A 284,496-nucleotide genomic window follows, 5' to 3' on the forward strand; every position below is an offset into this window, starting at 1 on the left:
CATTTTTATTTTTTAATTTAGAGATAGGTTCTCTCTAAGTTGCTTTTGGTGTCACTGAGTTGCTGAGGCTGGCTTTGAATTTTCTATCTTCCTACCCAAGCCTCCTGAGCTCTCTCAGGTGTTTTAAGCATTTCCGGGTGCTGTACTTTGTCAAACACATTTGTATCTCCTGCTTTCAAAATTCTGGACTTCAATAATCTATTTTCTTGCTGGGGCAGTGGCACATGCCTGTATTCCCAGTGGCTTGGGAGGCTGAGGCAGGAGGATCACAAGTTCAAAGCCATCCTCAGCAAAAGTGAGGCCCTAAGCAACTCAGTGAGATCCTGTCTCTAAATAAAATGCAAAATAGGGCTGGGGATGTGGCTCAGTGGTCGAGTGCCCCTGAGTTCAATCACAGGTACCCCAAAATAAAAACAAAAACAATAAACAAGCAAACAAACAACAACAGGAAGAAACCTATTTTCTCAAAGAAAGTTTATTTATAGTGGATGTCTTTCTATAAAATTCTGAAAATATCCACAAAGCCCATAGTGAGTGGACAAGAATCGGTTTCTCATAGTGAGGGAGAAAACACACACACACACACACACACACACACACACACACATCAGTCCAATGAAAATTTCCTCAGGTCATCCTCAAATTTTCTTCACTATGTATCAAATGCCAGGAAGATACATTGTAAAGAGTAGTTCCTGGTTGGTCTCAGGGTAGAAAGACAGAAATCTTTTCTATTTAGAAAACTCTGTAGGAATCAAAGCAGAGACTCTGTAAAGAAATCTAGTTCCTCTGTGTGAGTGCTCACTACACATTAGATTCATTGTCAAAATCAATTTATTTTTACTATGTAAAAATATAAGTGGGGCAGGGAGGCTCGCACCTATAATCCCAGCGACTCTGTAGGCTGAGGCAGGAGGATCCCACATTTGAGACCAGCCTCAGCTACTGAGATTCTCTCTCAAAAATTAGAAAGAACGGGAATGTAGCTTCGTGGTAAAGTGCCCTTGGGTTTAATCCCCAGTACTAACAAACCAATCCAAACCCAAACCATCACCGCCACCACCCAAAAATATCACAGGTGTAAAAAACAATTACTTCAGGGTTTGGCTGAACTAACTAGGCGTCGGGGAGTGAGTATGGCTATTATGCAGCCCTGAAGGAGGCAGGGCGCCGGGAACAGGTTCCCTTGGGTGGATTTTGACGGGATTAGTGATGGAATTGGTGTGGGACCTCGGTCCTAGCGGGACCCGCCTGTTTAAATACCGGGACAGCCAATCCCAGCAAAACCCGCCTTTGGGGAGGATTTTTGGAGGCGCTCCCTGGGTCTCTCCAGCCCCCCGCCCCTTGCGTGGCCAGTTTCAGGGACGACACCGTCTCTCTCTGGGAAAGCAAATGATCGCAGCTGTTTGATCGCAGGGCGCACAGGCACGGGGAGCTGCCCGGTTGGAGTGCTCGGGGGATGCCTGGCTCTGCAGAGTGGGGGTGAGCGATGATGCGGGGTTGGTGGCTGGGGGACAGGAGGCAGGCTGCCCTGAGGGTGAGTGTTCCGAGACGGAGGTGAGGAGGAAGGTGTGGGGTCCAGTGACTGCGCCATGTTGGAAGTTTTCTGTGCCCCCCCCCCCCCACCGCGGTCCCACGTTGGACCCATTTGTCACACTCTAGTGGAGGGGCTCTCCGCAGGACCTAGGACTGTGGGATATGATCGAAGACGTCATCACCTGTTGTCTAAGGAAGAGGAAAGTCCCCTGTCCCCTCTCCTCCTAACTCTGCCGTCTTACCTGACCTGCGCACGAACCTGGGCTGCATTGCTGGCACCACAGTCTTTTCCAAAGCCCTTCGACCCAAGGCAAAGTCCCTCCACTCCAGTGGGGGAGCCCAGGAAAGAGACAACTTCTTCCTGTGGCGACATCTCTTACAGTGGTGCTGTTCTTAAGCCACAAAACTTCCTGTGGATGGAATAAGGACCGGGACAGGGACCGGTGGGTTGTAGGTGGGAGGGGCGCAGCTCTCCTGTTAAGCTGATTACAAGGTGACCTTGGGCCCTGGGGGAGGGTGTGGGCAGGATGAGAGCAGCTTGGATGTCTGGATACTGGGTTCCTGCGGACAAGATCTGAGGGGGTCACTGGCCTATCCCACGGCTGGCCCTGAACCCAATCAAATGTGCCAAAAGGTGGAAAGTGACCAGGGTCCAGGAGAGGTAAGATGGTTTCCCTGGTTCCCCCTGAGAATCTCCTGCTAGGAGACCAGTGTCCGTCCCATCATGAAGCAGCAGGTGTTTTCTTTGGGATGTCTGGAGCTGCATTCTCCATACCTGTGGGCAGGTGTCCTGCAGATGGCTTGTCTGGTCATTTCTTAACACCCAAGGAAAACCTGCATGCTGGAGACTCTCCTCTCCTCACTCAGCTTCCTACAGGGGAGGAGCCGTGGCTGGTGACTCCAGGATGTGATGTGCATCTGTCTCTTGAACCAGGTCCTCGGTCTTGCAGGCTGATGGGTGGACGTGGATTCCCCTTTTCCAGGCACCAAGGAAAATCTGGGACATGAGCCTGCCAGTGGGTAGCAGCATCAGTGAGGTTTCTTGTTGGCTCTGTAGAGCTCCACGGGGCTCCCGGGAAGTTCCTGGTAGCATCCTCCCTCCCCTTGCCCCCTTTGTGAACCTCCCTGGTGAGACAATGACCCCTGGCTTTTCTCCCTGAGGACCAGGAGCTCTCTAGCACCTGGATGATCATTGTGGCCCTGGAACCAGAAATAGAACTCCAGCTGCACCTGGGAGCTTCGGTCTTCCCTCTCAGGAGCCCTACCGCTCACACTCAGCGATGTGGTCCTTGTGGTCACTCCTGAGCATGCCTTGGGGTCATCAGGGGATTTCTGGATCCCTGCTCAGGCCTGGTGGCTCTGACTCACAGGCATGAATACCACCTGGGAGATGGAAGCCAAAGATGAATCTGTTAGTGCTCTGAGAGATGGGAATGTGTGTGCATCACACAGAAGAAGAGGCTGAGGGTCTTCAAGGCCTCCAGTTACCAATGAGACTTCCAGCAATCCATGTGTCTGGGATCTGCCCTTCCTCTCTGAACATTGTCTTCCTCAAACCTGTTACAGAATCACAGCCCCTCTTGGCTCCTCTTAGCTGCTCAAGCCTGGTTCTTTGAGATACCCTCTGCAGCTGAATTCTAGTTGGACCTTCAAGGTGGTCCTTGCCCAGTTCTGCCCTCAGAATTCTGTCTCCCTCCCTGAGCCAGGGGCCCAGAATGTGCAGTAGGGCACATGGCAGGTCAGCCAGCAATGCCCAAAGAAATGTCTTCCAATGGTGGTGAACTCTGAGCCCCCAAGTCCTAGCCAAGAATCATAGATGCTCCATTCAGAATCATGAACACCTGCTAGTTTTGGGGTGTCTTTTTTGAGCGGAACTCACTGTACTTTGGGGATAACTTAGTTGGGCAAATCGTCTTCTAGGCCAATTCCCAGAGCAATCTGCAGCACCAAGTTCCACCTTCAGGCAATGAATGGGATCATGCTGAATGTCACCAGTCGAACAGGCTCAGAAAGACTTCAGCTAATGATGACATGGAGTACAGCTTGGAAAGACCCTCTGTTCTGTAGACCTTCATTCACGTTAAACATCGGTGGGTCAGAAACGTGACCTGGGTCTCCTAGACCCATTTCTCCTGAAGCACTGGCCTGTATTTAGTGACCCTAGAGCTCCTTCCTGTCCATGTGGACACCTCCTTCTGGTGCTCCTGAGTCAGCCATTCCACCTGGGGCCCTTCCCCAGCCTGCATGTGCGTGTGTCAACAACAAGGAAGAAACTACCATGGGGCTTTCTCCCCGCAGGCTTTGTGGGAGTCCTGTGTGTGCTCACCCATGCATCAGAGTCTCAGTCCTTTGTCCTCAGTGGGATTCTTGTTTGGAAGTATTTATCTGGGGACTTGCTGGAGCCAGCTGCCTGCCGTTAGATTTCAGAATCTCCTATCATCACACCTGTTGGTTTTCAGGACCATGTGAGAGAGATGTCCTTTACCTAAAAGCTACCTGTGCAAGTCAACTCTCAGGGTTTGGCAGTCCTGTGACATTGATGTAGTCCCCGTCTACACTGATTAATTTGAATTGCCAACTTGATTGGATTAAGAGATGCTTAAGATTAAGAGGTTTATGGGGGTGTCAATGAAGGTGTGTCTAGGAATGATTGGCATGTGGGGTAGCCAACTGAAATGGAGACCTTCCCTGAGCATGAGCAGCACCATCCAATAGGATGATGGCTTGGGTGGAATAAAAATTGGAAGAACAAGGAAGCAGCCGCAGATGCAAGCTTGATTCTTCTTCATTTTATTAATATTTATTTTTTAGTTGTATTGGACACAATACCTTTATTTCACTTATTTATTTTTATGTGGTGCTGAGGATTGAACCCAGGGCCTCCCACGTGTTAGGCAAGCTCTCTCTACCTCTGAGCCGAAACCCTAGACCCTCAATTCTTCTTGAACATGTTCTTGATTGCTGCTGTGATTGTCGGAGGAGATCAGGCTCCTGGGCTCTCACTTCTTTACTCTTCCAAAGTGGATTCTCCAGAAGCCTTTGGTCTCAGGCTAGGGTAGCACCGTGGATCCCTCTTGTTCTGGGGCACCAGCCTCTCGGCCTGGGCAGCTACTGGTTCTCCCAGCTGTACAGCCTGCAGTCGGCCATTGTGGGCCACCAGCTTCTGATCATGTAAGCCAACCTAATAAATCCCATGTTTTATTTTTTTTTATCGATTTTATTTTTTTAAATACACAAGAGTGGAATGCATTACAATTCTTATTACACATATATAGCACAGTTTTTCATATATTTATATATAAAGTATGTTCATGCCAATGAACATACTTTATATACAAAGATATGAAGAACTGTGCTATATATCTGTAATACATTACATGTCTTTATACATGTATTTTTTTTTCTGCATTACAATTCTTATTACACATATATAGCACAGTTCTTCATATCTTTGTATATAAAATAGGTTGACACCCAATTTGAGTCTTCATACATGTACTTTGGATAATGATGTCCATCACATTCCACTGTCCTTGCTAATCCCCTGCCCTCTCCCTTTCCCTCCCACCCCTCTTCCCTATCTAGAATTCATCTAATCCTCCAATGCTCCCCCTCCCTACCCCACTATGAGTCAGCCTTCTTATCTTGCTATTCTGTTCCTCTAGAGAATCCTGACTAATATACAGTGTTCTAGAAGTCTCTTTTAAACATTAAAAAAAAAAAAACCAGATGAGTGTTCAGGCTAGCCTTGTGGATAAGATCTTGGAACATCCATGGGTATCCACCTAAAGATCAAAGTAGTATATGTTGTGTGCTTTTTAGTTGTGCCATGATGGCAAAAGTTCTTTTCATGTTGGTGTAGCAGTTTTACCAAGCACCAAAGGCTTGTGTTTGTAGTGTACTTCAGGACACATGAAGAGTGGCCAAGTAGAAATGTTAAAAGTCACCATTAATGTTACTCATTGAACTCACTCCACTGTTCTATGAATAAATGACGTGCAGCCTCCTAAACTGTCAAGACGTGCTCTGAGAAGTGTGTCATAGTGATTTTGTCATGTGTGAGCATTACAGAGGTACTTACACAAGCTAAGACGGACGTGATGTCACTAAGTGATGTCACCTTTGGAATCGATGGGGTGTGTGCAGACTTTCATTGACCTAAAGATCATCACTGGTGTATGGCTGTGTTTATCAACTTGTGAAGGCATAAATAAAATGTGGAGTGCTGTTTATCCCTGCATGGAGAATTATTCAGCCATAATAAAAAAAATTTAGCCAAGATGTTGGAGTCAAAATCAATACTCAAAAAACCAGTAGTGGGGCTGGGGATATAGACCAGTGGGTAGAGTGCTTGCCTCACATGCACAAGGCCCTGGGTTTGATCCCCAGCACCACAAAAAACAAAAACAAAAACACTTGTGTGGGGCTGGAGTTGTGGTTCAGTGGTGAAGTGCTTGTCTAGCATGTGTGAGGCATCACTAATAGGTCACCATGACTTAAAGCAATCTACAGACAGCAAATCTCTATCAAAATCCCGTAGCATATTTTGCAGAAATAGAAAAAAATTATTGTAAAATAATGTGAAATGCGAGGAAACCTAAATCAACAAAATAATTTTACTACTCTACTGGTCTGCCTCCTATTTATTTGCAGTTTTAAAAAATTAGTGCTTTATAGATATACGTAAGGGTGAAGTTCACCATGGTATGTGATTTTAGTTCAGACCCAGGAAGTCAAGGATGGAGTGTTTTCTGTCGTATTTGGAAGCTAGATCAAAGTAAGGGAAAAGGGTCTGTGTGGGGATCCATGGACATGGGAGGGAGATCAGTGAAGCAGAGGAAGGGGATTGAGGGGCAGCAGGAGGGGCTGGAGAGGGGAGGGATGGAGGAAGGAATCTGGCCAAACCTTCCTGTGTACTTATGTGAATGTACTAGAGTGACTCTCAGCTAGGTGTGTCCATATGCACTAAATAAAGAAACTAGAAGTAAATAAAAGAAAGATCAGTCGAGCAGAGGAAGGGAAGAGGGAGGGGGAGGGAGGGAAAGGGAACGAACTGGGGACTGAATTAGAGCAAATGGCATCCCACGCTTGTGTAGTTTTGCAAGATGAATCCTAATGTTACATATGTCTAAAATGAACTAATGAAAAATAAAAACCTGTGATTTTGTCCTTTCACCACATTTACACACCCTGAAACATCTCGCTGCAGACCATGAACGTTATGTTTCATAGCTATTCAAAGTGAACAGGTCATTTATGACCCCATGTGTATCTATGAGTACATGACGGGTGTGATTCTACATCATGCACAACCCCAAGAATGAGAAGTTATACCTCATTTGTGTAGGATGTGTCAAAATGCATCCTACTGTCGTGTACAACTAGAACAAATAAAAAATATTACTGAAGTTAAAAAACAAATAAGAAAATTCTGTAAGGAATGTTTCAACAGTGTCAACAGTAGATATGCACTGGGTAAACCACGAGATGATAAGACCCCGGGGCCAGGTTCTCCGTGGGCAGAGCCCAGCACCTCAGGCGCCTGGCGGAGAGGTTTGACCCTGCAGTGGCGGGTCGGGGGACCCACGGAGCTTCCCTGGGACATGGCCTGCTCCTTTGCAAACCACGAAACCCGTTTTCTTCCTGGAGCACACTGTGGACCTGGGAGCGGTGTTGAGTGCAGGATGAAGGTGGCCTCCGCGGGTTGCACGGGTCCTGGATGTCAGCCCTTCCCTTCTTGCTAAGGCATCTTCTTGGCTCCAGCCAGCACATCCTCACTCTGCCAATCCCCTGGCCCCGCGATCACACGAGGACAGAGAAGGCGGTCTCAGGATGCTCTGAGGTCCCCGAAGCCTCGCTGGGCTGTCATGAGACCAGAGGGGCCGGAGGAGAAGGAGAGTCCAAAACATGTTTTTCCAAAGTGTTTTTCAGCAGGATGGAGGGGAACAGGTGCAGAGCCCCGGGGCTGTGGGTCCCCAGAGCCACTGTCGGGGAGCAGTGAAGACTGAGAGTCAGGACTGCAGATCACAGAGACGCCAAGGCTGCAGCCTCAGGCCCGTGACACCCTACGAATGCCCCGACCCCCAAGCCCGTCCACACACTCCTTTTGCAGGTGGAGGACATCGAGCAGTCGTGGGACTCCAGGGGGCCCTGCTCAGGCACCCACCCTCCTTGCAAGGCCTGAGCCTGTGGACCCCACCCCGCCCGTCTCCCCCTCCGCTCGGCCTCTGTGTGAAGCAGACCCTGACATGCCGTTGTCCCTGCTGGTCCTCCTCCTCCTCCTGCAGCCTTCCCACGCTCCGGGGGCCCTGGATTTGTGGAGGTGTTTCCAACACCTGGAGCCCAGTGTCCACAGAGATGGAGACCTGCTGCTGGGTGCCTTCTTCCCCCTTTACTACGTGAATCGGAAGGCGCCCCTGGCCCGGCTCTGTTTTTTGCTCAGGCCACATGGTCATGAAGTGCCTCACAGGTCAGTTCCACATTGTAGGCATGTGTTGCGGGGTTCTGAGTGTGTGTGTTTGGGTGTGTTCAGATCCCCTTGGACAACTGTAAAAAGTGTGTGTGCAAATGAGAGTAACGCAGCTGGTAGATTCTGCGGTTCTCTCCTATGCACCTGCACCCTTCCATTTCCTTTCTCTTTTGCTCTCCACGCCCAGGGAGACAGAGGACAGAAACCTGCACCTGTTGGGTGAATTCCACTGGCCCGATCCCCATGATGGGGTTCTTGGAGTGAGTGATCCTGTTGGGACCTCAATTCCTCCTCATGCCAGGACCCTGGAGTGGGACTCCAGGTGTCCTAGACACCGAGCCCTGGCCTGCGGTCACTCTTACACTCGGGGGCTCACTCTGGGTGCCCACTGCTGCAAAGGGCACTGTTGAGGTGTGCCTCATAGACAGGCCATCCCCCCAAACACCTGAACGTCCTACAAAAGATGCACAACTAACGGAATCCACTCAGAGGGGAGGCATTTGGTCCCTGAGGCCGAAGGCCAAGGGAGGAAAGGAATTCATCTTCCCAAGGGGTTCATGCCCATCCATGGCATCTTGGTCATTTCTTCAGGAAAAATACAGAAACCACTTAACTTCTGGGCTTTTTGTGACAGTGTGGCCTGCGTCTCTAGCAACTGAGCTACTGCACAGATGCTTAATGAGGCTCCCAGCAGACAGCCTGGGCTCTGGGCGGAGTCGAGTCTGCTTCTAAAACCTTCAACCTCTCAACCTGCCACGTCCTGGTCCTCGGATGGTGGTTAGGCAAAACGCAATTTCTTTAGTTGGGGTGTCTCTGTCCTTAGCAGTTCCCCTGTCATTTCATCAGGTGGCCTTGCACTGGAGGGAGGGGAGAGTGCAGCTGCTGATCTCTGGGGTGGGGTCCCAGCCTTGCGGTTCCTCATCTGGATGAAGACCTTTGTCTGTCCCTTCTCGCTGTTTTGAATTTCCTTCCTTCTTTGTCTCCTTCTCCATTATTAAACAAAATTTGAAATGGGGTATTTTCCGGCCATTGCTTCATGCAGATGGACTCTCTGGTTAGGTGGCAGCTACTGGTTGCTTCCATTCCATCAGGGTCGGAGAGGCGGGGAGTGAGGAAGAGGACGGGTCCTAATCTCAGGGGCTCCGAGAGAACCTGCCTTGTCCCTAAGGCCAGTGTGGGGAGAGGGTGGGCGTCCCCAGTCCAGTCACAGCACTGGGGGCCTAACCTAGCCCTCTGCCTTCCATCCTCTGGCCAGAGAAGTTTCTGGTCCCCTAGTTCTGCCCACCAGAGGCCTGGCCTCATGCACATGGTCATTAAGCCCTGAAATCTCCTCTTCCTGGACTTGTGGATGTTCCAATGTGGGCACAGACTCTGGGCCTCACTCATACCTAACCACAGAGCGTGACCACGTTTCCCTGTGGCTAAATGACCTTCCCCTTATTGTTTCCGTGCCTACCAAGTGTCCTTCCACATAGAGGTGCCTACGCTTGTTTATGTAAAAATACTAGGCATTTGGGATGAGGCTCAATTTTTACGACCTTGAGTAACACCTGTTTATCCATCTTTTAAAACAAGCTCTTCTAAATCCTGGGAGAAGATAACTGGGGCAGTTGGTTGTTGCACAAAGAGATGTGCTTCATCATGAGCCTTGGCTGCTTGTCTTTTCACCCCCCCCCCCAGGTGGAAACTCTATGTTCATTTGCAGTTGCTTCCGTTTTCTCTCCTTCTCCTCAACCCTCACCAGCATGAATCTAATTTGTGTCTTTATCCATTTGCTGATTCTGGACATTTTGTATAAATGGATTCATATAATTTGTGATATTTTGTGAGTGGCTTCATTCAAATTGTGCCACTTTTTTTGGTTATTGTTGTTGTTTGGTACCAGGGACTGAAGCTGGGGCTCCTAAACACTGAGCTACATCCCCAGCACCCTCCTCTCCCCTTTTTTTTTTTTTTAGGTTCCAAGGATTGAATTCAGGGGCATTCAACCACTGAGCCACATCCCCAGCCCTATTTTGTATTTTATTTAGAGACAGGGTCTCACTGAGTTGCTTAGTGTCTGGCCATTGCTAAGGCTGGCTTTGAACTTGCGATCCTCCTGTCTCAGCTTCCTGAGCTACTGGGATTTTAGGCATGTACCACTGTGCTTCGCTCCCCAGCTCTTTTTATGTTTTATTTTTGAGACAGGGTTTCACTAGGTTCCTCACAGCCTTGCTCAATTGCTGAGGCTGGCTTCAAACCGGTGATCCTCCTGTCTCAGCCTCCTGAGCTCCAGGGTTACAGGCATGTTCCACCACGCCTGGCCTTGTGCCAGGTTTTTAAGATTTATTCAAGGCGTAGCATGGATCAGTTTGTAATGTGCTTTCTTTTAAAACCTGAATATCTTGGTCTCTTTGGGGTTCAAGGTGCTTCTGGTTGCAGAGAATAAGAAGGAAGGGCCGTATGTTCTTGAATTTGCTCGACATAATCTGTAGGATTGTTATTATCTCTAACTTATGTACCAGCATAGATTGTTGTGGAGACTCTGGATTCTGGAATAAGTCTTCCCTCATCCTAACATTTCCTCCTTTTTGATGCTGTGTTGGGTAGAATGGTGGCAGCTAGATTTGTGTGTAGAATGAGAAAAAAAAATCTTTTCTTTTTATTTTTTGTTGAGATTATTTGAGGCTCATTAAAACCTGCTAGAGAGTTCTCCATTGTGTTCTGTGCTTCAGATTTTATTACTGAAGAGTAGCAAAGGATGCTGATAAAGCAATCCATATTTAGGGCTTTGAGTGGCATGTGGACAGTGAGCGTACAAATCTGACGTGGACACTTATGATCTCTTCAGGCTTCTGTTGGTTGGTGCAGCATTGGGAACCCAGCCTCTTGCAGGTCTGAAGTTGGGAAAAAGAGAATTTAAATAGCCAACTTTAAACCCATGTCCAGTGTTAATAGTACCAAACGTGACCGAACTATTCCCTTCACCAAGGAAAATCACAGGACATCAGACAAAGTATTTAAAAGTAAAGAATTTTTTTTATTCACTGTTCTTAACTTATAATAATCCAAAAAATAATATGAAGCCTCAGGCAGGTCTCAGTGGCAGGAGGGTTAGGTCTATTGGACACGCAACCACACGGTTCTCTCCATGAGCCCTAAACTTCTTTCAAGGATTCATGGCAAAGAAACAAAATCAGATCATTTGTTGGGACAACAGAAGGAAATGTCAAGTTCCACAGGCAAAGCCGCTGAGCGCAGGACGACCGCACACACGGGGAAACACGGCCTCCACGCTGGACTCTTCATTGGAAAAACCTCCTCCTTGTTGACCGTGTGAAACTTGCTCTCGCAGGAACCTCCCACCTATAGGACTGCATTGGAAACAGAAAATGAAACACCCCAAGATAGCGTGGCCTGGGAGAGGGGGTGAAAAGAAAGGCGTTCACTGATGGCTTTCATCTCTTTCAAGGTAGACCTTTTCAGACACTGGCCACTGGTGGGGAGAAGGGGCTTCTCCAAGCCTCGAGGGATGGTCTCTGGGAAGCACCAATGTCCTCCAAGACAAATCCTCTCCAGGTGCTGGCCACCGACCCCCGACCCCAAACCCAAATTCCTGAGCACCCAAACTGACGCACTCACAAAATCACCCATAACCTAGACAAGCCCAGTCCCCTCCTTTGTTCGGTGGCTCACTTTCCACCCAGAGAGTGGGTCCACCAGAACCATGACTCCATTCCTCAATAAAGGCTTTTGGCTGATCTGTGAAGTGGGCTCTGGCCCGGTGTCTTGTGCTGACGGACTGTACAAAACCAAGTCTGTCCAGTTGACAGCAGGGTCATCTGCTGATGTCACCTCACCCCACTCTGTTCCCTGCAAAATTCCCGGAGTCCTGGGAACCTTGCTCACACTAGCTCTGTGTGCCAGGGCAGGACCTCTCACAGGAAGCCTGGGTGAGACCTCCTTCTGCTGGACCAGGCAGGGGAATGGCCTGAATGACACGCCTTGACCTTTCTCTCCAATGCCGCTCCCTCTTAGGTGGTTCTGGAAGAACTACCAGTATGTGCTGGCTTTCTACTTTGCCATCGAGGAGATCAACAGGGACTTGCACCTGCTCCCCAACCTGACCTTGGGGTTCCACGTCTACAATGCCTTTCACAGTGACCACAGGACCCTGGAGACGGCTCTGCTCTGGCTCTCTGGAGGCACCGAGTTTCTCCCAAACTACAAATGCCAGACTCAGAGCAAGTCCATTGCCGTCATTGCAGGGACAGCGGCGGCGTTCTCAGCCCAGATTGGAACACTTCTGGAGCTCTACAAGACGCCCCAGGTAAGCGCGCTGTAAATTCTGGAAAGAGACATTTCGGTCTCCTGGGCGTCTCCCGCTCACCTCTGATCAGAGGAAAATGTGGAGGTCAAGCACGTATTATGCCCCAAGGGGGTTCAGGTGGGAAAGTCCCAGGGGAGTCCCTGTGTTCTGAGATTGTCACAGTGGAAGGAGAAGGAGCTGGAGATACCTAGATTCTTGGGGATACCTTAGTCTCAACCAAGGTTACTTTCTAGGTCTACTGTTTCCATCCCCCAGCCACTGGGGACACTGGCTGCTGGCAGCTCACAGTCAGGTGACTGCTAGGAAATATTCTCAGTCCGGAACCTGCCCATCCTGGGACACAGCTGTCTCAGGCGCAGCCAGAGTCTAATGACGGTCATGGGGGATGGTAACGTCTGGGCATCTGGGTTCTATTTGGAGCAGCACCGAGGGCCACCACAGTTCCAGGGATCCCAAGGGCTGGCTGCGGCTGTTATACCCATGTGGTCACCCGCTCCCTCTGCCCAGCCTGCCTTGCTCACCTCCACCCATGCAGATCTCTTGTGAGCACTCCCAGGGAACCGTGCACTTACCAGTCTCCACACCTCAGGCCTGGCCCGGGGACCCATCCAACACAAGTAGCCACGAGGAGGCATTACCGCCAGTCACAGGCACTAGCTTTGGAGAATCCTGTTCTGGGAGAATTAAATTTTATAAAATCAAAGAGGATAGGGAAGCCATCTTTAAGATGATGTCAGTTGTCGTGTTCATAAATTAAGTCCAAAGTACCAGGAGACCCATGTAGTGAAGGTTTCTTTCTTTCCCTGAGTTTACATGCAGTATTGTCTGCTGGGGTCAAGGATGAGGCACACACACCACCTGGGTCATGCTTCATCCAGAGTTCTTTATTTCCTGCTGCAGGAGATGAAAGCACAGGTGGATTTCACATGTTCTTCCCTCAAGGTGACAGCACTGGAAACACGGTGCTCTGTGCCCCCAGAATGAGAGAAGTGGGTAATCTCTACAGCAGTCTCTCCCTCTGCCTCTCGTATACAGACCTTTCTTGCCCCCTCACCTGGAGAGACACCCCCAAGTCCCCATAAACTCAGAATCATATCTTTTTTTTGCTTATTCAGGTCATGTACGGACCTTTTGATCCCATGCTGAGTGATAAAGACCAGTTTCCATCGCTCTATCAGATGGCACCCAAGGACAGCTCTCTGGCCCATGCGATGGTCTCCTTATTGCTGCACTTTGGCTGGACGTGGGTGGCGCTCTTCATATCTGATGATTTGAAGGGAGAGCAGTTCCTGAGGGATCTGAGAGCAGAGATGGTAAAGAATGGTATCTGTGTGGCCTTAACAGAAAAGCTCCCTGTCACTAAGATAATGTATGGGACAGGGGATATCACCTTCCTGAGTAGGATCAGAGTCTCCTCTGCAAACGTGCACATACTCCACGGTGAAGCAGGGAGCCTCGTCACCGTGGACATGGCAGCAGACTTCTTTTTAACCACAGGGAAGGTGTGGATCATGGCAGCCAAGCAGGAGATCGTCCTGCACGAGATGAACCACATGCTGCACTCTTTCCATGGGGGCTTCTCCTTCTCACCTCACAAGGGGGAAATCCCTGGCTTCAGACACTTCCTCCAGACAGTGAATCCTTCCCACTACCCGGAGGACTTTTACTTCAGCAAACTGTGGGCTTATTCTTTTGATTGCTCACCTGCTGGGTGGATCTGTGAAAAGTTTGGAGAGTGCAGACCAAACACTTCCTTAGAGTTCATGCCAGGAAATATGGACATCATGACCTTGTCTGACTCCAGCTACTTTGTTTATAATGCTGTGTATGCGCTGGCCCACGTCCTCCATAAAATTCTTTTGGAGAAAATTGAAATAGGATCTTCAGAAGATGCAGATCAGCCTCAGCTGCATCCCTGGCAGGTAAAATCCCCCCTCAGAAGCCGGGTGAGCCCTGAGCCCTGGTGCCACCTGCAGGTGCTTTACTAAGGTGTATCACAACCACGTTTTCATCTCAAGTTCAGCAGGATCAGGCCAAATGGAGTGTGCTCTCTTCACACTGGTTGTAGGTACATCTGTGTTATCTATATGGGGATAATTCTGCTACTAGGAGTTTGTATTTCAAGCTATTAGAAAATGGAATCAGAAAAACATTTTTCTATTTTAGGATGAAGTGCTGTCAAATATCCAAATGCAGCTGATGACAAAACGTAGGTAAAAAACCATTGAGATCTACACTTTTCCGTGTAGATCAAATGTCGGAAAATCTGGACTGACCATATGACCATATCTGATTCTAGGTATCCCTTCCATCATCTTGTACATGTATTGCCCAAGCCCTCCATGAAATACTGTTTTTGAAAATAAAAGATAAGTTCTACCCATTTCAAATGTAATATCTAAGATGACTCTCGGAAATAAATTGTTTTTAGACGTTCTGCTAAAACCTGCAATAATCATGGGAACAGGGACCCATGTTAAAATATGAGGTCACTGATGATGGACATAAGCTCAGGCCTCCTCCCCAGGATTTGATGTGGATTTGTCTGGATTTTAGCTGGGGCTCATCTGAACCCATGACCCATGGATGGAATACATTTATAAACTTCTATTCTCATGCACGATAGGCAAACTCATTAATCATATTTGTAGAAAAATGTCAAATAAATTTAGTATGTAGGCAAAGGCAGATATGTGTATATAAAAATCAACATCAGAAAATTCAGTTCACCATCGAATTTCTATCTTTTTACTAACAATGATAATATTTGATATGCCATTTTGGGCTTATTTTGAGTTGATGTTTAGAAGAGTAGGTGGCTTTGTCAAGATGGGCTCCAAAGATGTGATTATGAATTCTTTACAATGCTTCAACTTTAAGTAACTGGAGAATTCAACAATAGTTTTTTAAGCCATGAGAGATTAATTATTTCCCGCAGCACAGTGCCACGGGGCCTAGAGATTCCATGGTTAGCTCTCTATCAACAACTTCATTAGAATCCGGGGTTTTGATTTTTTAATTTTGGAGCATATAGGGCTTCCTGCAATGTCACAAGACAATTTCATTCTCACCTAAAAAAGTCAGAAAGCATGGACAGAAAACAACTGGTGTTGTGCCCTTTAAAGCCTGAAGTGTAACTGATATGCCAAGTCGCACCTGTCTGATCTTTGCAATTTGAGGAGTGGTGACATATACATGCCCCAGGGCCATAAGCACAGCCAGGGTGCTAAGTGATTCGGTCCCTGCTGTGCCCTTTTCAAAGTACAAGGATTGGCTTTGAAGAGGCCCCAGACAGACTCCCCTGGTCAGGGTTCTACAGAGCCCACCCAGGCCACTGAGGGCAGCATCCAGGGACAGTTCTGATGGGATTCCGGCACTCCCAACCCCTTTCCAGGAAGCAGAAGACTTTCCACTTCACCCTGGGGATGGTGGCCACCCAAGCAGCCCTGAGCCTCTGGAGGGGGAATCCCCAAGAGCAGGGGGTGGAAAAGCAGGACGGTGTGGCCCATGGGCACCGTTCACCTCTAACCCGAACACTCCTCATGTCCAACTCTGCCTCCTGCAGCTGCATCCGTTCCTGAAGAACATCCGGTTTACCAACAGCGCTGGGGACCACATCTCCCTGGATGAGAAGAGCAGCCAGATGGCCCAGTATGACATCCACAACGCTGTGAATTTCCCTGCTGGTCTTGGGCTGCTGGTTAAAGTAGGAGAGTTTGTCCCCAGGAGTCCACTGGGTCAAGGCTTGGTCATCAGTGAGGAGATGATAGAATGGCCTATTGGATTCACAGAGGTACGATCCCAGTTCAGTGTTGGGTACATGGGAGGGATCTGGATGGGGCCCTGAGATGAGCCTGACCGTGACCTTTAACCTGGCACTAAACTCACCCTTCCCCACTCACCTTGTACTCTGTGATCTGTGATCTTGCTTTGGCAGATTCTGAACTAGCACCTACAGGAAGAAAAGTTTGTAGAAGCAGTTAAAGTTTGGGTATATCTATCCATGCAGCGGTGATAAAATTGAACCAAGTTGATGAGCAGAGATAAAGATAAAAATACAGATACACAAATACCAAAAATATTCCTCCACCTATCCTGAAACTCCTAGTCATGGGTGGTCAGAAACCTTATTATGTTTTGATGCACTATAAACACGATTGTGGATTACTACACCATTCACCTCTTGGGAGGGATCATTTCCATTTTCTTTAGAATTTTGGGTGCTATTCAGTCTTTATACTCAGCATCTGTTCCAGCACTGATAAGACTTCATGTCAGCTTTTCACAATTGGACACACTTAGGCAATTTTGTAAATGATTTATATAATAATCGTGTTTTGCACTTTTTTTTTTTGGTTGTGGTATTAGGAATTGAACTCAGGGGTGTTCCACCATTGAGCTACATCCCCAGCCCTTTTTTATTTTTATTTTTTCATTTTGAAACAGGGTCTCACTAAGTTGCTCAGGCTGGCCTTGAACTTGTGATCCGCCCCCGCTCCCCCCGCCCCCAGCCTCATGGAGTTGCTGGAGTAGCTGGGATACAGGAAACCGCCCACTAGGCTCTGCCTCTTAATGGTTCCAGTACCTCCCAACAGCGCCACCCGGGGACAAGTCCCTTAACTTAGGGACCTTTTGGGGATGCCGTTCATATTCAAATCAAAGCACCAACTGAGAGTGTGAGGGCGTAGGAGAATATTTTCAGGCACACAAGTCCATAGGACCACACAGAAAACTGCACTGAAAGATCTTGGATGCTGAGGTTCAACAGGAAGAGAGGAAACCCAGGAAGTGTGGCTGGTGATGTGCACACCAAAGCTGGTCCTGTGGTGAGAAGCAAGGGTGTCAGCCAGCCATGATAACTAGATGTCTGGGCGTCAGGACGGTGGTGCTCAGAGGTGTAGTGACGGTCCTCTATCCAAGGTCAAAGTCCTTTCTTAGGAGGAGAGATCGTGACGTTCTCTTAAAGCTGCTGATAATGTGCAGAGTCGTGATGGGTGCTGTCTTTTCCCTCAGACTCCTCTATCTGTGTGCAGCCAGAGCTGTCCCCCGGGATTCAGGAAGATCCCCCAGGAAGGAAGGCCCGTCTGCTGCTTTGCTTGTGTGTTTTGCCCAGAGGGACACATTTCCAATCAGACAGGTAGAAGATGTGGGGCTGCCCTAGGATAGCTCACGTCTCTATTTCTCAGTAAAAAAAAAAACCCCAAAGGATTGGCGTCCTCTTGGGGTCATAGTGCACCACTCAAGCTTTCAATATATCCATTTATTTATTCTCAATCATCAGTGGGATTCATCATCCCTATCTGCACACGCACACGATCAGTATGTCCATTTGATGCCTAGGCTCTTGACAGGTGGTGCTCACTGTGAAACTGACTCAGTGGTCACCTTTGTTGACTGTCTAGCGTTGCAGTCTCAATCTGAGACCTCCAGGTATGCCCGCTAACGTCTACCTGTGACATGTAAGATGTCAAATCCTCAGGGTGTGGGTGATTGAAGGGGTGAAACCACACATCGAGGGGAAGACTCTGGCGTGTTCCATATCCAGATGATGAATACACAGCAGGTCAGCGTGAGTTGTCATGGAAACACCTGATTACATTTTGGACCGTGGTCCTCAACACCATATGAGGTATTAAGTACACGTACTTAATACAAGACCCTAACCTTTGGAATATTATAATATGATAAGGTAAAGGAACATGTTAACTTGTTATGAGGACAGAATATTTTAATAAAAGGCATAATCCAGTGTCCCTCAAAGTCGTCTTTACCCAAGATATAAATTTAAGGATTTATATATCAAAACAAAATGCGTTGTTGTCGAGCACAAGTTAAAGGGATAGTTAAAACGGCCTCCATTTTTCAAAATATAAAGAGTAAATGTAAGGATTGAGATTTCTGACAGCCCCGGGTGATTCCCATCATATCAGCAGCAGTAGTCATTTGGCTTGAGTCATTGGGCAGTTATCTTCAGGTGTGTTTAAGTTAACAAAAGAACAATCTCCCTGTTTGAGAAAGATTTGAAACACCAAACAGTGCGTAGAACAAAAAGAAAAATAAGAGAATGCAGGGCTGGGGCTGTAGCTCAGGGGTAGAGCGCTCGCCTAGCACATGTGAGGCACGGGGTTCGATCCTCAGCACCACATAAAAATAAATGAACAAAATAACGGAAAAAAAAAGAGAGCACAAAACACAGGGTCCATAATACAATATACCCACACTTCTGTGTGCCAAGCACGTCTCTGAGACAGAAACCAGGAGCCCCTGTTCACTCTGTGAAGAGGAATGAGATCTTTTCTTTTGGTACCAGGGGTTGAACCCAGGGGTGCTTAACCATTGAGCCACATCCTCAGCCCTTTCTGTATTTTATTTTGAGACAGGGTCTCACTGAGTTGCTTAGGGCCTCACTAAGTTGCTGAGGCTGGTTTTGAACTCACCATTCTCTTGTCTCAGCTTCTCAGCACCCAGCTAGGAATAAGGATCTTAAGAGAAAGATGTGCAGGGCTGGGGATCTAGCTCAGTTGGGAGAGCTCTTTCCTTGCATGCACGAGGCCCCAGGCTCAATCCCCAGCACCACTCTAAATGACTTCAGAATCTTGTCTGTTGCATGAGTACAGGCGAGGCAAACCACTGCCTGCACAAACAAAATTTAATTGAAACATAGACGTGCCCATTAAGGTTCCCTGGTCCACAACTGCCTCTGCTACAGAAGCAGAGCTGAGCGGTTGCATTGGGGACACGAGGGTATGTGCAGCTCTCAGTATTTGTGACCCGCCACTTTAAAGAAAGGCTAACTAACCAGACTTCCAGATGTAGATAAATGGAGACTCCCCAAAATACAATCTATTCTTAAAAACTGATCGAAATACCTATAACTTAGAGGTTAATTATTTAAATCCCATTCAAATGTTTTCAATTTGAATCTGTTTTTAATATTTATATGGAAATATTAACAAGAATAGTCACCGAAAAATGAAAACGTGGGATGAGGAAAGACTTGTTCTGCCAGATAGCGGGTGGGGGGAAGTCACAGCCTTGCGGACCTCACTGTGCCGCATGAGAAACCCAGAGACACCGGCCACCTGCTGAAGGTCCTGTGGGAGTGGGTTTGGTCTCCGCTGCAGCTGGAAGCGTTCTCCCTGCTCAGGAATGTAGCGGCCACTCTGGTGTGCCTCTGCGTGACAGTGCAGGCAGTCTGTACTCACAGTGATGGTGCCCAGGTGACATTTTCTTCAACATGGCAACAATGAAGACGTTGTGGAAAAGAAACACTGAACCTTTCTTTGCTTTTTCCCCAGATGCAGAGCAGTGTGTCCAGTGTCCCGCACACGAGCACCCTAACAGTGAGGGGAACCGCTGCCTCCCCAAGGTGGTGACATTCCTGGCCTATGAAGCCCCCTTGGGCATGACTCTGGCCTGCACGGCTCTCTGCTTCTCTGCACTCACAGCTGCTGTCCTTGGGGTCTTTGTGAAGCACAGAGACACCCCCATAGTCAAGACCAACAACAGGGCTCTCAGCTACATCCTGCTCATCTCCCTCACCTTCTGTTTTCTCTGCTCTCTGCTCTTCATTGGCCGTCCCAGCACAGCCACCTGCATCCTGCAGGAGACCACATTTGGACTGGTGTTCACTGTGGCAGTTTCCACGGTCCTGGCCAAAACTGTCACTGTGATTCTGGCCTTCAAGGTCACTGTCCCAGGGAGAAGGATGAGGCGGTGGCTGGTGTCAGGGGCACCTAACTTCATCATTCCCAGCTGCTCCCTCATCCAGCTGACTCTCTGTGGAGTCTGGCTGGGGACCTCTCCTCCCTTTGTGGACACAGACACACACTCTGAACATGGCCACATCATCATCACGTGCAACAAGGGCTCAGTCACTGCCTTCTACTGTGCCCTGGGATACCTGGGCTCCCTGGCCCTGGGGACCTTCACGGTGGCCTTCCTGGCCAGGAACCTGCCTGACACCTTCAATGAAGCCAAGTTCCTGACCTTCAGCATGCTGGGGTTCTGCAGTGTCTGGCTCACCTTCCTCCCTGTGTACCACAGCACCAAGGGCAAGGCCATGGTGGCCGTGGAGGCCTTCTCCATCCTGGCCTCCAGTGCAGGGCTCCTGGGCTGCATCTTTGCCCCCAAGTGCTACATAATTCTCAAGAGACCTGATGAGAACTCTCTGAAAGGTTTGAAAGATAAAAGAGGTGCTAAGGGAAATCGGCATTCTAAGGTTTTATCTCATGAGTCTCTAGCATATTTTTAGGATTTTGAACCACAAACTGCCCTGAGTTTACATCCTAGTGTCATAGATAAGTGAAACTGACTGTTTAAAAAGTCATTGTGTAAAACTAACCTTAGCTACTTTGCAAACGTGAATACTCTATCAAATTATGATTGTTAGGTGCAGGACAGGCTGAACTATGTTGTCTGCAGGGCAGGCTGAATAAATGTTAGCTGCAGGATAACCCACGCACTCAAACACCCCTCTGTCTGGTCCTTTATCACCTGTTTGCGTCAAGTCTGAGCACTGAACCCCCCCCACTCAAGTCTGAACACTCAACCCCCCTTGTGCCAACAAGGCAGCTTGCAGACCCAGGGGCCCCATTAGATTTGGGCTATAAAGATCCCTCCTGCTGGGCCCCTCTCTCTTGCTCTCTCTCTCTTTCTCCTCTTTTGCACTGCTGCAATAAAGATCTCTTGGTCACTCCGAGTGTTGTGGTCACTTTCCTTTCAATGATGGTCTCTGAAAATGTGCATATTATGTTAACTTATATTTTATTTATTAATCGATGGTCACTAGATATTTGTATTTTCGTAAGGCATCTGAATTACACCCACTTTATGGTCTGTTTGCCTGTGACTCACTTAGAGTTTGTTGCTGTTAGCATCACTACGTACTTGGAAATTTTTCCTGAATACAGAGCTAACAGTCAAGTTCAATGTTGTTACCTGAGTAGACTCTGTTTCCCTGGAGCCCTTGTTAAATAATCATTGTCCAAATGTTTTGAAACTCTGCCTTTATCACATGCATGTGTCATGTTAATCTATACATAAAACTGATTCTAAAATCATGTGTTGTAGCAATTTACTGCATTTTGGTTTTGCCTTTGCCAAGGTTTTCTCTTTCCAGATTCTCCCTCGAAGACAATGATTTTTTGAGGTGAAATTCTTATAGTGAGTGTGAACCCATTTGAATGTGACCAATGACTGGCACCGATGACACCTACATTCATTGAACATGCGCCTTCATAAGGGTGTGCTAGGGTCGGCTCTGGGTAGCTTCAAAATGTTTCCACTGCCTTATCATCAGACTCCTCACCCATTAAGTCATTGCTTGCAAATCCCCTGATCTGGGTCTGTAACCACAATCCCCTTGCAGGGTCAGGTATGGATTTACCTGCTCCGGACGGTTCCGGTCAGTGGGCCGCTCTCTGTGTCTGCCATCTTTCACTTAACATTAGGTCTTAGGTTCACGCACAAGGGCGCATCATCTCGTGGCCGAGCCCAGCTGTGCCCGTCCAGTGGTAGGTTGATGAAAGGCTGAAGAGAGAGCCGCAGACAGCACAGGAAACACGGGAGGCTTGCAGGAGATCAGAGACTGCAATGGGGAGAAGAGAGCACCTCCATTCCCCGTGGTGCTTTGCCAAGCCGAGCCACCTGACCCTCAAGGAGATTTTCCCAGCAGCAGCGACTGCGCGAGTGGTGCGTGTCCTTTCCCTCGCTCTGCCCCAGTCGCTTCTCCCTTGGGCGTGGACGCAGGGGCGTGGTGAGCATCATGCACTCAGTCTGCTTGGATGAGCCGCGTCCCAGGGAGCAGCGGCCCTAAGCACCTTTCTGCAGATGACATTCCCTTGTCCTGGTCCCAGTGTGCTTGAGAGACAGCCAGGGCCCTCAAGAAGACACCTACTGCACTTCCTGCCCAGCCTGCTCCTCTGTTCCCTGGGCTTGGCTAGGTTCTGGGGAACAGAAAGGGGCATGGTGCTTTACTGTTCCCCTTTCTTTAAAGATGACCCGGTACCTTTGATTCCTTTTTTATGACTAGATAACATTCCATTCTGTGGGTATATCACAGGCTGTTTTCCCCATTCATCTACAGATGGGAGTTTGGGTTCTTTCTACCTTCTGGTTTTTATGATTAGAAGCTCTGAACATTTGTGCACAAGGATTGGTTTGGGCGTGTGTTTTCAGTTCTTTTGGGCTTGCACTAAGGGGTGGGATGGCTGGGTCATATGTCAATTCTAGCTTTTGAAGAAACACCCAGTGTTTCCCCCACTGGATGCATGAGTAGATTACCACACCAGCAGTGTATGAGGATGTCCCTTTCCCACATCCTGAGGCTACAGCTGGAGTTACCCTAAATGGCGTGGCACCCCAAACCATCCTGAGATGAGAATGTTTGAAATTCATAAAGGTGATTCCAGGGTGACCAGTGCGATTTACAAGGGAGTTGATGTGTGTATATAGATGTGTCACAGCCAGCCCCACGGTTATGTATAGTTACAATGCACTGATAAAAACATCGTAAGATTCTACCATGTTATTCTTATGTGCGTCAAAGCTTGAGGAACCCTAGAATGATAGAAAATTTCTCCTTCCTGATTTACGTTAGAAAAACCTGGAGTTCTGGAATACCAGTGACTCAAGAGGCTGAGGCAGGCGCTCACAAGTTCAAGGCCAGCCTCAGCAACCTAGGGAGTGCTCATGGCAAAATAAAAACAGTGAAAAAGGCCCGGGGATGGGGCTCAGTGGTAGAATGCCCCTGGGTTCTATCCCCCCAAAAGACAGCATCCTGCTCTCTTAGCCCCTCCCTCAGTCATTCTGAAGCACTTTGGGATACGTCCAGGTTTGCCATCTGCCCAGGTCTTTCATGTCAGTCAAGGTCCAAGCCTACAGCTACCAGCTAGAGGAGGGATCTGTAGTCAGCTCTGCCTGTAGATGTGTCAATCATTTGAGAAACGTTTTGTCCAAACTTATAACACGGGCTGACTTCACTAGCCTTGCCTAGTCTTGCTCTCCTCTCTGGTCCTTGCTAAGGACAAATACCCGCTGTGCTGACTGAAAATGCAGGCCAGGGAAGGAGTTTGGGTGGTGCAGAGTTTCTGGAAGTTCTCTGCCTATTCCCAGAAGAGACATGAATGCTCTTCCCCTTTATTGGCTGATCACCCCTCATTGACAGCACCTCCATCTCCTGTGGTGCTTCGCCCCTCATTGAGGGGCGATCAGCAAATAAAGTTGATTGAGATGACGGGTTTCCACTTCTCCTTCTTTTTTGGTATACCGGGGCACTCCACCGCTGAGCCACACCCCCTGCCCTATTCTGTGTTTTATTTGGAGACAGGGTCTCACTGAGTTGCTTAGTGCCTCTCTGTTGCAGAGGCTGGCTTTAAAGCAATCCTCCTGCCTCAGCCTCCTGAGCCGCTGGGATTACAGGCATGTGCCCTCTTCCTGGCTCCACTTCTCCATTCTTTGACCACTGAGTGAAACTTTTCCTTCTCCCCAACATTTGTCTCTTGGATGTTGGATTTTCCATGGGATGAACTTCTAGACTGGGGTTTGGTAACACAAAATGTAACCTGGCGCCAGTGGGATCAGGATTTGTGGGGGTGGACACGCTCATAGGTAGTTCTAAAACTCCTGGTGATTCTAATCAGGCAGAGAGCCGTTAAAGTCACCTTGTAGAGAACAATTAGATTTTTGGGCCTTAATCCCAATTAAAGTTAAACAATGTCAGGTGAGACCTCTGGATTCCTGGGTTCCACCTGAATCCGCTCCTAGTATGAAAGGATTCACACTCAGGCACTGGGGGTTCCTGGAGGGAAGAGGAGCTGAGACCAGGCTTGGAGCTCAGGCACCTGGACCTGTGAACGGCAAAGGTCGTACCCAGTAACCCTCCTGGGTAAGTGGGCTTCTGGTGACGTTGCCACCAGCCCTTGCTGGTTCCTGGACCTTGCCGGCACACTGCAAGTCCCCAGGTCATCAGGAGCAGGTCAGGAGTTTCTCCACCCTTCCTGTGCCAGCATCCTGTGGGGAGTCCCTGCAGGGCGGGCTCCCGAGTGCCCACCAGTCGCAGGAAAGAAGTCCTCTCTTGCCCTCTTCTCCCTGGCGCAGGCACAGCCTCCCACCCTCCACCCCGGGGTTACCTCATGACACTTCTGACGCTCTGCTGAGCACTGTGTAAAGACTAACCAGGCTCATGCAGGTAAGGAAAAAAAGTTTCATTTTTCCCCTTGAATATTAAGCCTTAGTTGGAAGATGTGAAGTTGAGAAGGGAATGATCCCAGTTTAAGTGTTTTTTTTTTTTTTTTTGAACCAGGGAATTGAACTTGGGGCACTCGACCACTGAACCACATCCCCAGCCCTGTTTTGCATTTAATTTAGAGACAGGGTCTCACTGAGTTGTTTAGCAGCCTCTCTAAATTGCCGAGGCTGGCTTTGAACTTGTGATCCTCCTACCTCAGGCTCCTGAGCTGCTGGGGTCACAGGTGTGCACCACTGTGCCCGGCCTTAGCTTTAGAGTTTTTATTGATTATCTTCAACCAAAAATATTTGCCTCGTGGAGGATGGGAGGATGGGCTGGAGATGGAGAGGCTGCTAGGCATGTATTGGAGAAGGGTGTTCGAGCAGGGTGGGTGGATCACCCCAGGGATGGCTCAGTCAGCTCAGGTGGGGCCACTGTCCATGCAGCAGTCTCAGGCTATTAAGCTCACAGTTACCTGCACAGGTAAAGGGTCAGTGTCTGGGAAGTACAGTCGTATGTTGCTATCCACCAGAAATTGGCCCCAAGACCCCATGAATACCCAAATCCACCCATGCTCAAGCCCCTTATTTAAGATGCTGAGGTATTTTCACATAACTCACACACATTTCCCACATACTTTAAAGTCATTAGAGATGACTTATAATACTTCATACAATGTAAATGCTGTGTACAACTGTTGTCCTTATTTCCTAAATGATACAGTGTATCAAAAAAATTCTATATAGCATGTTCAATACAGATGCAACTTTTTCCCTGAAGATTTTCCATAGACAGTTGATTGACTCGGTGGAGCAATATGCACAGACAGGAAGGGCTCGGTGCATTTTATAACCTTCTTTATGTATTTTTAAATCTCACTTCATTTACATCAAACTACTAAAATGGGTACTAATTTAAAATATCGCTCAGGAAGTATAAAGCCACCTGTGGAAGTGAAAAGTTTCAACACAGACATTCTTTTTTTTTTTTTTTTGAAAATTTTTCTTAGTTGTAGATGGACACATATCTCTCTCTTTTTTTTTTTTATGTGGTGCTGAGGATCGAACCTGGTACATCAGGCATGTGAGGCGAGCACTCCACCACTGAGCTACAGCCCCAGCCTCTAAACATAGGCATTCTTAAAAGGAAAATTCATGGTTGGGTGTGGTGGCACTCACCTGTAATCTCAGCTGCTTGGGAGGCTGAGGCAGGAGGATCCCAAGTTGGAGACCAGTCTGGGTCACAGTGACATCCTGCCTCAAAAATTAAAAAAAAAAAAAAAAGGACTGGGGATGTAGCTCAGTGATAGAGCGTTTGCCTATGGACTCAATCCCCAGTTGCCCCCATGAAAATTTCTTAAACTCTACTAGATCTCATTGGTCTATTGAAGCGAAGCAAAACAAGACAGATTAGAGATTAGGCAGCTTCCAGGACCAGGGCAGGTTCTGAGGACTGCAGCCAACTGTGGGGTCCAACAGCGTTTCTGTGAAAGAAGGAAGGCATAGAAAACTGGATGGCTGCAGTGTGGTCAGTCCCTCAGTGGGTGACAGCTTGACTAGTTGTTGACACCTTTCTACGGGCCTTCCGAACCAGCCGAAGCTCAGGTACTAGGATCGAACTCTATGTTCCTTTGGCATGTTGTACCCAGTCTAAATCAAAGGCCTCCTACAAAATACTATTTGGCAGTTTTAAAAATGCTCTGGGCACCGGCTGGGGGTGTAGCTCCATGGGAGTGCACTTGCTCAGCCTGCATGAGGCCCTGGGTTCAACCAAAGTGGGGAACGCTCTCAGCCTTTGCAGAACTGAATGCGGACGTGGGAGTCTTCAGGGCATGGGAATTCCGACACATTTGGTCATCTGATTCATGTAGATGAGCGTTCCATACAAAAGCCCAGAAAGACAAGTTCGTTCAATCAAATGTAAAATTCATCTTCACTGACTCTTCCCACTTCTAAAAGTTAAGTACAATTTCTTCCTTGTGGGTAGAAATCTAAAACTTTTCTACTCTCCTTCCTAATTAAATGCAGGGATGGAATATTTTAACAAATACAGCATCACGGCTCCCAGGTGATTTTGTTCTCGAATAGTGATTGTGGCACAATGTCCATCCGATTATGTATTTCTACCTGTCTTTTCTTCCCCATATTATTACTGAAATATAATTTGTGGAGAAGTAAACAAAACAAAACACCACCACCAAACATGTAGCCCATCATAAATGTTCACACGCTGCCCACTCTCCTGTGCCCTACCCTGAATCCATGAGCAGAATATCGGCTTTACCAGAGGTGTTTTCCTGCCACCCTGTCCCGCCTCCAACATGGACGCCCTGTCCTGTAGTAGCCCATGGATCTGCCTTGCCCTTTTCTATGTGCACGGGATCCCATGGCCACGTGTGCATCGATACCGGGTTGTGAGGTTCCTCCTAGTGATGTGGCAGTGCTGTTGGTGAATTCTTGCTGTGTGGGTTCTTCCTGTTGCAGATACCACCGGACTTGTCCATTCTCTTCCTGATAAGCACGATTTCACTTACAGCCCAGGGCTGTTACACACCGTGGCTGAACTGGAGCAAGCACACGGTGCAGGGAGCCCGGTGGACCTGTGACCCACTTTCATAGATACTGCCAAGCAGTTTTCAAGGTGGTTTTTTACTAATTTAAACTCTCATTAGCTTTATAAGAATGATCTGATCATTCTGGAACCTTCTCAGCATTTGGGATTGCTGTTTTTATTTATTTTTTTTAATTTTCACAAAACTGATATGTGTATAATAGTATCTCGCCGTGAATTTTTAAAAGATTGAACCCAGCCTGAGGCTGGACTACTACATTGGAAGGCAGTGTAACAACAAATATACTACAGTAAACAACACTGGAGAGACTCAGGATGGAGTGACTGCTAACCCGGTGGGATATGACGGAAAGGGAGTAGAGGGAACTTGGGGGAAGAATGGATATCAGAAATGAAAATGTACAAGCAGGCTGCAGCTGGAAACAAGACATCAACACAGTCACCGCCACATCCCAGACGCAAGGGAAACAGAGGAAGCAGTAATGGACTCTATCAAGGTCTAAAAACCAAGGAGAACGAGAAAGATTTTCTTTTTTCTTTTTGTGGTGCTGGGGATTGAACCCATTGCCTTGTGCACGTGAGGCAAGCACTCTACCAACCCAGCTGTATCCCCAGACTGAGAATTAGAAAGATTTTTGATAAGCATTATTGGTAAACATTTAAAATAAAATGGATAACAATCCATGGTGTGTCTAGCTCTGGCAATTGAACCCAGGGATGCTGTACCACTGAGCTACCTCCCAGCCAGGGTCTTGCTAAGTTGCTGAGGTTGTCCTCAAACTTGAGATCCTTCTGACTCAGCCTCCCAAGTTGTGGGATTGTAAGCCCACACCAAGACTGGCTGGAGGGCCATTTTAAAAATGCTAAAAGCAATCTCATCAGAACAGAAGTGTCTACCGAGCAGGAATGTTGCCCCCAAATACAGTTACCTGAAGAAAAGTTAACCCGAATAATTTTGTTGTTAGCGGCCTCGAATTAGAAAAAAGTGGGAGACTAGGGAGTAAGTAGCTCAGTGGTAGAGTGATTTCCCAGAATGCATGAGGCTCTGGGTTCAACTCAAACAAAGAACAAAACCCACCCAAATCTAGAGGGGATTAGGGAGAGGGTGCAGGAGGAGGAAAGGGGAAGAACAGGGGAATGAGATTAACCTAATAGGTTGTGTGTGTAGGAATGAAGCACAATCTAGAGTGAGTTCTTCGGTTCAAAGGAAAATAATTCCAGATAAAGACAGGAAGGAATGAAGAGGATCAGAAAGGATGATATACAGATAATTACAAATGAACACTGTTTTATGGGACAATATCAGAAATGCCTCACAGAAATCAAAAGCTCTGTAGAGTTAAAATGCCTGACAACGGTATACAAAAGCCAAGGGTGAGACAGAGTGGGAAGTGTCTAGGTAAGGGCATTTGGGGGTAGGTGGTGAAAGTGTTTGTATTATGTATGTAAAGCTGGGTGTGGTGACTGTGCCTTTAATCCCAGCAGCTTGGGAGGCTGAGGCAGAAATTTAAATCCTCAGCAGTTTAAGCCTCAGCAAGTAGGTGAGACCTTGACTCAAAATGAAAAATAAAAATGGCTGGGGTGTGGCTCAGTGGTCAAGTGCCCCAGGGTTTAATTCTGGTTTAGCCACCCCTTGGAAAAAAAGAGCATGTGAGGCATTAATGACTTCATCGTTAGCACACATATACACAGGTTGTGTGTGATTGCAACAAGTTTATAGAGAGAACAAGGGAATCAAAATACTTAATTCAAAGTCAAGTAAAGAGCCTAAGGGAATATTAATTAGTTTAACTAATTAATTAGTTAAACCAAAGGATGGAGAAAGAGTCTGTCTGGAATAGTCTCCAATTTACCATCAATTACATGAAATGTGCAAGAAATAGCAATTTTGACAACTGTAAATATATTCTATAGATCTGTTAATGACTATTTTGGATATTTTATGGATAAATATTTAAGTAGCATTTTTCTTATTAACCAGTGTTGTGTGGAAATTTATGTACATAGACATTTTTTTTGGCACTGGGGATTGAGCTCAGGGGCACTCGACCACTGAGCCTCATCCCTAGTCCTATTTTGTATCGTTATAGTTAAAGCTTTGTCCCGGGGTCTCATAAACTGACTTCCAGACCACTCACACCACTCATGTATAATCGAATCAAGCCTTTATTGAAGCACACTGATGGCGGTGGACTGACCAGAACATAAAGCTGTTCCCCTGTTCAGCCCTGAACAATTGCAAAGGCGCTCTTTATAAGCCTGAAAACCGCAAAAGGGATGTTTGGGGGTCTAGCCAATGCAAGCCAGCCAGGTTACAGAAGTGGGAGAGCGCAGTCAAGCAGTGGGAAGTGTTAGGTGCAGGACAGGCTGAATAAGTTGTCTGCAGGGCATGCCAAACAAAGTTAGCTGCAGGATGACCTGGCCACTCAAACCCTCTGTCTGGTTCTTTATCTCCTGTTTGCTTCAAGCCCAAATGCCCAAGCCCCCGCTCAAGGCTGAATACTCAACCCGCCACTCAAGGCCGAACACTTAACCCCCTTGTGTGCCAACAAGGCAGCTTGCAGACCCAGAGACCCCATTAGATTTGGACTATAAAAACTCCCTCCTGCAGGGGCCCCCTCTCTTTTGTGCTCTCTCTCTCTCTTTCTTGCTCTCTCTCTCTCTCTCTCTCTCTCTCTCTCTCTCTTTTCTTCCTCCTCCCCTCCCCTCCCCTCCCCTCTCCTCTTTTCACTGCTACAATAACGATCTCTTGGTTGCTCTGAGTGTTGTGGTCACTTTCCTTTCAGGAAGCTTAACCCAGTCACCCCAGTTACAGAAACAGAGCCCTGTTACCCTAGTTACAGAAACAGTGCCCCACAGGTAGTTCTGTGTTCTTAAAGGTTTCTATAGCAAAAGGAAAAGAACATCTTTCCCCAGTCTTGACCCTTCTACTTGGCATGGTTGTTTTACGGATGAAGTCATAAAACAAAATGGAGTCACATTTGCTTTTACTATCACAGTATTTTATTTAGAGACAGGGTCTCACTGAGTTGCTAAGTGCCTCCCATTGCTGAGGCTGGCTTTGAACTCATGATCCTCCTGCCTCAGCCTCCTGAGCTGCTGGGATTATGGGCATACATCATTGGGCCTGGCCAAAATTTTTATATAAATGTTTATAAAAATGTTTATAAAAATGTTTAAATAGTGGGAGAAAATGAAAGCAAATTTAAAATGCTGATATTAATGATAAATTGATGAGGTGATATGTTAATTAGCTCAAGTGAATCTTAATGTATATGTAAATGAATCTTAATGTATATGTAAATAAAAACATCACACAGTACCTCACAATAAAATGTTTTTCAATTAAAACTGTTACAATTCCAATAAAATAAAATTCTGACATTAACTTCACATTATTCTCTCCCTACATGAATATATTAAAGTTTTTCATCGACCACCATTATCTGATAGTGTCAGTAACTGCACTTTTTTTCTGATAAGATTTTAAGAAGACTTCAAATCCTACAGAACCAGAAAGGATGTCATCTGTGGATTGCCCAATGGCTGGGTCACCACTGATCCTCTTGCCCGCGGATTGGTTACCACTGATTGACTTATCTACTCTTCCTCTATGAAAGGGGACCTTCATGAGGAAGTCGCTTCACTTCCCAGCGAGCCAGGCCCGTGCGTCTCGGGAGCGGGAGCGGAGCCCACAGGGTCGACTCTGCGGCCATGGGGGAGCCTGCGGCAAACTGGTTTCCCAGCCAGACTTTTGTGGTGAGTACAGAATCCCCAGCGAGCGCAAGAGCGTGCCTCTGCTTCCTTCCGTCTGAACCCCCTCAAGTTCACGGGCAGTTGTTCTGAAAACAAGATGAGACCCTATGGAAGGTATTTGGGAGGTGCTCAGCTGGAATTTTGCAGAGTAAAATTCAAGATGCAGGCGTGCATGGCTTACCCCTGGGGCTTTGGGCTAAGGAGAGCCCTGTTACTCGATTTTATCCTTGTGCGGGTACCACGGACACCACTCCACGTGGCCTCTCCATGCAATCAAGAGTCTTGGGATAGCGCGCGGTGGCGCAGGCCGGTAATCCCAACAGCTAGGGTGAATCTGAGGGCCCAGCTGGTGCTGGGGGTCCACACCCTTTCCTGGAACCTGCTGGCCAGCCTCCATGCGACAAGGAGGGGGTTGTTTGTGGAGGTGCTCAGCTCACCTGGGGGCCTGGAGTCTTTGCTTTTGTCACTCAGGGGATCCTCAGTGGTCAGAGCACTGGGCCTCAGCATCAAGTCAGATCCGAGCTGATGCTGGTGGGAGTTTCCTAGCAGAGTCCTGGGGAGTGCCCAGTGGGAGCACGTGGAAGGAGAGCAGATGAGTTGGGATTAACTTCTGAGGAGCATGAAGTGTCTTGGTAGGTGAGAAAGGAGGTGAGTAGGGAGGAGGAGGAGGAGAGCCAGGGGAGAAGTAAAAAATTCTTATGGGATCAAGATGTTTGTTTGTGGAGGTCTTTGTGTAAAATCAGAAATGCGTGATGATGGGGTTAGGTGGTGATGGTGTGGCCTAAAACAAAATGATACTGGAAAATCTGAGGTCTTGGCATACAAAGAAACTTGTGATACCTCTCTATCAATAAGGTCAGGGGAACTAGCCTCTGATGAGTGACAGGGAATAGAAGAGTGACATCCTTTGACAATGGAGGGCAATAGTCGGTAATTGGCATGGGTAGTGACCTTGAGCTTGCTGTCTTTGACCCTCATCAGCTGGACCATGTTCCAGGATCTGGTCCTCAGTCTGTACCAGCAGCAGCTCATAAAGATGCAATTTCTGGGACTCCCCACCCCTGCCCACCCCAGACCTACTTGAAACCTGAGTATTAACAAACTTTTCAGAAGATCACGATGTATCTCTGGTGGCGGTGGTGGTTGGGGAAAGCGGTTGGAAGATCCAAAAGAACAGAGAACATGCTCTATCGCTTGTTCTACTTAAAGCAATATCCGGGGTTTCGTAAGTTGACTTCCAGACCACTCACATAATTAAATCAAGCCTTTATTGAAGCATACCGGGGGCAACTGATGGGGAGCATAAACTCTGTTCCTTGATCAGCCCCGAACAATTGCAAGGCGCTCCTTTTAAGCCTGAAAACCACAAAAGGGATGCTTGGGGGTCCAGCCAATGCAAGCAAGCCAGGTCACAGAAGCGGGAGAGTGCAGTCAAGTGGCGGGAAGCCTAACCAGTAACAGCCCAGTCACCCCAGTTACAGAATCACAGCCCCGTTACCCTAGTTACAGAAACGGAGCCCTGTTAGATAGCTCCGTGTTCTTAAGGTTTTCTATAGCAAAAGGAAAAGAACAACTTGCCCCATTCATGACCTTTCTATTTTACAAAATGGAGTTGCTAAGCAAAATGGAGTCACTTTGGCTTGACTGTCACAGCTTATGGTAGGTCTTTATCCTGCATTTTGCTCAAATTTCACATTTTGTTTTTAAAGGGAAAACTCAAACGAAATATGATGCCCCCGACTGTACAGAGGGACCTGGAAGTCCACGAAACCAAGGCCAAGCGGAGAGCTGGTGTAGGTTCTGCTCTTCCGATGAGATTGACCAGCTGCATCTTCCAGAGCCCGGTGACTCGAATATCTTCCCACCCTAGCAACGTGGTCAAGTGCAGTCAGAGAGAGCAGGGGCTACAGAAACCCCGGCAACTCTGTGAATTCAGGAGGTTGCAGGGGCTCCAGGCCAAGGGCAGCGGAGGAGAACTTTTAAGTTCATTTGATTTTATGCATGCATTAAAAATAATCGAAATGGGAAATCCCGGTGAATCTGAGGGCCCAGCTGGTGCTGGGGGCCCACACCCTTTCCTGGAACCTGCTGGCCAGCCTCCATGTAGGAGAGGAATGATTCCAGGAGGGGGTCTTCGTCACTCACCATCTTTCCACAGTCAACCGGTAGCTAGTGCAGACATCCGGAGACAGATGTGGAAAGTGAAGAAACTGAGGAAGAAGCTGGCTGAGGCCCTAATGGCAGATAGGCTGGCCAGGGAGGCCGAGGAAACCAGGAGCCCAGAGGGCGGGTCTGACCCCTAGAAGCCAAGAGGGCACTGCCGAGGGGAAAGAACTGCAGGGTGTCTTGTCTTTTAAAGCCACTTCTGTGTAATTAAATTCGTTTTGAGATGAGCGTGGAGTAGATGGTTTTGTGACACTAGCTTTCATATGAGAAAGGAGATGTTGACTTACAATTGTTCAATTTCAGTTTATAATAACTTTCATCCACTTCATATTAAAAACTGCAGGGGTAAACTAGCATGAGGGATCACTTAGTGTTTTACATTCAAGGAAGAGCTCACACCCTATTCCAGATTCCTTTAATGGGATCATCATTCAACTCCATGAAGACATTAAGGTTGAGACTGTATCTAATTTTAACATAAATTTTGTCAATTTTACTTTTTTGAAACGTGCTAATTTAGTTCTAGGACATCTTCATATAAAAATTATGTAACCTATGATTCCTAAGATCATATATATATATATATCTCCTGAAAATTACCTCATTGAATTTTTTATTGATTTGACCTTATTTATTGTACTGGGGATTGAACCCAGGGGTGCCTAACCACTAAGCCACATCCCCAGCCCTTTATTATATTTATATAAAATATAAATTCCAATGAGATTGACCAGCTCAGAGCCCGGTGACTCGAATATCTAGCCACCCTAGCAATGTGGTCAGGTGCAGTCATAGAGAGCAGAGGCTACAGAGACCCCAGCGACTCTGGGGTCTTTTGTTATATTTATATTTTAGAGCCCTTTTTATATTTATATTTTTTATATTTAGTGAGGCTGGCTTTGAAATCTCTATCCTCCTGCCTCAGCCTCACAAACTGCTGGGATTACAGGCATGTGCCACCACGCCTGGCCTGAGATTTTTAAATGCTATCAGGGGAATTTTCCCGAGACAACTTTGGCAGCAGGACCATTTTATTCATCCCTGTTGGGAAAAGTATAAACGGCAGCCGTACCCCAGAGAAAAAACCCCAACATGGCGCCTAAGGACTTCTTCCTACCTTCTTCTCTGAAGGGGCGCGAAAAGTTCCCGCCCTTGTGAACTCTCCCGCCGGCGCCAATTTCAAATCTCGCTGGCGGGGAACCTCAGCCCCAATGAGAACTAATTCCTGGGTGCGGGAGCTGGTATCTGGAAGAACTTGCCAATAAATGGGTGGCCTGCCATTTATCTAAGCCCTACCATCTCCCCTTTAGTTCTATATAAGCACACAGCTTTTTGCAATAAAATTGGAATTCTCCCGGCGAAGTGTCTTTGCGTGGGGAATTCTTTCATTCTGGTGCCCCGCGTGAGGATACGGGTGAGCTCTTTCCAACAAGAGCCCCGTCCCCTGCCCTGCCGAAGACTCTCCGCCCAGGTCCGCTGTTTTCAGACGCCGGCTTTTCTGCACTCACCATTGATCCGACCGTAGGTAAGCTTCCCTTCACCCCGGCTCGCCAACTCCCTTCGGGCTAGAGCTGGAGCTGTGACCGTGATCGTCCGGCACACCCCAGACGTCCGTTGGGGGGAGGTAATTCACACCACTAAGACCTTTACTGGTTGCAGTGGACCCTCTGGTTATCCGTTTCCCTTTGGGGCGTGAGGCTTCTGAGTTTACACGAGAGGTTCTATGGTTTTTTTCCTCCGCTGCTGCCGCTGCTGCCGGCTAGAGTTGCTGTTTCCTGCGGGGCTCCTGTGTCTGGCTAAAGCTGCCTTTCTACTCGGGGAAAACTGAACTCCCGGCCTGGAACTGTGTTCCGCCGGAGCCGGAGTTCTGTTTTCATTACTGACTTTTTCCGCTGCGGTCGAAAACTTTCCTGACGTCAGGTTGCCCGTGGCTCCGACTCCATTGGGTCTCACAGATCGCACTTCACTGGTGACGACCGGGTAGTGCCCTCTGTAGTTCCTGGTGACGGCTGGTCATTTTGGGGACGCCCACCTGATCCCCGTTCGCCCTGGGCTTCCTGGAAGCCGTTCCAGCCCGGGTTTTCCCTTTGTCTCTCTCACTTACGCTTATTCTCTCTTTCTCTCTTTCTCTCTTCTATCTCTCCCTGTGACTATGGGCACCTCTTCGTCTATACCTGAAGCCTCACCTCTCAAATGTTTAATAAAAAATCTGGCCACACTCTCCCTCACACCAGACATCAAGCCCAAACTTTTAATCAAATTCTGTACCCAAGATTGGCCTACATATCCACTGGATAATGGCAATCACTGGCCTCCAGAAGGCTCCTTAGATCCAAACCTCCTTCGAGACCTTTTTAACTATTGCCAGTGTCTGAAAAAGTGGAGGGAGATTCCCTGCGTTGAAGGTTTTAGCCTTCTCGCACAGCACCCTGCTCTCTGCTCCTCCTGCTCTCCTCAAGTCCTCCTTGCTTGCAAACCCCTCCCTTCCCCTACTTCTACTCCTGACTTCGCAGATTCTTCCTCATTCGACCCAGCAGATGAACCCCCACCTTATCCCCCACCCCCATCTGCTCCTTCTCTCCCGCTATACCCTCCTCTTCCTCCGCCTGGTTCCACGGATCCTCAGCCTTCCATTTCATCCCCCTCCCCTCCGCCCTCTTCTGCCTGCCCCACCTCCTCCTCTGCAGAGACACACCCTTCCCCTCCCTCTCCTTCCTGTCCGCCACCTGCCTCTTTCAGTCCTCCTGTTACCAGGTCTAAGGGACTCCTTCCCACCCCCAAGACAATCGCACCCCTTCGTGAGGTAGCTGGTCCCGAGGGTGTTATCAGAGTCCACGTGCCCTTCTCCATGTCGGACATTACTCAGCTAGAGAGGAAGCTAGGCTTATTCACCACTGACCCCACCACTTACATTCGGGAGTTTCAATTGGTCCTGCAAGCATATAGCCTCACTCATCATGACATCTACATGCTCTTGGCCAATACACTTCTCCCCGAGGAAAGGCGACGGGTCTGGGAGCTAGCCCAAGCCCATGCTGATGAAAATCATAGGACCAATCCCAACCACCCCACGGGCCCTCATGCTGTCCCAGAGCAGGATCCCCTATGGGATTACAACACCCCTGAAGGCTTGCAGTCTCGTGACCTTTTTACATCCTGCCTCTTGGCGGGCCTGAAAAAGGCCACCCGCAAGGCTGTTAACTTTCAAAAGGTGCAGGAGGTCATTCAAAGAAAGGAAGAAACACCTTCAGAATTCTTGGATAGACTAACCAAGGCCCTTCAACAGTACACAAACCTCGACCCAGAAACCCCTGATGGCCGTCATGTCTTAATGACATATTTTCTGGCCCAAAGCTACCCTGACATTAAAGCCAAGCTTAAAAAGCTTGAACAGGGCCCTGCTACTCCTCAGACGGAAATCCTCACTGTCGCTTTCAAGGTTTTTCATGGTAGAGAGGATGAAAGCGAACGCCGTAGGCAGAGGGCTGAAAATGCCAAGTTCCAAATGTTGGCCCAGGTCATTCAGAGAAGGTCATCACCACGCCGTCCTAATAAGACACCCCCTGGAGCTTGCTTCAAATGTGGTAATGAGGGACATTGGGCCAAGGATTCTCCTTTGCCGAGGACACCCTCCACCCCCTGCCCAAAATGCCACCAAAGGGGACACTGGGGAGTGGACTGCCCAACAACCCGGAAGGGAGGTTGGTCAGCTGCCCGGCAACCCCAGCCTCTCCTGGACTTGGCAGAGGAGGATTGACGGAGCCTTGGGCCTTCCCTCCCGACTATTACCATCAAGAAGCAAGAGCCTAGGGTCACCTTCCTGGTGGACGGACGCTTCATTACCTTCCTCTTAGATACTGGTGCTGCTTTTTCAGTCTTGAGGGAGTATTGGGGTCCTACCACACCCTCAAAAACTCCTATTGTCAGGGTAGGAGGTAAACAGATTTTCCCTCGAAACCCCCCCCCCCCCTATCATGTTATATGCAGGGATCCCTTTTGTCCTTCACACACTCCTTTCTGGTTATGAGCCATTGCCCCACTCCCCTTCTGGGAAGGGACATACTCTCACTATTGAAAGTCACCATTCACATATCACCCCACATCTCTCCTACCTCTCATTTCCTCATGATGTTCCTAGGGGCAGATACACCTCCTTCACACACTCTTCCACAACTATCTAAACCAGTTAACCCTGAGGTTTGGGACACAACTACACCTTCTATGGCTAAATGCAGTCCTATTCATATTGTCTTACGGGACCCTTCAAGATATATTAGTCAACCACAATATCCACTCACAACCACAGCCCTCCTCGGATTAGAACCCATCATCCAAGTTTTATTACGAAAGGGATATCTTAGGCCTACACACTCTCCTTTCAACACCCCCATTCTGGCAGTTAAAAAACCTAACGGGTCCTACAGGCTGGTTCAAGACCTTCGCCTTGTCAACTCCTCTGTGGTCCCCATCCACCCGCTAGTGCCCAACCCTTACACCCTCCTCTCTCAGATCCCTGCCACTACTACCCACTTCTTGGTCCTAGATTTGAAAGATGCATTCTTTTCTATTCCCTTGTCCTCAGAATCTCAGGATATCTTTGCTTTTACGTGGACTGACCCTCACACCCGCCATTCTCGTCTGCTTACCTGGACTGTCCTCCCACAGGGATTCAGGGATAGCCCCCATCTCTTTGGCCAATTTCTTGCCCAGGACCTCACATCCTTTCACCCCACCTGTCCTGACTCTACTCTCCTTCAATATGTCGATGACCTTCTATGTAGTCCCTCTTGGGAACACTCTCAATCCCACACCGCCCAGCTTCTTAATTTCCTAGCAGACAAGGGATATAGGGTGTCTCCCCACAAGGCCCAGGTTTCCCAGTCTTCTGTCACCTATCTTGGTTTTTGCCTTATACCCGGGAAAAAGGAAATAACACTGGATAGGAGGCAACTCCTCTCTAATCTTCCAGTGCCCCATACGAAAGCCGAAATACTATCATTCCTAGGACTAGCAGGTTATTTTAGGGCCTGGATCCCAAATTATTCTCTTCTAGCCAAACCCCTGTATGACCTAGCAAAGGGACCCCCTAGTGAATCTCTTGCCTCCTCCCCCAACTACCACTTCCGCAGGCTTCAGCAACTCCTCTTAAAGGCACCTGCCCTTCACCTTCCTGATCTTTCAAGACCATTTCATCTATATGTCCATGAAAAAAGGGGGCAAGCACTTGGGGTCTTAGGTCAAAACTATGGGCCTACATTTGCACCTGTGGCATATTTGTCCAAGAAACTAGACCCTACCATCCGTGGGTGGGCCCCTTGCTTAAGAGCTCTGGCTGCTGGACAAATTTTACACAAAGAAGCCTCTAAGCTGACTTTTGGGGCCCCTTTAACTATCCACTCCCCACATCACTTGAAGGATCTTTTAGCTTATAAGGGCCTTCAAACCCTTCCTCCATCCAGAGTTCTGTCACTCCTCACTTCCTTTCTGGAAAACCCTAATATTACGTTCCTCCCCTGCTCTGCACTGAACCCTGCCTCACTGCTCCCAACGACTCCCACGTCTGACATGCCAACTCATAATTGCTTGGAAACCTTAGATGATTTCCTCCCCTGTCATCCTTCCATTTCTGAGGGACCACTCACCAAGCCTGACCTTATCTGGTTCACTGACGGCAGTTCCTTTAGACAGAACGGTGCTGAGGGCCATTGCCAAGTAGAAATGACGCATCGAAATTTCCTTGCTAGCGTACCCCATGTTAAATGGATTTCGCTGTTGACATTGCATGTAAGGTGACCTTGCTCAAGGAAGGCAGATCCGGGTTTAGAGCTGATCAGGTTTGAGGAAGTATCCCGCTCCTTGAGTTTAAGGCATTCCTGGGTTAAGACAATAGGGGTTTTAGGGAAGTTGGAGGTTGAGGATTATTGCTGCTGGGATTAGGGTGTTCCTGCTGCCTGAGCTCCTGTTGAGTTCTCTGGAGATTCAGAAAGGATATTGAAAAAAAAGCCTCGTGGAGTAGGTGAATGGGGCGGAGGAGAACGGGATTGCCCCAGAGCGTGTGTGGAGGCCGGTGTGAGTTCAGGAATAAAGATGGCTGTTTGAATCTACAAAGCGGTGTGGTGGCTCGTGATTATGTGCCAAGCCAAGACATTGGCATTTGGTGGCCAGAATTTGGAAAATTAAAATATTTACATGTTACAGTTGATACTTCTTCTGGATTTTTGATGGGCTCCCTTCATGCCGGAGAAAAAACTAAAGATGTTATAGCTCATTGCTTACAAAATTTTGCCACTGTGGGTGTTCCTAAACAGTTAAAAACTGATAACGGTCCTGGTTATACTTCTGCCTCTTTTAAACAATTTTGCTTATCATTTGGTATTACTCATATAACATAAATCCCATACAATCCACAGGGACAAGGCATAGTTGAAAGAGCTCATCAAACTATTAAAACGTACCTATTAAAGCAAAAAGAGGGAATTGGAAAGGGGTATATATCCCCCAAAGATAAACTTAAAATAACCCTTTTTACTCTAAACTTTTTAAATTTGGATTCATCAGGACTTAGTGCTGCGGAAAGACATATGTACCCGAAAAATGTACATAAGCCTAAGGTACTTTGGAAAGATATTCTAACAGGACAATGGAAAGGTCCTGATCCAGTTATTGTCTGGAGTCGGGGTTCCGTTTGTGTTTGTTTCCACAGGGAGAACAGCAGCCGATTTGGATTCCAGAGACACTAACTAAAGCACTTTCTACAGACCAAAAAGAAGATAATTTGACTCAAATCCATAACAGCTGATATCCAGAGCTCCAGCTTGGCTATTCTTACATCTATGACAGTGATTAACCAAGGTGTTTTTTTAATATCTATTTTATTATTGCACTTTTCCCACATCATAAAGTTCTATTTTATTTTTTGAGCTCATACAAACCTAGGTTAATGTTTTTCTGATCAGTTTTATTTTTTGACTGTGGAGTTTTAAACATTGCAATGGAGATTTCACCTAGGTAAAACTACAAGGCCTTTATTGTCTTATGTGTTGTATGTTATGTGTGCACTGTTTTGTGTTGTATGTCTGTATGTGTGTATGTCCATATTTCATATATGAGGAGTGCTCATGAAAAAATGGATCCAAATTTTTTTTTTATTCACGTGATTTAAATGGTTTAATTTAAATTAGGTAAACAGCTGTTAATGATTGTTTTTAAAGGTGGTTAACATATCTGTTTGCTTACTAATTTAAATTAGGTAAACAGCTGTTAAGGATTGTTTTTTTTTTATTGGATGTTCACAACTTTACAAAGCTCATGACAAATCATATTTCATAAATTAGAATCAATTGGGTTATGAACTCCCATTTTTTCCCAAATACAGATTGCAGAATCACATAGGTTACACATCACATTTTTACATACTGCCATATTAGTGACTGTTGTATTCTGCTACTTTTCCTATCCTCTACTATCCCCCCTCCCCTCCCCTCCCATCTTCTCTCTCTACCCCATCTACTGTAATTCATTTCCCTCCATGTTTGTTATCCCATTCCCCTCGTAAACTCTTAAATGTAATTTTGTATAACAATGAGGGTCTCCCTCCATTTCCATGTGATTTCCCTTTTTTTCTCCCTTTCCCTCCCGCCTCATGTCTCTGTTTAATGCTAATCTTTTCTTCCTGCTCATCCTCCCTGTTCTGTTCTTAGTTGCTCTCATTATATCAAAGAAAACACTTGGTATTTGTTTTTGAGGGATTGGCTAGCTTCACTAAGCATAATCTGCTCTAGTGCCATCCATTTCCCTAAAAATTCCGTGATTTTGTCATTTTTTAGTGCTGCGTAATACTCCATGGTGTATAAATGCCACATTTTTTTTATCCATTCATCTATTGAAGGGCATCTGGGTTGATTCCACAGTCTAGCAATTGTGAATTGTGCTGCTATGAACATCGATGTGGCAGTATCCCTGTAGTGTGCTCTTTTAAGGTCTTCAGGAAATAGTCCGAGTAGGGCAATAGCTGGGTCAAATGGTGGTTCCATTCCCAGCTTTCCCAGGAATCTCCATACTGCTTTCCAAATTGGCCGCACCCGTTTGCAGTCCCACCAGCAGTGTACAAGAGTACCCTTTTCCCCACATCCTCGCCAGCACTTGTTGTTGTTTGACTTCATCATGGCTGCCAATCTTACTGGGGTGAGGTGGTATCTTAGGGTGGCTTTGATTTGCATTTCCTTGACTGCTAGAGATGGTGAGCATTTTTTCATGTACTTGTTGATTGATTGTATGTCCTCCTCTGAGAAGTGTCTGTTCAGGTCCTTGGCCCATTTGTTAATTGGGTTATTTGTTTTCTTATTGTCTAATTTTTTGAGTTCTTTGTATACTCTGGATATTAGGGCTCTATCTGAAGTGTGAGGAGTAAAAATTTGTTCCCAGGATGTAGGCTCCCTATTTACATCTCTTATTGTTTCTCTTGCTGAGAAAAAACTTTTCAGTTTAAGAAAGTCCCATTTGTTGATTCTTGTTATTAACTCTTGTGCTATGGGTGTCCTATTAAGGAATTTTGAGCCCGTGCCCACAATCTGTAGATCGGAGCCAACTTTTTCTTCTATCAGATGGAGAGTCTCTGATTTGATATCTAGCTCCTTTATCCACTTTGAGTTGACTTTTGTGCATGGCGAGAGGAGGGGATTCAGTTTCATTTTGTTGCATAAGGATTTCCAGTTTTCCCAACACCATTTGTTGAAGATGCTATCCTTTCTCCATTGCATGTTTTTAGCTCCTTTATCAAATATAAGATAGTTGTAGCTTTGTGGTTTAGTCTCTGTGTCCTCTATTCTGTACCATTGGTCCACCCGCCTGTTCTGGTACCAGTACCATGCTGTTTTTATTACTATTGCTCTGTAATATAGTTTGAAATCTGGTATCGCTATACCGCCTGATTCACACTTCCTGCTTAGAATTGTTTTTGCTATTCTGGGTCTTTTATTTTTCCATATGAATTTCATGATTGCTTTATCTATTTCTACAAGAAATGCCATTGGGATTTTGATTGGCATTGCATTGAACCTATAGAGAACTTTTGGTAATATCGCCATTTTGATGATGTTAGTTCTGCCTATCCATGAACAGGGTATATTTTTCCATCTTCTAAGCTCCTCTTCAATTTCTTTCTTTAGGGATCTGTAGTTTTCATTGTATAGGTCTTTCACCTCTTTTGTTAGGTTGATTCCCAAGTATTTTATTTTTTTTGAGGTTATTGTGAATGGAGTGTTTTTCCTCATTTCCGTTTCAGAAGTTTTGTCACTGATATACAGAAATGCCTTTGATTTATGCGTGTTGATTTTATATCCTGCCACTTTGCTGAATTCATTTATTAGTTCTAGTAGTTTTTTTTGTAGACCGTTTTGGGTCTTCTAGGTATAGAATCATGTCATCCGCAAATAGTGATAATTTAAGTTCTTCTTTTCCTATTTTTATGCCTTTAATTTCTTTCGTCTGTCTAATTGCTCTGGCCAGTGTTTCGAGAACTATATTGAATAGAAGTGGTGATAGGGGGCATCCCTGTCTTGTTCCAGATTTTAGAGGGAATGCCTTCAACTTTTGTCCATTCAGAATGATGCTAGCCTGAGGCTTAGCATAGATAGCTTTTACAATGTCGAGGTAAGTTCCTGTTATCCCTATTTTTTCTAATGTTTTGAACATAAAGGGATGCTGTACTTTGTCAAATGCTTTTTCTGCGTCTATCAAGATGATCATATGGTTCTTATCTTTAAGCCTATTGATGTGGTGGATAACATTTATTGATTTCCGTATATTGAACCATCCTTGCATCCCAGGGATGAATCCTACTTGATCATGGTGCACAATTTTTTTGATATGTCTTTGTATCCGATTTGCCAGAATTTTATTGAGGATTTTTGCATCTAGGTTCATTAGAGATATTGGTGTGTAGTTTTCTTTCTTTGAGGTGTCTTTGTCTGGTTTCGGAATCAGGGTGATGTTGGCCTCATAGAATGAATTTGGAAGAGCTCCCTCTTTTTCTATTTCCTGAAATAACTTGAAAAGTATTGGTATTAATTCTTCTTTAAAGGTTTTGTAGAACTCCGCTGTATACCCATCCGGTCCTGGGCTTTTCTTGGTTGGAAGTTTTTTGATTGCTTCTTCTATTTCATCTATCGATATTGGTCTGTTTAAGTTGTGAGTTTCCTCCTGACTCAGTCTGGGCAAATCATATGACTTAAGGAATTTATTGATGTCTTCACTTTCTTCTATCTTATTGGAATATAGGTTTTCAAAATAATTTCTAATTGTTTTCTGTATTTCTGAAGCGTCTGTTGTAATATTGCCTTTTTCATCCCGTATGTTAGTGATTTGTGTTCTCTCTCTTCTCTTCGTTAGTATGGCTAGGGGTCTGTCGATCTTATTTATTTTTTCAAAGAACCAACTTTTTGTTTTGTTAATTTTTTCAATAGTTTCTTTTGTTTCAATTTCATTGATTTCTGCTCTGATTTTAATTAGTTCTTGCCTTCTGCTACATTTGCTATTGTTTTGCTCTTCCTTTTCTAGGGCTTTGAGATGAAGTGTGAGCTCATTTATTTGTTGGTTTTTCCTTTTTTTGAGGAATGACCTCCAGGCAATGAATTTCCCTCTTAAAACTGCTTTCATTGTGTCCCATAGATTCCGATATGTTGTGTCTGTATTTTCATTTATCTCTAAGAATTTTTTGATTTCCTCCTTTATGTCTTCTGTAACCCATTGATCATTCAGTAACGTATTATTCATTGTCCATGTGATCTAGGATTTTTCCTTCCTTCTTTTATCATTGATTTCCATTTTCATTCCATTATGATCTGATAAAGTGCATGGTATTATCTCAACCCCTTTATATTTACCGAGGGTTGCCCTATGGCATAATATATGATCTATTTTTGAGAAGGTTCCATGTGCTGCTGAGAAAAAAGTATATCCACTTGATGATGGTTGATATATTCTATATATGTCAGTTAAGTCTAGGTTATTGATAGTGATATTGAGGTCAATAGTTTCTTTATTCAACTTTTGTTTGGAGGATCTGTCCAATGGTGAGAGAGGTGTGTTGAAGTCACCCATGATTATTGTGTTGTGGTCTATTTGATTCTTGAACTTGAGGAGAGTTTGTTTTATGAACGTCGCAGCGCCATTATTTGGTGCATAAATATTGATAATTGTTATGTCTTGTTGGTGAATGGTTCCTTTTAACAGTATATAATGTCCTTCCTTATCCCTTTTGATTAGCTTAGTCTTGAAGTCGATTTTATTCGATATGAGAATGGCCACGCCTGCTTGCTTACGAGGACCGTGTGCTTGGTATATTTTTTCCCAACCTTTTACCTTGAGTCTGTGTATGTCTTTTCCAATCAGATGAGTCTCCTGGATGCAACATATTGTTGGATTTGTTTTTTTAATCCATGTTACCAGCCTATGTCGCTTTATTGGAGAGTTTAAGCCATTAACGTTTAGAGTTACTATTGATATATGGTTTGTACTTCCTGCCATGTTTGATTATTTATCTTTTTTTTTCCCCCCTAATTTAGTTTTTTTCTCCATGGTTAGCTTTCCCCCCTTCCTCTGTCTTTACCGAGGCACTTCCCGCTGATGGTTTTGGTTATTGTTTTCCATTTCTTCCTCGTGTAGAGTTTTGCTCAAGACGCTTTGCAATGCTGGTTTTCTGGCTACAAATTCTTTTAGCTTTTGTTTATCATGAAAGATTTTTATTTCGTTGTCGTATCTGAAGCTTAATTTTGCTGGATACAGAATTCTTGGTTGGCATCCATTGTCTTTCAGTGTTTGAAATACGTTGTTCCAGGATCTTCTCGCTTTCAGCGTCTGTGATGAAAAATCCGTTGTCAGCCTTATTGGTTTACCCCTAAATGTAATCTGTCTCTTTTCTCTTGTAGCTTTTAATATTTTCTCCTTGTTCTGTATATTGGATAGCTTCATAACAATGTGTCTTGGAGTTGGTCTACTGTGATTTTGTGTGCTCGGTGTCCTGTATGCATCTACAATTTGTATATCTGTTTCCTTTTTTATTTCTGGAAAGTTTTCTGTAATTATCTCATTCAGCAGGTTATTCATTCCCTTGGCATGAATCTCTGTGCCTTCCTCTATCCCGATGACTCGTAAGTTTGGTTTTTTTAAGTTATCCAAAATCTCTTGGATGTTTTTCTCATGATTTTTTACCAGCCTATCTGAGTTGGCTAGACTCTTTTCAAGTTGATATATTTTGTCTTCATTATCTGACGTTCTGGCTTCTACTTGCTCCACTCTGTTAGTGATACTCTCGATTGAGTTTTTAATTTGGTTTATCGTTTCCTTCATTTCTAGAATTATTGTTTGATTTTTTTAATAATCTCTATCTCCTGACAAAGATGCTTAACTTCTTCTTTTATCTGTTTTTGTAATTCCTTTTCAATGTGATCTTTAAGGTTCCTTTCCATCTGTCTAAGGTGTTCCTTGAGTTCTTTATATGGCCATTTTTCTGATAACTCCAGGTCCTCCTGAATATTTAGGCTGTCCTGCATTGTTTGTACTCCTTTTCTTCCTTGCTTTTTTATGCTCATGATACTTCTTGTTCTGTTTGACTGCTGAGTTACTGTTTACTCTTATAAATTTATTTGATGCTTGGGAGGAGAGGTATTAGAGGGGAAGGGAAGAAGTCACTAAAGAGAGTGAGTGTAGGCAGGTGGGGTTCAAGAGAGGGGGAATAAGAAAGTTGAAAAGAAATGAATAGACAAAAGAAAAAAGTGAGAAGAAAGAGAGAAAAAACGAAAAAATAAAAATTTAAAACAAACAAACAAAAAATTATAATGGTATTAAAAAATGGAAATTAAAGTTTAAAAAAAAATAGTAATAATAATAGAATAAAAAGAATTAAAAAAAATGAAACCATTGATAAGAAAGTTAAAGAACAACAACAACGTCAACTACAAAAAGTGAAAATAAAAAAAAAAACTAATAATAATCATTAAAAAAAAAATAATAATAAATGCAGTCATAGAGCTCGATTAACTTCTCTTCCAGTAGGTGGAGCTATGCCCACTGGGCCAGGCTTCTCCTCTTGATAGGTGGGAACCAATCACTGTGCCTCAGCTCTTCTTCCCATACTGTGCGAGTCTCCAGTCCTGAGTGCCTAGGTCCTTCTCTTGTGGTTCCTCAATCCAGGCCCCACTCGCCTGTGATGCTTACCACATTACTGGCTACACACCGGGTCTGCTGCTCCTGGGAGCCCTGTTTTCAAGGATGCCTGGGCACACCCTTTCTGTTTTCCTCCCTCGGACCCTACGTTTGTAGGGCTTGGGGCTGAGGACCCCCAGCGAATTTGTTTGCCCTCAGGTAGCAACTCCCCTGGTAGCTGGTGCAAGGGACCTCTGTTGTCAGCCCTGGTGGGAGCGATAACCGCGCTCTTGGGCGCCACGCTTGTTCATGACCTTAGCAGCGCCGCCGCGGCCTCCGCTGCTCCTCGGCCTGGTGCCTAGCTCCCAGGGCCCAAGCGGCTGCCGCCACGGCTCTCCAACCCCCTCCTCCAGAGCACGGGTCCCCTCGCAGGGGGGTGCCCAACGACCCCAGAGCAGGCTCTGCCCCAAGGTGCAGCAGGGAACAGGCGACCGAGGCGCTTGAGGCCGTGGTCCAGCCTTCAGAGGACAGGGCTCGGCACGCAGCCCAGTTCCAGTCTCTAGATGTGGCTGCTGGACAGTGTAGACAGGGCCATCAAGGCAGCATGCCGAAAGCAAATGGCGGCTCCCGCGGAGTGGATTTTCGGCCCGAAACCCCAGCCCAGCCAACAATTTCAGTCCACTAACTCTCCCTGTATATACAATATTCAAAAAAAAAAAAAAAAAGGGCGGGGTGTACTGAGCTTTCTTTGCCTCAGGTACTTAAGATCCACTGCTGATTACCCATTCAGCTTCTCTGCAGGGAGCAAAGTGAAAGAGGAAGCATATGGGCGCAAAGCGCCCGCGGCTCTGAACAGGAAAGCGTCTGGGAGCCAAGCGTCTCTTTTTCAATCTTTTTGTTTTTTCTGCTGCTTGGCCGGGTGGTCCACTACAGACTAATGGTGAAAGGAGCTCTAACAAGCTGTGCAAAGTCTCTATTAAAGCCGCTACTCTGAGCACCAGTTTCAGCAGTTCAGCAACCCCCGTACGCAGCCCAGTTCGCTATTTCATAAAGGCTTGGTTAGATTCCCTTCACGTCGCCTCCTGAGCTGGGTGGGCGGGGGGGGGCTGTTTGTCGTGCAGGTGGGGACCCTTATAGCCGCGCCGGGCCCGGCCGCCGGGGGCCGTTTGCAGAACTGGGCAGGCGGCGCTGGCGGCCGTTTGGCGGCGGCTGGCAGGGAGACTGAACCTCTGCACCGCGTGGCCAAGATTCACTCGTCTGGGACAAACTGTCACCTCTCATAAACTTACTGATTCCCAGCAGGTCTCCTTTCCACGGAATTTTGCTAGAGGTTCCTCCGTAGGTAGATTCTAGGTGTATTAATGGGTCTTTCTGATCGCGTTACTGTGGAGATCCTGAAAATACTGCTTCCTCCCCGGCCGCCATGTTGGGTCTCCCAAGGATTGTTTTTAAAGGAGGTTAACAGATCTGTTTTGCCGCGTCCGGCAGAAATGGACCGAGTCCGGCGGGAGACGTCAGGGTTAAAAGATTTCACAGGACACCAAGGTTCTTCATCCAGGGGGAATCTGTCTTTATTATCTCAGCTCATACTTATATATTTCTTTCAGACAGAATGGAAAGTTACTGGTAGGCGGAAGCAAGGACGGAGGGGGGCAGGTGGTCCTTGTCGACTCATACTAAGCCTTCAACCAGGAACCTTATCAGACCCAAGCAGGTCAGGATGTTCCCACATGACTGTTATAGGCTGAATATGAAAACAGACACCACAAATCTTTCAAGGCCTTGGGAGCTGGCCTCTTTGGCGTGCACACAAGAAACCAGGGCCGGTACCAAGCCCCGGGGGCCAGGGGGAATCCGAGCCAGCAGTTCCCCCTCTTTTGTTTGTTGCACGTCAAAGGGAATCAAGTAGCCCCTGTCTTAGGTCGTTCACTGCCCTTACAGTGCTTACCCGTCTCTGGGGAGGCCCCATTCCCCTGTCTTAGGTTGCAGTGCAAGCGTGAAAGTTGCCCGTCTCTGGGTACTACAAGATCAGCTCGTTATTACCAAGGCATTTAGTGGTAGCTATTCAGCCAGTCATTATTGGGTTTTTAATTGGTTCCGGTTCGACAAGGCATAGAGTCAGAGGAGAGGAATAACAAAAATAAAGAAGGAAAAGGGGGTAAAAGGAGGAAGGCATGAAGCAGGGATCATTGTAGAAAAGTCATCTTCGGATTGGTCGGAGACAAACTTTAGCAAAATCATCCTTGGTTTGTAGGCGTTGATAATGGACCTGTATTGGCTTAGAAGTCAGAATGTTAATTTGATCTTTAATAAATTGTGTTATTCTATTGACAAGGCAGGGGCCTATAGCAACTATAAGGAGAAGACCGAAAAGCGGTCCCATATTGTGAGTGGCGGCATCTGCTTTAGCATTGCCTTCCGCCAGAGGCCCAGGAAGCTCTGAATGTCCTCGGATATGTCCAATGAATAAAGGATCTCGTCTAGCCCAAACAAGGAGCTGAACCGTTTGTAATTGTTCCATGATGGTAGATTGTCTGCCAATATAGGGGGCTGTTTCAATAACTAAGGCTAAATTGGCAACATAGAGACTATCAGTATACACATTAAGTGGGGTGGAATTGTAAAGTTTAAGGACCATAATTAGAGCCTCAACTTCTGATCTTTGGGCAGACAGTTTAGGAACAGAGTGTCGAATTACTTGAGATCCATCAAACACAACAGCAAACCCCCCTTTAGCTCCGTCTGTATAAACAGTCTGAGCCCCCGGGATAGGTTCCCCTTTAATAATTTTAGGAAAAATAATAGAACATTTTTTAAGGCCTTCTAGAAGTTTATGTCGGGGGAAGTGATTATCAATTTGACCTTTGAAATTACAGAGAAAAAGACACCAAAGATCATGTTCTTGTTGTAATTATAAAGTCATATCCTGGGTATAAGGCTGAATGAGAATGTCAAAAGTTTTTCCAAATAGTGCATCACCCAAATATTTGGCTTTCCAGATCAGATTTATCACTAGTTCATAAAAGGGAGTTATCACCCAAGAGTTAGAAGCGGGTAGATGGACCCAATAAATGGGACCTGTTTGCCAAAACACTCCAGTAGGAGTTAATTTTGATGGCAGGATTATAAATGATAGGGGTATAGAATAATCTATCTGGGTAACCTGCATCTTTTGTGGGGCTGTTTTTATTAACCTGAGTGCCTTCAAGGCTTTTGGAGTAGGTTTTTACAGGGAGGTGGGTGAGGGGTCTCCTCTCAAAAGGTCATACAGGGATTTAAGTTAGTAGTTCAATATACTTAATGTTTAATCAACAATGTGAATTTATTTACCAAAATTAATCTTTATCTTAAACAGTAAGAATTATTAGGCAATAAGGATCTTTCTTTAAAGAAATAAACTTACATTTTAATAGGTGTTTATCATATCAAAATATGGACAAAATTTTTGCTTACATTAGTATAGTTAAATTAGGAAAATAACCTGAAATACCCTTAAATTAATTATAGTCAGTTTAGTATATATAAATCTCTTTTTTAATTGTTCTAACTTTTTACATCATCTGTTTAGATACCAATATAAAACCCCCCTTCTTTTTTTTTTTTTTTTTTTTTTTTTTTTTTTAGGAAAATGAATATAAAGACCTTGTTTTACCCAAAGATGATTTCTTTCTTCTTTTTAGGATCCATGTGTGCTTTTTCTTTGTTGAAGCACCTTTTTCTTAAAAAAAAAATATACTTTGGAACAATTTCTGAAAACCTTAGAATCTATAAACAAATTATTATACTTTGATAAGAAATATCAATGAAAATATAGTTAAAACCCTTAGATATTTTGTAGAAATAATTATAATAATTTATCATCTTATAAGTTTAAACAGTAACCTTGAGAATTAGAAACTACTTGATTGTATTTTCACTTAAAAGCAAATTTATAGTAAACACATTTATCTCAAATATCTGTAACTGAAAAGGCAGAGTATCTGATAAATGTAGATATAAAACATAAATTATGGGTTTCCTGTTGAAGAAAAACAATTAGGCAAATATATATTAACTAATCAATTAGGCATGTGCTAATTAATTTATAGATTAACAAATATAGGTTATTTAAATATCTAAAAAATATATATTAAGAATAAGAACTTAACTTATAATTGTATTAACTTTATGTAACCACGTGGTCTTAAAATATTTGGATCCATTTTAATTTATTTTTAACTAGGAGTGCACTCTTTTATGTGACGTCACTTGATGTAACTGAAATAAGATCCTTGAGTATACATTTTTATTTTTATAGTTAGCAATGAGAATAAGGATTTTTTGGTCATCACAGGAACTTTGCCGGCTTGTTCCTGTGGCAAGCAAATGCATCCTCATAACTTCCAAAATTAAAGGTAAAATATAAAGAAGCATATTTGATATCTCTCATCAATAGAACATTATTTAGTAACACAACTCTAAAGAAAAAGTCAGGTTATTTAACTTAGAATTAGCTTAAATTTAGGACTGTAACATAGAAACTTGTAGAATTAAATTTTGTCTGAAAAAGATATCTTTCGTTAGCATTTACAGGTAGGCATCTTTTAAAAATACAGGCTCTGAGCAGCTCCGGTAGAAATCTGAAACACAGCAGTACAGGTTAGTGGCTGGAAGGTGGGACTAGAAGTCCTGTCTGAGTGACTGTGGAAGAACCAATCGGTAGCCCCCAAGAGTGTGGAAGGTGGGACCAGGAAGCCGCTCTTCGGGCCAGGCACCCCATGGTTACCATGGTGATGCAAACAACATGGAGTTCGCTGCCCATTTTCAGGGCAAAAGTTCTCCAAGTTTTCTTAGCCGATTGCATTTTGTTTGATTTTGTCTGCATTTTTCCCTGCCTGGCCAAGATCTTACTGCGGTAGCAGCTTGTTTTGTCTCTGTATCGCCCCGTACACTCTGGCTTTCGGGGCCCGGGGTGGGCCCCTGTTCCCGTTTCCCGGCTGCAATGGGCGTCCCTGAGCAACAAACTTGGAAGGACACTCGCTGCTCCAATGATTCCCCTTGATTGTTAGATTTTTGAAAACCAGTCTTAAGGGCCGCGGCCAGAACTTGACCAGTGATATGGGGCCCATCTATATCCTTGCATGCTCTAATCATATCATCAACACTTTTGGCTCGTGAGGACTTTATGGCATTTTGGCAGTAGGTATTAGCATTTTCATAAGCCAATTGCTTAATCAAAGGCATGGCCTGTTCCAGGTTTGGGAATATTTTTCCTGCTGCCTGCATTAGGCAGGCTGTAAAGTCTGAATATGGCTCGGAAGGTCCTTGAGAGATTTTTGAAATTTTAGCCTCTGTTTTGGAGACGGGTAAGGCCTTCCAGGCATGCACGGCAGCTGCGGCAATCTGAGCGTAAACGCCTGGGTCAAAATTTATCTGTTGGTCAATGGTGGCATATTGCCCAGTCCCTGTCAACATTTCTGCATTCTTCTGTGGATGACCTGCATTCTGATTAATTTGGGCCAACTCACGGCATCTCTCATGATATTCACTTTTCCATAACAAAAAATCTCCTCCTGATAAGACAGCCCTACAGAGTTGTTGCCAATCACTAGGAGCCAACTGATTAGCTGAGAAAGACTCAAAGAGGGTTAATGTAAAGGGAGCATGAGGCCCATAATTTATAATTGCCTCCTTAAGTTGTTTGATATCTTTAAAGGCTAAAGGAAATGCACTCTGGCTGGCTGTCCATCGGCATCCAGGTTTTCAATTACTGGAAAAGTTTGGGCCGTCTTAGGCTGCCACTGAACCTCTCCCCCCCCCCCACCTTCTGGGGTTGTCCTCGTCCCAATCGGGGTTATAAGGAGGGAGCACAACAGGGATCGGGGCCGTAGGTGCTTTAAATCTTGACTTCTTCATTCGACCCTCTAGTTCCTCTATCTCCCTTTCCAGTTCCTCCTCCTGCCAGCTGTTACCATGGAGCCCAGTTAGTAACTCCCTTATCTTAGAAATGTACTCAGCACTGTGAAGCCCAGCTCAAGGCCAGAGGCCTTGTTTACATATTTTTGTGAAAAACTAGTAAGGGAGTGTCCAGTGCCCGGAGTGCTGATTTTTTCAGACAGTAGCCAAATAAAACAGGGTAATATGAAAATAGGAAATTTATCCACATTGAACTTTTTTGTAGAGATTCTTTTGTTGAAAATCCTAAAATAAGCCGTGGTGAATATTCTGGAGAAGGTCAGTTAAGACTTTTCTGTGGGCCTATTAGGGAGGGGGAAGATGAGAAGGCAGGGTTGAGAGCAGCTAGGGTGGATCTAAGAATGAAGAAGGAGATGTGAAAGAATAATGGGAAAGGGATAAGGACTCTGCCATTTGCTCTTCCTGGACCTGGTTAAGGACCTGTTCACATTCTGCAAGCTGTTCCTTAATCTTTATTTTATCTATTAACAAAGCATCTTTAACCAGTCTCCATAAAGAGAAAGTGGCGATTGGGATACTTTCCGGACCTTGATCCCTCAACAATCTTTGTAAATCACATCTGACCTGATCCCAATCATTGTTATTAAGAAATCCCCCTGTCAGAAACCAAGGACATGCCTGGGCAATAACTTCAACGAATTCTGTTACAGTTTTTGTTTTTATTCCTGTTCCTTGTGTGTTCAGCAGCTCCCTGAGTTCGTTGGCCAGACGAACTTTTGCTGCTGAGTTACCCATGGTTCCTTATTTAAGTTGCAACTTTTTCCCCCTTCTCTTATGGAAGGTCTCTTTTTCTTATGGAAGGACCCCTTCTTCTAATGGAAGGCTTCCAGTCTCTTTACTTTATGGAAGGACCCCTTCTGCTTATGGAAGGCTTCCAGTCCCCCCTCTCCGTGGAGGGAGCCCCTGTCCGCTTACCTCCTCTTTCCGGTCGGCGGAACCTCCAAACTGCCGCGTCCGGCAGAAATGGACCGAGTCCGGCGGGAGACGTCAGGGTTAAAAGATTTCACAGGACACCAAGGTTCTTCATCCAGGGGGAATCTGTCTTTATTATCTCAGCTCATACTTATATATTTCTTTCAGACAGAATGGAAAGTTACTGGTAGGCGGAAGCAAGGACGGAGGGGGGCAGGTGGTCCTTGTCGACTCATACTAAGCCTTCAACCAGGAACCTTATCAGACCCAAGCAGGTCAGGATGTTCCCACATGACTGTTATAGGCTGAATATGAAAACAGACACCACAAATCTTTCAAGGCCTTGGGAGCTGGCCTCTTTGGCGTGCACACAAGAAACCAGGGCCGGTACCAAGCCCCGGGGGCCAGGGGGAATCCGAGCCAGCACTGTTTGTTTACTTTCACCTTTCCTTTTCATTATATGTAATAATTCTGTTCAGGATAATGTCTCTTTAGCATCATTGCCAGAATTCCCATCTCCATCCCAGTGCTGGTGAAGACTAAGATAAAAACCAAACTACAGCTTCTATGATAGCTATCACTATAAACTGATGCATCAATGAATATAACTCAACAAGTAATGCTCAATCAAGGACTTGATTTACTTTGGGAGGAAATGGACATATTGATAGACTCCTCCGATTTGAACTACCTGCAGAACTTGCCTGGACTATATATCAGTTGCATGCATTGTGAAATATCGTCTGGTGCAGCGAATTGTGGTACTGCTGGCATATCTTTGCTGATGGTGTCACCAGTGATGCAATTTTTCCAAAGGAGCCGTCAATTGGCTTGGTGTCGTGGCATTTCTGTATCCTCCTGCCTTCTACTAGTGATGGTCTAAAATTTGGGGGCCAACAGAGGCGAGGCAAAGAACCTCACCCCCCCCACTGGCACCAAGGCTAAATTTGGGGGCCAACAGAGGTGAGGCAAGAACCTCACCCCCCCCCCCCACTGGTGCATAGGCCTATCCACAAGCATGGCTGACTGCTGGACCGGTAGTCAGTGACGGGTTGATCTGATTGCAGTGGATTCAACCTAAGACAGGAAGCTGACGCCTAAAGGTCAGTTCTCCCATGATGGGTAAGAACCATATGTTGAATTGGACAACCTACCAGGCACGGTCCTTAAGCTTGTTGTTTAATTAATCAGAAGTGGGGAGATGCTGAGGGCCATTGCCAAGTAGAAATGACGCATTGAAATTTCCTTGCTAGTGTACCCCATGTTAAATGGATTTCGCTGTTGACATTGCATGTAAGGTGACCTTGCTCAAGGAAGGCGGATCCGGGTTTAGAGCTGATCAGGTTTGAGGAAGTATCTCGCTCCTTGAGTTTAAGGCATTCCTGGGTTAAGACAATAGGGGTTTTAGGGAAGTTGGAGGTTGAGGATTACTGCTGCTGGGATTAGGGTGTTCCTGCTGCCTGAGCTCCTGTTGAGTTCTCCGGAGATTCAGAAAGGATATTGAAAAAAAAGCCTCGTGGAGTAGGTGAATGGGGCGGAGGAGAACGGGATTGCCCCAGAGCGTGTGTGGAGGCCGGTGTGAGTTCGGGAATAAAGATGGCTGTTTGAATCTACAAAGCGGTGTGGTGGCTCGTGATTATGTGCCAAGCCAAGACATTGGCAGAACGGCACTCATTACTCTGGATATTCTGTAGTTTCAGCCACTGAGATTATAGAGGCCAAAGCTCTGCCTTCAGGAACTACCAACCAGCAGGCTGAACTTATAGCAGCCACTCGTGCCTGCCTTCTAGCTCAAGGCAAATCCCTCACCCTTTATACTGACTCAAAATATGTCTTCCATATTCTATTATCCCATGCTGCAATATGGAAGGAGTGAGGCCTACTTACCACCAAAGGTAATGCGATCACTAATTCGGCTCTTATAACCAATCTGATAGAGGCCTCCCACTTACCCACCCAGTTGGGAGTTGTCCATTGTAGGTCCCATCAGAAGGACGGCTCTCTTATCACTGAGGGCAACGCCAAGGCTGACCAGGCGGCACGAATGGCTGCTACCACTTCCAATTATGGCCCCCCTGGGGGACATATAATGGCCACCTTAGACAGCTCATCTGAAGCCCCTACTTCTTCCAGTAAGAACAAGGATCTTTTCGAGTTCCTTCATACTCTATTCCATTCCAACTCTCAGTCTTTGACCCTCTTTTTACAGAGCTTCTTTTCCCTCACCCCCTCTGACAAAGCCATGCTACAGAATATAGCCTCTAATTGTCAGACCTGTCAGCGGACCAACCCTCATACTCCTTTAAGGCCTAAACCTTTCCCCTCCCACCAAGCTCGGGGACACACTCCTGCTGCTGACTGGCAGGTAGACTTCACCAACATGCCCACAGTACGGCGCACTAAATACCTCCTTGTCTTTGTGGACACCTTCTCTGGTTGGGTTGAGGCATTTCCCACTTCCAATAAAAAGGCTTCCACTGTAGCTTCAATCTTACTGACAGACATCATCCCTAGGTTTGGTATGCCCACTTCCTTACAATCTGACAATGGTCCTGAGTTTATTTCTAAGATCACACAAAAGGTCTCTCAAGCCCTCTCCTTCAAGTGGCATTTCCACTGTCCATATCGCCCCCAGGCTTCAGGGAAAGTGGAAAGGGTAAATCGGACTCTAAAGGAAGTCCTTACCAAATTGACAATGGAATTAAACTTAGACTGGGTCAAACTCCTTCCCTTGGCTTTGCTTCGAATCAGAGCTCTCCCTAAGAAACCATCTTTACTGTCTCCCTTTGAGATAATGTATGGAAGACCTCTTATACCCCCTGGGTTGGTCATTTCACAAGGACCTCTCACCCGAGATTTGTCTTTGCCTCTCTTGTTTCATCTCCGCTCGGAACTCTGGAAATATCAAGACTGGCTTCTTCCGGACCCAGTCTCCTCTCCAAACACTCCTCCCTTAACACCTGGAAGTTTAGTCTACTATAATACCCCAGAGGAGAAAGGGCCTCTTACCCCAAAATGGGAAGGCCCCTATCCTGTCATTCTCTGTACCCCCACCGCCGCCAAAATCTCCTTACCAGACAACCGTCTCACTCCCTGGATTCACATTTCTAGGTTGAAGCCATATCACCAGGAGGCCCCACCTGCTGACGACAGGACCACCCCAGAGGAACTCCAAGAATCACCTCCTGAACCTCCCCTTTACTCCTGCTCTCCACACCCATCTCACCCCTTTAAGTTGCGGCTCACACGGTGTTCCCCGCAGCCCAATTCCTCTTAAAGAAGGCACAATGAGCTTTCCAACACCTCAGTCTTCTCTCTCTGCTTGTTTTTTTGTGCTCTGCTTCTTTTCTGTGCTCTGTCGGGACTGGTCTTTACCCTCCTCTCCTACCATGTATCTATTCACTCTTCGGGAACGATACTCAGAACATGGCATGCTGAAGGTCCGCGAAGTGGATGCAACTACTTGCTTCATCCACAACTGCACCTCTATTTCCCTAAAATTGTCACCTTCCAGGACCTTCGTCCCTGGTAGCTGGAACTGGCTTTTCATTTGCTTCCTTTTTGATCAAACCAAAGGCTATTGCCATTGGTGGCCTGAGATATATAATGGGTGCCCCTATTGGTCATGCAGGTTCCATGATGAACGTGGTAGCTATTCTTACCACTCACTTGGTTACCCTGTAGGATGGACTTCTAGTTACCTAAAATAGCATAAAGACTCTTCATCCGATAACCATGGATGGTATACTTTAGATATACCTGACCCCAAGGCCAAACGTTGGGACTATGTTGAGTTTGCTGTCTATGCTCGGACAACCTCAGCCAGACCCACAGGGTGGATGACTGTTGGCCGCACCCTGATTACGCCACCTAAGGCAACCATTCAGGTACTCGAGCACATCAAGGAGTCAGAATCAAAACTTCAAGATCTTATCCATAGCCCATCCAAAGAGGATTCAGAGCCTTCAACCCCCTCAGGCCTCCCTCCCACATGGCTCAATTTGCTACACCAAACTCTTCGATTATTAAACTCCACCCCTCTTTCTGTGCCTACTTCTCAGTGCTTTCTCTGTGCTTCACTTAGTCGTTCACTTCTAGCAGCGGTCCCATTAGCAGCAGGAAATATTTCAGCAAAAATCTACAATTTCTCTAAGAAAGGACAACCCCTACATGTGACACGTATCCCACTATGGGAAAGTTATTCCACCAATACTTCATTTCCTTTCATCTGTTTCCACCCGTCAACAATGAATCCTTTACCCATTTGTTCCTTGAGCTATAGCACCCCATCGAGCCCTGCGTTTATGCAACCTGGACATTTCCTCTGGTGTAACGGGTCTTTAAGTACCTCAACAATCAATGTCTCTGGCACCTGTTTCTTGGTTACTGTAGTTCCTCAGCTGTCTTTATATACTCCCACCGAATTCCGACAGTTAGCCCTACTTTCCCGCACCCGTAGGGCAGTCTTTCTGCCGGTTCTGGTAGGCCTCACTTTAACAACCTCAGTGGCGAGTCTCGGACTCTCCGGTGGAGCTATAGGTCATGCTCTATGGGTATCCAATGACCTGCAACAAAAACTGCAGGAAGCACTCGATACCACTGCTGAGTCTCTGGGTTCCTTGCAGCGGCAGGTTACTTCATTGGCACAAGTGGCTTTACAGAACCGAAGAGCGATTGATCTTCTCACTGCAGAAAAAGGGGGTACATGCCTGTTCCTCAGAGAGGAATGTTGCTACTATGTTAATGAGTCTGGGCTAATAGAAAAAAATGTTGTTAAATTGCAGGAATTATTGACCCAATTGCTCAAACCCACCTCCTCTAATCCCATAACGGGGTTCTTCCAATCCTCTCTTGCCACGTACTTACTACCTATCTTGGGGCCCCTTATTGGGATGCTCCTTTTTTGTGCTCTCTTGCCCTGCATAATGAAGTTCCTTCAAACCCAATTGCAGAAAATTTCTAATCAAACTTTCAACCAGCTTCTGCTTAGGCACTACCAGCCTCTGATGACCGATGAACCCCCAACATCTCCAAGAGAACAGTTCACTCAGTGCTGAAGCTCCCTACCAGGCACGATGGAATGCAACGGACATCAGACAGCGGGAGACAACGAGCTCGGAGAACCTCTTAATCTGCCATCCTGGATTCATGAGTCTTTATGTCCTTTTAAGCCTCCTCATGGCCCTTGGCCTCTTCTCTGTCAGTCCCCCAACATGGAACTTCTGCCAAAAATTGACCTTTGCTTTAATCTTTATCTTCATTCTGTTTTTATTCGCTCTGATCTTCTTCAGGTGCTGGTGATGCCATGTCCAGGCAACGCTTCCAGTATTTCCTAGAGTCTCTGTTACAGGACCAGTGGCTGATACCAACAATCTCCTCCATCCAGGACTGGTTTGATGCCATCTGCCATCGACGACTTGTGGCTTCAGGGAACTTTCATAGACTTCACCCCTATGGAAGTAGCTGTCTATAGCCACTGGGTTTTATTTCTGGCTGCCATGATATCCCCAGACCTGCCCCCCGAATATTCCTCCACTTCCCTTTCTAGGCCCTACGGCGCCCCCACACAGCAGGAAGCAGCCGGATCTAACGACGCCCCAATTCCTAAGAAAACAAAAGGGAGGAATGTTGGGAAAAGTATAAACAGCAGCCGTACCCCAGAGAAAAAACCCCAACATGGTGCCTAAGGACTTCTTCTTCCTACCTTCTTCTTCTCTGCAGTGGCGCAAAAAGTTCCCGCCCTTGTGAATTCTCCCGCCGGCGCCAATTTCAAATCTTGCTGGCGGGGAACCTCAGCCCCAATGAGAACTAATTCCTGGGCGCGGGAGCTGATATCTGGAAGAACTTGCCAATAAACGGGCGGCCTGCCATTTATCTAAGCCCTACCATCTCCCCTTTAGTTCTATATAAGCACACAGCTTTTTGCAATAAAATTGGAATTCTCCCGGTGAAGTGTCTTTGCGTGGGGAATTCTTTCAATCCCTACATTAACTTCTGAGTTGAGGACCTTGTCCACCTGCCCCATGCACAATTATTCAATAAGCATGTGATGAACTGGTATCTGGCATAAAAACATATTTCAAAAGCCAGAGGGCGGGTTTCACTACACTAGGAAGGAAAAGGCCTCCTGTAGGTTTGGAAGGTTCCAGCATTTTCTGGACTTCCTCAAAGACCTCTGGACAGAGCAGTTGCAGCAGGGGTGGGGAAGGGCACCTGATTGCAGAGGTTCCAAGAAAACTAGGTGGCATAGTCAGAGGTGAGAGCTATGCCTTTGTCTCCTAAAAACAAGTTCTGGGTTTAATTTACGTGTGAGGCTCACTCCCCCCAGGGTTAGGGTGGCTTTTAACTCTCCAGTGTGAGGGAATCTGCATATTCTGCACCTCCTCCATCCCATAACCTGGGCCAGGGCTTCCTCAGGATTTCCTTCCTGCCTGGAGTGGTGTTGTGTGGGTCAGTGTGGGAGTGTCTGCACAGGTTGTGTGGCCACCTGAGATGAAAGCACTGTACAGGTGGGCATGAGGATGGTCGAACAAGGCTCACCTCGGCCCTCTATTTGCATAAAGCTAGTATCTGTCCTGAGGTATCAACTCAATCCAAGTAGGTGAGCTGATACCTCCCTCCATGAAGGTTTTCTTCCCTTTTTTTTCTTGTATTAAAATATTCAACTGAGTTTTCTCTCCCCTGTATTTCAATCATCCCAGCTGATTCTCAGAGAGGCAATGATTTTGGTGAGTTACACTGAAAAATGGAGGCGGCAGGGCTTATAATTGGGGGCCTGGGAAATTTAAACAAAGGGATTAGGTGTGGCTAAGGATCTTCAGGGCATCCATATGATAAATCAGGTGATCATCAGACTTTCAAAGACAATGTTCAAAGTTTTTGTTTGGAGTGAAATCAAGGAAGACTTCTATAATGGATTCATTTATTTTTTCTACAGTAGAGAATCCTGCATTCCTTTCAGTTCTCAGCAGCCTTGGCTCGTAGCAGTTACTCCAAACTTGGCCTCCTCTTCACCCAGCTCCCTCCTCTGGGTCTTTCTCCTTCCTTCCTGTAAGGACACCAGATCACTGAAGGTAGGGGACACCTTTAATTTGGGATGTTTTCAACTTCAGATCTTCATATTCAATAAGATCACATCTTTAAGTTCTGAGTAGACACAAATTTTTGGCAGACACCTGTCAACCCACCATGCCCTCCCACTCAACTTGAGGTTGAGGAAAATCCATCATGGAAGCGATAGCTTTTGTCTAGACCTGAAGGGAATCTATCAGCCTGAGCTGTACAACGCATACACACAGGCTTCCTGTCATGTCTGAGTGCTAACAGTATTGGAGGGGTGTTTTCTTTCAAAGTAGATTCAGTGTAGTAAGGTTAAGGTCATTGCACATCTACAGATATTTGTACTAATTCAGCTCCTAGTGTTATGCTGTGGGAACACCACTTTCCCCACATTACTGGCCAATACAGTCTTGCTAAACTAAAAATTCCAATCGAATCAACCAAAAGAGGGAATGTTGGCATTTTACTTTTTTTTTTGGTAGATGGACACAATACCTCTATCTATCTATCATCTATCTATCTATCTATCTATCTATCTATCTATCTATCTATCTATCTATCTATCGTGCTGAGGCTCTACCACTGAGCCCCAGCCCCAGCCCTAGTATTTTACTTCTTAAGTTTCCTTTTTAGGCTGAGGTCGGCAACCTCTGTTACATCAGGAACCTTTGTATTTTCTGTGAATGGACATACTCGGAATTAACCCATTCCTCTTATGATTCTTGGTCTTTTCCTTTGGGAAGAGTTCTTTAACTGGTGCATGTTAATTGCACAGAATGGTAGGTATCACTGTGGTATATTTGTGCATCAGAAAAGCAGAACTTGATCAATTTTGCTCCCCAGTGTCTCCCCTGCCCTTTTCTCCTCCCGTCCTCTAGCTTGGGAGGAGTTTGTAATGTTAGCCTTAAGCGATAAGCTGCCAACATTTTTATCTATTTGGGTTTTTGCCATGATTTACGAGTTCTGCCTTCTCGATACTGGTCCTTGTACTTTTTTGCTTTCCCTGAATTGTGTCCACAACTGACTTGAGAGTGTAAGGAAAAGTCCTAACAATGACCCAGAAAACCAGATCAGCGCCATCATGGCTCTGACCACATCCTCTCCAATTCTCCCTCAACACCAGCCCGGCACGTTCCTGTCACCATACTGGCCTCATTATGGGCCTCTGTGTACCAAGACTGCTCTTGCCACACAACTTTACATCTCACTGTCTCACCTCATCAAGGTCTCTGCTCAAATGTCCCTTAAATGAGGGGTCTACTTTCCTATTTTACATAAATGTGTTAAGTTTTCAAGTCTCCTCAAATCTTAGAATATTTTAGTTTTCTGCCTATAATCTATCCCTTTCCCATTAGGATGAAGTAGTTCAATAGAATGTACTCAACAAGTAGGTTAGTGGTCAGGAGGATGGGCTGTCTGGGTTCAAATGTGAGCTCTCTACTAGCCTGTGAACTGAGGCAAATATCATAAGTGCACCACACCAGTTTGCTCACGGATAGGTAGGATAATAACCAACATACTTAAGGAACACTCAATAGTTGATATTTGTAAGGCATTCTTAAGGTGCTATGTAAGTGTTTGATCATTTATTATCAATGCAATATAATGCTTTGTTATACGAAAACATGACCCCTACATAAAAGGAATGATTTACAAGAAAATTCCTAATCTGGTATGCACTTAGTAACAGCATATCAAAATAAATAAAAATGACAGAATTACAGGAAGAATGTTAATCCATAGTCATAATGGAAGACTTTACTATGCCTCTATCACTAAGTAGGATTAAAAGAAAAAAATCAGTACATATTATAACACAATAAGATTGTATTAATATGCATATGCCCTATGTCTACATATTAAAGAATATACAGTTTTCAAAGAAACATGAAACATGGATAAAATGTGACAAACTAATAGGTTTATGGTTAGATACTACATTCAGCTGCAAGTTAACATCATCTTGAAAACAAATCACTTTGGCTTCAGCCAGTGAGGGGTTACTTTTAATCATAGGAAGAAAAATCTCAAGAATAAACAGTCTCTGGCTGATACAGCCAGAGGCTCTTGAGGAACCCAAAGCGTTTTCTTTCTTTCTTTCTTTCTTTTTTTTTTTTTTTAAGTTTTGCTGCACTCTAGTTGTCAACACAGTAAAAAAAAAAAAAAAAAAAAAAAAAGAGGCAACAAAACCCCCCAAACAAATAGACCCTTCAATCTGCAGACCTTTCCAAGAGAAAGTAACGGTAACATGAATAGAAAAGAGAGCTTCCCTCAGTCCCCTGCCCCCAGTGAGTCCTGCCCAGTCCTCGTGTCCAGCAGAGTGGAACAAAGGTGGCAGATAATTTTCAATTCTGCTTACAGACAACCTGAACAAACTGTTAAGTAGGGGAGAACGGACATTGGGAAAGAAGCTAACAGCATCTGTCACACAAGTATAGGAGGAGAAAATAGCTTCATAAAGCCCACAAATTCTGACAAAAATACCACTTTGAAAAAAGTGCACCAGAAATGTTGTTTAATGTCCATTAAGATGAGAGCATTCGGGAGCTATTCAGAAATAACTTTTTGATAGTAGAGGATAGGAAAGGCAGCAGAATACAACAGACACTAGTATGGCAATATGCAAATCAATGGAAGTGTAACTGATGTGATTCTGCAATCTGTATACGAGGTAAAAATGGGAGTTCATAACCCACTTGAATCAAAGTGTGAAATATGATATATCAAGAACTATGTAATGTTTTGAACAACCAACAATAAAAAAAAGAAATAACTTTTTGAATATGCAATGTACCAATGTTTTCAAAGAGTAAATTATAATAAATACATTGCAGTAAAATTTTGGAACACAACTTAGGGTTCATTTTAGGAAAATGATAAAGACACAAATGTTTGTATGAAAACATACTGAAGTGCTGGGGCTATAGCTCAGTGGTACAGTGCTTGCCTCGCATGTGTGAGGCATGGGTTCGATTCTCGGCATCACATATAAATAAATAAAGATCCATTGACAACTTAGAAAATATTAAAAACAAAACAAAAAAACAGACTGAAAAATTAATGAGCTAGTGGCCCACCCTGCAGGTGAGATGTTGGCAGGGGACTCTACACTCACTGTATGTTTTGTTTCCAGTACAGATTATTCTGCAGTCATTCATGAAGTGCTGAGATGGAGGCACCTAACAGACTCCACTCCTGGTGTCCCCTGGTGTCCTCCAGTGAGTTCCTGAATCACTGAAAAACTTCCAAACACACTTATAGGTTTTGCATTCAGGGACCATTTAACACAAGAGGCATCCTTGAAGGCTTTCCCTGTCCTTTGTGTTAATAAATTTTCGTCTTTAAAAAAGTGAGAGAATAAGTCAAATGTGGGGGTGCATGTCTTTTAACTCCAGCTACGTGGGAGGCTGGAGCAGGAGGATTGCAAGTTTGAGCCTAGTCTGGGCAACTTAGCAAAATTCTGTCTCAAAAAGGGCTGGGGGTGTAGCTCAGTGGTAGAGCACTCATGCGCAAGGCCCTGTGTTCAAGCTCCAGTACTTAACAAAACGAAAAAAACAGAACATTCTCAAGTCTTTCCCATAGTCACTGTGGACATACCTCACTGTCTGGTGGTCAGTAATGTGGACATTTGGGCCACAGGGTTTTACACATTTCTGAAGTCTTCCTCTGTTGTGTGATCTCACGTGTGTCAGACACACACTCTTTTGACCTTCAGAGGGCTTTCCCCTGAGTGGGAGCTATTACTGAAGGGTTTCCTATCGTCATTACACTCCTCAGGTTTTTCCTAATACACAATCTTTCGGGCACGTCGGAGTGAGTGTGGGCTGAAAGCTTTACCACAGAGATGGTGCTCACAGGTTTCTCTCCAGAATGGATGGACCAGAGAGCTTACTGAGGCTATGTCACAATGATTAAAAGGATGAGGGTCTGCTGAAAGCTTTTCTTCATTAATTTCATGGCAACTTTCTAAGAAGGGTCTCTGATCTGTCTCCTGATACTCATGTTTCTGTAGTCTTCTCCCACACAGTATCACAATCATTCTGTGACCAATTCCATATGAAAGAGGTGAAAACATCCTTCTGCGCCTAGGTGGTAGGACATTATGGCTTCTTCAGTGGCCCTCCCTTGAATCACTTACTTTGGGAGGAACCTGCTGCCACATCGTAAAGCTACGTAGCCTTGTGGAGAGGCCTATGTGGTCAGGAAGTCTCCTGTCAACAACCAGCGCTGACATTCTAGGCATGTGAGGGCCATCTTGGAAATGGACCCTTCATTAGCAAAGACCTGCTGACCACAGCCCTGCCTGACATCTGGGCTGAAACCTCAAGAGATCCTGAGCCAGAACTACAAAGCTAAACTGTTCCTGAATTCCTTTTGGAAACTGTGAAATAATAAATGCTTCTTGTTTTAAGTCAAAGTTTTGGGGAATGATTTGTTAGGCAGAAACAGATAACTTGTATACCTGGTGTGAGTTCTCTCAGGTTGTCTTAGGGTGAGAGGTCAACAAGTGCTTTCTCATAGAGATTTCCAGTTATTTCTCATCACAACTCATATCCACCTGTTATGTATTCTCTTGTGCACGGAGAGATAAGAGTTGCTGGTAAAAGATTTCCCACAATGGTTACATTCATAGGGCTTTTCTCCAGTGTGAGTTCTCAAGTGCTTCTTAACAGCAGAGAGGTTATTAAAGGCCTTCCCACAGTCACTGCACTCGTAGGGTTTCTCTCCAGTATGTATTCTCTTGTGCACAGTCAGAGAAAAGCTGCTGCTGAAGGATTTCCGACACTCGTTACATTCATAGGGTTTCTCTCCTGTGTGAGTTCTCACGTGCTGTGTCAGATAGGAGCTCTTCCTGAAGGCTTTCCCACAATCATGGCACTCATACGGTTTCTCCCCTGTATGAATGCTGTTGTGTCCAGTAAGAGAGGACCTGGTGCTGAAGGCCTTTCCACACTGATTACATTCATGGTGATTCTCCCCTGTATGGATTCTCTTGTGGCTTTTGAGGTTACAACTAGTGCGGAAGACGTGAAAACACTGGTTACATTCATAAGGTTTTTCTCCGGTGTGAATTCTCACGTGCAACCTAAGGGATGAGGGATCACTAAAGGCTTTCCCACAGTGATTGCATTCATAGGGTTTCTCTCCATTATGAATTCTCCTATGAATAGTAAGGTAAGACCTGCTGCTGAAGGATTTTCCGCATTGATTACAGTCATAGGGTTTTTCTCCAGTGTGAATTCTCTTGTGCTGAGTAAGGTTAGATTTGGTGCTGAAGACTTTAAAGCACTGATTACATTCATTGATTTTCACTCCACGATGACTTCTTTCCTGTTGATTGAGAGGTGAATGGTAACTATAACATAATATTTTAAATATTTGATATTTGTGTATCAATTCTCTTTCCTAGGAATTTTGCTACATCATTATAATTGATGTTTTGGCTACTTTCAGCTTATGTATGGCTTCTGACTTAAGTCTTTGAAGTTGAAAAAGAGAGATGCTTTGCCACAGGTATTTATATTCACTAGACATTTTCTGATAAATTTAAGACCAATTTATGTTTCAAATGGACAAAACTTGAGTCACATTTAATGAAATAATTATTTGTGAGAACACTCGGTGAAGAAACAAGTTAGAAGTTAACTTACACTTTTCTCCAAAGTCACAGCAATTTTGCAGTATCTCTCTAGGGACACCATTTTCTCAAGTGTAAATGACACTTTCCACAATGAATGTCTGGGTTATTTCTTTTCTAGGATGGGATTTCTTCCTACTATGGAAAACCAGAAATCATCCATTGTCTTACCATTTTTATACTTTTAGTCTGTTCTTTTCTAAAAACATGCTTCTTAGGAGTCAGCCATTTGGTTTTAAGTACAGTATCCAAATCTGAAACAAATGGAAAAGAAATTTATGTTGATGAGGAAAAGAAACGACCACCACATGACTGCAATTGGTCCTGGAGGGGGTTTGCAATGAAGGGGGCTTCGTTATGGAAATTTTAGGTATTAGTTTTTTAAAAAACAATTCTAATGTGGAAGCTAGAGAGAAAAAAAAATTTAAAAAGGGACCTCACAGAAGGGAGACCAGGAGAATAAAGAAAGGGGATCAGAGGTGGGGAGGAGAAGAAGGGAAGGACATTAAGTTGATCAAATTATATTATGTACATGTTCAAACATATCATAATGAATCTACTATGTATAATTATCATGCACTAATTAAAATAAAGGATTCTAGAAAGATTAATAAAAGACTAACAAGGTATTATCAGAAAAGAAAAGTGGGATTTAAATTTAGAAAACAGCTGCATTTTAGGTTCTCCCTAGAGCAAAAGAAAAGTATGAGATGATGGAGAACTGACGAGAAAAGAAAAAGAGTACACAAGAAACTTCCTTGTCCGTCTTTGTCATTTTACAAATTCTCTGATGATACTCCCAACTCCTGAGTCCCTGGCCACAGCTGCTCCTCACAAGGACTCATATCTACCTGGTGCTCACCTGGACAGGTGCTGGGAAGGATTCCTCTCTCCTCTGTCACCGTCTTGTCTTCTTGCTCCAACTGGGAGATCAAACTGTGTTTATCAACATGACACCCTATTTATGGAGAAAATACACATGGTGTGCAGAGACTGTCTGCAGGACAGTAACTCCATGAAAATTAAAGCCAAGACTTCTGAAGATGGAAAAGTGTGACTTCAGAAACAGTGGAATAATTTCATCTAAATTCTGAGCATTGTAACTTACAAGGAACAAAAATGAAAGTATCCTTAACTCAATATTCAGAATGATAGGGCTTAAATAGTTCCAGAAGCCCATGCCTAAAGTCAGACACATCTTTTAGAGGCCCTCACTTAGTATTGAGAGTTAGGATAAGAGATGTTCTGTGCATAGAGAGGGCATTAGACAGACAGCTATGTGAGGAGGCAGATCTGTCTACCTTGTTCACCACTATCCCCACGCCCTCCCAGTCCCAAGATAGAGAGGTGCTCAACAAAGACTGTCCACAGTGACAGCAATGAAAACAGTCGAGTAGGGAACTCTAAGCGCCCATCCCTCCACAAAAGACTGTACAAATAAACTGCAAAAATGTTCAAGATCATCTTTATTGGAGCTCTGGAAACTTATCAAAAGTTTATAGCAGTCAGTTAAATGTCTAATCAAGGGAAAAATAAATAGCTGGATCTGGGTAAGAGTATTATGACATTTTAACGGAACCAGACCAATCTTCTCTGTTTTGGCCGAGAAGACAGAGCCAGCATTACTACTCATGGAGGGAGCACAGTGGACTTCACTCGGTGATTTCTTCTGACCTGTCTGTGGGCTTCCTGCAGGACTAGGTCAAAGGGCTTGCCTTATTTGTCTAACTCCCAACTCTGAGAACCAAGCTTGTGATCCGGGACCCGTGTCAACTTTGCGGAGAAGGGCAGTAAAACACCATGCCTCTGAGGTGCCCCTCCCCTCTCCCCCAAACCTAGCCAAATTACTGGAACAATGAGGGTGAGTCTAAGCTGGAATGTCCAGATACATAATATTCTGAAGGACCCTGGGAATTAGGGTAAGTAGTGTTACCTGTAGAAAGCTGCTTGCTTACACGCATGCCAAGTTCCTTGGGTGCTGGTCCCACAGGGACAAAGTAAGCTGGCTAGTGATGTCACTACTTCTGTAGTCTAGCTTATAAACCCCTTTCCCTGTGGTAACTGGTGTGGAACTGGGGGCACTGTGGAGAGGACAAGTGCTACTTGTCTAGCCAGTGACCACTGGACAAAGTATTGAGAGGGACGGACATGCTGTTTTCTGGAGTCATTTTGTGAGGGATGGAGGCATTATTCAAGGAAGCACTGTGAAGGACGAAGGTGCTACTGGCCCAGCCTGTTGCCCCTGAACACTCCCTGCAGGCATTTCTCAATTAACCCTTTGACTCATATCCCATCTCCAGGTGTCGTCTTTGGTCTCTCAGTAAACCTAGTGCAAATGGGCTGTGAACCTTCCACATGTGACAGATTTAAAGGCCAATGTACTAGTCAGTCCTGCCAGGGAGTAGATGCAAACAAAACTAGTACGACCAGAAAGCCTGGAAGAAAAAGTGGGGAAAAAGATGTTTGATGTGTATGGCTTTGAACAGTCCCCCATGCTCCTAGGAGTTCAGAACTCTGAAGTACAGCTACCCTATAACAACAAGGCTAAAGGGACACCTTCAGGCTAAAATCAAAGGACAATGGAAAGTAACTCCAATCCACACAAGGGAAGAGCACTGGCAGGGCTGGGGCGGCTCCGAGGGAGAGCACTTGCCCGGCTTTCATCCTCAGCACTGGGACAAACAGAATTAGAGAACACAGGTAAAGGTAAACATAGAGGTGAATAATAGTCAAGGAAGATATAGGGTTGGTTTGCAACTTTTCTATTTTTCTGATATCACTTAAAGATAAAGGCCTAAATTGATTAATTATAAATCTACCTTAATGGGTGCACAATTCATGATGATACAATTTGAGACAAAACAACTATGGGAGAAGGAACACAGCTACATAGGAGTAAAGTCTTTTTTACTATTGAAATTAGGCTGGTATTAAACCAAACTAGACTGTTATAACAAATGAAAACATAAATGGTAATCCTGAGGGCAACCACTAAGAAAATAACTGAAGAACACACAAAAGAATGGGAATCAAAACAGCCCATGAGAAAATAGTTAACAATAATGGAAAAATTGAGAAACAAAAATGAAAAAAAGGATGAGGCTCAATTAAAAGGCAGATTTTGGCAGAATGCATGTAAAAATAATCCAGTGACATGCTATGTATTACAGGAAACTCATTTTACAGTGAAGGCACAAACATGCTGACAATGAGAGGAGAGAAAAGGATGCACAGAGGCACTGCAGACAAAAGCCGAGAAGAGAGGGCAGCCTCTGCTGAGGTCAGGCCGAACGCTGCGCTTGAGAGAAGACTGCTGCAAGATACGAGTAAAGATGTCATACGCATCATCGATATAAACGTACAGGGCCAATTCACAAAGAAAATTCAGTAATTATAAACAATACATACCTGATAGAACTTCAAAATAAAAAAATGACAGAATCGAAAGGAGAAAGAGTTCTATTCCTAGTGGTTTGAGACTTTAATACCTCATTTTCAATAACGAATAAAGTAACTCATATTGGTTAATAAGGAAACAGAGGACTTAAGAAACACTTCAAGCTAATGGGACCTAAAAGGCACAAAGAGCAGCCATCCCACAAGAGAAGACACGCTGATCCCAGATGCTTATGGAACTCTGGCAGGTCATATGTCAGGCTATAAAACAGGGCTCACTAAATTTAAAAACGATGAAGTCACTGGGCACAGGGGTGTGCTCCTGGAGCCCCAGCTACTCGGGGGACTGAGGCAGGAGAACTGCTTCAGCACACAAGTTTGAGACCAGCTTGAGCAACGCAGCAAGAGCCCACCTCATAAATAAAATAATAAAATCATAAAAAGCATCTTCTCTAACAGAATGAAATAAAACAAATGAGCATCAGAAGGATACATACTGGGAAGCTTACTATTGTTAAGATCACAATCCCCCCCAAAGTGGTCCACAGAGATAAAGCGACCATATCAAAATCCTGATCCCCTTCCGTTTTTTTCCCCCTGAAATGGAAGCAAATCTTAGAATTCATGGAATTGCAAAGGAACCTGGATAGGAAAATCAGTCTTAAAAAAGAACAAAGCAGGAAGACTCACATTACCTTATAAAACTTACCAGAAAGCAACAGTTACCGAGAGAGTAAGGAACTAGCAAGGACACACCTGAGGACAACGGGAGAACTGCGAGCACACAGGCTCTGACGACCTGAGGCCAAGTAATACTTGACAAGGCCCCAAGACCATTTGTTGGGGGGAAGACCAGCCTCTTTTACAAAGGTGCACAACTGGGGACACACATGCTAAAGAATGAAGCTGACGCCTTCTCCACACCTTATGTAAGATTAACCCAATGACTCAAACACCTGGATTTAATGCTGACACTAGAAAACTGCTGGAAGAAAACAGGGCTAAGTCTTCACAACTGTCTTCGGCAATGGTTTCTTAGGTAAGAGACCAAAAGTGCAAGAAGCAACGAGGTAAACTGGACTTTATCAAAATTAAAATTTTTATGCATCAAAGGACAGTATCTTGAAAATGAAAAGAGACCCATGGAATGGAGAGAAATTATTTGCAAATTATACTTTGAATAAGGGTTTATTACCCAGAAGACACAACAAACTTTTACAACCCACTAAGAGAAGAACCAACAACCAATTTAAAAATGGGCAAAGGATTTGAATAGACACTTCTTCAAAGAAGAAACACAAACAGCCAGGAAGTGCATGGAAAGAGGCTCAGTGTGGTCAGTCACGGGGAAATGCAGATCAAAGTGAGACTCCACTCCACATCTCTCAGATGGCAACCACCAAGGACACACGTGGGAAGGTGGAGAACGCTGGACTCTCTCTCATTGTAGGGATGTAAATTGGTGCAGTTGCTGTGGAAAGGGCTGGCAGTTCCTTAAAAGCTAAACAAGTATCATGATCTGTCAGCATCCCCAGCCAAGAGAATTGAAAGCAGGTGTGTCAACAAAAATTTACACACAAATATTCACAGCAGTATTATTCATGATAGTCCCAAAGTAGAAACAACCCAAATGTTTATCATCCAATGAGTGGATAAACAAAATTCGATTATGTCCACACAATGGAATACTATTCAGTTCCTATTAAAAGGAACAAAACACTGATATATGGTACAACAGAGCTATAAATACTGTGTCACATGGAAAAAAAAACCCACAAAAGGTTACATATTTTATAATTTCATTTACATGAAATGTTGAGAATTGGCAGATCCACAGATAGAAAGCAGATTAATGGTTACCAGCAGCAACGGATGGAGAAGGTAATGGTACTGACTGCTTAAAGGGAGTAGGATATTTTGCTACAATGAAATACCTGAAGCTCGGTACTTATATTTATAAGCTAAAGAGGTTTATTTTGGCTAATGATTCTGAAATTTGATAAGTTGAAACATCATGGTGCAGGCCTCTAGAGAAGCCTCTGTGGCTCTGTTATAACATGGTAGAGAAGTGGGAAGGGAACCAGCTCCCGAGAGATGGAACAACCTATATTCCAGAGAGCTAACCTGGTGCCACGGACCTGACTCATTCCCTTTCTAAGAGTGCTGCTCCCTGACCCACTCATCTCCACCAGGCCCCACTACCTTGGTACTGCTTCACTGGGGACCAAGTTTCCCGTACATGAACCTTTGGGGGAGACACCATAGTTAAACCAGAGCAGGGGTGACAAAGAGTTCTGACTTTGTAGTGCTGATGATGGCACACAACACTGAGAACATTAAAAGCCACTTGATGGTACATTCTGCAATAATTCAACTGTTGAATTTTACATCAATAAAGATAAAATCAGAATAAAAGGAAAGTCTTGCTACCTGAGCCATTAAATCAATGCAGGGCTGACATTGGGCTTACCGAGGGAGGCCAGGTTCCTGCAGTTCTCCAGCATCACGTCTCGGTACAGAGTTCTTTGAGACGGGTCCAGCAATGCCCACTCCTCCTGGGAGAACTCCACAGCCACGTCCTTGAAGGTCACCAGGTCCTAGACCATCACAAACATTATGGCTTAGCTACAGAGCTGCCAAAACCAACAGGAAGAGGTCCAGGATGACAGATCCAGGGACAGGAAACCCAGAGCAGGATACAGGTGGGCAGGTCTGGGCTTTGTCCTCCGTGCTTGCCTCCTGTCTACTGGGCCCACCCCCAGATCCAGCGCTACAGAGACCTTCTTTTCCTACTGATTGTGAGCCCTTGGAGTCTTCCTTCCCTTAACTCCAGGGTTGAGCAGAAATACCTGGTAAAGGAATGAATGATTCCCCACAGCCATCAAAAGTTGTCTGAGGGGCTGGGGCTGTGGCTCAGTGCAGAGTGCTTGCTAGCATGTGTGAGGCACTGGGTTCAATCTTAAGCACCACATAAAAAATAATAAAGTAAAATAAAGGCACGCTGTCCATCTATAACTATAAAAAGAAGCTGTGAGGACATGGCCATCTCTTCTCAGCTTCCCCTTGAACTCTCAGAAGCACGTGATGCATTTATGGAGCTAAGAGGGAGCTTTGACAATGTAGGAGGTACTGACGTACTTGGACGTCTTCTGTGCAGCCCCTGAACCCTCATAAGGGGTCTGGGAGTCCTGTGATGTCTAAGGACCCATCAGTTGTGAGGCTCCAGGCCACTAAAGGAAGCAATTCCAAAGGAATGACGACAGGGAAAAAGGAAAAGCCGACTCACCTGTAGCCAGCTGGCCAGGAGCTCACCGGCTAGCCCCTCCTTCCCTCTGCATGGTTTCCTGTGAGGGGCTGGGCACAGGGAGGACTGATCTGGGGAAGAAGGAACAAGTCACAAGAATCCAGAATGCTGACACTCTGGAGGCTTCTCCATCCACCTGTGCTTGACCATACACCAAGACACACAGCCCATAAACAAGCCCACCCACACAGATACCCACCTGCACCTTCACAGAAAACCTGGACAAAGCTGTCTCACCCTTGCCAGAAAACAGGACTCAAAGGTCTGACTACACATAAAGAAGAGATTGCTGCCATCTCACAGATGAGGACATTGAGGTTCTCAAGTTTTTCTCAAGTTTATCAAAAGAATTAAGGATTAATTAAAAAACTCCCACATATTCACCATGTAGGTGACAGAGCACTAACATATAAACACCCAAGTCCTAAGTCCCAGGAGCCACCCCACCTGACCCCGGGGCCTCTGGTCCCACACCTACCTCACCTGTATGGCTCTCTCCTCTGTACTGCTCTGGGGGCTATGGACCCTCAAGCCTGAAATGGGCTGCCAAGACCCCTGACTCACCACAAGTGGGGGGCAGAACAGCGGCTGCCATCCTGTGACTCCAACAGCAAAGCTTCTGAACACCAGAAGGTGGTGGGAAACAGGACCCTCCTCTTGCTCCCACGGGGCACTGGGAGAGCACTCTGGAACCTGGAACAAGCAGGAGACAGGAAGTCTGCACAGCCTCTCCCTCTTGGGGCTGCTGAGTACAAGTCTTTCTTAGCCTGTCTACCATGCCCTCCTCAAAATACAAGTTCTGTTTTCCACACTTGGTCTTTATTCTGCTTAGCAGGTTGTAAGTCAGGGAAAAATAATAAAAAAAAAGGCAACTGTTTTCCTTTCACTCTCACACCACATCAGCATGGAATTTTGACACCAGCTATGTGGATTTCTCCCCACAAACAAGTAGGCAAATGATTCTGCAGTGGACACCAGCTGGGCACATTTTCTCCCTTCTCAGGGTGTCACAGCCCACAGGTTGGGGGCTCATCCCCAAGGCCTTCCCGGCACTTTAAATGTGAGTCACAAGTCCCAGGTTGTTCTGTGTGCTCTGACCAATGGCTGTAAATGGGGTTTCCCTCAAGCGCCTCCTCAGTTTGATGTACTTACTCAATGGCTTGGAGAACTCAGGGAATCACCTACAGACACTTACTGGTTCCTTATAAAGGATATCACAAAGGCACAGATGGAGGTACACAGGGGACGCATGGGGAAGGGGTGCCTTCTCTGGCTGTGTCCCCCTCCGGGAACCTCTCGTACAATTACCTAGGATCTCTCAGAACCCTGATCTTTTGGATTTTTATGCAGACTTCACTGCACAGGCATGATGGCCAATAGATGGAGCAGGGAAAGCCACCAGGCCTGTCTGTCCGGATCTCCCTGGCCTCTCCGTAGGGCTTTCCTTACCCAGAGCATGGGACAGAACCCCTCTGGAATGAGCAGTGTCTATGACCCATTATCAGACAAGGTAGGTCAGAGAATTCCTCTATGGCCAGCTTAAGGCAGGAGAAGACTAGATCCTGCCTTGGAGAAGAGAAATTTCACATTACGGCCTGACACAGGGAGGAAGCTCTGAGCTAGGAAAGGTGCATGAAAACCAACACACTGCGTATCATAATGGCAGAGCCACGCGATGGCACAAGCTGGCTTCCTGCCCCCAGGGGTAGGACCAATATGTCACTGCTCCACTCCTCTTCAAAACTGTGGCTTCACTGAGTCTCCTGAATATTCTTCCCATCCCAGTTGTTATCACAAACCTCACAGCTGCGACCCCTCAAATTCCGAGACTTTGCCCCTGACTCTCATTATTCCTTGAGCCTCCAGTCCCATCTCATTTGGTGGATAGCAGTGATGCTCACAACATTAGGGGTGTCCCAACTCCAGGGCCCCTGCCCTGTTCCCTATCAACCCCACCTTGCCATGGTCATCCACTGGCCCTGGTGTACCACCTGGAACAATCAGAAATTTCCATCTCTCCGAATTGAACCTTCTTTCTTTTCTACTGTTCACTCATTTTTTCCTCTCCTCACATCTGAGCATACCCAGCCTCCAGCTACCCTCTCCCATTTCCTTGTTTGTCACGGGCCAGCTCTTCTCTCATTTCACACACACTTAGCTTGACTTCATCATCCCCCTGTCAACACATGTCCTCATCCCCGCCTCGAGCTTATGGTGGCCCAGCAGAACTGCAGCCAGCCAGGATTCCATCACCACCTGCTTGTGGCCACATTTGAGCACATCAGCCTGCACAAGGGCTGTGATATGGTCACCTCTAGACAAACAAGCTCATCAACATGAACAGAGCCACCAACCCTGCAGGACAACCCCACAGGACCATGTAGCCTCACTCACCACACCTGTCGCCTCCCCACGAGTCTTGCAAAAGCTCCCTATTTCCCTCCAAGGCAACCAGCTTCCTAATCGGCCTTGATGACCCTAGCCTCCTGGGGCCACACTCTTGTGTGGTCCCTGACATGCCTGAATGAGGGCTGGCTCTGCGGAGGGGGCGACAGGGAGGACTTCTGAGGACAGGTCCTAGAAGGCATTGCAGCTTCTGCCTCAGGCTCCTGTTTGCTTGTTTGCTCCAGGGCACATCGACTTCCATGCTGGGGATGAGCAAGAGGCCCTGCCTGAGGTTTAGGGGGAGAGGAGCTGAGGCCGGCACTGACCTGCCAGCCACAGGGAGGCCTGGGAATCCTGGAGTGCGTGGATCCTGCAGATGGGACAGCCCCAGGTGGAAGTCCCCTGAAACCTCGGACAGTCCCAAGCCAGACCCTTTCAGCCACACTGCTCCTGCATTCCTGATCCACAACACCCGAGAGATCTGCCCTGCCTCCCTCCCGCTGTTAGACAAGGCATAGCCCCCCGCTCTCTGCAGGCTGCACTCGGCAGCTCTGTCCTGAGGTCCATCTCCTGCTTTGTAGGAGCTCTCTGTCCACTCTTGATAGTCTCTGGACATCCTTTCCTTTCAAGTTCTCCCTCTCTCCATTCAGGTCGGGTCTAGGATCCTCAGCAGTGAAACACACCTATGCTCCGAGCATGGTTTTCTTTCTGTTACTGCCAGTCTCTTTTCCTTAACCCAGCCAGAGTCACTCACTCCCATCCCACTCGCTTCCTCACATAACACCACCTGGTGTCCACCACTACTACTACTTTAAGGGTGATGCCCCTGGCAGTCACCAATGCACACCACAGTGACAGAAGTGCAGACCGCAGCCCCTCACATCAAACCTTCCTGAGGACTTTGTGCAAGGCCAGCTGACCCGGGAACTGTGACAGAACTGTCCTGCCTCCACAGGTACAGGAGGTCCTATCTCCCCAGCAGGGACCTAAGTTGTGCTCAGGTATAGTTTGGTTACTGAACTGAGGAGGGAGAAAGGGTTGGGATCCAGCCAGCTCACTGGGACCCCAAGAGGAAAGCAGGCAGAGGAGGCACTGAGATCCTTTCAGGCCACAAGCTCCTCTTCCTGAACTCTCCCACTGGGGCAGAAGGAGTTCCTGTTCAGTTGGATTTGGTGACTCTTGCCCTGCCCTGGATATGTTGGTGTTGGAAAAGGGTCACAGAGGATGGGCCATTCTACATCAGTGATGTCCAATACAACTTTTGGGGATGACAGAAATGTTCTATAATACTGCTCTGTCCAATATGGTGGCCATTAACTAACCAGATGTGGCTACTGAGTTTTAAAATGTTATCTGTGGGACAGAGAAAATGACCTTTCCATTGTGTTTAGCAGGTACCACAGTACAACAGGGCAGCTGTAGACATACTTGGGCCTGACTCCTCTAAGATGCAGGAAGGATCCTGGGAGTGGCAAAACGAGGGTGGGCATGTGGCCTTGGGTGAGGGGCTGGCTGCAGGTCTGCACAGGTAGAAGTCAGAAGCACACTAGTCCTCGGTGCCATCTGATGAATGCAAATGTGCTTTCAGTGAGAGCAATGAGAGCGAGCACTGGCACTTTCTCTCTGTTCTAAACTCCCCAATTCCATCTTTCTACCTCTTTCTTACTTCATAACCACCACGTAAACTCAGGAATGATCATCTGATTCCCAAACTTCTCCCTAACAACTCCTATCTTGCCTGAGTCAAGCCTTCATTTGGAGTCCTGAAGTCCCACAGCCTGAGAGCAAATGCACATCACACCACCCTCCAGCTCTCATGTCCTTGGTGTCCTCACACTGGCCTCAGAACAGAGAACAGCCAGGCCAGGTCCGCTTCTGCCTTTGGGTTGGGTCTGATGCACACCCATTCTTCTCTGCTGCCTAGGCCTCAGTCATCACTGTCTTCCCCGTTCCCAGAGTGTGCTGGGTCCTCTCCTGCTCAGAGGTTTTCCTTATGCTGTTCCCTCGACATGCAGTGGTCTCTTGAACACACCCTAGGGCCCTCACCCATCTAACCCTGCAACTAGCTAGACTCAAACCCCCCTTTAACTCTCAAGCTAGATACTAGCATTTTCCAAGAGGATTCTCTGTCCCCTCACAGTGAGTCCCATAATATTCATTTAAATTCATCTTCCCAGTTAGAATGGACACTCCAGGGAGGCAGTACAAGGTCTGTTTTCTCCAGGGTTCTCATGCATCTGGACCAGGGCATGGCTCAAGGAGGTGACCAACTGCTGTTTGCCTAGGACTGTCCTGGTTTGAACACTGAGAGTCCTGTGTCCTGGAAAACCCCTTAGTCTCAAATAAGTAGGAACAATCTGTCACCCTAAATTGTGTACCCAAATAATGTATATGGTGTGATAAGCATTCTTCAACAATGTTACAAGAAAGCTAGAATGAAAAATACACATATACATAATAAAGTCCCACAATTAAAATAAAATAATTTGAGATTCTCAGCATTATAAAATGGGCCATATTGCTATTTCAGAAGTTTTAAGAAATAAGTTAATTCCTATTAGGAGGCAAAGTGTTGAGCACCATCTTTCTTCTTTTTTTTTTTTTTTTAGAAATGAGTTTCTTCGACTTTAGTCTATGAGTTGTTGCTTAATCAATTTCCCAAATTTTTAAAATTTAAATTCTTCTTTTCAATTGTAGATGGACACTATACCTTAATTTTACTTTTTAAAAAAAATTTTTTAAAGTGGTGCTATAGATAGAACCCAGTGCCTCACAGGTGCAAGTTAAGCACTCTACCACTGAGCTATAGCCCCAGGCCCTTCCCAAATGTTTTAAATCTCAGTAGGGGGAGGGGGGGAACAAACAACTGTTCAAAATACATCAGGTTGCTGTTCAACACAATTTAAAATTTCTGTTACTAAACAAGGATGCTCAAATCATCTTTTTTGCAAATACCCCTGTGTTTTGAAGCTTTGTGGAGGATTTATAGGTTTAGAATGGGATGGGTCTGAGAAACGCTGCTAAGTATCCTGGTAGCCTTTAGTGGGAAGCCTAATAACACTAAATAAATAGGAATAAATACACATTTATATTTACATAAAATATTTATACTTATATTTACATAAAATCCTGCATTTTTAAATATCAGGACATACAGAAAATAATTACATATGCTTAAAGTTACTTACATGGATGTCTTGTAGGCTTATATGCATTTAACTATATTTACTTATTTACACATACATATTTTAGAATCCTTCCCCTGAATATAAGCCATCAAATAATTTTTCTTAAGATACTTTCACTCTTAGTCCCTCCTTCTGGGTACAACCTAAGTACAGGAAAAGGTGCACTGGCCATCCTATCTAGGAGCTTGTTCAGTTCCACATTGTACTCACCTGGTCACACTGAGTTCCACAGATCAGTGGATCACTGAGGCTGGTTTCATCATAAACCTGAATTTGAACGACGCTTTTCTTTTCTGAATAAAAGAAAAAAGGCCCAAGAATTTATTTTGATGCCTTTTATAATACGGTTGTTAGATAGGGATAAACCACTCCATTCTCCGTTTTCCCTTCTTCTTTTTTGTACTTATGGGCTTAAGGTGTGATGAGGACCCAGCCTGCTGGCCTGCAGGGATTTACCTTATTCCTATGCACATGTGCTCAAGACGGGAGAAGGCGGCTTCGTGTGTACACTTGGACCTGCTCAACCAATCTGGCTGGAAAGATTCTTATGTTGACTCCAGACGTCACCATAAAATCGGAAACGTCTTGTCACTTAGAGGCCCTGTACGTGACTCAGCTGAATTTTAAGCAGCTCATCTGGTTCATTCGGAACTTGAGATGCGAGGCCGCAGGCAGGGCTCCCCGCTCGGCACACAGCTCTTTGTTGTGGGGGACTGCACCGAGCTGTGGACGCGGCGTCCCCGGCCTTCACCGCGAGGGACAGTAACTCTGCCCCTAGCCCCGATCTACAACCCAAACGCCTGTAGACTCGCCCCCGGCGCGGACGGTGTGGGGGCTCCGCGGGGTCCCACCTGGGGAAACGGCAGCTGGGCGCTGACCCCAAGGAGCAGCCTGAGGCCTCACGCAGAGGCGGGGCTCCCGGGATGGGCGGAGGGACGCCGAGCCGGCGGTCGCGGGTGCCCGCGGCCCACGCCCCTCCCTGAACTCGCACCCCAGCCCCTCCCGCCGCTCACCGCCTCCGGCCCCTCCCGAGCGCCCAACGCGCCGACTCGCGAAGACGACCGGCCTTGCTCCCCTGCGAGCGACGCGCGGCTCCTCCCACGGCACCGCCCCGCGCTTCCGGTCGTGGGCGGGACGTCCCGCAGTCCACTTCCGGTCTCGGGCTGTCAGCCACAGACAGCTCCTCTAGTTTGGGGCTGCGTGGGGCGGGCGAGGATGCTGATCGCGCACCCCCTTCTCGGGCTGAGCTGTTTTAGTTTTCTTAGTGACCGTGTGCACGGTTGTGCCCCTGGATGGGTCAACCGCGGGGGCGACATCAGTCCTGGATAGGAGTCACAGGGAGGAGCGGGGTCGCTGGCGGGTGCCAAGCAGTGGAAGGCGTCGGGCCCGGGAGGCGGGGCCTGCCTGTGGGTGGAGACCGGTTCCGGGGGCGGGGCAGGGGCGGGGCCCAGTGCTGGGGGCGGGGTGGGGTGGCCCAGACTTGGAGGGAGAGGCTGACTGTGGTGGGTGGAACCTAGGTTTGGGGGCGGGTCTGTGGGCAGAGACCAATTCCAGGAGTGAAATACAGAAGGGCTGGGTTGTAGGATGGGGTTGCCAAAAGTCCCCTGGGGCTAGGGATATTAGAGACCAGCTCTGGGGATGTTAAGAGGTGAAACTTTTCTTGGACTGTAGAGATAGAAGGACGCTTAGAAACAACTTTTCTTCAGTCTGATCTCCATGATCATATAGCCCAATAGAATCAGGTTTTATATGCACAGATCCCTATAACTTGCTTTCCCAAGGCAGAAGATAAGGATTTAATACTATCTTAGTTTAAAAACTTTGGAGGCACAGGAGGGCATTAAGTTGTAGATACATGTATAGGAAATCTTCAGTGCTACACATTCAGTAAAATATCCTAAATCCCACCATTGTCTCTCAGTCCTCTTGCCCAGAGGACTTCCAGATAGAGTGTATACACGTATGTGTATGTATGTATATGCATGTGTATGTATGCTGTAGTAATTTATAGAACAAATTCTTATACCTAGTAAGTCACTGTTTTAGATACTGGAAATATGTATTGAACAAAGCATACAAGATTTCCTAATCTCAGAGAACTTGAATTTTAATGGTGGGCAGGGGGAATGAACAATGAATATTACAAATAAAACACATGATGTGTTAGATATTGATAAATGCAAAGGAAAAAATGAGGAGTGTAGTCTTGAGTGATCTTACCATTGACCACCTGTTCTCTTTTCTAAGCCCAAAGACTCCAATTGTAGTTTCTCACAGTGAGGCCTCTCCCTTGCCCTGAACAAACTGCAGACTGCATTCTAAACACCTCTTTAGTACAATGTTTACCCTGATTCTGGGGACCCCAGGGTGATTGGAATGTGGTGGCTTTGGGGAGTGGAGCTGGGAAGCCTTAGTAGCTGCAAGGGCGAGAGGCTGCTAACTTTCATAGTGGACAGCTCCTGGTTGTGAGCCAACAGAATCAACAAAAGACCTTATAGCATAAGTTCATATGATGCTTTAGCAAGAAGATAAATGGTCATGGCATATTTTCCTTCTGATTTAAGTTGCATATCATAATGCTTCTCAAGAGAGCACTCACAGGAAGCCACTATTGATTAATGGTGGTTGGCATGAGATGAAACATCTTTGCCATTCCCTCTAAGGTTTCTTGCTGAAGGCTTTCTCTTTGTCCTGCAATTAAAGTATGTTGAATAAAGCATGGGGGCTATAAATCATTCACTGGCCTTAGAAATCACACTTTTGGCCTTTTCAGTTTCTCTGGGCTGTATCTGTGCCTTCTATTCCGGTGGTGGTTGTCTCTAAAGATTTCTGGAAAACAGCATCCCATTTTTTCCTGATCAGACGCATAGTACTTTGTGCTCAACTTACTTCCCCCTTTGACATTCACTTCCTTCTGGCCACCATCTCTGAGATGGCATCACACTTCTTCACGGAGGTTCCATCTCCTTTGGAGATTGTACAGCTTAAATTATTCTTCCTGACACTGATGTGTGTGGCCAAGGGCGTCCTGCTGGCCCTCATGTCATACGACCGGTCCATTGCTGTGTGCCACCCCCTGCAGTACCCTGTGCTCATGAGATGCCAGGTGTGCCTGCTCATGCTTGCACACAGACCTCCATCACCCTGCATTTCCCCTACTGTGGCTCCTGCACCGTGGACCACTTCTTCTGCGAGGTGCCAGCCCTGCTGAAGCTCTCCTGTGTGGACACCTCTGCCTATGAGCGGGCGCTGTCCACCTCGGGAGTGCTGATCCTGGTGCTTCCGCTTTCTCTCATTGCCGCCCCCGTGGCTGTTCTGCTCATGCACTCAGAGGAGGCCCTGAAGCAAGGCCTTGGCCACCTGCTCCTCACACATCACGGTCATGGGACTCTTCTGTGGATCTGAGGTGTTCAGGTACATGGTGCCTGGTGCTCACCACAGCCCTCAGAGGGGCAACATGGAGGTGCGGATGGCTTTGGTCAAAGTGCTCCACACGCTGGGCTCAGGCCAAAGCTGACCACACGTGGCTGCTCGTGTGAGTCCATGCCTGACATCATACTCATCTCAAAAAAGTTGTTTTTGGGTGCAGCCGCCAAGGCCTTATGTTCAGGCTAAATGTTCAGACAAAACACTAGTCGGAATCACATTTATGCCCCCTTCATGAAGCTTCCATCCTCATGACCCAATTACTGCACCCCCTAAAGGCTTCACCTCCTAATGTCAAAACATGGCAGGGGGTCAGGATTTCAGCATATGAATGCTAGAAGGGCATAAACAGTCCACAACAGTTACTATGTAACCACCATTATAACAGATTTATCCACCCCATACACACTCTTATCTTTGTAGCCTAGTATCATTTTTATTAGATGCATATACAACATTTATATTACAACTATTTAATTGTATCCTTATTTTAGGCCTCCTATCACAAAGAACCCTGTGCACATTTTTCTGGTCCTTCAAAATAAGGTAGTGCCTCCCACCCACCCACTGGCCCCACTCATCTGCATTTTCCACCCCAGCATTGTATTTTCTCCAAAGACTACTTACATATGAAACCACCATATCCATTTCCTGCTGCTTCCCTACACAGGAACTGGGGACTCTGCTGTGTGTCTCCAAGTTTGCCTAGAAAACTGTCAGGCATGTGAAAGTGAACAGGTATCTGAAGAAGAAACAAAAGAATAAAAACACATTAATGAAAGAAAGACTAGATGAATATGTCAAGTCTCAGAATCCAATAGGGGGAACAGCACCTCAATGTGAACCTCTGGGAAGACCCCAAAATACCAGTCACTTGTATGTCATTCGGGAACTCCATTTTTTTTTTAAATAAAGGGCTTGGTGTTGAGAGTGCAGGGCACCTGAGTATTATCAAGAGATTATATAGTTTGGAGAAAAAAAGAGTCCTTATGTAGAGATAGAGAACCATCTTGGGGCGGAGAGATCAAATCTATGTTACATACCTGGTATGTTAAGCCACAGGGAATGTACAGAAATTGGGGTGGGAGGGATAGTCCTGAAATAAGGTGGAATAGATGTTATAGGTGTTTCTGATGAGTTTCCAGGTGACCCAGTGCTGGGAGAGAACTCTTACGTGCACCTGACAGCGCGTTTTCCAAGTGTGGCTAGGTTCAGTTGAGTAGGGATGAGACGGTCTGAGGAGTGTGAGCCATGGAGTTATAAGAACATTTTATTTGGGCTCCAGGCAGTCCTTCCCTTTCTCGGAGCATTTGCAGCATCATAGATTTCCCAAAGTGATGGATGACTATGGGACACACCCAAGAAGGAGCAGGTGCCCACAGTTTATGAACAGAGCATGTTTCTTGGTAATAGAGTGTCATGGCTTGAATGTGCTTTGTCCCCTCTGGAACTCCTGTTGGAGTTTTGTCCCCCATTGTGAGCTACAAAGAGGATGGAAACTTAGGTGACTATGGTGTTCACAGATGGGACCATTAGGGGAGGATTGAGATTAGATAAAGTCATCAGGGTACAGACCCCGTGGCTGAATTCTGATGGCTCTATAGGAAGGGGGGAGAGAGCAGGAGGCACAGATAGGTGCACACTCCCTGTCTCTCACCAGTTGATGGCCTGTGCTGCCTCAGAACCCTGACACAAGAAGGCCATCACGAGATCCAGCCCTCGATTTGGTTCCTCCAGAGTCCTGAGCCCAAACAAACCCCTCTTCTTTGAAACATATCCAGTCTGTGGCCTTGAGCTGTTTAGCAACAGAAAAAGGACTAATGCATACAGTGTGCGCACACTAAGAAATTGGTCAATCTAGATACGGAGTGACGGTGCCTGAGGTCAACCATCTCTGAGACATCTTCAGGTCCTGGCAGGAGGCTTGGGATGGTTTCCAGTCTAAGTCTGGAGCCCTGGATTCAGTGAGGGAGGCAGAGGTCCAAGGAAAGAGCTAGTTAAAGGTCCAGATTCAGATCCTGGAGGTCCACACTGATGTCTGACCCCTGCGTGCGCCTCTCTGGGAGAGACATGAGTGGTGAGTGGCAGGCGTAAGTTTGGGACAACAGTTTGGGGATGTTGGATGGGGAAGGTTGTTATGCCAGAGGACTGATACCAGGAAAGGTTTTTTGGGGGTGTCCTATCATGGTCTGGTGAAGTTGGGGAACTGCCACAGAAATCTAGTTTATACTTTCTGCTTATAGCAATTTTGATTTGTCAGCTTAATTTGATCCGATAAACCTGTTCTGTGTTTAGATTTTTATAAGATTCACAATTATAAAACAAGATCCACATAGTCAAGTTGTTCCAATCAAAGGTAGAAGTTTTCCACCTAAAGACTGTGTCAGGTGAATAATGAAAAGTTCCTTTTGGATCTAATGACAAAGGGTCATTGTGACCTTATCAAGGGGAGCAGCCATGGAATGATGCAGGTGGGTAGAAGTTGGGAGCGGCCGAGGAGGGAGGTAGGAGGTTGGAGAAAGGGGATAAGTAGCTGATCTTTTCTCAGTGGGTCATGCCAAGGGCAAGGGGCAGAAAGTGGTTGAAGACATGCCGGGAGGGCTGGCCATGGGGTCTCTGTGTGGTTCAGAGGAATTTAGACATATTTAAATGCTGAAGGAGGGAGTCACCAGAGAAAGAGAAGTTGAGGACCCAGGGCTACGTTGGAATATTGCAGGACATGAAGTTCCTAGGAAGGAGGCTCAGGTCTCTACCAGAGGATAAAGGAAATTATAAATATCTTTATAATCAGAGAAAATGTAGAAACAATAGAACCTAATCAGAGATATTTGCAGATTTGGCTACTAGACCCCCTAAAATGTCAATCTGATATTTTACAATTTTCCTGTGAGATATCAGAGAAGTTTTAAGGACGCTTGAGTGTATGTTTAAAAAAAAAGTGGGGAAATTTTATAACAGGATTTTTGGAAACTCAAAAGAGTTAATATGCCAACATATAGAAAGAAAAGAAAACCCCCCAGCATTATGTATTCTTTCCAGTTGACGCTGAATATTTTGTACTCATAGTGCTACCAAAATATCATGTTGTGTGCTTTTTCTTCAGCAGTTATCCTAAGATCAGTGGTAGCTATGGCGTGAAGATAATTACAGTCCTCTAGGTCTGAAATTTTGCAAGGCAGGTAAGATGGATGGTAAGGAATTTTGAATTATTCCGAGGGAATTGTGGAGATCACAGACCACTTAGACCAAGATGGAAAGGAGTAAGGGGAGGGGAAGTGGGTAATAGGTACCAAAATATGCAGAAAGAATAAGTTCTAATGTTCCGTAGCACACCAGGGTGACGATAGCTCTTAATAATCTATTACATATTTTATAAAGAACCAGAAGAGACAAGTTTGAAGTTTCCTAATACAAAGAAAGGATAACAGTTGAAGGAGGAGGACATGCTAATTATCCTGTTTGATCATTATATAATGAATTCTTGTATCAAATGATCCCCTTTGCTGCACACATATGTACTATCTGCATATATCGAATCCAAAAGGGGGGGGTGAGGGAGGGAGAGAGGGAGAGAGGTGAAGATGTAATCTGGAGTAAGTTTTATTTTTGAGTGATTCTTATCTATTGTGTGGACATTTGAATGAAAAAGCTAGAAATCAGAAACTTGGGGTGAGCAAATAGTTTTTATAAATTATTTAGGAGTGAGTCTCTAAGGGTGGAATAGTTGATAATTTCACTGTGGACTTGGGTCGTACAGGAGGTACGACAGCCAGTGGTCACTGGGCTAACCAGATGAATGGCCAACACAGAAGAACAGCAGAATTTGGGATTGAGAAAAAGACTGGGCACCCTGTGTCATGAGAGGGAGAATTGAGTTTCATGTAATTGAGACTGACAAGGACAACAGAAGACTTAAAGGATTCTCAAGCAGGAGCGGGTTTTGCAAGATGGCAAAGAGTTTTGACTTGGGACTTTCTGTGTTTAACTCCAATAGGCTTGATGATGTCCCAGGATGCAGGTTAGACTCACTCCAGAGGAAGAGGAGGGATGGGAGTTCCAAAGAGCCCAGATAACTGTCATAGGGATAGTAGAAGAAGGCAGACTCGGCTGATCATTTTGATCCAGTCTCACGATTTATGTTTACAGGATAAGAGGAAAAGAAGTAAAATGGTCAAGACTTCACAGAGGAAGCAGCGTGACTGTGTGAACCAGTCCAAACCAAAGCCTGGTTTCAGCATCTCCATCCCCTTGAGGATGTCCAGTTACACGTTCAAGAGACCAGTTACAAGAATCATATCGCATCCAGGCAATGAGGTTAGATACCATCAATGGGAGGAGAACTTGGACAAGCCCCAGCAGGTCTGTTGGCAGAGGAGGCTGCAAGGACTCCAGGCGTACAGCAGTGTCGGGGAGCTCTTCAGCACTTTAGATCTCACTAAAACTTTGCAAAAACTTGCACCTGCTGGCATAGGTGCAGCCCTACCGGGAGCTCTGGCTGGTGGTCTGCACCCCAGCTCCGGGCCTGCCCTTGCCCCTTCTTCACACTTTGTGGAGTCGATTCCCGGAGCCAGTCTGGGCAGCCCCCAGCTCCTCTGCAAACAGTTCCTGGTGACTGAGGAAGATATTAGGAAACAGGAAAGGAAGGTGAAGACGGCTAGAGAGAGACTGGTAATAGCCATGATTGCAGACAGACTAGCCAGTGAGGCAGAGAAAGCTCGGGGGCCCAGATGGGCGTCCTCGTGAACCCAGGAGAAGACACTGTGGATGAAACGGGGCATGGCCCTTTATTCACATCGCTTTGTAGGGACCATGTGTGTGTGTATATATATATATAGTTTGAATTGAGCTCCTGACACCTTAAAACACACCAGCGCCTTCCTTATTAAACTCCTTTGTGTAACACAAGAAAACATAACAGTGATTTCTTTTTGAGGTGAGAGATTGGGTTTCAAGTGAGGAGATAAAGGAATTTTTTTTTCATGTAGACTCGTTTTCATTAACTCTTTACATGCTTTATTTGTATGTGTGTGGTTTTTTTTTTTTTTTTTTGGTACTGGGTATTGAACCTAGAGTCATTTTTACCCCTGAACCACATCCCCAGCCTCTTTCTTAAATATTTCTTTTGAGACCAAGTCTCCCTAAGTTGCTTAGGGCCTCACCTCACTAAATTGCTGAAGCTGGCTTTGAACTTGTGATCCTCTTGCCTCAGCCTCCAGAGCCACTGGGATTACAGAGGTGTGCTGTAATTTACTTTTTAAAGTATTTATATATTTAAGGCATATGACATGGTGTTTTGATACGGTGAAATGACTACTTCCACCAAGCAAATTAATATATCAATTCATAGTTAGATTTTTTTTTTGTTTGTAGGTAGTAAATAAAATATACCTTCTTAGCGAACTCCCACTGTACAATATGTTATTGACAATAGTCTTCAGTGTGCACCCTCATTTTCTGGACTTATTCGTCCTGCGTAACTGGATTTATTTGTACCCTTTAATCTGCATTTCTCCACCCACGCTCGCCACTAGTAACCTCCATTCTACTCTATGTTTGGGCGTTTTAGACACAGAGATTAAAGATTCCACATATATGTGCTGCCATGCAGTGTTTTTTTTTCCTCTGTGTTGGGATTGTTTTACTTAAAGTCAATAGGGAGTTATCAACGTCCTGGAATCACCAGTATTTGTATCATCCTCATGGTCACAGGATGAAACCTACTTCATCACAATGAATTACTATTTTTGGGTAATAGTTGATTCAAAAATAGTATTTCCTAAAAGGACTTTCTTGTCCATTTTCCCAAATAAGGTATGTGCCTATAGTTACTCTTCTGTTTTTGATTGCCTGTCAACCCAGTGTTGCACAAAGAATGAAACAGCACACATTCCTTCATTTTCTTGATCCATTGTGTGTTTGAAATTCATCTTACTCCATGAAATCCAACATGCAGCCGGGCCAGGTGGCGTACACCTGTAATCTCAGTGACTTGGGAGGCTGAGGCAGGAGGTGCTAAGCAACTCAGTGAGACTCTGTCTCTAAATAAAATACAAAGTAGGGCTGTGGCTCAGTGGTGGAGTGCTGCTAAAGTTCAATTCCTGGTACCCCATGCCCCCACCAAAAAAAAAAAAAAAAAGGAAACCAACATGCTGTTTTGGTGAATAATGACGTAGAGACACTTTTCAGCATTATTAATCTAATAAACCTCTGCTTCTTGGAATTCAAGAGTTTATTTGCCTCATCAAGCTTGCTGTATTATTCAGATCCTCTTTATCATTACTTTTGTTTGATGGATTTGCCAGTTTCTGAGAGTGACATACTAAAAATACATAACATGGGCTGGGGTGGTGGCTCATACTTGCCCAGCATGTGTGAGGCATGGGGTTTGATTCTTAGCACCACATATAAATAAAGGTTCATTGACAACTAAATAAAAATAACACATATGCCATATTTATAACATCCCTAAAATATTTGAAATTTTATCTTCAATCCTCTATGATTTCATTTGGTACTCATCTAGAATTTTAGTTAGGTTGTGTTTTTGTTTGGATTTTGGTACAAGGGTTGAACTCAGGGGCACTTAACCACTGAGCCACATCCCAACCCTTTACAAATTTTTGTTTGAGACAGGATCTTGCTAAGCTGCTTAGACTGGTGCTAAGTTGCTGAGGCTGGCTTTGAACTTGTGATCCTGCCTCAGCCTCCTGCGTCACTGGGATTACAGGCACGTGCCACCTGTCCTGGCTAGGTTGTATTTTAATGACTTGTTTTAAAACTAATTCAGATACACTCTTCTTCTTTTCCTCTTTACTCCTGTTCTCTTCCTTCCAATGTGTTTTCTGGGTTCACATTTGTCCTTCCTAAAGTGTGTTCTCCCTGGTTCTCTTACTGGAGCTGAGGGAGGCTGCTGGGTTGGTCTGTATGCCTGGGAGTGTCCTCTATCTCCTTGCCCCAGGTAGTTGGGCTTAGGTACAAGGGATTCTTTTTGTCCAATCATAGTATGTTTCCGAGCCTCTACCCTTTTGACCTTAAGATGGAAATAAAACCCTCAAGGGAGGTGGCTTGGTTGATTTTGTGTTGCCATAACAGAATTTCACAGATGGCACAACTTATACAGAACAGAAATTTATTCTCAGAGTTTTGGAGGTGGGGAATTCCGAGATCAAGGTGCTAGCATCTGCCAAGGGCCTTGTAACTTTGTTCTTGATGGTGGACGGTGGAAGGGCGAAAGAGACCAATGCTAAGTCCTCGCAGGGCAGAAAAGCAGGGAAGAGAGAGCGCCCACTCCCACAGCCCTTGTCTGTAGCGGCATTATGCCAACTCAAGGGGCTGGAGCCCTTGTGACCTGAGCACATCTTGCTAGGTCCCCCTCACTGTATGCTGTCGCCTTGGGGATTAAGTTTCCAACATTTAGATTTTGGGGGAGCTACATTCAAAGAGGGACATAGCAGAGGGACAGCATTGACGGATTTGGTGCCTGCAGAGCTCGCCAAGTCACGATGACCCTTTCACAGAGCGCACAGAAGATCAAAGGACTTTGGGTCTCTTGGCATGTGTCCCTGTTGTCAACGGAGGTGTGACAGTAGTTGATGAGTGGTGGTCATCAGCGTCATTACTGTGATCTTCAGAGGGTGCATTCTTAGAGGCAAGTCTGCGCAAGATGGAGACTGTGAGGCTCACTCCAAAACGGCTCGAAGGCGGGGGCAGGATTGTCGTTTTAATTCCCAGCCCCTGGGTATCATCACTTGTGCTGGGCTGAAAAAGGTGTGGAGATCACGCAACGGTATTCCAGCAAATCAAGGCAGGACGGCACAGCGGGCCTCACACCCGGGACACTCGGTTTCACTTGTCTGCAGAAAAAGATGGGGAAAAATAAAAAGGACAGATCTGCTTAGATATACCCCCCACGTTTTACTGTTCTCTATATCCAATACAGACACCGTCTTTAGAGAGCCTCGCTCTCACTCAGGGACTCAGGCCTCCTGGATAATTGGTCATTTCAGCCCTTCGATCCCAAGGCTGGCTGTGCAGTCACCTCTGACCCATGTATCCCTTTTCGGTCTCTTTGCTATCTTGGAGGACCCATGAGGTGGGCAAGGAAGCCTCACCCAGAAGTCCTGCCGCAGTGGAGCTTAGAGAACCAAGAAGTGTAAGAGAAGCTGGGGTGGCCAGAGCCCTGGTGGGGGGCAAGAGGGAGAAGCAGACTCAGCTACGGTGGCCAGCACCTAGCCAAGGGCAGGCCTGCGGAGGGTCACTGGGAAGGAAACGTGCCCACTGAAGGGGCACACTGATGTATGAGGGGGCAGTTTCTACACTGGCTTTGCCCTGAGGGGTGACGTGGTGTGAAACCAGAAGACACAGCCAGTAGCTGCCTTTGGGGTATAGCCAGGGGGCAAGACTTTGCATTTCCTTCCCGGGGGACCAGAGGTGGTGTCTGACGGGTGTGGTTCATTTCTGCCCCTGCCAGGCTTCTCAGGACCCTGGCCCGGGAAAAGCAGCCCCTCACAGGTGGAATCACTGCAGCTTCCTCTGGTCCAGGTGTGGCACGTAGTAGCCCAGGGGTCGGTGATGCACCTCATAATTCCCCTCCTTCTTCTGCCGGCGCATGGTTACCTGGGAGGGTGAGAAGAGGGTGTCAATGACTGGTCAGCTGCCCACATCGGGGAGACCCCAGGGTGAGGATATGGCCCAGGACACAGACCTGAGGCTCCCACGTCCCCTCTCCCCTCCCTTTTCCTCTTTCCCTTCTCTCTCTCTTTTTACTCTCAATTTTAAAATATGTCCCTCTCTGTTATCTCCATTTCTTCCTCTCCCTCTCCCTCGACTTCTTTATTAATTATCTATTATTTATTTGCCTATCATCCAGCTGTACATCATCTATTAATTGTCTATCATCTATCAACCATACATGCTTCTGTCTATATATTATCTATCAATCCTCTGTGATTTCTCTAGCAATCATCATTCATCAGTCATCTATTTGTCATTTATAATAATCTCTAAATCTATCAGCCATCATCTATCGTTATCATCCATCAGTCACCTATCAGTTGTCTATAATCTATCAACCATTTATGTACCTAGCATCTATTAATTGTGTCGTCTGTCAATCATCTATCATCATCAGCCATCTATGATCACCCGTGTATTTATCTGCCTATCAACTACCTATCAATCACTATCTCTCAGTCTCTTTTGGTAACTTTCTCTCTCCCTCTTCCTCTCTCTCTCTTTCCTGCCCCCACACCCCTCCAGCTTCACTGAGACAAAATTCAACACATGGTAAACTGCACGCCTTCAGAGTGAAGGGTTTGATGTGTTCTGGATATGACATTACACATCGCCTCCAAAATTATCCTCCTGTGCCCTTATAATTCCTCTTCCCCTGCTACTCGCAAATACATTTTCACTCCCAGGCAGCCACCGGTTTGATTTTTGTCCCTGTGGATCAGTTTGTATTTTCTAGAATTTGTTTATAAATGGAATCATACAATCTGTACTCTTTTCCTTTGGCTTATTTTCACTCAACGTATCTTTGTCATTTATACATGTTGCGTGTATTCATACTTGATTCCTTTTTATTGCTGAATACTCTCCCACTGTCTGAATATACCTGTTGATGGATACTGGGGTTGTTTGCAGTTTTAGGTTAGTATGAATGGAGCTGCTGGGAACCTTGGTGCACAAGTCGTGTATGGATATAGGTTTTTAAAATTTTCTCTTGGAGAAATTACTAGGAGTTGGCTGGTTGACCACATGGCAAGCATGTGACTTTCAAACACACGATCAAGTTCTGTTCCACTGGCTCTGCGTATGGATTCCAGTGGCTTCACGTCTTCACCAAGAGTTGCTATCGTCAGTCTTTTTAACTTTTGTCTTTCTCACGCCTGGTGGTGTCTCACTGTGGCTTCCATGTACATTTTTCCAATGGTTAATGTTAGGTTTTGACTTATTGTGCAACATGGTGACTACAGGTAATAATAATGCAGTGCGTATTTGAAAATTGCCGAGAGTAGATTTCAAATGTTCCCATCACAAAAAAATGTGCCAATGGATCTGTTAGCTTGATCTCACCATTTCATTGTGTATATCCAAGTATCGCATCATATACCATACGTGTTTTCATTTATTATTTGCCAGTTAAAATTTAAATTTAAAAAAGGCAAGCTACAAAATCACCAGGGAAAGATACATGCAAAACATATCTCCAGCAAAGGCCTGGTGTTTACAGTGTTTATAGCAGCCATGCATCACTTAAGGATGGGCTGCCTCTGAAGAATGCACCTCAGTCACCTTTGTCATTGTGCAAATGCCACAGAGTACACTGCACCAGCCAAGGTGGCTGTGGCATCACCGGGTGAGATGATCTCTTGGGGCCGAGGTCATGCATGCAGCCCGTCACGGACCAAAACGTCATTATGTGGTGTGTGACCGCGTTACAAATTCTTACAACCCAATCATAAGAAGACAAGCAACTCTCCCTCGCTCACCAGGTAACAGCAGATCAGGCACGTGATGAGTCCCAGGAGTCCCGCCAGGCAGATGAGGATGATGGCCCAGAAGGGAAGGGCTGGGGAGACAGGTGTTGGGTGAGCCACTCCTGCCACCTCCTAGGGCTCCCTTTGACCCCATGTGGCCTGAGGACGGGCATGGACTTGGGGGTGGAGCTTAGCAGCTCAAAACCTAATGGCTCTGAAGCCCCCTGCAGGCTCCCGCAGCTCCCACCCCAGGAGGCCAGGACACCTGAGGCCTTCCACTGTGCCTCAGGGGCCCTTGCCATGGGTTGACATGAGGACGTCCCCTCCCTGCCTGGGCAGGGGCTACTTTGAAGCTTACCAGAAGTTCTAGTCATAACATCATTTATGATGGGAGAATATCCTAGAAATGAAGGAAATGGAGAGTGCAGGTGAGTATACGTCACTTTTTTTTGGGGGGGGGGTACTGGTGATTGAACTCAGGGGCACTTCACCACTGAGCCACATCACATGATTTGTATTTTCTAAAGAGACAGGTCTCACTGAGTTGCTTAGTGCCTCTCCATTGCTGAGGCTGGCTTTGAACTTAGGATCCTCCTGTCTCAGTCTCCCCAGCTGCTGGGATCACAGGTGTGTGCCACTGTGACAGCTGATGGACCCGTTGATGGACCTGTTCCGCCCTGGGAGGGAACCCAGGACCTTGCATATGCAAGGCAAGCCCTCTTCCCCCAAGCTCCACCCCCAGCTCTAGCTAATCCTTCCAGAACTGGGTCGGGTGTTGGTTGTGTGCTAGGAGGAACACAGGGTTCTTGGAATGCAAGAGTGAACAAGTGAAGTCGCTCTAATCCTGACGTTGCCAGTGTTCACTGCAACACACACAACCATTGTTCAAATGAGTACATTGGTACGCGCAAGAGTCAGCCATGTAGGAGGCACTTCTGGGTCAGAAAAGGATCCATCCATCCTATCATGTTTTCTGAGACTGGATCACACACAGTGTGGAGCTGACTACCTTACTAAGTGGCCTGCAGGGCAGAGATAGGGAGGAGTCCAGAGAGAAGTGTCTTGTCTGAAGTCTGAGGTCACAGAGCTTTCTGGGAGAGGGTGAAACCCTCCCTTGTTCCCTCTGGGTGTCTTTTCTCTCTCCCTCAACGGTGGGTGAAGCCAGGAGGGACTAGGCCACCTCTTACTCATCTGAGACGCTTCAGTGCTGTTCCACCCCAAGGCCTTGAGATTCCAAGGAATCCCCAGGTGTGGAGGTTGGAGCCCCTGTCCCAGCTCCAAGGATCCGGGAGACTTACCATCCACAAGGATACTGTTCTTGTCCAGGGTGAAGTTCAGCAGCTGGGTGCCATTCTGGGTCAGCCGCAGGAATTCCTCATAGATGGCAATTCTGTCCACTCTCCGGGTCAATGGTGAGTAGTGACACAGGGAGTCCACCCCAGTGTGGTTGCTGTGGGGGACAGACCTGGAGGGGCACAAAGGATGGACAAGGGTATCTGGGATTCTGCCCTGGTTCAGATTTCCTGATGTGAGCCTGTCGTGGGGAGCTGTGTGCCTCCATATAAACATTCTTTGAAGGCTGCACCCGAGACAGTCCTTCTGAGCCCCATGTTCTTACAGAGCTCTTAGAACGTGGCTAGGCCGAGTGAGTGAGGAATGGAACGTGTAATTAAATTAAATCTAATTAATGCAAAAATAAATAGCTTCAGGGAAAACATTTCTGAAATGTTGGAGTAAGGTCTTGGGAAAAAAAAAAAAACTCCATCAAACAGTGAGCACACCACAAACAGTTGTCAAAATCAATTTTTTTCAGAAATTCAGGAATTCCCCCAAGGCTTGCAATAATCCAAGGGGTGTTCAGTAAACAGAGCAAGCTTTGTGGCGTTTCAACTTCCTTATTCCCATGCTGTTCTCCCAGAATCCTCCGTAATTTTGAAAACCAACGGTAGAACCCCGGCAGCTATAAAAAGCAGCCACTAGCCACCCCAGTGTGATCCCCAAACACCCATCTCCCACAGGACTGTCACTCTCTGACCTGTCCGGCATCTCTTTGCCAAAGCCCTGTTCTCAGGGAGCGCCTCATTTGATCTGACCCAGAACTTGCTCAGTGCCGGGAAGGGCAACCCAGGACACTGTCAAAAACAATCAGCAGCAAAGGCACCAGAAACAGACTTTGGAGAAACAGCAACCTCTTTAACAAGAGTGCTGGGAAAACTGGGTATCCTCGTGTGGAAGATGGAAACTCCATCCTCACCCCTCGTTCTGTGCAAAAATCAACTCAAAATGAATCCAGGGCCTTACTGCAAGGCCTGGCACTGTGGAATTATGAGAGGAAAATAAAGACCTCGGCGCAGGGAGCGATTTCCTGAACAGGACTCTAATCGCACAGGAAACAAAAGCAAGAACGGACAAATCGGATGACATCAAATGAAAAGGCTTCTGCCCAGCAAAGGAAACAATCAACAAAGAGATGGGGAAATCCTCGCTGGCTCTTCATCCGACAGAGCACTCACATCTAGAATACACAGACAGCTCAAGGCACAGAACACCAAAGAATAAGTGATCCAACCCAAAAGGGGCCAATCAAATGATCTGAACAGACACTTCTTAAAAGCAGAGTTATAAATGGCCAATCAGATATAAAAAATGCTCGGAAAACTACCTTAAGACTCCGCCTCGCCCCTGTCGGAATGGCTATTCCCAACACATGAAGCAAAAGAAAACAGTAACAAACACCAGGGAGAATGCAGAGAGAAAGGATCGCAGACACTGTTGGTGGGAATGTAAATCACTGTAGCACGATGGAGGTTCCTCAGAAAACTAAAAGCAGAACCATCACAGGAGCAGCTATCCCACTCCTGGGTGCATCCCGGAAGAAAATCAAGTGAGCACACAGAAGAGACACCTGCATACCTATCTTTACTGTGGCTGTTCATAGTAGCTAAGTTTTGGAACCAGCCCACGGTGTCCATCAATAGATGAAGAAAACGTGGTGTACATACACAATGGAGTACTATTCAGCCATAAAGAAGAATGAAATTATGTCATTTGCAGGAAAATGGATGGAGCTGGAGGTCATCATGTTAGGTGAAGTAAACCAGACCCAGAAAGATAAGGATCACATGTTGTGTCTCATATGAGGGAACTTAAAAAAAGATGATCTGAAAGAAAAAGAATTGTTATGGATGGGGAAGGGAAACAGGGAGGGGGAAGAGAGAGGAGGGAAAGAGAGAGTAGCTGGGAGTGAATATGATTAAAATCTGAGATAGACACATGGGGGAATGTCTGTGAAACCCATTAATATTCACTATTAATATTATTTAATATTCATTTAAACATCAATTGACATTAATTGTTCAATGCCACAGCTACCTGCAGCAGCCCACGGTTGAACAGAAAACCTAAGAGGAAAATTGGGGGAATACTTTACAGGAGGATTTGGTGGATCTGGGATGTGTTCTGAGGATCTAGAAGCCACCACTGTGCAGGGCCTATAATCCCAGAGGCTCAGGAGGCTGAGGCAGGAGGATCATGGGTTCAAAGCCAGCCTCAGCAACTTAGTAAGGCCCTAAGCAACTCAGTGAGACCCTGTCTCAAAATAAAACACATGTAAAAAATAAAAAGGGCTGGGAATGTGGCTCAGTGGTTAAGTCCCCCTGGGTTCAGTCCTTTGTACCAAAAAAAAAAAAAAAAAAAAAAAAGACCCAAGACCCATGATAAGGAATCTCCTGGGGTCTACAGCACCCACTTGGTCCTGCTTCTCTGATAAGAATTTTTTGGGGTGTACTGGGGATTGAACTCAGAGGTATTCGACCCCTGAGCCACATCCCCAGCCCTATTTTGTATTTTATTTAGAGACAGGGTCTCACTGAGTTGCTTAGTGCCTCGCTGTTGCTGAAGCTGGCTTTGAACTCGTGATCCTCCTGCCTCAGTGTCCTGAACTATCTCAAGACCCTTGAGCTCTGGAAAGCTCTTCCTTTTAATATGATGGAGGAAGGCAGCGTTGGGACCTATGTGGTTCTTGCAAAAGTTTCCCTCATCCTTGGAGAACACAGGCTGCCAATCAACTCATTAAAAAGTATCCAAGTCAAATAGAAGCTAACTAGTTTGAATATTGTTACTTTTGATCCATCAGTAAATGTACTCCAGAAGGTGATTTCTCTTCTTCTTGTTCTTGTGTTCTTTTTGCGACCCCGGGGATTGAACACAGGGCCTCACGCAAGCAATTTCTACCCCTGAGCGACATCCTCAGCCCTCTGTATTTTTTATTTTGAGGTCAAGTATTGCTAGGTTGCCCAGGCTGGCCTCAAAATTGACGTCTTCCTGCGTCAGCTTCCCTTTTATAGGTGTGCACCACTGAGTCCGGCCCCCAGTATCTGATTTCTTGAGGCAAGAATTCTACGCTCTAGACTCCCTGGCTCCCTGGGCCAGGCACCCCCATGTCGGCTGGGGCTATGGGTTTCCAAGACAGTCGGGCTCACTGCTCTAGGAAGAAGCTGGATTTTGGGGTAACAGTTCCATATTCCAAAGGCTCTCTTCGTAACAGCTGGGACTGTGGTCAAGGGGACACTTTTATTTGAGTGCGGCAGAAGTTCTCAGGGTCATTCGTTGGAACTCACCTGAATGCTAAGACTTGACAGTCAGAAAAGTAACCCTTGATGCTGCTGTTCCGGAAAAGCTGGTTGAGCTGAAAGAGAGGGTGATGTTTCTTAGGTCAGAATCCCAGACTCAGTTGTAAAAGAGAATGAACAGCCTGCGAGCATCCTTTCCCATCTATTTTTTTTCTTTGATGGAAACTAACCCAGATGTAAAAAGATGTCCTGTTCTGGGGGTACGGCATAGCTGTGTGATTCTGGGATAGCTACTGAACCTCTCTGTGCCTGTTTCTTAGTTTGAACCACGGGAATGAGAACTGTTACAAAAAGTCCCCCTTTGGCTACTACAGGCCCATCTCTGCCTGGGGACAGTCCGAGTGGACACAACGTAAGGCTCTCTCACCGCATTCTCCAGGCTTCTTTTGTTCCGCTGGTGTCTGGCTGTGCCCAGCTGAGCCATGTCCTGGGTATAGAGCAGGTTGGTGACGGTGAAGTTGAGCTGGAAGTTCTGGGAGCTGGAACTTCTGGTGGGCACTTCTGTTGGTAGAGGAGTAGATGGCTTCGCTTCTAGAACAGACAAAGAAAAAAAAGTCCTGTGTCAGGAGGGTTTTAAGAAAGGGGTCATTTCAGCCAGACTCGTTCTTCCTGGCCACGAGACCTGGGCTGGGTTTTTAAAGGTGGGCACAGAGGCCCCTTACTGACCTGTCCACCTGTACCCGTCCAGCCCTCTACCTGTTCACGTCTCCACGGGCGACATGGGTGTTTCCTGTGATGGGGGAGGGCGAAGGGCTCTCTGGGGAGTGGTGGGCAGGTGCAGGTGGGGACCGCCCATCTGTCACATACCTTCCCTGGAGATTCCAATGGAGGCCCTGCATTCCCAGAGGCTCTTCCTGCCTCTGGTCTTCCTCCCCACCCATTCTGCACCCCTTGTTTGTTGAATCAATAAATGTGAACTGCAGTAGATTCCCAAATTTGGCGACATGTGTGTGTGCGCACGCGCGTGCGCTGAGACATTTGTTTTTCATTGTACACTCATTTGCTCTGTGCTATGATGCACCAACACATTAAACGGAGGATACAGTGGCATATCCAGTGGATCTCAGTTGGCAGAGCTCGCAGACAAGGGGGGAGTTAAGTCATCAGCCGCATAATCACAGTACATCGTGGCACGTGAGGGTAGTGCCTTCTGGGAACCCTGGGACCAGAGCCAACAGGGGTTTTCACCCTGGAGCTACTGGCATTTGGAGCTGCGTGGTGGGATCTCCTGTGCCCTGGAGGGTGGTTGGCAGCCTCCCTGGACGCTATTCTCTGAATGCCAGTAGTAGTCTTCCCCACCTGTGATGACCCCAAACGTCTCCTGGTAGGCACAAGTGCTGCCAAGCTGAGAATCATGGACCCAAAGGAGCCTCATCCAGAAAACTCTTTGATTCCACCCTGAAGGATCCCATGGCTCAGACTTGGGGTTTGTCATGAAAGTCATCAAGGAGGAGCAGGGAGGACATTTTGCTAAGTGAAATCAATCCGAAAAAGAGACAAAAATACGGTATGCCCTCACTTAAACGTGGAATCTGAAAAAGTTGAACTCATTGGAGCCGAGAGAAGGGCGGTGGTTACTGAGGCTGCCAGGGGCCTCTGGCAGGAAAGGCAGAAGGTTTAGCCTGTGCAGGGCTCTGGGTCTGATCCCCAGCACCGAAATGGAAAGATGAAAAGGAGAGAAGAAAAAGGAAGAGGAGGAGGAGGAGAAGGGGAGGAGGAGGAGGAAGGGGAGGAGGAAGAAGAAGGGGAGGAGGAGGAGGAGGAAGAGGAGGAGGAGGAAGAGGATGAGGAGGAAGAAGGGGAGGAGGAGGAGGAAGGAAAGGAGGAGGAGGAAAGGGAGGAAAGGAGGAGGAGGAAAGGGAGGAGGAGGAGGAGGAGGAAGGGGAGGAGGAGGAGGAGGAGGAGGAGAAGGGATGAAGTTTCTCAACTGAGATGTCCATCAACTGATGAACGGATAAAGAAGACATGGTATGTACACTGGCATGCTACTGAGTCATTTGTGACAATCCTGTTATTTGTGACAACATGGAGAGAACTGGAGATCTCAATTGGAGAATTGGATAAGCAACAGAAGCCAGGCACAGAAAGACAAGGACTGCAAGATCTCACTCCTATGTGGAATCTAAAGAAGCTGATTTCATAGAAGTCAAGAGTGGACTACTGACTCGGGAGGCTGAGGCAGGAGGATCACAGGTTCAAAGCCAGCCTCAGCAACTTAGTGAGCCCCTGTCTCAAAATAAAAAAAAAAAAAATAAAAAGGGCTGGGGGTATGGCTCAGTGGTTAAGAAACCTGAGTTCAGTCCCTGATACTGGGAGAAAAAAAAAAGTCGACTGGTGATCACCAGATGCTGGGGATGGTTGGTGGGGTGGTCAGTGGGTGCCGAGTTGCACCTAGAGGAGCAGGGAGTCTGGCACACTACTCCAACGCAATGGGTGGAACCAGCATCCGGACACCCTGGCTTCTTAATTTTCATGGGACTGTGGAGGTGGGGGACTGGGATCTGATCTTGGGGAGGAAAAGGGACCCTCAGATACCTGTGGTGGTTTCTGGCTGCGCCGATGTCTTGGGCGAAGGCAGGAATGTGGTAGTTAACTCAGGAGCTGCAGAAAGAGTCACCATCAGGGAAGCACCGAGCCCCCAGGTCTGAGAGAAGCCCTCCACGCCCCCTGGGCTGCACTGGGGTCACGCCAGAAGCACCGATCCCAGGTGAACCATGGACCAGAGTGAGCGGAAAGAGCATGCACACGGCGGATGCGGGGCAAGCCTGCGAAGGAAAGGAACCCTAGAGGGAGCGTGGGTGACGGGAGAGGAGGACAAAGAGGACCCTGGGATGCATGGGCAGAGAGAAGGGACGGAGAGGAAGGAGGGATGAATGCAGGATCAGAAGAGAAGGCAAGGAGGAGCGCGTGGAGAAGCGGTTGGAGACGCGGATGTGGAGAAGGAAGGACAGGAGGATGAAGGGGAATGGAGAGAGGCAGGTGGACAACGGCGGGTTCACTGACGGGTGGGCAGTTGGGAGGATGAGTGGGGGCTGGGTGAGTGGCTCAGTAGATGGCTGGGAGGCTCACGGGGCGGGTGGGTAGGTGGATATGTAGGCAGATAGAGGAAGGAAGGACAACCAGGCACCTAGGCAGAAGGATGGGTATACAGATGGATGGATGGACGGATGGACCGAAAATGTCTGAGGACCTGATGGAGAATAGGCGGCTCGGCAGGCAGTCGAGTTGACCACTAGATGGCAGCACGCGCAATTTTAGCTAAAGCCACCAGGGAGCTGGCCGTGTTTGCAGCTTGACAGCAAGAAGCCCCTGCTGGGCACCCCGTGGTCTTTGAGGCATAAGTTACACGGTCACCGTGCGACCTCCATCCCTAGGTTCAGAGGATGCTTGTTCAAACTTCTCCCTTAACTCAGACGAATGTGGAGAATTCAGAATCCAACGCCACGTTACAGGTGCAAGAAGAGGCCAGGGATTTAGCATCGCCCCGCCCCCCACTGAGACCCTGGTCCCTCCCAGGAGACCCGCCTGAGTTTGGGAAGGAAGGAGAGAAGCTGAAAAGAGCTCTGGATGCCAGGACACGTACTTGGAGGAGGCTCATCTGGACCACGCTCATTGTAACCTGGAGAAGATGTCACAGGTGAGGAGAGGATCACACGGTGCTGCCCACGCCCACCATAAGTCTGCATCTTTACCATTTAAGGTGGGCAAACCTCCCCCCCCATGCCTCCGTTCACCCCAGGATGTGCCCTGCCCACTTGGTGAGGACAGGGATGAGCTCTGAGCTGTCCCCAGGCTGGGGACGGAGGGGAGGGAGGGAGCAGTCGGTAAACCTCCCCACGGCCAGACTTTGTGACTCAGAACCCCATGCAGGGACGCCTTCTTGAATTCTATCTTTTCTGGGTTCTGGGCTGATGCTGGTGCCCTAGAGGTCTGGGTCCCCTCTTGGGCCAGAGTCCCTGACTTCCTCCCTGGCATAGGGGACAGGGGACCCACTCTAGAGAGACATTCATCCCTCATCAAGAGAAGAAAGCAGGGCAGGGGTACAGATGCGTTCCGCCTCCCCCCCAGGTGTCTCCAAGGAAGACTCCTCTGCATATCTAGAGCAGAGCCAGGCAACGCATGTGGAAGACGGGGCTCCTTCCCTGGACAGACACCCTCGGGCTGCACCCACTCGGGGAAGCCACCCTATCTGAGCCTCGGTTTCTCCTGTAGAATAGGATTCCTCAAGGACCGGTTTTGCAAGGAGGCTGTGGGAGGCCGGACGCGGAGGCAGGGTTGGAAGTCTAAGTCTCCCCTAGAGACCCGACACTGGCATCCTGGTGGGCTGCACGGGGGTGGGTGGGCTGAGGGCTGCTCACCATTGAGGTAGAGGCTGTCCTTGTCCAGAGAGTAGGGACCCAGCCTGGTGATGCCCCGAGTCTGCCTTCTCAGCTCGTGGAACACCTGCTGGGCCGACAGACCTGGGCCCCTGGGTGGCCGCTGGTAGGTGCAGAGGAGATTCACCTGGGTCTGCTCACCGTTCTTCACAGACCTGGGGAGGGACAGGGGAACTTTGGGGGGGGGTGCAGGTGACCTGGCACCTGCCCACCTGCAGTGGAGAGTGGTCACTGCCCCTCACAGCCGGCACCCTGGCCTGCCCGTACGTTCCATCTCAGGAGCTCGCCACTTGGCTACTGCTGTCTGGAAACCTCTCTCCTCTGGCCTCTCCCCCTCCCTCTTCCTCCTTCCTTCCTTCCCCTGCTGAAGCTGGGCCCTGGGGGATCCTGCAGTCCCCGTTCTTCCCCATCACAGCCCTGGTCACTCTCTACGGGATCATAAATCATCTGTCCCTGTTTCTTCCAGAACATGGCCTCTTGAGGGCAGAAACTGGACTGCTCTAGTTCACGGTTGTCATATGGAAGTCCCAGCACCCAGCCCATCGGCCCACCCCAAGAGACGGAGAAGAAAAGTGAGGTATTTCAGACAAATGAAATACTATTCAGTCCCGAAAAGGGAGAAAAACCTGACACGTGCTATAACGTGAAGGAGAACGTTTATGTCACTGGAACAAACCAGTCACCAGAAGTCTAACACTGTGTGCTGCTGCTCGTCAGAGGTTCCTGGAGCTGTCGGATTCACGAGACAGAAGGAGAAAGGGGCCAGGAGCCCGGTGGGGGACAGGGAGTTAATGTCGGAGGACGACAGTGTTTGGGAAGTTTTCAGTTTGGGAAGATGGAAAGCCCTGGAGATGGGTGTTGGTGACCCCTGCACATGCGTGAAGGTTTGTGCACCAAAAAATGGAGCCCATTGTCCTCCAAAGGCCCGTTACTAAAGGCTTAGTCACCAGGTGGCGCTGTAGGCCTTTAAGAGGGATCTTACGGGAGGTCCTCAGGATATAGGTGCCCTCCAAGGGGAGAGTGGGGCTCCACCAATCATTTTTTTTTAGGTTCCTGGCAGGATGTAAATGGTTCATTCTGCCACACACTCCTGCAATAATTTGCCTCCTTCATCAGATGCTCAAAGCTATGGGGCTAATGCCATAGAGTGGAGCTTCCAAACCATGAGCCAAAAGAAACCTTGTCTTTGTGAATGAATTGCCTCAAGTATTTTGTTATAGTAACGTGAAGCTGACTAGTACAGATGGCAAATTCCATGTGCATTTTACTGCGATTTTTAAGAAGTCCCCCAAGACCCTACAGAGCATGGACACTGATAATGTCCTGAATCTCATCTTCTCCCTCTTTCCCTCTGGCTGCCCTCTCCAGCCACTCTGGCCTCCTTGGTCTTCACCGAGCAGGGCAAGCTCATTCTCACCCAGGGCCTTTGCCCATGCTGTTCTCCGTGCCTGGAAGTTTTTGTGGCCATTGGGGCACAACTCAGAAGTCACCCCCACTCTATTTAATGCTCCCACACCACCTGATCACATTTGAAATCATGTTCCTTAGGTCTTTATCTTCCTAATTAATATCGGTTCCTTTTCTTCTGGATGAGGACAGGGACAGTGTCTGTCTGTGTCACTTTGGTGGCTCTACCTAGCTCAGAGGAGCTATCACTTGAAGGGAAATACGAATGGGGAAGCACTTAGTAAACACCAGCAGAATGCACACTGACCCGGGAGTCAGAGCACCTGCCCAGGGCGTGCGGCCTCTCCTTCAGGTGACAGAGAGGTTTGGAAACACAGAGTGGTGGTGGCTGCGGAGGACCGTGAATCTGCTACAGGGGAGAACCCCACGTTCTCTGCTTCTCTTGTTCTTAACTGACTTGGAGGTCCCACGGCCGGGAAATACATTATTAGCCTGCTATGGAGGGCGCCTCTGGCGCGTGGTCATGATGACCACAGTTGCCTAGGTCTGCAGGTGTCCCATGGGTGACGGCGGTGGGAAGGGAAGGTGTGGCATCTCTGCCTTCATGCCGTGTCCGTCTCCCTTGTGGCTTTAACCTACGGGATTCCACTCAGCTGTGCATGTGGACGTGTGTGTGTGTGTGTGTGTGTGTGTGTGTGTGTGTGTGTGTGGTGTGTCCATCCAGAGTCAATGAAATCAGTATCGAAAAGAGCGATCTCCACTCCTGAGCTCCTCCCAGCACTATCGCCACAGCCAAGATCCGAGACAACCCGGACGACCTCCAACCACGACACACACACCGTGGGGCGGTGGTGTTAACAGAGACGAAAACCCGGTCACTTGAGAAGCCCTGAATGCAGGTGGAGGACACTGTACTAAGTGAAATAAGAGACTCAGGAAGAAAAAGAGCATGATTTCTCTCCTACGTGCAACCTCGAAGGGACTCCTAACGGTCACGCAGACAGTAGGACGATGGCTGCCAGGGCTGGGGGATGGGGTAGGGTGACACTGGTCAAAAGGCGCAAAGTGGTAACTAGGTAGAGAGACCTGGATTAGCTGGAAGGTGGCCATCACTTCACGGCGGATATCAACATATACAATTTTTATATGTCAAAAGTGAAGTTGTCATAAAACAAAGAACTGAAAAACCCAAGAAGAGAACAAACTAGCACACGCCAGCCGAGGGGCGAGGCCTTTGGTGGGTGGAGGAGGGCAGGGGCTCTTCTCACCTTAGGGCCATGACCTGGCAGCCTCTGTATTGGGCCCCCAGGCTGCTCCTCTGGAACAAAGGGCTGAGCTGGAGAGGAAGAGGGGAGGCTGTGTTGGTCCAGGCAGGTGCTGCCCTCTGAGGGGGGGAGGGATGGGGCGAGGGGAGAAGGCCACTCACCAGGTGCTGCATGAGGGTGTCGGTGATGTTGAACTTGAGGGATCGGGGGTGGCGCATTTCAGACGAGTAGCGCAGGTTGCGGAGGGTGAAGTTCAGGGTGAAGGGCTCCCTGCTGACGTCCCCAGCTATAGCAGGTGGGCAAGAGAGGAAGCTGGCAGGGATGACCGTGGCCGAAGGGGGTGGCATGGGGGCCAGGTGGGGGCGGTGTGTGCCCTTGGGTAGGGCCTCCAGGGCCCCCTGTCCTGGGTCCTGGTGGAGAGCCCCAGGCCACTTCAGCCTCTGCTTCCTGCTTCACGAGTTGCTACTTGCTCGAATGAGCTGTTTACATTTTTAAAAACCATGCCTCAGTTTACCTTTTGACGGCAGGAAGGGAGGGTTTGTGATGGAAGCCAAGGGAGGGTGGGAATGTGGGGGAAGGTGTCCGGAGAGCCCTCCCGCCCTGGGCTGAGACACTGCAATGGCCCAGGAGAGAGAGAAGGCAGGGATGGTGCTTCCCTCTCCGAGGACAGGGGGTGTGGGAAGCCGACATCAGGGGTACTCACTGGTGGGGGTTAGGGCCGCGGCTCCAAAGGTGTAACCTGCACAGAGAAGTGAGGCAGAGCTGAGGGTCAGCTGGGGGACCCGGAAGATCAAGGATAGAAGAGGTTTGGGGAACTGTTTTGGGGTCAAAGCAGAGGAAAAGAGGCATTGGAGGGACGTTCTGGGAGAAGGTAATCGGACGACCGGACTGCAGGTGGCTGGCCCTGGTCACTGACCCTACGATGGTTTTGATCCATCTCAAGGAAGATGGAAGTCAGACCCAGAAGGAGAGAAAGATGGGCCCAGGTCCCCCCTAGAGAGATGGAGGCTTTGCTCGAGCTCTGGGAAAGCCCACTCCAATGGGCAGAGGGAACATGGCTCTGAGACGGCCCCTCACCGTTGATGTAGAGACTGTTCCTGTCCAGAGTGTAGGAGCCCAGCCGGGTGACACCCTGGGTCTCGTGGCTCAGCTCCCAGTACAGCCGCTCCGTGTCCAGCCGGGTGCCCACGGGGTCAGAATGGAAGGTGCAGATCATATCCACTCCCGTGGAGGTTCCGCCATCCTCAGGCCTGGAGAAGGGGGGACATGGGGCGTGGAATGCTGAGGAGGGTCTTGAGCAATCTGGGTGTGGGGGGAAGGAGGTCGAGGGAGACACGGTGGGGCCAGCTGTCAAGGCCACAGGGGGGCCTGCTCCTGAATGTGTCATCAGACGGCCTCCTGGCCCTGGGGACCCGACACATCTGGAGTAAACTGTGCAGACAGGGTGTGGGGTTGTCCTCCTGCTTCTCAGAGGAGAACCCTCCCTGAAGGCAGAGTGTCACTTGGATTTTGTACACTAAATACAGTTCCTCGTCTCAAAGCCACCGAATGCTCAGGCCTTTGCCCCCTCTGGGCAGGAAGAAGGGGTGGGGGTGGCGGTCCCACGGTAGGTGCTGGAGGCTCCCTGGCTGGTGCCTGAGGTCCACCCCACCTGAGTGAGCGCTTCCTCGGGGCCTCACCTGAGTGAGGCCAGCCTGCAGCCGCTGTAGAGGGGGCCCACGCTGGTCTTGTTGAGCAAGGTCTTGAGCTGGTGGGAAGGGACCGGAGGTTAGAGAGCCCGGCCGCAGGGTGACGCGGGCAGGGGTGAGGGGGCCGGGGGTGGCCATGGGAGGCTCTCACTTGGTGCTGCAGGATCTTCTCGGTGAAGATGAACTTCAAGGACCCTGGGTGCTCCATCTCTTCCGTGTGTTGCATGTTGGTGATGGTGAAGTTGAGGGTGACCGCTACCGCGGAGGAGCCACTGACTGCAGAGGAAGAGGAAGGTGTCAGACACAGTAGCCACCCTGCCGGCCTCCGGTCCTGACTGCGGGCCGCTGGCTGTAGACGCCTGAACTGCAGCGGGGGACCTCGTGGAATCCCTAAGACTTCAGGAACCTTGGGTCATTCGGGGAGCATTTACTGAGTGCCTAATGTGTGCAAAGGTTCTCTGATGGAAGTGGCAACACCACTATGCTTTTGGGGGGGGTGGGCGGAGGCCACGAACATTCAGGAAGGCCACCAAGCAATGACTTAAGATGGCTTTCCAGAGAAAGCGCCATTTCAGGTGTGACCAAAAGCATGGGTAAGGGGCCCACCGTGGAGCGTGGACTCCAGGAGGGAGCAGCCACCTGGGCAAAGGCTGGGAAGAGGAGAGAGCAAGGTGTGGTGACGCACAGGAACAGGAAGTCCTCTCATGGTGGCCGTAGGAAGGGACGATGTGAGAAGGGAGGGGACCCAAAGGGGAAGGAATGACTCTGCAGAACATGGGTCCGGATGTGGCTTGCACACCAGATAGAGTCCTCCAAAGATTGACGGGAACCCCACGGACAAAGGTACCTTAGGAGGGAGGTGGCAGCTGTGGTGCAGAGGGTGACAGGAGGCCAGAGTGGAGGCGGTGGGTGTCATCAGAGTGAGGCAGAGAAAGGAAGGGCTTGGGAGACCCCAGAGGGAGGAGGGGTTAGATTGGCTGCGGGGTGGATGCAGGAGGTGAGCAGGAACGGTCAAGCCTGGCTTTCTGTCTCTGCTTTTGGCAACAGAGGAGGAGGTTTGGGGGACCTTCTCCTTAGGATGTCAGAGACCAGGGGGCCTGTGTGATGGCCGGGAGGCGAGAGGGCCACAGGTCAGTAACCTCTGGGTGGCATGGGCTGGACCCAGGATTCGGATCCTGAGCACCTAGACGGTCCCTGGAATCCACAGAAATGGGTGAGTTCCTTGGGGAAGGTGAGCGAGCAACGAGAGGAATGATTAGGTGCAAATAGGTCGGTACCAATTGTACTGGAGCAAAGAGAAGCCTGCATCCTGGAGATGCTGCCTTCCCACCTGGGGCAGGTGGAGCCAGAGAGGGTGCTAAGAAGAATGCGGTGGTCATGGGTGCCGAGGAAAAAGGCCAGGAAGGAGATCCAAGGTGTGCTACCTCTTTAAGGGAACGGGGTCAGCAGTGGAGATTGCCGGGTATGAATTTGTGCCTTTCTCTGTACCCCATTCAGTCTGGAGTCGGGGCCTCCTCCCTGGGGATATGTGTGCAGGGGTAGGCGACTTTGCCACCCCCATTCAGTCCCCATTCCTATGCATCTCCTCTGGAGTCTTCCCCATCCTAAGAGTGGGTAATCAGGGAGGGCTGGCTGGTTGAGGAGCTCCTAGTTTGGGGGGCAGAGAGCCCTCACCTGGAAAGGGTCAAAGTCCACTCCTAACCCCAGAGTGGCAGAGGCTTTACTTCAAGTACAGTCCTGGACGGAAGCTAACTTAGGATCTGCCGCAGCAGGGAAGGACAGCCGCATCCCAGCACGGCCCTTTACCAGAGAGTGGATCCTCTAACTGCAGAAGTTGGGGGAACATACCCCAAGTGCTGGGCTGGGGCCTCCCACATCCAGGAGATGCTCGGGAGGAGATGCCGGGGTCTGTGAACTAGCAGGTATAGGTCCCTGTACCTAGTGGGTTGGACGGGGCTGGGATTGGGAGTGGAGGCAAGGAGCCCTGGCCTCGAAGGGCTTGGACCAGGCAGAAGGTTACAAGAGTGAGACCTGAGAGAGACCCAGAATACTCACTGCTGGAGGTAGTGGTGGAGGCCTGGCGGGTATAACCTGTACAGGGAGAAGGAGAAAGGGTTAGAGGGAAGGGCATCAGAGAAGGGAGAAAGAGCATGCAGAACTCACGGAACTGCTGTGAGAGATGGCAGCCCCTCACCATCAACATAGAGACTGTCCTTATCCAGGGTGTAGGGCCCCAGCTGGGAGACGCCCTGGGTGAGCTGGCTCAGTTCCTCGTACAACTGCTTTCTGTCCAGTCCAACACTTGTGGGGCCGGGGCGGTGGGTACAAGCAGCATCCACTCTGGTGGCAGCCCCATCCTTCTCTGGCCTGGGAAGAGCAAGTAAGAGAGACGGCCGTGTAAGTCGAGAGCCCAGGAAGGGGTCCTGAGTTTCGGGGGAGCAGGTCAGGAGGCAGCCAGAGGCAAAGACAAGTGTGGCAGAGAAGTGAGAGGCCAGACGACAATCCTGTGAGGGACACTGAGGCAGACTCATGGACTCAGGAGTCTTTATTAAATGGCGAGACTTGAGCCTGCATCCCATGGCACATGGGCAGGAGTCAGACGCTGGGGACAGAGAAGAGGTACAGCTGCTGATGAACACAGGCGGAAAATACAAGTTCGTGCTGGGAGAGAATTTAACACTCAGAGAAAATGGCCCCAGTGGGAAAAGGAGCAGAGTGGGATTTCGGAAGGACGACCATCACGTGGGAGATCCAGTAAGGTTGATGGATTCTACAAAATCCAGGGGCGGGTGGGGGGAGTTGAGGGGTGAAGTTGTAGTTTTAGGACACTCCTGGTGCTAGAGCCAACACCTCCTGAATTCCACCTCTACTGAAGACAGCCAGAGGAGTGAGGGAAGGAAGATGACCAAACTCCTGAGCTGGGGAGCACTTGAGGAAGTCATAGACTGGTACTGCAAGCACTCACCTGAGCAAAGTCAGTCTGCAGCCAGAGTACAGGGGACCCACACTGGTGTTCTTGAACAAGGGTCCCAGCTGTGGAGGAGAGAGAGGGGGAGTGGGTCAGCTGAGAGGTGGGCAATGGCACCATTGGTGGGTGAGGATATCCTGGAGGATACAGGTGCATCAGAGGGTGGGACACAGGCAGGCTGGGTCCAGTGGGCCGGACAGGAGTGGGACAGGCACTGTGCTCACCAGGTGCTGCAGGACCTTCTGAGTCGTGTTGAAGGTCAAGGACCCTGGGGGCTGCATGTTGTCCTCGTAGCGCAGGTTGGTGATGGTGAAGTTGAGGGTGAAGGACTCCAGGGGAGGTCCTGAGACTGCATCAGGGGACGGAGAGGAGAGATACTCTGAGTAAAGACTGCAGTGAACAAAGTGGGCAGGCAGGGTCTGTGGCCATAGTCCTTACACCACGGAACACATTGCTTGAGAAGTTTGCAATGGCTGACGGTCCTTGGTGCCTAATGTCTAAACCAAGCCTTGATTGTCACATGCTACAAGCAGGAGGGAAGGATATGGAAGCTACAAATCTCTGATGAAAGAACTTATTACACGCCTCTATTTTTATGAATTTTTGAACCTACCTTTGTCTGTTTTCCAGCCAAATAACATTTAATGACCTTGGTGTGTGTCCAGGCAACAACACAAGGTGATCAGAGCTGAGACCTATCCCACTGGCTTTCCAGCCTGAGACCGGGATCCTATCCTCCCTGACAGCTGAAGATGTGGGCAGGGGTCTGCTGCTTGTCCCCTGGAGGTCAAGGGACCATGACAGGGTCACTGTGGACTCACCACTGGGAATAGTTGCTGTGGCCTGGTGGGTGTAACCTGTAGCAGGAGAGGGGGAGAGAGGCACGCGGGAGAATGAATATGAAAGTGTGAGTGGGTAAGGATGAAGCCCGCCCAGATGTGGAGGACGTGGGCTCTACCCTACCGCACAGCACGGGTGGCCCCTGCTCACCATTGACATAGAGACTGTTCTGGTCCAGGGCGTAGGGGCCCAGCTGGGTGATGTCGTGGGTCAGTGGGCTCAGCTCCCAGTACAGCTTCTCTCTGTCCAGCTTGGGGCCCACGAGGTCAGGACGGTAGGTGCAGACAGCGTCCACCCTGGTGGCTGACCCATCCTTCTCAGACCTGGGGAGAGAGGGGGGAATGAGTGCATTTTCAGAAAAAGGTCCAGAGATACCTCTGAGTAGGGCAGAAAAGTGACAGAGAAAATAAGGAGGCCCTGGAAGGGTGGGAAGCCAGCCTGGTCATCCTGTGCACTGACTTCTGGACGGCCTCCCCCTGGGAGAGGAGATTGCTGAAGGGAAAATGTTCCTGATGTTTGAAAATAAAAATGCAACCTCATGGCTTGGTGACATGTGAGTCCCAGGTGGGGCAGTTGGAGAACTGGGGTTGTGCATTAAGGCAAATGTAGAAAGGTGTGTCTGTCACAAGATACATCCTGGCAACAAAATCCATCACCTAAAGGAAAAGCCCTTCTTGTAAAAGGGAGAAGGGAGGCAGGAGACAAGGGTCAGTGATGCTGAGGGACAGAATTTGAGACAGCTCAGACCTTCTGAGTGGTGTTGAAAGTTAAAGGAGTTCTTGGTGCTGGTGCTGATGCCTTCTGAGACCATCTCGGTGGAGGACAGGAAGGACAGTTGGGCAGCAAAGAAGCACCCACACTGCTTGGGCCTGGGAGCACCCGTGACTCTAAGTCTCACCTGAGCAAAGTCAGTCTGCAGCCAGAGTACAGGGGACCCACACTGGTGTTCTTGAACAAGGGTCCGAGCTGTGGAGGAGAGAGAGGGGGAGTGGGTCAGCTGAGAGGTGGGCAATGGCACCATTGGTGGGTGAGGGGATCCTGAGGATACAGGTGCATCAGAGGGTGGGACACAGGCAGGCTGGCTCCAGTGGGCAGGACCAGAGTGGGACAGGCACTGTGCTCACCAGGTGCTGCAGGACCTTCTGAGTGGTGTTGAAGGTCAAGGACCCTGGGGGCTGCATGTCGTCCTCGTATCGCAGGTTGGTGATGGTGAAGTTGAGGGTGAAGGACTCCAGGGGAGGTCCTGAGGCTGAATTAGGGGAGGGAGAGGAGAGGTCCCCTGAGTCAGTCTGGGGTGGACAATGGGGGCAGGCACGGTCTGTGGCCATGGGCCTCACACCAAGGAGCACCCTGCTTTAGGATGTAGGAATGGCTGAGGGTCGTTGGTGCCTAATGTCTAAACCAAGCCTTGATTGTCACATGCTGCGAGCTACAATGCTCTGTTGAAAGAATTTATTACACACCTCTACTTTTAATGAATTTTCGAACCTACTTTTGTCTGTTTTTCCACCCAAATGACATTTAATGACCTTGGTGTGTGTCCAGGCATCAAAACAAGGTGATCAGAGCTGAGACCTATCCCACTGACTTTCCAGCCTGTGACCTGGATCCTACCCTCTCTGACAGCTGGAGACGTGGGAAGGAGTCTGCTGCTTGTCCCCTGGAGGTCAAGGGACCATGACAGGGTCACTGTGGACTCACCAGTGGGAGTAGTTGCTGTGCCCTGGTGGGTGTAACCTGCAGCAGGAGACGGGGAGAGAGGTGCAGGGGAGAATGAATATGAACTTGTGAGTGGGTAAGGACGAAGCCCGCCCAGACGTGGAGGACGTGGGTCTACCCTACAGCACAGCACGGGTGGCCCCTGCTCACCATTGACATAGAGACTGTTCTGGTCCAGGGCGTAGGGGCCCAGCTGGGTGATGCCGTGGGTCAGTGGGCTCAGCTCCCAGTACAGCTTCTCTCTGTCCAACTTGGGGCCCACGGGGTCAGGATGGTAGGTGCAGACAGCATCCACCCTGGTGGCTGACCCATCCTTCTCAGACCTGGGGAGAGCAGGGGGGATGAGTACATTTTTAGAGAAAGGTTCAGAGATACCTCTCAGGAGAAAAGTGACAGAGAAAATGAGGAGACCCTGGAAGGGTGGGAAGCCAGCCTGGTCATCCTGTGCACTGACTTCTGGACGGCCTCCCCCTGGGAGAGATTATATGGCTGATGGGAAAATGTTCCTGAAGGTGGAGAATAAAATTGCAACCTCGGTTTGGGGACAGGAGGGTTCTAGGTGGGACAGGTGGAGAACTGGAGTTGGGGATTTGGCAAATGTAGAAAGTGTGTTTGTCACAGATACATCCTGGCAACAGAATCCATCATCTAGAGGAAATGTAAAAGGGAGAAGGGAGGGAGGGGACGAGGGTCAGTGATGCTGATGGACAGAATTTGAGACAGGTCAGGAGGAGAGAGTAGAAGGGTTACAGGAGGCCTTGTGGCTAGAGCCTGTTAGAGCCTACCAACAGGAGGTCTCTCTGAGTGACTGTCATTTCCTTCCTGAGATCAGAAGAGCCTTTGTAGGTCACTTTTGTAGTGACCTGGATATTGACTGCCCCGATGCTCAAAATAGCAAAATTGTCTTCAGACGTAGGTGTGTGGCCCATGGATTGAGCTATGCTCACCTGTTCCTTTGTGATGTTACCCCTTTGCCCTGTTTGGAATAGAATGTTCCTTGGAAATGCCCTTTGTGTGTCCCCTTCTCTAGTTCTGCCTTTGGGTGTGGCCTTCCTAGATGTCAATCAACCTGCTGACCTCAGACATCACGAAGCTAGGCACAGCTCCCTGAATGTTGACCCCTTGCATCATGTGAATGGCTTTACCTCAATGAAAGGATTAAGCAGGAGCTTACTCTCTGTCATTTTGGGGATCCTTAAGGTCAGAGGAGCTCTCAAAGGACCCCCAAAGTAAAAGTTATCTCTGTCCCTTGGGTGTTTATTTCACGTAGCCATTTCCCTGGAGTGACCCTGAGTGTTTTTATTGCAAGGAACCCAACAGGAGCTGATGCCTCCTGAGACCATCTCTGAGGAGGACAGAAGGACAGGAGGGCAGGAAGGAAGCACCCACACTGCTTGGGCCTGGGAGCACCAGTGACTCTAAGTCTCACCTGAGCAAAGTCAGTCTGCAGCCAGAGTACAGGGGACCCACACTGGTGTTCTTGAACAAGGGTCCGAGCTGTGGAGGAGAGAGAGGGGGAGTGGGTCAGCTGAGAGGTGGGCAATGGCACCATTGGTGGGTGTGAGGGTCTTGGAGGATACAGGTGCATCAGAGGGTGGGACACAGGCAGGCTGGCTCCAGTGGGCAGGACCAGAGTGGGACAGGCACTGTGCTCACCAGGTGCTGCAGGACCTTCTGAGTGGTGTTGAAGGTCAAGGACCCTGGGGGCTGCATGTCGTCCTCATAGCGCAGGTTGGTGATGGTGAAGTTGAGGGTGAAGGACTGCAGGGGAGGTCCTGAGACTGCACCAGGGGAGAAAAGGAGAGGTCCCCTGAGTCAGTCTGGGGTGGACAATGTGGGCAGGCAGTGTCTGTGGCCATAGTCTTTACACCAAGGAGCACACAAGTTGAGAAATTTGCAATGGCTGGGGATCCTTGGTGCCTAACGTCTAAATGAAGCCTTGATTCTCATATGCTACAAGCAAGGAAGGAAGGGTCTGCAAGCTACAAAGCTCTGATGAAATAGTTTATCACACACCTCTATTTTTTTATTAATTTTTGTAGTACTTTTGTCTGTTTTTTTACCCAAATGACATTTAATGACCTTGGTGTGTGTCCAGGCAACAACACAAGGTGATCAGAGCTGAGACCTATCCCACTGACTTTCCAGCCTGTGACCTGGATCCGACCCTCCCTGACAGCTGGAGATGTGGGCAGGGGTCTGCTGCTTGTCCCCTGGAGGTCAACGGACCATGACATGGACTCTGTGGACTCACCAATGGGAGTATTAGCTGTACTCTGGTGGGTGTAACCTGCAGCAGGAGAGGGGGAGAGAAGCGTGGGGGAGAATGAATATGAAAGTGTGAGTGGTAAGGACGAAGCCCACCCAGACGTGGAGGACGTGGGCTCTACCCTACAGCACAGCACGGGTGGCCCCTGCTCACCATTGACATAAAGACTGTTCTGGTCCAGGGCGTAGGGGCCCAGCTGGGAGATGCCGTGGGTCAGTGGGCTCAGCTCCCAGTACAGCTTCTCTCTGTCCAGCTTGGGGCCCACGGGGTCAGGACGGTAGGTGCAGATAGCGTCCACCCTGGTGGCTGACCCATCCTTCTCAGACCTGTGGAGAGCAGGGGGGATGAGTGCATTTTCAGAGAAAGGTCCAGAGATGCCTCTGAGTAGGGCAGAAAAGTGACAGAGAAAATGAGAAGGCCCTGGAAGTGGGGCAAGTCAGCCTGGTCATCCTGTGCACTGACTTCTGGACAGCCTACCCTGGGAGAGGAGTCTGCTGATGGGAAAGTGTTCTTGAAGTTGGAAAATGAAAGTGCAACCTCATGGCTTAGGGACAGGTGGGTCCCAGGTGGGACAGGTGGAGAAATGGAGCTGTGGATTGCAGCAAACTTAGAAAGTGTGTTTGTCACAAGATACATCCTGCTAAGGGAATCCATCATCTAAAAGAAATGCCCTTCTTGTAAAAGGAAGAAGGGAGGGAGGGGACGAGGGTCCGTGATGCTGATGGACAGAAGTTGAGACTGGTCAGGAGGGGGAAGTAGAAGGCTTAAGGTTGTCCTTGGTGCTGGAGCGGATGCCTCCTGAGGCCATCTCGGTGGAGGACAGGAAGGACAGTTGGGCAGGAAAGAAGCACCCACACTGCTTGGGCCTGGGAGCACCCGTGACTCTAAGTCTCACCTGAGCAAAGTCAGTCTGCAGCCAGAGTACAGGGGACCCACACTGGTGTTCTTGAACAAGGGTCCCAGCTGTGGAGGAGAGAGAGGGGGAGTGGGTCAGCTGAGAGGTGGGCAATGGCATCTTTGGTGGGTGAGGGTCTTGGAGGATACAGGTGCATCAGAGGGTGGGACACAGGCAGGCTGGCTCCAGTGGGCAGGACCAGAGTGGGACAGGCACTGTGCTCACCAGGTGCTGCAGGACCTTCTGAGTGGTGTTGAAGGTCAAGGACCCTGGGGGCTGCATGTTGTCCTCGTAGTGCAGGTTGGTGATGGTGAAGTTGAGGGTGAAGGACTCCAGGGGAGGTCCTGAGGCTGAATTAGGGTAGGGAGAGGAGAGGTCCCCAGAGTTAGTCTGGGGTGGACAATGTGGGCTGTCAGGGTCTGTGGCCATGGGCCTCACACCAAGGAGCACACCAGTGGAGGATGTAGTAATGGCTGAGGGTTGTTGGTGCCTAATGCCTAAACCAAACCTTGATTGTCACTTGCTGCAAGCAAGGAGGGAAAGATCTGCAATCTACAATGCTCTGTTCAAAGAATTTATTACACATCTCTATTTTTTATGAATTTTCAAACCTCCTTTTGTCTGTTTTTTTTTTTTACCCAAATGACATTTAATGACCTTGGTGTTTGTCCAGGCAACAACACAAGGTGACCAGAGCTGAGACCTATCCCACTCACTTTCCAGCCCATGACCTGGATCCTACCCTCCCTGACAGCTGCAGATGTGGGCAGGGGACTGCTGCTTGCTCCATGGAGGTCAAGGGACCATGACAGGGTCAGTGTGGACTCACCAGTGGGAGTAGTTGCTGTGGCCTGGTGGGTGTATTCTGCAGCAGGAGAGGGGGAGAGAGGCACGAGGGAGAATGAATATGAAAGTGTGAGTGGTAAGGACGAAGCCCGCCCAGATGGGGAGGACGTGGGCTCTACCCTACAGCACAGCACGGGTGGCCCCTGCTCACCATTGACATAGAGACTGTTCTGGTCCAGGGCGTAGGGACCCAGCTGGGTGATGCTGTGGGTCAGTGGGCTGAGCTCCCAGTACAGCTTCTCTCTGTCTATCTTGGGGCCTACGGGGTCAGGATGGTAGGTGCAGACAGCGTCCACCCTGGTGGCTGACCCATCCTTCTCAGACCTGGGGAGAGCAGGGGGGATGAGTGCATTTTTAGAGAAAGGTCCAGAGATACCTCTGAGTAGGGCAGAAAAGTGAAAGAGAAAATGAGGAGACCCTGGAAAGGTGGGAAGCCAGCCTGGTCATTCTGTGCACTGACTTCTAGTCGGCCTCCCCCTGGGAGAGGAGTTGGTTGAAGGGAAAATGGTCCTGAAGGTGGAGAATAAAACATCTAACCTCATGGCTTGGGGACAGGTGAGTTCTGGGTGGGACAGGTGGAGAACTGCAGTTGAGGATTAAAGCAAACGTAGAAAGTATACTCATCCTGGCAAGAGAATCCAAATCTAGAGGAAATGCCCTTCTTGTAAAAGGGAGAAGGGAGGCGGGAGACGAGGGTCAGTCATGCTGATGGACAGAATTTGAGACAGGTCAGGAGGAGAGAGTGGAAGAGTTAAAGGAGGCCTTGTGGCTAGAGCCTGTTAGAGCCTACCAACAGGAGGTCTCTCTGAGTGACTGTCATTTCCTTCCTGAGATCAGAAGAGGCTCTGTGGGTCACTTTTGTAGTGACCTGGATATTGACTGCCCCGATGCTCAAAATAGCAAAATTGTCTTCAGACAATAGGTGTGTTGCCCCTGGATTGAGCTACTCTCACCTGTTCCTTTGTGATGTTACCCCATTTCTCTGTTTGGAATAGAATGTTCCTTGGAAATGCCCTTTGTGTGTCCCTTCTCTTGCTCTGCCTTTGGGTGTGTCCTTCCTAGATGTCAGTCAACCTGCTGACAGCAGACATCAGGAAACTAGACTCAGCCCCTGAATCCTGACCCCTTTTCTCATTTGAATGGTTTTACCTCAATAAAATATTAAGCAGGAGCTCACTCTCTCTCTTCTGGGGACCCTTAAAGTCAGAGGAGCTCTCACAGGACCCCCAAAGAAAAAGGTATCTGGTCCCTTGTGTGTTTATTTCACGAAGCATTTCCCCTGGAGTGACCCTGAGTGTTTTTATTGCAAGGAACTCAACAGGAGCTGATGCCTCCTGAGACCATCTCTGTGGAGGACAGGAAGGACAGGGATGCAGGAAGGAAGCACCAGTGACTCTAAGTCTCACCTGAGCAAAATCAGTCTGCAGCCAGAGTACAGGGGACCCACACTGGTGTTCTTGAACAAGGGCCTGAGCTGTGGAGGAGAGAGAGGGGGAGTGGGTCAGCTGAGAGGTGGGCAATGGCATCTTTGGTGGGTGAGGATATCCTGGAGGATACAGGTGCATCAGAGGGTGGGACACAGGCAGGCTGGGTCCAGTGGGCAGGACAGGAGTGGGACAGGCACTGTGCTCACCAGGTGCTGCAGGACCTTCTGAGTGGTGTTGAAGGTCAAGGACCCTGGGGGCTGCATGTCCTTTTCGTAGCGCAGATTGGTGATGGTGAAGTTGAGGGTGAAGGACTCCAGGGGAGGTCCTGAGGCTGCACCAAGGGAGGGAGAGGAGAGGTCCCCTGAGTCAGTCTGGGGTGGACAATGTGGGCAGGCAGGGTCTGTGGCCTTGGGCCTCACAACAAGGAGCACATTGGTTGAGGATGTAGGAATGGCTGAGGGTCCTTGGTGCCTAATGCCTAAACCAAGCCTTGATTGTCACATGCTGCAAGTAAGAAGGGAAGCATCTTCAAGCTACAATGCTCTGTTGAAAGAATTTATTACACGCCTCTATTTTTTATGAATTTTCGAACCTACTTTTGTCTGTTCTTCCATCCAAACGACATTTAATGACCTTGGTGTGTGTCCAGGCAACAACACAAGGTGATCACAGCTTAGACCTATCCCACTGACTTTCCAGCCTGTGACCTGGATCCTACCCTCCCTGACAGCTGGAGATGTGGGCAGGGGTCTGCTGCTTGCCCCATGGAGATCAAGGGACCATGACAAAGTGACTGTGGACTCACCAGTGGGACTCGTTGCTGTGGCCTGGTATGTGTAACCTGCAGCAGGAGAGGGGGAGAGAGGCGCGGGGGAGAATGAATATGAAAGTGTGAGTGGTAAGGACGAAGCCCGCCCAGACGTGGAGGACGTGGGCTCTACCCTACAGCACAGCACGGGTGGCCCCTGCTCACCATTGACATAGAGACTGTTCTGGTCCAGGGCGTAGGGGCCCAGCTGGGAGATGCCGTGGGTCAGTGGGCTCAGCTCCCAGTACAGCTTCTCTCTGTCCAGCCTGGGGTCCATGGGGTCAGGATGGTAGGTGCAGACAGCGTCCACCCTGGTGGCTGATCCATCCTTCTCAGACCTGGTTAGAGAAAGGGGGATGAGTGCATTTACAGAGAAAGGACCAGAGATACTTCTTAGTAGGGCAGAAAAGTGACAGAGTAAATGAGGAGGCCCTTGACGGATGAGAGCTAGACTGATTATTTTGTGCACTGAGTTCTGGACGGCCTCCACCTGGGAGAGGAGTTGGCTGACGGGAAAATATTCCTGATGTTTGACAATAAAAATGCAACCTTATCGCTTGGGGACTGGTGGGTCCCAGGTGTGACAGGTGCAGAACTGGATTTGTGGATTAAGGCAAATGTAGAAAATGTGTCTGTCACAAGATACATCCTGGTAAGAGAATCCATCATCTAAAGAAATGCCCTTATAGTAAAGGGAGAAGAGAGGGAGGAGATTAGGGTCAATGATGCTGATGTATAGAATCGGAGAGAGGTCAGGAAGGGGAAGGGGAAGGGTTAAAGGAGACCTTGGTGCTGGAGCTGATGCCTCCTGAGACCATCTATGTGGAGGACAGGAAAGACAGGAAGGAAGGAATTAAGCACCCACACTGTTTGTGCCTGGAAGCACCTGTGACTCTAAGTCTCACCTGAGCAAAGTCAGTCTGCAGCCAGAGTACAGGGGACCCACACTGGTGTTCTTGAACAAGGGTCCCAGCTGTGGAGGAGAGAGAGGGGGAGTGGGTCAGCTGAGAGGTGGGCAATGGCACCATTGCTGGGTGAGGATATCCTGGAGGATACAGGTGCATCAGAGGGTGGGACACAGGCAGGCTGGCTCCAGTGGGCAGGACCAGAGTGGGACAGGCACTGTGCTCACCAGGTGCTGCAGGACCTTCTGAGTGGTGTTGAAGGTCAAGGACCCTGGGGGCTGCATGTCGTCCTCGTAGTGCAGGTTGGTGATGGTGAAGTTGAGGGTGAAGGACTCCAGGGGAGGTCCTGAGGCTGCATCAGGGAAGGGAGAGGAGAGGTCCCCAGAGTCAGTCTGGGGTGGACAATGTGGGCAGGCAGGGTCTGTGGCCATGGGCCTCACACCGAGGAGCACACTGCTTTAGGATGTAGGAATGGCTGAGGGTCGTTGGAGCCTAATGCCTAAACCAAGCCTTGATTGTCACATGCTGCAAGTAAGAAGGGAAGCATCTGGATACTACAAAGCTCTGATGAAATAGTTTATCACACACTTCTATTTTTTATTAATTTTTGCACCTACTTTTACCTATTTTTCCACCCAAACGACATTTAATGACCTTGGTGTGTGTGCAGGCAACAACACAAGGTGATCAGAGCTGAGACTTTTCGCACTGACTTTCCAGCCTGTGACCTGGATCCTACTCTCCCTGACAGCTGGAGATGTGGACAGGGGTCTGTTGCTTGTCCCCTGGAGGTCAAGGGACGATGACAGGGTCACTGTGCACTCACCAGTGGGAGTAGTTCCTGTGGCCTGGTGGGTGTAACCTGCAGCAGGAGAGGGGGAGAGAGGCGCAGGGGAGAATGAATATGAACTTGTGAGTGGGTAAGGATGAAGCCCGCCCAGACGTGGAGGACGTGGGCTCTAACCTACAGCACAGCACGGGTAGCCCCTGCTCACCATTGACATAGAGACTGTTCTGGTCCAGGGCGTAGGGGCCCAGCTGGGTGATGCCGTGGGTCAGTTGGCTCAGCTCCCAGTACAGCTTCTCTCTGTCCAGCTTGGGGTCCATGGGGTCAGGATGGTAGGTGCAGACAGCGTCCACCCTGGTGGCTGACCCATCCTTCTTAGACCTGGGGAGAGCAGGGGGGACTGAATGCATGTTCAGAGAAAGTTTTAGAGATACCTCTGATTAGAACAGAAAAGTTACAGAGAAAATGAGGAGGCCCTGAAAGTGTGGGAAGCCAGCCTGGTCATCTGTGCACTGACTTCTGGACGGTCTCCCCCTGGGAGAGGAGTCGGGTGATGGGAAAATATTTCTGATGTTTGAAAATAAAAATGCAACTTCATGGCTTGGGGATATGTGAGTCCCAGGTGGGACAGGTGGAGAAATGGGGTTGTGGATTAAGGCAAATGTAGAAAGTGTGTTTGTCACAAGATTCATCCTGGTATGAGAATCCATCACCTAAAGGAAAAGCCCTTCTTGTAAAAGGGAGAAGGGAGGCAGGAGACAAGGGTCAGTGGTGCTGATGGACAGAGTTTGACACAGGTACGGAGGGGGAAGTGGAAGGGTTAAGGGAGGCCTTGGTGCTGGAGCGGACGCTTCCTGAGACCATCTCTGTGGAGGACAGGAAGGACAGGAGGGCAGGAAGGAAGCACCCACACTGCTTGGGCCTGGGAGCACCAGTGACTCTAAGTCTCACCTGAGCAAAGTCAGTCTGCAGCCAGAGTACAGGGGACCCACACTGGTGTTCTTGAACAAGGGTCCAAGCTGTGGAGGAGAGAGAGGGGGAGTGGGTCAGCTGAGAGGTGGGCAATGGCACCACTGGTGGGTGTGAGGGTCTTGGAGGATACAGGTGCATCAGAGGGTGGGACACAGGCAGGCTGGCTCCAGTGGGCAGGACCAGAGTGGGACAGGCACTGTGCTCACCAGGTGCTGCAGGTTCTTCTGAGTGGTGTTGAAGGTCAAGGACCCTGGGGGCTGCATGTCCTTTTCGTAGCGCAGATTGGTGATGGTGAAGTTGAGGGTGAAGGACTCCAGGGGAGGTCCTGAGGTTTCATCATGGGAGAAAGAGGAGAGGACCTTTGAGTCAGGTCTGGGTTGGACAAAGTGGCCATAGTCCTTACACCAAGGAGCACATTGTTTGAGAAGTTTGCAATGGCTCATGGTCCCTGGTGCCTAATGTCTAAACTAAGCCTTGATTGTCACATGCTACAAGAAAGGAGGGAAGGGTCTGCAAGCTACAAAGCTCTGATGAAATAGGTTATCACACACCTCCATTTTTTAATAATTTTTGTACGTACTTTGTCTGTTTTTCCACCCAAACAACATTTCATGACCTTGGTGTGTGTCCAGGCAACAACACAAGGTGATCACAGCTGAGCCCTATCCCACTGGCTTTCCAGCCTGTGATCCGGATCCTACCCTCCCTGACAGCTTAAGATGTGGGCAGGGGTCTGCTGCTTGTCCCCTGGAGCTCACGGGACCGTAACAGGGTCACTGTGGACTCACCAGTGGGAATAGTGGCTGTGACTTGGTGGGTGTAACCTGCAGCAGGAGAGGGGGAGAGAGGCGAGAGGGAGAATGAACATGAAGGTGTGAGTGGTAAGGACGAAGCCCGCCCAGACAGGGAGGATGTGGGCTCTACCCTACAGCACGGCACGGGTGGCCCCTGCTCACCATTGACATAGAGACTGTTCTGGTCCAGGGCGTAGGGACCCAGCTGGGTGATGTCGTGGGTCAGTGGGCTCAGCTCCCAGTACAGCTTCTCTCTGTCTAGCTTGGGGCCCACGGGGTCAGGATGGTAGGTGCAGACAGCGTCCACCCTGGTGGCTGATCCATCCTTCTCAGACCTGGGGAGAGAGGGGGGATGAGTGCATTTTCAGAGAAAGGTTCAGAGATACCTGTGAGTAGGGCAGAAAAGTGACAGAGAAAATGAGAAGGCCCTGGAAAAGTGGGAAGCCAGCCTGGTCATCCTGTGCACTGACTTCTGGACACCCTCCCCCTGGGAGAGGGGTTGGCTGACTCAAAAATGTTCCTGAAGGTGGAGAATAAAAATGCCACTCATGGCTTGGGGACAGGTGAGTTTCAGGTGGGACAGGTGGACAAGTGGAGTTGGGGATTTAAACAGAATTTGAGACAGGTCAGGAGGAGAAGGGGAAGGGTTAAGGGAGGCCTTGGTGCTGGTGCTGATGCCTTCTGAGACCATCTCTGTTGAGGACAGGAAGGACAGTTGGGCAGGAAGGAAGCACCCACACTGCTTGGGCCTGGGAGCACCAGTGACCCTAAGTCTCACCTGAGCAAAGTCAGTCTGCAGTCAGAGTACAGGGGACCCACACTGGTGTTCTTGAACAAGGGTCCGAGCTGTGGAGGAGAGAGAGGGGGAGTGGGTCAGCTGAGAGGTGGGCAATGGCACCACTGGTGGGTGAGGGTCTTGGAGGATACAGATGCATCAGAGGGTGGGACACAGGCAGGCTGGCTCCAGTGGGCAGGACCAGAGTGGGACAGGTACTGTGCTCACCAGGTGCTGCAGGACCTTCTGAGTGGTGTTGAAGGTCAAGGACCCTGGGGGCTGCATGTTGTCCTCGTAGCGCAGGTTGGTGATGGTGAAGTTGAGGGTGAAGGACTCCAGGGGAGGTCCTGAGACTGCATCAGGGGAGAAAAGGAGAGGTCCCCTGAGTCAGTCTGGGGTGGACAATATGGGCAGGCAGTGTCTGAGGCCATTCTTTACACCAAGGAGCACACAAGTTGAGAAGTTTGAAATGGCTGAAGATTCTTGGTGCCTAATGTCTAAATGAAGCCTTGATTGTCACATGCTGCAAGAAAGGAGGGAAGGGTCTGCAAGCTACAAAGCTCTGATGAAAGAATTTATTAAACACCTATATTTTATGAGTTGTTGAACTTACTTTTGTGTGTTTTTCCACACAAACCACATTTAATGACCTTGGTGTGTGTCCAGGCAACAACACAAGGTGATCACAGCTGAGCTCTATCCCACTGGCTTTCCAGCCTGTGACCTGGATCCTACCCTCTGTGACAGCTGGAGATGTTGGCAGGGGTCTGCTGCTTTCCCCCTGGAGGTCAAGGGACCATGACAGGGTCACTGTGCACTCACCAGTGGGAGTAGTTGCTGTGGCCTGGTGGGTGTAACCTGCAGCAGGAGAGGGGGAGAGAGGCGTGGGGGAGAATGAATATGAAAGTGTGAGTGGGTAAGGACGAAGCCCACCCAGACGTGGAGGACGTGGGTCTACCCTACAGCACAGCACGGGTGGCCCCTGCTCACCATTGACATAGAGACTGTTCTGGTCCAGGGCGTAGGGGCCCAGCTGGGAGATGCCGTGGGTCAGTTGGCTCAGCTCCCAGTACAGCTTCTCTCTGTCCAGCTTGGGGCCCACGGGGTCAGGATGGTAGCTGCAGATAGCATCCACCCTGGTGGCTGACCCATCCTTCTCAGACCTGTGGAGAGCAGGGGGGATGAGTGCATTTTCAGAGAAAGGTCCAGAGATGCCTCTGAGTAGGGCAGAAAAGTGACAGAGAAAATGAGAAGGCCCTGGAAGTGGGGGAAGTCAGCCTGGTCATCCTGTGCATGACTTCTGGACAGCCTACCCTGGGAGAGGAGTCTGCTGATGGGAAAATGTTCTTGAAGTTGGAAAATGAAAGTGCAACCTCATGGCTTAAGGACAGGTGGGTCCCAGGTGGGACAGGTGGAGAAATGGAGCTGTGGATTGCAGCAAACTTAGAAAGTGTGTTTGTCACAAGATACATCCTGCTAAGGGAATCCATCATCTAAAAGAAATGCCCTTCTTGTAAAAGGAAGAAGGGAGGGAGGGGACGAGGGTTCGTGATGCTGATGGACAGAAGTTGAGACTGGTCAGGAGGGGGAAGTAGAAGGCTTAAGGTTGTCCTTGGTGCTGGAGCGGATGCCTCCTGAGGCCATCTCGGTGGAGGACAGGAAGGACAGTTGGGCAGGAAAGAAGCACCCACACTGCTTGGGCCTGGGAGCACCCGTGACTCTAAGTCTCACCTGAGCAAAGTCAGTCTGCAGCCAGAGTACAGGGGACCCACACTGGTGTTCTTGAACAAGGGTCCCAGCTGTGGAGGAGAGAGAGGGGGAGTGGGTCAGCTGAGAGGTGGGCAATGGCATCTTTGGTGGGTGAGGATATACTGGAGGATACAGGTGCATCAGAGGGTGGGACACAGGCAGGCTGGCTCCAGTGGGCAGGACCAGAGTGGGACAGGCACTGTGCTCACCAGGTGCTGCAGGACCTTCTGAGTGGTGTTGAAGGTCAAGGACCCTGGGGGCTGCATGTTGTCCTCGTAGTGCAGGTTGGTGATGGTGAAGTTGAGGGTGAAGGACTCCAGGGGAGGTCCTGAGGCTGAATTAGGGGAGGGAGAGGAGAGGTCCCCTGAGTCAGTCTGGGGTGGACAATGTGGGCTGTCAGGGTCTGTGGCCATGGGCCTCACACCAAGGAGCACACCAGTGGAGGATGTAGGAATGGCTGAGGGTTGTTGGTGCCTAATGCCTAAACCAAACCTTGATTGTCACTTGCTGCAAGCAAGAAGGGAAAGATCTGCAATCTACAATGCTCTGTTCAAAGAATTTATTACACATCTCTATTTTTTATGAATTTTCAAACCTCCTTTTGTCTGTTTTTTTTTTACCCAACTGACATTTAATGACCTTGGTGTTTGTCCAGGCAACAACACAAGGTGACCAGAGCTGAGACCTATCCCACTCACTTTCCAGCCTGTGACCTGGATCCTACTCTCCCTGACAGCTGGCGATGTGGACAGGGGTCTGCTGCTTGTCCCCTGGAGGTCAAGGGACCATGACAGGGTCAGTGTGGACTCACCAGTGGGAGTAGTTGCTGTGGCCTGGTGGGTGTAACCTGCAGCAGGAGAGGGGGAGAGAGGCACACGGGAGAATGAATATGAAAGTGTGAGTGGTAAGGACGAAGCCCGCCCAGATGGGGAGGACGTGGGCTCTACCCTACAGCACAGCACGGGTGGCCCCTGCTCACCATTGACATAGAGACTGTTCTGGTCCAGGGCGTAGGGGCCCAGCTGGGTGATGCCGTGGGTCAGTGGGCTCAGCTCCCAGTACAGCTTCTCTCTGTCCAGCTTGGGGCCCACGGGGTCAGGATGGTAGGTGCAGACAGCGTCCACCCTGGTGGCTGACCCATCCTTCTCAGACCTGGGTAGAGCAGGGGGGATGAGTGCATTTTTAGAGAAAGGTCCAGAGATACCTCTGAGTAGTGCAGAAAAGTGAAAGAGAAAATGAGGAGACCCTGGAAAGGTGGGAAGCCAGCCTGATCATCTTGTGCACTGACTTCTGGACGGCCTCCCCCTGGGAGAGGAGTTGGTTGAAGGGAAAATGGTCCTGAAGGTGGAGAATATAATTGCAACCTCGGTTTGGGGACAGGAGGGTTCTAGGTGGGACAGGTGGAGAACTGGAGTTGGGGATTTAGGCAAATGTAGAAAGTGTGTTTGTCACAGATACATCCTGGCAACAGAATCCATCATCTAGAGGAAATGTAAAAGGGAGAAGGGAGGAGGGGACGAGGGTCAGTGATGCTGATGGACAGAATTTGAGACAGGTCAGGAGGAGAGAGTAGAAGGGTTACAGGAGGCCTTGTGGCTAGAGCCTGTTAGAGCCTACCAACAGGAGGTCTCCCTGAGTGACTGTCATTTCCTTCCTGAGATCAGAAGAGCCTTTGTAGGTCACTTTTGTAGTGACCTGGATATTGACTGCCCCGATGCTCAAAATAGCAAAATTGTCTTCAGACGTAGGTGTGTTGCCCATGGATTGAGCTACGCTCACCTGGTCCTTTGTGATGTTACCCCTTTGCCCTGTTTGGAATAGAATGTTCCTTGGAAATGCCCTTTGTGTGTCCCCTTCTCTAGTTCTGTTTTTGGGTATGTCCTTCCTAGCTGTCAATCAACCTGCTGACAGCAGACATCAGGAAACTAGACTCAGTCCCCTGAATCCTGAGCCCTTTCCTCATTTGAATGGCTTTACCTCAATAAAAGGATTAAGCAGGAGCTTACTCTCTCTCATTCTGGGGACCCTTAAGATAGGAGGAGCTCTCACAGGACCCCCAAAGAAAAAGGTATCTTATCTCTTGTGTGTTTATTTCACGTAGCCATTTCCCTGGAGTGACCCTGAGTGTTTTTATTGCAAGGAACCCAACAGGAGCTGATGCCTCCTAAGACCATCTCTGAGGAGGACAGAAGGACAGGAGGGCAGGAAGGAAGTACCCACACTGCTTGGGCCTCGGAGCACCAGTACTCTGAGTCTCACCTGAGCAAAGTCAGTCTGCAGCCAGAGTACAGGGGACCCACACTGGTGTTCTTGAACAAGGGTCCGAGCTGTGGAGGAGAGACGGGGGGAGTGGGTCAGCTGAGAGGTGGGCAATGGCACCATTGGTGGGTGTGAGGGTCTTGGAGGATACAGGTGCATCAGAGGGTGGGACACAGGCAGGCTGGCTCCAGTGGGCAGGACCAGAGTGGGACAGGCACTGTGCTCACCAGGTGCTGCAGGACCTTCTGAGTGGTGTTGAAGGACAAGGACCCTGGGGGCTGCATGTTGTCCTCGTAGTGCAGGTTGGTGATGGTGAAGTTGAGGGTGAAGGACTCCAGGGGAGGTCCTGAGACTGCATCAGGGGAGAAAAGGAGAGGTCCCCTGAGTCAGTCTGGGGTGGACAATATGGGCAGGCAGTGTCTGAGGCCATAGTCTTTACACCAAGGAGCACACAAGTTGAGAAGTTTGAAATGGCTGAAGATTCTTGGTGCCTAACGTCTAAACGAAGCCTTGATTGTCACATGCTACAAGCAAGGAAGGAAGGGTCTGCAAGCTACAAAGCTCTGATGAAATTGTTTATCACACACCTCTATTTTTTATTAATTTTTGTACATACTTTTGTCTGTTTTTCCACCCAAACAACATTTAATGACCTTGGTGTGTGTTTAGGCAACAACACAAGGTGATCACAGCTGAGACCTATCCCTCTGACTTTCCAGCCTGAAACCCGGATCCTACCCTCCGTGACAGCTTGAGATGTGGGCAGGGGTCTACTGCTTGTCCCCTGGAGGTCAAGGGACCATGACAGGGTCACTGTGGACTCACCAGTGGGAGTAGTTGCTGTGGCCTGGTGGGTGTAACCTGCAGCAGGAGAGGGGGAGAGAGGCGAGAGGGAGAATGAATATGAAAGTGTGAGTGGTAAGGACGAAGCCTGCCCAGACGGGAGGACATGGGCTCTACCCTACAGCACAGCACGGGTGGCCCCTGCTCACCATTGACATAGAGACTGTTCTGGTCCAGGGCGTAGGGGCCCAGCTGGGTGATGCTGTGGGTCAGTGGGCTCAGCTCCCAGTACAGCTTCTCTCTGTCCAGCTTGGGGCCCACGGGGTCAGGAAGGTAGGTGCAGACAGCGTCCACTCTGGTGGCTGACCCATCCTTCTCAGACCTGAGGAGAGCAGGGGGGATGAGTGCATTTTCAGAGAAAGGTCCAGAGATACCTCTGAGTAGGGCAGAAAAGTGACAGAGAAATTGAGAAGGCCCTGGAAGGGTGGGAAGCCAGCCTGGTCATCCTGTGCAGTGATTTCTGTACGGCCTCCCCCTGGGAGAGGAGTCAGCTGATTGGAATATGGTCCTGAAGGTGGAGAATAAAACATCTAACCTCATGGCTTGGGGACAGGTGAGTTCTGGGTGGGACAGGTGGAGAACTGCAGTTGAGGATTAAAGCAAACGTAGAAAGTATACTCATCCTGGCAAGAGAATCCAAATCTAGAGGAAATGCCCTTCTTGTAAAAGGGAGAAGGGAGGCGGGAGACGAGGGTCACTCATGCTGATGGACAGAATTTGAGACAGGTCAGGGGGAGAGAGTGGAAGAGTTAAAGGAGGCCTTGTGGCTAGAGCCTGTTAGAGCCTACCAACAGGAGGTCTCTCTGAGTGACTGTCATTTCCTTCCTGAGATCAGAAGAGGCTCTGTGGGTCACTTTTGTAGTGACCTGGATATTGACTGCCCTGATCCTCAAAGTAGCAAAATTGTCTTCAGACAATAGGTGTGTTGCCCCTGGATTGAGCTACTCTCACCAGTTCCTTTGTGATGTTACCCCATTTCTCTGTTTGGAATAGAATGTTCCTTGGAAATGCCCTTTGTGTGTCCCTTCTCTTGCTCTGCCTTTGGGTGTGTCCTTCCTAGATGTCAGTCAACCTGCTGACAGCGGACATCAGGAAACTAGACTCAGCCCCTGAATCCTGACCCCTTTTCTCATTTGAATGATTTTACCTCAATAAAATATTAAGCAGGAGCTCACTCTCTCTCTTCTGGGGACCCTTAAAGTCAGAGGAGCTCTCACAGGACCCCCAAAGAAAAAGGTATCTTGTCCCTTGTGTGTTTATTTCACGAAGCCATTTCCCCTGGAGTGACCCTGAGTGTTTTTATTGCAAGGAACCCAACAGGAGCTGATGCCTCCTGAGACCATCTCTGTGGAGGACAGCAAGGACAGGGATGCAGGAAGGAAGCACCCGTGACTCTACGTCTCACCTGAGCAAAGTCAGTCTGCAGTCAGAGTACAGGGGACCCACACTGGTGTTCTTGAACAAGGGTCCGAGCTGTGGAGGAGATAGAGGGGGAGTGGGTCAGCTGAGAGGTGGGCAATGGCACCATTGGTGGGTGAGGGGATCCTGAGGATACAGGTGCATCAGAGGGTGGGACACAGGCCGGCTGGCTCCAGTGGGCAGGACCAGAGTGGGACAGGCACTGTGCTCACCAGGTGCTGCAGGACCTTCTGAGTGGTGTTGAAGGACAAGGACCCTGGGGGCTGCATGTTGTCCTCGTAGTGCAGGTTGGTGATGGTGAAGTTGAGGGTGAAGGACTCCAGGGGAGGTCCTGAGGCTGCATCAGGGGAAGGACAGGAGAGTTCCCCTGAGTCAGGTTTGGGGTGGACAAAGTGGGCAGGCACGGTCTGTGGCCATGGTCCTTCTACCAAGGAGCATACCGCTTGAGAAATATGCAATGGCTGAGGGTCGTTGGTGCCTAATGTCTAAACCAAGCCTTGATTGGCACATGCTACAAGCAAGGAGGGAAGGGTCTGCAAGCTACAATGCACTTATGAAATAATTTACTACACACATCTATATTTTATGAATTATTGAACTAACTTTTGTCTGTTTTTTCACCCAAATGGTATTTAATGACCTTGGTGTGTGTCCAGGCAACAACACAAGGTGATCAGAGCTGAGACCTATCCCACTGACTTTCCAGCCTGAGACCCGGATCCTACCATCCCTAACAGCTGGAGATGTGGGCGGGGGTCTGCTGCTTGTCCTCTGGAGGTCAAGGGACCATGACAGGGTCACTGTGGACTCACCAGTGGGAATAGTTGTTGTGGCCTGGTGGGTGTAACCTGCAGCAGGAGAGGGGGAGAGAGGTGCGGGGGAGAATGAATATGAACGTGTGAGTGGGTAAGGATGAAGCCCGCCCAGACGGGGAGGACGTGGGCTCTACCCTACAGCACAGCACGGGTGGCCCCTGCTCACCATTGACATAGAGACTGTTCTGGTCCAGGGCGTAGGGGCCCAGCTGGATGATGCCGTGGGTCAGTGGGCTCAGCTCCCAGTACAGCTTCTCTCTGTCCAACTTGGGGCCCATGGGGTCAGGATGGTAGGTGCAGACAGCGTCCACCCTGGTGGCTGACCCATCCTTCTCAGACCTGGGGAGAGAGGGGGGATGAGTGTATTTTCAGAGAAAGCTCTAGAGATACCTGTGAGTAGGGCAGAAAAGTGACAGAGAAAATGAGGAGACCCTGGAAAAGTGGGAAGCCAGCCTGGTCATCTTGTGCACTGACTTCTGGACACCCTCCCCCTGGGAGAGCGGTTGGCTGACACAAAAATGTTCCTGATGGTGGAGAATAAAAATGTGACTCATGGCTTGGGGACAGGTGAGTCCCAGGTGGGACAGGTGGAGAACTGGAGTTGGGGATTTAGACAGAGTTTGAGACAGGTCAGGAGGGGGATGGAAGGGTTAAGGGAGGCCTTGGTGCTGGAGCTGATGCCTCCTGACCATCTCTGTTGAGGACAGGAAGGACAGGGGTGCAGGAAGGAAGCACCCACACTGCTTGGGCCTGGGAGCACCAGTGACCCTAAGTCTCACCTGAGCAAAGTCAGTCTGCAGCCAGAGTACAGGGGACCCACACTGGTGTTCTTGAACAAGGGTCCCAGCTGTGGAGGAGAGAGAGGGGGAGTGGGTCAGCTGAGAGGTGGGCAATGGCACCATTGGTGGGTGAGGGTCTTGGAGGATACAGGTGCATCAGAGGGTGGGACACAGGCAGGCTGGCTCCAGTGGGCCGGACAGGAGTGGGACAGGCACTGTGCTCACCAGGTGCTGCAGGTTCTTCTGAGTGGTGTTGAAGGTCAAGGACCCTGGGAGCTGCATGTCCTTTTCGTAGCGCAGGTTGGTGATGGTGAAGTTGAGGGTGAAGGACTCCAGGGGAGGTCCTGAGGTTTCATCATGGGAGAAAGAGGAGAGGACCTTTGAGTCAGGTCTGGGTTGGACAAAGTGGACATATTCCTTACACCAAGGAGCACATTGTTTGAGAAGTTTGCAATGGCTCATGGTCCCTGGTGCCTAATGTCTAAACTAAGCCTTGATTGTCACATGCTACAAGAAAGGAGGGAAGGGTCTGCAAGCTACAAAGCTCTGATGAAATAGTTTATCACACACCTCCATTTTTTAATAATTTTTGTACGTACTTTTGTCTGTTTTTCCACCCAAACAACATTTCATGATCTTGGTGTGTGTCCAGGCAACAACACAAGGTGATCACAGCTGAGCCCTATCCCACTGGCTTTCCAGCCTGTGACCCGGATCCTACCCTCCCTGACAGCTTGAGATGTGGGCAAGGGTCTGCTGCTTGTCCCCTGGAGCTCACGGGACTGTGACAGGGTCACTGTGGACTCACCAGTGGGAGTAGTTGCTGTGCCCTGGTGGGTGTAACCTGCAGCAGGAGAGGGGGAGAGAGGCGAGAGGGAGAATGAATATGAACGTGTGAGTGGGTAAGGACGAAGCCCGCCCAGACGGGGAGGACGTGGGCTCTACCCTATAGCACAGCACGGGTGGCCCCTGCTCACCATTGACATAGAGACTGTTCTGGTCCAGGGCGTAGGGGCCCAGCTGGGTGATGTCGTGGGTCAGTGGGCTCAGCTCCCAGTACAGCTTCTCTCTGTCCAGCTTGGGGCCCACGAGGTCAGGACGGTAGGTGCAGACAGCGTCCACCCTGGTGGCTGACCCATCCTTCTCAGACCTGGGGAGAGAGGGGGGATGAGTGCATTTTCAGAGAAAGGTTCAGAGATACCTGTGAGTAGGGCAGAAAAGTGACAGAGAAAATGAGGAGACCCTGGAAAAGTGGGAAGCCAGCCTGGTCATCTTGTGCACTGACTTCTGGACACCCTCCCCCTGGGAGAGCGGTTGGCTGACACAAAAATGTTCCTGATGGTGGAGAATAAAAATGTGACTCATGGCTTGGGGACAGGTGAGTCCCAGGTGGGACAGGTGGAGAACTGGAGTTGGGGATTTAGACAGAGTTTGAGACAGGTCAGGAGGGGGATGGAAGGGTTAAGGGAGGCCTTGGTGCTGGAGCTGATGCCTCCTGACCATCTCTGTTGAGGACAGGAAGGACAGGGGTGCAGGAAGGAAGCACCCACACTGCTTGGGCCTCGGAGCACCCGTGACTCTGAGTCTCACCTGAGCAAAGTCAGTCTGCAGCCAGAGTACAGGGGACCCACACTGGTGTTCTTGAACAAGGGTCCGAGCTGTGGAGGAGAGAGAGGGGGAGTGGGTCAGCTGAGAGGTGGGCAATGGCACCATTGGTGGGTGAGGGGATCCTGAGGATACAGGTGCATCAGAGGGTGGGACACAGGCAGGCTGGCTCCAGTGGGCAGGTCAGGAGTGGGACAGGCACTGTGCTCACCAGGTGCTGCAGGACCTTCTGAGTGCTGTTGAAGGTCAAGGACCCTGGGGGCTGCATGTCGTCCTCGTAGCGCAGGTTGGTGATGGTGAAGTTGAGGGTGAAGGACTCCAGGGGAGGTCCTGAGGCTGCATCAGGGGAGGGAGAGGAGAGGTCCCCTGAGTCAGTCTGGGGTGGACAATGGGGGCAGGCACGGTCTGTGGCCATGGGCCTCACACCAAGGAGCACCCTGCTTTAGGATGTAGGAATGGCTGAGGGTCGTTGGTGCCTAATGCCTAAACCAAGCCTTGATTGTCACATGCTGCAAGTAAGAAGGGAAGCATCTGGATACTACAAAGCTCTGATGAAATAGTTTATCACACACTTCTATTTTTTATTAATTTTTGCACCTACTTTTACCTATTTTTCCACCCAAATGACATTTAATGACCTTGGTGTGTGTCCAGGCAACAACACATGGTGATCAGAGCTGAGACTTTTCGCACTGACTTCTAGCCTATGACCTGGATCCTACTCTCCCTGACAGCTGGCGATATGGGCAGGGATCTGCTGCTTGTCCCCTGGAGGTCAAGGGACGATGACAGGGTCACTGTGCACTCACCAGTGGGAGTAGTTCCTGTGGCCTGGTGGGTGTAACCTGCAGCAGGAGATGGGGAGAGAGGCACAAGAGAGAATGAGTATGAATGTGTGAGTGGGTAAGGACGAAGCCCGCCCAGACATGGAGGACGTGGGCTCTACCCTACAGCACAGCACGGGTGGCCCCTGCTCACCATTGACATAGAGACTGTTCTGGTCCAGGGCGTAGGGGCCCAGCTGGGTGATGTCGTGGGTCAGTGGGCTCAGCTCCCAGTACAGCTTCTCTCTGTCCAGCTTGGGGCCCATGGGGTCAGGATGGTAGGTGCAGACAGCATCTACCCTGGTGGCTGACCCATCCTTCTCAGACCTGGGGAGAGCAGGGGGGATGAGTGCATTTTTAGAGAAAGGTTCAGAGATACCTCTCAGGAGAAAAGTGATAGAGAAAATGAGAAGGCCCTGGAAGGGTGGGAAGCCAGCCTGTTCATCTTGTGCACTGACTTTTGGACAGCCTCCCCCTGGGAGAGGAGTCGGCTGACGGGATAATGTTCCTGAAGGTGGAGAATATAATTGCAACCTCATGGTTTGGGGACAGGAGGGTTCTAGGTGGGACAGGTGGAGAACTGGAGTTGGGGATTTAGGCAAATGTAGAAAGTGTGTTTGTCACAGATACATCCTGGCAACAGAATCCATCATCTAGAGGAAATGTAAAAGGGAGAAGGGAGGAGGGGACGAGGGTCAGTGATGCTGATGGACAGAATTTGAGACAGGTCAGGAGGAGAGAGTAGAAGGGTTACAGGAGGCCTTGTGGCTAGAGCCTGTTAGAGCCTACCAACAGGAGGTCTCTCTGAGTGACTGTCATTTCCTTCCTGAGATCAGAAGAGCCTTTGTAGGTCACTTTTGTAGTGACCTGGATATTGACTGCCCCGATGCTCAAAATAGCAAAATTGTCTTCAGACGTAGGTGTCTTGCCCATGGATTGAGCTATGCTCACCTGTTCCTTTGTGATGTTACCCCTTTGCCCTGTTTGGAATAGAATGTTCCTTGGAAATGCCCTTTGTGTGTCCCCTTCTCTAGTTCTGCCTTTGGGTGTGGCCTTCCTAGATGTCAATCAACCTGCTGACCTCAGACATCACGAAGCTAGGCACAGCTCCCTGAATGTTGACCCCTTGCATCATGTGAATGGCTTTACCTCAATAAAAGGATTAAGCAGGAGTTTACTCTCTCTCATTCTGGGGACCCTTAAGGTCAGAAGAGCTCTCATGGGACCCCTAAAGAAAAAGGTATCTCTGTCTCTTGTGTGTTTATTTCATGTAGCCATTTCCCTGGAATGACCCTGAGTTTTTTTATTGCAAGGAACACAACAGGAGCTGATGCCTCCTGAGACCATTTTTGCAGAGGATAGGACAGAAGGGCAAGAAGGAAGCACCCACCCTGCTTGGGCTTTGGAGCACCAGTGATCTCAAATCTCACCTGAGCAAAATCAGTCTGCAGCCAGAGTACAGGGGACCCACACTGGTGTTCTTGAACAAGGGTCTGAACTGTGGAGGAGAGAGAGAGGGAGTGGGTCAGCTGAGAGGTGGGCAATGGCACCACTGGTGGGTGTGAGGGTCTTGGAGGATACAGGTGCATCAGAGGGTGGGACACAGGCAGGCTGGCTCCAGTGGGCAGGACCAGAGTGGGACAGGCACTGTGCTCACCAGGTGCTGCAGGTTCTTCTGAGTGGTGTTGAAGGTCAAGGACCCTGGGGGCTGCATGTCCTTTTCGTAGCGCAGATTGGTGATGGTGAAGTTGAGGGTGAAGGACTCCAGGGGAGGTCCTGAGGTTTCATCATGGGAGAAAGAGGAGAGGACCTTTGAGTCAGGTCTGGGTTGGACAAAGTGGCCATAGTCCTTACACCAAGGAGCACATTGTTTGAGAAGTTTGCAATGGCTCATGGTCCCTGGTGCCTAATGTCTAAACTAAGCCTTGATTGTCACATGCTACAAGAAAGGAGGGAAGGGTCTGCAAGCTACAAAGCTCTGATGAAATAGGTTATCACACACCTCCATTTTTTAATAATTTTTGTACGTACTTTGTCTGTTTTTCCACCCAAACAACATTTCATGACCTTGGTGTGTGTCCAGGCAACAACACAAGGTGATCACAGCTGAGCCCTATCCCACTGGCTTTCCAGCCTGTGATCCGGATCCTACCCTCCCTGACAGCTTAAGATGTGGGCAGGGGTCTGCTGCTTGTCCCCTGGAGCTCACGGGACCGTAACAGGGTCACTGTGGACTCACCAGTGGGAATAGTGGCTGTGACTTGGTGGGTGTAACCTGCAGCAGGAGAGGGGGAGAGAGGCGAGAGGGAGAATGAACATGAAGGTGTGAGTGGTAAGGACGAAGCCCGCCCAGACAGGGAGGATGTGGGCTCTACCCTACAGCACGGCACGGGTGGCCCCTGCTCACCATTGACATAGAGACTGTTCTGGTCCAGGGCGTAGGGACCCAGCTGGGTGATGTCGTGGGTCAGTGGGCTCAGCTCCCAGTACAGCTTCTCTCTGTCTAGCTTGGGGCCCACGGGGTCAGGATGGTAGGTGCAGACAGCGTCCACCCTGGTGGCTGATCCATCCTTCTCAGACCTGGGGAGAGAGGGGGGATGAGTGCATTTTCAGAGAAAGGTTCAGAGATACCTGTGAGTAGGGCAGAAAAGTGACAGAGAAAATGAGAAGGCCCTGGAAAAGTGGGAAGCCAGCCTGGTCATCCTGTGCACTGACTTCTGGACACCCTCCCCCTGGGAGAGGGGTTGGCTGACTCAAAAATGTTCCTGAAGGTGGAGAATAAAAATGCCACTCATGGCTTGGGGACAGGTGAGTTTCAGGTGGGACAGGTGGACAAGTGGAGTTGGGGATTTAAACAGAATTTGAGACAGGTCAGGAGGAGAAGGGGAAGGGTTAAGGGAGGCCTTGGTGCTGGTGCTGATGCCTTCTGAGACCATCTCTGTTGAGGACAGGAAGGACAGTTGGGCAGGAAGGAAGCACCCACACTGCTTGGGCCTGGGAGCACCAGTGACCCTAAGTCTCACCTGAGCAAAGTCAGTCTGCAGTCAGAGTACAGGGGACCCACACTGGTGTTCTTGAACAAGGGTCCGAGCTGTGGAGGAGAGAGAGGGGGAGTGGGTCAGCTGAGAGGTGGGCAATGGCACCACTGGTGGGTGAGGGTCTTGGAGGATACAGATGCATCAGAGGGTGGGACACAGGCAGGCTGGCTCCAGTGGGCAGGACCAGAGTGGGACAGGTACTGTGCTCACCAGGTGCTGCAGGACCTTCTGAGTGGTGTTGAAGGTCAAGGACCCTGGGGGCTGCATGTTGTCCTCGTAGCGCAGGTTGGTGATGGTGAAGTTGAGGGTGAAGGACTCCAGGGGAGGTCCTGAGACTGCATCAGGGGAGAAAAGGAGAGGTCCCCTGAGTCAGTCTGGGGTGGACAATATGGGCAGGCAGTGTCTGAGGCCATTCTTTACACCAAGGAGCACACAAGTTGAGAAGTTTGAAATGGCTGAAGATTCTTGGTGCCTAATGTCTAAATGAAGCCTTGATTGTCACATGCTGCAAGAAAGGAGGGAAGGGTCTGCAAGCTACAAAGCTCTGATGAAAGAATTTATTAAACACCTATATTTTATGAGTTGTTGAACTTACTTTTGTGTGTTTTTCCACACAAACCACATTTAATGACCTTGGTGTGTGTCCAGGCAACAACACAAGGTGATCACAGCTGAGCTCTATCCCACTGGCTTTCCAGCCTGTGACCTGGATCCTACCCTCTGTGACAGCTGGAGATGTTGGCAGGGGTCTGCTGCTTTCCCCCTGGAGGTCAAGGGACCATGACAGGGTCACTGTGCACTCACCAGTGGGAGTAGTTGCTGTGGCCTGGTGGGTGTAACCTGCAGCAGGAGAGGGGGAGAGAGGCGTGGGGGAGAATGAATATGAAAGTGTGAGTGGGTAAGGACGAAGCCCACCCAGACGTGGAGGACGTGGGTCTACCCTACAGCACAGCACGGGTGGCCCCTGCTCACCATTGACATAGAGACTGTTCTGGTCCAGGGCGTAGGGGCCCAGCTGGGAGATGCCGTGGGTCAGTTGGCTCAGCTCCCAGTACAGCTTCTCTCTGTCCAGCTTGGGGCCCACGGGGTCAGGATGGTAGCTGCAGATAGCATCCACCCTGGTGGCTGACCCATCCTTCTCAGACCTGTGGAGAGCAGGGGGGATGAGTGCATTTTCAGAGAAAGGTCCAGAGATGCCTCTGAGTAGGGCAGAAAAGTGACAGAGAAAATGAGAAGGCCCTGGAAGTGGGGGAAGTCAGCCTGGTCATCCTGTGCATGACTTCTGGACAGCCTACCCTGGGAGAGGAGTCTGCTGATGGGAAAATGTTCTTGAAGTTGGAAAATGAAAGTGCAACCTCATGGCTTAAGGACAGGTGGGTCCCAGGTGGGACAGGTGGAGAAATGGAGCTGTGGATTGCAGCAAACTTAGAAAGTGTGTTTGTCACAAGATACATCCTGCTAAGGGAATCCATCATCTAAAAGAAATGCCCTTCTTGTAAAAGGAAGAAGGGAGGGAGGGGACGAGGGTTCGTGATGCTGATGGACAGAAGTTGAGACTGGTCAGGAGGGGGAAGTAGAAGGCTTAAGGTTGTCCTTGGTGCTGGAGCGGATGCCTCCTGAGGCCATCTCGGTGGAGGACAGGAAGGACAGTTGGGCAGGAAAGAAGCACCCACACTGCTTGGGCCTGGGAGCACCCGTGACTCTAAGTCTCACCTGAGCAAAGTCAGTCTGCAGCCAGAGTACAGGGGACCCACACTGGTGTTCTTGAACAAGGGTCCCAGCTGTGGAGGAGAGAGAGGGGGAGTGGGTCAGCTGAGAGGTGGGCAATGGCATCTTTGGTGGGTGAGGATATACTGGAGGATACAGGTGCATCAGAGGGTGGGACACAGGCAGGCTGGCTCCAGTGGGCAGGACCAGAGTGGGACAGGCACTGTGCTCACCAGGTGCTGCAGGACCTTCTGAGTGGTGTTGAAGGTCAAGGACCCTGGGGGCTGCATGTTGTCCTCGTAGTGCAGGTTGGTGATGGTGAAGTTGAGGGTGAAGGACTCCAGGGGAGGTCCTGAGGCTGAATTAGGGGAGGGAGAGGAGAGGTCCCCTGAGTCAGTCTGGGGTGGACAATGTGGGCTGTCAGGGTCTGTGGCCATGGGCCTCACACCAAGGAGCACACCAGTGGAGGATGTAGGAATGGCTGAGGGTTGTTGGTGCCTAATGCCTAAACCAAACCTTGATTGTCACTTGCTGCAAGCAAGAAGGGAAAGATCTGCAATCTACAATGCTCTGTTCAAAGAATTTATTACACATCTCTATTTTTTATGAATTTTCAAACCTCCTTTTGTCTGTTTTTTTTTTACCCAACTGACATTTAATGACCTTGGTGTTTGTCCAGGCAACAACACAAGGTGACCAGAGCTGAGACCTATCCCACTCACTTTCCAGCCTGTGACCTGGATCCTACTCTCCCTGACAGCTGGCGATGTGGACAGGGGTCTGCTGCTTGTCCCCTGGAGGTCAAGGGACCATGACAGGGTCAGTGTGGACTCACCAGTGGGAGTAGTTGCTGTGGCCTGGTGGGTGTAACCTGCAGCAGGAGAGGGGGAGAGAGGCACACGGGAGAATGAATATGAAAGTGTGAGTGGTAAGGACGAAGCCCGCCCAGATGGGGAGGACGTGGGCTCTACCCTACAGCACAGCACGGGTGGCCCCTGCTCACCATTGACATAGAGACTGTTCTGGTCCAGGGCGTAGGGGCCCAGCTGGGTGATGCCGTGGGTCAGTGGGCTCAGCTCCCAGTACAGCTTCTCTCTGTCCAGCTTGGGGCCCACGGGGTCAGGATGGTAGGTGCAGACAGCGTCCACCCTGGTGGCTGACCCATCCTTCTCAGACCTGGGTAGAGCAGGGGGGATGAGTGCATTTTTAGAGAAAGGTCCAGAGATACCTCTGAGTAGTGCAGAAAAGTGAAAGAGAAAATGAGGAGACCCTGGAAAGGTGGGAAGCCAGCCTGATCATCTTGTGCACTGACTTCTGGACGGCCTCCCCCTGGGAGAGGAGTTGGTTGAAGGGAAAATGGTCCTGAAGGTGGAGAATATAATTGCAACCTCGGTTTGGGGACAGGAGGGTTCTAGGTGGGACAGGTGGAGAACTGGAGTTGGGGATTTAGGCAAATGTAGAAAGTGTGTTTGTCACAGATACATCCTGGCAACAGAATCCATCATCTAGAGGAAATGTAAAAGGGAGAAGGGAGGAGGGGACGAGGGTCAGTGATGCTGATGGACAGAATTTGAGACAGGTCAGGAGGAGAGAGTAGAAGGGTTACAGGAGGCCTTGTGGCTAGAGCCTGTTAGAGCCTACCAACAGGAGGTCTCCCTGAGTGACTGTCATTTCCTTCCTGAGATCAGAAGAGCCTTTGTAGGTCACTTTTGTAGTGACCTGGATATTGACTGCCCCGATGCTCAAAATAGCAAAATTGTCTTCAGACGTAGGTGTGTTGCCCATGGATTGAGCTACGCTCACCTGGTCCTTTGTGATGTTACCCCTTTGCCCTGTTTGGAATAGAATGTTCCTTGGAAATGCCCTTTGTGTGTCCCCTTCTCTAGTTCTGTTTTTGGGTATGTCCTTCCTAGCTGTCAATCAACCTGCTGACAGCAGACATCAGGAAACTAGACTCAGTCCCCTGAATCCTGAGCCCTTTCCTCATTTGAATGGCTTTACCTCAATAAAAGGATTAAGCAGGAGCTTACTCTCTCTCATTCTGGGGACCCTTAAGATAGGAGGAGCTCTCACAGGACCCCCAAAGAAAAAGGTATCTTATCTCTTGTGTGTTTATTTCACGTAGCCATTTCCCTGGAGTGACCCTGAGTGTTTTTATTGCAAGGAACCCAACAGGAGCTGATGCCTCCTAAGACCATCTCTGAGGAGGACAGAAGGACAGGAGGGCAGGAAGGAAGTACCCACACTGCTTGGGCCTCGGAGCACCAGTACTCTGAGTCTCACCTGAGCAAAGTCAGTCTGCAGCCAGAGTACAGGGGACCCACACTGGTGTTCTTGAACAAGGGTCCGAGCTGTGGAGGAGAGACGGGGGGAGTGGGTCAGCTGAGAGGTGGGCAATGGCACCATTGGTGGGTGTGAGGGTCTTGGAGGATACAGGTGCATCAGAGGGTGGGACACAGGCAGGCTGGCTCCAGTGGGCAGGACCAGAGTGGGACAGGCACTGTGCTCACCAGGTGCTGCAGGACCTTCTGAGTGGTGTTGAAGGTCAAGGACCCTGGGGGCTGCATGTTGTCCTCGTAGTGCAGGTTGGTGATGGTGAAGTTGAGGGTGAAGGACTCCAGGGGAGGTCCTGAGGCTGAATTAGGGAAGGGAGAGGAGAGGTCCCCTGAGTCAGTCTGGGGTGGACAATGGGGGCAGGCAGGGTCTGTGGCCATGGGCCTCACACCAAGGAGCACACTGCATGAGGATGTAGGAATGGCTGAGGGTCGTTGGTGCCTAATGCCTAAACCAAGCCTTGATTGTCACATGCTGCAAGTAAGAAGGGAAGCATCTGGATACTACAAAACTCTGATGAAAAGTTTATCACACACTTCTATTTTTTATTAATTTTTGCACCTACTTTTATCTATTTTTCCACCCGAACAACATGTAATGACCTTGGTGTGTGTCCAAGCAACAACACATGGTGATCAGAGCTAAGCCCTATCCTACTGGCTTTCCAGCCTGTGACCCGGATCCTACCCTCCCTGACAGCTGGAGATGTGGGCAGGGGTCTGCTGCTTGTCCCCTGGAGGTCAAGGGACCATGACAGGGTCACTGTGGACTCACCAGTGGGAGTAGTTGCTGTGGCCTGGTGGGTGTAACCTGCAGCAGGAGAGGGGGAGAGAGGTGCGGGTGAGAATGAATATGAACTTGTGAGTGGGTAAGGATGAAGCCCGCCCAGACGTGGAGGACATGTCTCTACCCTACAGCACAGCACGGGTGGCCCCTGCTCACCATTGACATAGAGACTGTTCTGGTCCAGGGTGTAGGGGCCCAGCTGGGTGATGTTGTGGGTCAGTGGGCTCAGCTCCCAGTACAGCTTCTCTCTGTCCAACTTGTGGCCCACAGGGTCAGGATGGTAGGTGCAGACAGCGTCCACCCTGGTGGCTGACCCATCCTTCTCAGACCTGGAGAGAGAGGGGGGATGAGTGCGTTTTCAGAGAAAGGTGCAGAGATACCTCTGAGTAGGGCAGAAAAGTGACAGAGAAAATGAGGAGACCCTGGAAAAGTGGGAAGCCAGCCTGGTCTCTTGTCGACTGACTTCTGGACGGCCTCCCCCTGGGAGAGGGGTTGGCTGACTCAAAAATGTTCCTGAAGGTGGAGAATAAAAATCCCACTCATGGCTTGGGGACAGGTGAGTTTCAGGTGGGACAGGTGGACAAGTGGAGTTGGGGATTTAAACAGAATTTGAGACAGGTCAGGAGGAGAAGGGGAAGGGTTAAGGGAAGCCTTGGTGCTGGAGCTGATGCCTCCTGAGGCCATCTCGGTGGACAGGAAGGACAGGAGGGCAGGAAGGAAGCACCCACACTGCTTGGGCCTGGGAGCACCAGTGACCCTAAGTCTCACCTGAGCAAAGTCAGTCTGCAGCCAGAGTACAGGGGACCCACACTGGTGTTCTTGAACAAGGGTCCCAGCTGTGGAGGAGAGAGAGGGGGAGTGGGTCAGCTGAGAGGTGGGCAATGGCACCATTGGTGGGTGAGGGTCTTGGAGGATACAGGTGCATCAGAGGGTGGGACACAGGCAGGCTGGCTCCAGTGGGCCGGACAGGAGTGGGACAGGCACTGTGCTCACCAGGTGCTGCAGGTTCTTCTGAGTGGTGTTGAAGGTCAAGGACCCTGGGAGCTGCATGTCCTTTTCGTAGCGCAGGTTGGTGATGGTGAAGTTGAGGGTGAAGGACTCCAGGGGAGGTCCTGAGGTTTCATCATGGGAGAAAGAGGAGAGGACCTTTGAGTCAGGTCTGGGTTGGACAAAGTGGACATATTCCTTACACCAAGGAGCACATTGTTTGAGAAGTTTGCAATGGCTCACGGTCCCTGGTGCCTAATGTCTAAACTAAGCCTTGATTGTCACATGCTACAAGAAAGGAGGGAAGGGTCTGCAAGCTACAAAGCTCTGATGAAATAGTTTATCACACACCTCCATTTTTTAATAATTTTTGTACGTACTTTTGTCTGTTTTTCCACCCAAACAACATTTCATGATCTTGGTGTGTGTCCAGGCAACAACACAAGGTGATCACAGCTGAGCCCTATCCCACTGGCTTTCCAGCCTGTGACCCGGATCCTACCCTCCCTGACAGCTTGAGATGTGGGCAAGGGTCTGCTGCTTGTCCCCTGGAGCTCACGGGACTGTGACAGGGTCACTGTGGACTCACCAGTGGGAGTAGTTGCTGTGCCCTGGTGGGTGTAACCTGCAGCAGGAGAGGGGGAGAGAGGCGAGAGGGAGAATGAATATGAACGTGTGAGTGGGTAAGGACGAAGCCCGCCCAGACGGGGAGGACGTGGGCTCTACCCTACAGCACAGCACGGGTGGCCCCTGCTCACCATTGACATAGAGACTGTTCTGGTCCAGGGCGTAGGGGCCCAGCTGGGTGATGTCGTGGGTCAGTGGGCTCAGCTCCCAGTACAGCTTCTCTCTGTCCAGCTTGGGGCCCACGAGGTCAGGACGGTAGGTGCAGACAGCGTCCACCCTGGTGGCTGACCCATCCTTCTCAGACCTGGGGAGAGAGGGGGGATGAGTGCATTTTCAGAGAAAGGTTCAGAGATACCTGTGAGTAGGGCAGAAAAGTGACAGAGAAAATGAGGAGACCCTGGAAAAGTGGGAAGCCAGCCTGGTCATCCTGTGCACGGACTTCTGGATGGCCTCCCCCTGGGAGAGGGGTTGGCTGACACAAAAATGTTCCTGAAGGTGGAGAATATAATTGCAACCTCATGGCTTGGGGACAGGTGAGTTTCAGGTGGGACAGGTGGACAACTGGAGTTGGGGATTTAGACAGAGTTCGAGACAGGTCAGGAGGAGAAGGGGAAGGGTTAAGGGAGGTCTTGGTGCTGGTGCTGATGCCTTCTGAGACCATCTCTGTGGAGGACAGGAAGGAGAGGAGGGCAGGAAGGAAGCACCCACCCTGGTTGGGCCTGGGAGCACCAGTGACCCTAAGTCTCACCTGAGCAAAGTCAGTCTGCAGCCAGAGTACAGGGGACCCACACTGGTGTTCTTGAACAAGGGTCCGAGCTGTGGAGGAGAGAGAGGGGGGAGTGGGTCAGCTGAGAGGTGGGCAATGGCACCATTGGTGGGTGAGGGTCTTGGAGGATACAGGTGCATCAGAGGGTGGGACACAGGCAGGCTGGCTCCAGTGGGCAGGACCAGAGTGGGACAGGTACTGTGCTCACCAGGTGCTGCAGGACCTTCTGAGTGGTGTTGAAGGTCAAGGACCCTGGGGGCTGCATGTTGTCCTCGTAGCGCAGGTTGGTGATGGTGAAGTTGAGGGTGAAGGACTCCAGGGGAGGTCCTGAGGCTGCATCCGGGGAGGGAGAGGAGAGGACCTTTGAGTCAGGTCTGGGGTGGATTTTGCGGGCAGGCATGATCTGTGGTCACAGCCTGAGATCAGGGAGGATCTCACTGGAGACTACAGCAATGGATTAGTGTCCTTGGGGCCCAAGCCCTGCGCCACTACTGTGTATCTCATTCAGTCCTTGAATCCTACAGGTAGGGAGGGGAAGATGTGGAACCTCTAAAGCTTTAAGGAGACAGTTGAACATCTAATATTTTATTTCTGGTAATTCTATTGAATTGTTCATTTATTACTTTCATCTCTCCACCCAATTATCTTTCAGTGGCATTTTCTCTATTTCCAAGGAAATATGCCCAGAAGTGTCGAACGACACGGTGGTGATAGTATGATTGCAAGGACTTCCCAGCCTGTGACCTCAACTTCTTGCTTCCTGGACCGCTGGCGATGTGGTCAGGGCCTGTTGCTTCCTTCCCTGGCTGTGGGACTTCGGAGGGCCACTGACTACTCACCACTGGTCGTGGTCATTGCAGTCCGGTGGGTGTAACCTGCAGAGAGCCAGAGAGAGTGAGTGTGAGGAGGTGCTGGGAGGGGAGGAGGACTGAGGACGCTTGGAAGGGGATGCTGTGGGCTCCACCATGCAGCAGAGCAAGATGGCCCTGCTCACCGTTGACGAAGAGACTGTTCTGGTCCAGGGTGTAGCTGCCCAGCTGAGTGACCCCTTTGGTGAGTAGGCTCAGCTCCCAGTATAGCTGCTCTCTGTCCAGCTTGGGTTCCAAGGGGTTAGGATGGTAGGTACAGACGGTGTGCACTCCTGTGGCTGAGCCATTCTTTTCAGACCTGGGGGAGAATGGTGAGGAAGAGGAATGAGAGCCTTTTCAGGAAAGGGGCCAGGAATACTGCCACCAAGAAGGGAAAATGACAGAGGCAATTTGAAGGCCCGCAGAAGGGTGAGAGTTCAGATACAGGTTCTCTGAGGGCACTGGCTTCTGAACAGCTGGCCACTGAGACAGAGTTGGCAGGTATGAAAATGGATCCTGAATTTTAAAGATGAAACATGCCACCTCATGGCTTGGGGACAGGCAGGTCCTAAGGTGGGACAGGTGGAGAACTGGAGTTGGGGATTACAGCAAACGCAGAAAGTGTATTTGTCACAAGATACATCCTGGCAACAGAATCCATCATCTAAAGGAAATGCCCTTCTTGTAAAAGGGAGAAGGGAGGGTGGGGACAGAATTTGAGACAGGTCAGGAGGGGGAAGTGGAAGGGTTAAGGGAAGCCTTGGTGCTGGAGCTGATGCCTCCTGAGACCATCTCGGTGGAGGACAGGAAGGACAGTTGGGCAGCAAAGAAGCACCCACACTGCTTGGGCCTCGGAGCACCCGTGACTCTAAGTCTCACCTGAGCAAAGTCAGTCTGCAGTCAGAGTACAGGGGACCCACACTGGTGTTCTTGAACAAGGGTCCCAGCTGTGGAGGAGAGAGAGGGGGAGTGGGTCAGCTGAGAGGTGGGCAATGGCACCATTGGTGGGTGTGAGGGTCTTGGAGGATACAGGTGCATCAGAGGGTGGGACACAGGCAGGCTGTCTCCAGTGGGCAGGACCAGAGTGGGACAGGCACTGTGCTCACCAGGTGCTGCAGAGTCTTCTCTGTGCTGTTGAAAATCCAAGACCCTGGGGGCTGCATTTCCTCCTCGAAGCGCAGGTTGGTGATGGTGAAGTTGAGGGTGAAGGACTCCAGGCGAAGTCCTGAGGCTGCATCCGTGGAGGGACTCAAGAGGTCCCCTTGAGTCAGGTCTGGGTAGACATAGTGGGTAGACAGGGTCTGTGGCCATGGTCCTTAAATCAGGGACCCTCTCACTTTAGAATACAGCCAGCCCTGGGAGTTCTTGGGTCCCAACCCCTAAATCAGTTGTGGTCCATCCTGGATTATCACACACTGCAGGCCATGAAGGACCAATCTGGAAACCAGAAAGCTCTGATGAAAGAATTTTTTAAATACTTATATTTGTCCATCAAATTCTGCACCTGCTTTTTTCCGTTCATCCACCCAAATTACACTTAATGACCTTGGTGTATGTGGAGGCAATGACCCAAGGTGATCAGAGCTGAGACCTATCCCACTGGCTTTCCAGCCTGGGACCTGGTTCCTGTCCTCCCTGACAGCTGGAAACGTCCGTAGGCAGGGGTCTGCTGCTTGACCCCCCGGAAGTCAAGGGACTCTGGCAGGGTCACTGTGTGGACTCACCACTGGGAGTAGTTGCTGTGGCCTGGTGGGTGTAACCTGCAGCAGGAGAGGGGGAGAGAGGGGAGTGGGGAGAATGAATATATGAATTGTGAGTTGGTAACGACCCAGGCAGCACAGACTTGGAGGACGCCCCGGGCTCTACCACACAGCAGAACAGGTGGCCGCTGCTCACCATTGACATAGAGACTGTTCCTCTCCAGGGTGTAGGGTCCCAGCTGGGTGATGCCGTGGGTCAGCTGGCTCAGCTCCCAGTACAGCTGCTTTATGTCCAGCTTGGAGCCCACGGGGTCAGGACGGTAGTTACAGACTGCGTCCACCCTGGTGGCCAATCCATCTTTCCTGGGTCTGGGTAGGAAGGGCGAGAGGAATGACAATAAACAGCTCTTCATGGAGGGGTTCTTTGGTTCTTGGGGACGGGGGAGGAAGGGGCACTGATATGAGAAGCCTGGCAGCGAGGGGAATTAGGAGACCCAGAGCCTCCAAGTGCAGTGATTCTGGCCACTCCGACTGCGAGAAGCGCTGGTCTGGGGAGAAACATTCCGTCATGAGGCAGAAACCTGTGTCCTCATGGCGTGGGCCAATTGAGCTCCCACCCGAGGCAGGTGGAATGTGGAACTGGACTCAACCAAGCAGTCTTAACAGAAATTTCGGGCAGAATTGGAAGCCTAAGTGAAGGCCCATCCTGTGGAACGCTCAGAGGGGAAAGTCTTAATTTAGAAAATGTGACTTGGTGGGGTCCCATCCAGCTCCTGGACTTTGCAGAATTCCAGGACTTATCAGGGAGAAGGTGGTAGAATCCGAACACATCTTGGTTACCCAGAGGGTGCCGTCACACCCGAGGATGTCCAAAAGGGAGTGCAGGAAGAAGATGACCCCATTGCCCGGTTTGGGAACACGTGGGACATCTGTTGGCTGTGGCTCTAAGGTCTCACCTGAGCAAAATCACTTTGCAGTCAGAGTACAAGGGACCCACGCTGGTGTTTTTGAACAAGGGCCCTAGCTATGGAAGAGAGAGTAAGAGATTAGGAGACGCATGGCTCCGTGCTCATCCTTGATAGGGGTCGTGATAGCCTCACTGAAGGAGGCTTAGGGTACGGGGAGAGGGGAGTGACCAGTGGGAGGGGCAGCAGTGACTGGGCGGGGCTTGAGGGATGCGGGCAGGGCAGGAACGAGTGGAAACCGGGGGCCGGATGCTCTCACCTGGAGCTGCAGAGCCTTCTCTGTGATCTTGAAGGTCAAGGACCCTGGGGGCTGCATGTCCTCCTTGTACTGCAGGTTGGTGATGGTGAAGTTGATGGTGATGGACTCCAGGGCCAGTCCCGTCACTACAGCAGGGAAGAGGAGAGGGGAGAGCCCACACTGAGTCAGGCCTGGGGTGGATATAGCAGGCAGGCAGGTCTGTGGCCACAGGCCTGATACCAGTGACTGTCACACTGGAGACCAGAGCAGTGGACGAGGGTCCTGGGGGCCTAATGCCTGAATCACCAGTGTGGCCTATGCTTGTTCATCACATACTGCAGGTAAAGAGGGCACAATGTGGCAGTTCTTATTTGCAGCAATTCTAATGAGTTATCCTGTTATTTCTTTCATCTCTCCACCTAACTATCATTCAGTGACATTTCTCTGTTTCCAAGGAAATATGGCCAGGAGTGTCCAATGACACGGGGTGATAATATGATTGCAAGGACTTCCCAGCCTGTGACTCCAACTTCTTCCTTTCTGGGCCACTGATGATGAGGTCAGGGCTTAGTGCTTCCTTCTCTGGCTGTGGCTGGGGGACTTCAGAGGGCCACTGACTACTCACCACTGGTCGTGGTCATTGCAGTCCGGTGGGTGTAACCTGCAGAGAGCCAGAGAGAGTGAGTGTGAGGAGGTGCTGGGAGGGGAGGAGGACTGAGGACGCTTGGTAGGGGATGCTGTGGGCTCCACCATGCAGCAGAGCAAGATGGCCCTGCTCACCGTTGACGAAGAGACTGTTCCGGTCCAGGGTGTAGCTGCCCAGCTGAGTGACCCCTTTGGTGAGCAGGCTCAGCTCCCAGTACAGCTGCTCTCTGTCCAGCTCTGGAGCCCCCGATTTCTGGTGGTGGGTGCAGAGCACGTCTACGCTCGTGGCGGCGCCTCCATTCTTTGGCCTGGAAATGGTGGGGTGGGTAACCAGGAATGGGTTGGGGAGAAAGCATGCTTGGAGCCTGGGGCTGGGACAGGAGGCAGCGTGAGGAAATGAGAAGCCTGGTACAGAGGCAAGAAGCCAGAGTTTGAGGATCTGGTGGCTCCTTGGTGTTTCTCAGCCTGTGGAAGGAGGAATCTGGGAACGCAGACAAGGGAACCACCTGATGCGTTTCTCTGGCAGAACCACAAGAGTGCCATAGGCCGCGTCAGAAGGCCCTGGATGCTGCTTGTCCCCACCCTGCGGCACGCCCTTCCCTTCACCTCCTGAATCCAGGCCTCGCCTCCGGCGCCCTGTACTTCATGATCCATTCCCACCAAGGCTGCAAATTCTCACTCTAGCTGCAGATCTTTTCCTGTTAGACATTTGCTGAAATCCATCCATGGATCTCTCCCCTCGGTGAGTGAATTCCTGATGTCCTGCTGTGAATCTGGGCACATCCACAGGCTGCCCCACTGCTGTCCACTCTGCCCCCTTCTGTGCGGCTAGGATTTCTGCTCTGCCTCTGGCTACATTTTTCCCACCTCCTTTCCCTGCAGCAGACATGGGGCATCACCTTCCCCTCCAGGTCAGAGCATCTCGTTTCCTCCTTGACTCGCCACCCTTCCCTCCTCTCGATACGTCAGCAGTCTCTCTGGGCCTGTTTGTCAGCCATAAGATGGGCATCATGTAATAATACGGGGTACTAATGTAATAATACGGGGTCCTGCGTTGTGAGGACTGAAGCTGTTGGTATAGACACGGGGCACTGTGGCTCTTCTCAAGGAAGAGGCCAGGCAGCACTGTGGGGAAAGGCACATGCTTCCCCTAGACGTGAATCCTGGTCCTGTACCTGGCAGGTCCTTAGTTCTGGGTTTTCAGTGCCTTTTCTGTGCCTTGGCTTCTCATTTGTAAAATTGGGATAATTATCAGGATGTTGAAAATCTGGTGCTTCTAAACCAGGGGCAACTTGTACCCTTGGGGGACATCTGGTAAAGTCTGGAGTCATTTTTGGTTGTCCCAACTGCGGGGGTGGGGAGAGGATGGGGTCCAAAGGCATCTAGCTTGTAATTTAGAGGCGAAGATGCTGCTCAATGCCCTATGATGCAGAGGACAGCCACCCACAATACGAATGGCTCAGAATCTCCATGGTGCCAATGTGGGAAGACCCCAGGTCCTTCACCCCAGTGTCTGGCACATACTAATTGCTTATTTTGCATTGACCTTCAGGGAAAGATAGATGTTGTGGGCTACATTTCCATGCTGTAAGTGTGTTCTTTGTAAAGAAGTTTGGTTCATATTTCCAAGTTGCCCGTTTCCTCAGTTTGTTTCTAGGAAATACCTAGGAGACTTGAGACTCAGGAAGATGGGAAGGTCTGGACAATGGTCCAGGGTGGGATAGGAATTCAAGGAGAATTTCCCAGGAAAGGGCCAAGTCAAAGGGAGGACTTAGTCCTAATGAATTACACATAAGAATCTCCCAGGAAAGGGCCAAGTCCTAATGAATTACACATAAGAATCTCCCAGGAAAGGGCCAAGTCCTAATGAATTACACATAAGAATCTCCACCATGTCTCCCTCCTGGACATCTTCTCTGGAGATTTTACCTGAGAGAGATCAGTCTGCAACCAGAGTACTGCAGGCCGACACTGGTGCTCTGGAAGAGGGACCTGAGCTGTGGATAGAAGTGAATAGAACACCTGAGTGGGAGGGGCCCGTGACGAATGGGTGGAGCTATGACGAGTGGGCGTGGCTAGGAGAGTGGGCGGGGCAGGGGGAGTGGGTGGGTCTCTCACCAGCTTCTGCAGAGCCTTCTCGGTTTTGTTGAACCTAACAGAGCCTGGGAGCTGCATATCCTCGGCGTAAAGCAGGTTGGTGATGGTGAAGTTAAGGCTGAATGACACCAGAGCAGCGCCAGAGACTGCTGTGAGATTGGGGGAGAAGTTAAGCCCCAGGTTATACTGCGAAGTAGATTTGGGGGTTGAGGAGGACTCCAAGTCCATATCCCTGGTACCCAGTGTATTCACATCTGGGATAAGAGATCAGAATGTCTCTCCTCCAATAGGAGGAAATGTCTCTCCACTTTATTTTGAAAGACACCACCACCACCACCAACAACAACAACGACAATGACAATAAGTAGCAGCAATAATAATAATAATGTCGGGTAGAGCTCACTCCCTGCTACCCCTTGGTCTTAAGCACTCTCCATCCAGTATCTCATGTATTCTCTCACACAATCCCTGGAGGTGAGTCCTATCACTGACTGCTAACTGCCAGAAGATGAAAATCACGTTCAAAAAATTTAAATCACTTTCCCAACACCCCACACTATTTTAGTACATGATAGTCTGTTCCACGAGGGATCAGGGGCGTTTGTTATGCAGTAAAAGCTAACTGATACAACCCTTCAACAGAGAGCAAAGCTTGGATGTCAGAGACTCTAGGGCCTCAGGCCAAGGCTGAAAACCTGATGTCACAGAGCTCTCCAACCTAGGGATGGAACTCAACTGCCCTGTGACAAGGGTATAGCCTGAAACATTCATCGTTCCCACACTGTCTCCTTGCCTTGACCTCCTGTGCATATTTATTACCCCTTCTCACCTAATCAGGAGGAAAGCAGACATGGAGACAAGGCTCCTACCTGTGGTCAAAGCAGTCGAGGTTCCCAAGGAGAGGGGGGAAGACACAGCAGCTGGGGAGGAAGCATGGGAAATGAGTGCCATGTTGCTTCGTCACACTGGCGGTGCCAGAAAGAGGGGCCTTGGTGCCCAGCCTGAGTCACAGAGGAGAGCTGGGGGTGGGGCTGACCAGGTCCTGAGGCTTCCCTCCTCCATGAGGGACTTTGTGGGATGTGACCAGCTGCCCCCTCACGGGGCAGTGGAGGTGTGGGGCCATTGGGGGTCTGAGCACTTACCAGGGGCCGTGGAGGTCAGGACTGGCCTGGTGAAACCTGCAGAGAGTGAACAAGAATGAGGAGGAAGGCCTGGAGGGATGGACCACTGGTAGAAGCTGCCATCAGAATGACCCTGGTCAGGGGGTGGCTTCCCTTCTAGATGGTGTGTGGTACTCTCTGCAGCCTTTCTCGGCTGTCATCCACCTCTCTCTGTGCATGACTTAGCCCTTGGTGAGGAAGGAGAATCTCACGAGGAAAGGAGGAGAGACAGAAATCCAGAAGCAGATGGATTTGATGTGTCCTCTAGCCAGAGATGAGTAGCCACTGGGGTCCCCCTCCCCCCCGGGTGCCGGAGGAGACCTCATCGCTGCAAGATGCTCACCATTGACATAAAAGTGGTCTCTGTCCAGGATGTAGGAGCCAAGCCGGGTGACACCATGGGTCAAGCGGCTCAACTCCCAGTAGAGCTGTTCCCTGTCCAGCCCGAGTCCCCCAGGGTCAGGATGATAGGTGCAGATGACGTCCACTCCAGTGGCTGTCCCACCTTTCTCAGGCCTGGAGAGGTAAGGACATGGGGTGAGGATGGGGCAGAAGGGCATCCTTGGTTGGACATCTTTCTGTCAGCCCCCTTGGATGGAGAGGCCTGCTAATCTGCCCTCCAGGTCCAGGCATGAGCTGCCCTCAAGAGCAGGGGCATCCCTGAGCCATAAAGGACCAGAGTGGATGTTTCATCTGTTTTGACTCCCGAGTCTCCCACTTGTACTGAACGGATAATGCCCTGACCATGGGGTTGGAGTGTCATGGGATTCAGAAGTGATGAAAAATATCCATCCCTGGTGCTGGCCATAATACAGGTGCACATTAATTAATTAATTTCTTAATTAAACAAATATTTACAAAGGACCCACAGTCGCTGGTGAGAATGAACAGCCAGCTCTGAACAGAAATGCGTCAACTCTTGGAGAGTGGATCCAACCCAGTTTCTGGGTCTGACCATCTGAGCATGAGACACTGCATAGCTCAACTTTTCAGTGACCACAGATTTTCCATTCCTGTCTCATTGGGGCAGCAGGAAAAGTGGGCCCTGAAGGGAGAACCTGTAAGGTTCACTATATTGTCCTGCCAGAGAGCATGATCAAGGACAGAGTGTCCTTTGTATCTCAGAATGATGGAATTGACCTTGAGCTAAGCAGATTCTAGTGCTGGTCTATTAGAAGCTTGATAAAAGTGCAACATTAGTCATGTTGTCTGGAAATATTGCACCTGGTGAAAATGACTAGACCTTTTTCTGGGAGGAACATAAATGGACCTCCATCCCTTGCAGGAAGGTCTGACTTGGAGCTGCCTTGGGTGTGTTGACCTTGTTAGCTAGGTAGAACCGCTTGGTTTTCCTTTGGGATGGGATATTTCTAAGTCAAGGCAAATCCATTGGCCACTGAGGCCTTGATTCCTTGCATATGAATTGTCACCTGAGATGCTGAGAAGAATGACAACCCTTGGACTATCAAAAGGGCTCTCTCAAAAATGAAACACCAGACACTGCCCTGTTGGCCCTGTCCTTATTCTTCTAAGTGAAATGGAAGCCAAACGGCTTATTCAGGTCTTGCAAGTGTGACTGTGGATTTGAGATGTTCTACAGAGACCAGCACACAGGACTGGGAGGAGGGCGACAGGAGCCTGGGAGGTCTTGGGTGCTCTCAGGGTTGTACAGGTGCAGAGGTGGCACCTGAAAGTGAGCACATTCCTAAATTTGGCGCCCTGAGACCTCTTTTGTTTCACCTGGTCCAGAACCCGGCCAGTGCAACCTGCCCATGCCTTACCACCTCTGCTAAGGCAACACGGAAGGGAATCTCACCTCAGTAAGGACAGTGTGCACCCATCGTAGAGTGAACCGATGCTGCAGTTGGTGAACAAGGACTTGAGCTGACGAGGAAGGAGAGGGTCAGTGAAAAGATGAATGTAAAAGGAATGGTAATTTTAAAATACAATATTTAAAAATTATTTATTTTCATGCCAGGGATTGGCACATGCTGAGTAGGCACTCTGTCACTGAGCTCCTCCTCAGCCACTGTTTATTATCTTTCATTTTTTATTTATATCTGCTGACTGTACACATTAAGGGGGTTTAGTGTGGTATTTCTTTTTTTTTTTTTTTTTTAGTTGCTGATAGAACTTGATTTTTGTTTATTTGTATGTGGTGCTGAGAACCGAACCCAGTGCCTGACACAGGCTAGGCATGTACACAGCAGGCAGTGACCAAATCCAGCCTCTCTTTGTCCACCCCCTACCCATAAGGCACATCCTTCCCACCTCGAGTAACCACTGTTCTACATTCAGGTTGACTGTTCAGCATCCACATACAGGATGAGAACATATGTGCTTGTCTTTCTGTGTCTGGCCTGTTTCTCTTTACATCATGTTTGCCAGGTAGTTGCACATGACAGGATCTCATCCTTCCTTATGGATGAGTAATATTCCATTGTGTGTGTACGTACTTATGTATTTATGTGAGTATATGTGTGTGTATACATATAGGTGTACATAATATCAAATATTTTTTACCCCTTCATCTGTTGATGGGCACCTAGGTTGATTTCATATCTTAGCTACTGTGAATAGTACCCCGATAAATATTGTTTGCAGATATCTCTTGGGTATGCTAAGTTCATTTCCTTCAGATACATGCCCAGGAGTTGTATAGCTGGATTATACAGAACTTTTTTTTTTTTTAATTTGTGGGGCAGTTCCAATTTCTGAATCCTTTAAATCTTCCAAAATTGAGCAGGGAGATTCAAAGAGGGTGGGTGGGGGGAGTTGAGAAAGAGGGGTGGTGGCTGGGGGCTCTCACCAGGTGTTGCAGAGTTGTCTCTGTGGACTGGAACCTCACAGAGCCGGGCTGCATGTCCTCCATGTAGGGCAGGTTGAGGATGGTGAAGTTGATGGTGAAGTGCTGCAGGGTAAGGCTGGCAGCTGGGGTGGAGGAACCAGAGGGGGAAGGGTCATGTCCTGGGTCAGGCCTGGACCAGATAGGGGGCAGAGGGCTGCAGGGACACAGCTCTGCCTGCTCAGCCGGCCCCATGGCCTTGGAGATGCCAGGAAGGGGAGCTTGCACCTGGACCTGTCCTGGGTGTGGATCCCTGTGGGAGGGGGAGGGAGGGTGGGGAGTGGGGGAGGCTCTGTGTTCTATGCCACACGGTCCCCAGCTCCGGATGCACACAAAAACCAGAGAGTGCAGCATCTGGGTGTTTCATAAACAGGTCAAAGATGACGCCTGTATTTTAGTCCCCAGATTTTTTTTTAAAAAAATATCTATTTCTCTTCAGCAGGCTTGGATCCATTCACCCAAAAGCTTGCCAGCATCTCTATCAAAGTTTTACACATCCTGTTGTTTCAACAAAGCCAAAATAAGCAAATTTTAGCCATTCAGAACCTGCTTTCTTTGTATACTTGAGGAAACCATCCCTAACATCTCCTGGATATCAAAAAGGCAAATTCTATGGCTATAAACACCCTAAACTTCTGTTCCCCTTCAGAGCGCTCTGACTTAGAAACTCCACTGCCCCTCTCCCTGAGGAGTTCCCTTGCCTTCCTGAGAAGGGACCCCTGACCCTAATTCCAGATGGTCCTGTTTCAAGGGACTTCCCTTGCATGCACACTGCGTGTTGCTGCCATCTAGTGTTCATATCTTGCTTTCCTTGATCAGTCCCCCAATTCCGCCCCCTCTACTGGTTTAGAGGTCAGAACAGGTGACAGTGGGGATTTAAGGGATACTTGCTTGTATTGGCTTGAACTAATTTCTTTCTCATACCAGGGTATAGTAGAGGACCTTCCCTCCAAAATCTCAGAAATTCAGCAAATAATTTTTTCCTAATTTATCAAAGTTGCTGATTTCACAAGTCTTATATTTTGGCTAATTCCTTCCAATTATATTCTTCTGTAACAAGATGTTGGAAGTAATTAGACAAAGTCAGATCGTGGGATGAGATTTTGGTTTGCTGTCTTTAAAAGTCAAGGTTGTGCCAGACATGGTGGTGTCTGCTGTTAATCCTGCACGACTCAGAAGGCTGAGGCAGGAGATCACAAGTTCAAGGCCAGCCTGGGCAATGTAGTGAGACCCTAAGCAACTTAGTGAGACCCTATCTCAAAAAAAAATGTATATATGTAATGTATGTATTTGTGTGTGTGTATATATATATGGCTGAGGATATAGCTCAGTGGTTATGCACCCTCGGTTCAATCCTTGGTACTCCCCCCACCCCAAAAGTCATTGTTATGATTTTTAAAAATGGGCTGCTGAGTAGGACTTGTGTACACTAAAAGATACATGAAACACTAACATAATCAATATGAGAAATTTGGAACTTCAATTTTGAAAAAGGCTAATTATGAAAGAAAGACATTTGAAAGAATTTGAATATGGCATGTTAGATGATATGGATGCATCATCGTCATTTTTTTTAAAGATAGGGATTTCTTTAAATATTTATTTTTTACTTTTTCGGTGCATACAACATCTTTATTTTTATGTGGTGCTGAGGATCGAACCCAGCACTCCACGCATGCCAGGCGAGCGTGTTACCACTTGAGCCACATCCCCAGCCTCATCGTCATTTTTGAAGCGTGATGTGGTTATCTAGGACAATGAACTGATATTTTTCTGATTCTTACTGACCTATTTAGCAGTGAAGCATTGTATTATGTGCTATTTTCAAATGGCTCAGACCAGAAAAAAAATTCTGTTGACATCTACATGGTCAGTTCTACAATGCTGCTTGTTTTGAGAGCATGTTTTTTTTTTTCAGGCTCACTGATATCTTAGGACCTAATGTGAACATAATGTAAATTCCACATCTGCTTATGTGCAGTTGCAATTGCAGGACACACAAGTGAAATACTAAGTGCAGGAAATCATGACCTTGCACAAAATGGCTGGCACACATATACATATACACATGCGCATACATGCACACACCTCTAAGACCTGCTGGCTTCCTCCCTGCCCCTTTGTTAGGAGGATACTGAGATTATAAAAGAAAGCCATTTGAAAGAATTTGAATATGATGGCTACCATTTCTGCAAGGGTGCTGACCCCTTTTCTGCAGTCCTACAGATAGGAATTCTCCTCTCTGAAGATGGAACTTTGTCTTATTTCAGATAACTTTCCTTCCACCACCTGTAAATAACCCACAAGTTTCGACCCCACGGATAAAGTGCGGTACTTAAGTGTGGTATCTGCCTATTTCCTAACTCTTTAATGTATGTGAGACCGTGATGTTGCATTAGATTCTGATCTACTTTGTTGCTGACCATATTTCCAAGTGTGGTATCCCAATCCCATTTTCTCCATCTGCCCTGTGTTTTTCACCATGTGATAATTTTGAGGAACTCCTAGGTCATGTTATAGCACAGCTTACTATGTACAAGAAGCAAACGGGAAGTCAGAAACTGTTGAATCCCAGGGTGGACAGTATGGATGCTTCTTGGGCTATTCTTTGAATGTTTCTTGTTATTTTTGGCAATTTCATAATAAAATAGTTGTAGGGGTTGGGAACAAATACATAAAATATTCATGAATACAGAAACAATCTCATGGTTCCTAGATTTTGGAGAAACGGAACTCTCCTTAACATTCCACTTAAAGGAAAGGACCATATTCCCTGCATAGAGCCAGGGAGAGGATGTATGTGTATACCCGCAGCAATGCATTCAGAAAGAAGCAGCAAGGATAGTCTTATCTATTCAAGAGTAGTATTCATGAAAACAAGCGGTTGGGCAGTTGGCTAATGGTCTAAACTCTGGAAATGATCTTTTACTGACTTGGTCTCTGTCGCTCAGGCCACTGCACAAATCTATTCTTGGCAAATAGGTTGGCTGGCTTGTGTTCCTCCAAGGGTTGGGGAAGGATTTAGAAGTGAAGGTCAGCTATAGGTTTCAGAAACAGGTCCCAGAGAATGACTGAGGATGCTGAGTGCTGGGGACCTGTGTTCAAGGAACTCTCAGGGTCCTGGGAAGACCCTGTCAGCCACGTCAAGAGTCAACCTTGGACTCCTGAGACAGGTTACCTACTCCACCCCTCCTACTGCCTGCTGTGATTAGAGACACCACTGGAACCATCTTCGGAGAGGAGAATCCCTATCTGTAGGACTGCAGAAAGGGGTCAGCACCCCTGCAGAAATGGTGGCCTTCATAAAAGCTGGGGTGAAAAAAAAACCTCATGTTTGAAGTAGGGTCTCTGTTACCTTGGAGAGAGCAGGAGGGAAATGGCCAGGCCCGGGGCTTTTTAGGGAGGAAGACCCTGTTCACCCCAGAGTGGAGGTGGCGTCGGGTGTGAAGTGGAGCCTGGGTTCTGGCTTCTTTCATTCCAAAGGACAGGGACTTATAGGGATGGTGGAGACCTACAAAGCCTCAGAATACTCACTCCTGGTGGTGGTGGCCATGATCTGGTGGGTGTAACCTGTGGAGATAAAGAAAGAAAGGGTGAGGAGGGGAGGGACGAGGGAATGGGAGGGGAGGACATGGCTGGACCCTGCCACACAGCAGAGCAAGATGGCCCCTGCTCACCATTGACATAGAGACTGTTCCTGTCCAGGGTGTAGGGGCCCAGCTGGGTGATGCCGTGGGTCAGCTGGCTCAGCTCCCAGTACAGCCGCTCTCTGTTCATCCCCAGGCCTGAGGGGTCTGGGTGGTAGGTGCAGACGGCATCCACTCCAGTGGCCGTTCCACCCTTCTCAGATCTGGTGAGGACAGGTGGGGGAAATGACAGTAAATGGAATGTGTAGGGCAGAGGCAGTGGCCATGATAGAGAGGTGAGAAGCCAGACTTAGAAATCTTTCTGAGGGTGCTGACTTCCAGCCAGCCTGGGACTGTGAGCAGAGTCACAGATTGGAGAACTCTTATTCCAGGTAAGATTCAAACCTACATCCTCATGGCATGGGGACAGGAGAGGTCTCACCCGAGACAGGCGAAGACCTCAAGTTGGGCATTCAAGCAAATGAAGAAAATGTGTTTGTTTTGAGAAAAATCCTAGGGACAGATCTGAAATCTAAAGGATAAGTGGTTCTTTTAAAAGGGTTGGAGAATTCAGAAAGATGACCTAGGGAGGGGTCCAGCCCTGCTGCTGGATTCTGCAGAATTCCGGCACAGGTGGGTGGTCCTGGGGAAGCAGTGGGATAAGGAGACATTTTGGTGCTGGAACCAGTGCCTTCTGAATTCCACCTCTGCTGAGGACATCCAGAGGCAGGGCAGGAAAGAAGCCAACCAAATTCCTGCGGCCTGGGAGCAATTGGGAAGCCCTGGTCTGCTATCTAAGGACTCACCTGAGCAAAGTCAGCCTGCAGCCAGAATACAGAGGGCCGATACTGGTGTTCTTGAACAAGGGCCTGAGCTGGGGAGGAAGGAGAGAGAGGTCAGGAGAAGGGCTGAGGGAACAGGGGCGGGGCAGACGTGAGGTGGGCGGGGCTTGCCCCTGCGGTAGGAGGGGGAGGTGGGTGGGTCTTCTTCCAAGGGCGTGGCATTGCTCAGGTGGGTGGGGCAAGAAGCAGAGGGCGGGGTTCTTACCAGCTTCTGCAGCACTCTCTCGGTGATGTTGAACTTCCAGGATCCGGGTTGACGCATCTCCTCCTCGTACATCAGATCAACGATGGTGAAGTTGATGGTGAGCGGCACCAGCAGAGAGCCCGCCGCTGTCGTGGTGGCTGGAGAAAGACACCCACTGAGTATTCCAGGTCTGTGAAGCTGCGTGTGGGGCATCTCACACGTGTCTTCAAGCACTGGGGAGGGTCTTCCTCGAGGGGGGATGGAGGAGACCCCGGACGTCAGCATCAACCGAGAGCCATGAGTGGGGGACTCGCTCCGGGGAGATAAGTGCTTCCTCAAGCAGAGAGCACGCGCGCCTGACTCTCCAGGTGACTAAAATTCTGACCGTCTCCTCTCCCGAGTTTCTGTTCAGCCCCGATCGTTTCTCTGAGATCCACATATTCATTGATTGAAAAAATATTTGAAGAAACAATCTTACTGCATTTTTACACCCAAGACCCTGTTTTAAATGCTTTCTTTACGGTGAACTCAGGGTTTTGGAGCGGGACAGGGTTACCATGCCAACTTTACAGAGGTGAAAACTGAGTCAACAGGAAGTTAAATAGTTTGCCACGAATCCCCCAAGGTCTAAATGGCAGAACCTGATTTGAACCCAGGCTTCATGGGCCATGGACAGGGACAATGACAGCCCAGTCTGCCTGAGGGGTCAGTGGTCGGAACACTCTCTGGAGACTTGAGCTGATGTCTAACTACAGACCCGGGTCAGCAATGAGGCCAGCTTATCCAGGGCCTCCGCAGGGCCAGGGGTGGTATGGAAATCCACCTTGGGCCCGTGGAGAGCAGAGCCTGCCCCAAACCCTAAGTCGGCGTGACCTGCAAGAAGGTGGCTTCCAGGTCTATGCGTAGCTCACGCCAAGTCCTTCTTTCCTGGAATTGAAAACTCAGCCCACAGACAGAAGCTCCGACATGCTTGCTAAGCTGTCGCCAGAGCCTCTGAACACACTGTGAGCCAGCCCTTGGCTGCACACGCACCTCTTTCTTTTCTGTTTTCCCTGTTGGGAGCCCATCAAAGACCAGGGCCATTGCTATTCCATTGATGCTACATTATTAAAACCTTAATATGTCCTTGTCCCATGGATAAATGAACCGTGCCTCCCACTGGCCCAGGACCCCTGAGCTTTGCACGGGAGGAGTCACCCACAGGAAGCTCCTACCTGTGGAGATTGGGGCCGGGAGTGCGGAAGTCACCGGGGGGATGACAGAGGCCATATCAGCTGAGGAGAGAACACAGGGAGGCACAGGTGGTGAGAGAAAAGGTCTCCCCGGCCAAGGAGGGCCCATGAGGGAACCCTAAGGCCATTTCCTCTTCTGCTTCAAGCTTGTGGTGGGCATTTCTTTTCTGGGCTGGGGAAGGACTGGGGCTTTCTGGGCCCCTTCCTTCTCTGGGCACATGGGGTAGAGGACAGGTGAGCGAATGGATGGGCTCTGAGGCAGACCAGTACTAGGACCCAAGTTACTCACTCGTGGGGACAGGAGTCAGGGCCCAGTGCGTGTAACCTGAAGAGAGAGAAGGAAAGAGAGACCGTGAAGACGGGAAGGATGGGGACTGGGGAGAACAGGCAAGAATCTGGGGCCCCATGGATTTCTTTAAAAGTCATATTTAGAGAGTGCTCTCCACGCACAGACCATAGCCAGATCCCAGAGAATACAACTGGAGCATGGGGAGAGTTCCTGGATTAGGTTCATGCAGTTCACGTTTCTGCCGTCTGTCCACCCCACCCCACTGCCCTTCTCTAGGAGTCTGATCTCTCCAGAAAAGCTCTGCGTATGCAGGTCTCTGTGTTCTGACCCCAGGGCACACAGCCTGCCATCAGACCCAGGGGGAAGGCGCACTGCATTCGCAGCCCCACTCACCGTTGACATAAAGGCTGTCCTTGTCCAGGGTGAAGAAGCCCAGCCGGGTGATGCCCCGAGTCTCACGGCTCAGCTCCCAGTAGAGCAGCTCTCGGTCCAGCCCGGTGCCAGTGGGCTCAGAGCGATGGGTGCAGATGATGTCCACTCTGGTGGCTGACCCGTTCCTCTCAGACCTGGGTGGAGGGAGGCATGGTGATAGGGACATGTGAAAGATGGATACTGAATGTGGCTTACATGAATAATAATACCTGGAAAAGTCACAAGCCTTTCTCAGATGGAGAGGGAGAGAGAGAGAGAGAGAGAGAGAGAGAGAGAGAGAGAGAGAGATTTCTAAAATTTTCAATTGCTCAGTTGATAAGGTGGGTTGGGACTAGAGCTGCCACCAGCTTTTTCGCAATCCACACACAGACAGAAGATCCCTTATCTTGAGACGCTCTGTACTAGAGTGTTTCAGAGTTTTCCAGATTTTGGAATATTTGCATAGACTTTGCAGGTTGAGGATTCCCAATCCTGAAATTGGAAGTCCCATGAAATTAAAAAGTGTTTGAATGACAATACGACACTCAAGCAGTTTCAGATTTTTGAGCATTTGGGATTTTCATTTTTAGGGATGCACTATCAGACCTGTTTTCCCATCACCCCACTCCCAATATTAAGCAAAGGGAGGAAAAAAATGGACCAACAGGCCGGCAGCCCGAGGCCTGGCAAATCCCTCAGGCACATTACTTTGGAGCCCTTTCAATACAGGTTAAGAAATGTTCATGCCACAAAGATTGTTCATTTTTGCATTTAAATTTTTTCTGAGTATAGAATAATTTTGGAAGTTGCTGGGCATTCACTCCTGGGGGATGTTCTACATGTTGGTTAAAACCAGGAAAAAAAAAAAGCCAGAATAGAAAACTGATGAACAAAGACTGGGGAGAGGGCTCAGCCGAGAGTTGCCACCCTGGGCAGGTGGGGAACAAGGTGCAGTCAGGGACTGAATCCGGGAGGCCAGGGGGTGTGAGCAGCCACCGCTGGGCATCTCACCTGAGTGAAGTCAGTCTGCAGCCAGTGTAGAGGGGGCCGATACTGGTGTTCTTGAACACAGGGCCAAGCTGCGGGGGAAGAAGAGGGAGGTGAGTAAGAGGGCAAGGGCCCTGCAAGGTGGGGGCAGGCAGCTGGCCCTCGGCTCTTACTATGCGCTGCAGGATGGCCTCGGTTGTGTTGAACTTGTCGGATCCTGGATGCCTCATGTCGGACACGTACTGCAGGTTTGTGATGATGAAGTTGAGGGTGAAGGGCATCAGGGCAGGGCTCACGGCTGCAACGAGAGAGTCTGTCTTGAGCTGGCATGAGCGCCCTGTCAGCTCCCCTCCAGCCTGCCCCGGCCTGCACACAGGGCTCTGACCCTCGCCACCAGAGCTCCACACAGCTTGGTTCCAGTGCATGCAGGGACCACCACCTACATCACATCCAATCACTCTTTCCATTGGGAATTGGTTCTTCTCTCAGGAGCTCTGATTTGGAGGTACCCAAAGTCACCCTAAGACTTACCCCATGTTGACCCAATTATGTGACCAGGCTCATGTCCAGCAATTTCCTTTCCCTCCCCTCCCTTCCTTTTCTCCATGAATATTTATTGAACACCTACTCTACACCAGGAGGCATGGTCATGGCATTGGAACAGAGTCCTGGCCAGGAAAATAGAATCCGTGTCCACTATTTCAAAAGAGGGAGCTTAATAGAAAAAACAACAACAATAAAACACGGAAAGGGTCACAAAGAGATTTGCAGAGCCAGGAAGCCTCTCATCCCATGGGACTGAAGGGACAAAAGCACAAGAGGGTGGCACACCAGATGTTGCTGAGAGCATGGAGGAGACACAGGCCTTGCTGGAGATGCTACAGGAAACAGAGGGGGTGGGGGAAGAAATGCCCTGGCTCATCTGCAGCCTTGCCCACCGCGGTCCCACCAGTGCCTCCTACTGGTGAAACTAGCAGGGACTCAGCAAGGAACCTGGGAAAGGTAGTTTTTAAGGATCAGAGGATGGGAAGGGTGGGGAATGAATACATTCCTAGAAGGGGGAATGGACCTGTGAACAAATAAATACAACAAAAGTGTTATAAGTACAGATGGCCCCTGACTTATGATGGGTTTCGACTTTATAATGGTGCAAAAGCCATATGCATTCAGTAGAAAATGCACTGTGAGTTCTTTTTTTCCTGGGCTAGTGGTGTGAGGTATGATACTTTCTCAATACACTCAAAATTTCATTATAAAATAGGATTTGCCATAGATGACTTTGTCCAACTGTAGGTTAGTGTTATGTGCTCTGAACACATTTAAGGTGGTCTGGGCTCAGCCAGAATGCTCGTAGGCTAGATATATTAAATGCATTCAAGTTGTGATATTTTCATCTTATGATGGGTTTTTGGGATGTAAACCCATCCATCCTAAGTCAAAAAGCGGTAGTACCGAGAAGGACTTAAAAACCTCAACAGTGTACGATTTAGTTGAAAGAGTCGGACGAGCAGACAAGGTTCCTATGAAAACTTTGCATTTGTGTGAAACCTGAAGGAAGAAGAGGAGTCAGCTGTACAAGCCGATGGAGGGAAGTGCTTCATGCAAAGGCAGAGCAAGTGCAAAGCCCAGGAACTTGGAAAGAGCTTGCTGTGTTGGAGCAATATCCACATTGCAGCAGAAGGGTACAGGAGGAGGAGAAGTCAAAAGGGCATCAACGATGAAGTCCTTCAGGGGCCTGTGCATCATGGCGAAGGAGCTATTTCATCATAATAACAACGTGAGGTGGGAGGAAGGTTTTGCCTTGGAAAGTGCCACGCTCCGATGTAGAGTTTAACAAGCTGCCTCTGGTCACTGGGTGGAGAACAGGGGCAAGAATGCAAGCAGGGAGGCCCCCCTGGACACCACTGCTGGTGTCTGGGACAGGCAAGGTGGCTGGGAGGACTGATGGAGTGGCAAAGAGAATGAAGGACCGGGCTATGCCTTGGACCCGGGATGGTGGTGGTTAAAAAGTGGAGTTAAGGGAAAGGAAGGGGCCTGGACATGCTTCAGTTTCTTTAGAAATGAATTCCTTCTCTTGAAACGCCATCCTATTTCTCTGTACCAGGGGCCCTCACTGTCCACCCCGTCCTCCAATATGGCAATGAGGCACATAGCACTTATCTTGCATTAGGTACCATAAATCATCTAGAGATGATATTTAAAGTCTATGAAGGATGTGTGTAGATGCTATGAGGGACTTGCCATTTATATAAGGGACTTGAGCCTCTTGGGTTTTGGTACTGAAACCCATACCCTTCAGAAATTGAGGGTCAACTGGGCTGACAGTTTCACTACTTGAGAGCTGACTATGTACCAGGCCCAGGCTGAGGCTGTCTCCCATCACTTACATCCAGAGCTTGTACTATGAATTCCAACCTTATTCAACCTCTCCCTAGACCCTGAGGCACCCATGGTGATATTTTGACCAGGGAGTAACTGTGGCTCAGGGAAAATGAAAACAAAGTCCACAAGTAGAGATCAATCTAGACTGCCACGGCCCAGGCTTGCTGAGGCCCCTTTCTGGCTGGTGGCTGGGTGGGGGAGCAGCTGGGATCCAGTCACACCTGGGCGAGGCTGAGCTGAACCTCTCAACCTGCACACACTTTCTAGGAAAACCAAAGAGGCTCCTCGACACCCTCAGGGTCTTTTTTTTTTTTTTTTTTTTTTTTTTAGAATTTTAATATTTATTTTTTAGTTTTCGGCGGACACAACATCTACCCTCAGGGTCTTAGACTCTTGTGACAATTCCAACTGACCTGGCAGCCATTGCCTAGGGTGTTTGGTGGATGCTTTCACCAATTAGTGATGTCTGCCATGGAAGGGGGAGCGGCACAGGTGCCACATAATTGTCCTGGGTAGAATCTGACAGAATGGTGATACATTTGAACCAGGGAGGAAAAGGAGCATTCCCATACACGACCAGAAAGCATACGCTTCCCTTCTTTTCAAAGAAGAATGCATCTTTTTCCTATAGCCCTACCATGCACGAGGCCCTGGGTTGAAACTGGCTAAGCACAAAGGAGCAAGACACCCTTGCTCTATCCAGAGGGTGTACTTGATGTTGGCGCCAATGGAAGGAAACCTAGTGTTCAAAGGCACCTTGCTCATGAGTTTTGCAGTAGGCTTATTTCTAAAAAACCAGTCCACTTACGATTAAATTAAAAGTGATAAAGCTTTCCATGCCTCTCATCTCTCATGACAGAAAGTTTTAAAAGAGAGCATGGCTCTCAGTGAATTTTCAACACTCAAAAATTTCAGGTATTTTCTGTTACTTTTGTTAAATCATCATTGTCATCAATGCCATCTCTGTCACCATCACCACCATTATTGTCATCACCACCACCACTGTCACCTTCATGACCACCACCATCACCATCGTTGACACCACCATCACCCCCCCCACCATCACCCCCACCATTATCCCTATAACTATCATTATCAGTACTGACACCATCACCATCAACACCAAGTTCAACACCATCATTATCGTCACAAGAATATAAATTCTCAGAGAGCATTGACGGTCTGCCTTATGTTCCCCAGTGTATCTCCAGGGCCTGGCACAACACAGGTGCTCCATTAGACTGTTGGTTGATTCATTGTCGCTAGGTTTACTATGATTTTCCATCTTTAATTGATCGAATAATGTCAGAGACGTTCACACTCATCAGGACCTCTCCAACAGAGATGCCATGAACTGGTATTTACCTGTGTGGCTGGGGAAGGAGAATGGAGACTCAGAAGTTCTCAGGTCCACCGTGGAGATCCTAGGAGCTGAGGAGAAGCCCTCATGAGTGAAATCAGCAAGGCCCCCTTGGGGCAGAAATGCCAGAAAGAGGGACTATTTCCAGGGTTTGTGACATGGAGGCTTGAACTTGGACTCTCTCTGAAGCTGAGCAGAGCAGAGAGTAAAAACATTCTGCTCTCTCTACAGGCATTGGTGGTGCAGGCCTGGAACCTCAGTGACTTGGGAGGCTGAGGCAGGAGGATCAAAAACTTGAGGTCAGCCTAGGAAACTTAGCAAGACCCTGTCTCAAAATAAATAATAATGATAATAAATTAACTTTTCTCTCTCAGATCTTTTTTGCTTCTGGATAGGACAAGGAGGGCACGAGGAAGGGTCAGACTCTGCTCTGCTTGGTGGGGATGGGTCACTGGAACATCAGCGGGTACTCACTGCTGGTGACGAGGGAAGGGCTCCAATGGGTGAAACCTGCAGGGAAAAGGAGGGGAGGTGGACAAGGGTTAGGGCAGAGGTAGCGTTCTAAGAAGGGGTCAGGGACTCTGGGGTCAGGGATTCTGGGACTTCAGGGGGTTCATGAAGCAAAGGCTGTAGAGGATTCTTCATGAGGACCCTCATGTCAGGGGAGAAGGTCCTGAGGGTGAATCCGTTCAAGATGAGAAGAAACCATGAGATCCAGACTGAGCCCAGGGCCAAGTCCACAGGGCCAGGAAAGGAGTGTGGTCAACAAGGAGGACTCCAACCCCCTCCAGCTGCTCACCATTGACATAGAGACTGTCCTTGTCCAGGGTGTAAGGTCCCAGCCGGGTGATGTTATAGGTCAGCTGGCTCAGCTCCCAGTACAGTCTTTCTCGGTCCAATATGTGGCCTTTAGGGTCGGGGCGATGTGTGCAGATCAGGTCCACTCTGGTGGCTGCCCCGTCCTTCTCAGGCCTGGATAAATACCGTACATGGTCCATCTACCTCTCCGTTCTACCCTCTTTTTCTTTGCCAGTTCCCGACACAGAAACTGGGGAAACCCTAGTTAACAAGGAAGCTGCTGTCCACATGGAGACGCCCACCGTGAACGATTATAGGATCAAAATGCCAGGAGCACCGCACACACAACAGACGCAGAGGGGGGCTGTCCGTGGGGACGAGCGATCCCAGGGATGTCAGGACAGCCGAGTCCTAACACAGGTTCTGGTGGACACAACAAGGTGCTCAGGGTCAGGGTGTAATGGGCAGCAGGGCCCCCAGGAAGGTGACCATAGCACAGTGAGTGACATTGTCCCTCAGAGAGCTGGCATCAGAGGCTAAAGCTACCCTCTCTAGATCCTATGGAATAGCAGGGTTGGGACACTCCTAAGGAGGCTAGGTTGGTAAAGGACATGGGAGAGATGGCTGTTTGGTGGATCTGTCTGAAACCATGGCTGGTCCAACCTGAGGTCACAAGGTTTGATGACCCCACATGCATCTTTAGCTACAGGATGCAGACCTATCTGCCCAGCCACCCCCTTGTATATAGAAAGCAACTCAGAGGGAAAGGGGCTCCAGAGCTTGGGAGGTTGCCTCCCAGGGCACAACTACCATGTATAAATAATCAATGCACAGACCCAGTGCTCTGTTCACAGTCGCTTCACTGCATTCTTAAAGCATTCCTATGGGCTGCTGTTGCTCCATTCCCACAATGATGATTAAACCTCTATATTACATGCAACCAAGTACATGTGATTTAAAATATAGTCTAGGGATAGGTAAATATGAACTTAATATATGTGGTCTATTTATTTTATATATGATTATATTATGTATAATTATATTAGAGATTAGGATGTTAAACATTATATTTGTGCCTAAATATTTATATTAAACTAGTTACATCTATTTTTATAGCCATTATATATATATATGATATATACACACACATAGGTCTATCCCCTCCCACGTGGTTTTCCTGCAATATCTGTCAGGGATTGAGTCTAGGGCCCCCAGGGATACCAAAATCCTTAAATGCTCAGGTTCCTTGAATAAAATGGAGTATTTGCATGCAACATATCCTCCTACAGACTTTAAGCCCTCTCTAGAACACTTCTAATACCTAGTGACATAGAGACTGTCCTTGTATTTAGGTGTTATATTTTGTTATTTAGGAAATCAAGATTAAGTCTGTACATGTCCAGAATGGGTACAGTGATTTTTTCTGACTTGTCAATCCATGGTTGGTTGAATCCACAGATCTGAAGCATGTATCATGGGGAAACGGAGCAGAAAGGTTTGGGCATTTCGCCTGAGTCACAGTCATAGACTGTAGTAAATAGCAGAGTTGGGACTGGAGCTCAGGTCTCTGTGACTTTGAGGCCTTTGGCCACTAGACCCCCTTCCCCCTTTTTTCCTGGGAAGAGAGGAGAGCTGGGGGAAGATGACTATGAGAAAATAGGAATCTCTCAAGAGCCCGACCTAGAGATTCTTTGAGAGATGTGGGAGGTTGGCGAGAAAGGTCCAGTAGTCTCTAACCCAGGCTGCCTGCTCTTCCTAGCCCTCCAGGGACAGTGTCCATCCCACCTCCCACCCACCCCAGGGCAGGGCAGGTTCTGAGGGCTGAGTCCCGCCCACTTGGGAGTCTCCCTGTGACACTCTGCTCGCCTTTCCTCCCCCGTTCTCCTGACTTTCCACATCTGCAAGGCCAGAGCTTGGGCAGAGGGGGCAGCACAACCCCAGGGCTGGGAGTCTGGATCTAGAACCGGAAGCGCTGGGGTTGCTCTGTGGACCTTCCACAAGCCACTTGTTCCCTCAGAGCCTCAGTTCTGTTCCCCGAACAGCTTCATGAGGCTCTTGATTGGATAGACAAAATGTTAAACTGGAAATACACAGCACAGCGCTTTGGGTCATAGTAACAGCCGCTGGTGGTGCTGTTGATGCTTAGTGTCCATGGTCAGTAGTGGTTCCAAGGATGGACAGTCAGGGAGCCCAGAGCTTAGGGTCTCATCCACCTGTGCAGCTAGGTTTTTCCTGGGGAGGATCTCACCTGAGCGTGGATAATCGGCAGCCCGAATAGAGGTATCCCAGACTGCTGTTCTTGAATATGGTTTTGAGCTGCGAGGAGGGAAAGGGGAAGTGAGAAGGAACCACCAGGCAAACCTGCAGGAGCTGCAGCATCGGTGGGCGGGGCTCTCACCAGATACTGCAGGATTCTTTCGGTGGAGCTGAACTTTCTGGAGCCCGTGTTCTGCATGTCCTCCTCGTACTCCAGGTTGGTGATGGTGAAGTTGAGGGTGAATGGCAGCTGGAAAGGGACCGCCACTGCAGCTGGGGAGCAGAAACAGAGACCTCACGTATGGCAGACCTAGTCTGGGCCCCAACTTCAGAGGACCCAGCTGGAGGGTTTGCAGCAAGCAGGACAGGAAGAGGGACAGCCAGGTAGGAGAGGAAAGCCTGGTGTTGGAAACTGCCCCAGAGTAGGTTAGAAGCCCAGATGCAGATTAAGGGACCTGACAGGGTGGCCAGGAATTGAGTTCTGGCCCTAACAGGTTCTGGAGAAAGAGTTAAAAGGAACAGGATTGGGGAAATGTCATGGTTGGGAGTATAAGGGAAAAATTCAATTCAGTCCCACTTAACATTTAACAAACTATTTTTTTAAACAACCTCCCAACAGCAGTCCTTAAAAGGAGGTCCTCTCTCACCTACTGAACTGGCTTACCCCTGCGCACCCCCTCCCATGGTTCCCAGAACTTGTCCATTAACAGAGAGGCCACCCTGTAGAGCTTTGTTACTGTGGTTACGGCCACACGGCTGAGTGGGGTCTGGTTTCAAATTCCCTCTCTGCCCCTCACTGTGACTGTGGGCAGTTTACCTGCCTGAACCTCAGTTGCTTCCACTATAAAGGGGGGAATCCTACACTTTGTAGGGACATGATGAAAGTGAGATGGCTGTTTGTTAAAAGAGTCAGCACATCTCAAGGGCATCGCACAAGAACAAAATAAAGCTGGTCCCCAAGGCCCAACTGGCATATTTCCATTTCCATTTATTTTATATTTGTATTTAATTATTTTTTTTTAAAGAAAACATTTTAAAATTTTATTTATTTATTTTTATGTGGTCCTGAGAATCGAACCCCATGCCTCACGCATGCTGGGCAAGCGCTCTACCACTGAGCGACAACCCCAGCCCTTTGTATTTATTTTTTCTCAAAATAAAATCATAGAGAGAGAGCACAGATCCGTGAGTGCAGGGTGTGGGCTGCGTGAGCATGACTGTACAGGAGTAACTGCAGGGAGATCCTCGTGGGGCTGGAACAGTTCTGTCTCTTGGTTGTGGGGGTGGTTACAGGAATCTGCCCATATGATAAAATGGTCACACACACACACACACACACGCCCACACACTCAGGAGTGCATGTAAGAAACTAGTGAAATTTGACTGAGGTCTTGATTTTAACAATGTTGATTTCCTGATTTCGATACTGTATTAGAGTTATGCAAGGTGTAGCCACTGGGGAAACTGGATGAAGAGTTTAGGGGAACTGCCTACTATTTTTACAACATTCCCTGAATCTATAATTATTTATTCAAAGTGAAAAGCTGAGAATTGAAAGAATACAGCATGTGTGAGGACACACAGGAAGTGCTGAGTACTATGGCTCTCTCTTATTATCAATTCTACCTGGATGGACCTTCCAGGTGACCCAGGGCACTAACCCCAGGGAAGGACCACATCTGATTTCCTCAGTGTCTTATCCCCATGCCCAGTAGAGAGCAGGCGCCCCATAAATACTTGTCAAACTCAATTTCCTGCCAGCCCCTGTGCTAGGGTCTTACATATAGAGTGTACCTACACAAGTAAGATGGCTACAATGTCACTGGGTGATATAATCTCACGGGACCACTGTCCCATATGTGATCCGTCCTTGACTGAAATGCTGTCACCAGGCACATAACTGTCTTTTCATTGAACATTCATAACAAACTTAGGAAATGTTAATAGCTCCACTTGGCAGGTGAAGAAGGTAAGTCAGGTGCCCAAGGTCAACGTGGCTAGGGAAATGAGGAGCACAGGTCCCCTGGCTCTTGCGTTCACAGAGGAGCAGGAGGTGCTGTGGCAGCTCCCGGCCACCCCCCACACTGCCCTTTCCCCGCATCTCCCAGGTCCTGGCTTTGAGGCTGTGCACGCTGACTTTCTGGAAGAGGTTGGAAAGAGAAGTCACCCACCTGTGGAGCTGGAGAGGTGGGCGTGCGCCGTGGAAGTCGTTGGGAACAAAGTAGAGCTCACAGCGGCTGAGGAGAAACAGAGCAGAGTGAGGAGGGGGATCCGGGCTGGGCACGGGTGCCACCATGAGTCTTCCTGACAACCCCGGGCCACTGAGTGTGTGGGGGTGGGTGAGACAATACAGTCCACTGGTGTCTTTTCTCCCCACGTCCCTGGACTCAGGGTGGGAGAACTCAGCTATTCACAAGAGGTTTGTGCACATGGTCATCAAGGATAAGTACTCACTGCTGAGAGAGGGACCCGAGGCCTGATGGTTATAACCTGCAACGAGAAAAGGAGACAGGGTTGGAGTGCAAGCAGGAGAAGGTGCCCATTCTTCGCCATCTGCAGCAGAGGCTTCAAACGGACTCAGCGGAATACTTAGGATCTGGGAGTGGCCTAAAAGAGAAAAGCTGGAGACCCAGTCTCTGTCTTCATGGGCTTGCAATTATTTGGGGAGATAAATACCCCCCAGTTCTTATGGTGTATATTTGTAATCTGTGTTTTTAAGGATCTAGAGGGGATTTTGAGACACCGATGGGGAGAAAGGTGAATGGTCAGACTCTGGAATCCCTGTTGGCTTCAGCAAGAGGGTTATTCTCTTTCATGCATTTGAATAAAGGCTTTTGTGGCTCAGACAGGTGCAGGTCACAGCCCTGGAATGTGGAGTTATGAGGGAAAGAGAAAAACTTGCAAACTTGAGGGCTCATGGGTGCCTTCTGGTTACTTAAGGGGGGCTGTTTAGGTGGAGGACAATTCACAGGACAGGTCTGTGGCAAACTGGAAAGTCTGCACCTCTTCTTAGGTGCGGATTCTCAGCTTTGGCTTGTGGTTACTAAAGGCTGCTCACCATTGACATAGAGACTGTCCCTGTCTAGGGTGAAGAAGCCCAGCTGGGTGACATCGTGGGTCTCGTGGCGCAGCTCCCAGTACAGCTTCTTTCTGTCCAGCTCCAGGCCCATGGGGTCAGGACGGTAGGTGCAGACTGCATCCACTCCAGTAGCTGTTCTGTTTTTCTCAGGCCTGGGCAGAGAGGGACATAGGGATGGGGTGGTGGAGACTCCATTGAAGGAGGGGATCAAGAAGGTGGGGGGAATGCTGGGCAATCAAGTGGCCTTGGGCTGGAAATGAATAGGACAGCCATGGTCCCCATACAAAGAAGATGTGGCATCTATAAATGTTGATATTTGTTAGGCACAGTGGTGCACACCCTCACATCTCAGGAGAGTGAGGAAGGAGGATCACAAGTTCAAAGCCAGCCTCAGCAACTTAGCAAGACCCTGTCTCAAAATAAAAAAATAAAAAAGGGCTGGAGATGTGGCTCAATGGTTAAGCACCCCTTGGTTCAATTCCTGGTACCAAAAAAAAAAAAAAAAAAAAATTCAATATGTATACTAAACTTTAACATGACATCTGCAACAAGACCTCACATACCCTGAAGACAGAAACAGGATGAAAGGGGTGGAAGAAAGGAATCTGGGAATTCGGCAAGATGAAAGAAGGCAGTGTCAACTTGTTTAAATCTCAGTTCTGCCACTCACTCACTGGGTGACTCTGGGTAAATGTCCCAACCTCTCTGTGCCTCATTTTCTTCATCTGTGAAATGAGGCCACAGTGTAGACCCAATAGCACTTAACATTTGTGTAAGTGCTCAATAAGAGCATTCCTCCTTATCTCTCAGGAAGGAAAGAATCCAGGGAGCCCATATATTTTTTTTATTTCAATTCTGGAAGGAAAGGACTTGAATGGGAGCTGGGAGCCAGCTGCCCTCAGGACAGGGGGTGCAGGGTGCTGGGGCCCAACTTGTGGTCTTCTCCCACATGGCCTGCTTATCTCTCTGGAGCACTCACCTGAGTAAGGTCAGTTTGCAGTCAGAATACAGGTGCCCAATACTGCTATTCTGGAACACGGGCCTGAGCTGGGGATGAGAGGGAGGGAGGGAGGGAGGTGAGCTGGTGGGACAAAGGGCTGGGGAGAAGACTGAGATGGGACGGTGAGCATGGGCGCGCTCTCACCAGGCGTTTCAAGATCCTCTCTATGGTTTTGAATATCTCAGATCCTGGGGGCTCCATGTCCTTTGTGTAGTTCAGGCTGGTGATGGTGAAGTTGAGGGTGAAGGATACCAGATACGAGCTTGTACCTGCAGCTGGAGAGAGAGGGGGCAGTGGCTCATTCTGACCTCAGTCTGGGGTGGTGGGGTGAAGGGCCAGTTGTGTTGGTTGTGCCACAATCTCTATAGAGCTTTTTTATCTTGCAAAACTGAAACTCTATATTAATTAATTTCTTTAGCAACATATCTTCAAGATTCATCCATGTTTTAACATGGATCAGAATTTTTTTCCTTTTTAGGACTAAATAGTATTCCATTGCACAGATAGTTCCATTTTTGTTTACCCATTTGTCTGTCAGTGGACACTTGGGTTGTTCGTATCTTTTGGCTATTATGGCTAATGCTGCTGTGAACATGGATGTGCCAATAGAAAGATGTTTATTTCTGAACTAAAGAGACATTTTCTCTGTGCCAAATCTTTGTCTCCTCGATGACAGAAGGTTAGCGGTTGGGCCCTAGAGTCTGGCTCAGGCTTAAGAGTTTGGATGGGACAGTTTTCATGGCATAAAGAAAGCCCCACAAGTTTCTAAAGGTTTCTAAAGCTTCGGGAGCCCTCAGACCCACATCTGGGAAAAAACGAGGGGACAGGGCAAGAACCAAACTCCTGATTTAGATTTTTAACGATTTGCTGATGTCTGAATTGAATCCACAAATAACATACAGAGGTGGCTTCTTTCATTCATGGACTCATTCAAACAATTAATAGGAAGTGGGTGTTGACTGGGTGCTGAGTTCCCGGGGACAAACACAAAGGGTGGTGGGGTGGTGCAAACCCTTGGGAGCAAGGTGGGAATACAGGGAAGGTGCCATTTCACAGCAGGGGGCTTGGGAGCGTTTGGAAAATAAGAAGGTACCAGGGAAGGGGGTGGCCAGTCTGCAGAAACAGCGAGGAGTGGAGGTCCTCAGGTGGGACAGAGCTATGGTGCCAGGAAAGCAAGCACATCTGTGGGGCAGCCAAAGTGGGGGCGTGAGGGACATGGTGGCTAGAGAGCCGGGGGCTGCTGGTCAGCAGAGGCCAGACCACGTGCCAGAGACCCCAGAGAGAGGTTCCTGCCTAGAGCTGGGTGTCGGGAGGTAGGAAGTCCTGGAGAGAAGGTGGAATTCCCTGGAGGAACAAGGACAGGAGGGAGTGTGTGGAAATTGGGCTCCATCCTCAAAGCATGTGGGGAGGAAGCTGTTAATTGGATCCTGGGCTCTGTCCGGAATCTGCAGGGCTCAGGGGGAGGCACTGTCAGGTTCTCTTCCATGAGCTCTAAGGAGGAAAGCTCCTGGGAACATTGGGGGGGTCTGTCACAGCTTTGAATACTCACTGCTGGTGGTAAGGGCCAAGGACCGTTGGTTGTAACCTGCAGAGGAGGAGACAGCAAGAAAGGCTGTTAGGACGGCCACAGCAAAGGCAGGAGAAGGTGGCAGCCCCGGAGACCTGAGTCCTGAAGACACTTATGAGACAGGAAGACAAGCAACGTTTTCCTGGGTCCCTGTTCTGTGCCTTGTTCTTTGATGGTGGGATGCCCACCATCACCATCATTTTTACTGAGAGTTGATAACAAGAGGTGCCTGTGGTAACCAAGAGGGACCTGCCGTGACCTGGTGATGGTGCTTCACTCGAGGTCAAAACACACTCAGGGACATTTTCTCCCTCGGTAAGGATTATTTAATTCTATCTTTGCTCTCTCAGCTTCGTCTCCTTCACAAAATTTGGTGATGGTAGGGTCTTTTTCTAGCTCAGTGTCTGGGTTTTTGGGATGTGGAATTGACAAAGTTGTGGCGAATTGAGAAGGGGCACGGGGAGGTGAAAATATAGAAGAGATGGAGGAAGAGAGCAGCATGCATGGTTTGAAATATTAAGAACAATTTGGATAATGGCATGGGATAGTGTAAAGGGGGAGAGACTTGAGGGTCAGATGGATGTTATCACGGTTGGAGCCTAAAAGCAACTGGGGAGAAGGTTGGATTTTTCCTGAGTGTTTGGCCTGGGTTATGGTTGGCATTTCTTCTGATCCTCAATGGGAGATGAAAGATTGGCTCTAGAAGAGGCCAGAGATTTACTAGGGTTATTCCTGAATGATCTCATGTGATTACCCAGAACAATCCCACGTGGTATTTTTACCCCATTCTGCAGGCGTAAAACACTAAGCCCTAACACTGAGACGGTAACAGGACTTGTCCTACATCACACGAAACAGAACCGTCACTCAACAGCGTCCACACTATTCACCACTGCTGCAAGTTAGTTGCAATTTTGGAGCAAACCTTCTAAGGGCCAAGAACAACATGTGCTACAGATAATACAAAGAAGTATAGGTATTGCAAACCAGGCATAAAGGAAAGTGGATAAAGTGGATAGAGATGGGAGAAAACTAAGCATTTGGTTAGTCTGTTAAGCTAGAAGTCACCAGATGCCCCTGCCTGTCCTTCTGTTTGGGGCTGGCTCTATTTGGATGGTCTGCTGAGTTTCCTGGTTTAGCTGTGTCTCCAGCTCTTGGGTGGCATCTTCATTTTGCCATGCGTTATAATTGGGTGATCCCTGGGCAAATGACTTCCTCTCTGAATGCACAGTGGCTCTAGGTCAAAGCGAGTATTACTACTCCCAGAGTCTTGCGTGAGATTAACATGAAACAACACAAGCCAAGTCCTCATCGCCGTTCCTGGTGCACAGGAAACTTTGAATAAATGGGAGCCGCAGTTATGGTCCTTACTCTTGGCAGTAGTGTTGTAGTGTGGGTTTTTTTCTTTCTATTTTTTGGCCACCATGTGTCAACAGCTACCATTCCTGATATATTGACTGAGGGTGGTGATGTTTCAGGAGGGCAGTGTGGAGTCCAGCTGGCTCTCGGGGCCTGAGAATGTGCCTTACGTTGTCACGATGAACAGAGAACAGTGGAGTGAGGGCTGAACTTGAACTGGGCCCCTGAAGACTCTTGGGGGAGACTTAACCATAGGACTCGGCAGCACCCCATGTCCCCTGCAGCCTCTGGGTGCTCCTGCTGGGCTTTATGGAAGACGATGGGAATAAGAGACATTTAATCTCTGAAGGTGGGAAGGGGAGAAGAAATCAGCCTCTGTTAGGTGTGCTGACCGTGGAAAACGAGCTCTCAAGGAGACCTGGGTTTGTGTCAGAGCTGTTTTGATCTAGTTAATTCTTCATAGACTCTTGTGCTTTCTAGGTTAGGGGCACCCTGTCCTCTACCTAGTAGATGCTATGAGCATTCCTACAGATATCACATGAAAATGTCTCCAGGCATTGCCTAATGTTCCCAGGGATGCAAAGTCACCCCCAGTCAAGAACTACTAGTAGAGAGAAATCTGGGACTGCGGAGACCCCTGTTGTGGTGGACACTCACCATTGATATAGAGGCTGTCTCTGTCCAGGGTGTAGGGGCCCAGCCGGGTGATTCCGTGGGTCAGCTGGCTCACTTCCTGGTACAGCTGCTTTCGGTCCAGACTGGGACTCATGGGGTCAGGATGGTAGGTGCAGATGGCATTCACCGTGGTGACCGCCTCACTCTTGGACCTGCCATGACAGGGATGTGGGAGTGGGGACACCCAGAGACGTGGGAGAGCCACGTCTCTCCTTCAGACGGAGCCCCTCCTGATTTCGTGACCCCTCTCTATGGGTCGTGTCTGGTTTCTCAGACACAATCCTGTCTGGTCCTTTATGCAGGCTCCCTGCCTGTTTGTAAACTGGTTGATCTTCAGAGCCTCATCCTCAACCAGCTTCTCCTTTTTGGATCCCCATTCTTCTTGGCTAACGCCCACCGTGTCAGGTACCAGCTCATGATCATAAGACACAATTGCACTTTAAAGAGACTTCTCTCCTGAGCATCACTTCATGTGACCAACAGCCTCAAATATTTCCCAAGTTCAGCTTATCATCTTGTCCCCCTGAAATACAAAGCCTGCTCCTTCCCCATGTTTCTCTGTCCGTGTCAGTGCCAGAGGTCTGGAGGCCTCCCGGACCTCCTCGTAGCATTTCTCCCCACGACCACGGTGCACCCAGGTCCCTTCTATCTTCTCAATGGCCCGCTCGACTTTCCTGGTCCAGCATCATTTTAAATGATCCCTGACCACATTTGCTAATGCCTCACTTAAAACAAGCCACATCATGCCAACCAGAGCTGCACTGACAACTCCAAAGACCCCCTGGCTCTGAATAAAATCATGACTAATATTGACAAGACAACTACTGGGTGATAATATTTATGGGACAACTTTTACTGGGTACTCGACTTTTTACCATGGCTGTCCCACTTTATCTTGTCAACAACTCTACGAAATAGATGTGGATGCTATTCCTGTTTCTTAAACATTTTAAATTACAGCTTTATTGAAATACGATTCGATGTTTTGACACCATTATGCATTACTTGCAGTCAAGCTCATTAACATTTCCATCGCTTTACATAGCGCTTTTCTCCTGTGTGTGTCTCTGTGTTGAGAATACTCAAGATCTACTTAGCAAATTCCAAGTATGCGGTGCAGCGACATTAACTCTATCCATGCTCATTTTATCACTGAGGAAACAAAGTCACATACATAGTAAAGAATTTCCCAAACATTATATAGCTAGGGTCAGAAAAAGAGTGTGAGGTAACACATTTGGACACCAGAGTCACCTCATTGCTATACAAAACATGGTGACAACTCCTTGGTATGGCCTGGGGTCTCCACCCTGGGTCTCCTCTGCCTCAGCAGCTGTGATCTCAGCCATCCACACAGTTCCCAGGCACCCACCTCCTTCCTCCCTTCTCTATCCTCCGCTTCTCTCCCCCTCCCTCTTCCCTTCCCTCCCTCCCTTCCTTTCTTTTCCATTCCTTCACCCATTCCTTGATCCGTCCGCTGTTTGTCCCTCCCTCTCCTCCTATTGCACTGAACTTTGCCACACGTCATGCTCTTTCTCACATGTGCCATTACTTATGATGGCCCACCCTTGAAACGCCACCTGGGCCGGTGCTTCCTCTGGCTAATGTACACTCACTCAGCTGTCAAAACCGGCCTCGGGCATCACCCTCTCCGGGCAGCCTCTACCCAGCACCCCTGTGATGAGCTCAAAGTCCACACCCTGGGCTCCTGTGGCCCCCGTGTAGAGTTCAGTGGTCGCATGGACCCGGCTCACATTATGGTTTCAGTTCATGTGGCTGCTTGCCTCTCTCGAGTTGGGGCACCTAGAGGGAAGGACTCAGGGCCCACCTCAGTGTCCCCAGTACCATTGCAAGAATGGCCTAAGCTGTCATTCCTGTTTGCTAATGAGTTGGCACTGCCCTTGCTGATCCAGGAACCCGCATGCTCCGTTCTGTGCTTGTCCAAATAGCTGAAGGCCAGCTCTTTTGGCAACCCCTCTCTTTAATGCTCTTAGCCAAAGAGAGTGTCTTCCATGTCTGAGTTCCTGGATGGCCACAGCCATTTATGACCCTTGCTGTCTAGGGACCAGGCACAGGCCCTCACCTCCAGGTAGGTTTGCCTGTGACAGCACAGTCCCTCGTGATGTGATGGAGGGAAGACTCACCTGAGCAAAGACAGTCTGCAGCCAGAGTAGCTGGAGCCGATGCTGGTGTTCCTGAACACAGACTCGAGCTGGGAGGAAGGACAGGGAGATGAGTGGGGTGGGCTGAGGGGCCTGGTGGGGGATAAGACACAGCAGGCCTCTGTAGGCATTGGCTGGCTCTTACCAGGCGAATCAGGGCCTTCTCCGTGGAGTTAAAGTTCAAGGAGCCTGGGCGCCCCATGTCTGGGGTGTAATATAGGTTGGTGATTGTCAGGTTCACGGTAAATGTCACCATGACCGGTTGTAGACCTGCAGCCGGAGGACAGGGGAAAGAGAGCCCGTCAGGTTAGTGCCGAGCTGGGTGCGGGCTGAAGAGCTTAACCGTCTCTAGAGCCACGGTGGCCCCCAGGTGAGGCCTGGGATAGCCCATTTGGGCTAGCCTGCAGCCAACCAGAGAGCGAGGTGAAGGACTTCCAGGGTGGAAGCTCAGAAGAGAACCCCAGTCCTCTCAGCCCAGAAGGACAAAGGTTGACAAGTCAGGGACTTCTCGTTGATAAGAGGAGGAGCTGAGACCTTTTGTTCTTAGGTCTTGGGCCACAAATACGTGAGCAGTAAAAAAATCCAAATAGTAATGATGACCATGAAGGAAAAGAGCACAGAGGTGTGTATGGGATGTGAAGTGTACCCTGACAAGTACATGCTGGGCTGAGACCTGCAGGACAAGAAGGAACCAGCAGATGAATTCCAAGGACAGGAAATGCAATAACCCTAAAGAGAGAGGGATGCGTGGACCCTGGAGGAATAGAAATGAGGCTGCTATGGCAGAGGTGAGGCAGCAAGGGGCAGGGTGAGGCAGGCTGAAGCAGGGGGACATTGGTTCCAGACTATGCAAGTATCCATCAGCTGCTGAATGGGAGATGAAGTTTCGGGGGACCCAGAGACCAGACTCCTACCTGTAGAGCTGGAAACAGGGGTCAGAGATGTTGGAGATCCTAGAGGGTATGTGGAGGTCACTACATCTGAAAGAAAATACAATACAAATAAAGATTACTGAGCTTCATTGGGAAGCCATAAGAGAACCAGCTGTTAATGGGAACTTGAGGCTCTACTTGGGCCAGCCTGAGACCTTTGACTGGCCTGGGGCCTCTCTGGAGCTGAGAACCCAGGGGATGGGGCACCCTACCTCAGGCTTGGGGAGGAAGGGTACTGGGGTATGGGGACTTTAGGGCCATTCATACTCACTGCTCTTGGTTGAAGCCCAGTACTGATGGGTATAACCTGCAGAGGGAGGTAAGAAAGAGTGAGATGCTAGGAGGAGGTTTGGAAAGGGGGAAGACACATGGTCATCTATTTTTAGTTTTCTGAAGACTCTCCATACGTAATGGATGTGCTTCACATTCCCATCAACGGTGCATAAGAGTTTTCCTTTGTCCATACCTTTATCACCACTTTCTTTTTTCTTTTCTGGAAATAGCCATTCATTCCAACTAGGGTTGTAGCAATGCCCCTTCCTTCACCAAAGAGTCTTAATGAAGCTTTTCCAGAAACCCTCCCCATAATTGTTCTTATTAACAGAATATTAGCGAAAATTTATGCCAAAAAACTCAATGTGGGTTAGGACTTCCTATGCTTTTGTGAAGACTAATTTGCTCTGTCTTGCAAAAGCTAGGTTTGGCTGCAGACTTGATGATGTCTTGTAAAAACCTCTGACTAATCTAAAAAATGGGACAAAAAGCACTTTATGTGAACTCAAAAAAAGAAAAGAGAATACTTTTATGTAGACTCCTACGAAAATGTAAACTTCCATGGCCCCCTACCCCCACCATTGGGTATAAAGTTCCAAAAATTTTCAGACTCCAGATCCTTAGGATATTTTTAGGCATGAGCCTTACTTTGGACTACACAGCCACTAAACCTGCTTCCTCTTAATTCCTGGGTTTCCAGCCTCACCTGTGGTACATCAGGGTGAGATGCTATCTTATTGTGGGTTAATTTGTATTTCTCTGGGGACATTATGTCCAGTGAAATAAACCAGACACAGAAGGACGTGTACTGCATTTTCCCACTCATGTGGAAGCCAAGAAAGTTGATCTCAAAGAGGAAGAGAGTGAAATAGGAATTGCTGGAGGCTGGGAGGGGTAGAGGGCCATTGGATAGTAAACATCTCAATATAGTTAGATATGAGCTGGGCACAGTGGCGGGCGCCTGTAATCCCAGCAGCTGGAGGAGCTGAGCAGCAGGGTTGCAAGGATCCCCAGCCTCAGCAACTTAGCAAGGCCCTAGGAAACTTAGTGAGACCTCGTCTCAAAGTAAAAATTAAGAAAAAAGGGCTGGGGATATGGCCTAGTGATTAAATGTCCTTGGGTTGAAACCCTGGTACCAAAAAATTAAATAAATAATAAATAGAGTTAGATATGAAGAATAGTTCTCACATTCTACACCACAGTAGGATGACGGTAGATTACAAACTATTATTTTATGATGCACCAGAAGAGAGGTGTCCATTGGCTTCAGATGCAAAGAAATGATAAGAAGATGGAAATGTTAATTAGCTTGATGTGATCATTACATGGTACACACATGGACTGAATTCTCACACTGCACCCTATATATAACGTGCAGTTATTTGGTGTCAATTAAAAAGAAAGAGAAAAAATCAAAATGGGTGAGAAGCAGAAGTCAAAACAGAATTCAAGACACCCATCTTCCTGAGCACTCTCTCTGAGATTCATCAATAAATAACATCTACTGTTATTAGTTAATTGCCTTGTACTCTGTTGCTCTCAATATTATTATCCTCATTATCATTAATCACAAAGATAGCAGCAATTAGGGCCCCTTCATTATTGTGTGTGTGGATTAGTGTGTACCTGGAATAATGTCAAGCTCATTAAATGAATGATAGAGACAGCATTATATGTGTGCTTAGCCTTTTTTTGTGTTTTCTTCATCCATTACAGAGGGATTCTCTGCCCTTAACCACTTCCATTTTTTGTGTGTGTGTGTGCTTCTCATAGAGTGATGATTCTATGACATAATGTGCATAGAGTTTTGGGTAGGATCACTAGACTTTGTATGTGAAGTTCAGGGTCATAGGAATTCCTCAATAATGATTAGCCTTTCTTACAGGTGTTACTGTTGATTCTGTTGCCCAAGGCGTTGTTGCACAGGACACTAGCATTGCAAAGAGCTTTGAGGTTAGTTTGTCAGGGCAGGTGTAGTTCTAGCTAGCCCTTGGAGATGAATGAAGGATCCCAGGCTGCCATCAGGGAGGGGAAGAGGTTACCAATCACTGCCATTAGGAAGCTGGGGGCTCCAGGGGCACAGCTGACCTCAACAGCCACTGTGGGCTGGTTTACCCTCTTCCTTCCCTAATGCCATGTGCTGCTCCCGCTGGGTCTGTGAATGAGCACAGGAATGAATGCGGAAGGAATCTTCGTGTGCAGCTTAAGCAAATTGGTGCAGCCAATATGGAAAGCAGTATGGAGATTCCTTGGAAAGCTGGGAATGGAACCACCATTTGTCCTAGCTCCCCCCTCTTTGGTCTATATCCAAAGGACTTAAAAACAGTAACCTACAGGGACACAGCCACATCAATGTTTATAGCAACACAATTCACAATAGCTAAATTGTGGAACCAACCTTGATGCCCTTCAACAGATGAATGGATAAAAAATGTGGCATATATACACAAGGGAATATTACTCAGCCATAAAAGAGAATAAAATCATGGCATTTGCAGGTAAATGGATGGAGTTAGAGAAGATAATGCTAAGTGAAGTTAGTCAATCCCAAAAAACCAAATTCTGAATGTTTTCTTTGATGTAAGGAGGCTGATTCATAGTGGGATAGGGAGCGGGAGCATGGGAGGAATAGATGAACTCTAGATAGGGCAGAGGGTGGGCGGGGAAGGGAGGGGGCAGGGGGTAATTAATGGTGGTGGAATGTGATGAGCATTACTATTCAAAGTACATGTATGAAGACATGAATTGGTGTGAATATACTATGTGTACAACCAGAGATATGAAAAATTGGGCTCTATATGTGTAATAAGAATGTGTAATGCATTCTGCTGTCATATATAAACAAAAAATTTACATAAAAAACATCCTTTTAAGATTTTTGAGGGGAGAAGAATGAGCCCCCATGGACATTCTAGGTTGGCCCCGGACTCTGTGAATCTGGAGAAACCACAGTGCAGGAAGACCTTTCAGGGATCTGGGGACCCCCAGCTGAAGCAGAGCTACTCACCATTGACACACAGACTGTTCCTTTCGAGAGAGTAGGGGCCCAGCTGGGTGACACCATGGGTCAGCCGGCTCAGCTCCCAGTACAGCTGCTCCCTGTCCAGCCTGGGGCCTGTGGGACCTGAATAGTAGCTGCACACTGCGTCGATCCTGGTACTCATCTTATCCTTTTCGGCTCTGGGGAGAGAGGGACATGGACACAGGGCTGGAGACTCCGCCCCACGACCTCCAGTTGTACCCCTGGTCTTTTAGTCAGCACCTCGGCCTGGGTTGCCCCTGTTCTTTGTTTGTTTTCCTCTTTTGTCTGGGGATCCAGACCCCACCTCTTTAAATGTAGCCCCCCCCCCAGGGCTGCTCCCCTCCCTGGGCTCTTCTTATAACTCCCCCCGGCTCTTTGTTTCCACCCCCAGCCCCTCCACACTCCCTCCCTCCACTCCGGGAAGAGCTCAGGCAGGACTGGGCGGTGGGGCTGGGAGGTGGCGCTCCCCGGGAGGGAACTGAGAAGCCTGGGACCAGGCTGTGGAAAGCAGAATGGGGACCTCGGGCATGTGGGCCATCTCCCCGTGGCTGCTGCATGGGCAACCGCCATCATGGGGCCTGACAGGGTGACTTCATCAGAAGTCGGTGGGTCCCAAGGCTGGGTTCAGCCCTTCGGGAAAACCTTTTGGGTAGGCAACTAAGTTTGGAGTAAGAGAGAGAGAGAGGGAGGGAGGGAGGGAGGGAGGGAGAGGGAGGGAGGGAGGGAGGGAGGGAGAGAGAGAGAGAGAGAGAGAGAGAGAGAACATGTATAACAGCATAAAAAAAACAATATAAGAAGTAATTAGGAAGCCTTTTTGGGACATAGAGTAGCTCTCTTTTTAGTTTTTTGGGGAAACTTCGCACTGTTTTCCATAATAGCTGTACTAATTTACATCACCACCAAAAGGATTTGAGAGGGTTGGGGCCGTGGCTCAGTGAGAGAGCGCTTGCCTCACACAGGTGAGGCACTGGGTTTGATTCTCAGCCCTGCATATAGATAAATGAATAAAATAAAGGTCCATCAACACTAAAAAACAACTTTAAAAAAAAGTGTATGAGAGTTCCTCTTTCTCTGTATTTGTTATTTTCTTTTGTCTGTTTGATTATAGCCTCTAACTGGGGAGAGATGGTATCGTGTGGCACTGTTCATAGTAGCCAAGATGCAGAATCAATCTAAATGTCACACACACACACACACACACACACACACACGTACGTGCATGCACTATTATTCAGCCATAAAAGTGAATGAAATCCTGTCCTTTTTGGCAACAAGATGAGCCTGAAGGACATTATGTTAAGTGAAATGAGCCAGAAAGGCAAATACCACATTTTCAAATCATACGTGGAAACTAAGAAATATTGATCTCAGAGATGTGGAGAGTAGAATAGTGTTAACAGAGGCAGGGAAGGGTGGGGTGGGGTGGGGAGAGGTGGATGGAGACAGAGACATTGGTGACTGGGTAAGAAAAAAATAGGTTCTGGTGTTCCACAGGACAGGAAGGGAACCACAGTTAACAATAATTTATTGCATATTTCAAAATAGCCAGAAGACTTTGCATATTCCCAGTACAAAGAAATGATAAGTGTTGGAAGGGATGGGAGTGTAGTCACCCTGATGGGATCATTATACACTATGTACATGTATCAGAATATCACATCGTACCCCATAAGTACAATATTTTGCATCATCTAGACTTTTATGTTTTCATTAGTGCATTGTAGTCATAGATGCAACTAATTTATTTTTAAAGAAGCATTGAGGCAATGTCATTCCACAGTATCTTTGTCATGAGTTTAAGCTGACCTGTCTGAGATGCCCCCTAGGGGACAGCTGTACTGGTGTGGAGAGGTAGCCCCGTCCTGGCTGGGAATGCTGCTGCTGTTATCTGTGATGCTCAAAGCATATCTTCTCATTGCCCATGAGTGTAGTACTACTCTCAAAGTGTGGTCTAGGGACTCCTGGTGTCCCCAAAAGACTTACAAGGAACCCACCGGGTAAGACATCATTTTCCTTTTTCATTTACTCAGGAGTAGACAGTGATTTTCCCCCAGAGGCCCCTTAAGCTAAAATATTCAAACAGATTGAAGGCAGAAGCATATATCTAGCCATCTTCTTCTAGGCCAGACATTGCAAAGTTTGGTAAAAACGTAAACAATACCTCTCTTCTCCTTATGCTATTTAAAAAAATATGGCTATTGTTCTTAAAAATACATTATTTGCATTAATTATGAGTAGTCAGGGCTGTGTATCCATGGGATCCACATTTGCAGATTGAAACCAATCTTGGATCAAACATACTTTTTCAAAAAATTGCATCTAGAGCTGAGGACACAGGTTGGTGGTGCAGTGCTGACCCAGCATGAGGCCCTGGGTTTGGTCTCCAGCCCCAGAGTATGTACATACATGCATAAAGTTATATCTGTGCTAAGTATGTTCAGATGGTCCCCCTTGGCATTTCCCCTAAGCAATGCTAATGATGGCTGCATTAGGTTTATTATGTTGAATGAATGAATAAGTACTTATAAAATATATCAGCTTTAATAATTTTCAATACAGCAAACATGGGAGGGGGGGCAGAACCCCCAAGTTCTCCGGAGTTCTGAGCACTTTTTAATTTAATTTTTTTTTCTGAGCACTTTTTAAGAATGTTAATTTGTTAGGAGGGGCCGGTGAGATGATGTTGGTAAAAGGCTACAGAGTTTTAGTGATAAGATGGGTCAGTTCTGCAGATTTGATGTGCAGTGTGTCGATGATAGTTGACAACACTGCATTGTATCCTTGAAATTTGCTATGAAGATAGACCTTCAAGTAAACTTCCTCAGCAATCGTGTACAACTATGTAGAGGTGGTCGACATGCTAATGAGCCGAATTGTGATTATTCGATGAATTACGGTATGTCTACATACATCACATCATCAAGTCAGACACGTTAAATGTCCACAATGGGTCATTAAGGCTGGTAGGAAAAAAAGAGTGCAAAAGGTGTTGACCCCAGTGACCTTGAGCTCTGCTGGAATCCTGGTTAAGAGCAAGGAGCAAGGACTCCCGAACCAGGACACTCGGGCTCCAGCAGTAACTTGATTATTTTGAGCCTCAGTCTTCTCATCTATAGAGTGGGACCATACTTGTGTGGTTTTCATCCTTGGGGACTAAATGAAAACATGTAAGGCACTAGACCGAGGGTGGCATGTGGCCATGCCATGATTTACTGATTCCCTCCACCTGTGGAGGGAGGGGGGGCAGGAGGAATAGGTGGAGCTCAATGAGGACAGTTCCCATCCATGACACTTCAGCAATCTCTCCACTCACAGGATGGGGTGGTAAGCCCTCCCTTTTGACAGGATGATCCAAGTTTATTGGATGGAGGACTCCATGGAGATGTCACAGGGAGATAAGCTGTAAGGGGAGAGTGCTGAGCCCCAGGGACCACAAAGGAGCCAGGCAGAGCAGAGACGGCAGCCTATTTCTGCAGTGTTTAGGTCCCTTGAAGATTATTTCAGTTGCAAGATCTCCTGCGTCAGCTCAACATTTACTTCCTTTTCCACTATTTTAGTGAGACTTGGGCATGTCCTTGCCTCTTTTTCAGGGAACAAACTGCAGAGATGGTTTGGGTCGGGGAAGATGCCGGGGGTTCTGGGCATGACGTTGGTCAAGATGCTACACTGTCTATCCCTATGAGCTCCGATTAAGCGAGAGCAGGCACTACAGGCAGTATCTGGCTTATTTCACTGGACCAGGCAGTATCTGGCTTATTTCACTGTGCTGAATAATGGACAAGCCTAAGAGAAAGAGTCTGTTGTTATCAAGATTCTGTAGATAATGTGATTGAGGAACAAAAGGGTATATGTCTTTCCCGATGTCACACAGCCGGCAAGTGAAAGAGCACAGGCTCAAAGTCTAGCCTGGGGTCCACTAGTCTATATTGCCTCTCAGCAAAAGTCCAAGAAGCTGTGGCTATCTAGGATGTGGAGGGCCAAGAATTAAGACAGAATTGAGGTTGCCATTGGCCACGAAGGGAGTCTCACCTGAGCATTTTCAGCCTGCAGTCAGCGTAGAAGGAGCCGAGACTGCTGTTCCTGAACAAGGGCTTGAGCTGGGGAGGAAGGAGAAAGAGATGAACAGGAGGGGCCAAGGCAGCAGGGCGGTGGCCACTGGGGAGGGGATCTTACCAGGTGCTGCAGGGTCCTCTCGGTGGCATTGAATATCCCAGAGCCTGGAAGCCCCATGTCCTCCGTGTAGGGCAGGTTGGTGATGGTGAAATTGATAGTAAAATATACCGTCAAAGGAACCTCAGCTGCATGGGGGAGGGGAGAAGAGGGCAGCACTGTCAGTCCTGGGCAGAAGAGGGAGGCAGGCAGGGCTCTGAGGACAAACTTCAGCTCTGGCACCCAGGGAGGGTCTGTCCTGCGGAACTGCTTCATGAGTGAGGAACTTCCTACACAAGGTGACAACCGTCCCAGTTTGCTAAGGAAGGCATGAACTCCTGGGCGCAGGCTCAGTTTTCAAAGTGAGAGGGTTCCCACGTCCCGTATCACCACGGCCATGTTTATCACAGCACTGTCCACAGAGCCAAGATACGGACTCAGCCTAGTGCCCATCCACGAGCGAACGGATAAAGAAAACAAGGTGTGCACTCATGGTCTTCCTCCACTGAGGAAAAGAATGGTGTCTTACTCTGACATAAAGAACTAGAAGACATGGAGATTCCTCAGAAAACTGGGAATGGCACCACCAGTTGACCCAGCTATCCCACTCCTTGGTTTATACCCAAAGGACTTAAAATCAGCATACTACAGTAATGCAGCCACATCAATGTGTATAGAGCTCAATTCACAATATGGAACCAACCTAGGTGTCCCTCAATAGATGAGTGGATAAAGAAAATGTGGTATATATACTCAATGGAATATTACTTAGGTTTAAAGAAGAGTGAAATTATGGCATTTGCCAGTAAATGGATGGAGTTGGAGGATGTCATGTTAAGCAAAATAAGCCAATTCCACAAAACCAAAGGCTGGATGTTTTCTCTAATTTGTGGATGCTAATTCACAATAAGGCAGGGGGAACTAGGGAAGAATAGTGTGACTTTAGATTAGGTAGAGGGAAGTGATGGGAGGGGAGGGGAGGGGGTGTGGGGATAGTTAAGACAGTGGAATGACATTATTACTGTATGTGTATATGTGACTGCGTGACCAATATGATTCTGCAACATGTACACTCAGAAAAATGAGAAATTATGTCCCATCTATGTATGATCTATCAAAGTGAATAAATGCATTCTACTGTCCTATATAACTAATTAAAACATTTAAAAAATTTTTAAAAAAAGAACTGGAGGACATTACGTTAGGTGATAGACCTGGTGGGGCAAGACAAGTGCAACAGACTCTTTCTCCCCCGCGTGGGTGTAAAGGAGGTCTGTCTGCAGTGGGTAGAGGGAGGGTCTCCAGGGAGGCAGGGGCGGAATGGGGGGGAAACACTGGGGACTGAATTAGAGCAAGTGAGATTCCATGCTTGTGTAGTTATGTCAAAATGAACCCCAATATTATGTATAACTAAAATCGACCATTAAAACACTCAATCTGAGTGAAAGGTGGTGGCAACTTGAGGTTGGGCAGGGTGAGGGTAGAGAGGACAGAGAGAATTAAATAACAGATACAAAAACAGAGACAGAAAGAAAAAGCCCTGGTGTTGTACAGCTCAGTGGGGTGACTAGAGCTCAAGATAACCTGGTATAGATTTCACAGAGAGCTAGAAGAGGGGACATTCTATTCCAGTTAAGTGAAAACATTATGCCAGATTACAAAAGGGAAAATGTGGTATGATCTCACTAATATGAACTATCCAGAAGGGGCAAATTTGTGGGGGTAAGTAGATTAAAGGTCACCAAGGGCTGGCAGGAATAGGTAGAGATTGCAGAAAGGATACAGAGGTTGGGGTGATGAGACTTTTAAAGACAGTGGTAATGGTTCCACCACAGTAAGAATACAATGAATGCTGCTGAACTCTACGTCTAAAATGCCTAAAAGGGCAAACTGGATGGGTACTCTCCGTATTTTACTACAACAAAGAGAAGTCACTCTTTCTGACCTGTTCCTGGCGTCATGCTCTCAGGGCCCCAGGTGGACATCGCGGGTGTGGTCAGAGGGCTAAAGGGCCTTCCGGGCAGTGTGCCAAAGGTGATTCTGGTGTCAGCCATTGTGGAGCTCCAATCTGCGGCAGCTAGATGAGGGGTCCCCTCAGTGGTAGCTTTCAGGGCAGTGGTTTGACGTGCTCCTTCTCCATGACTGGCTGTAGGTGAGGTTGGGCTGTCTGAGGGTATCCAGGTCATAGTGGTATCTGTGACAGTCCTGGAAATATCTGGGAGTCCAACTGAAGTGGCAGGCAGTGAAGTCTCTGTGCTCCAGGAGGTCACCGTAGGGGGCTCACTTGTTGTAGGGGCACTGGCAAGCCCGGGGACGCTGGGGGGAATGGTCGGAGCTGGGATACCTGTGCTGGCCTCTGCTGAGGGGCTGGGGGCGCTGGGGGCCCGTACCCCCGTGGTTGATGTTAAACCAGGGGACGGGGTTACGGCTGGAACAGCGTTGCTGGTCTCTGTCCCGGGGTGGGTGGAAAGTGAGGCTGCTGCTTCAGGAGCACCCGTTGTCACGGTCGGGCCTGGATGAGCTCTGCTGGTCTCAGTCGCGGGCGAGGAGGAGAGAGGAGTCGTTGTCTCTGGTCCACCACGTGAAGCAGCGTGAGTCAGGATCCCTGGACTAACCTCCACCCCAGGTCCAGTGGACAGTGAGGCTGTGGTCTCTGATAAAGGAGGAACAAGAGTTGAGGCAGAGACTTTGGTGCTTGTCTGTGCCCTGGGAGGGGTGGCCCAGGAGGCTGTGGTCTCTGGTTCACCGGGAGAGAGAGTTGTCATCAGGAGAGTCATCCTGGCTGGTAGTTCAGAACTAGTGACCGGGGAGGTCACCGTGTCTTCGGGTGCTTCAGTCCTGACTGGCACAGCTGAACTGGCTTCTGTCCCGGGACTGGAGGCCGTTGAGGGTGTGGTGTCTGATCCACTCTGGGGAAAATCTGGGGGTGTCCTGGGGACGGCCGGGCTAGTCTCTGTAGGATGAATGACTCGAGCTGTTGCAGCTGGCTCACCAGGGGAAACCGTCGGGGCGGACAGAGCTGAACCGGCCCCGGCCCCGGGATGAGGGACCCGCGAGGTTGTGGTGCCCAGTTGATCTGGGGAAAGGGTCAGAGCAGGAGTGGTTGTACTTGTCTCTGTCCCAGAATGAGTGACCAGTGAGGTCACCAGTCCTTTTCCACCAGGAGAGACAGTCCTAGTTAGAACAGCTGCACTTGTCTGCTCCCCAGTCTGGGTGACCGGTGAGGCTGTGGTGTCTGATTGAGAAGAAGAGCGAGCCAGGCTTGGAGGACTTGTACCGGTCACTGCCAGAGAACTAGTGACCACTGAGGTCACTGCCTCTTGCACCTGAGGTGAAACAGTGGATGCTGAGACAGCTGAACTGGCTTCTTCCCCAGGAACAAGGGCTGTTGAGGGTGTGGTATCTGATTCACTATGAGAAAAGCTTAGGGTTGTCCTGGGAACCGCTGGGCTGGTCTCTGTAGGATGGAGGACCAACGACTCTGTGGTATCTCTCCTACTGGGTGAAGCCGTCAGAGTCGGGACAGCAGAACTGGCTTCTGACCCAGGACGGGTGACCCACGAGGCTGTGGTCTCTGGTTGGTCAGGGGAAAGAGTCTGAGTTGGAAGCAAACTTGCCTGAGCTCCAGAACCAGTGACCCATGCAGTCACTGTCCCTGGCACGCGAGGGGAGACAGTCAGAGCTGGAGTGGGTGAACCTGTCGGTGGCCCAGCATGGGTGACCCATGAGGCTGTGGTCTCTGGCTCACCGGCTGGAACCGTCAGAGTTGGAATATTCCTAATGGTCACTGACATATAAGGAGTGGCAAGTGAGGTCACCGTATCTGGGATATCAGGTGGGACCCCTGTGGCTGGGATATCAGAACTGGCTTCTTCTCCAGGAGCCATGGCTGTTGAGGGCATGGTACCTGATTCACTATGGGAAAAACTTTGGGTTGTCCTGGGAACTGCTGTGCTGGCCTCTGCAGGGTGAGTGACCCGTGAGGTTGTGGTATCTGGTTCTCCAGGGGAAACAGTCTCTGTTGAAACAAGGGAACTGGCTTCTGTCTCAGCCTGGGTGACCCATGAGGTATCCGGGTGACCTGGGGAAGCAGCGGGAGCTGGAGGAGTAGTACTCGTCTCTGTCCCAGAACTAGTGACCAGTGACGTTGCCCCCTCTGAGATGGAGGGATTTGGAGTGGCTGGAATCTTCGGTGTGCCGTGGCTGGTGGCCAGAGAGGCTGTGGTCTCTGGTTTATCAGAAGGAGTTTGAGTCGGTTTAGTTGAACTTGTGTCTGTCCCAGAGCTAGGGACCTGTGAGGTCACCCATTCTAGTATGTCAGGTGATGTAGTCATTGTTGGAACGGCAGAAGCGGGTTCTGTCCCAGTACTGGTGTCCATTGAGGAAGGGAGGTGTGGTTGACCCTGGGGAAAATTGGGGCTTGTTCTAGAGAAAGGTGCTGTGGTCAGAGAGGCCTCCAGTCCTGAGGCACTCGAGGAGACAGGCGGGGTTGAGGTGGAGTGACCTGCCTGTATCTCAGGTTGGGTGACCTGTGAGGCTGTTGAATCTGACTCAGGAGAAGACGTAGCCAGAGTTGTGACACCTGAACTGGTCTGTGCCCCAGGACTGGGGACCCATAAGGCGGTGGCCTCTGGTTCTCTGTTGAGTAGAGAGGGGGTTGTCCCGGGAACAGCTGTGATGGTGACAGGTTCTCTCAGACCCGTGGCCGAGGAAGCCGTGGCCTCTGGAGCTGCGCTCATGGTTTCCCCTGATATCTGGAGCTTCAGGTCTTCTGAGGTGGGAATGGAGATCCGGGTGATGAAAGAGGGGATGGCGGTGGTCTGCAGAGGTGTGGCAGCGGTCTCTGCTCTTCCTGTCCTCCCTGTGGCTAGACCTGTGAATTGGGGGATGGACCCACAAGTCAGTCAAAATCATCACACTTACTAGACTGCAAATAGCTTCTTTTCCTCTTCTATGTGAAGAAAGAGAGAGACATCTATTCTCTGGGATGTGGGTGGGGTGACTCTGGCATGGAACAGGGTCGTGCCCTACCTTATGGTCACATCCTGGGCTGTGACTCCTCTGGGGATGCACGGCCACAACTCTACTCTTGCCTTCTGCTCTGCTGGTGCCTGAGCCTCTGCTCCACATCTTCTCTCTGTGCCACCCAAATCAGATCCACCCTCCCAACCTGTGTCAGAAGCCATCTCTGCTTCTCCCTGTTTCCTCGTGGCGCTGCCTGCGCCTGCGCTGTACCACTCCCTCCCAGTCTAGTTAGTAACTGCTCCTGTGGTCTGACTGCAAGGCACACAGTAGGAGCTCTAGGAGAGTTTGCTTCAGTGAATTAAATGAATGGACGGACACATGGATGGATGTCCAAGAGGAGTCTCCTCCGGCTTGAGAAAGAGATTGTGCATCTTGCACTTGGGAACGTAGGCCCTGTGCGGAGACTCTGTCTCTTTGGCTGAAGAGATGGGTGACTTTTAGAGTGACCAAACCTTGACGAATGTGCCTTTTCTCATCTACAGAGTGGAGGCGAGCAGCCGTCTCAGGGTGTTGGTCAAAGGCACGGAGTGTGGTGCCTCGAGGGTCATGTTCCGGCTCCTGCCACACTGCTGTTGCTGCCGCTGTCTCTGGTGGCCACTGCTCCTGTTACTCACTGCTGTGCCTAACTGGCTGCTGGCCCGATGCTCTTACCTCTGTCACCACCACCTGTGGCTGTGGCTGTGGCTACCCTGACGACCGCGTTCTATTGTTCCCGTCATTTTACGGGCAGAAGGATAGAAACTTAGAGAGATCATGATTTGCCCAGAGTCAAATGGCTAGCGACTGGAAATTTGAATATGGTTCTGAGTTCCAGACCTCGGCTCTTAACCACTGCACTATCTCCATCCCCTGAATGAATTTCAGGATCTTGTGAGCGCTGGGAGGGAAGAGAAAGGAGTGAGGAGAAAATGTCCATCTGGGGACAGGTCCCTGGCTCAGTGGCTCTCTACGGGGTCCGTTTTGCTTCTCAGCAATGCCTCGAGACATTCTGATTGTCACAGCTGTGTGTAGGTGCAGCTGTCCTCTGGAGTAGAGGCCAGAGACGCTGCTAGTTATTCTACGACACACAGGGAAGTTGTTCACTACGAAGAACCTCCTGCCCCAAATGCCAGTAGCTCGGAGGTCGAGGAACCCCACTTTGTATTAAATGAGGGGGTGCTGACTGCCCCACAGACATTTTGTCCTCTCAGTGTTGGTCATCACCGGAAGGCTGGTGAGCCTCTTCTAGTGACCTGATTGATGTAGCTGATCCTACAAGCATTGGCTGCTGCAGGAGAGCCCCCCAAAGTGTCCCCACTACAGCTCTGAGCCTCCATGCCCGAGAGAGGTCACTCAGCCCAGGTGTGGGCAGGTCCACAGGGCTGTCATCCCTTCCAGGAGTAAGCAGCTCACAGCTACTGATAGAGGGGAGTGGGATGGCGGATACCCCAGCCACCTCGCCCTCTGGAGGGGACAGTGCCAAGGGGACTGCCCCTCAGAGATCCTGGTGGGATTGGTGCTCTGTGACCCGCTCAGGGTGTCCCTTCTGCTGCCTCCTTCTCTTCTCTGTCTCCTCCACCAGGGCTTCCTGGGACCACCCCCCCACAGAACACAAACTACTTATCCCTGTTTCTTTGACCTACTGTGGTCTGCTTCTGGGGAAACCCAACCCAAGATGCTTGGGTCCCATGAGAAAACCAATAGCGAGGGTTGGAGGTGACTCTGTCTTGGAAAAAATGGGTTGATAAAATAGTCTGGTTTCTGAACAATTTGGGAATAACTTCATGGATATGGGAAGCTTTACCTTTAACCACACCATGAGGAGGACCCCTGCTAAGTACACCTGTACCTCTTACAGTTACATGGAATAATAATACCACAGAGTGGTAAGCATCTTTCAGAGGAAAAGATACCTAACCTTCTTAAAGGCCGGATTGAACAAAGCTAAACAGGTTTCTTTACAGGACTTCTCAGAGCTTTTATTATGCCTGTGCACGCGGCCACTCTAAGAAGGAGCAATATGTATACTAAACCTCTTGGACCACAAACTTCTTTGTCCTTTTGTTCAGAGGTAGCCAAGCATTACGAAGGCTTAGGAGGTTTTCTGCCCCCACCTCCAGCCTTATCTCCCACTGACCACAGACATCTCATACTTGAGCAAATCATCACTACTATGATTTAGTCATACCCAGCTATCCCTGGGTTTCACTTCTCTTTGTGCCTAATGTGGCGTTCTGTCCTGCATCTAGTAGGTCTTCCTCCACTCCCTCTGTCTTCCTGGCAAACTCCTATTCATCCTGTACCACCCAAGGCAAATGTTTCCTCCTCTGTGAAGCTTTCCCTCTGTGGCTCCATGGTGCCTTCATGGCCTACGTTTAAATTTACAACATAGTTATTTTGTTCCTTTGCCGTCTCTCAGGGATGCAATACCAAAATGTTTTCATCCTGCGCTTCCTTGATTCATACCAGAGTGTCAGGCATGCAGTGAGTTATCGGCAGAGGTCTTGAGAATTAAGGTAAACCGGGTCAAATTCTGACCTTGAACATCTCTGACCTTGAACTAAAGACCCTCAGCCACCCAGTCACCATGAGACAAAGATCCAGCTGAGACAGGGAGATTCATGACAGTCACACACGATTCTCTTTCCAAAGAAGTCAGCTTCGTGGCTGGAGTCGGAGGCCAGGGCCCAGGTGGGGTTTCTAGGAAGCGAACCAGTCAAACCTACCTTTAGAACCAGCAGGTGATGTGGCTGCCAGAGGGACCTCGACGGGTCCCGCGGTGCCTCTGGGGGCCGCTCCATTGGGTTTCTTTGTGTGCCGCTCCACAGTGTCGTCGGGTTCTATAGGAGAGGGTAGGGAGAAAACTGGGGTAACTCATCTCACCCAGAAGGAGCCCATGTCCACGTGTGTCCACGTCATCACTCTGCCCCTCATGTCCTTCTATACGAACTCACGCCAGGCCTGCATGTGACCTGTCCACAGACCCATCCATCTGCCCGTAGACCCGCCCGTCCTTCGCCCTGACCACCTTCTCTTCCATCTTGGCTTCCTTTTAACCCTTTCTCCCCCGCTGCCCACCCTTCGCCTTTCCCTTGTTCCTCTCTCCCTTTCCCCTCTCCTCTTCAATCTTTACTCCCTCCCATCATCCTTCTACCATTTTTCCTACCGTTTCAACTGCCTTCAGGGCTGCCTTCTTTCTCTCCTGCTTTCTGTCCCTCCATCTCTCCATTCTTTCCCTCCTCCCTCCATCCGGCCACACCTTCACCTTCCTGCCAGCTCATGCACCTCTTGCTTAATCAACACTCATGCCCTAACTAGGGAACCGTGGCTCGGAGACGTGGGCTGGGAATTGTCCAAGCCACCTGCGGGGAGGGGATCACTTTAGGATTCTGGGGAGACACGGTAGTGAAGCAGGTGCTGGACTAGTCATAGGGCCTCTTTGGACTTGTGTCCAGAACAAGAACTGGGGGTTAGCTTAACCCTTTCAGAAGAATAGACTCTTCCCTGATGGGTTGCTCTCTGGGAAGTGGCGTTTCCCTGTCTCCAGGTCCCTTCCACATCCCTGAGTACCCTGTCTCCCCAGGTTTCATGTGCTCACCTCTGGTCTCACTTATGCCTGTTTGGACTCTTCTCCCCTACAGAAACATGCTCCACCCAAAGGTGAAACCTCTCTCTTGTACCTTTGCATTATTTGAACTCTTCTCTTAGTCCCCTAACCTCAGGGATACACCCTTCATTAGAATCTCTGAGGATCCCCATGTTGCCAAAAACACTTCACGGCCCATTTCAACATGGCCTGCCGTTTAGTAGCATTTGACAGAACTTATCTTTTCTCCCGAAAACGGCACCCTCCTGTGGCTTCAGAGATCCTAGAATCTCTGGCTTTTCTAGCTAACTCCGAGCATTCTGGTTTAGCCTAAGGGTTAACAGCACCGATTCCTAGTGCTACATAGTCTGAGTTCTTATTCTAGTTCTGTAACTTATCATCTTTGTTACCTTGAGCAGGTAACTTCTCTGCATCTCACAACTTCTTCCTCTGCAAAAGAGGCTCGTGAAGAGCCCCCACTCCAAATAATGTTGCAATGAGGATTTAAAACCTTAATGAAAAAGTGCTTAATGTGGAATACATGCTATAAACATTAGCTGTCATCCTCCTCCTCCTCCTCCTCCTCCTCATCATCATCATCATCATCAGTAGTAGCAATAGCAGAGCATCTGTCATGGGTTATAATTTTTCCACCACTTGCTTATCACCTGTGCTTCCCCATGCCTAGCCCAGTGCTTGGAGTTGAAATGAGATTAACAGATGCTGGCAAAAAGAAATTCAGGTACAGGAAATACTCCTCATTATTTTCCTTTTCCCTCTTAGGAAAGTGCTATTTCCTGTGATCCTCTCATGAGTGGGTGTGTAGGAGATATAGGTCCTTACTTGTCAACTGGGTGGAGGGTGGAGGAACTGCAAAAGCACTTGTATCTGTTTTTGAGTCAATACTCTCAATTGCTCTGGTATTCAAAGTGGGTGATACAGAGGTCTTGACTGGCTGGGTGCTGGACTCCAACACACTGAGCGTAATCAAGGGTCCTTCAGTAGGGATGCTCTCTGTCCCAAGATGGGTAGTGGGAGAGGAAGTAATCCGAGGGAGGGCTGGGCTGGTTGAAGAGCCAGTCGTAGTGGAGACAGAAGAGGATAATGGTATAAAAGTGGCTGAAGACAAGTTCCCTGCAATGATGGACATAGTGGCATGGCCAGGTGAATGGGACCCTGCCCAGGATCTGGTGGTTGATGTCTCCCAGGTAAGGGTATCCTGTGTTGTATCCTGAGAAGGACTTGTGTGGGTGGTGATAGTTACTTCTGAAGAATCTGTCTTGGTGGAGGAGGCGAAGAGCCTGGCTATTGTCCGAATGGAGAAGTCTGGAGAATTAGTGAACTGAGAAGGATAAGGGATGGGTGTTCTGGAAGAGGAAAGGATGTCTGTCTTGGAGAACACAGAACTGGCATCAGTGGGTACACTGTAAAGGAGACAGCTTGTATTTGTGCAGGAGTTGGTCTGATTAGAGGTGCTGGACTTTGTTAATCCAGGGGAAAGGGTAGACAATGACTCCATCTGAATACTTGTAACCTCAGAGGAGCTAGGCTTTGATGTGGAAATAAAGGTCTCCATTGTGGTGTAAGATGTAGCCCTGGGAGATGTTGATGTGGAAAGCTCTGAGTCCCATGACAGAGAGGACTGAGACTCCTGCCTAGAATTGGTGGGAGACACAGGAGCCAACACGGTGCTTGGGGGAGCATAATTATTGTGTAAGAGTGTGGTGGCTGGAGAAGAGGGAATGGTTTCCGGTGAGGGTCTGGAGGAGGTGAGGGATGGCATGCTTAGGGAGGAAACTCGGTCAGGAGATGGAGAGGAGGTCCCCATGAGAAACAAAGTCGGAGAGTGACCGGAGAGAGTGGGCACTGCATCTGAGGACATTGATGGAAGGGCCACAGGAGAGGCGGTAGAGCCGCGCTGCAAACCATAGCTGCTGGTTCCTGCGCTGACCATGGCCACCTCGGGGGAAACAGATGCTGTGTGTAAATGGGAGGGACGCAGTGAAGTGGGGACATTCTCATAGGCGGAGCTTGCACTGTGAGGTAGGCTGGCCATGGGCAAAGAGCTTGTCCCCAATGGACGCATGCTTCCTGGCAGGGTGGTGGTGAGGACTGAGATGTTAAGACCAGTGAAAGAGGTCCTGGGTGACTCAGTGTCGACAGGTATAAGAGGAGGGGATGATTCAACATGAGATGTCCCCAGAGAACTCACAGGTTGACTTTCATGCACAGAAAGGGTGCTCTGAGTGGGGACTGGGCTAGAAGAGCTACTGAAAGGGGTTGCCTTCTCCGAAGGTGCAAGGGACGTTGTGACAGTAGAAAGGAACTTGGATGCCGAGGTGGTCATGGTAAGTTGAGAACCAGTGGAGAGGGATGGAAGAGACTGTGGTTCAGCCCTCTGAGATTGTGGTTCAGAGCTTGTGTTTGGAGTGACGTCCCTTGACACCTCCAGCATGATGGTCCTAGTGCCAGTCCCAGTGGAGTCTGCCTGGCTGACAGGCTGAGTGACTGTGTTGGAGAAGGTGTGGTGATGGTTCCCAGTGGTGAGGAAGACGGGTGTTGGAGACCCAGGTGGGTATGGAGTGGATGCTTCTGGGCTTCCCGACAATGGAGAGATACCATCCTCACTGGTGAGGAAGATGGGGGCTGGAGACCCAGGTGGGGAGGGAGTGGATTCTCCTGGGGAGGAGGTTCCCGGGGTCTTGGAGGCACTGACCAGGTTCACCTTTGTGGATTGTGCAGGGCTGCTTTCCTGCAAAGGTGGGTTTCTTGGAGATAAGGGAGTGTGAGAAGAAGTGCTCCCCAGAAGGGTGGAGTGTGAGTGCGGAAACGTCTGTGGCCCAGGGCTGACTGTGGACTGTGCGGCAGTCTCCTGTGAAGGAAGTGAGTGTGGAGAGGCAGAGGAGTGTGCCTGGGTTGCCATTGTAGTTGTTCCTGCAGGTGTCACCGCAGTGTTTGTGGACATGTGAGTTGTGTGTGGAGTGGGAGCCTCCTGGGATGTGGCCAGGCTGTCGTGATCCTGGGCAGTGGTCCTGGTGTGTGGGCTGGTGGTGGGTGGAGAGCCTGTCCTCCATGTCTGTGTGGTTCTCTGCAGGGTGGTGGTGAGGACTGAGGCCAAAGAGCTCGTTGTGGAGGAGGACCAGGGTGTCCCAGTGTGGAGAGGTGTAGGAGGAGGGGAGGAGACACTATGGGATGTCCCCTGAGAACCCGCAGGCCTGCTCTGTGTCCCTGAGAGGTTGCTTTTGGGGGCCAGAGTTCCAGAAGAGGAGGTGGGAGGAGTGTCCCTCTGTGAGTGTGGAAGAGTGTGTTTGGTAGTGGAGTGGTTCTTGAGAGCATTGGTGGCCATTTGTTGTGAGGGAGCAGAGGGTGAGGAAAAGGATTCTGGTGGAGACCTGGTGGTTTCCTGGCTGGAGAGGGCTGAGTGTGGAGGGGCAGAGGTTGGTTCAGGTCCCATGCCCTGTGTGTCACTAGAAATCACTGTCCCACTGCCAGTCCAAGTGGGAAGGGGGCTGGTGAGAGACTGTGTGCTGGTGCTGGATTCTGTAGTGTCCTCTTCACGGACTGTAGAACCAGGTGAGGATGGAGTGGGTCCTTCTGGGGTTGAAGCAGGATGTGCCCATGAAACGCTGGTTTGAGGGACCTCTGGAGGTCCTTGAGGGCTGCTTGTCATCACAGGTGAGGTTCTGTCAGGTGCTGGAGGGTGAGAGGAAATGCTCCTCAGAGGGGTGTTGGTTGAGCGCGAAGGCATGTGGGACCCGGTGCTGAATACCCACTGTGTTGGGCTTTTGAGGGAAGGATGTGACCCTGTGGAGGCAGGGGACTGTTCTTGGGGTCCAGATGTGGTCACTTCACTGGTCACTGCCTCTTCTGTGGAAATTTGAGTTGTTGGTAGAGTGTGAGGGGTCAGGATAGTGTCCAGGGTCTTCTGTGCCTGGGCAGTGGTCCTGGCTGGCTGGCTGGAGATGTGCAGAGAGCTTGTCCTCGATGGCTGCATGATTCCTGGGTGAGGGGTGGTGAGTTCTGAGAACATATGTCCTGGCAAGGTGGTCCTTGGTGACTTAGTCTTGACAGATATAATAGCAGGGGACAAGTCATCATGTGAAGTCCCCAGAGAACTTACAGGATGTCTTGGATTCTCAGAAAGGGTGCTTTCAGGAGGCACTGGAGCAGAAGTTCTGCTGGAAATGGTGGCCTTCTCTGAGGGTGCAAGAGACGTTGTGACAGTGGAAAGGATCTTGGATGCCGTGATGGTCGTAGTGGGTTGTGACCCAGCAGAGGGTGATGGAAGGGACTGTGGTTGAGACCTGGTGGTTTCCACGCTGTTCAGGGTGCTCTGTGGAGGTGTAGAGCTTGTGTTGGGAGTGAGGTCCCTTGACACCTCCAGCATGATGGTCCTAGTGCCAGTCCCAGTGGAGTCCGCCTGGCTGACAGGCTGAGTGACTGTGTTGGAGAAGGTGTGGTCATGGTTCCCAGTGGTGAGGAAGATGGGTGTTGGAGACCCAGGTGGGTATGGAGTGGATGCTTCTGGGCTTCCCGACAATGGAGAGATACCATCCTCACTGGTGAGGAAGATGGGGGCTGGAGACCCAGGTGGGGAGGGAGTGGATTCTCCTGGGGAGGAGGTTCCCGGGGTCTTGGAGGCACTGACCAGGGTCACCTTTGTGGATTGTGCAGGGCTGCTTTCCTGCAAAGGTGGGTTTCTTGGAGATAATGGAGTGTGAGAAGAAGTGCTCCCCAGAAGGGTGGAGTGTGAGTGAGGAAACGTCTGTGGCCCAGGGCTGACTGTGGACTGTGCGGCAGTCTCCTGTGAAGAAAGTGAGTGTGGAGAGGCAGAGGAGTGTGCCTGGGTTGCCATTGTAGTTGTTCCTGCAGGTGTCACCGCAGTGTTTGTGGACATGTGAGTTGTGTGTGGAGTGGGAGCCTCCTGGGATGTGGCCAGGCTGTCGTGATCCTGGGCAGTGGTCCTGGTGTGTGGGCTGGTGGTGGGTGGAGAGCCTGTCCTCCATGTCTGTGTGGTTCTCTGCAGGGTGGTGGTGAGGACTGAGGCCAAAGAGCTCGTTGTGGAGGAGGACCAGGGTGTCCCAGTGTGGAGAGGTGTAGGAGGAGGGGAGGAGACACTATGGGAGGTCCCCTGAGAACCCGCAGGCCTGCTCTGTGTCCCTGAGAGGTTGCTTTTGGGGGCCAGAGTTCCAGAAGAGGAGGTGGGAGGAGTGTCCCTCTGTGAGTGTGGAAGTGTGTGTTTGGTAGTGGAGTGGTTCTTGAGAGCATTGGTGGCCATTGTTGGACGTGAAGGAGCAGAGGGTGAGGAAAAGGATTCTGGTGGAGACCTGGTGGTTTCCTGGCTGGAGAGGGCTGAGTGTGGAGGGGCAGAGGTTGGTTCAGGTCCCATGCCCTGTGTGTCATTAGAAATCACTGTCCCACTGCCAGTCCAAGTGGGAAGGGGGCTGGTGAGAGACTGTGTGCTGGTGCTGGATTCTGTAGTGTCCTCTTCACGGACTGTAGAACCAGGTGAGGATGGAGTGGGTCCTTCTGGGGTTGAAGCAGGATGTGCCCATGCAACGCTGGTTTGAGGGACCTTTGGAGGTCCTTGAGGGCTGCTTGTCATCACGGGTGAGGTTCTGTCAGGTGCTGGAGGGTGAGAGGAAATGCTCCTCAGAGGGGTGTTGGTTGAGCGCGAAGGCATCTGGGACCCGGTGCTGAATACCAACTGTGTCGGGCTGTTGAGGGAAGGATGTGACCCTGTGGAGGCAGGGGACTGTTCTTGGGGTCCAGATGTGGTCACTTCACTGGTCACTCTCTCTTCTGTGGAAATTTGAGTTGTTGGTAGAGTGTGAGGGGTCAGGATAGTGTCCAGGGTCTTCTGTGCCTGGGCAGTGGTCCTGGCTGGCTGGCTGGAGATGTGCAGAGAGCTTGTCCTCGATGGCTGCATGATTCCTGGGTGAGGGGTGGTGAGTTCTGAGAACATATGTCCTGGCAAGGTGGTCCTTGGCGACTTAGTCTTGACAGATATAATAGCAGGGGACAAGTCATCATGTGAAGTCCCCAGAGAACTTACAGAATGTTTTGGATTCTCAGAAAGGGTGCTTTCAGGTGGCACTTGACCAGAAGAGCTGTGTGAAGTGGTGGCCTTCTCTGAGAGTGCAATATTTTTTGTGACAGTGGAAAGGATGTTGGATGCCGTGATGGTCATGGTGGGGTGTGACCCAGTGGAGGGTGATGGAAGGGATTGTGGTTGAGAACTGGTGGTTTCCACGCTGGTTATTGCACTCTGTGGAGGTGCCGAGCTTGTGTTTGGTGTGAGATCCTGGGACACCTCCTGCACGATGGTCCTACTGCCAGTCCCAGTGGAGCCTGCCTGGCTGACAGCTTGTGGGACTGTGTTGGGGAGGGTAGGGACATCGTCCTCAGTGGTGAGGAAGATGGGGGCTGGAGTCTCAGTTGAGGAAGGAGTGGATTCTTGTTGACCTCGAGACAATGTAGAAATGTCGTCCTCAGTGGATAGGAAGATGGGGGCTGGAGACCCAGGCCAGGAGGTTGTGGATGGTTTTGGGGAGGAGGTTCCCGGGGTCTTGGAGGCACTGACCAGGGTCACCTTTGTGGATGGTGCAGGGCTGCTTTCTTGCAAAGGTGAGTTTCTTGGAGATAATGGAGTGTGAGAAGAAGTGCTCCCCAGAAGGGTGGAGTGTGAGTGCGGCAACGTCTGTGGCCCAGGGCTGACTGTGGACTGTGCAGCCGTCTCCTGTGAAGGAAGTGAGTGTGGAGAGGCAGAGGAGTGTGCCTGAGTTCCCAGTGTGTTGGTTGCTGCAGGGGTCACCACAGTGTCCGTGGACACGTGAGTTGTGTGTGGAGTGGGAGCCTCCTGGGATGTGGCCAGGCTGTCGTGATTCTGGGCAGTGGTCCTGGTGTGTGGGCTGGTGGTGGGTGGAGAGCCTGTCCTCCATGTCTGTGTGGTTCTCTGCAGGGTGGTGGTGAAGACTGAGGCCAAAGAGCTGGTTGTGGAGGAGGACCAGGGTGTCCCAGTGTGGAGAGGTGTAGGAGGAGGGGAGGAGACACTATGGGAGGTCCCCTGAGAACCCGCAGGCCTGCTCTGTGTCCCTGAGAGGTTGCTCTTGGGGGCCAGAGTTCCAGAAGAGGAGGTGGGAGGAGTGCCCCTCTGTGAGTGTGGAAGTGTGTGTTTGGTAGTGGAGTGGTTCTTGAGAGCATTGGTGGGCATGGTTGGTAGTGAGGGAGCAGAGGGTGATGAAAAGGATTCTGGTGGAGACCTGGTGGTTTCCTGGCTGGAGAGGGCTGAGTGTGGAGGGGCAGAGGTTGGTTCAGGTCCCATGCCCTGTGTGTCACTAGAAATCACTGTCCCACTGCCAGTCCAAGTGGGAAGGGGGCTGGTGAGAGACTGTGTGTTGGTGCTGGATTCTGTAGTGTCCTCTTCACGGACTGTAGAACCAGGTGAGGATGGAGTGGGTCCTTCTGGGGTTGAAGCAGGATGTGCCCATGAAACGCTGGTTTGAGGGACCTCTGGAGGTCCTTGAGGGCTGCTTGTCATCACGGGTGAGGTTCTGTCAGGTGCTGGAGGGTGAGAGGAAATGCTCCTCAGAGGGGTGTTGGTTGAGCGTGAAGGCATCTGGGACCCGGTGCTGAATACCCACTGTGTAGGGCTGTTGAGGGAAGGATGTGACCCTGTGGAGGCAGGGGACTGTTCTTGGGGTCCAGATGTGGTCACTTCACTGGTCACTGCCTCTTCTGTGGAAATTTGAGTTGTTGGTGGAGTGTGAGCGGACAGGAATGTGTCCAGGGTCTTCTGTGCCCATGCGGTGGTACTTGATGGCTGGCTGGAGATGGGTGGAGATCTTGTCTTTGATGCCTGCATGATTCCTGCCTGGGGGGTGGTGAGTCCTGGTAAGGTGATACTGTGCGACACAGTCTTGACAGATGTAATAGCAGAGGACAAGTCAACATGTGAAGTCCCCAGAGAACTTACAGGGTGTCTTTGATTCTCAGAAAGGGTTCTTTCAGGTGGCATGGGTCCAGTAGAACTGCTGGAAGTCATTGCCTTCTCTGAGGGTACAAGAGACATTGAGAGAGTTGAAAGGTTCTCGGATGCCACCGTGGTGATGGTGGGTTGTGACCCAGTGGAGGGTGATGGAAGGGATTCTGGTTGAGACCTGGTGGTTTCCACGCTGATCAGGGTGCTCTGTGGAGGTGTAGAGCTTGTGTTGGGAGTGAGGTCCCTGGACACCTCCAGCATGATGGTCCTAGTGCCAGTCCCAGTGGAGTCCGCCTGGCGGACAGGCTGTGTGACTGTGTTGGAGAAGGTGTGGTGATGGTTCCCAGTGGTGAGGAAGACGGGGGCTGGAGACCCAGGCAAGGGAGGAGTGGATTCTCCTGGGGAGGAGGCTCCAGGGGTCTTGAAGGCACTGACCAGGGTCACCTTTATGGATGCTGCAGGGCTGCTTTCCTGCAAAGGTGGGTTTCTTGGAGATAATGGAGTGTGAGAAGAAGTGCTCCCCAGAAGGGTGGAGTGTGAGTGCGGAAACGTCTGTGGCCCAGGGCTGACTGTGGACTGTGCAGCCGTCTCCTGTGAAGGAAGTGAGTGTGGAGAGGCAGAGGAGTGTGCCTGAGTTCCCAGTGTGTTGGTTGCTGTAGGGGTCACCACAGTGTCCGTGGACACGTGAGTTGTGTGTGGAGTGGGAGCCTCCTGGGATGTGGCCAGGCTGTCGTGATCCTGGGCAGTAGTCCTGGTGTGTGGGCTGGTGATGGGTGGAGAGCCTGTCCTCCATGTCTGTGTGGTTCTCTGCAGGGTGGTGGTGAGGACTGAGGCCAAAGAGCTCGTTGTGGAGGAGGACCAGGGTGTCCCAGTGTGGAGAGGTGTAGGAGGAGGGGAGGAGACACTATGGGATGTCCCCTGAGAACCCGCAGGCCTGCTCTGTGTCCCTGAGAGTTTGATTGTAGAGGCCAGAGTTCCAGAAGAGGAGGTGGGGGGAATGTCCCTCTGTGAGTGTGGAAGAGTGTGTTTGGTAGTGGAGTGGTTCTTGAGAGCATTGGTGGCCATTGTTGGACGTGAAGGAGCAGAGGGTGAGGAAAAGGATTCTGGTGGAGACCTGGTGGTTTCCTGGCTGGAGAGGGCTGAGTGTGGAGGGGCAGAGGTTGGTTCATGTCCTATGTTCTTTGTGTCTTTAGAAATCATGGTCACACTGCCAGTCCAAGTGGGAAGGGGGCTGGTGAGAGACTGTGTGTTGGTACCGAGTTCCACAGTGTTCTCTTCATGGAGTGTGGAATGAGGCAAGAGGGCAGTGGATCCTTCTTGGGCTGAAGCCAGAGGTGGCCCTGACGCGCTGGTTTGAGGGCTGCTTGCCGTCACGGATGAGGTTCTCTCAGGTGTTGGAGGGTGAGTGGAAGGGCTCCTCAGAGGCATCCTTGTTGAGGTTGAAAGCCTCTGGGAACGAGTGGAGATTACCTGATGTACAGTGGTTTTGAGTGATGGATGGGACCCTATGAAGGCAGGGGACTGTTGTTGGGATCCAGATGTGGTCACTTCACTGGTCACTTCCCCATCTGTGGAACCATGACGTGTTGTTGTGGTGTGAGTGGTCAGGTCAGTGTCCAGGGTCGTCTGTGCCTGTGCGGTGGTCCTTGCCTGCGAGTTGTTGATGGGTGGAGAGCTTGTCCTCGATGCCTGCATGATTCCTGGCTGAGTGGTGGTGAGGTCTGAGAATTCAGTACTTGCCGAGGAGGTCCTGGGTGACCCAGGTTTGAGAGGTATAAGCGGAGGGGTCGAGTCAACATGGGATGTCCCCAGAGAACTCACAGATTGTCTTTGATTCACAGACTGGGAGCCCTCGTATGGCACAGCACCAGAAGAGCTGCTGTAAGGGGTGGCCTTCTCTGAGGGTGCAAGAGACTTTGTGAGAGTGGAAAGGATCTTGGATGCAGCCATGTTCAGGGTTGGTTGTGACTTAGCTGAGAGTGACAGAAGGGAGTGTGGTTGAGACCTGGTGGTTTCCAAGCTGGTTATTGCACTCTGAGGAGAGGCAGAGCTTGTGTTGGGAGTGAGGTCCCTTGACACCTCCAGCATGATGGTCCTAGTGCCAGTCCCAGTGGAGTCCGCCTGGCTGACAGGCTGAGTGACTGTGTTGGAGAAGGTGTGGTGATGGTTCCCAGTGGTGAGGAAGACGGGGGCTGGAGACCCAGATGAGGAGGGAGTGGATTCCCCTGGGGTAGAAGCAACAGGGACGATGGAGGCACTGCGTAGAGTCACCTTGGCTGATACTCCAGAGCTGCTTTCTTGCAAACCTGGGTTTCTTGAAGATAATGGAGTGTGAGAAGAAGTACTCCCCAGAAGGGTGGCCTGTGAGTGCGGTAATGTCTGTGACCCAGGGGTGACAGTCTTCTCTGCAGAGATTTGGTGTAAAGGACATAACCCTGCAGAAGTGTGAGTCTCCTCTTGTGGTCCAGATGAAGTCACTGCACTAGTCACTGCTGCGTCAGTGGACATAGGAATCGGGGGTGGAGTGTGAGCTGTCAGGGTAGTATACAGGCTGCTCTGTGCCTGGACAGTGGTCCTTGCCGGGGTGCTGGTGAAGGGCAGAGAGCGTGTCCCCAATGTGTGCATGATTCCTGGCTGAGTGGTGGTGAGGTCTGAGAACCTGGAGTCTGGTGAGGAGGTCCTGGGCCCCCCACTGCTGACAGGTGTAAGAGGAGTGGAAGAGTCCATAATGGATGTCTCCAGAGGACTCACAGATTGTCTTTGATTCACAAACTGGGTGCTCTGAGGTGGCACTGGGCCAGAAGTGTGGCTGGAAAAGGTGGCCTTCTCTGAGGGTACAAGAGACATTGAGAGAGTTGAAAGGTTCTCGGATGCCACCGTGGAGATGGTGGGTTGTGACCCAGCGGAGGATGATAGAAGGGACTGTGGTTGAGACCTGGTGGTTTCCACGCTGATCAGGGTGCTCTGTGGAGGTGTAGAGCTTGTGTTGGGAGTGAGGTCCCTTGACACCTCCAGCATGATGGTCCTAGTGCCAGTCGCAGTGGAGTCTGCCTGGCTGACAGGCTGAGTGACTGTGTTGGAGAAGGTGTGGTCATGGTTCCCAGTGGTGAGGAAGATGGGTGTTGGAGACCCAGGTGGGTATGGAGTGGATGCTTCTGGGCTTCCTGACAATGGAGAGATACCATCCTCACTGGTGAGGAGCAAAAGGGCTGGAGACCCAGGCCAGGGGGGAGTGGATTCTCCTGGGGAGGAGGCTCCAGGGGTCTTGGAGACACTGACTAGGGTCACCTTTGTGGATGGTGCAGGGCTGCTTTCTTGCAAAGGTGAGTTTCTTGGAGATAATGGAGTGTGAGAAGAAGTGCTCCCCAGAAGGGTGGAGTGTGAGTGGGGAAACGTCTGTGGCCCAGGGCTGACTGTGGACTGTGCAGCCGTCTCCTGTGAAGGAAGTGAGTGTGGAGTGACAGAGGAGTGTGCCTGAGTTCCCAGTGTGTTGGTTGCTGCAGGGGTTACCACAGTGTCCGTGGACACGTGAGTTGTGTGTGGAGTGGGATCAGCTCGGGTAGTGGCCAGGCTGTCGTGATCCTGGGCAGTGGTCCTGGTGTGTGGGCTGGTGATGGGTGGAGAGCCTGTCCTCCATGTCTGTGTGGTTCTCTGCAGGGTGGTGGTGAGGACTGAGGTCGAAGAGCTCATTGTGGAGGACCTGGGTGTCCCAGTGTGGAGAGGTGTAGGAGTCGGGGAGGAGACACTATGGGAGGTCCCCTGAGAACCCGCAGGTCTGCTCTGTGTCCCTGAGAGGTTGCTCTTGGGGGCCACAGTTCCAGAAGAGGAGGTGGGAGGAGTGTCCCTCTGTGAGTGTGGAAGTGTGTGTTTGGTAGTGGAGTGGTTCTTGAGAGCATTGGTGGGCATTGTTGAATGTGAAGGAGCAGAGGGTGATGAAAAGGATTCTGGTGGAGACCTGGTGGTTTCCTGGCTGGAGAGGACTGTGTGTGGAGGGGCAGAGGTTGGTTCAGGTCCCATGCCCTGTGTGTCATTAGAAATCACGGTCCCACTGCCAGTCCAAGTGGGAAGGGGGCTGGTGAGAGACTGTGTGTTGGTGCTGGATTCTGTAGTGTCCTCTTCGCGGACTGTAGAACCCGGTGAGGATGGAGTGGGTCCTTCTGGGGTTGAAGCAGGATGTGCCCATGAAACGCTGGTTTGAGGGACCTTTGGAGGTCCTTGAGGGCTGCTTGTCATCACGGGTGAGGTTCTGTCAGGTGCTGGAGGGTGAGAGGAAATGCGCCTCAGAGGGGTGTTGGTTGAGCGTGAAGGCATCTGGGACCCGGTGCTGAATACCCACTCTGTAGGGCTTTTGAGGGAAGGATGTGACCCTGTAGAGGCAGGGGACTGTTCTTGGGGTCCAGATGTGGTCCCTTCACTGATCCCTGCCTCTTCTGTGGAAACTTGACGTGTTGGTGGGGTGTGAGGGGTCAAGATCGTGTCCAGGGTCTTCTGTTCCCGGGTGGTGGTCCTCACATGGAGGCTGGTGCTGGGTGGAGAGCTTGTCCTCGATGTCTGCATGATTCCTGGCTGTGAGTTGGTGAGGTCTGAGAACCTAGGGTCTGGTGAGGTGGTTCTGGGTGACCCAGTGTTGAGAGGAGTAATAGGAGGTGACGACTCAACAGGGGAAGTCCCCAGAGAACTTACAGGGTATGTTGGATTCTCAGAAACGGTGCTTTCAGGTGGCACTTGCCCAGAAGAGCTGTGGGAAGTGGTGGCCTTATCTGAGGGTGCAAGAGACTTTGTGACACTGGAAAGGATCTTGGATGCCGTGATGGTCATGGTGGGTTGTGACCCAGCGGAGGGTGATGTTAGGGACTGTGGTTGAGGACTGGTGGTTTCCAGGCTGGTTATTGTGCTCTGTGGAGGTGCAGAGCTTGTGTTTGGTGTGAGGTCCTGGGACACCTCCTGCACGATGGTCCTACTGCCAGTCCCAGTGGAGCCTGCCTGGCTGACAGCTTGTGGGACTGTGTTGGGGAGGGTAGGGACATCGTCCTCAGTGGTGCGGAAGATGGGGGCTGGAGTCTCAGTTGAGGAAGGAGTGGATTGTTCTTGACCTCGTGACAATGTAGAAATATGGTCCTCAGTGGTGAGGAAGATGGGGGCTGGAGACCCAGGCCAGGAGGCTGTGGATGGTTTTGGGGAGGAGGCTCCAGGGGTCCTGGAGGCACTGACCAGGGTCACCTTTGTGGATGGTTCAGGGCTGCTTTCCTGCAAAGGTGGGTTTCTTGGAGATAATGGAGTGTGAGAAGAAGTGCTCCCCAGAAGGGTGGAGTGTGAGTGCGGAAACGTCTGTGGCTCAGGGCTGACTGTGGACTGTGCAGCCGTCTCCTGTGAAGGAAGTGAGTGTGGAGAGGCAGAGGAGTGTGCCTGAATTCCCAGTGTGTTGGTTGCTGCAGGGGTCACCACAGTGTCCGTGGACACGTGAGTTGTGTGTGGAGTGGGAGCCTCCTGGGATGTGGCCAGGCTGTCGTGATCCTGGGCAGTGGTCCTGGGATGTGGGCTGGTGATGGGTGGAGAGCCTGTCCTCCATGTCTGTGTGGTTCTCTGCAGGGTGGTGGTGAAGACTGAGGCCAAAGAGCTCGTTGTGGAGGAGGACCAGGGTGTCCCAGTGTGGAGAGGTGTAGGAGGAGGGGAGGAGACACTATGGGAGGTCCCCTGAGAACCCGCAGGCCTGCTGTGTGTCCCTGAGAGGTTGCTCTTGGGGGCCACAGTTCCAGAAGAGGAGGTGGGGGGAGTGTCCCTCTGTGAGTGTGGAAGTGTGTGTTTGGTAGTGGAGTGGTTCTTGAGAGCATTGGTGGGCATGGTTGGTAGTGAGGGAGCAGAGGGGGAGGAAAAGGATTCTGGTGGAGACCTGGTGGTTTCCTGGCTGGAGAGGGCTGTGTGTGGAGGGGCAGAGGTTGGTTCAGGTCCCATGCCCCGTGTGTCATTAGAAATCACTGTCCCACTGCCAGTCCAAGTGGGAAGGGGGCTGGTGAGAGACTGTGTGTTGGTGCTGGATTCTGTAGTGTCCTCTTCACGGACTGTAGAACCAGGTGAGGATGGAGTGGGTCCTTCTGGGGTTGAAGCAGGATGTGCCCATGCAACGCTGGTTTGAGGGACCTTTGGAGGTCCTTGAGGGCTGCTTGTCATCACGGGTGAGGTTCTGTCAGGTGCTGGAGGGTGAGAGGAAACGCGCCTCAGAGGGGTGTTGGTTGAGCGTGAAGGCATCTGGGACCCGGTGCTGAATACCCACTGTGTAGGGCTTTTGTGTGAAGATTGTGACCCTGTGGAGGCAGGGGACTGTTCTTGGGGTCCAGATGTGGTCACTTCACTGGTCACTCTCTCTTCTGTGGAAACTTGAGTTGTTGGTGGAGTGTGAGGGGTCAGGATCGTGTCCAGGGTCTTCTGTGCCTGGGCAGTGGTCCTGGCTGGCTGGCTGGAGATGTGCAGAGAGCTTGTCCTCGATGGCTGCATGATTCCTGGGTGAGGGGTGGTGAGTTCTGAGAACATATGTCCTGGCAAGGTGGTCCTTGGCGACTTAGTCTTGACAGATATAATAGCAGGGGACCAGTCAACATGTGAAGTCCCCAGAGAACTTACAGGATGTCTTGGATTCTCAGAAAGGGTGCTTTCAGGTGGCACTTGCCCAGAAGAGCTGTGGGAAGTGGTGGCCTTCTCTGAGGGCGCAAGAGAAGTTGTGACAGTTGAAAGGTTCTTGGATGGCATTGTGGTCATGGTGGGTTGTGACCCAGCGGAGGATGATAGAAGGGACTGTGGTTGAGACCTGGTGGATTCCACGCTGATCAGGGTGCTATGTGGAGGTGTAGAGCTTGTGTTGGGAGTGAGGTCCCTTGACACCTCCAGCATGATGGTCCTAGTGCCAGTCCCAGTGGAGTCTGCCTGGCTGACAGGCTGAGTGACTGTGTTGGAGAAGGTGTGGTCATGGTTGCCAGTGGTGAGGAAGATGGGTGTTGGAGACCCAGGTGGGTAGGGAGTGGATGCTTCTGGGCTTCCCGACAATGGAGAGATACCATCCTCACTGGTGAGGAGCAAAAGGGCTGGAGACCCAGGCCAGGGGGGAGTGGATTCTCCTGGGGAGGAGGTTCCCGGGGTCTTGGAGGCACTGACCAGGGTCATCTTTGTGGATGGTTCAGGGCTGCTTTCCTGCAAAGATGAGTTTCTTGGAGATAATGGAGTGTGAGAAGAAGTGCTCCCCAGAAGGGTGGAGTGTGAGTGCGGAAACGTCTGTGGCCCAGGGCTGACTGTGGACTGTGCAGCCGTCTCCTGTGAAGGAAGTGAGTGTGGAGAGGCAGAGGAGTGTGCCTGAGTTCCAAGTGTGTTGGTTGCTGCAGGGGTCACCACAGTGTCCGTGGACACATGAGTTATGGGTGTAGTGGGCGCAGCTCGGGTAGTGGCCAGGCTGTCGTGATCCTGGGCAGTGGTCCTTCTGTGTGGGCTGGTGAGGGGTGGAGAGCCTGTCCTCCATGTCTGTGTGGTTCTCTGCAGGGTGGTGGTGAGGACTGAGGCCAAAGAGCTGGTTGTGGAGGAGGACCAGGGTGTCCCAGTGTGGAGAGGTGTAGGAGTCGGGGAAGAGACACTATGGGATGTCCCCTGAGAACCCGCAGGCCTGCTCTGTGTCCCTGAGAGGTTGCTTTTGGGGGACAGAGTTCCAGAAGAGGAGGTCGGGGGAGTGTCCCTCTGTGAGTGTGGAAGTGTGTGTTTGGTAGTGGAGTGGTTTTTGAGAGCATTGGTGGCCATTGTTGGATGTGAAGGAGCAGAGGGTGAGGAAAAGGATTCTGGTGGAGACCTGGTGGTTTCCTGGCTGGAGAGGGCTGAGTGTGGAGGGGCAGAGGTTGGTTCAGGTCCCATGCCCTGTGTGTCATTAGAAATCACTGTCCCACTGCCAGTCCAAGTGGGAAGGGGGCTGGTGAGAGACTGTGTGTTGGTGCTGGATTCTGTAGTGTCCTCTTCACGGACTGTAGAAGCAGGTGAGGATGGAGTGGGTCCTTCTGGGGTTGAAGCAGGATGTGCCCATGCAACGCTGGTTTGAGGGACCTTTGGAGGTCCTTGAGGGCTGCTTGTCATCACAGGTGAGGTTCTGTCAGGTGCTGGAGGGTGAGAGGAAACGCGCCTCAGAGGGGTGTTGGTTGAGCGTGAAGGCATCTGGGACCCGGTGCTGAATACCCACTGTGTAGGGCTTTTGTGTGAAGATTGTGACCCTGTGGAGGCAGGGGACTGTTCTTCGGGTCCAGATGTGGTCCCTTCACTGATCCCTGCCTCTTCTGTGGAAACTTGACTTGTTGGTGCGGTGTGAGCGGTCAGGATCGTGTCCAGGGTCTTCTGTTCCTGGGTGGTGGTCCTCACATGGAGGCTGGAGATGGGTGGAGAGCTTGTCCTCGATGTCTGCATGATTCCTGGCTGTGAGTTGGTGACGTCTGAGAACCTAGTGTCTGGTGAGGTGGTTCTTGGTGACCCAGTGTTGAGAGGTGTAATAGGATGGGACGACTCAACAGGGGAAGTTCCCAGAGAACTTACAGGGTATGTTGGATTCTCAGAAAGGATGCTTTCAGGTGGCACTGGACCAGAAGTTCTGCTGGAAGTGGTGGCCTTCTCTGAGGGTGCAAGAGACTTTGTGACACTGGAAAGGATCTTGGATGCCGTGATGGTCATGGTGGGTTGTGACCCAGTGGAAGGTGATGGAAGGGATTGTCGTTGAGAACTGGTGGTTTCTACGCTGGTTATTGCATTCTGTGGAGGTGCCGAGCTTGTGTTTGGTGTGAGGTCCTGGGACACCTCCTGCACGATGGTCCTACTGCTAGTCCCAGTGGAGCCTGCCTGGCTGACAGCTTGTGGGACTGTGTTAGGGAGGGTAGGGACATCGTCCTCAGTGGTGAGGAAGATGGGGGCTGGAGTCCCAGGTGAGGAAGGAGTGGATTCTTGTTGACCTCGAGACAATGTAGAAGTATCGTCCTCAGTGGTGAGGAAGATGGGGGCTGGAGACCCAGGCCAGGAGGTTGTGGATGGTTTTGGGGAGGAGGTTCCAGGGGTCTTGGAGACACTGACTAGGGTCACCTTTGTGGATGGTGCAGGGCTGCTTTCTTGCAATGGTGAGTTTCTTGGAGATAATGGAGTGTGAGAAGAAGTGCTCCCCAGAAGGGTGGAGTGTGAGTGTGGAAACGTCTGTGGCCCAGGGCTGACTGTGGACTGTGCAGCCGTCTCCTGTGAAGGAAGTGAGTGTGGAGAGGCAGAGGAGTGTGCCTGAGTTCCCAGTGTGTTGGTTGCTGCAGGTGTCACCACAGTGTCCGTGGACACGTGAGTTGTGTGTGGAGTGGGAGCAGCTCGGGTAGTGGCCAGGCTGTCGTGATCCTGGGCAGTGGTCCTGGTGTGTGGGCTGGTGGTGGGCACAGAGCCTCTCCTCCATGCCTGTGTGGTTCGTGGCAGGGTGGTGGTGAGGATTGAGGTGGAAGAGCTCATTGTGGAGGACCTGGGTGTCCCGGTGTGGAGAGCTCTAGGAGGATGGGAGGAGATGCTATAGGATGTTCCCTGAGAACTTGCAGGCCTACTCTGTGTTCCTGAGAGTTTGATTGTAGGGGCCAGAATTCCAGAAGAGGAGGTGGTGGGAGTGTCCCTCTGTGAGTGTGGAAGTGTGTGTTTGGTAGTGGAGTGGTTCTTGAGAGCATTGGTGGGCATGGTTGGTAGTGAGGGAGCAGAGGGTGAGGAAAAGGATTCTGGTGGAGACCTGGTGGTTTCCCGGCTGGAGAGGGCTGTGTGTGGAGGGGCAGAGGTTGGTTCATGTCCTATGTTCTTTGTGTCTTTAGAAATCATGGTCCCACTGCCAGTCCAAGTGGGAAGGGGGCTGGTGAGAGACTGTGTGTTGGTACCGAGTTCCACAGTGTTCTCTTCATGGAGTGTGGAATGAGGTAAGGAGGCAGTGGATCCTTCTTGGGCTGACGCCGGAGGTGGCCCTGACGCGCTGGTTTGAGGGCTGCTTGCCGTCACGGATGAGGTCCTCTCAGGTGTTGGAGGGTGAGTGGAAGTGCTCCTCAGAGGCATCCTTGTTGAGGTTGAAAGCCTCTGGGAACGAGTGGAGATTACCTGATGTACAGTGGTTTTGAGTGATGGACGGGACCCTATGAAGGCAGGGGAGTGTTCTTGGGATCCAGATGTGGTCACTTCACTGGTCACTTCCCCATCTGTGGAACCATGACGTGTTGTTGTGGTGTGAGTGGTCAGGTCAGTGTCCAGGGTCGTCTGTGCCTGTGCGGTGGTCCTGGGATGTGGCCTGGTGATGGGTGGAGAGCTTGTCCTCGATGTCTGTATGATTCTTGGCTGAGTGGTGGTGAGGTCTGAGAACCTGGAGTCTGGTGAGGAGGTCCTGGGCCCCCCACTGCTGACAGGTGTAAGAGGAGTGGAAGAGTCCATAATGGATGTCTCCAGAGGACTCACAGATTGTCTTTGATTCACAAACTGGGTGCTCTGAGGTGGCACTGGGCCAGAAGTGTCGCTGGAAAAGGTGGCCTTCTCTGAGGGTACAAGAGACGTTGAGAGAGTTGAAAGGATCTCGGATGCCACCGTGGTCATGGTGGGTTGTGACCCAGCGGAGGATGATGGAAGGGACTGTGGTTGAGACCTGGTGGTTTCCACGCTGACCAGGGTGCTCTGTGGAGGTGTAGAGCTTGTGTTGGGAGTGAGGTCCCTTGACACCTCCAGCATGATGGTCCTAGTGCCAGTCCCAGTGGAGTCTGCCTGGCTGACAGGCTGAGTGACTGTGTTGGAGAAGGTGTGGTGATGGTTCCCAGTGGTGAGGAAGACGGGGGCTGGAGACCCAGACGAGGAGGGAGTGGATTCCCCTGGGGTAGAAGCAACAGGGGCGATGGACGCACTGCCCAGCGTCACCTTGGCTGATTGCGCAGGGCTGCTTTCTTGCAAAGGTGTGTTTCTTGAAGATAATGGAGGGTGAGAAGAAGTACTCCCAAGAAGGGTGGCGTGTGAGTGCGGTAATGTCTGTGACCCAGGGGTGACAGTCTTCTCTGCAGAGATTTGGTGTAAAGGACATAACCCTGCAGAAGTGTGAGTCTCCTCTTGTGGTCCAGATGAAGTCACTGCACTAGTCACTGCTGCGACACTGGACATAGGAATCGGGGGTGGAGTGTGAGCTGTCAGGGTAGTATGCAGGCTGCTCTGTGCCTGGACAGTGGTGCTTGCCTGGGTGCTGGTGAAGGGCAGAGAGTGTGTCTTCGATGGGTGCGTGATTCCTGGATGGGTTTTGGTGCGGTCTGAGAACCTGGAGTCTGGTGAGGAGGTCCTGGGCCACCCACTGCTAACAGGTGTAAGAGGAGTGGAAGAGTCCATAATGGATGTCTCCAGAGGACTCACAGATTGTCTTTGATTCACAAACTGGGTGCTCTGAGGTGGCACTGTTCCAGAAGTGTGGCTGGAAAAGGTGGCCTTCTCTGAGGGTGCAAGAGACGTTGTGACAGTGGAAAGGATCTCAGATGCCACCGTGGTCATGTTGGGTTGTGACCAAGCGGAGGGTGATGGAAGGGACTGTGGTTGAGACCTGGTGGTTTCCACGCTGATCAGGTTGCTCTGTGGAGGTGTAGAGCTTGTGTTGGGAGTGAGGTCCCTTGACACCTCCAGCATGATGGTCCTAGTGCCAGTCCCAGTGGAGTCTGCCTGGCTGACAGGCTGAGTGACTGTGTTGGAGAAGGTGTGGTCATGGTTGCCAGTGGTGAGGAAGATGGGTGTTGGAGACCCAGGTGGGTAGGGAGTGGATGCTTCTGGGCTTCCCGACAATGGAGAGATACCATCCTCACTGGTGAGGAGCAAAAGGGCTGGAGACCCAGGCCAGGGGGGAGTGGATTCTCCTGGGGAGGAGGCTCCAGGGGTCTTGGAGGCACTGACCAGGGTCACCTTTGTGGATGGTGCAGGGCTGCTTTCCTGCAAAGTTGGGTTTCTTGGAGATAATGGAGTGTGAGAAGAAGTGCTCCCCAGAAGGGTGGAGTGTGAGTGCGGAAACGTCTGTGGCCCAGGGCTGACTGTGGACTGTGCAGCAGTCTCCTGTGAAGGAAGTGAGTGTGGAGAGGCAGAGGAGTGTGCCTGAATTCCCAGTGTGTTGGTTGCTGCAGGGGTCACCGTAGTGTCCGTGGACACGTGAGTTGTGTGTGGAGTGGGAGCAGCTAGGGTAGTGGCCAGGCTGTCGTGATCCTGGGCAGTAGTCCTGGTGTGTGGGCTGGTGGTGGGTGGAGAGCCTGTCCTCCATGCCTGTGTGGTTCTCTGCAGGGTGGTGGTGAAGACTGAGGCCAAAGAGCTCGTTGTGGAGGAGGACCAGGGTGTCCCAGTGTGGAGAGGTGTAGGAGGAGGGGAGGAGACACTATGGGAGGTCCCCTGAGAACCCGCAGGTCTGCTCTGTGTCCCTGAGAGGTTGCTCTTGGGGGCCAGAGTTCCAGACGAGGAGGTGGGGGGAGTGTCCCTCTGTGAGTGTGGAAGTGTGTGTTTGGTAGTGGAGTGGTTCTTGAGAGCATTGGTGGGCATGGTTGGTAGTGAGGGAGCAGAGGGGGAGGAAAAGGATTCTGGTGGAGACCTGGTGGTTTCCTGGCTGGAGAGGGCTGTGTGTGGAGGGGCAGAGGTTGGTTCAGGTCCTATGTTCTTTTTGTTTTTAGAAATCACTGTCCCACTGCCAGTCCAAGTGGGAAGGGGGCTGGTGAGAGACTGTGTGTTGGTGCTGGATTCTGTAGTGTCCTCTTCACGGACTGTAGAAGCAGGTGAGGATGGAGTGGGTCCTTCTGGGGTTGAAGCAGGATGTGCCCATGCAACGCTGGTTTGAGGGACCTTTGGAGGTCCTTGAGGGCTGCTTGTCAACACCGGTGAGGTTCTGTCAGGTGCTGGAGGGTGAGAGGAGATGCTCCTCAGAGGGGTGTTGGTTGAGCGCGAAGGCATCTGGGACCCGGTGCTGAATACCCACTGTGTAGGGCTTTTGAGGGAAGGATGTGACCCTGTGGAGGCAGGGGACTGTTCTTGGGGTCCAGATATGGTCCCTTCACTGATCCCTGCCTCTTCTGTGGAAACTTGACTTGTTGGTGCGGTGTGAGCGGTCAGGATCGTGTCCAGGGTCTTCTGTTCCCGGGTGGTGGTCCTCACATGGAGGCTGGTGCTGGGTGGAGACCTTGTCCTCGATGTCTGCATGATTCCTGGCTGTGAGTTGGTGAGGTCTGAGAACCTAGAGTCTGGTGAGGTGGTTCTTGGTGACCCAGTGTTGAGAGGTGTAATAGGATGGGACGACTCAACAGGGGAAGTTCCCAGAAAAGTTACAGGGTATGTTGGATTCTCAGAAAGGATGCTTTCAGGTGGCACTGGACCAGAAGTTCTGCTGGAAGTGGTGGCCTTCTCTGAGGGTACAAGAGATGTTGAGAGAGTTGAAAGGTTCTCGGATGCCCCGATGGTCATGGTGGGTTCTGATCCAGCAGAGGGTGATGGAAGGGACTGTGGTTGAGACCTGGTCGTTTCCACGCTGATCAGGGTGCTCTGTGGAGGTGTAGAGCTTGTGTTGGGAGTGAAGTCCCTTGACACCTCCATCATTATGGCCCTAGTGCCAGTCCCAGTGGAGTGTGCCTGGCTGACAGGCTGAGTGACTGTGTTGGAGAAGGTGTGGTGATGGTTCCCAGTGGTGAGGAAGACGGGGGCTGGAGACCCAGATGAGGAGGGAGTGGATTCCCCTGGGGTAGAAGCAACAGGGACGATGGAGGAACTGCCCAGAGTCAGCTTGGCTGATACTCCAGAGCTGCTTCCTTGCAAACCTGGGTTTCTTGAAGGTAATGGAGGGTGAGAAGAAGTACTCCCAAGAAGGGTGGTGTGTGAGTGCGGTAATGTGTGTGACCCAGGGGTGACAGTCTTCTCTGCAGAGATTTGGTGTAAAGGACATAACCCTGCAGAAGTGTGAGTCTCCTCTTGTGGTCCAGATGAAGTCACTGCACTAGTCACTGCTGTGACAGTGGAACTAGGAATCGGGGGTGCAGTGTGAGCTGTCAGGGTAGTATACAGGCTGCTCTGTGCATGGACAGTGGTGCTTGCCTGGGTGCTGGTGAAGGGCAGAGAGCGTGTCCTCAATGGGTGCGTGATTCCTGGATGGGTGTTGGTGCGGTCTGAGAACCTGGAGTCTGGTGAGGAGGTCCTGGGCCACCCAGTGCTGACAGGTATAAGAGGAGTGGAAGAGTCCATAATGGATGTCTCCAGAGGACTCACAGATTGTCTTTGATTCACAAACTGGGTGCTCCGAGGTGGCACTGGGCCAGAAGTGTGGCTGGAAAAGGTGGCCTTCTCTGAGGGTGCAAGAGACGTTGTGACAGTTGAAAGGTTCTCGGATGCCACCGGGGTCATGGTGGGTTGTGATCCATCGGAGGGTGATGGAAGGGATTCTGGTTGAGACCTGGTGGATTCCACGCTGATCAGGGTGCTATGTGGAGGTGCAGAGCTTTTGTTGGGAGTGAGGTCCCTTGACACCTCCAGCATGATGGTCCTAGTGCCAGTCCCAGTGGAGTGTGCCTGGCTGACAGGCTGAGTGACTGTGTTGGAGAAGGTGTGGTCATGGTTCCCAGTGGTGAGGAAGATGGGTGTTGGAGACCCAGGTAGGTAGGGAGTGGATGCTTCTGGGCTTCCTGACAATGGAGAGATACCATCCTCACTGGTGAGGAGCAAAAGGGCTGGAGACCCAGGCCAGGGGGGAGTGGATTCTCCTGGGGAGGAGGCTCCAGGGTTCTTGGAGGCACTGACCAGGGTCACCTTTGTGGATTGTGCAGGGCTGCTTTCCTGCAAAGGTGGGTTTCTTGGAGATAATGGAGTGTGAGAAGAAGTGCTCCCCAGAAGGGTGGAGTGTGAGTGCGGAAACATCTGTGGCCCAGGACTGACTGTGGACTGTGCAGCAGTCTCCTGTGAAGGAAGTGAGTGTGGAGAGGCAGAGGAGTGTGCCTGAGTTCCCAGTGTGTTGGTTGCTGCAGGTGTCACCGCAGTGTCCGTGGATACGTGTGTTGTGTGTGGAGTGGGAGCAGCTCGGGATGTGGCCAGGCTGTCGTGATCCTGGGCAGTGGTCCTGGTGTGTGGGCTGGTGATGGGTGGAGAGCCTGTCCTCCATGTCTGTGTGGTTCTCTGCAGGGTGGTGGTGAGGACTGAGGCCAAAGAGCTCATTGTGGAGGAGGACCAGGGTGTCCCAGTGTGGAGAGGTGTAGGAGTCGGGGAGGAGACACTATGGGAGGTCCCCTGAGAACCCGCAGGTCTGCTCTGTGTCCCTGAGAGGTTGCTCTTGGGGGCCACAGTTCCAGAAGAGGAGGTGGGAGGAGTGTCCCTCTGTGAGTGTGGAAGTGTGTGTTTGGTAGTGGAGTGGTTCTTGAGAGCATTGGTGGCCATTGGTTGTGAGGGAGCAGAGGGTGATGAAAAGGATTCTGGTGGAGACCTGGTGGTTTCCTGGCTGGAGAGGGCTGTGTGTGGAGGGGCAGAGGTTGGTTCAGGTCCCATGCCCTGTGTGTCACTAGAAATCACTGTCCCACTGCCAGTCCAAGTGGGAAGGGGGCTGGTGAGAGACTGTGTGTTGGTGCTGGATTCTGTAGTGTCCTCTTCACGGACTGTAGAACCAGGTGAGGATGGAGTGGGTCCTTCTGGGGTTGAAGCAGGATGTGCCCATGCAACGCTGGTTTGAGGGACCTTTGGAGGTCCTTGAGGGCTGCTTGTCATCACAGGTGAGGTTCTGTCAGGTGCTGGAGGGTGAGAGGAAATGCGCCTCAGAGGGGTGTTGGTTGAGCGTGAAGGCATCTGGGACCCGGTACTGAATACCCACTGTGTAGGGCTTTTGAGGGAAGGATGTGACCCTGTGGAGGCAGGGGACTGTTCTTGGGGTCCAGATGTGGTCCCTTCACCGATCCCTGCCTCTTCTGTGGAAACTTGACTTGTTGGTGCGGTGTGAGGGGTCAGGATCGTGTCCAGGGTCTTCTGTTCCCGCGTGGTGGTCCTCACATGGAGGCTGGTGCTGGGTGGAGACCTTGTCCTCGATGTCTGCATGATTCCTGGCTGTGAGTTGGTGACGTCTGAGAACCTAGTGTCTGGTGAGGTGGTTCTTGGTGACCCAGTGTTGAGAGGTGTAATAGGATGGGACGACTCAACAGGGGAAATCCCCAGAAGAGTTACAGGGTATGTTGGATTCTCAGAAAGGGAGCTTTCAGGTGGCACTGGACCAGAAGTTCTGCTGGAAGTGGTGGCCTTCTCTGAGGGTGCAAGAGACTTTGTGACAGTGGAAAGGATCTTGGATGCTGTGATGGTCATGGTGGGGTGTGACCCAGTGGAGGGTGATGGAAGGGATTGTGGTTGAGACCTGGTGGTTTCCATGCTGGTTATTGCATTCTGTGGAGGTGCCGAGCTTGTGTTTGGTGTGAGGTCCTGGGACAGCTCCTGCACGATGGTCCTACTGCCAGTCCCAGTGGAGCCTGCCTGGCTGACAGCTTGTGGGACTGTGTTAGGGAGGGTAGGGACATCGTCCTCAGTGGTGCGGAAGATGGGGGCTGGAGTCTCAGTTGAGGAAGGAGTGGATTGTTCTTGACCTCGTGACAATGTAGAAATATGGTCCTCAGTGGTGAGGAAGATGGGGGCTGGAGACCCAGGCCAGGAGGCTGTGGATGGTTTTGGGGAGGAGGCTCCAGGGGTCTTGGAGGCACTGACCAGGGTCACCTTTGTGGATGCTGCAGGGCTGCTTTCCTGCAAAGGTGGGTTTCTTGGAGATAATGGAGTGGGAGAAGAAGTGCTCCCCAGAAGGGTGGAGTGTGAGTGTGGAAACGTCTGTGGCCCAGGGCTGACTGTGGACTGTGCGGCAGTCTCCTGTGAAGGAAGTGAGTGTGGAGTGACAGAGGAGTGTGCCAGGGTTCTCCGTTTGGTGGTTTCTGCGGGGGTCACTGTAGTGTTCGTGGACACATGCGTTGTGTGTGGAGTGGGAGCAATCCAGGAAGTATCCAGGCTGTCGTGATCCTGGGCAGTGGTCCTGGGATGTGCCCTGGTGGTGGGCACAGAGCCTGTCCTCCATGCCTGTGTGGTTCGTGGCAGGGTGGAGGTGAGGATTGAGGTCGAAGAGCTCATTGTGGAGGACCTGGGTGTCCTGGTGTGGAGAGCTCTAGGAGGATGGGAGGAGACGCTATGGGATGTCCCCTGAGAACCCGCAGGCCTGCTCTGTGTCCCTGAGAGTTTGATTGTAGGGGCCAGAGTTCCAGAAGAGGAGGTGGGGGGAGTGTCCCTCTGTGAGTGTGGAAGTGTGTGTTTGGTAGTGGAGTGGTTCTTGAGAGCATTGGTGGGCATGGTTGGTAGTGAGGGAGCAGAGCGAGAGGAAAAGGATTCTGGTGGAGACCTGGTGGTTTCCCGGCTGGAGAGGGCTGTGTGTGGAGGGGCAGAGGTTGGTTCATGTCCTATGTTCTTTGTGTCTTTAGAAATCATGGTCCCACTGCCAGTCCAAGTGGGAAGGGGGCTGGTGAGAGACTGTGTGTTGGTACCGAGTTCCACAGTGTTCTCTTCATGGAGTGTGGAATGAGGTAAGGAGGCAGTGGATCCTTCTTGGGCTGACGCCGGAGGTGGCCCTGACGCGCTGGTTTGAGGGCTGCTTGCCGTCACGGATGAGGTCCTCTCAGGTGTTGGAGGGTGAGTGGAAGTGCTCCTCAGAGGCCTCCTTGTTGAGGCTGAAAGCCTCTGGGAACGAGTGGAGATTACCTGATGTACAGTGGTTTTGAGTGATGGACGGGACCCTATGAAGGCAGGGGACTGTTGTTGGGATCCAGATGTGGTCACTTCACTGGTCACTTCCCCATCTGTGGAACCATGACGTGTTGTTGTGGTGTGAGTGGTCAGGTCAGTGTCCAGGGTCGTCTGTGCCTGTGCGGTGGTCCTGGGATGTGGCCTGGTGATGGGTGGAGAGCTTGTCCTCGATGTCTGTATGATTCCTGGCTGAGTGGTGGTGAGGTCTGAGAACCTGGAGTCTGGTGAGGAGGTCCTGGGCCCCCCACTGCTGACAGGTGTAAGAGGAGAGGAAGAGTCCATAATGGATGTCTCCAGAGGACTCACAGATTGTCGTTGATTCACAAACTGGGTGCTCTGAGGTGGCACTGGGCCAGAAGTGTGGCTGGAAAAGGTGGCCTTCTCTGAGGGTACAAGAGACGTTGTGACAGTTGAAATGTTCTCGGATGCCACCGTGGAGATGGTGGGTTGTGACCCAGCAAAGGGTGATAGAAGGGACTGTGGTTGAGACCTGGTGGATTCCACGCTGATCAGGGTGCTCTGTGGAGGTGTAGAGCTTGTGTTGGGAGTGAGGTCCCTTGACACCTCCAGCATGATGGTCCTAGTGCCAGTCCCAGTGGAGTGTGCCTGGCTGACAGGCTGAGTGACTGTGTTGGAGAAGGTGTGGTCATGGTTCCCAGTGGTGAGGAAGATGGGTGTTGGAGACCCAGGTGGGTAGGGAGTGGATGCTTCTGGGCTTCCTGACAATGGAGAGATACCATCCTCACTGGTGAGGAGCAAAAGGGCTGGAGACCCAGGCCAGGGGGGAGTGGATTCTCGTGGGGAGGAGGCTCCAGTGGTCTTGGAGGCACTGACCAGGGTCACCTTTGTGGATGGTGCAGGGCTGCTTTCTTGCAAAGGTGAGTTTCTTGGAGATAATGGAGTGTGAGAAGAAGTGCTCCCCAGAAGGGTGGAGTGTGAGTGCGGCAACGTCTGTGGCCCAGGGCTGACTGTGGACTGTGCAGCCGTCTCCTGTGAAGGAAGTGAGTGTGGAGAGGCAGAGGAGTGTGCCCGAGTTCCCAGTGTGTTGGTTGCTGCAGGGGTCACCACAGTGTCCGTGGACACGTGAGTTGTGTGTGGAGTGGGAGCAGCTCGGGTAGTGGCCAGGCTGTCGTGATCCTGGGCAGTGGTCCTGGTGTGTGGGCTGGTGATGGGTGGAGAGCCTGTCCTCCATGTCTGTGTGGTTCTCTGCAGGGTGGTGGTGAGGACTGAGGCCAAAGAGCTCGTTGTGGAGGACCAGGGTGTCCCAGTGTGGAGAGGTGTAGGAGTCGGGGAGGAGACACTATGGGAGGTCCCCTGAGAACCCGCAGGTCTGCTCTGTGTCCCTGAGAGGTTGCTTTTGGGGGACAGAGTTCCAGAAGAGGAGGTGGGAGGAGTGTCCCTCTGTGAGTGTGGAAGTGTGTGTTTGGTAGTGGAGTGGTTCTTGAGAGCATTGGTGGGCATGGTTGGTAGTGAGGGAGCAGAGGGTGAGGAAAAGTATTCTGGTGGAGACCTGGTGGTTTCCTGGCTGGAGAGGGCTGTGTGTGGAGGAGCAGAGGTTGGTTCAGGTCCCATGCCCTGTGTGTCACTAGAAATCACTGTCCCACTGCCAGTCCAAGTGGGAAGGGGGCTGGTGAGAGACTGTGTGTTGGTGCTGGATTCTGTAGTGTCCTCTTCACGGACTGTAGAACCAGGTGAGGATGGAGTGGGTCCTTCTGGGGTTGAAGCAGGATGTGCCCATGCAACGCTGGTTTGAGGGACCTTTGGAGGTCCTTGAGGGCTGCTTGTCATCACAGGTGAGGTTCTGTCAGGTGCTGGAGGGTGAGAGGAAATGCTCCTCAGAGGGGTGTTGGTTGAGCGTGAAGGCACCTGGGACCCGGTGCTGAATACCCACTGTGTAGGGCTTTTGAGGGAAGGATGTGACCCTGTGGAGGCAGGGGACTGTTCTTGGGGTCCAGATGTGGTCACTTCTCTGGTCACTCTGTCTTCTGTGGAAACTTGACTTGTTGGTGGAGTGTGAGCGGTCAGGATCGTGTCCAGGGTCTTCTGTGCCTGGGCAGTGGTCCTGGCTGGCTGGCTGGAGATGTGCAGAGAGCTTGTCCTCGATGGCTGCATGATTCCTGGGTGAGGGGTGGTGAGTTCTGAGAACATATGTCCTGGCAAGGTGGTCCTTGGCGACTTAGTCTTGACAGATATAATAGCAGGGGACCAGTCAACATGTGAAGTCCCCAGAGAACTTACAGGATGTCTTGGATTCTCAGAAAGGGTGCTTTCAGGTGGCACTTGCCCAGAAGAGCTGTGGGAAGTGGTGGCCTTCTCTGAGGGTGCAATAGACTTTGTGACACTGGAAAGGATCTTGGATGCCGTGATGGTCATGGTGGGGTGTGACCCAGCGGAGGGTGATGGAAGGGATTGTGGATGAGAACTGGTGGTTTCCACGCTGGTTATTGCACTCTGCGGAGGTGCCGAGCTTGTGTTTGGTGTGAGATCCTGGGACACCTCCTGCACGATGGTCCTACTGCCAGTCCCAGTGGAGCCTGTCTGGCTGACAGCTTGTGGGACTGTGTTAGGGAGGGTAGGGACATCGTCCTCAGTGGTGAGGAAGATGGGGGCTGGAGTCCCAGGTGAGGAAGGAGTGGATTCTTGTTGACCTCGAGACAATGTAGAAATGTCGTCCTCAGTGGTGAGGAAGATGGGGGCTGGAGACCCAGGCCAGGAGGTTGCGGATGGTTTTGGGGAGGAGGCTCCAGGGGTCCTGGAGGCACTGACCAGGGTCACCTTTGTGGATGGTGCAGGGCTGCTTTCCTGCAAAGTTGGGTTTCCTGGAGATAATGGAGTGGGAGAAGAAGTGCTCCCCAGAAGGGTGGAGTGTGAGTGCGGAAACGTCTGTGGCCCAGGGCTGACTGTGGACTGTGCAGCCGTCTCCTGTGAAGGAAGTGAGTGTGGAGAGGCAGAGGAGTGTGCCTGAGTTCCCAGTGTGTTGGTTGCTGCAGGGGTCACCACAGTGTCCGTGGACACGTGAGTTGTGTGTGGAGTGGGAGCCTCCTGGGATGTGGCCAGGCTGTCGTGATTCTGGGCAGTAGTCCTGGTGTGCGGGCTGGTGATGGGTGGAGAGCCTGTCCTCCATGCCTGTGTGGTTCTCTGCAGGGTGGTGGTGAGGACTGAGGCCAAAGAGCTGGTTGTGGAGGAGGACCAGGGTGTCCCAGTGTGGAGAGGTGTAGGAGTCGGGGAGGAGACACTATGGGAGGTCCCCTGAGAACCCGCAGGCCTGCTCTGTGTCCCTGAGAGGTTGCTCTTGGGGGCCAGAGTTCCAGAAGAGGAGGTGGGAGGAGTGCCCCTCTGTGAGTGTGGAAGTGTGTGTTTGGTAGTGGAGTGGTTCTTGAGAGCATTGGTGGGCATGGTTGGTAGTGAGGGAGCAGAGGGTGAGGAAAAGGATTCTGGTGGAGACCTGGTGGTTTCCTGGCTGGAGAGGGCTTTGTGTGGAGGGGCAGAGGTTGGTTCAAATTGTGTTTTGTTTGTGTCTTCAGAAATCACGGTCCCACTGGCAGTCGACATGGGAAAGGGGCTGGTGAGAGCCTGTGTGTTGGTTGTGGATTTCGGAGTGTCCTCTTCATGGACCATAGAACCCCGCGAGGACGGAGTGGATTGTTTGGCTGTGGGAAGGACCCCTGAGGTGCTGGTTTCCGGCCACTTTGGAGTTCCTGCAGGGCTGCCCGCCGTCTCAGGTGTGGTTGTCTCCGGCTCTGGAGGGTGCGAGGACATGCTCCTCTGAGGGGTCTTTGGTGAGGGTGAATGTGTCTGGGATCTAGTGGCGACTTCCTGGTGTTCACTGGTTTCTGGTGCTGTCGTTGACCTTGGGGAGGCCTGGGAGTGTACTTGGGGTTTGGGTTTGTTGTTGTAGTCAGGGGTCTCTGCAGCGTCTGTGGAACCAAGCCTCGTGGGTGCAGTGTGAGTGGCCATGGTAATTTTTTGGCTGGTCTCTTCCCAGGCTTCATTCCTTGGATGTTGGCTCGTGATGGGCAGATAGTTTGTCCTTAATGTGTGTGTGTTTCCTCGCTGAGTGTTGGTGTCGCCTGAGACCCTAGAACCAGCTGGCGAGGTACTGGGTGCCCCAGTGTTGAGAGATGTAGGAGGGTTGGAAGATTCGACCTGGGACGTTCCCAGGGAACTCGTGGTGTGTTTTAGTTCTCCAGATGGTGTGCTCTTAGTTGAGAAGGGGCCAGGAGTGGTGGTGGATGGAGAGGCCTCCTCTGAGGTGTGGTGTTCCTCTGTGACAGTGACGATGTTCTTGATGGCACTGCTTGTCGTGGTTGGTTGTGGTCTAGCTGAGGGCGGTGGAGGGGATTCTGGTTGCGACTTGGCCGTTTCCACACTGGTCTGGTCTGTGTCTGGAAAGGACTGTGCAGAGCTTGTGTTTGTTACTGTGCCCTGGGGTAACTCCGTCACCCTGGTTGCCGTGGCCCTCTGATGTGAAACTGTGGTGGTGATATACTCTGCGTTGGTGTGGGGCCACATAGTGTCTTCCCCTTTGGCTGTAGAGCGAGGTGAGGAGGATGTGGATCTTCCTGGGGTGGAAGCAGCAGGGGTAGAAGAGGCCTTGGTTGGAAGCCCCTTTGCAAAACCTCCTGTAGTTTTCCTTTTTTCCCCAGTTGAGCTGCTTTCAAAGGATGGCGTGTGAGAGGACATGTCCCTAAGGTGTGTGGTTGGTGTATGTGAATGTGTCCGGGACCCTGTGAGAACTGTCGTCTCTGCCTTCCTTCCTTTGGAAAGAGGTTCCCCTGCGGAAGTCCTGGTCTTGGTATCGGGTCCAGAACTTGGGGTTTTTACACTTGTCTTTGTAGTCACGGTGGATGCCCCACTCGTGGGTGGTTCTTTGGAATCCTGGGACGGGGGCGCACTGCGCGGTGTCAGTTTTGTCTCTGGGCTGTTTTTCAGTCTTTCTGATGTATTTGTAACTGGCACTAAGCCAGTTTCCGTTAGTTGTGCATGTGTTTCAGGAGTGGGAACGTGATGGGATGTTTTTGAATCCTGTGAGGTTGTCCTGTGTTGTCCTGTGTTCCCAGGAGGAAGCATTGTTTTTATGAACATACTGGTTGTCCGCAGGGTATTTGCCAAGTTGTTTGGATCCCAAGATTGAAGACTTGTGGATGAAGTAGCCTCATTTCTGGTGTCTGCAATAGACTTGTTCGCAGTTGTCTGTGTCAGTCCTTGACAAATGTTACAAAATTGTTATAAAATTACCTTTACAGGGGCATTATTATTGCCTTGGAATCCTACACACATTTTCATGCAGAATTAGTTGATTACAGTATCTCCTCATTCCCCCTTTTTATTATACCCATTGGCCTTATCCAATTGCATAAAGTTAAGCATGACTTGAATATAATTGTATTGGATAACCACAGTTGTAATACAGTAATTATACATCTATGTTTAGATGTTTCAAAAATAAAAATTAATCCCATGGTTTTAAAGATATTTTTGTGTTATATCTAGCTCCTTAAAGTCTCTATTTTATAGCCCATACCAGTATGTTTTAAGTACATTGCAAAACATACTTGAATAGTTACTGAGTATGATAAGTTTCTAATTATGCAACAGTGTAAAAAAAGGTGCGCCAGAGGTGGCTGTGATTCTAGAGACTCAGGAGGCTGAGGCAGGAAGATGTTTCATGTTTCACCTTAGTCTCATTAACTTACCAAGAGAGTGTCACAAAATTTAAAAAAAAAAAAAGAATGAAAGGCTTAGGTATGTAGCTTAGCAGTAAAGTGACCCTGGTTTCAATCCTCAGGAAAAAGAAAAATTAAAAGGAAGAAAAGAATACGAAAGCTTCAAATTCATAATAGAGCGGTTTTTGATAGATACCAGAAGAGTACAGTTGTACTGTGTAATTTCCAGGGAAGTTTCACACAAACCCATATGCACACCCACGCCTGCCCACAGGCTTCTGAATGGTCCTGCATCATCTACCTACTGCTGATGTGTTACTTCTCTTCTACAAGTTCCTGGAGTGGTAAGACCCAGCTTCCTGGATTCTGGGGGAGAAAATCGATCCATGGGATACCGGCCCACTCATAATGATTGGCTGAACTTCTCCCCACCCCCAGGCTCTGGTCACCTCCATTGTATTTTCTAGTTTGATCAGTTCAGTTTTTAGATTCCACAAGTAAGTGAAACCATGTGGTATTTGTCTCTCTGTATCTGTCTTATTTCACTTAGCATATATGTCCTCCAGATCTGTCTATGTTTTGGCAAATGCCAGAATGTCCTTCTTTTAAAAGCTGAATAGTAGTCATAATAGCCAGGATGTGGTATCAGCCTATGTGTCCATCAATGGATGAATGGATAAAGAAACTATGCTCTGTACACAAGAGGGGATACACTGTAGCCTGAATTCTTTTTAGATGACATCTTGGAGGCTCCTTTTCTTGAGCACAAGTGAGAAGGGGTCTTTTGTGTTGCTGTACATGCTGTTTTGCTCAGTGGAAAGCTGTGGCTAGGTCCTGAAGGGAGTGCCCACATTGGTCCTATTGTGATCCACATCTCTATCCTAAAGCAGGTGGTTTCTCTTGCCATGATCTGAGAGTTGACGGCAGAGAGCACCGACCTGGGCATCTGTGAAATGCAGGTTGCATTCACTGGACCTACAAGGATCACCAAGCTAAGCACCCACACCTTCCTTCTTAGAAAGCTGTAAGGAGCCCCAGGAGAAGAATACAGAGAAAGTGCAAGGAGGCTGCGTGTGTCTGCCGCTCCAGAACTTGTCTCATGGGGCTTCCTGGTATTGTCATTTTAGTAACTGTGACATGAAAAAGACACAATTTGATCTTTGTCCCCAGCTGGTAACACAGAGCTCTCAATTCTCTTCTAATTTCTTGACCTGAGCATCTTTTCATATAATATAATATTTGGTCTTAATTCCCAATAATTCATGATACAAAAGCCTCTAAGACCTTTGGAAATTCCCAGTGATAGGCTTTTTGTGTAGAAGAGAGATCTGTGGAGTGCGGGGGCAGGGGGACTGAGGGGGAGGGAGAGGGGGGGACTGGAAAGGGGAAGAAGAGTGGGATGAATCTGACCTTACTTTCCATGTACACAAGGGAGGGTACCACCGTGGACCCCACCTTCATGTGCAGCCATGAGGCACTAATTAAAAAAAAAAAAAACTATAAATAGAGAGAGGGAAGATCCGAGGAGCAGAGGGAAGGGGAACTGGGAGGGGAGAGGGAAGGGAGAGTGGAAGTTCTGGGGACTGAATCAGAGCAAGTGAGATCCCATGCTTATAGAATCATATAAAATGAACCCTAATCATATGCAGAACTAAGAGACATAATCTGCACAGGACTTATTTCCACATATTCTGAATGATTAGCCACTTGTTTGAACACCAGTATTAAACAACCCTTTTAGCCTGGCACGGTGACATGCATGTTCTCCAGTCCTGGCTACTTGGGAGGCTGAGGTAGAAGGGTCACTTGATCCCGGGAGTTTGAGACCAGCCTGGACAACACAGGAAGGCCCCATCTCAAAAATAACAAATGCACACACACACACACACACACACTCATCTATCCACACACACACACACACACACACACACACATACGCACACACATAAAGAGTCATTTTGGATGCTGGTGGAATGCTGGGGATTGGGGCCTCTTGGACAGATGGGACATACACCAGGGGTTGGAACTCTCAGCCCTATGTCTTGATGTCACCCAGGGAGCAGAGAGAGCGCTGGAGTTAATTACCGATGGCCAATGATTTAATCCATGAGGCCTGTGTAGTAGGACCTCCATAAAAATGTTCAACAATGGAATTTGGAGAGTTTCCAGGTTGATGAGCCCGTGGAGGTGCGGGGAGGGTGGCATGTCCAGAGGGTATGGACGCCCCCACCCCTTCCCACAGATCTCACCCTATTCCTCTCTTTCATTTGGACGCTCCTCCACTAGATTCTTTAGAATAAACTCATAATAGAAAACCTCCCGAGTTCTGGGGACTGTTCCAGCAAATTATCCAATAGGAGGAGGGGATTGCGGGACCCCTGACTTAACATCAGCTGGTCAGAAGAACAGGAGGCGTGGGATTTGCAGTTGGCATTCTGCATCTCGGGAGACTTAGCCCCTCACCTGTGGGTCTGTGCTCCCTCCAGGTGAGGATCAAGAATGGAATTGCCTAGCAGGAAATCCCTGGGAGCCCACAGAGGGAAAAAGTTGCTTGGCGTGGAAAAGCCATACCTCAGTTTCTCCTGTGTTTCTGAACAGGGCAAAGGACCACGCTGGGCACTTCACAAACACCCTTTCCTTTGGTCAATGACATTATTTGCATTTTGTAGATGGAGAAACTGAGGTACAGAGTGGCAGAGTCACTTTCCAAGGAAACACAGCTAATGAAGGACTGAACCCAGGGCTACGGTTTGGATATGGTTTCAGTGCAAGCTCCAAAGTTTCATGTACTGCAAGTGTGGTCCCCAGGGTGGTGGCAATTGAGAAGTGGTGGGGCCTGGTAGAAGGTGGTTGGGTCTTAGGAGCACATTACTCTTGGATGTTGTTCATGAAGGAGTGGTCCATTCCCAAGACAGTGAGTTGTGGTGAAGCAAGGCCACCCAACATGCTCGGGCCTCCTTTGCACACAGAGGTTCCATATCTGTTTCTCCATCATATTGTAACACTGTCAAGTATGCCCTCACAAGAGAACTGACAGATGGGGCCACATGATCTTGGACTTTCACAAAACTGTAAGCTAAGTAAAATTCTTTTGTTTATACAATATGCAGCCTTGGTCATTTTGTTATAGCCACAGAAAACGGACTGAGACCTAGATCTAGACCTGTGTTTTTCAGCCTCCACATCGTTCACCCACTAAAGTCACCAGCAACAAATACATTGTCCAAATACACCCTTCCAACATCCTCCCAGTTGCTGTCACATGAATTCTTCCTCCTGCAAACTCCTAACCAGGAAGCTGGGGCTCCTGGTCTTGCCTTCTACGTGGTAAGAGTACAACTACATAAAAATGGCTTCCTTTGAGATGGCAGGACTGTGGGACTCCTAGGGACCTTGTAGCATTTTTCTCTCGATAGTTCTAAGGAATAACAAATCTCATACAAAGCTTAGGAACTCAAGAATTATTTTAAAAATAATGAACCTGTGGGGGTGGGGAGAGAAAAAGGGGTCATCATGAACTGAAATTGATTTCCATGCCTGTCTGAGTTTGTCGGGATGAACCAAGCTGCTATGTATGACCATAAATATCCAGAAAAAAACAACAAAAAAGATCCAGAAAAGAAAGATCCAGTAAAGAAAGAAAGAAAGAAAGAAAGAAAGAAAGAAAGAAAGAAAGAAAAGCAACTTTTAAAAATAGCTCTAGATGGTTTCCTACTTATGACGGTTTGGCTTACCGATATTTTAACTTTGCCATGGTGCAGATTTTCAACTTTGCAACAGCTCTCCTGATACACATTTGGTAGAAATCATACTTGGAATTTTGAATTCTGATCCTTTCCTAGGCCAGCAATGTGCCTGCCATCTGATGCTCCCGGTAGCTGGGCAACAGCAGTTGGCCGAGATTACCGGGACACACAGCTGACATTCTGTGCTTTGTGTTGCCACGCTGTGGTGTTTGGTGGGTGGGTGTGGTGCGTGGGTTCTGTTTACGGCCCCTCAGGATATTGCCTCATCAGGAGCTGAGCCAGATGGGTATGTGGCTCTGTAGCCATAATGATAAATTGGATGAGACGATAAAGATCAAACAACAAAGGGTACGAAAGCAGAATTGAAGACCAACAGGACGAACCTGGGAACCGAGGGTTTTCAGGTGGCCCAGGACAGATGGTGAAATAGAGATGTAGCCAGAGGGTACAGGGGGTAGGTTTCCCACCCGGCTGCCCAAGAAGGAGCTGCCCGACCTGGGGCGGAAGGGAGAGGCTTATTTCTGGTAAAAAGTGGTGCTGGAAAGAGCGTGTCCCTCTTCCACCCAGGTTTCTCTCCAGCACTGAGGATGGGAGCACAGAAGCTCCTGCTGGCTGAGTCGTAAACTCAGGACTGGTCACTGCTGGTGATGGCCTTTCCACTATGGGATGGTTGTGTCTCCAATGTATCCTCCAAGGAACATGGCCCAGGAAAGCCATCGGGACTTTGAAGAGGAAAGGGACTTGAGAGAGGCTGGACAGAGCACCTAAGCTGAGGTTAGAGGACAGAGCCCTGGCTGGAAAGGTGTTGCCCGTGGACACTCTTGGCAAGTACAGGCCTCTCCCGGGGGGCACTGTGGGGATGGAGAAGGCTGCAGAGGGTGGGGTGGCAAGATGGATGTTTCTATGGAGCCCCGTGGGAGCTGAGGGCTGGGTTTGCCCTGGGGCTCTCTGCGGGGCCTGCATGATATTTTGCAGAGATACTATGCCAATTTTCACACTGGTGCTGGCAGCGACGCAAGTGTGGCCTTTGCTTTGGCCGGTGCAATTGAGAGAGCATCCCTGAGGCTATGAGGACATTTGCTACGTCTCTGGAGAAGAAAGAGGTAGACCAGTGGCCCTCGCTGAGGGAGTTTATGCCTCCAGCTCATTCATGCAACGGATATTTACTGCACACCTCCTATGGGCCAGGTCCTGGGACAAGCTGCATCTGCCAGTATCTGGAGAAGTGGGTTGTCACACCTGGGGACTGGGGTGCTACTGCCATCTAGTGGGTAGAGGTCGCAACATCCTTCCAATACACAGGTCAACTAACACCCCACCTCCCAACGAAGAATTATCCAGATGGAAATGTACTGCCCTTTGTGCTGGAATTGCAAATACCCCACCTCCCCTCTCCTGTATCGAGATGAGTCCAGGCTAAATCAGTTGAGGATGTTGCCATGGAGACAAGCAGAAAGGGATCCAATATAGTGGACTGCAAGCAGCATCAAGAAATAAGAATACATAAAAGACATCAGGGTGTGTTAAATGAAGCAAGAGTTGTTATTTTACAGAAGCATTTTCAATGGGCAAAACATTTAGATGGGATGAACAGTGTTTCTGAGATCCCTTGCATAGCTCAGTGACCGTAGTTAGTAGTCTATAGTTCGAAATCGTTAAGAGTAGATTTCAAAAGTTCATCCCATTTAACAATGATATGTGTGAGGGGATAGGTGCATTAACTCAATGCTTGATCTGATCATTTTACATTGTATACATGTACTAAAACATCAGTCGTTTCTGGTAAATACAATTGTCCCTAAATGTCCATATGGAATCTGTTCCAGTATTCCCCAGCAGATACCAAAGCCCGCGGATACTTGAGTCCCTCACATAAACGGCACGGCATTTGCTTAGAACGCACACACAGCCTCCTGTGTGCTTCAGGTCATCTCCAGATGACTTACAATACCCGCTACAGTGTGAAACTCTCGGCACACAGTCGCAGACTCTATTGCTTGGGGATTACTGACAAGAGCAGAGTTTGTACATGGTCAACACAGGGCAGTGTTTTCTCCAAATACTTTCTATTCGCTGTTGGTGGAATCTGAGAATAGAGAACTCGAGGATGTGTCAGCCAACTGCTTGTACAACTGCGATTTGTCAGTTAGCAAAACCTGTCCCAGCACACCACACAGCCTTGGATTCTGGCATCGGAGTGGGTCCTGGGACTGAGCAATTCCTCTGTGGTTATGGAGGATCACCAAAATTCAAATCAGGGACCCGATTCACCGTGTTTTGGGGGGTGGGGAAGGGTGACAACGTTAAAAACACCCAAGACGACTGCCCCAGAACAGATCTTGTAGAAGTAGTTAAGTAGAGGCAGAGACTGCAGGATGGAAGGGGAGATGTGGGGGGCATCCTGAAGGCTGCTCGGGGCATTATAGCATTTGTCCCTGGACAGCTGGGAGGCCAGGTCCTCAGAGATATGTGGCCAGACCAGCTGGGGCAGTCCCCAGCACGTCCCTTCAGGGCAGGAATGAAGAGGGGTCCAGGGAGGGGCGCAGGAGAGTGGTGAAATGCCAACCCCACCCCCCACACACAGGGGGGTTGAGGCTCCTCAGGCAATACCCAGAGCCCATCGTCCCCACCCTGCCCATCTGGCCTGGCCTGTATTCACAGGGGCTGCAGGGTCCTCAGGGGAGCTGGCACCAGCTGCTTCCTCCTCCCTATACCTGCCTGGAAGGGGAGGAGCCAAGGGAGGGCGCTGTGCCAGGACCGGAAAGGCAGGACCTCCGGTGGACATGCTGCGACTGGGGAGGCCGAGACAGGAGGATCCCAAGTTCGAGGCCAGCCTGGGCAACTTAACAAGACCCTGTCTCAAAACAGAACAGGCCTGGGACATAGATGAGCAGGAGAGCACCCCTGGGTTCAACCCTCAGTACTGAAAAACATTTAAAAAACGAAAAAGGAAAGGACCCTCCGGCAAGAGGAGGGAACACAGACACACCCCTGCACACACACGAATACATACTTGCACACACACTCATGCACACGCACACACACTCATACTCACGCACACACAGTCCTGTGCACACTCAAGCACAGACACATACATGCACACTCACTCGTGCACATACTCACACGCACGCAGACACAAAACACCATCGCACGCTCACATGCACGCTCACACAGACTTCCACACACTCATCCAACACCTCAGAGGCACACACGTGCTCATGTTCCTTCACCCCCCCCCCCACACACACACCAGGCAGGAGCTCCACCCTGGAGCCTGGTCTTTTCCTGGTTCTTCCCCAATTCACTTCGCTGAGCCTCAGTCTCCCCAGGATGCACCTGTGCAGGTGCAACCAGGCCTAACTGAGACTGTGGATCTGCTATAGCAGCCCCCAGCCCTTCCCTTCTCAGCTGCTCCGTGATACATCCCTGACCTCCTCCTGTTGAAAAGAGCAATGCCCAGCCCCAGCTCTGAAAGGAGGCTCTACTCCTTGACTCCCAGCACCCTCTCAACTCTGCATCATTTACTTATTATGGTCAGGTTCATGGTCTGTCTCCCTTTCCTGGAATGCCAGCCCGGTGGCGAGCCTTGTTTTGCTCATAGCTGTGTCGTGTGGTCCAGAACCTGGCAGCAGTAGCTGCTAAGTAAATATTTAATGAATAAATGAATATTAGTCTCTCTCTCTCTCTCTCTCTCTCTCTCTCTCTCTCTGTACTGGGGGTTGTATCCACAACTTTGCACACAGCTGGGCAAGAGCTCTATCACTGAGCTACATCCCCAGCCTTTTTTTTTTTTTTTTTTTTTTTACGTTTTATTCTGAGACAAGGTCTTGCCAAGTTGCAGAGACTGGCCTCAAACTTGGGATCCTCCTGCTTTGGCCTCCTGAGTATCTGGGATTATAGGCAAATGCCGCTGGGTCTGGCTTTAATGAGTGAATCTCTAAGTGCAGTGAGTGCTGAAAACACAGGTGAAGGCCTTTCCCGGGTAGGTGAAAGGGCACAGGGACCCTTCTTCAATGTAAAGAAAATGGGGACCCCCCCACAAAAGAGAAAGGAGAGTCCTCCTTTTCCAGTGGTGAGAGAGGAGAATGTCCCCTCTCTTGGGGAAAGGGAAGCCAGGCAGGAAGGAAGAGGGTGGACCTTGCACCCATGGGGGTTGGGATAGAGAGCCTCCTCATTTCCCATGCTAGTAGCCAATACCAGATGTTTCTCAAAAAATCTAAAATGGAATTTCCATATGGTCCAGCAATTCCAAGTCTGGGTATATGTCCACAGGAATGAAATCAAGGGGGTACCTCTACCCACACTTATCAGCATTGTTCACAGTAGCCAAGACATGGAAATGACCGAGCTCCCACAAATGGGTGAGTGGATCAGGACAAGTGGTGCTGTGACCTGTGACAGATTTGATGACTCCAATGAAATAAGCCAAGCACAGAGACAAATGCTGTGCGATCTCACTGCCGTGTGGAGCTGAGCCTCCTGTGAGCGCAGGAGAGACTGGTGGCTGCAGGGCCGTGGGGTGGGAGAGGGAGATGCCGGTCAAAGCCTGGGACGCCTCACTGTGCAGGAGGAATTGTCCTGGGGTCGAATGGACCGTGCGGTGCCCGCCGTTAACAATGCCGAAGTTTGCTAAAAGAATTGACCTTGAGTGTTCTCACCACTAAAAGGTGCCCGGGAGAGATGATGGAGAAGTTACCTAGCGTAACTGTGGTCACGAGTGCACAATACGTCGTGTATCAAAGAGTCATGTCGTGTATATGTCATATGTAAATATGCGCGACTTTTATTTGTCAAGAATAACAGGGCTGGGGATGAGGCTCCGTGGTAGAGCACTCGCTGCCTAGCACGTGAAAGGCCCTGGGTTCCATCCCCGGCAGAAGTAGGCTCTAAGCTCATTAATTCATTCACATAACCAATATTTGCTGTGCACCTACTAAGTGCCAGGTGGTGGGACAGACTGCAGAGAGGAGGCCTAGGAAGGGGTCAGGCATACTTATACTTCTATAGAAGGGGGTCCTGGGGTGACAGGGGAATGATATGCCCTGATTTCCCTGGGACGATCTCAGGATTTGCATAAAATGTCATGGACCCAGGAACTCCCTCAGTCCGGGAGAACCCGGATGTGTCCTCCTGACCTGGCATTTGCCCCCACAGCCCTGAGCCTTTAGGCAAGTTTAGGTGTTTAGGCTCCTGGTGGCTCTGGACCGCCGGAGGTGGGAGCCTGGGGTGGGGAAGGAGGTGAGGAAGGAGGGGGGGTGGCAGGGAGGGGCGGAGTCCAGCGCTGAGAATGAAGTTAGTTTCCAAGACCAGCTCTACCCCGGCTGCCTGGGGACCTGCCTCTTTGAGTTTTGTCCCCTGACGGTCATCTGGACCACTGAGTCTGTGGTCAGCACGGGTGTGTTCCTGGGTGAGCCCCCGAGCCTGGCCTTCTGGCCCCCTGGGTCTCCTGGGAGGTGGAAGGAAGTGTCTCTTCTTCTCAAACTGCCCCCCTGGGAGAACCCAGGGAGGACTGAGGGGTGAGAAGGCCACACTCAGCCCCCAGCACAGCCCTGCACCCACCGTCCCCTTCCCTGCCACCCAGCAACGGAGAGTAAAGGCGAGTCTTGCACTTTCCCAGAAGATGAGCCAAAAGAAACTGCAATTTTGACGAGGGCAGACGGAGGAGCAAAGCCCCGCATGGCTCCAAACTCTCCCGCGCACCCCACGCCTGCCATTCCCAGCCCCGGGTAATCCTCCTCTGGCCACGTCAGGTCTCTCTGCCAGGATCCAGCTGGGGCAGTGACTGCGGTTGGGGACAAGGTAGGGACTCAGCAGAGCGCAGATAAGTCTTTACAGTAACTCCCCACTGTCCATGGGGAGACCACGCCGACCCCTCGTAGTGCTGAGCCCTTCCTGTACCATGCTCTTCCCTCGACGCACATCCTATCATCAAGTTTAATTTATAAACTAGGCACAGCCAAAGGTTAACAACAATAGCCAATAATCAAACAGCACAGTGATGACCATAGGCTGAGACTCTGAGAGTCCATCTGATAACCAAGACTTTGTGGCCGTCGGAGCCTGACCTCCTGCACTCTGTCATTGCTTACTGTTGACAGTACCTTCCTTTTTATTGCCTGCATGTTATTCCATTCTGTAGTTATGTGCAGTCTACTTACTCATTCTTGTTGAAGGACATTGGAATTGTTTCTAAAGTCTGAGAATTATGGAGCTACTAAGTAATTAACAACCAGGCAGTGTGTGCACACAGCTGGGATATGGCCCCGCTGGGAGAGAGGAAGGCGCTGGGCTTCATCATGCCATGCGTGCCATTTAAAATTTATGAATTCTTTACTTCTGGAACTTTCTGTTAAACATTTTTTGGGCCTTGGTTGACCTTGAAGAACTAAAACCATGGAAAACAGAACCACAGGTAAAAGGCACAAGGATCCGTGTTGGGAGGGGCCATAGAGAACTTCCTGTCCCCCCAGGGTGGTTCTCACACACACACACACACAGAGACTGCTAGGAGAGAATTCATCCCCTTCCGTCTCTTACCAGGCTACGGATGAAGGCATGGACTTAGGAACCATCCAGAAACTGGGATTCAACTCCTCGCTGGGTGATTTCACACGAAAGACTTAACCTCTCTGAACCTCCCTTTCTCTTCTAGAAGGAAGGTAATGGTGCCCCGTTCTCACTCACCATGCAGCAAGTTCAATGGACATGATTTAGATAAAGCCCAGGTGCACAGAAGGTAGACAACACAAACTGTTGTCACAGAGGTCCTTTGGGATCTCGCCTCTCAGCCACAGGGATAAGGAGGGAAAGAACCTGGCGATACAGAGGTTTGTTTGGTGGGGGTGGTGGCGGGAGTTGAGCCCAGGGTGGATACATGGATTTCCCTAGCCCTGGAATTTGTTTGAAAATTTTTTCTTTGGGGAGATGGAAACTCAGAGAGGTTAGTTTTCTGGCCTAGGGATGCCCAGCCTGTGAGCAGAGGATTCAGATTCCTGCTCAGGTACTGAGGGAGTCTCTTCCAGCCTCTCATGGCAGACGTCTTGGAGGGCGTCTGGATGGATTCCAGGGAATTCCTGGGGAGGGCCTGAGGGGCCGTCCTGCATTCTGAGGCAATGATGGGGGAGGGAAGCTGACCTCTAGCCCAGGTGACCAGCCCTCCCTAGGACAGGAACAGGGGGCTGTCCAGGGCCAAACAGTCCTAAGCATCACGGGAGCCTTGGGGACAAAAGCAGTTCAACAGGCTCTGTAGCAACGTGCTCTGGGGACAGTTCAAGGGGACACACCTCATTGGAGGTGGTGGGTTGTCCTGTATACACCCGCCCACCATTCAGCCCATTGTGCCGGGGCCTCATATGACGTCCAGCTGCAAGCTCTCCCTGGGTCTGGGACAGCCAGGGCTGGGGTGACTCAGGACCGGGGGCTGGGGTGACTCAGGACCGGGGCCTGGGGCCCTTCCCTACCTGCTGCAGCCCTCCCTGGCCAGGGGCGGAGGGGGGGCAGCTGGCAGTGGCCAGGCTGGACAGCCCCTCCCAGCCCCTTGAGGCCCCGGTGGCCGAGTCTTGGCTCAGCAAGAAGGAAGCCCTCCTCCTCTGAAGAGAAAGTGAGCAGGCGGCGCTGCCCCTGGTGTGCTCCGGGCCACCCTACAAGCTTCCCTGTGGCTTAGACACCAGAGGGTCCTGCCCAGGGAGGCAGCCCAGGGTGACAGCGGTGGCTGGCGCAGCCCTGTGCCCAGGCCTGGAGGATGGGGACCTTCTTCCTAGGACAGGGCGTCTGGTCCTCCCAAATGCCCAGCAAATGCACCCCCAAGCCCTTTCCTGCGGCTTCGGGGGCTCTCTCTGCACACGTTAATCCAAGTTAATCCCTGGAATGACCAACAGACCTGGAAAGTTCCCAGAGACCCAAGGACGCGCCTCAGCACCCTCCCAGGCTTTCATACACCCCGAGTCCCCCATCACGTAGCCAGATACGCTCAGCCCACGCTAAACTGCCCCAGAGCCCCTGCCTGCTCTTTCCTCCTGGCCTTTGCCCACCCAGTGCCCCTGCCCCGAATGCTCCGTCCCTTTCTTCTGCTCGTAAAACTCCTTGCTAATCCCCTGTAACAATCCCAGAGCCACCCAGTGTGGGCAAACTGTCCTCTTCAGTGTCCCCCCTGGACGGAGGCTCCTGTGACCCTGTGACCTGCTCATTCCCCCCTCCCCTCCCAGAGCTGGGTGCTGGTGCTGGAAGCCAAGGTGTCAATAACCCCCCCCTCCCATGAGGGGGCGAGTGACCAGTCCAGGAGGGATGCCTGGGCACCTCCGCCCAGACCCCCTGGGCATGCACCGCACCCTGCAGCCCTTCTGTGAACTCCACTGGGTCCATTCACAAAAGGCAGCCTCGGGTTGGCTGTGAGTCATTTGCCCCCGAGCCAGAAGAAGACCTGGCTGTCCCACAGGGAGCTTGGGAAGCCCCCGGCCCCTCTCCTCGGGCATCTCCCTGCTCTGGGTCCCAGCCCAGCCCTGCTTACCTGGCCCACAGGTGAGGAGGAGACTGGCGGCCAGAGCCAGCAGGTGCCCGCACCGGTGCTCCGGGGGAGCAGGGCACTCCCAGCCCATCCTCCTGCCAGACGGCGCTCTGCGTCTCACCCCCTGAGCGAGTCCCTGTGACTGAGACCGGCTCAGCCTGGCCGGGCTTTGGGGAGGGTGGCGAGGACACACCTTGCAGAACTTTCCAAGAGGGGCAGGGCCTGCCCTAGGGGGAAGCAGAGGGTGCTGCTGCTGGCAAAGGTCAGCTGGCATTATTCAAAGCCTGCACGGTGACTAACACCTGTGGACTGATACCCTCTGTGAGGAGGGGACCTGGAGGGACCTGCGCCCCAGGCCAAGCTCTCTGGATCCAGTGTCATGCTGAGAGATCCCCGGGGTCTGGGTCCCCCCAGGCTTCCAGGAGGTCGGGGGCTGGATGCATATCTGTCCCATTTCCCCAAGTGCCCAGGTTCTACCCGAGACTCTCTGCTCAGGGGCTGGCCCCACCAGACTGGAGCTGGGTGGACCCTCTCGGGGCAGGCACAGCTGCCTCTGGAGGGTTTTGGAATGTGCAGGAGTGTGGGGAGGCTGCATTCCCACGGGGGAACTCCCCAGCCCAGGGGAGCTGAGGGCTGAGCTTAGCCTGTGCCCTCCAGAACCCCCTGGGAACCACTCCCTCCACCCGCCCTCCTTCGAGGCCCCCCATAGCCACCCTGGGGGCTGCAGCCCAGGCCTCCCAGTCCAGTCCTGCAGCTGCCCTGGCACAGGGTTCAGGGAGAAGTTCGGATTCTGCCGGTTCTTTGCAAACCTCATTCTTCCACCAGCTTATCAACATTAAACCTGGGCTATTAAAAGAGCCACCCCAGCAGTGAGCTCTCCCCCACCCAACCTGCCCTGGTCGATCTGTCTGAAATACCTTGCTCTTCAAAGTCCCCTCAGTCCCGTTTTACCCTGGCATTTGGGGGATCCCCACCCCACCTGTCCCTAACAGCCAGATGCATCACAAAATGGGAGGGCACATGCAGGTGCCCGGGTGGGGGTGGTGGTGGGGGGGATGAGGGGGCTTCCCATCTCTCCTGCATCTTGCTCCCAAGGCGGAACTGCCGGGACCCCCACCCCGGGGGCTCAGCGTGCTTTCTGTAATTTCCTGTTGACCTGCTGTGCCGGCCCTGCAGTCCCCTCTCCAGCAGACACACCTTGAGCATGCAGCTCAGAGAGGTCAGTGGGAGACACCAGACCCAGACTGGGGGGGACAGGAACCGGGGGCAGCCCCTGGAGCAGATGTCTCTATGGTGAGAAGGAAGGATAAGTGAAATCAGCTGGGCCAGATGGCACCACGATGCTGGTGACAACGGAGAAGGACTGGCCTTCCCTGGACCAGATGACGGTCACCTCCTGTGGTCTGACTCGAGCAAAAAGAAACATCTTTTGGAACCAGGCCCCTGGCCACTAGAAAGTTCCTAGGCTCTAGTCCACTCTAAAAAAAAAAAACAATAAGCTCTTACATGTCCCTTTGTTGGGGAAGCACCAGGATGTTGTCTGCCTTCAGCCAAAGTCCCCTTTAGAGCCTGGCTTGGCCCCAGACTTGCACTTGTCTCACTTCTGTTGTTTCCAAGCCAAAAGTTCTCATCTTCGGTAGCAAAGCACACCCTTCCCCTCCTTAAGGAAAGGAGACTCAGGGAAACGGAAGTCAGGTGACCATTATCCAGATGACCCCTGTGTTCCACTCACCCTCCACCTCCCAGAGGGGAACACCAGCCGCCCCCTGCTGCCACACCAAAGCACCAAGACACTCAAGACCAAAGACAGAGTCTGATCCTCGCCCCAGATCCATGGACTCCCAAATGGGTGTGTGACCTCTTTAAGCAGTTCCAGTCCTCTTTCCCTGGAACGTGGCAACAAGCATCCTCAACCCCATCAGTCCTTGAGACCTCGTGCCCAGGAGCCGTGCTGCTCTCGAGGACAGGTGGGGCAGGATTAATGGATTCATGACTGGGGATCATGGCCACTGTTTATTGAGCACCTACTGTACACTGGTTGCCAATCACCACCAAACTGGGCCTCCTCTCACAGCAATTCTGTTGCTTCTCCCCTCCTTCCTCCCATCCTCTCTCCTTCTCTCTTCCTTTCTCCGTGTGCTGCCAGGGCTGGAACCCAGGACCTCTTGCATGCGAGCCAAGTACTCTCCCACCCCCAGCCCAGGGCAGTTGCTATTAATGGCTCCATTGGGAGCCAGGGACTCATCCAAAGTCTCACTCCAGTGTTTCCACCTAGTGATGCTCCCCCGAGGGACGCTGCACAGCATCCGGAGTCATGTCATCATGGAAACGCCAGGGGCTGCTTCTGTTGGCATCGAGTGGGTGAAGACCAGGGATGCTGGTCAATATCCTCCGGTGCCCGGGACAGCCCCCCCCACCAGTGGCCAGCCCCACGGGACAGCGGGGGCCACTGTGAAACAGAGCCCTGAAGCAGTGCTGTCCCCCGGAGCCTTCGACTCACTCCAAGTCCACGCTCCAGAGCCACGATGGCTACCGAGGGCTTGAAATGTGGCTGGTGAGGGACGGATGGATGTTTAACATTTTCATCTGAATTTAAAAAACACATCCTTCGTTTAGTGGCTAGGAAACTTGTAAGTAGGCTTGAAACGACTTGTGTATGTGAATGTCCTTTTTGTTGTTGTTGTTGTTATTTTAAACTTCCATTCTATAAAATGTAAACACAGATCACGTCTTTAACGGCTCGGCATCCGATCTGAGATGCCCTTCCTGTCAAGGTTAAGGGCACAGCCGACTCGGAGAACAGAGTGTGTTTGGGGAAAGGAAAGAAAACATCCTGCTAAGGCTTTTTTATGATGGTTGCTGAGGGATGATAACTATCGGGACACCCAGGTGCCCTTCCGTTTATGGTGGCGTAGGATCCCCATCCACCATCCTCCGTCGCAAATGCCGCAGGCTGGAAAAGCTCTGAGGACGCCTGACCTGGCAGACACCCCAGCTAAGCAGCTCAGTGCTGCGCTGGGGACTGTCCATCACCCCCTCCCACCCCTCGGGCTTCTGCTCAGGAGCCACCTCCTTCCTGGGAGAGGTCTGTCCCCACCCTGCCCCAAGCATCCTGCCCCCTCTGTGGCTCACCATCCCATCATGCTCTTTATTTCCTCCCTGGTGCTGGTCAGCGTTCTAAATGTCAAGTGCTTTTATTGTCCATTTGTTCACCTTACTGCCTCCACCTACCCTTGTGGCCACATCCCCCCCACTGACTCGCAAATACTGTTTGGGGAAAAAAAAAACACCTCAAAAAGGCCTAGGATTTCCTTGACGAGACTGAGAAGGGACCTCGGTTCCATTTTACACAGACCAGCCTTGGGAACCCGTCTCATAGGGGCACCGTGGATCCCTTCCTTTCCAGAAACTTCTAAGTCCCTCTGGACTCTGCCCGTGGAGTTCAGACCTTCATCCTCTCTCTGCTTCGACTTTTTTTTTCTTTTTTTTCACAGCCATGGCCTGTGCCCACTCCACCCTCTTTTGAGTTCCCCTCCACCCAGCCAACAGAGTGACCTTTGAAAAATGCAGAACCAGCCAGGCCACGCCCTGGTCCGGATTCTTCCGTGTCTCCTCACTGCTCTTGGGGTCAAGTCTAAACTGTCCAGCCTGCTTTCAGGGCTCACCTTGAGCTCTCATCTGCCTTTTCCACCCCTGCATTGGCCTCCTACAAGACCCAAACTCTCACCCCAAGCCTCTGCCCAGGCTGTGCCCTGTACCAGGACGGCCCTCCCGCCCTCCCTTTGAATGCCAGATTCTCCAGGCCTCCCTCAGACAGAATGCAAAATTCCCCTTCCTGTTTGCAGAACACCTTGTGCCTTCCGCCCTCCGAGTGCCTGACTTCAGGAGCACTTGCACATGTCACCCCTGACACCATAAATTCAGGAACACTGGGTAGGGTGCCTGACCCCCGCCCGGTGTGCCAAAGAAAGAAATGTTAGGGACTGATTCGTTCGTGAACTGACCCCTCTGGGCCCCGAGGTGAGCCAGGCAGACGTGGAGGAGGACCCACAGGATCCTCCCACCCATGCCTTCTGAGCCCCTGGTGCCTCATCTCCCTTCCTGTTGGCATGTGGTTCTTTATCTATGTGGTACCTGGACCCTGCTGGTGGAAACGAGCCTGTTCAATCTCATGTCTACACGGCCTTCTGGGCTGTTCTGGAGGATGGAAGGGTTGGAGCATTCGAGGTCTCTTATCAGAGCCTGGGCACCGTTGGTGTTTCAGGCTGGATGGTTCTCTGCTCTGGGGAGCGGGGGACAGTCCTGTGCGCGGTCAGGTGTTCAGCAGCCTCCCTGGCTCAGTTCATCAGATGCCAGACCCTCAGCCCATCCACCACCTGTGACAAGTCCAATATTTCCACCCCTTGCCGACAGTCCCCAGATAGCAAGCTCACTGCTACCTGAGAGTCACTGGTTTATACCCAAACTCTCAAATCTGCCCCGATCACAAGAGCCACTCCTAAAGAAGAGGAGTGGTTCCACGTTCAGCCCCGTGGTGTGGTGATGAGCCGATGATGGCTCTCATGGCGATTCCATGAGCTGGACGTCAGCCAGAGGCAGAAAGTCAAGGTCAAATATTTTCTCTGGTATTGCAGACGCTAGTCCCAAATAAAGGGGAAAAGGAGGGGAAAAAAGAAGAAGGGAGGAGGAATTCCATCGAAACAGAAGATCCGTGGGTAGAGGAGGGTTCTGAGGGGAGGGATGGGGTAGGGAAGGACAGTGGGATGGATCTGACCTGACCTTCCAGGGCGCATTCCCACAGTGACCGGCACCACCGTGTACATCCGTAAGGGACTGATTGAAAAATAAATAAATAGAAGATGAGTCGAGTAGAGGGAGGGGATGGGGGGAGGGAGAGGGAAGGGAAGGGGGAACCCTGGGGCCTGATGTAGAGCAAGTTAGATTCCAAGCTTGTACACTACGTCAAAATAAATCCTAATGTTATGTCTAACTAAAAAGAACTAGTAAAAAAAGGTTCGTGGACTCTGTACCTCCTATAAAAGAGAAAGAGAAAAGTCTAGGGATGTAGCCCAGCGATAGAGCACTTACTAAGGCCCTGGGTTCCATGGGGAGGGGGAGGCTGGGGGTAGTATTCTTGTCCCTATCTGCGGTGATGCTGATGTTGTATGATGGTACACCTCCACAGGGCCTGGATTACACAGAGATAATATTCGTTCATCCAAATGTAGCAAATGTACACTTGAAATCTATGCATTTCATTCCATGTACATTTTATATCAAAAGGCAAAAATCTACCCTCAAATACTGAATTCTGCTTGATGAGCTATTGAGAGGGGGATGGTAGTGGTGAATGCAATGACCTTGAGATGCATCAAAAAAAGGGGGGGTGGGGGCTTTGGTATTGCACCAAAATAGAATTGAAGACCAGTGGAACAGAATAGAAGACACAGAGACATAACTCACATAAATACAGTTATCTCACATTAGACAAAGGTGCACATACGTACACTGGAGGAAAGATGGCCTTTTCAACAAACAGGGTCTACAAAAACTGGAAATTCATATGTCATCGATTGAAGTTGAACCCCGGTCTCTCACCCTGCACAAAACTCAACTCAAAGTGGTTCAAGGACCTTGGCATTACACCAGAGACCCCCTGCACCTAGTAGAAGAAAAAGCAGGCCCAACTCTCCATCATGTCAGCTCAGAAAGAGACTTCCTCCATAAGACTCCCGAAGCACAACAAGTACAGCCAGGAATCCATAGACGGGACGGCATCAAACTAAAAAGCTTCTTTACAGCAAAGGAAACAATCAAGAACATGAACAGAGAGCCTACAGAATGGGAGGAAATCCTGACCACCTGCACCTCAGACAGAGCCCGAATCTCCAGGATATACAAAGAACTCAGAACACTTAACACCAAAATCAAACAAGCAAAAAAGAACCAAATAACCCAATCAATAAATGGGCTAAGGAACTGAACATGGGCACTTCACAGAAGATACACAAATGGTCAACAAATACGTGGAAAAAGTGTTCAACATCTCTACCAATTGGAGAAATGCAAATTAAAACTATACTGGTATTCCATCTCACTCCAATCCGAATGGCAATCATCAAGAATACAGGTCACAATAAATGGTGAAGAGGTTCACTCACACATTGCTGATAGGACTGCAAATTTGTGCCACCATTATGGAAAGCAGTATGGAGACTCCTCAGAAAACTTGGAATGGAACCACCATTTGACCCAGTTATCCCACTCCTTGGCTTATACCCCAAAGACTTAAAATCAGCATACCCAAGTGACACAGCCACATCAAATAGCAGCTCAATTCAGAATAGCCAAGCTATGGGGTGCCCTTCAACAGATGAATGGATAAAGAAAATGTGGTATATATACACAATGGAATACTACTCAGCAATAAAGAAGAATGAAATTATAGCATTTGCCAGTAAATGGATAGAACTGGGGATTATCATGTTAAATGAAATAAGCCAGTCCCCCAAATCAAATGGCTGAATGTTCTCTCTGATAAGGGAGGGTAGGGAGGGGAAGTACAGAAATTCATTGGAATAGACAAAGGTGGATGAAGGGAAGGAGGGGGACCGGGAGTAGGAAAGACAGTAGAATGAAACGGACATCACTTTCCTATGCTCATATACGAATACAGAACCAGTGTAACTCCACGTCACTTCCAACCACAAGAATGGGATCCAAATTGGAGTGGGTTGCACTCAATGCAGGTATGATATATCAACATATACCCTACTGTCATGAATCTCTAAAAACAACAAATTAAAAAAAAAAAAACAGAAAAAAGAGTGATTCTAAAAGTAAATTCATTAAACATATTTTAAAATTAGCCTGTTCTGTGTGTTAAATTTTAAAATGAAAACCATCTTTCAAGAAATGAAACTGAATTTGTTGAATTTCAAGAAATTAATAGAATACAAAGTGGAATATAGAATGTAGCCAAGTAAAGTGAAAATCAAGCAATGCTTCTATCCTTCTCATACTCTAGTTTTCAATATTAATTAAAATTAATTTGTGTTATTAATTATAACCTGCATTAATTACAAATTAATGAAACATTTCCATCTATTTCTTTTAATGGGATATTTATTTATAATTTTTTTTTGCAGAAAGTAACAGTATAAAACAATCTTCCCCCCCTCAAAAAAAAATGGCCCTTGTATTCATTTTCTATTACAAAGAGAAAGAAGGCAATTTCTAGAAGAGTGCCTGGCATAATCAGGCACTTGAAAAATGAAAGGATCATTGAAAGGATTATTAAGTGAATGTGTATTCAATGGTATACAAATGAAAAGAAATGCCTGATAGGAGTCCGGGTGGTGTACGCCTGTAGTCCCGGCCACTTGGGAGGCTGAGGCAGGAGGGTCACAAGTTTGAGGCCAGCCTCAGCCATTTAGCAAGACCCTGCCTCAAAATAAAATTTAAAGAAAGGGCTGGGAATGTGGCTTAGTTTAGTGCCTACCATGTGTGAAGCTCTGGATTCAATCCTCAGTGCCATTAAAAAATAATAATAAAATGTTTAGATAAGGTGGAGAGAGAGAAACAGACGTGTGATTGATCAGACAAGTTTAGCAAAATGTGAAACAGAATCCAGGTGCGGGAGGGTCTCGAAGTGTTCACTGCAAAATTTTTTGAATTTTGTTTGAGGTTTCTCATGATCAGATGCTGGAGGTGGGGGAAGCCTTGGTCTGCATACTTAGCATTTATACATGCTTTTGTGTGTAGTTGTAGTTCTACCAAAAAAAAAAAAAAAAAAAAGGAAAGATCACAGTCTGTATGACTTTGGGGTCTGAGTCCAGGTCCTGGCTCGACCTCTGACCCAGTGCTGCCCTTCCTTCTGTGAGCTGCTTCCTCTCCCATCACTGAAGAGGGTGGACGCTGCTCTGGAGTCGGACAGAACAGGTGCACGGCACAGCTACAGTACCCACCAGGTGAGCATCCTGCGACCATGACCTCAGTTTTGTGCATCTTAAAGGCCAGTGAACCAGCTGTTATGCAGCCTGGCTCTGGAGGCTGAAAAGAGAAGTCTCAGGGCCCGGGTGGCACAGTTGGTGGTAAGTACAGTCACTGGCCAGCGCGTGTGAGACGCCCGTGGTCACCGCCCTGGGGGAGACTTTAAGACACTTCAGGAACACGCGGGGAAGGTAAGGCCCAGGAGATTTATTTATTTATTTATTTTTAGTTATTTACAGTTATCCAATCAATCCATTTTCATCCTCCCCAGATGATATAGCCTGAGAGTTATTGGTTCCAAAGGCGCATCTATCCTTACCTGCTTGCAAACATCGAAGCAGAATTAGGAAAGGCGATAGAAGCACAGGCCTGGCACGCCAGCTCCTTGGGGGGCTGAGGCTGGAGGACCACGGTCTGCAGCAGCCTGGACAATTCTACAGACCCTGTCTCAGAACAAAAAAAGTGGAAAGGTCTGGGGCTCTAGCTCATGATAGCCTGCCCCTGGGGTCAACTCCCAGTACCACTAAATACATTAAATTAAATTGAAAACGATGCCTTCGAGGACTTGCTGTGGAGCATCCAGCTGTCGGCTCAGTCCCCTCTGATACAGGGTGACTCCTTTCATCCATATTCACTGAATTTCACGAAGGATAGAGCGAAGACGATGGAGGTCTCCCGGGTGGGTGGCTCTGGGGGCGGAAGCCTTGTGTTATAGCTTAAATTTGTGTCTCCCCAAGAGAGGTTGTGGTCTGCGCCCCCAGTACCTCTCAGGACGTGACCTTATTCAGATCTTGGAAATGAGGCTGCTTAGGGGGACCTCGTCCAACCCAACTTTAAAAAAGAATAAATTTAGACACAAGGACAGGCACGTAGAGGAAGAACACCCCGGGACAAGGCAGGCAGAGATGGGGTCACACCTCCACCGGCGGAGGAACGTCAGAGAGGCCAGCAGAGCCCCGGCAGCCGGGAGAGACATGGAACAGAATCTCCCCTGTGGCTTTTGGAAGGAACCAGCCCCACCAACACCGGGACAAGGAGAGCACCTTTCTGTCACCAAGGCCACCTGGTCTCTGGTCCGTGGTTACGGTCACTCAGGGAAACCAACTCTCGTTAATAGCAGTGAAGCAGCCCTGTAGTGTGCTCTTTTAAGGTCTTCAGGGAATAGTCCGAGAAGGGCAATAGCTGGGTCAAATGGTGGTTCCATTCCCAGCTTTCCCAGGAATCTCCATACTGCTTTCCAAATTGGCCGCACCCGTTTGCAGTCCCACCAGCAGTGTACAAGAGTACCCTTTTCCCCACATCCTCACCAGCACTCGTTGTTGTTTGACTTCGTCATGGCTGCCAATCTTACTGGAGTGAGATGGTATCTTAGGGTGGTTTTGATTTGCATTTCCTTGACTGCTAGAGATGGTGAGCATTTTTTCATGTACTTGTTGATTGATTGTATGTCCTCCTCTGTGAAGTGTTTGTTCATGTCCTTGGCCCATTTGTTGATTGGGTTGTTTGTTTTCTTATTGTCTAATTCACAATTGCCAGACTGTGAAATCAACCCAGATGCCCTTCAATAGATGAATGGATAAAAAAAATGTGGCATTTATACACCATGGAGTATTACGCAGCACTAAAAAATGACAAAATCACGGAATTTGCAGGGAAATGGATGGCACTAGAGCAGATTATTCTTAGTGAAGCTAGCCAATCCCTAAAAAACAAATACCAAATGTCTTCTTTGATATAATGAGAGCAACTAAGAACAGAACAGGGAGGAAGAGCAGGAAGAAAAGTTTAACATTAAACAGAGACATGAGGCGGGAGGGAAAGGGAAAAAAAAAGGGAAATCACATGGAAATGGAGGGAGACCCTCATTGTTTTACAAAATTACATATAAGAGGTTATGAGGGGAATGGGATAACAAACATGGAAGGAAATGAATTACAGTAGATGGGGTAGAGAGAGAAGATGGGAGGGGAGGGGAGGGGGGATAGTAGAGGATAGGAAAGGTAGCAGAATACAACAGTCACTAATATGGCAGTATGTAAAAATGTGATGTGTAACCGATGTGATTCTGCAATCTGTATTTGGGGTAAAAATGGGAGTTCATAACCCACTTGATTCTAATGTATGAAATATGATTTGTCAAGAGCTTTGTAATGTTGTGAACATCCAATAAAAAATAAATAAATAAATAAATAAAAAATAGCAGTGAAGCAGCCCTTAGTGGGCTGGGAGGGGAGGGGGCAGTGACTCAGCTCTAACCGTCAGGGTTTTGCCGTCACGTGTCAGGTATGAGGATGTGACAGGCAAAGAGAGTCCCTCAGAGGCTTGGAGTGACCCAGACCAGGCAGACAATACATTTAAAATAGCATGCATGCTTCTAATGTGACAGCCAAGCAGGTGGGTGTCACTAACGGGGGATGTCATCTCATCTCCAGTTTGTGAGCCCTGGGGACTGAGACCTAAGGGGTGATGAATACCAGCTAGACAGAGAGGGGTGGGCAGGAGAGCGTTCAGAGGCAGGGAGACACACACCCGGGGCCTGGAGGCCCAAGCCAGCTGGAGCAGAAGCAGTGTGCGTGGGGGGAGAGCCCTGGGGAGCCAGGTGACAGGTCTGGAAGGTGGCAGACTCCACGCGGTTGGCAGAATAACAGACCTGCAAAGCCATGCACATCCTGATCCCCAGAACCTGGGAATACACCGCCACTGTGTGGAGGATCTGCAGGTGGGAGATCACCTTGCAGGGGCACCTGGTGACCTCCTGGGGGTACTTACAGGGAGGCAGGGAGGAATTTGAATTTGCTCTGTTGCTGGCGTGGAAGACGAGGGAGGGGTCACAAGCCGAGGAAAAGGGACTCAGGGGGTGACTCAAGGTAGGGAGGGAGTTGGGGGCAGGCTGGAATGACCCTTGGGGACACTATTCCACCAGTGGACCTGTCTATTTCAGCCAGGGATCACTCCCTCGTGGGAATGAGGAGCAGAGTTGCTAGTCGTCCCCAATTTTTCAATTTCTATAAATTGCAAAATTGTGATTTCAAATTTCATAAGTGTAATTTGTATGTGAAACATTTCACTTCTGAAATGTTTGCAAACCACTCCTCTATCAACATCCCATGGGCCAAATAAAATAGGTCTATCCCAGGCTCCAATTTGTGACTTCTGACCTAATATTTTAGGGGAAATCCACTTGAGTTGTTCAACTTTATGACCAAAAGATAGATCTATTAAAGGTGGACTCACTAAAGGTGCACTCATTATAACATTCTAGAGAAGAAAACTGGTAGAATCACTTTAACCAAGAATTCACAGTTAGCATCAACTGCAATATAACTTGATAACTGATATAACTTGATGAATCTATGGATGTTCAGAATGTAATATTTTTCTCTGAATATCTTTGATTTGCAGTTGATTAAATTTGTGCATGCAGACCCCATAGATGTGGCAGGCTGATGGTACTCTCTGGCCCCATACAGAAAAAAACTTGCTCTCCCTGGTCATGGAAACTCTCTGTCTTATCTCTGCAATTTTTCTGTAAATCTAATATGATTTCACAGTTGAAAGGTTTTAAAAGATGCACGTAGAAAGCAGACCAAGAGTTGTGTGTTCCTAAGCCAAGGGGAAGTAATTCGAGGATCAGCTGGGGCTCTGCAGAGTAAAGCTCAGTCTCCTGATACTAGGTGTCGAAACATCAAAGAAACAATGACATCGAAGTTGTGTGACCTAGAACTGATTTGTTCACTTCTCTGCGCCTGTTTCCTTATTTAGAAAAAAAAAAAAAGAAAAAGAAAGAAAGAAAGAAATCGAGTCGATGATAGCACTTCTACTACAAGGATGAGATAATGCCTGTGAAATATTTGGCACAGAGGAAATGCACAGTGATTTTTTTCGCAATTGATATTTCAAGTTCTAACAGACAACATGAATGGACTAGGATCATAAGGCTGTGAGCGTGGGCAGGGATACAGTCTAGACCCCTGCCGTCTTGGCTGTCTCTGTGAAGCAATTTATACTCTCTAGAGTCTTGCCAACCTACAGAGCCCTGCTGTGACGTTCCCCATGGGGAGTCCTTTGATCTTTAGTTGCATACCTCCAGTGATGGGAGGCTCGCTCCCTTACACAAGGTTGCCTATCAAAACTCTCAGAATTAACCATGACAACTCCCTTCTGGTGGTCCAAATTCTGACCTCTCTATATAATTCTGATCCTCTTGGGGATCAGCTGGGGCTCTGCAGGGTAAAGCACAGAGGTCTCCCATCCTCTTCCAATTTGAGATTCTTTTTTTTTTTTTTCTTCCTGCTGGAAGAAGACTGGCAAAATATTACATCTTAGCACCTGTCTAGTTTGCTGCATTCAAACACCCAAACACTAAGCTGGGCAGGAAGGCAGTGGCAGGCAGCTTTCAAAGATGGTCCCCAGGGCCAGCTCAGTGAAGGCATGCTTGTCCAGTTTGTGTGAGGCTCTCCCTGGTTCCCCAGGGTTGAAAAGAATTTATTCCCAGAGGAGAGACTTTTGTGTTTCCAACAAAGAACAATGAGATGTATTTAGATGTGTTTAGATCTTGATCTGATCGCCACACACCTGTATGTACTGGAACATCACACTACCCCTGCCCCCCGCCGGCCCATAAATAGGTACACTTCTTAGCTATCAATTAAAACGCTTCAAAATTTTTTATTTAAAAAAACAATAAAGGTGGTATCCTGGAATATTGAATTATACAAAAAAAATCCACTCTTCTGGCCATTTTGAAATATAGGATACATTAATCATTTCGATGCCGTTTTCATGCTATGCGGTAGATCCCTAAAACTCACTCCTCCTGTCTAACTCAAACTCTGTGGCCTCTTGCCTCCCCCACTTCCCTCCCCACAACCAGCACCTAGGAACCACCGTTGTCTAAGCTCTCTGAGTTCACCGTGTTTAGATTTTGCATTTGAGGGAGCTCATGCAGGGCTTTGCACCATGCCCTGGTCGCGATGACTTTCTTCAGGTCCCTGCAAACAGGCCACACCCATCTCCCCAGAGCTTTTGCATGGGCTGTTCCACCTGCCTGGAATACCTTTCCCCCTGCAGTCTGTGCTCACGGGTCATCTCAGAGAAGTCCTCCCTGCCCGCCTTGTCCCCGTCCCCTGTTCACCAGCTCCGGGTGACCCTCTGCCACCCTCATCTTCTTGATTTGCTGCCTCTGAGGAGGAAATGTTTCCAATGATGTTGTTCTCACTGGGCATCTTTGCGCTCAGTAAAAGCACAGTCATATATCAGGTGCTCAGTAAATATTTGCCCAGCCGGGGAGTGAAGGAGAGAGGGAAGCAGGTGACCACAAGGCAGGTCCGCATCATCCTCTGAGCTAGAAAACAAAGACGGGTGGCAGTTGGTGCCAGGCGCACCACCCAATGTCCGGCACCCATCCCTGGCCCAGCTCTTGCTTACTGGCCAGGCAAGGGTCAGCCTGCGTCCCCAGGAGCCTGAGCAGAGACTCTGTGGCGCTTCCCAACTGTCAGAGGGACTCGCCCCCTGCTGCCCAGATACCCTGATGACAGTCCCGCCCGGCTGGCCTTCACGGTCTTCTGAGCACACCTGTGGTGCCAACCTGCCTGCCTGTTAACCCCAGGTGTGCCCAGAAGCACCGGGAAGGGCTGCAGGAAGTGTACTTGTGCACCTCGCTCAGGAAAGTCCAGGGCAGCGTGTACCAAGTGCCCCCAACACAGGAGACATTCCCTTCCAGGAGCTAGTGACTCGGAGGGCTCCAGGCAGCTGGCTTAAAAGAATCCTCCTCCTTCCAGTACTTTCCTCGAGCCAGGCACCACGTGGGGTGTTCTGCTAGACACCGTCTCCTGACAGGGGCCTTCCATCCACATCTACAGCTGAAACCACAGAAGAGGAGCTGGGATTCGAACCCAGGATGTCCAACAGGAGTAACCAGCGACTCCCCAGTCCCCCCCCGCCCCCGCCCCACCTGACCTGTGCTTGGCAAGAGCCGATGGGGAACGTGTGCCCTGGAAATCCGCTAAAACCGCCCTTCTGGGGGACACACAATGCAAGCTGTGTGTAGGATGGAAGGTTTTCTAGTGACCACACACCGAAAATATGAGCAGAGACAGACGAAACTAATGCTCGTGACACAGTCCAGGACTTTTCTGGTAAAGGGCCTGAGTAAGCGGCTGTTCAGTTCCAGTCGTGTAAGAGGCATTTGTGCCAAACAGGGCCACGGAGACTTTGCTCAGAGCCAGAAAGACTCAAGAAACAGATAGCGAGGGATTCTTTAGTAACCGAAGGAGGAAGAGCAGAGGGAGGGAGGAAGGGAAGGAGCCGGGGAGGGGGAGGAAGGCTCCAGGAAGCCCCTTTAGTTACTAGCAGAGAAGCCCAGACCCCTTCCCTCCTCCCGGCTCAGCAGCCCTCCCCGGAGCCTCTCCCTAATTCCCTGTCCTCTGGGTGACTTTATTTGATTGTGGTAGAAAAATGCTGAGAGGGGCCAATGGGAAGTGCCCCCGTCCCCCACACTGCCCACGGGGCGAGGCTGGGGAGCAACCCTCCTGGGCCACCAGGTGCCTCACAGTGTAGCACGGGCAGTTACACGCACCGCTTGTGACACTCGAGGACAAGCAGCCGTGGGTGGCCTGTCTGCTTGCCACATGGCACCTTTCATCCTTGTTGGAGGGTGCCATCCCCGTAACGCGCAAAAGAGCTTGCGGAAACAGTTGGCCCTGATCCTGCAGATGGAGAGGCCACACCCAGCGACTGACAGATGCCACCTAGAATAGTTCCCATCATCAGGAGGGCATGAAAGTCCTTCCAAATGCATGCTGTACACAGAAAGTGCACACATACGATGTCGTCAATTTAAAAATAAAACCAAATTCAAACACATGCACTCGCGTGCGCACACACGCACACCCACAGACGATACAGCAGGTCTACAGGCTAAGTCATGGCTAATAGGAAAATGTAAAAGGCCAGGACTTACTATGTCTGGTCCTGATGTGGGAGCGTGGCCAGCGGCTCAGCCCCGAGCATGGAGTGGGACGCACTGGGGATCTGGAGCCTCCTGGGTCTCCTTGGCTTCTGGTGCCGGGCCTCCAGGCACTAACAGGACCTTCCAGCCTCTCGGGTGATCTTGAGGGGACTGGGCTGGTCAGTGTCCTTCTGACAAGTTTTCTCCTCTCCCGCTGCCTCCTGGCATCCACATAGGAGTCGTTCATGTTCCCGACTTGGGACAGAGAGCATTTCCTTGGGAGTCTCCCAGGGAAGATGGGCACTTCAGGGTGGAGCTCTTCTGCAAAAAGCTGAGGCGTGGGCACATGATGCTCACCCAGGACTCCTGTGGCCGCAGCCAGGCTCAGCAGGGCTCTGGTGTCCAGGTGAAGAATTCCTCCTGGGGCGGAGAGAGAAGAGAGAATCAGTGTTGTCTCTTTCCTAATTTAGAAAAATCTGAACCTCAGAGGAGGCAATCCCCCATAAAAGCTCCCTGAATAACACAAAACATAATTGCAAACAGAGAGCCACTGGAGCTCCAGCCATTCCAGTTCTGGAAGCTGAAATAATAAAGATTGAAAATAGTAGCTCACAGCATAAGACAGTCACTGGCCACGTTTCCTCTTGTCTTTATAATGATTCTTGTTAGCATGGGAAATACTTGTCACAGTGTCTATTAAAATTTAATCCACAGAGAAATCACTTGTTGAAATGCAGACTTTTTTTTTCATGTCTAACAAGCACCAGTGATAATGCTGTTCCACAGATCTTGCAGAGGTTTAAAATGTGAGTATTTGAGCAAAATTGGCCTTTATGACTGATGAATGATGAGATGACTCGGTGGACAGATGGATGAGGAATGGATGCATAGATGGATTGATGGATGAATAGTTGCATGAATGGATGCGTAGATGGATAGATAAGTGGATGGATGGATGGGTGGATGGATGGATGAGTGCATGGATGGATGGGTAAATGAGTGGATGGATGGGTGGATGGATGGATGAGTGCATGGATGGATGAGTAAATGAGCAGATGGATAGATGGATGGGTGGATGGATGGATGGATGGATGAGTGCATGGATGGATGGGTAAATGAGTGGATGGATGGATGGATGGATGGATGGATGAGTGCATGGATGGATGAGTAAATGAGCAGATGGATAGATGGATGGGTGGATGGATGGATGGATGAGTGCATGGATGGATGGGTAAATGAGTGGATGGATGGGTGGATGGATGGATGAGTGCATGGATGGATGGATAGGTGGATGAACAGATGGATGGATGGATAGATGGGTGGATAGATGAATGAGTGCATAGATAGATTAATGCGTAGACAGATGGATGAGTAGATGGATGGACAGACAGACAAATGGACACGTGGAAGGAGAGAAAGGTGGAGAGATGGATGGATGAATTATCACAGATACTTAAATTAACACTCCACATTGAAGCCACTAGCCCCCCCTCTCCTAATCTGCCCTCTCATCTCTACCTCCAGTTCAACAAAGGCAGTTCCTTCCACCCGTTCTAAATAGGGCAGTGGTGAAGGGGAGATTTAGACTCTGAGCTTCTTAGCAGCCAGCGCAGTCATTAACTCTCCCTGAAAATATACGAGCCTCCTGTTTTCTCGAGTCCACTCTTGCCCTCCATAGTGAATCCTCCTCACGGCTTAAGGTGTTCTCTGATTTTCCACCCTCAGGATAAAGCTCAAAGCCTTTGCTGAAGCTTCCCAATTCCAGTTTGCATGGTCCAGTTGCTCTTCAGCTTTTTACACTACTTCTCTTCCCACTCGCAGGGTGCCCCATGATGCCTGATGATGATTGTTTTCCAAAAGCAGTGCTCTCTCACCCCAGGGCCTTTGCCCAGGCTGCACTGTCTTCCCAGGAGCCCTTGCTCCACCTCTGTGCCCAGGTAATTCCTCTTCTCTCGGGTAGATAACAGTCTCCTGTTACATAGTTTGGTGTCTGTCTTCCTACTGGAGTGTAACTTTCCTGAGGACAAAGGCTGTATTCAGTTTGCTCATCCAAGACAGTGACTGGCAAAGGGTAGGCAGGGCAGGCAGCAATACCTGTTGCGTCAGTAAGATGCCCAGCATCTTGAATTCAATTACATATCTTCTATTTTTTTTTTTTTTTTTTGGTCCTGGGGATTGAACCCAGGGGTGCTTAAGCACTGAGCCACATCCTCAGGGTTTGCTGAGTTACTAAGTACCTTGCTAAGTTGCTGAGGCTGACTTTGAACTCGTGATCTTCCTGCCTCAGCCTCTCGAGCTGCTGGGGTGACAGGCGTGTGCCACTGCGCCCGGCTCAATGACACTTCTTGCTCAAGAGACCCAACCTTTGGCTTGTGCTGAATTCTGAAAGAAATCTCTCAGACAGGACGTGGTTATGGGGCCAAGCAGAGGGATGGCCGATAGCCAGTGAATACTGTGCGTGGAGCTGTCTGTGCCACGAATACAAAGTCAGTTCAGCATTGGGTGTGGCCACAGCCTGGAGGAAGCGGCCACTGAGATCTCATGGGTGACCTTGTTAAAGCTGGGTTTCCTCGACTTTTCATTTAATCGATTCACTTATAATTGACAGATAAGATGGTATGCATTTATTATTCATAACATGATATACAGGGGAGATGATTAAATCAAATTCACATGCGTATTACCCACAGAATCATCTTTGTGTGTGTGTGTGTGTGTGTGTGTGGTGAGAACATTTCACATCCACTCTCCTAGTTTTTATCTTTTTCAAGAATGCAATACAGTCATTAGCGTCTATCTTGAACTGATTCTTCCTACCTACCTGGAATCTTGTGTTGTTTGCGTAACATCTCCCCAGCTCGCCCAAATCCTCCAGCCTCTGGCAACCACCATTCTACTCTCAATTTGTATAACAGCATTTTTTTTTCAAGTTTCCACATTGGTGTGAGCTCATGTGGCCCTTGTGCCTCTGTGCCTGGCTCACCTCACTCCACAGAGTGTCCTGCAGCTTCACCCGAGTTGTGGATGACAGGTTTCACGCTGTTAACGCTGGGCCATGTTCTATGCTGATAAGCGTCTGTTGATTGGGCCCAGGTTGGTCCCAGGTCTCGGCTGTCATGAACGGTGCTGCAGTAAACCCACGGTGCCCACATACTGACTTCGTTTCCTTCGGACCAATTCCCGGTAGCGAGGTTGCTGGGTCGTTTGAGAAAACCTCACACTGGTGTCCACAATGGCGGTGCTGGATTTTGCACTATGATATTTGAGGGATGATTCCGAGCCGGGAGGCTGCCTCGTGCATGTAGGGTGTTCAGTCACATTGGTGGATTCTTTGGGTTAGATGTCAGCAGCAGCCCTCCTCCCTCCCCAGGCATTGCCAAATGTCCCTGGGGGCAAAAGCTCCCCAGGGAGAACCTGTATGCCAAAGCACAGTGGGCCAGACCAGTGAGGGGCACAAACCACTTCCCAGCACTCCGGCTGGGCCCAGGAGTTAGTCTATACTATCTAGAGTGGAGGTTTGTAATATTTGGAGGTCACAGATCCACTTGATAACCTAATGAACTTTGTTAAACTCTATACCCTAGAACCTATCATCTGTGTATTCAGGAAGATAACTGACCACCTGTACTCCACTTATCCCTCTCCCAGAAAGGCGTAGACTTCAAGAGACCCTAATCCATAAAAATGGATGGGCCATATGCTGAGAAGGTTCAAGGCACACTACCCCCAAAATATGGCAACTTGGTATTTGAAAAAACAGAAGGAAGAAGGTCCTCGAGGTCATTGTTAACTCCCTCTGGTCCCAAGAACCTCATTCAAGGGCTGCCTTCTGTTGTCTGTTTTGGGTTGCTATAATGAAACACCTGAGGCAGTCTGCTTTATAAAGAGGAGAGGTTTGTTTAGCTCATAGTTCTGGAGGCTCAAGGGCCTGGCACCAGCATTGGATCTGTTTTGGCAAGGACCTCACGACAGATGGCATCACTTGGCGGGAGGGCATGCGTGCACGGGGGAGAGATCACACGGCTGGATGGGCATTCAGAGTGGGACTCAGGGCTCAGGTTCCCTCTCTAGCCCACTCTCTTGAGGACTGACTCAAGGTCCCACAAGAAGTACCCCAATCCCTTCTGAGGACAGTACCTCCAAGTAGGCCCCACGTCTTAAAGGCCCCACGGCCTCTTCACATTGCTACACTGGGGACCAAGAGTGCCGCTCACGAGCCCTTGGTGGGCAAGTGACATCCAAGCCAGAGCGTCCTGTCCACCTCCTGCGGAAAGTGGACTAATTTGCCCCTGGTTTGTTAAAATCAGATTCTATTGTCGTGGCCAATCACAGTTCTCTGTGACCTTCTGCCTCTTCATCAAACCTGGCCTAAACAATACACAGTTTGCCTTGGGTCTTCATTTTTAGGCTCCTGTGTCACCTAAAACTGATATCAAGTAAGTAAATGTGTGTGCTTTCCTTGTGCTAATCTGTCTTTTGTGGCAGAGGACCTCACCAGGGCCCGGCCGTGGCTGAGAAGAGCCATGGCTTTTCACTCACATAGTATTAATGCCTGCGTCTCCCCCTCATCCAAAGTTTAAAAAAATAATAGAGGACAAATTCAGACCCAACAAGCTAAAACTTAACTGAAGAAATTGGAGAAAAAGAAAAGCAAATAAAACGAGGCTTGCAGAAAGGCCTCTGGCTACATTTCATGACTTAAGTTTCTTTGTAAGTCAAGGTTGCTGGTAAATGTGGCTCGGAGCCAAGGTAAGCGGAGAAATATAATCAGCTTATGTGACCCATTGTCCTTAGGAAATGTCCCAGTAGAGAGCCAATATTTTCTTTTCTTCTCTCGCTTACATTCCCCGGCCCCCATAATTTCATCAGAATACAATTCGAGGCCCACCAAGCCCCAAAGTTTGAACCCTCGGAGAATTTGCCGAAGACATTTCAGTCTCATCAGAACCATTTCATATCCCTAAAGGCCAGTTGCGACCTGTCAGCGGGTTTGAAACCCCTGCTCGCGTGGTCCTGCTGCACAGCGGCAATTCCTGTCTGACCATGAGAACGACATTCCTACTGACGTGACTGTCTCCCAGATGCGCTCCACAGGTAGGGAAGCTGAGGCTTAGGGCTGAGAGAGGCCAGATCGCACGGCCAGCAAGTTACAAGGTGGCCCTGGTCATCCTGGGCTACACCCACCCTGGTGTGACTGTAGGATGGTGCAAGAGCAATCTGCATCCAGGAGAAACCACATTTCAAGTTTTTGAATTTTTTTCCCAGGCTAGGGATGTGAGGAGTGATAGTCTCTCAAGATTCTGGGCTGCGGTGGGGAACCACAGCTCCTAGTCCATCACACAATCGTGAGGGGTGACACGACTCTCGGGGACCGTGCTGCTAAGCTCGGCTGTTGGAAAGGTTACGTGACTTGGGCACATTTTCACTGTAGGATATTTCCTTATTTTCCGTGGATGTAGCCCCCACTATAAATCAAGGGAGTGTTGTTAGTCCCAAGGGAACATCTAGGTCACGGGTCACAACCAGAGAAACAGGACAGACTCTGGGCCACTGAGCGTGTGGACGTGCAGAGAGGATATAATCGCAGATAAAAGTGAGCCGGAGCCATTCCCTCTGAGCAGAGGGGCAGACAGGCCACCCACAGCCTGTAAGGTGCAGCCTCAGACCTGGTGTGGGGTAGGAGGAGGGGCCCAGGCTGCAGGTGTGGGGCCCCGAAGGGCAGGCTGGAGAAGAGAGCATTTGCAGAGGCCTCTTCCTGGTCCCCTCAGCCTGGGGTTGTGTCCCCAGGTCTTTTCACACCAACGCACCTGGGAGACAGCGCTAAGCCGTGCGGCGTCACTGAAGAGGGAAGCTTTTAGCAAACTCAACCTTGACGAGTTCAGCTCCAGGAAGGCAGCACCACCCTCCAGGGCCTTGAGGAAACCACAGGGAGGTGCACAGAATGGCAGGATGGCACCTACAGGTTTAGGTCTTGCGCACTTAGCTGAGAAACGGGAAGCCTTGTGGGTAGCCACTGTCCCCGAGGCTCGTGGAGATGGGGGAAGGTCCTTATTACCCCAGCCTTTCTCCTCCTGTTCCTGAGCCCAGCCCGGCTGTGTCTGGGTGGGTGAAATCCGTCTGGAAACCTGGGGGTCGCTTGGTGTGGTGCCCTCTGTCCAACAGGGCGAGTCTGCCTCCGCTCCTTGTAGCACAGGCCGTGGAGAAAGTCCAGTTAGGAATTTGAAAGGCGTTGGATTCGGTCTGACTCCCTGCTCTGTTTCCTACATTCTGCAGTTTTCACTAGGGGGCCTCATCCTGCTAAGCCCCTGCTTTCCCATCTTGAAAGTGTGTATGGGGAGGGGCATGACAGGGGGAACCTACCAAGGTCGGATTGTTGTGGCAGTTCCCTGTATGTAATGGAATGGTCCCTCGGTGTTCATAGGGGTGGGGCTCCGGGAACCCCTGCGGACACCAAAACCCACTGTCGCTCAGGTCCTTACGTCCAATGCCAAAGTGTTGCACAAAACCTACACACACCCTCCTCTGCTTTCAAAGCACCTCTGGGTTAGTTATTTCTCACACCTAAAGTGATGTGTGTGCTGGGTGAGGAGTCCCCTACTGCGTTGTTGAGGGGATGAGAACAAGGAAAAAAATCTGTACCTGTTCTGCACAAGCACGATTTTTAAAATACTGCCCGTCTGTGGTTGATTGAAATCTGCAGACACAGAACCATGGATATAGATGGGGGCGGCGGCGCTGTATTGATGTATCTTCTGCAATGCCTGCAGGAATTGAGAGAATTCACACAAGGGGCTGGGGAGAGTGTGAGACCCTACACGCAGCCCTACATGCCATTTGCATTATCCATATCACTTACCTGTGTGACCTCAGCGAGATAACTAAGACAGGATGAGTTGGCGGGTATTCATGCCTTTTATTTCTCTCTTTAAATAATTCAATCCTTTATTTTAGCTGCATGACACTTTTTTTTTTTTTTTTTTTTGGACCAGGGATTGAGCCCAGAGGAGCTAAACCACTGAGCCAAATCTCCAGCTCTTTTTAAATATTTTATTTAGAGAGAGGGTCTTGCTAAATTGCTTAGGGCCTTACTAACCTGCTGAGGCTGGCTTTGAACTTGCAACCCTCCTGAGCACCTGGGATTACAGGCATGCACCACTGTGCATGGTGGCTTTTATTTTTAATATAATTGGATTACCATTTTTTCTTTCTTTTTTTTTGGTACCGGGGACTGAACTCAGGGGCACTCGACCACTGAGCCACTTCCCCAGCCCTATTTTGTATTTTATTTAGACACAGGATCTCACTGAGTTGCTTAGTGCCTCGCTTTTGCTGAGGCTGGCTTTGAACTTGCCATCCTCCTGCCTCAGCCTCCTGAGCTGTTGGGATTCCAGACATGCTTCATTGCACTAAAATACACATAAAATCTGCCATCAGTGACGATGATACAGAACTTTTAATAATGGCTCTGTTTATCAGCCTGCTTGCAAAGTTCCTGAAAACTTAAATGTCTCTTGTGAGATGGTGCAGATGAAGTAAGAATTTTAGTCTCAGCCGTTTAGATGATGACCTGGTCATTGCATAGCTTAAATGACCTCGGGGATACTCACACATCCACACCTCTAACTCCTACCTTCCTCCTTCTATGTCCTGAGGTTCAGAATCAGTAGCCTATGGTTTCGAATCAATGTGGGTGCTGGGGATCTGATCATGCCCCTGGGCCCCAGGGTGGCAGTCCATGACCTGTCTCACCCTCAGCACTGAGTCTAGGGCTGGCCACATAATAGCTGCTCAGAGAACTTTTGTCAAACCGGAAGAAGCTGGGGATGAGGGAGAGGGCGAGAATTCCTAGAAGCAGGTGACTATAAATAAAAGGCAGACAGTGGGCACAGACTCCTGGAGGCAGGAATAAGTTCCCGTGTTCTACTGCACAGAAGGATGAGTGGGGTTAACAGATCATGTGTTTCAAACTAAGAGAGAAGAGAGGAGTTTGATGTTCTCACTGCAAAGAAACGGTCAGTGTTTGAGGTGACGGATACACGAGGTCCTCAGATGCAGTCATCCCACATCACATCCAGGTATCAGCGCTTCACAGGGTGCTCTACAACGTTGGATGTCCCTGAAGGGCCTGGGTTTCAAAGGCTTGGACTCCAGGGTGGTGCTCTGGGAGGGTTGTGTCACTTTAGGAGTTGGGGCCTATGGGAGGTCTTTAGGTCACTGGGGATGTGCCCTTGAAGAGGTTGTGGGACTCCGTCCACTTCCTCTTTCCTTTCTGGCCATGATGGGAGTCATTCTGCTCTTCTCCCATCTGTCCCTGACAGGCTGCACTGTCACAGGCCCAGACCACGGAGACAAGGACAAGCACCTCCAAACTGTCAGTCAAAATAAACCTTTTCTAAGCTGATTATCTCCGGTATTGTGTTATAGTGATGAAATCTGACTAACACAAACATCTCTGATTATCACGTGTCAGTTAAAAATAACAATGTGGTGATAGAGGCCAGAGAAAGGTGGTGTCTCTGGTGGGGTGGGGGTGGGGGTGGGAGGGGAACCACAGGTACCAGGAAGGCCGAAACCCAGCCTTCCCTGAGAGGTGGAGTCTGCTCCAAACTTGGCCTCCAGGTTTAGACTCTCACCTATTTTGATCCTATATATGATTGAGGAAGAAGGAAAGAAGGAAAATGTTGGTAAATATGCACAGGCCACCAGGAAACTGGATGCTCATGGTGTGGAGTGATAACCCTCACAGATATTTCTTAAGCCCTGACGCTGCTCTGTGTGCTGTTAAATATTCTATCAGAAGCAGCGGGTTCAACTTTCCTAACAAGCCCATGAAGAATGAGCTGCAGTTGTTCCTTCAGAAAGAAGAAAACTGAGTCTCAGAGAGGTCAACCAGTTCCTCCTAGGGCTGCACAGCTTGTGAGTGGCAGAGTTAGAGTTGGCGTTCAAATCAGTTCTGGTGTTGTACCTCCAGCCCTGAAATATTTTTGCATTTTGGTTCCTGTCTCCGGGGGTGGGATGACCCTGGGACCAAAGTCAACTGCGCTTCTTAAGAAAAGTTCTCTTCGAAAATCTCCATGGAATAGTCCCGGGAGAAGCTGGAGGAGGACCAGCCGGGGTGGAGGAAAGACAGGTCATCGTGGGAACCAAGGGAGGAGAGGACTTCCCTGGAGGGACTGGGGGAAGGCAGTGGTCACTTCATGGAAGAGTTTGAGGGACGTGGGAATTCATACGGCCGGGGATGCCCTGGGGCCTGACCGCTTTCTCGCTGGAGCGCTGCCGTCCCTGCCTGTGGGGCCAAAGACGGGGAGCAAGCCTGAGCCCTGGGGTGGAGCGGGAGCTCTGCAGGTGTTCACTAGGGGACTGGAGCTCTTCCTGCCAGGGTGAGTGCCCAGAACCTTCCAGAAGCCCCCACCATCAGGTGCTTACTTTTTACTTCCAATTGACCCTATCTCACTTCCCTGGTGTCTTCCGGACGGGGAGACTGAGGTTCCCAGGGGCTGAACAAGAACTTGCCCAAGCTCACCAGGCCGTGATCCAGATGACAAGCTGCGCTCCAGCCTGGTGCCAGCTTCCCCGGGCTCCGACTCTGGTGGAGCTCAGGTTCTCGGACACGGTCCTGCCCCCTGCACAGCTCTGCACAGGCAGCGCCCCCATGAGGAAGCCCTGGCCCCTGCAGGGTACAAGTCTAGAGCCGCAGGCTGGGTCTGGTCGTCTCTCTACCTGGGTACCTTTGGAGTGCCGGCTGCCACGGGTCCCCTTCCTGATCCCGCCCCCTGGATCTCCTGGGTGTGGATTCTGTCTTTACCGTCGGTCTCCTTGCCGCTTCTGTGCGCTTGTGCATGACTCCACAGTGGGGACCTGTTCTAGAAGTGTGTCATCAGGCGAGTTTGGTATGTGTGTGAACATCATCGAGTGTTTGCGCACACGGCTAGACGGCGTGGCTGCTGCCACACACCTGTGCTCCAGCCTACCCCGTGCAACTCTGACACCGTAGGCCACATTAGCACAAGTGACATTGGAGCCTGTGACAGAGAAAGGCTACAGCACCCACACCAAGGGACAGCAATGGTCCAGCTCCATTACAACCCAGGGGACCCCTCCTCACACAGTCCCCTGTTGGCTGAAAGGTCAGTAGGAGATGGCCACACACAGAGACCTCTGATGGTTTGATCCCTACACCCATCAGGAGATCTCCACTCCACGTGGCAAAGCCGGGTCCCACGGATTCCCTGACTGAGCCCCACCCCCACACATTGCTTGGGCAGAATGTGGACGGTCAGTCAGTATCAGTTGCTGATGGGGAGACATGGGTCCAAGGGTACGGAACTTCAGATAATACCAGAGGACAAAGCTCGAGAGATCTACTGCCCATCATGGTGATTGTCATTACCAAAAACACACGGCCTACTTGAAATTGCTCCGAGAATAGATTTTAAGTGTTTTTTATTATAAAAAAATACAAGTATGTGAGATAATGCATATGTTCATCAGCCGGTCCACAGAGCACACGTATTTCCAAAATATCATGATGTGCAACATAAATATATTCAACTTTATGTGTCATTTTAAATACATAAAGGAATAGGTGAATATGGTTGCAGATATTTGCTGTGGGACACACATGGCTGTCCTGGCCACCATTCAGCAGAAAAGATGCAAAGTACTTTCAGGGTCACTTAGTACTAAAAACGGCTCCACGAAGCCAGGCCCTAGAGTGGTGCCAGCCATCAGCCCATGTGGCCTCGGAACACCTGAAATATGGGCTGGGGTAGCCGAAGTGACTGAACTCTAAATTAATTTAATCAACTTAAATTAAAAAAAAAAAAAAACAACCAACCAATACTCAGTCCATTATTAGAGAACTCTTAAGTTTGTTTGGGACAACTTGAGTGTGAAAGCTACTCTTTCAAATTAAGATCAAATATTTACAAGTTAAATTTACAAGTAAAATTCAAGATGCAATGTATCACGAGGTATAAAATACACACCTCAGTTTGAACTCTTAATATGGAAAAAAGAATGTATATAAAGGGTCTCACCAACAACTTTTTTTATTTTGATGACAAGCTGAAGTGACAATATTTTAGATATATTTAAATAAAATATATCATTAAAATTAATTTCACCTGGGCTGGGCACAATGGTGCACACCTGTAATCCCAGTGGCTCAGGAGGCTGAGGCAGGAGGATCATGAGTTCAAAGCCAGCCTCAGCAATTTAGCAAGGCCCTAAGCAATTCAGCGAGACCCTGTCTCTAAATAAAATATAAAAAAGGGCTAGGGATGTGGTCTAATCCCTAGTGCCAAATAATAATAATAATAATTTCACCTGTTTATTTATTTATTTATTTATTTATTTATGGTATTGGGGATTAAACCCAGGGGCACCCTACCACTGAGCTGCATCTCCACTCCTTTTAATTAATTAATTAATTTTTAAAAAATTTTTTGAGCCAAGATCTTGTTAATTTGCCCAGCCTGGCCTCAAACTCGGGATCTTCCTGACTCGGCTGCCCAAGTGGCTAGGGTTCAGGTGTGTCCAGTGCTACCCAGCTTCCCCTGTTTCTTTTTAATCTTTTCTTAAAATGTAGCCATTAGAAAAATTGCAATTAGACCTGTGGCTCCCGGTGACATTCCCACCAGATGGTGCTATACTATGTTTTCCATCATTTTACAGAGGAGGAAATTGAGGCACAGAGAGGCCAAGTCAATTCACAGTGGAACACAGCTGGTAAGTGGAGCTGAGATTGGAATCCGGAAGACAGGGCTCCAGAGCCAGTCCCCTTCACCACTTGGCTACACTGTTGTGTCATGGCCCCTTCTATCCCTCACGGATCAGTGAGGGGAGTTTGTACAGAGGTAGCTGAGGACCAGATGCACAAACACAGCCCAGAAAGGCACCCACACCTGAGCCGCCTGCTCTGGGTGAGAGTCAGCGACGTGTTAGGACCTGCCTGTGTGTCCTGAGCAGATTCCCATCCGGGGTGGATTCCTGGCTTCCTCATGTGCAGCCCCGTCACACGAGCAAGAGGGAAATATTTGTGAGCATCAAGTGAAAGAAAGAAAGAAAGAAAGAAAAAAAAAAGTAAGGTGTGGAACAAAACAGGATTGTGTTCTGGATGGTTGGGTTTCAAGTAAACGAAACTCATTCTCTCTCTCTGAGTGTAGCTCTAGGGACAGAAGCCAGGCCACCTCCCAGCTGCTGGGAACGCCTGCTGGTAGCTGCAGGGCTCTCGGCCAGTTCTGGTGACGGGACCCCTGGCCAGGCTGTCACACCCAGGTCCCCCGAGAGGCAGCTACTCACAGGGCCTCCCCCGTGGTGGTTCCCAGAACCCAACCCAAACAGGATGGACGCACCAAGCACGGGTCACCTGAGCAGAAACACACCGCCAGCCCTCGACCCAAGAATCCACCACCCAAACCAGACTCCCCGCTGACATGATCCCATCTACCCCCATCCCCCTCGTCCCCCACCATCTGTTACAGAATCAAGAAACCAACAACCAAATCCAGGACCCTTGTGTTCTAAGAATCAGAGAGGCCAACTGCAAGGAAGGCTCTGGGGACGGCCAGCAGCGTGTGGGTGACATGGGGAGGTTTTGCTGGTTTTATGAAGGGGTGACCATGGGTCGGTGATCTGGGCTCAGCAAGGTCACGACCCTTCCTTGCACCAAGGAGTAGATCTATTTTCCCTCTCCTTGAATCTGGGCCCAGCCCCAGGACTTCCGTGGACTCATTTAGAACAGGGCCAAGTGGTTTTGTAGATACTGGAGGTTGTTTTGCTTAAAGCAATCAACAACGTCACCTCACATCATTTCTGTTGGGTCAGGCGTTGAATTCAAGAGCGTCACTAGGGTGCCCACCCAACCACTGCCTGTGTGACCTTGGACAGATGCCTCCCCCTTCACTGGGATCATGGGCCCAAAATAACCTCTGTAGTCCTCCCCACTTTGCCTTGAAAAGCCTCCCCCTGCCTCAACCTCCCGTTTTTTTTATTGTTGTTTGGTACCTGGGACTGAACTCAGGGTCGCTCAACCACTGAGCCAATTCCCACTGAGCCACCTCCCCAGCCCTATTTTGCATTTTATTTAGAGACAGGGTCTCGCTGAGTTGCTCAGGGCCTCGCCATTGCTGAGACTGGCTTTGAACTTGTGATCCTCCTATCTTAGCCTCCTGAGCTGCTGGGATTACAGGCATGAACCACTGCACCCAGCTTTGACCTTCATGGTGTCCCCTGCCAGGCCTGGTCCCCGGGCACTGCTAAACTCCCGAGGAGCATATTCATCTTTGCAGCATCTGAAATTTAGGTTTATGCTCTTGACCACATCTCACCCCACCTCAGGATGCTGTGGCTGCTGACCATCCCCAAAGAAACTCAGAGATCTCCCTGGGGCTCCCTGGACTTTGCTGCTTAACCACCGGAGCCCCCTGCGTCCCTGGGGGCTTGATACCCCAACCCCTTTGCCCACCATCAGCAAATCCTTCGAGGTCCCTGGGACCTGGGGGCCAGTGGCCTACTTCTCACCATCTCCCTTCTTCGGTCACCATCACTGTCCACCAGGGTTACCTTTTCGCAGTGGCCCCCTCCTGGTCTCTGCTTCTCCCTCTGTCCCCCCAGAAGTCTGTTCTCCCGGCAGAAGTCAGAAAGAGGTTGAGAAAAATAAGAATCAGAGCACAATGGACCAGAGCCTCAAGTCCTTCTGTGCCTCCCCATTCAGGACAGAGTCAAAGGTCAATTCTTCACTGGGACCTACTGGTGCCATGGCCTCCTTCCCAGCCTCCCGGGCCTCCCCAAGTCCTTCTCTCCCTCCCTCACTCTGTCTCCCCCCACTCTGGTCTCTCTGCTGTTTTGTAAACTCATTCCTGCCTCGGGGCCCACGCACTTGCTGTTCCCACTGCCTGGAACACCTTCCCCTAAATATCTGCACTCTCCAAGGACTGCCCCAGCCCACCCAGAACCTGCATCAGGCACTTCCTCTTTTGTCCTAGTAGGTGCTCCATAAATGCTCTTCTCTCTCCCCCTCTCCCCAGATCCACCCTGCCTCCAGGTGTTAGCTCCACTCCTCTCTCCTTCCACGGAAACCTCCCATCAGCCATCAGCCTTCAGCCATCAGCCATCAGCCAGGCACGGTGGCGCACACCAGTTGTCCCTGTCCCAGGGACTTGAGAGGCTGAGGCAGGAGGTTGGCAAGTGCGAGGCCAGCCCAGGTGACTTGACAAGACCCCGTCTCAAAATTTAAAAAGGGCCTGGGGAGGTGTGGCGCCCTGTTAGAGCACCCTGGGTTCGATGGCCACAGCCTGTCCCCACAAGCCCCGCCCTAAACCCCCGCCAGTCACCTACTGGCTATGTTTTCCTGGGCAAGTTGCTTAATACTTCTGGCCTCCTTGGTTTCCTCAACAAACAGACATAAATGGGAACACACACAAATAGAAACGCTGATCTCACAGGGATGTTGGGAGGATTAAGAGGGATTATGCATGTAAGACTCAGAGCCTTGTGAGGTCACAGAGCAAACACCTAGCGGGCCCCGAATGAACCGTTGCCATGAGTCTTGTCTAAATATGACCATTAATTATCAGGCTTCCTACAATCATTAACCACTGTGACCAGAGGGATCCTTACACGGGCCTCCGGGCCTCTCCTGACCACATCGTGATTAACAGACATTCTCTGAGTGAACGAAAGGTCGAGGGACCTCTGTGGGGGGAGATCTTGGAGGCTTCACAAGAACCAGAAAAACTCTACTTCCCTTTTCCTTAAAAATTGCAAACAAACACACAAGATGACACATGCTTCAGACCTTGAGCTTCTTTTCATAATCTTCTCTTTACACAAAACCCTTTGCCCTGTACTTTTTTTGTCCCACCATGAGAAGTTGATTCTATTTTCTTAACCACCACAGATTTTTTTTTTTTTTGTATCAGTGATTAAACCCATGGTTGCTTCACCAAGGACCTACACCCCCAGCCCTTCTTATTTATTTATTTTTATTTTGAGAAAGGGTCTTGCTGAGTTGTTGAGTCTGGCCTCTAACTTGCCATCCTCCTGCCTCAGCCTCCTGAGTCCCTAGAGTTACAGTTTCGGGCCACCGTGCCCAGCACATCGCAGGGTATCTTAGGAACTCGGGCCCACGCTCCCTTCAAAGGATTTATATCCCACCTTCTTTATAACACAAGATATTCTTTACTACTGTCTCCTTCCTCAGTCTTCTGAAGTCAGGGTTGGCTTCATTACTTCTTTGAGGACAGAAATCTTAATAGTCACAGTAGGATTGTCATCACCAGCCATGGTGACCCTTGTTAACTATGAGACAGCCAGGGTCTAAGTACTTCCACACATACCCGAGTGAATTCCTAAGCAACCTCCAAGAATGTCTCTAAGTGAGAGGTTTGGGAGGCAGGGGAGGAAGAGACCACTCCACTCTTGGCTGTAATTGGACTTTGTGGTGTCACATATCTCTGGAAGCTTTAGAAATCCAAAGCACCTCCATGTCTGCTTAAGAATCCCCACAAGTGCACGTGGTAAAGGCTTGGTCTCTAGGATGGAGCTATCAGGAGGTGACCGGGCCTTTCAGAGCTGGGATCTATCAGGAGGTCTGTAAGTCATTGGAGGATAAAGTCTCTCTCTCTCTCTCTCTCTCTCTCTCTCTCTCTCTCTCTTCTCAGTCATTAGGTGAGTGGCTGCTTGGCCACATGCTCCTGCCATGATGTACCACCTCTGGCCCTAAGCAACAGTCCAACTGATCCTAGACTGAAACCTCTAAAAATGTGAGACTAAATAAACCTTTCTTCTTTATAAATTGGTCATTGCAGGTATTTGTTATAGTGATGGAAAACGGACTCATACAACATCCTTGTTTGGCAAATGTTTCTAGAGAAAACTGCTGTGGCCAATACCTGAATTTGCCACCAACATAAGATCTTCCCCAAAAGTATCTTCCTGGGTTAGTAGACTAAACAGTTCCCTGGCATCAAAATGCAAGTCCTGATTCTACCATTAGTGAGCTAGCCGTGTGGGCTTCTTGGAGGCTCCGTTTCCTCCCATCTGTAAAATGGGAATAACAATAACAAAATCTCAAAAAATTTCTCGTGGGGACCCCATGAGAAGAGCCACAGACACAGGTCTCAGCAAATCATTTGTACTCCATAGATGAGGGCTGTTACTTTTACTACATGAGCTAAGGGACAAGCTATTGCAGAGCATATACCTCTTCCCCCTCTGATAATGGGCTTGAACGCGGGGCACTCTATCACTGAGCTCTACAACTGAGCCCTTTTTATTTTATTTTGAGACGGGGTCTCACTAAGTTGCTCAGGATGGCCTCCAACTGGTGATCCTCCTTTCCTGCCTCCCAAGTAGGGTGTCACAAGCTCTCCAGGGTACTCCACTGATCCTTAAATAAAGGGCCAAATTCAAACTACCCTCGGGTGGTTTTTACAACATCTCTCCCTTCACATATCCTGCATTCCAGCAAATCTGGCCAGTGTATCACAGGCCAGACACACCCCATGAGGTCTGTCCGGGGGGGGCCTTTGCTTATGCTTCTACCTCCAGAGAGCTCAGGACTGAGTGCACATTGGAATTAACAACCTTGGACTATGTTCCAGTTTCACTTCTTGAATGATATTGGCCTGTAACAAGTGACAAAACTATGAGGTTCAGTTCCCCCCATGTAGTATGAATGGATGACGCGCATTTTACAGATACTGAATGAAGATCGCGGGGAAGGGTCGCTCCTCTGACCCAGGGAGGTAGGCTAATCACAATAATTACAAAGTTCCCCTTATTTGTAGTTTCACTTTCCACAGCTTTGGTTACCCATGGTTGATTGTAACCATAAAATGTCAAGTGGAAAACCTCAGAAATAAATAATTCATAAGTTTTAAATTGAGTGCTCTTCTGAGAAGCATGATAAAATCTCACACTGTCCCACTCCATCCCCAGGATGTGAATCATCTCTTTCTCCAGCGTATCCTTGTTGTATATACTACCCACACGTTAGTCTCTCAGTAGGCATCCTATGGATGGACTTTCATGGTATTGCAGTGTGTGTGTTTAAATAACCTTATTTTACTTAATTATGAGCCCAAAGTGCAAGGTTGGTAATTAAAAGGGGGCACCAGGACATAAAACCTGGAAGGACAGATTAACTCTACTACTATACGGCAATGCTGCAGAGCATATAGGAAAACATAGTATTGTAGGTTCCATAGTATCTATGGTTTCAGGCCTTCACTGAGGTCTTAGAAAATATCCCTTCAGATGGGATATTTATAGTAAAATAAATCACAATGTTAATGGTAGATGTTAATGCTATTATGTTAATAACATAATCATATCGATAAGATTGCATTAATAATGCAATGTAAACAATAAAGTCATTATAATGCTGGACGTTATAATGCTCCATGGTATTGTTGATGATACTATATTAATACATAATGGCCTTAATAATCCAAGATAACATTGAGGGCTAACTATTATGTCAATAAGCATTCCTCACGTGCCCGCCCCTGTGCCACACGCAGGACACATGCCTTGCAGGTATCAGTCACTGTCAGTCAGTACTGTTGACAAACCCATTTTGCAGCTGAAGTGAGGAGACGTAGAACAACTGTCCAAGGTCATGCAGCTGTCGAGTGGCAGGGCAGGGTCATCAGCCTGGAGGTCTCTCTGTAGAGCCCCAGTGCCCAGTGTCCAGCGGATAACTGGACATTTCTGCTGCTAAGGACACGTTTCGTGCCATCCAGCACTGTAGCCATCAGCCCCCCATCTGCTGAGCTTTGGAATGTGACAAAAAACAGCTGCTGTATTGGTGCCTAGGGTTACTGTGGCTGGGGAACTGAATTTTATTTCATTCTTACTAATTTAAATGTGAACAGCCCGTGGGAGGCGCGTGTCTCGCGAGTAGCACAGTTTGGGATCCTTCTCGTAACTACCACGCTCGGCACTCTGACCTGCGGCGATGCCCACGCGTGAACAGGCTTCGAGGAAGACACGCGTTCTTCACAGAACAGATGCAGAAGTAGAATCTTGATTCCACAAACAACACACAACCGTCCCTCAGAACCCAGGGGGCAGTGGCCCCAGTACCACGGTCAACACCAAAACCCAGGGGTGTTCAAGTTCCTTATGCGAAATGGCCATAGTTCAGCCAGATGCGGTGGCACGTGCCACTAATCCCAGCTACCTGGGAGGTGGGGGCAGGAGGATGGCAAATTTGAGGCCAGCCTGGGCAACTAATAAAATAATAATGATCTTTTTAAAACAATACTTTTATCATTATCTCATTAGTACAGTTTTTATGTTCTGTTATTATTATTTATTAGTATTATCTTATAGTATTATTACCATATAATTAATTAGTATTATGATTTAATTATTAAATTTAATTATTTAATTATTAAATCATAATACCAATGTCAAAAGTAGCTGGGGGTGTAATTCAGTGGGCTCCATCCCCAGTACCTGGGGGGAGGCACAGGATTTGCAGAGACTACCCATGGCCTTAGGTGTACTTTAGCTCCCCTCTAGGTGACTTGGAAGACCCGATACAGTCTAGACATCAGGTAAATAGCTGTTCTGTTATTTGTGTTACTTTTATTGTCATAAAGTATTTTTTTTAGACTATTTTTTTCTGCATGCGGTTGGATGTGCAGAGCCGAGGACACACTGTGCTTGTTCTATGCTCTAGAGATGACAGAAGCCTCTCTCTCGTCTCTCCATCTGACGTGGAGAATATTGGAATATTTGACTTTCCCCTGTGTGTGAGGACAGGGCGGTGGGTGCTCTGACCGCTTCGAGGCAGCAGGGCGCAGTGGAGACTGGGGCGGACAGGAAGGTCCAGCTGCAGGACCAGCAGTTGCTGCTTGGCCTCTGCTGGAGTGTGGGCAAAGGGCGGCCAGAGCTTCTAGGTCCTTATTAGAAGCTGGAAACCTGGATATTCATGAACAACGGGATTTTTAAATCCCACAAAGGATGCCCGGACTTCTAAAAACCGCAACAAAAGCCACACATCTGTGGGCCTGCATGGCCCCTGGGGTTGGGAACTTTAGACTACAGTGAAGGGTTCTCAGTCCTGGCTTTTGAATCACACTGAGCCCTGGTGTAGTGTGTGTGTGGGGGGCTGGTTTGGAGCCCAGGCCTCCTGCACACAGTGAGCCCTCTGCACTGACCATCTCCAGCCGGATGGTGCCAGGTCTTGAGAGGGCAGCCAGGCTGGGGAACCCCTGGTAACTTGGGCCGCTGGTCAGTGAGCATTCATTTTGGGTCTGTTTTGTAAAAGGCATAAAGTGGGATGAAGATCCAGGACAACAGCCACCTCCCCGCGTCTCTCCCTGTTCACTTTTCCTCTCCTTTCTCTTCTTTCTTTGTCCTTCTCATCTCTCTCTCCTCTTCCTGGTCCCCTTTTCCTTTCCTTCCCATTAAACCTCTTCTTGGCCACGGTCAGTGTTTTTATTCTCCCCGCCACCGTCTTCCCTCTCTGCCCCCTTCCCTCTCCCCTCGGTCTTTCCATGGGTCACTTCTCACGTCGTCGTCCTCGGCTGCCCCGGGGAGCGGGGAGCGGGAGGAGGGCGGCCACGGTCCTGGGGCGGTGTTTGCTTTCCCTCCTTCTCGCGGACACTCGGCCTGGGGCGCTGGAGGTGGCACGGACGGACAGCTGGCCCCGCCAATCCTGACCCAGCAGGGGTCGGTCGCGCGGCGGGTGGTGCCGGCAGCCTGCAGATCCCTTCCCGCCCTGGGAGGCGCCACCGCAGAGCGGGAGTTTGGGGCTGCGGGCTGGTGGGGAGGGGGCTTGGCACTGCGTGGGAAACCCTCGCCCCCCAACTCCAGGGGAGCAAGACTGTGAGTGAGAGCCAACATACAGCAGGTTTGGAGATGGCCGTGTTCTGGCTCCGAGCCCAGAGCTGCGCTCCCCCGAGGGGCGCTGCGCAGAGCTGAGTCACCTGGGGCAAGTGCAAACAGGGCTGTCAGGATTCCAGCTCCTCACGGAGGCGGGGCGCTGAGGAGCCTCACTTCTCTCTGCTTCCTCTGACATTTGAGCTCTGAAGTCTGCAGACTTGGAAGCTGCAGGTAAAAATTTGGACGCAGCAGATAGTTGTCTTCCGCAGCCAGGCTCCCTGGGTTTGACACAAGCTGGGAGAGGGCTCTGGACTTCTCTGCTGAAAACGGAATGCCGCTGCCCATCCATCTAATCAATGTCTACTGAGTATCTAACCCAGGCCAAATTCTATGCTCAAAACCAAGAATTATAGTGATATTCTTGTTATTACTGTTATTATCACCACAGTGGAAACAGCAAACGGATAACGTATGTTCTGGACTGCTTGCTTATTCTAGGAGTTGTTTATTTTATTTTATTTTTTATAGAAATCCTTCTATTTCCCCTATCTCACAGAGGAGGAATAGAGGGTCAGAGAGGCCCTAAGTCCTTCAGCTGAGTTAGGATTGGAACCTGTGCTGTCTGGCACCAGATGGGTTTCCATTCAATACCTTGCATCTCTCCACCCTCATGGAACATACAGCATAATGGGGGGACATGTAATAATTACTTAAACAAGGTCATTTCAGGTATGTAAATACTCCAAAGATTCTGAAACAGGGCATTTCCTGTATTATTTTTTTCTGAGGGGGGCTGGTCGCACCCGGAATGCCAAAAAAGAGACAGCTCTGGGGAGAGCTGCAGAGAGAACACCCAGCTAGAATGAAAGCAAGGGCAAAGGCCCCGGGGCATAAACCAGCTTGAAAAGATTCAGAAACAGCAAAGGCCGGGGAGCTAGAGAAGGGGTAAAAGGCAGCAGAGTGGAATGCAGAGGTCGTAGGTCATGCGGGGTGTTGGGATTTTATTCTGAGGACAGGAGCCTAAAAGCACCAATGGAAGAATGGGATGCTGTATGGTAAGCAGAGTAGAATCTAGCTTCATGCTCCTACACTAAAGCATCCGCAAAACTGTCCCCTCTGTTTGCTTCAGCTAAAAGCACTTGGAGAAACTTAAGAGGGACCTGCCGTGGTCACTCAGTCACTCTAGGCCACCTAGGGTAAAGCTAGCTCCTTCCAGTATTGAACTGAACATGCTCAGAAGCGTTCCTGTCCACCATCTCTCTGTTTTGACCAGGTTCTTTACAACCTGGAACTGAGCATGCTCAGAAATGTGCCTACCCCTGCATGCGCTTGCCTGTATAAATGTGGACAGGTCCCCCAGTAAAATCCAGTCCTTCCTTTGTTCTGGGAGAGCTGCCTGCGGTGGATTCCAGAGCTCTCCTTACTATCACTGGGCAAAAATCTGTCTCTGCTCTTTTATCTTCGGGTTCTGCTCACTGGCTTTGCAAGAGGAGAGCCTACCGCATTCAGACGCACCAGGGCCAAGCTCCTTCCTCCCCTTCCTCCCCTTCCTCCTGCCAGAACCAACCCTGTGAATCCTTGCTGCCCCCAAATACGACAAACAAAGCCAACCACCCACAGTCCCCCTCCCTGCTCCTATACTTACTCTCTTCCCACTTTGGCTTTCCGTTGGGGACTCTGTCTGTGTAAGGACAAATAAAATGTAGAGTCAGAGCCCAAGTTCCCTGTGCGTCCTGGTTTCTGAGGGAGGGCAAGAGCTGATTTCATGGGCGGCCTTGTTCAAATTGCAAAACTACCTCCTGTCATAATGAAAAATTTGTTTTCCTCTGGATCAAGCCAGTTAGCTAACACGGTCCGTCCCTGGCCAGGCTGATCTGGGTGGACTTTGTGTGACAAATGGTGCCGTCAAGCCCTCTCAGGGCTGGTGCCTGTTTATCTCAGCATGAATGCAAAGGGTTGCTGGCTTGGCTGTAGCCGGTGTGGGAGAGTTTCCTGTCTTTGAAACCTCTCCATGGCTGGCTCTGATGTGCTCCACATTCTCGTCTGATGCTTATTCAGTTACAAAATAGTCCTTCCCACTGTCTTCCTTTCATGGTGAGATTTCATGTATAATAATACAGGAAGAAGAAGATTTTTGGTTTTGAATACATTTCCTTAACCTCTGAAGGTTCCTACTTCTTTCCTAATCTACACAGCCAGCCTGAGTTTTGGGAGCCCCCATGGTCCAGTTTGTTATAATTTTGGTAGGCTCTGTTGACAGTCCTGGGTTCAAATCCTGTGTGGCCCTAGATAAGTCACTCAATCTCTCTGTGCCTGAGTTTTCCTTTTGGAAAGTTAGGGTGACGAGTGTCAGCACCTATTTGGGAAACTCACTGATAGGCTTAGCATAGATCCCATCATTGGGCTAATTTCTTTTACTTTTCATGAAATTTGTAGTAAAGTATGTGTAACATGAAATTTACCATTTAGCCATTGTTTCAATGCAACCGTGGCCACCACCCACCTCCATAGCTTTCATCTTCCCCAACTGAAACTCTGTCCCTACTGCATGCTGACTCCCACTCCTCCCACCCAGGCCCCCACCAGGCTCCTCTGTCTGTGAATCTGAGGCAGAGTTCCCACACTGAGTACGAGTGACTCATCCAAATGGAATCAGACCCTATTTGTGCTCTTGCAACTGGTTGATTTCACAGAGCACAACTCCTCTGGGTTTATCCCTGCACAGCAGGTCAGAATCTCTTTCCTTTTCAAGGCTGAATGATGTTTCACAGTATGGATGGAGCACATGGTGTTAACCATTCATCCATCAAAAGACACCTGTTCCAGCCCGCAGGGTGGCGAATGCCTGTCATGAGAGCCACTTGGAGGCGGAGGCAGGAGGGTCTCAAGTTCGAGGCCAGCCTCAGCAACTTAGCAAGGCCCTGAGCCACTTAGTGAGGCCCTGTCTCAAAATTTAAAAAGGGCTGGGGACGGGGCTCAGTGGTTCAGTGCCCCTGGGGTGTAATCCCCAGGACCCACAAAAAAGATGTGTGTGTGGCCTCCATCTTTGACCACCATGAATAATACTGGTGTGGACACGTAGGCGTGTGAACATCTCTTTGCGGCTGTGCTTTTTTTCATGTATACCCAGAAGTGGAGCTGCTGGACCATGTGACGATTCCATTTTTATCTGTCTGTCTGTCTGTCTGTCTGTCTATCTACCTGCGGTGCTGGAGATTCAACCCAGGGTCTGGCACCTGTGAGGCGAGGGCTCTCCCACTGGGTTGCATCCCTGTCCTGATGGCTCCTTTTTGAAGGCACCTGCCAGGCCTCTTGCGCAGTGGGTGCTGCTCACGCCCGCCTGCGCCATGCCAGGCTCCCCTCTGCAGTCTCCCCAGGGCTCGCTGGGTCTTTCTTTTCATGGCACCTATCCCAGCGGGCGTGAGGTGAGGCTCACTCATCTTGCCTAGCGCCATTTTTTTCCCCCCTGGGGAGCTGCTGGGTGGAGCTATCAGCAAAAAACCAAACCAAACCAAAACAAAAACTTCTTTTTCTCAGAATCCCTGAGGGATGCTCGAAAAGCGCTAAGAGGTGTGCGGGCCAGGCATCGCTCCCTCAGCCTTCCTGAGCCTCAGCTCACAGTTCCCAAGAAAGTCCTAGACCGCCCAGATCACCTGGGTACCCTGTTGGAAATGCACCGCACCCCTCCCCCTCGCTTGAATCAGGAACTAGAGGCTGGGCCAGCCTGTGTGTTTTAAAAAGCCTCCCTACCCCACTGTGTTCCCTACAGTGAGGGCCACTGTCTGGATTCACCCTAATCCAACCCTGACCCTCTTCCACAAGCCCATGGTACTGGTGAGGAAACTGAGGCACAGAGGGCAGGGGACTGGACCAAGGTCAGTAAGTGGGACTCAGGGCTCCAACCCCACTCCTGCCCCACCCCACAGGTGACTCTCAGGCTGGGGGGACTGGGAAACTGAAGGAGGGGTCCTCTGGGCTTTCAGGCTGACCGGGACACAGGGGGGGATTCTTTTCATTTTCCATTTTTGGTTGCAGAGCTGAGATCATTCTTGTTTATAAAGTGAAAAGAAATGGAAGCCATAAAACTGCTTCTCAAATGAGTGGGGTCCTCAGAACCAGCCGAATCAGCATCCCCCCCGAAACCGTTAGAATGCAGACTGAAGCCCTTAGTGGCCCAAGCCTGTAATCCCGCAGGAGGATTGCAAATTCAAGGCCACCCTCAGCAATTTAGTGAGGCCCTAAGCAATTTATTTGAGACTTTGTCAAAAAAAAAAAAAAAAAAAAAAAAAAAGGCTGGGGATGTGGCTCAGTGGTTAAGTGCCCCTGGGTTCAATCCCCACTGCAACCAAGCAACCAACAAAAATATGCAGATTTGTGACTGGGGACATAATTCAGTGGTAGAGCTCTTGCCAAGCATTGGTGAGGCCCTGGGTTCCATCCCTAGTAAGGCCAAAAATAAATACATAAATAAATCAACAAATATAATTATTTTATATTTGAATAATTTAACAATTTTTTTATTTAAAGAAATAAAAAACTAAGAGGAAAGAAAAGCAAAGCATACAGGTTTCTAAATAAGTAAAATATGATAAAAAATTTGAAATTAAAAACCAATTTAAAAGTGCATATTGGTAAATAAAAATAAATTTACTTAAAATTAAAAAAACAATGCCAATTCCCGGAACCCGCTCCAGATTTGCTGTCTGTTATGATTTGGATACGTGGTGGCCCCCAGAAGCTCATGGGGGAAACGATGCCAGAAAGTTCAGAACTGAAGTGATTAACTCGTGAGAGGTGGAGCCTAATCAATGGCTGAATCCAGTGACAGGGATTAACTGGAGAGTAACCCAGGTCACTGGGGCACGTTGTCGTTGGAGTTTACATTTTGTCCCTGGTGAGCAGAGCTCTCTCTGCTTCCTGGTGCTCCCCTCCGTCAAGCCTCACCTTGGGCCCCGAGCTATGGAGATGGCCATCTGTGGCCGGAGACTGTACAGTGGTCCTCATGCTGTGACACAGCCCTTGCTGGCTCCTTTTTAAAAGGACAAGCTTTCTTTTCCTCTCCGCCCTCTCTTCCTCCCTGACCTGGGGCCAGGAACAGGGTCACCTTTTTCCCATCCTAGGCTGAGTTTTGTGCCCACGAGCACAAAACTTGCCACCACAGGGACCAAGTAATGACTTCAGGGAAGGCAGGATCTAAGCAATGGCTGACTCCCAAATTAATGCGAATCCCCTCCCCCTCCACCCCCCACAGGGAACACCTGGAATGAATCGCTTCTTTAAGGACCCTCTTTTCTCCCTGATGGGCAGAACCACAGCGTTTCTCCTTTGCTGGCAAAGCAATAAACCTTCTTTTTCCTTTTTTTGTCAAAACCACATCCTCATTACTGCATGGGCCTAAGGCACAAGGACCGAGCTTTCAGTAACAAGACCGTTGAACCATGAGCCAAAATAAACTTTTCCCTCCTCTGATTGTTCTTGTCAGGTCTTTTAGTCACAGTGATTTAAAAAAAGAAAAAAAAAAAAAAACTAATTAAAACACTGGCCTCTGCACGAACTGGGTTTTAACCACTCAAACCAGCATTTGGGGTTGACGGTCTAGCTCAGCAGTACCGAGACGGTTAAAGGCCACCTTGGAGACAAAGAGCAAATGAGCTCCCAGGCCTTAAATCCTGGCCTGACAGCCATTAAAAGATGGTGCAGGTTTTTTCCTTAACTCCTAGTCAGCTATGAAGCCTGGTACCTGCCTGGCCCAGCCCCTTCACCAACCTGGTCAGCCTCAGACACCAGGTGCAACGTTAGGACCAGGAGGCTCTTGCCAGGACTCTCCGAGGACCAACCAGAGAAAGGACAGAAACTGCAGAGGAGCCATCAGGACAGCCAGTGCCAGGCCCTCCCCTTGTTACCGCCGTGCTTGGTGTTTCCTTCTGTTCCCGCCTGTGACTTCTTTGAACAGCTACAGCAGAGAGGCCCAGGGAGAGGCCACCAGGGCTTGCGAGCTGCGAGGCCACAGGGTGGAGCTGCACAAGCCCTTTGGAGAGGCTGACACGTGTCCCGTGTCCCGGGTCCCGAATGCGGCCGCGGAGCTACGGCCACGGCAGCTCATGGAATCTCGGGGCAGAGACCCTTATCCGGGACGCAGCCTCCACATGCAGATCTAACTTTAGCTCCAGAATGACCTACTGACCTTGTCTGCCTCAGAGTTAAGGCACCCCCAGAGGAAAAGAAAAACACACCTCAGTTAGTAAAACTGACTAGTTGGTAAAACTAGCTCTCCCTTTTGTTCTGGGGGCCCGACACGCTCCCCGGTGCTGCCCCCCTTCTCAAGTGAAGCTCATGAAAGCCTGTGCATCTGCTCCCTGACCCGTGTTCACCCTGCCACCGCCAAGTCCAAGTTCCCAAGTTCAGCACAGCTACAGCGCGGTACTGAGCATGGGCAGGCGTCGGGTCTCCGTCAAACCAGAGGGATAAGCTCTGGAGGTCCGCTGTTCCACATCACACCCTCAATGGCCTCGACCCTCAAAAACAGCCAAGTGAAATCCACCATCATGGGTGGTGCGGTCAGGAGTTTGTTCATAGGGTACGTCTTGTATAAAGTGTTCTTACCAAAGTGAAATTGATACAACAACAACAACAACAACAACAACAACAACCAGTTCCAATAGACAGGGACACCTTCCCCTAGACAAAACCGAGGCACCAGCGGCCATGTTTCTGCAGGTCTTCTAGGACAGGCTGGTGTGTCCCGGCCCAGCCCTGTCCCTCCAGCAGCCTCCTTCCTGTCTCCCCTGAAGCTCCCCCTCCTGGGAAGGCCTTATCCTATCCACTTCTGGGCCTAATCCAGGCAGCCCCTGTGCTTCCCCTTCCCCTCTGTGAACGCACATCTCCCCTCACCAGACTCATGTGCCAAAGTCCCCATCTCTAGCAGCTCTCAAGAGGACACCTTGTTTGGAAATGGCATTCTTGACCTTGGAACCGAGGCCTTTCTGAAGGGAGGGGGTCTAATCCCATTTTATTGGTATCTTATAAATAAAAGAGATTGCAACACAGATGTGTACACAGAGAGAACACTCTGTGAAGGTTACGGTGGACCGCGAGAAGCCAGGGCATGCCACAGATGGCCAGCAAGCCCATCTAAACCAACCCTGCCACCGACGCTGGATCTCTAGGCCTGAGCTCCAGAATGACAGGCGACAGACTCCCATTGTTGAAGCCCTCGGTCCAGAGCAGGTTGTTATGGCAGGAAGTGAACACAAAATCGAATCCCTTCTCTTCTTGTGGAGTCCCTGTGTTCCCTTTAAGTTCTCAAAACCTGCAGAACTTCTCTGTCAGAGACTCCATAAAACGTCTATTGTGTGACTGAGGAGCCCTCCCAAGGGTGTCTAGAAAAACGTTCCCCTGAATTAGGGGAACCCACCTTTCCTGCTGCATCACCCAAGGAAAAACCCTGAGTCCCTGGAGCCTCGTTTGATTCCCCTGCAAAATGGGTCATCAGACCAGCCAATATTTCTAAGATCCCCATGGGGATCGTGCATCCTACATGACACCTTCCTCTGAGTCTGCAAGGAAAACGAGGCTTCTTCTAGTGTCACGCCAAGAAGGTCCCTTCCTTGCCTCTCAAGGCTCCCCGTGCCCTTCCCACCTCCTGCAAATTAATTAAATTTGGCTTGAACCTGCTTCCAGCACAGAGTGAACTGCAACCAAGTTTGGTACCTGAAGGAACGCAACCTGACTTCAGTACAACCCTGTAGCAAAGGGAGCCTCCACCCCAGGGGGGCCAAGCTTCAGCCAATCACAGGCTGCTGCCGGCTGATGCCTTCATTTGCATATTAGGCTAATACTGCGCTGTGGCCAATCAGGTTGTTTCTCTGCATCGCCTCCCTTTGGCGGCTATAAATACTGCCTCTCCGCGGGCTGGGTTCTGAGCGCTGCCCTCGGTCCACCTTTGATTCTGGGGCACTCTGCCAGATTGGTCTTACTTTTTCCTTTTTTAGCAACCGCAAGGTTCCTTCTCCTTGAGCCTTTTAAAGTGCCGAGCGTGATCCGCAGGGTCCCACGGACTCCACCCAACATGCTCTACCAGTGTATGACCGTCCTTTCCCTTTGACAGATGAGGAAAACTGAGGCTCATCAGATTGGCCACGTCCGTGGTTTAGGGGCTCAGAGCCAATGGTGAAGATGAGATTCAGCCCCCCAGAGTCAGCCTTGGGCCTCCCGACTGGATGGAGTAGCCAGTGCGGGTTGAGAGTGATCCCAGCAAGCACTGCAGCCCCCGGAGTAAGCCAACCACGGCCAGGAGCTCACAGGGCAAAGGGAGGGACGGACAGACAGTCACTGTGGAACTGGTGAGGTTAAAGGGGAAGGAGTGGGAGAGTGGGACGCTTTGGGAGAGGTCTTTGGGGACATGGGAGAAGTGACAGCTGGAAAGAGCGACCCCGTGGGGTAGTCAGTTAAGCCAGCCAGAGATGAGCCTGGGCACCCCCCCCCCCCAGAGGACCAGGACCTGAAGGTGTCCCTTACCTGCAGGCAGCGCGCAGCTCAGCATCAGCAGCACCAGGAGCCTCTGCTGGGCTTCAGGGGGGCCCTGCCGTGGGCAGGCCATTCACGGCAGGCATCAGGAAGACACGGGCCACCCCTCACCCTCAGCCCAGCCCCCTGGCTGAGCCCACAGACGTGCCTGTCACCCCCTCCCTAGAGCCAGGCAGCCGAGTGGCTGAGATCGGGCAGGCAGGTATGGAGGGTATCGAATGTGCACCACCCGCCTAATCCCTGAGTCGGGCGGGGCTGGGAAGGGTCCCCTTGCCAGTTCCCAGGCCCCGCTGGGCTCTTCCTTGAGGCAGTCTTCCTGGATTCCCAGGAAGGCAGGTATCCTGGGCACGCGGGGTGGGCTGCCAGGCTCAGCGGCAGGTGTCAGGATGCCTCCCCACCTGGTTTTGCAGGTGGCCTTGTGACTTCCGTAGGCCATAGTCACTTGCTTTTTTCCACGTTGCAACCGTACTGGTATACTAGTAAAGGAACTCAGGCCGAATTATGTTCCTTTCCCCCTGATTTGGAAAGAAATTAATACATTTTCACGAGGCCTTAAAAGTATTGTGGGCTGGACATAGTGGCCAGTGGCACAGGCCTGTAATCCCAGCAGCTTGGGAGCCTGAGGCACGAGGGAGGATGGAGCGTTCAAAGCCAGCCTCAGCAAAAAGCGAGGAGCCAAGCAACTCAGTGAATTTACTCCCCAGTACCAAAAAAAAAAAAAAAAAAAAAAAAGGATTGTGGGTAGATACTTGGACCTTCTTAACCCAGACCATGTTGCCTCAGAGGAAAGAAGGGGAGAAAATCTCTGGGGAAGACTGGGAGCCTCCTCTTAGAGGACTGGAATGTGGGCTAAAACTGCACAACTATCTGGGGTGGAGTTCAGAGGCAGAGCACTTGCCTGGTGTGTGGGAGACCCTGAGTTCCATCCTCAGTGTGATGCAGGGGGAAAAGAAAGACAGACATGCCTCCACAGATGAGTGAGCAAACCCATTGAACTCTGCGTTTCTTAAACCTGTTGGATCAATAGCTGGTTTTAAGAACAGAGAGGTTAAACTGGGCATGGTGGGACGTGCCTGTAGTCCCAGCTACCTAGGAGGATGAGGCAGGAGGATTTCTTGTTGCTCTGGATGGAACTCGGGAACTTGCTTATGCCAGGCAAGCACTTTCCTCTGAGCTCCACTCCCCATCCCTACATTAAGTTTCTAAAATTAGCATTATTATTAATAGTACTATTTATTTTAGTACTGAGGATTGAACTTAGGGATGTTCTACCACTGAGCTACCTCAGAGATTTTCTTTTTATTATTTTATGTATTTATTTATTTTTGTGTTTGGGAATTGAATCACATCCCCAGCCCTTTTTATTGTGAGACCAGGTCTCACTTAATTGCTGAGGGCTTTGCTAAATTGCTGAGGCTGGCCTTGAACTTGCAATCTTTCTGCTTGAGCCTCTTCAGTCGCTGGGATTATAGGTGTGCAACACTGTCTCTGGCACATATTAATATTGTTTTTAATTGGCAAATCACAATGGTACACATTTATAGGGCACAGTGTGATGTCTTCATATCTGCAATGATTAAATCAGGGTCATTAACCTATGTATCACATCTCTTCCCTATCTTTTTTTTTTTATATTGAGGCATTTGAAGTGTTTTTTCTCTGTTATTTTAAATTTCATCTCTGTTGACTGTGGTCACTTTGTCATGCAATAGATTTCAAAGCTCCCTCCTGTTGCACTGAGACTTTGATCCCTTCCATGGGTCCCTCCCCACTCCCTCCCTCCCAGCCCCTGGTCCCCACGTTTCCCTCTCTGCTTCTCTGAGTTCAACTCTTAGATTCCAAGTATCAGTGAGAGCACGTGGGTTTGGTCCTTCTGTGCCTGGTTGATTTCACTGAGCATCACCCACCAGGTTGTCTTTGTCATGCAGCAAAGGTTTACTGAGCAGCCACCATGTACAGGGTGGGGGGGGGCGGTGATGACACACATTGTTCTAGGTACAAATGTCATAGGCACCGCATGACAAAAACACACCAACATCCCTTTGTAGCCAGGAGCCCCCGCCCCCCCCAAGAAAACGCCCGGGAGCTCAGTAACTTCAGACACCAAAAAATATCAGAAAGAGTTGCAATGACGGATCTGTTGCTCTGTGTGGCGAACACAGTTATAATAATGTATCATATATTTTTAACTGCTAAAAAAAGAATGAATTTTAAATGTTTTCACCATAAAAAAAAGAAGTAGGTAAGGTGATAGGCATGTTCGTTAGCTTGACTTAATTGTTCCACAGTATGTACATATGTCCACGCATCAAATTGAAACATAAACATGTGCAATTATTTGTCAGAACAATTTTAAAAAGAAAGTTTAAAAAATCTATTGCTTTGAGATGTAGTGTTAGATCATTTATTGGTTGACTTTTTATTCTTTTAATGAATGTACTCAGTGCAATAAACTTTCCTCTGGGTACTGCTTTCCTAGTGTCCCAGAGATTTTGATGTGTTGTATCAGTGTTCTCATTTACTTCTAAGAATTTTTTAAAATTCATCCTTGATTTCTTCTAGGATCCATTCATCATCCATTTGTGTATTATTTAGTCTCCATTTGTTACAGTAGCTTCTATTTTTTATTTTATCATTGATTTCTAATTTCATTCCATTGTGGTTGTTCCAGTTTTTAGAGGGAATTGCTTTCAACTTTTCTCCATTTAGAATGATGCTGGCCTTGGCTTTGGCATAGATAGCTTTTACAATGTCGAGGTATGTTCCTACTACCCTAGTTTTTCTAGTGCTTTGAACAGGAAGGTGTGCTGTATTTTGTCCAGTGCTTTTTCTGCATCGATTGAGATGATCATATGATTCTTGTTTTTAAGTCTGTTAATATGGTGAATTATATTTATTGATTTCCATATGTTGAACCAACCCTGCATCCCTGGGATGAATCTCACTTGATTGTGGTGCCCTATCTTTTAAATATGTTTTTGTGCACGATTTGCCAGAATTTATTGAGAACTTTTGCATCTATGTTCCTCAGGGATATTAGTCTGAAGTTTACTTTCCTTGATGTGTCTTTGTCTGGTTTTGATATCACGGTGATATTAGCCTCATAAAATGAGTTTGGAAGGGTTCCTTCCTTTTCTTTTCATGGAATACTTTGAGGATTATTGGTGTTAATTCTTCTTTGAAAGTCTTGTAGAACTCAGCTGAGAATCCATCTGGTCCTGGGCTTTTGATGGTGTTTTCTATTTCATTACTTGAAAATTGATCTGTTTAAATCATGTCTGACCTCCTCATTCAGTTTGGGTAGGTCATATATCTCAAGAAATTTGTCGAAGTCTCCCATATTTTCTATTTTATTAGAGTATCAATTTTTAAAATAGTTTCTAATTATCTTCTGTATTTCAGATATATCTGTTGTGATATTTCCTTCTTCATCTTGTATTTTAGTAGTTTGAGTTTTCTCTCTTTTTTTCTTCATTAGCATGGCCATGGGTTTATCTATTTTGTTTATTTTTTCAAAGAACCAATTTTTTGTTTTGTCAGTTTTTTCATGGTTTATTTTATTTTGATTTCATTAATTCAACTCTGATTTTAATTATTTCCTGTCTCCTACTGTTTTTGGTGTTGATTTGTTTTTCTTTTTCTAGGTCTTTGAGATGTAGTGTCACCACTTCTATTCAACACCACCCTTGAAACTCTAGCCAGAGCAATTAGACAAGAAAAAGAAATTAAAGGGATACAAATAGGTAAAGGAGAACTCAAAACTATCACTATTTGCTGATAACATGACTCTATATCTAGAAGATCCAAAAAATTCCACCAGAAAACTTCTAGAACTAATAAATTAATTCAGCAAAGTAACAGGATATAAAATCAATGCCCATAAATCAAATGCATTCCTATACATTAGCAATGAATCCACTGAAAGAGAAATTAGGAAAACTACCCCCATTCACAATAGCCTCAACAGAAACAAAAACAAAAACACCTGG

The 284,496-nt window shown here is 49.7% G+C and overlaps 6 protein-coding genes across 10 annotated transcripts; 3 read left to right on the forward strand and 3 right to left on the reverse strand.

Annotated features, from left to right (window-relative positions):
* Positions 1 to 1,492: 1,492 nt before the first annotated feature.
* On the forward strand, positions 1,493 to 27,148 carry LOC308645573 (vomeronasal type-2 receptor 116-like; the record flags this gene model as incomplete). Its single annotated transcript, XM_081287778.1, has 8 exons — positions 1,493 to 1,537; positions 4,628 to 4,707; positions 12,023 to 12,314; positions 13,430 to 14,236; positions 15,880 to 16,107; positions 17,328 to 17,451; positions 19,613 to 20,491; positions 27,027 to 27,148. The coding sequence occupies 8 exons, from the start codon at positions 1,493 to 1,495 to the stop codon at positions 27,146 to 27,148; spliced, it is 2,577 nt and encodes an 858-aa protein (XP_081143904.1).
* A 5,449-nt stretch (positions 27,149 to 32,597) lies between these two features.
* LOC308645574 (methyl-CpG-binding domain protein 3-like 2B) lies at positions 32,598 to 33,173 on the forward strand (the record flags this gene model as incomplete). The annotated part of the gene is made up of 2 exons (XM_081287779.1): positions 32,598 to 32,752; positions 33,029 to 33,173. 2 exons carry the CDS (start codon positions 32,598 to 32,600, stop codon positions 33,171 to 33,173), a joined length of 300 nt encoding a protein of 99 aa, XP_081143905.1.
* A 27,482-nt stretch (positions 33,174 to 60,655) lies between these two features.
* ZNF558 (zinc finger protein 558) lies at positions 60,656 to 79,150 on the reverse strand. 5 transcript variants are annotated; one of them, XM_081283095.1, is made up of 9 exons: positions 79,030 to 79,118; positions 78,473 to 78,549; positions 78,227 to 78,309; positions 73,008 to 73,136; positions 72,426 to 72,514; positions 71,610 to 71,736; positions 66,606 to 66,701; positions 65,915 to 65,997; positions 60,657 to 65,436 (listed from the first exon to the last, which is right to left on the reverse strand). In XM_081283095.1, exons 4-9 carry the CDS (start codon positions 73,036 to 73,038, stop codon positions 64,654 to 64,656), a joined length of 1,209 nt encoding a protein of 402 aa, XP_081139221.1. In that variant the 5' UTR covers positions 73,039 to 73,136; positions 78,227 to 78,309; positions 78,473 to 78,549; positions 79,030 to 79,118; the 3' UTR covers positions 60,657 to 64,653. The 5 variants fall into 5 exon arrangements, 4 of the variants coding, with proteins under 4 accessions (XP_081139223.1, XP_081139221.1, XP_081139222.1 ...); XM_081283096.1 differs by lacking the exon at positions 78,473 to 78,549 and having other exon boundaries at positions 79,030 to 79,150; XM_081283094.1 differs by having other exon boundaries at positions 78,473 to 79,133.
* A 6,447-nt stretch (positions 79,151 to 85,597) lies between these two features.
* On the forward strand, positions 85,598 to 86,210 carry MBD3L1 (methyl-CpG binding domain protein 3 like 1; the record flags this gene model as incomplete). The annotated part of the gene is given in 2 exon segments (XM_081287780.1): positions 85,598 to 86,161; positions 86,163 to 86,210. Coding segments are annotated over 2 exon segments (600 nt in total). The 5' UTR covers positions 85,598 to 85,609.
* Positions 86,211 to 89,959: 3,749 nt separating this feature from the next.
* Positions 89,960 to 103,949, reverse strand: LOC308645576 (mucin-16-like; the record flags this gene model as incomplete). The annotated part of the gene is made up of 9 exons (XM_081287781.1): positions 89,960 to 90,058; positions 91,936 to 92,015; positions 92,282 to 92,323; positions 93,222 to 93,388; positions 96,543 to 96,610; positions 96,922 to 97,085; positions 100,913 to 101,085; positions 103,606 to 103,673; positions 103,764 to 103,949. 9 exons carry the CDS (start codon positions 103,947 to 103,949, stop codon positions 89,960 to 89,962), a joined length of 1,047 nt encoding a protein of 348 aa, XP_081143907.1.
* A 342-nt stretch (positions 103,950 to 104,291) lies between these two features.
* LOC308645577 (mucin-16-like) lies at positions 104,292 to 161,645 on the reverse strand (the record flags this gene model as incomplete). Its single annotated transcript, XM_081287782.1, has 106 exons — positions 104,292 to 104,341; positions 104,680 to 104,852; positions 105,282 to 105,349; positions 105,442 to 105,566; positions 107,346 to 107,381; positions 107,485 to 107,657; positions 108,256 to 108,323; positions 108,483 to 108,607; positions 109,080 to 109,115; positions 109,222 to 109,421; positions 109,997 to 110,064; positions 110,223 to 110,347; positions 110,800 to 110,835; positions 110,968 to 111,140; positions 112,247 to 112,314; positions 112,474 to 112,598; positions 113,072 to 113,107; positions 113,240 to 113,412; positions 113,982 to 114,049; positions 114,207 to 114,371; positions 114,698 to 114,846; positions 114,979 to 115,151; positions 116,234 to 116,301; positions 116,461 to 116,585; positions 117,060 to 117,095; positions 117,228 to 117,400; positions 117,968 to 118,035; positions 118,195 to 118,319; positions 118,794 to 118,829; positions 118,936 to 119,135; positions 119,706 to 119,773; positions 119,933 to 120,051; positions 120,515 to 120,550; positions 120,683 to 120,855; positions 121,299 to 121,366; positions 121,524 to 121,648; positions 122,118 to 122,153; positions 122,286 to 122,458; positions 123,027 to 123,094; positions 123,254 to 123,378; positions 123,856 to 123,891; positions 124,024 to 124,196; positions 125,304 to 125,371; positions 125,531 to 125,655; positions 126,129 to 126,164; positions 126,296 to 126,468; positions 127,552 to 127,619; positions 127,778 to 127,902; positions 128,378 to 128,413; positions 128,547 to 128,719; positions 129,160 to 129,227; positions 129,385 to 129,503; positions 129,968 to 130,003; positions 130,137 to 130,309; positions 130,750 to 130,817; positions 130,976 to 131,100; positions 131,574 to 131,609; positions 131,743 to 131,915; positions 133,019 to 133,086; positions 133,246 to 133,364; positions 133,828 to 133,863; positions 133,996 to 134,168; positions 134,612 to 134,679; positions 134,837 to 134,961; positions 135,431 to 135,466; positions 135,599 to 135,771; positions 136,340 to 136,407; positions 136,567 to 136,691; positions 137,169 to 137,204; positions 137,337 to 137,509; positions 138,617 to 138,684; positions 138,844 to 138,968; positions 139,442 to 139,477; positions 139,610 to 139,782; positions 140,222 to 140,289; positions 140,447 to 140,565; positions 141,030 to 141,065; positions 141,199 to 141,371; positions 141,816 to 141,883; positions 142,042 to 142,166; positions 142,673 to 142,708; positions 142,828 to 143,000; positions 143,561 to 143,628; positions 143,788 to 143,954; positions 144,406 to 144,441; positions 144,578 to 144,750; positions 145,338 to 145,405; positions 145,606 to 145,730; positions 146,210 to 146,245; positions 146,365 to 146,537; positions 148,159 to 148,226; positions 148,348 to 148,475; positions 149,469 to 149,504; positions 149,830 to 150,002; positions 151,303 to 151,370; positions 152,296 to 152,417; positions 155,866 to 155,901; positions 156,009 to 156,181; positions 156,764 to 156,831; positions 157,005 to 157,141; positions 158,198 to 158,257; positions 158,505 to 158,540; positions 158,898 to 159,070; positions 159,927 to 159,994; positions 160,076 to 160,200; positions 161,483 to 161,645. 106 exons carry the CDS (start codon positions 161,643 to 161,645, stop codon positions 104,292 to 104,294), a joined length of 10,926 nt encoding a protein of 3,641 aa, XP_081143908.1.
* Between the last annotated feature and the right edge of the window lie 122,851 nt (positions 161,646 to 284,496).

Source organism: Spermophilus citellus (assembly GCF_964194105.1).
Source record: "Spermophilus citellus genome assembly, chromosome: 3".
Taxonomy (NCBI): Eukaryota; Metazoa; Chordata; class Mammalia; order Rodentia; family Sciuridae; genus Spermophilus; species Spermophilus citellus.

Coding starts and splice junctions, on each gene's coding strand:
- ZNF558 (XM_081283096.1), bottom strand. CDS start 73,038: ATGGCAGCCGCTGTTCTGCCCCCCACTTGTG. Junction 66,702..71,609: donor CAGGAACCTGGCCTCCCTCG/GTAAGCCCAATG, acceptor CTCCATAAATAG/GGTGTCATGTTGATAAACAC. Junction 65,437..65,914: donor AGACTAAAAGTATAAAAATG/GTAAGACAATGG, acceptor CTCAATCAACAG/GAAAGAAGTCATCGTGGAGT.